The sequence below is a fragment of the Rhinolophus hipposideros genome (genome assembly GCF_964194185.1).
Source record: "Rhinolophus hipposideros genome assembly, chromosome: 24".
Taxonomy (NCBI): Eukaryota; Metazoa; Chordata; class Mammalia; order Chiroptera; family Rhinolophidae; genus Rhinolophus; species Rhinolophus hipposideros.
The window spans coordinates 38,326,954-38,602,309 of NC_138070.1; the positions used below are offsets into that span (position 1 = coordinate 38,326,954).

A 275,356-nucleotide genomic window follows, 5' to 3' on the forward strand; every position below is an offset into this window, starting at 1 on the left:
TTTTGCTTAAAGAAGTCCTTTTAGCATTTCTTGTAACACTGGCTTGGTGGTAATAAATTCCTTTTCTGGGTATCTCTTTATCTCTCCTACAATTTTAAATGATGTGCTGGATAGAGCAGTCTTGGTTGTAGGTCCTTGTTTTTAATCACTTTAAATATTTCTTGCCACTCCCTTCTGGCCTGCAAATTTTCTGTAGAAAAATCAGCTAATAGCCTTATGGGAGCTCCCTTGTACGTAACTAGCTGTCTTTTTCTTGCTGCTTTTGGGATCTCTTTGTCTTTAAACTTTGCCTCTTCAACAATGATGTTTCTTGGTGTGGGCCTGTTTGGGTTCATCTTGTTTGGGACTTTCTGCACTTCCTGAGCTTGTATGTCAATTTCCTCCACCAGATTAAGGAAATTATTGGTCATTATTTCTTCCAAGGTCCTTGATCCCTTGCTCCCTCTCTTCTTCTGGTACTTCTATGATGCAAATGCTGTTGCACTTGATGTTGTTCCATAGGTCTCTTAAACTGTCTTCATTGGTTTTATTCTTTCTTATTTTTATTATTCCAATTGGGTGTATGCTGCTACCTGGTCTTCTAAATCACTGATTCGATCCTCTGCTTCCTCTAATGTGCTAGTGATTCCTCCTAGTGTGTTCTTCATTTCGGTTATTGTATTCTTTATTTCTGAGTGGTTCTTTTTCATGGCTTCTATGTCCTTCTTTATGTTTGCTATCTCTTTGTTGAGATTCTCACTAAGTTTCTTAAACATTCTTATAATCAGTATTTTAAACTCTGTCTCTGGTAGATTGGTTGCCTTTGTTTCATTTAGTTCCATTTCTAGAGGTTTGGGACATTTGGGACATTTTCCCCTCCTTCGGGCTGCTGCTCTGTGTTTTCTTCTATGTATTAGATAGATATCCTATGTCTCTCAGTCTTTGCTGGGTGGCTTTATGTAGTATGTGTCCTGTGTAATGGAATTGCAAATCTCCCTATTCTCCTGTACATGTATTCCAGAAGTGTCCCTTGTGTTGTGTGTGTTCTTCTGTTGTCGTTGAGCCTTGATTACTTTTGGCACGTAGTGTATGGGATTGACTTCCAGGCTGACTGAAAATGAGGATTGCCTATGAGCTGCTGTGTGGGGGCTGACCCCTGTGGGCTCTTGTGCCTTTTGAGACTCCCCTTCGGGTGTGCTGCTTGTGAGGCTAACCAGGTAATGCTCTGGTATAGTCTGAAGCTGGCCTTTTGTGTGGTTTTGCTGGTGTCCCTTGGGCAGGGCTCTCATGCAGGGTAATTTCAGTCTTGCCTGTTACTGGCCTGTGGCTATCTGGTAGGTGCTTCTAAACTCTATGTGGTTGGCTGCTGCTTACACTGGATCTGGAATCATGTGGGGGTGGCCTCACTGTGAACTGAATCCTGCTGCCACCAATAGTGGGCCTGAGGCAGCTTAGCAAAAGGCCAAGGGTCCCTTAAGCCTATTGCCACCTGTCAGCTGCTTGTCAGGCCCAGCTATTGAAAGAGGCTCCTTAGGTGCATGTGCAAGGCTGGTTGACCCAGTGTTGAGAGAGCCCTCAGTGATGCAGCACCAGCTGGGTGAGGTGGAGTTCAAGTGAGTCATGAGGAGGGTTTTACAACATTAATGCAGATTCAGTTCTTATACCAGTACCCGGCCTATAACCACCTTGCACTATGTCCTAAGAACACTGCAACCAGCCACCACCTCTGGCTCCTAAATTTTCAAGAGCTGCCTCCCGAGTGGCTGCAGCGCAGTTTTTGGGTCACTGTCCACCACCAAAATATCCCCAGGCTGTTGTGGATTGTCCATTGCTGTAAAAAACCTCCTCCACAGTTTGTGGGGATGGGGCTGGCCATAGGCACCCATAGAGCCCCTGGCAATGCTACTCTAGGTGGGCAGGTTGTGGTTCCAGAGAGCTAATGGGTGTGGTTGGTGGTTTCTACAAATTCAGGGCAGTCTCAGATCCTGGACCAGTGCTAGGTCTGCGACCACTCAGCAAAAAATACCCTAAGAACAATATGACCAGTCATTGCCCACCTCAAGCCCACCAAACCACCCCCCTTCCCATCTGCACTGGGCAGGTCTTGGCTTAATGCCCTCTAGCAAACATTTCCTGGGCTGCCACAGGCCCTCTGCCTGATTTAGACCACAGCCTGTGGGATAGGACCAGTAGCCCAGCAGTAGAGTTTCCCAGGCAACATAGCACCTGCTGTGCGGAGAAGGGGGACCCGGGTGTCACCAAGGCAGTGCACAGGCATGTATTCCACCAGACCAATGGGGTCCCAGGCTTGGCTCTTTGGGGGAGGGCTTAACCCTGAAAAGGTGGCGCCCTCCTGTAAGCCATACATGTGCAGGCTCCACACAGGGTCAACAACGGCTCCCATTCCTCCAGCTCTCATCCAAAGGCACTCAATTCAGTTTTTCCCTGCATGTCCCTGGGCCTCCTGAGCTGCCATTCTCTCTGCCAGAGACTAGGTGAGTGCCTGCCAGTGAGCAAATCTGTGTGCCGGCTCTACAAGACGGTACCTGGGCTTCCAGCTGCCTTCCACCTCACCAGGAAGGGCAGACAGAGTCCTCACTGATTTTCACTGCCAGATACCATGGGAACTCCTCTTCCTAGAACAGGATCCCTGGACTGGGGAGCCCAGTGGGGGGCTAGGAGGCCTCTACTTCAGGGCAGACCTCTGCCACTATGGTTTCTCTCCAGCATTCAACCTTTCTCTGTGGGTTTGGGGTCAGCCCATTTTGTGTCTTTGCCCCTCCTATCTGTCTTGATGTACCCTCTTCTTTATATCCTTAGTCATAGTGGTTCTGTTCAGCTAGTGTTCAGATGATTCTTGAGGTTGATTTTATATAATTTATTTGTAATTTTTGGTGTGATCCTGGGTTGCAGTAGGCATAGTATTTACCTATTCCTCCATCTTGAATCTTCTCCTAGTTACAAAAAAAAAATATTTTGGTACCTTTTTTAGTCATGTCAGTAAAGAAAGAGAAATAGTAAAAGCCAGTTTAATTGGAATTTTTATAAACACAATTCTCTACTTGCTTCTCTTCTTCATATATACAATACAGTGATAATTGATAACTTTGAGATAATAAAGATTTAAAAAAACACTGCTGTACACTTATTATATAGAGTCTTGTGTTAAGTGACTTAGATTTGTTATTTTACTTAATATGCTGAACAACCATAGGGATTGTTTTTATAAAACCATTTTATAAATTTTATAGGTTCGCAAAAATATTGAATAACTTGCCAACATCTTCTTCCACTGAACTCTATCCTGCTGGAAATACTCTCTTTCCTTGCTATCAGTCACACTACCCCTTGTTTTTTCCTTGACTTTTTCTGGCTATTCCTCAGTTCCCATTGGTAATTTCTCCCTCAGTTCCTAACTTCTAAGTTTTGATCCTGTAGGTTCTTAGGCCTCTTGAAATTGAGGTCTTTTTATTCTTTCTCTCTAAATTCTGTCTTAACTTTAAAATGCCTTCTAAATTTATATGATTCCTATATATGGTTTATCACCAGCCCAGACTAGTCTGATGAGTTCCTGTCATATTTCTTCCGGCCTACTTGACATCTCTACTTTGATTTCTTAGACATCTCATGTTCAGTATGCACAAAACTGAACACTTGGTTTTCTCCCTGAAACTATTTCTCACTAAATTTTTCCATCTCAGTAAATTACATCATCCATCTAGTTGTACAAATCAGAAAGATTTTTGATTCCTATCTTTCCCCTGTCTTCAAATCCAATATATGACTTAGTCCCATAGTTTCTTCCTCCAAATTATGGCTCAAAGTCATTTATTTCTTCCCATATCCTCTGTTCCTGGGTTTTGCCAACATTTCAGTCCTGCAATAATACAGTAGTCACTTGTTTTTCCTACTTTCCCTCTCTCTTAAAATCTATTCTCCATTATAGTGTTTGGAATTATTTTTAAAATGGAACTTAGAAGGGATAAATAGGAAGGACACAGAGGGTTTTTAGGGCAGTGAAACTATTCTGTGTGATACAATAATGGGGGGTACATATCATCATACATTTGTCAAAACCCCTTAGATTGTACACCACCAAGAGTGAACCCTAATGTGAACTGTGGACTCTGGATGATAATGTGTCAATGTAGATTCATTGATTGTAAGAAATGTACTCTCTTGGAGTGGGAAGTTGGTAGTGGGGGGAAGCTATTCATGTGTGTGTAGGAGGTATATGGGAACTCTGTATTACTTCTGATCTGTTTTGCTGTGAACATAAAATTGTTCTATAATATAAAGTACTTTTATAAAAGTAAATTGAATAATACCACTCTCCTGCTGCTTATAATCCAGTAGTGTCTTACATTGCCCTTGAGATAAAATTCAGATGCCTTCTGATGGATGAAACAGCCCCTGACTACCTCTCTAGCCCTAGCTCGTGCTAGACTAGAACATTCCACTCATAATGGCCTTGCCCTTGCTTTGGCCTCTGAAATGCCTCCCGTGATGGTTCCTTCTTTTTCCTCAAATATCAGCTGAAATAATGCCATCTCAGAAGGGCTGCTTGACCACTGTATCTAAATGAGGGCTCCACTTCCATGTTTCCACAACACCCTATTTGTTATCTATTTATTTATTTGACACTCAATATTATTTTATATTAATTTCAGGTGTACAGCATAGTGTTTAGACATTCATATAATTTAAGAAGTGATACCCCTGACAATTCTAGTACCCACCTGGTACTATACATAGCTATTACCATATTATTGATTATGCTCCCTATGCTTTACTTTACATCCCCATGACTATTTTGTAACTACCAACTTGCATTTAATCCCCTTACCTTATTCATCCTGTTCCCTATCCCCCCTCCCATCTATCACCTTGATAAATCAGTACCCATCTGACACCATACATATTTATTGCAACATTATTGACTATGTTCTATATGCTATACTCTAAGTCCCCATGACTACTATGTAACAACCAATTTGTACTTCTTAATCCATTCCCCTTTTTCATTTAACCTAACCCCCTCCCATTTGGCAACCATCAAAATGTTTTCCATATCTATGAGTTTGTTTCTGTTTGTTTGTTTTGCTTTTTATATTCCACATATAAGCAAAACCACATTGCATCTGTCTTTCTCTGTCTGACATACTCCCCTCAGCATAATACTCTCCAAGTCCATCCATGCCACTGCAGATGGCAAGAACCCATTCCCTTTCATGGCGGAGCAATGTTCTGTTGTATATATGTACCACCTCCTCTTTATCATTCACCCATCACTGGACACCCAGGCTGCCTCCACATCTTTGCCATTGTAAACAGTGCTGCAATGAAAATATGGATGCACATGTCCCTTCAAGAACTGTTTTGGGTTTCTTTGGATAAATGCCCAGAGTGGGATTACTGTGTTCTTTTTTATCTTTTGTTATAGCCTTTGTTTTAAAGTCTATTTTGTCTGGTATAAGTATGCTGCCCCAGCTTTTTTTGTTTGTTTCCATTTTCATGAAATATCTTTTTCCATTCCTTTATTTTCTGTCTGTGTGTGTCTTTCATTCTGAAGTGAATCTCTTATAGGGAGGGTATGTTAGAGTTTTATTTTCTTATCCATTCAGTCACCGTATCTTTTAAAAAATTTTTTTTTTATTGGGGAACAGTGTGTTTCTCCAGGGCCCATCAGCTCCAAGTCGTTGTCCTTCAATCTAGTTGTGGAGGGCGCAGCTCAGCTCCAAGTCCAATTGCCATTTCCAATCTTTGGTTGCAGGGAGCGCAGTCCACTATCCCATGCAGGAATTGACCTGCAGGAACAACCTTGTTGTTGAGAGCTCATGCTCTAACCAACTGAGCCATCCGGCCACTCCTCTGGAAGCTCAGCAGCAGCTCATTGTCTTCCATCTAGTTGTGGAGGGCGCAGCTCACTGGCCAATGTGGGGATCAAACCAGCAATGCTGTTGTTCAAGCCCGTGCTCCAATCAACTGAGCCATCGGGCTACCCGTCTACCTTATCTTTTATTTAATTTTTCTTTTTTTAGCTCTTTCCCAGGTAATTTATTAATTCAATGCAAGCTGAAGAAACATTACAAGGTGGTATTTTATGAAACTTGAGAAGCTGATCTACAGGCTTACATACAGTAGAAAATGCCCAGATTAATCAAAGTGTTATTAAAAAATAGTTAACACTAATAGGAGATGTATTCTACTTTACATCAAACCATACTTTAAAATGCTAGCAATTAAAGCAGTGTCTTTTTAACACAAGAATAGAGAAATAGATCAATGGAATAACAGAGTCTATAAACAGATCTATGTATGTTTACACAGGATTTTAGTATATAAAACAAATATAACACTTCAAAATATGAAGAAGTGATGACCTATTCAATAAATATTATTGGGACAATAAGAAGGAAAGAAAATTTCAATCTCATCATAAATATAAAAACAGATTTCATTACAGATTAAAGAGCAAAATCTAGAGAAAAACTATAAAAGTATTAGGAAAAATTGGCAAAACTATTTTTGTAATTTTTAGGTTGGTAATGTTTTTTTTTTTAGATTTGCCTATTCTTTTATTTTTTTCATTAGTTTCAGGTGCACAAGACAAAGAAATACTTAGATGTTTATCATTTATATCCCTCATTCTATGTGAACCCCCATCCCCCCATCCACTATCTCTCTGACATCGCACAGAGCCATTACATTTCCACTGTCCCTATTCCTAATGCTGTACTCCGTTTCTTGTAAGTATATGCATACATATATATATACATATATTTATATATATATATAAAATTATAGTTGGCATTCATTATTGTCAGCTTCGGGTGTACAGTGCAGTGATCAGGCATCTACATCATCCCTGAGGTGGTCTCCCAAATGGTACACGTGTCCATCAGATACCTTACAAAATCTTTACAACATTATTGACTACATTCCCCAAATTAGTTTTCAAAACCCCCTGGCCATCTTGTGGTTACCTACTATTTTCTAATCCCCTCACTTTCCCCCTTACCCCTCCCGCCCATCTAGCAACCCTCAGTTTTTCCTCTTTGTCTCCAAAACTGTTTCTGATTAGTTCATTCACTTATTCTTTTCTTTAGATTCTGCATATAAACGAGATCATATGGAATTTGTCTTTCTCTGTCTGACTTATTTCACTTAACATAATGTTCTCTAGGTTCATCCATGTTGTTGCAAATGGTAAGATTTCTTTCTTCTTTATGGCTGCATAATACTCCATTGTATAAATGTACCACAGCTTCTTAATCCAATTGTCTACTGATGGGCATTTCGGTTGTTTCCATGTCTTGCCTATTGTGTATAGTGCTGCAATAAACATAGGAGTGCATAAAGATTTTTGAATTGGAGTTTTGGATTTCTCCGGATAGGTACCTAGGAGTGGAATTGCTGGATCATAAGGTAGTTCCATTTTTAGATTTTTGAGATACCTTTATACTGTTTTCCATAGTGGCTGCACCAATCTGCAATCCCACCAACAGTGCACAAGCGTCCTCTTTTCTCCACATCCGCACCAGCACTTGTTGTTTGTTGATTTATTGATGATAGCCATTTTGACTGGGGTGAGGTGGTATCTAATTGCGGGTTTTATTTGCATTTCTCTGATGGTTAGTGAGGTTGAGCATTTCTTCATATGTCTGTTTGCCATCTGTAGGTCCTCTTTAGAAAAATGTCTCATCATGTCCTTTGTTCATTTTTCAGTTGGGTTGTTTGTTTTTTTGGAGTTGAGTTGAGTGAGTTTTTTTATAGATTTGTGATATTAACCCCTTATCAGATATATCATTGGCAAATATTTCTTCCCATTCAGTAGGATCTCTTTTTGTTTTATTGATGGTTTCCTTTGCTGTGAAAAAGCTTTTTAGTGTGATGTAATCCCACATGTTTATTTTTTCTCTTACTTCCCTTGTGCGAGGGGATATATCAGTAAAATCTTACTCCGGGTAATGTCCGTGAAGTTTCTTCCTATATTTTCTTTTAGGTATTTTATGGTTTCAGATTTTACATTTAAGTCTTTAAGCCATTTTGAATTTATTTTTGTATATGGTGTAAGGAGGTGGTCCAGCTTCATTTTTTTTGCATGTGTCTGTCCAGGTTTCCTAGCACCACTTATTGAATAGACTGTCTTTACCCCATCGTACATTCTTGCTTCCATTGTTGTAGATTAAATGGCCATATAGGCATGGATTTATTTCTGGGCTCTGTATTCCCTTCCCTTGTTCTATGTGTCTGTTTTTATGCCAGTACCATGCTGTTTTGATTACTGTAGCCTTGTAGTATAATTTGATGTCAGGTATACCTCCCACTTTGTTCTTATTTCTCAAGATTGCTGAGGCTATCTGGGGTCTTTTATGGTCCCATTTAAATTTTAGGATTATATGTTCTATTTCTGTGAAAAACATCGTTGGTAGTGTGACAGGAATTGCGTTGAATATGTATATTGCTTTAGGCAGTATGGACATTTTAACCATATTAATTCTTCCTATCCATGAACATGGTATGTGTTTCCATCTATTTGTATCTTCTTTCATTTCTTTCTTCATTGTCTTATAATTTTCTGAGTACAGCTCTTTAACTTCTTGGGTTAAATTTATTCCCAGGTATTTTATTGTCTTTGGAGCAATTGTAAATGGGATTGCTTTTTAAATTTCTCCTTCTGCTATTTTATCATTGGTATATACAAATGCAACTGATTTCCGAATATTAATTTTATATCCTGCTACTTTACTAAATTCATCTATCAGCTCTAATAGTTTCTCGGTGGAGTCTTTAGGGTTCTCTCTATATAGTATCATATCATCTGCATATAATGACAATTTTACTTCCTCCTTACAAATTTGGATGCCTTTTATTTCTTTTTCTTGTCTGATTGCTGTGGCTAGAACTTCCAGCACTATGTTGAATAGAAGTGGAGAAAGTGGGCAACCTTGCCTTGTTCCTGATCTTAGGGGGAATGGTTTTAGCTTTTCCTCATTGAGTATGATGTTAGCTGTGGGTTTGTCATATATGGTCTTTATTATGTTGAGATATTATCCCTCTACTCCCACTTTCTTAGGGGTTTTTATCATCAATGGCTGCTGGATTTTTTTTTTTATTAATTAATTTATTTATTAGTTTCAGGTGTACAAAACAAGGTAATACTTAGACGTTCATCATTTATATCCCTCATACTGTGAACCCCCCTCCCCCCATCCACTATCCCTCCGACCTCACACTGAACCATCACATTATATATATAAAATTATAGTTGGCATTCATTAATGTTTAGCTTCTGATGTACAATGCCATGATCAGGTATCCACAGTATCCCTGAGGTGGTCTCCCAAATAGGACGCATGTCCATCGGATACCCAACAAAATCTTTACAACATTATTGAATACCTTCCCCAAATTAATTTTCAAAAAAACCCTGAGGCCATCTTGTGGTTACCAGCTGCTTCCAAATCCCTTCACCTTTCCCCTTATCCCCAACCCCCCCCCCCCCACACCCATCTAACAACTCTCGGTTTTTCCTTTGTGTCCCCAAAACTGTTTCTGATTAGTTTATTCACATAGTCTTTTCTTTAGATTCCATATATAAGTGAGATCATATGGTACTTGTCTTTCTCTTTCTGACTTATTTCACTTAACATAATGTTCTCTAGATCCATCCATGTTGCTGCAAATGATAAGATTTCTTTCTTCTTTATGGCTGCGTAATACTCCATTGTATAAATGTACCACAGCTTCTTAATCCAGTCATCTACCGATGGGCATTTCGGTTGTTTCCACATCTTGGCTATTGTGTAAAGTGCTGCAATAAACATAGGAGTGCATACTGATTTTTGAATTGGAGTTTTGGATTTCTCCGGGTAGATGCCTAGGAGTGGAATTACTGGATCATAGGGTAGTTCCATTTTCAGATTCCTGAGATACCTCCATACTGTTTTCCATAGTGGCTGCACTAATCTGCAATCCCACCAACAGTGCACTAGCGTTCCCTTTTCTCCACATCCACGCCAGCATTTGTTGTTTGTTGATTTATTGATGATAGCCATTTTGACTGGAGTGAGGTGGTATCTCATTGTGGTTTTTATTTGCATTTCTCTGATGGTTAGTGAGGTTGAGCATTTCTTCATATGTCTTCTTGCCTTCTGTATGTCCTTTTTAGAAAAATGTCTCCTCAAGTCCTCTGCCCATTTTTTAATTGGGTTGTTTGTTTTTTTGGAGTTGAGTTGAGTAAGTTTTTTATAGATTTGTGATATTAATCCCTTATCAGATATATCATTGGCAAATATCTTTTCCCATACAGTAGGATCCCTTTTTGTTTTATTGATGGTTTCCTTTGCTGTGAAAAAACTTTTTAGTTTGATGTAATCCCACATGTTTATTTTTTCTCTTACTTCCCTCGCGCGAGGGGATATGTCAGTGAAAATCTTACTCCGGGTAATGTCCATGAAGTTTCTTCCTATATTTTCTTCTAGATATTTTATGGTTTCAGATCTTACATTTAAGTCTTTAAGCCATTTTGAATTTGTTTTTGTATATGGTGTAAGGAGGTGGTCCAGCTTTATTTTCTTGCATGTGTCTGTCCAGGTTTCCCAACACCACTTATTGAACAGACTGTCTTTACCCCATCGTACATTCTTGCTTCCATTGTCATAGATTAGATGGGCATATAGGCATGGATTTACGTCTGGACTCTCTATTCTGTTCCATTGATCTATGTGTCTATTTTTATGCCAGTACCATGCTGTTTTGATTACTGTAGCCTTGTAGTATAATTTGAAATCAGGTATCGTTATACCTCCCACTTTGTTCTTATTTTTCAAGATTGCTGAGGCTATCCGGGGTCTTTTATGGTCCCATATAAATTTTAGGATTATATGTTCTATTTCTGTGAAAAACGTCGTTGGTAGTTTGATAGGAATTGCGTTGAATATGTATATTGCCTTAGGCAGTATGGACATTTTAACTATATTAATTCTTCCTATCCATGAACATGGAATGTGTTTCCATCTATTTATGTCTTCTTTCATTTCTTTCTTCAGTGTTGTATAATTTTCTGAGTACAGATCTTTTACATCTTTGGTTAGATTTATTCCCAGATATTTTATAGTCTTTGGAGCAATTGTAAATGGAATTGTTTTTTTAATTTCTCCTTCTGATATTTTATCATTGGTGTATACAAATGCAACTGATTTCCGAATATTAATTTTATATCCCGCTACTTTACTAAATTCATCTATCAGTTCTAATAGTTTCTTGGTGGAGTCTTTAGGGTTCTCTATATATAGTATCATATCATCTGCATATAGTGATAATTTTACTTCCTCCTTACCAATTTGGATGCCTTTTATTTCTTTCTCTTTCTGATTGCTGTGGCTAGAACTTCCAGCACTATGTTGAATAGAAGTGGAGAAAGTGGGCAACCTTGTCTTGTTCCTGATCTTAGGGGGAATGGTTTTAGCTTTTCCCCATTGAGTATGATGTTAGCTGTGGGTTTGTCATATATGGCCTTTATTATGTTAAGATATGATCCCTCTATTCCCACTTTCTTAAGTGTTTTTTTTCATAAAAGGTTGCTGTATTTTATCAAATGCTTTTTCTGCATCTATTGATATGATCATGTGATTTTTATTTTTCATTTTGTTAATGTGGTGTATCACATTAATTGATTTGCGGATGTTGAACCACCCCTGCATACCAGGGATGAATCCCACTTGATCATGGTGTATGATCTTTTTGATGTATTGCTGAATTCTGTTCGCTAATATTTTGTTGAGAATTTTTGCATCTATGTTCATTAGAGATATCGGCCTGTAGTTTTCTTTTTTTGTGGTGTCTTTGTCTGCTTTTGGGATCAGGGTGATAGTGGCTTCGTAAAAAGTGTTTGGGAGTCTTCCTTCCTTCTGGATTTTTTGGAAGAGCTTCAGGAGAATAGGTGATAATTCTTTTTTGAATGTTTTGAAAAATTCACCTGTAAAGCCATCTGGTCCAGGGCTTTTGTTTGTTGGGAGATTATTGATTACTGATTCAATTTCCCTGGTGGTAATCAGACTGTTCAGGCTTTCTGTTTCTTCTTGAGTTAGCCTTGGAAGGTTGTGAGCCTCTAGGAAATTGTCCATTTCTTCCAGATTGTCAAATTTGTTGGCATATAGTTGCTCATAGTAATTTCTTAAAACTTTTTGTATTTCTGTGGTGTCTGTTGTCACTTCTCCTCTTTCATTTCTGATTTTATTAATTTGGGTCCTCTCTCTCCTTTTTTTAATGAGTCTGGCTAAAGGTTTGTCAATTTTGTTTATCTTCTCAAAGAACCAGCTCTTGGATTCATTGATCTTTTGTATTGTTTTTCTGTTTTCTATTTCATTTATTTCTGCTCTGATCCTTATTATCTCCTTCCTTGTGCTGCCTTTGGGCTTATTTTGCTGTTCTTTTTCCAATCCCTTAAGGTGAAGATAAACTGTTGATTAGTGAAGTTTCTTGTTTCTTTAGGTAGGCCTGCAATGCTATGAATTTCCCTCTTAGGACTGTGTTCGCGGCATCCCATAGATTTTGGGTCATTGTGTTTTCATTTTTATTTGTCTTGAGATATCTTTTGATTTCTTCCTTGATCTCTTGCTTGACCTATTCATTATTTAGTAATAAGTTATTCAGCCTCCATGAATTGGTGTGTCTTCCAGTTTTTTTCCTGTAGTTCATTTCTAATTTCATAGTACTGTGGTCAGAGAAGACAATTGGTATGATTTCATTTTTCTTAAATTTATCAAGACTTGTTTTGTGGCCTAACATGTGGTCTATCTTGGAAAATGTTCCATGTGGGCTTGAGAAGAACGTGTATTTTGCAGCAGTGGAGTGAAATACTCTGAAAATATCAATTAAATCCAAGTGGTCCAATGTGTCATTCAAGGCCATTGTTTCCATATTAATTTTCTGTCTGTAAGACCTGTCCCTTGTTGTCAGAGGTGTGTTGAAGTCCCCTACTATGATAGTGTTACTGTTGATCTCTGTCTTTATGTCAGTCAGTATCTGTTTTATACATTTAGGTGCTCCTATGTTGGGTGCATATATGTTTACTAGGGTTATGTCCTCTTGTCGGATCGATCCCTTTATTATTATATAGTGCCCATCTTTGTCTTTTAATATGTTCTTCATTTTAAAGTTTGTTTTGTCAGATATAATTATTGCAACTCCAGCTTTTTTCTCACTTCCTTTTGCATGTAATATCTTACTCCAACCCTTCACTTTCAGCCTGTGTGTGTCTTTTGATCTGAGGTGAGTCTCTTGTATACAGCATATACAAGGGTCTTGCTTTCTTATCCACTCAGCCACCCTATGTCTCTTGATTGGAGCATTTAATCCGTTTACATTTGAAGTGATTATTGATATGTACATAGTTATTGCCATTTTTAAATTTGTAGTTAGATTGTTTTCATCTTTCTTTTATTTACAGAAGTCCTTTTAGCATTTCTTGCAATGCTGGCCTGGTGGTAATAAATTCCTTTAGCTTATTCTTTTCTGGGAAGCTCTTTTTCCCTCCATCAACTTTAAATGATAGCCTTCCTGGATAAAGCAATCTAGGTTGTAGGCCTTTGTTTTCCGTCACTTTAAGTATCTCCTGCTATTCCCTCCTGGCCTTCAATGTTTCCGTAGAAAAGTCATTTGATAGTCTTATGGGAGTTCCCTTATATGTAACCCTCTGTCTGTCTCTTGCTGTTTTTAGGATTCTCTCTTTGTCTTTAAGCTTTGCCATTTTAACTATAATGTGTCTCGCTGTGGACCTGTTTGGGTTTATCCTGGTTGGAGCTCTCTGCACTTCCTGGGCTTGCATGTTGGTTTCCTTCTTCAGGTTAGGGAAGTTTTTTGACATTATGACTTCAAATATGTTCTCAATCCCTTGCTTCCTCTCTACACCTTCTGATATTCCTATGATGTGCATGTTGTTGTGCTTGATGTTACCCCAGAGGTCTCTTAAACCATCTTCATTGTTCTTTATTCTTTTTTCTTTCTGTTGTTCTGTTAGGGTGATCTCTGCTAACTTGTCTTCTAAGTCGCTGATTCAATCCTCTGCTTCATCTAACCTGCTGGTAATTCCTTCAAGTGAGTTCTTAATTTCGGTGATTGTGTTCTTGAGTTCTAACTGGTTGTTCGTTATGATTTCTACATCCTTCTTTATGTCATCTCTAAGCTCCTTAAACATTCTTATCACCAGTGTTCTGAACTCTGTCTCTGATAGGTTGGGTACCTCTGTTTCATTTGGTTCCACTTCTGGAGGTTTCTTCTGTTCTTTTATTTGGGACATGTTTCTTTGTTTCCCCATTCTGGCTGACTCTCTGTGTTAGCTTTGATGTATTAGGTAGATCCCCTAGAGTTCTTTGTTCTTGCTATCTTGTGTAGTATGTGTTCTTTATATTTGACTTGCACTACTTCATTCTTCTCCTCTGCATGTGCTCCAACGGTGATTCTTGTGTTGTGTATATTGTCCTGTTAAAGAAGATATTTAATTGCTTTTCGCTTTTGTGTAGGTGGTGTTAACTCCTAGGGTGACTAGTTGTGAGACTTGTCTTTGCCCACTGCAGGGTGTTCTGCTGCGTGAGGGTAGACCGCTTAAATGTGGTTTGGCCTCTATGGGCTCTTGTGCCTGCAGAGAATTCCCTCTGGGTGTGTGACTTGTAGGTGAAATCCGGTAGTACTCTGGTTTGGTCTCGAGTTGGCCTCTGGGTGTGTTGAATCTTGTGCCTCTTGAGCTGGGCCCTGGTGTAGGGCAATTTCAGAACAAAGCAAATTACAAAGCACAACAACAACAACAACAAAGAAAAATTCATATACATTCACATGTAAAAATAACCAACAACCCCCACTCAACACAGGCAAAAATATCAAAAGATATAAAGACAAAACACAACAAAACAAAACAAAACAAAGCAAAACAAAAGTAGTGCCAGTCTTGGCTTAAGCCCATAAAATAATCTCCAGGTTGTCCTCTGCTGTACCAGAGTCCCCTGCCTATTGTGCAGGCAGAGCTGGTCACCTGGTGCCCAGAGTGACTTTGGGACTTCAGATTAGATGCGTGGGGCTGAGGGGTCTGGATGGTAGTTTTTACAAAATCAATGCAGTTTCTGCCCTTGCCTGCATATATGCCCACTGAGAGTAGCAACACCAGCCCTGTGCCCAGTTCTCCTGAGTCTTAGGGCACTTCTTCCGTGTGTGTGTGTGGTGGGCGGGAGATTTCTGAGCTGCTGAAAGCCCAGAGCTGCATCTGCCGCTTACTGCTGATCTTTGGCAGTGCCTCCGCAGTTGTACTTGCCCCGCAGGCCAGAAAGGGTGGGGGCTGGGGATGCAGGTGTCTTCTCTCTCCCAGCCCACCCACATCACACTTTTCCCGCAGGCCAGAAAAGGTGGTGGCTGGCAGTGGAGGAGTCTCTTCTCTCCTAGCCCAGCAAAAATCACACTCTTCCCAGCCTCTTCCCTGGGTCAGAGCTGCCTGCCAGTCTTCCCAGAGCCTGAGCACTACAACTCCTCTGTAATCTGACGCTACTCCTCAATTCAGGGGCCAGTTTAAGTCTCTGGAAGGGTGGGGGTAGGATTGGAAGAGTGGGGGGGTGGGGCCCTGGTATGAGGTTTGTGTTCTTTGTCCGACCTAGGGCCCACCTAACTGTCCCCTCGGTGGGAGAGATCAGCTGTGGGACGCAGGGAAAGAGCCCACCTCCTGGCTTTTGTGTTCTCTGTTCTGTCCTGGGATTCCCTGGGTCTCTGCAGCTGCGGGTGCCTGCCGCGTTTCTACCGCTGCAGATGTGGGCTACATCTTCATAGCTGAAGGTGCGGGCCGCGTCTCCACTCCGCTCCCTTCCCTCTTCCCCTGCTCGCCCAATTCGCGCACCTTCAAGTAATCCTTTCACAAGTCTCTTAGCTGTTCTGCGTGATGAGCAGAGAGTCATCACGCAGAACATGGATTTAATGGGTTATATGTCCCGTTTGTGATAAGATCCAGAGGAGAACTCAAAAAGTGTGCCCTGCTGCCACCATTACTATGACATCACTCCTAAATTTTTTAGAAAATATTTTATTGGGGAAGGGGAACAGGATTTATTGGGGAATAGTGTGTACTTCCGGGACTTTTCCAAGTCAAGTTGTCCTTTCAATCTTAGTTGCGGAGGGCTCAGCTCAGCTCCAGGTTTAGTTGGCATTGTTAGCTGCAGAGGGCACAGCCCATCATCTCTTGCAGGAGTCGAACTGGCAACCTTGTGGTTGAGAGGATGCGCTCCAACCAGTTGAGCCATCTGGGAGCTCAGTGGCAGCTCAGCTCAAGGTGCCATGTTCAATCTTAGTTGCAGGCCTGGTGGCTCAGGTGGTTGGAGCTCTGTGCTCCTAATGCCGAAGGTTACTGGTTCTTTTCCCACATGGGCCAGTGGGCTCTCAACCACAAGGTTGCCAGTTCGATTCCTCAACTCCCACAAGGGATGGTGGGCTCCTCCACCTTATGTTTTTATTGGAGCATTTAATCCATTTATATTTAAAGTAATTATTGGTAGATCTGTAGTTATTGCCATTTTGTTATTCATATTTTTGATTTTTTTCTTTTTTTCTTGGAGAAGTCCCTCTAAGATTCCTGTTATACAAGTTTTATGGTGATGAAATCCTTTAGCTTTCTCTTGTCTGGAAGCTCTTTATCTGTCCTTCCATTCTAAAAGACAGCTTTACTGGGTAGAGTAATCTTGGCTTTGCTTTTCATCACTTTGAATATTTTCTGTCATTTGCTTCTGGTCCGTAAAGTTTCTGTTGAGAAATCAGCTGACAATCTTATGGGAGCTCCCTTGTAGGTAACTAACTGCTTTTCTCTTGCTGCTTTTAAAGTTTTGCTTTGTCTTTCACCTTTGGCATTTAAATTATGGTCTGTCTTGGTGGGGGCCTCTTTGGGTTCATCTTGTTTGGGACTCTCTGTGGTTCTTAGGCTTGCATGTCTATTTCCTTTACCAGGTTAGAGGAGTTTCCAGTCATCATTTCTTCAAATAGATTTTCAATTGCTTGCTCTCGCTTCTCCTTCTGGTACTTGTTGGTAAGATTGATGTTGTCCCATAAGTCCCTTAAACTATCCTCATTTTTTAAAATTCTTTTTTCTTTTTGCTGTTCTGATTGGGTGTTTTCTGCTGTCTTATCTTCTAAATTGCTGATTCAATCTAATCTACTGTTGATTTCCTGTAATGTATTCTTTATTTCAGTTGTAGTATTTTTTATTTCTGACTGGTTCTTTTTTACGTTTTCTATCTCCATTTTGATGTTTCCTATCTCTTTGTTGGAGTTCTCCCTGTGATCACTGAGCGTCCTTATAAACAGTGTTTTGAACTCTGTGTCTGATAGATCGCTTGCCTCCATTTTGATTAGTTCTTTTCCTGGAGTTTTATTCTGTTCTTTATATTTGAAACATATTTATTTTTTCTCCATTTTGTCTGCCTCCCTGTTTTTGCTTCTGTGTATTAGGTAAAGCTTCTACGTCTCCTGGTCTTGGTAGAGTGGCCTTATATAGTAAGTGTCCTGTGGGGCCCAGTTGAACAGTTTGCCCGGTCACCTGAGTCGGATGTTCCAGGTGTGTCCCTTGTGTATGTTGTGCGTGCACTCCTGTTGTAGTTGAGCCTCAGTTTCTGTTTCCACATCAATGCAGGAATTGACCCTCAGGCTGATTGATTATGAGGACTGGCCATTACTACAGTGGAGGAGCTGTGTTGCATGGGGTGACCCTACAAAGCAGAATTGGTTTTAGCAGGGCTCTGGTGTCTTCCCAGTCTGCCCTTTGGGTTTGTTGTCCTTGGAGGTGGCTGCACATTGCTCTGGGTTGGTCAGAAGTTGGCCTCTGGGCATTCTGGTTCCCACGGTGGGAAGGGCACTGCTGCAGGTCAAGTTCAGCCACAGCCTGTGCTCTGCCTGGGGCTACCTGGCATGAGCCACAAACCAAGCCACAGATGGCCACTACTTGTGCTGGGCTTGGAGGTGCCTCAGAAGGCCCAGCCACAAACAGAAACTAGTGCTGGGCTTAGTGCTGGACTTAGTGCTGCTCAGCAAGTGGTATGGAACATGATGAAGCCAGATACTGCATTTTTTGGTTTTTTTGAACCTATGGGAGACCTTAGGCAAGTCTGCAGGATTAGCCAAGATAGTTATTTGTATGGAAAAGCCACTATAATCCACTTGGGTATACCCAAAAGTGCTCACTTAGGTGGGGGTCTCTGGCAATCACGTGGGGCAGGGCGAACAAACCGTGTTAGCCAGGTTGATGAAGACTCAGATATGGCGAGCACTAGTGTCTGCGGGAGTAGGGAGAACTCAACAAAGACACAATGGCTTCTGCCAGTAATTCTGTCTAGGAGAAATCTGCCCTGCCAGCCCTTGATCTGAAGCCAGACAATTTAGTTCCTCCCCATATGTCACTGACATCTTTTTCTCTGCCGCCCCAGCACTGGAGCTCAGAGCGAGTGAGCCCATCAGTGAAAATGTTTGTATGTGGGCCCTTTAAGAGGAGCGCCTGGGACTGCAGCCACCCCCATCACACACAATCTCCACTGGTTTTCACACTCAGAAGTGTGGGGACTGCTCTCTCTTCCTGGCAGTGGAAACCTGGGCTGGGAAGCCTGGTGTGGGCCTGGGACCCCTTGCCTCTCTGATGGGGGAACCTCCGCAGCCAAGATATCCCTCTTGATTTTTAATGGTCACTTGTGGGTATGGGACCAGCCTGTTCTGTGTCTCTACCGCTCCTACCAATCTCAAATTGGCTTCTTCTGTATGTCCTTAGTAATAGGGCTTCAGTTCAGCTAGACTTCAGGTAATTCTCAATGATGGTTTTTCTGTAGTTTAGTTGTAATTTTGGTGTGGTTGTGAGAGGAGGTAAGCACAACATGTACCTACTCCACCATTTTTTTCTGGAAAATCCCTATTTGTTTTCTTCACAAGATTGTTCTCCATTGATAATTACATCTTTATCAGTTGTTTACCTGTTTACTATTGCTCTGTCCCACTAAACTATAAATTCTATAAGGGCAGAGATTACATCTGCTTTCATTTATCACTGTAGCCTTAATCCCAGGTACAGGTAGGCAATCAATAAGTATTTGATAAGAGAACGAATAAAGACACCTAGCTAGTAAGCAGTGAAACTAGGATTCAATCCCAGATCTTTCTGACTCCAAAATCTGTGTTCTGAACTATTATGCTATGAATAAAATTACTCCATTTCCAGTGGAATTTGAATGTGAAATTAATTTTCGGATAAAAACAGAATTCAATTAAAATTTGGTAGCCCATATGACAACACTCCAATGACAATGAAGTATTCGATTACCTTCTATCCTCCAAATAAACAGCGATACTGGATAACATAAAATATACCATATTTGGTATTTTGTTTACTAAGATACTCAGAAAAGATTTTTTTGCAATGATTCTTTCAACTTTATCAAATATTCTGTGAAATCATATAAAATGACTTTGGGCAAGTTACTTAACCTCTTAAGACCACTGTTTCTTCGTCTACAAAATAAAGAAATAACTATTTCAGAGGCTCATGAAATAATAGATGAAAAGTCCTCACCACAGGCAAGTGAGTAATAACTGGTTTGAAAGCAAAACTAGTTTTAATTCTTCAGTTGACTAAAAAACTCTAATCTTTAGGGTTAACTACCCAGAGTTCCTTTTTCAAAATGATTTCTAAATCATTCAGATGAGCTGCATTGATATGCCAAGTCTTCAAAGACTAACAACACAGGAAGAAAACAGGCAGGAGAGTTGCCTCTTCAGGGGAACATTAGAAATCCATAGGCAGGCTCTGGATCTGGATAAAGCATTGAGTTTACACATTATAGCAAAGGACAGTTATGGTTCCAGTCTGAAGTCAGTGCCATTCTGGAATTTGTGTTCCGCTAATGAGTTTACATTTCTTACTAAGGCACAGCTTGGAGGACTATACAAAAAGAACAGAACAACATACATATTCTTTTCTAAATTACTTTGAAAGAAAAGTTTGATTCAGTCCATTGATTCTGCCTAGAATAACAACAAAGTAAAACAAGAACTAATATTTAGGGATGGGAATTTTTCTTTTTCTTATTTTTGCCTCAGAGGACTTTGCTATCCAGTATTTGCTAAGTACTCTATTTCGTATAGTTTAATAAAAGTCTTGGGTCCCATTTTTCTTTGAGATCAGTTGGAGAGGACCTTATTTCTTTCATAAGAAAAACCTTAGAATTTATTTTCTGTATCTCAGGTTTTAGATATTATGATAAAACTAGGCAAGCTGGTGAAGAAAGCCACAGAATGTTTTGAGAATCTGAAAAATAGAGATGGTTGTATTTTGAACTTTAAATTCCTACTGCCGAAATATTTTTAAAAATTTTCGAAAAAAATGGCGGTGTGAGGTGAGCCTCTGTAGCGTTCCATTGGAATTTACAATGAATCGGAAAACAATAACTCCACAAAGGACTCCCTGCACAGCAGACAGGCAAGACGAAGAGGCCCACTGCTGAATTCACCTCCAGGTGGGTGAATCGCGCGAGCGGGGAAGGACAGAGAAAAGAAGTGCGGAGACGGAGCCACGCGGGTGCAAACACAGACCTAGCTCAGTGCTCGGAGCTCACTGCTCCCGGATCTACTGCAGCTGCGGGAGAGGGAAGGACTCGGACTGCTAGGGCTCCGCTTACGGCCCACAGGGCTGAGGGGGCAGCATATAACACGGCTGAACCCAACGCTCCTGGCAGAGACATCACGGAACAAAGACTGAAGGAAGAGGGCTGAAATCGGTGGTTTAAGCTCTCACTGCCGAGCGAAGAATGGAAGCCTTAGGCACTGAGACTAGCCTCCCCCTCCATACCCTCCCAGAGCTCGCCCCGCCCCCACCTGCCCGGTGCTAGAAACGATAAAGTAGCAGTGTCAGATCAAAGGACAGAATATTTGCTACTCTGAGAACTGAGGACTGCAGACACAGATTCGCAGCTCAACTAGTTCCAGCAAAGGGGAGTCAGCTGTGGAAGCAGGACTGGCTGTGGTGGTGGTCGCCACCATTGCTCTGGGCCACCTCTCACAACTCACCCGCCCCTGGCCCCACCTATCTGGGCGGATCCCTGCAGGAGTAAACAGAGCTGCTGAAACGCACGGGCTCTGAATCTGGTACAGAAAGAGCTTTGGAACTTCAAAAGCTCTTCGCATACCTATCAACCTGTTGCAGAAGCCACTCCTGTAGATGTCTACAAAGAGAAATAGTAAATCAGTGATTGCCATGAATAACCAAGGCAACAAGATAGCTCAGAAAGAAAGTGAAAAGTCTCCAGAAAAGGAACTTAGAGATATGGACATTTGTGATTTAAATGACAGAGAATTCAAAATTGCAATTCTGAAAAAACTGAACGAGATGCAAGAAAACAAAGAAAGGCAATTTAATGAGCTCAGAAACACAATCAAAGAACACCATGAGCATTTTACAAAAGAGATTGAAATTTTGAAAAAGAACCAAATAGAATTCCTGGAGATTAAAACTCAATAGAAGAAATTAACAATAAAATATCCAGCTTAGGTAGTAGAGTTGACCAGATGGAGGAAAGAATCAGTGACATCGAAGATAGGAACCTGGAATTTACACAGAGGGAAGAAGAAAGAGACTTGAGACTTAAAAGAAATGAAAGAACTCTACAAAAACTTTCTGACTCCATCAGAAAGAGCAATATAAGAATAATGGGCATACCAGAAGGAGAAGAAAGAGGGAAGGGAACAGAGAATATATTCAAACAAATCGTCGATGAGAACTTCCCAAACCTGTGGAAAGAACTGGATCCTCGAATCCAAGAAGCAAATAGAACACCTAATTACCTCAATCCCAACAGGCCTTCACCAAGGCACATTGTATTGAAGCTGTCTAAAATCAATGACAAAGAAAGAATCCTCAAGGCAGCCAGGGAAAAGAAGACGGTAACTTACAAAGGAAAGCCCATTAGATTATGATCAGATTTTTCAGCAGAAACTCTACAAGCTAGGAGGGAATGGAACCAAATATTCAAACTATTGAAAGAGAGAAATTATGAGCCAAGAATAATATATCCAGCAAAGATCTCCTTTAGATATGAAGGAGGAATAAAGACCTTTCCAGACATCCAGAAGCTGAGGAAATTTTCTAATACACGACCTGCACTATAAGAAACACTAAAGGAGGTTATTAGCCCACCATCAACAGGGACAACTTGTGGCAACCAAAACATAAAAAGGGGGAGAGTAAAGGCTTGAACTGGAATATGGGAATAGAGAAAGAAAGCGTGCTGAGGAAACTGGAATACTCTAAATATCAAACTTTCTTTTACATAAACTTAAGGGTAACCACTCAAAAAAGTGTGCTGAGGAAACTGGAATACTCTAAATATCAAACTTTCTTTTACATAAACTTAAGGGTAACCACTCAAAAAACATCCATAACTGAAATATATACTGTAATAAAAGAAAAAACAGAGGGAAACATCATAGAATACCACCACACAGAAATAATAGACAATAACAAAAAGGCAAAGAAACAATGGAGACACAGCTTTACCAGAAAGCTAAAGATAGAATGACAGGAAATCCTCACATATCAATAATCACCCTCTTTATTGGACTGAACTCACCAATAAAAATGTCCTTCGATAGATGAATGGATAAAGAAGTTGTGGTACATATACACAATGGAATACTATTCGGCGTTAAGGAAAGATGATATAGGAGCATTTGTGACAACATGGATGGATCTCGAGAGAATAATGCTAAGTGAAATAAGTCAGACAGAAAAAGCAGAGAACCCTATGATTTCACTGATATGTGGTATATAAACCAAAAAGAACAAGACAAACAAATGAGAAACAAAAACTCATAGACACAGACAATAATTTAGTGGTTACCAGAGGGTAAGAGGGTGGGGGGTGGGTGATGAGGGTAAAGGGGATCAAATATATGGTGATGGAAGGAGAACTGACTCTGGGTGGTGAACACACAATGGGATTTATAGACGATGTAATACAGAATTGTACACCTGAAATCTATGTAAATTTACTAACAATTGTCACCCCAATAAAATTAATTAAAAAAAAAAAGAGACACAGAGTAGCAGATTGGATCAAAAAACTAAACCCAACCATATGCTGTCTACAAGAGACACATCTCAGCTACAAGGACAAGCATAGACTCAAAGTGAAAGGGTGGAAATTGACACTCCAAGCAAATGGTACCCAGAGAAAATCAGGTGTAGCCATAATGATTTCCGATGAAACAGACTTCAGGGTGAAAAAGATAACAAGAGACAAAGATGGACATTTCATAATGGTAAAGGGGACTATACAACAAGAAGACATAACAGTCATCAATATTTATGCCCACAATCAGGGAGCACCGAAATATACCAAGCAACTACTAACAGAACTAAAGGGAGAAATTGACCAAAACACAATTATACTAGGGGACTTAAATACATCATTGACAGCTATGGATAGATCATCCAAACAGAAGATAAATAACAAAATAGCAGCCCTAAATGACACATTAGATGAAATGGACATAACTGATATATATAGAGCACTTTATCCTAAAACATCAGACTATACATTCTTTTCTAGTGCACATGGAACATTCTCAAGGATAGACCATATATTGGGACATAAAATCAGCCTCAGCAAATTTAAGAAGATTGAAATTATACCAGGCATATTCTCTGATCACAAGGCTTTGAAATTGGGTATCAACTGCAAAAAGAAAGCAGGAAAAAACACAAATACATGGATATTAAACAACATACTTTTAAAGAACAACTGGGTCAAAGAAGAAATTAGAGGAGAGATCAAAAGATACATAGAAACAAATGACAATGAAAATACATCCTACCAAATTTTTTTGGATGCAGCGAAAGCAGTTTTAAGAGGGAAATTTATATCATTACAGGCCTATCTCAAGAAACAAGAAAAATCCCAAATAAATAACCTCATGTTACACCTTAAAGAACTAGAGAAAGAAGAACAAGCGAAACCCAAGTTCAGCAGAAGAAAGGAGATAACAAGAATCAGAGCAGAACTAAATGAAATAGAGAATAAAAAGACAATAGAAAAAATTAATGTGACAAAGAGCTGGTTCTTTGAAAAGATTAACAAAATTGACAAACCCTTGGTTAGACTCACTAAGATAAAAAGAGAGAAGACACTAATTAACAAAATCAGAAATGAAAAAGGGGATGTTATCACAGACACCACAGAAACACAAAGGATCATCCAAGAATACTATGAAGGACTATATGCCACCAAATTTAATAACCTAGAAGAAATGGACAAGTTCTTAGAAACATATAGCCTTCCACGGCTGAATCATGGAGAACTGGAAAATCTAAACAGAGGATCTAATACCAATCCTGCTCAAACTCTTTTAAAAAATTGAAGAAGAGTCAGTACTCCCTAACTCATTTTATGAGGCCAACATTACCCTGATACCAAAACCTGGTAAAGACAATTTGTGTCCCAATATATGGTCTATCCTTGAGAATGTTCCATGTACACTAGAAAAGAATGTATAGTCTGATGTTTTAGGATGAAGTGGTCTATATATGTCAATTATGTCCATTTCATCTAATGTGTCATTTAGGGCTGCTATTTCGTTATTTATCTTCTGTTTGGATGATCTATCCATAGCTGTCAATGATGTATTTAAGTCCCCTAGTATAATTGTGTTTTGGTCAATTTCTCCCTTTAGTTCTGTTAGTAGTTGCTTGGTATATTTCGGTGCTCCCTGATTGTGGGCATAAATATTGATGACTGTTATGTCTTCTTGTTGTATAGTCCCCTTTACCATTATGAAATGTCCATCTTTGTCTCTTGTTATCTTTTTCACCCTGAAATCTGTTTCATCGGAAATCATTATGGCTACACCTGATTTTCTCTGGGTACCATTTGCTTGGAGTGTCAATTTCCACCCTTTCACTTTGAGTCTATGCTTGTCCTTGTAGCTGAGATGTGTCTCTTGTAGACAGCATATGGTTGGGTTTAGTTTTTTGATCCAATCTGCTACTCTGTGTCTCTTTATTGGTGAGTTCAGTCCATTTACATTTAGGGTGATTATTGATATGTGAGGTTTTCCTGTCATTCTGTCTTTAGTTTTCTGGTAAGGCTGTGTCTCCATTATTTCTTTGCCTTTTTGTTGTTGTCTATTATTTCTGTGTGGTGGTATTCTATGATGTTTTTCTCTGTTTCCTCTTTTATTACAGTATATATTTCAGATCTGGATGTTTTTTGAGTGGTTACCCTTAAGTTTATGTAAAAGAAAGTTTGATATTTAGAGTATTCCAGTTTCTTCAGTACTCTTACTTTCTCTATTCCCATATTCTAGTTCAGGCCTTTACGCTCCCCCTTTTTATGATTCGGTTGCCACAAGTTGTCCCTGTTGATGGTGGTTGAATAGCCTCCTTTAGTATTTCTTGTAGTGCAGGTCGTGTATTAGAAAATTTCCTCAGCTTCTGGATGTCTGGAAAGGTCTTTATTCTTCCTTCATATCTAAAGGAGATCTTTGCTGGATATATTATTATTCTTGGCTCATAATTTCTCTCTTTCAATAGTTTGAATATTTGGTTCAAAACTGACACTGCTACTTTATCGTTTCTAGCACCGGGCAGGTGGGGGCGGGGCGAGCTCTGGGAGGGTATGGAGGGGGAGGCTAGTTTCAGTGCCTAAGGCTTCCATTCTTCGCTCGGCAGTGAGAGCTTAAACCACCGATTTCAGCCCTCTTCCTTCAGTCTTTGTTCCGTGATGTCTCTGCCAGGAGCGTTGGGTTCAGCCGTGTTATATGCTGCCCCCTCAGCCCTGTGGGCCGTAAGCGGAGCCCTAGCAGTCCGAGTCCTTCCCTCTCCCGCAGCTGCAGTAGATCCGGGAGCAGTGAGCTCCGAGCACTGAGCTAGGTCTGTGTTTGCACCCGCGTGGCTCCGTCTCCGCACTTCTTTTCTCTGTCCTTCCCCGCTCGCGCGATTCACCCACCTGGAGGTGAATTCAGCAGTGGGCCTCTTCGTCTTGCCTGTCTGCTGTGCAGGGAGTCCTTTGTGGAGTTATTGTTTTCCGATTCATTGTAAATTCCAATGGAACGCTACAGAGGCTCACCTCACACCGCCATTTTTTTATTTCTATTACCTTCGGGTAAAGAAAGAAGTCACTGGGGGCCAGATCAGGTGATAGGGAGGGTGTTCCAATACAGTTATTTGTTTACTGGCTAAATATTCCCTCACAAACAATGTCATGTGAACTGGTGCATTGTTGTGATGCAAGAGCCATGAATTGTTGGCGAAAAGTTCAGGTCGTTTTTGTGTAACTTTTTCACGCAGTCTTTACAGCACTTCCAAATAGTAAACTTGGTTAACTGTCCAGTTGGTACAAATTCATAATGAATAATCCCTCTGATATCAAAAAAGGTTAACAACATCGTTTTGACTCTTGATTTGGACTAATGGAACTTTTTTGGTCATGGAAAATTGGCTGACTTCCATTGTACACTTTGACGCTTTGTTTCAGGGTCATATTGGTACAGCCACATTTCATCACAAGTGATAACATGGCCCAAAACATTGTCTTGCCTCTCGAAAAGGTCTTGACAAACTTCAACTCTCCTTTGTTTATACGTGAGCTCCTTCAGGACCATTTTTTGCAGACACCTTTCTCATGCCAAAATTTTCACTTAAGATTTTCCTAACTGTTTTTTTATCGATGTTTACTTGGTCTGCTATGCCAACCGATGATTTTGACGCACAAGTCAATGAATTTTTGCAATGTTTTCATCAGTTCTGCTCGTTACTGGCCACCATGACCTCTCTTCACTAGTGAAATATTCTCTCCCCTCAGAAAAACGTTTAATCCATTTGTACACTGCTGTTTTCTTCATGGCATTATCCCCATAACTTTGGACAAACATGTCCCTGATTTCATTTCCACTTTTACCAAGTATAACAAGAAATTTAATGTTTGTTTGTTGCTCTAATTCAAGCTCAGACATTCTTGCAGTGGCACACAAAAACACGCAACAACAATAATGAATGCCACTCAGCAAGACACTGTCACGTTGTTACGAACACAGCTGTGAGACACTGGTATACCAAGGTTATGATACTTACTGAGCTGTTTGTACAGTGCTGTCAATGTAAACACATGGTGGCAAATTCGCAAACTTAAAATGTCAGATCTCGTATATGTAAACTACTTTTAAGGACCAAGATGGACAGCGGCTTTAAGAGTATTTGTGGGGACGGCCCGGTGGCTCAGGTGGTTGGAGAGCTGTGCTCCTAATGCCGAGGTCACTGGTTTGATTCCCACATGGGCCAGTGAGCTGCGCCCTCTACAGCTAAGATTGTGAACAACAGTTCTCCCTGGAGCTGGGCTGATGTGAACAGGCTGAGCTACCGTGTGCTGCCATGGGCTACTGTGTGCTGCCATGAGAGGCCAGTGGCCAGACTGAGTGGCCGACAGCCAACAAGAGCTGCTGAGAGCTGCTGTGAGTGGCCGACAGATGACGAAATGCCTCGGGGCGGGTGGGAAGGGGGGTGCACAAGGCTCATAATACCAGCATGGGCCAGAGAGCTGTGTCCTACACAACTAGACTGAGAAACAATGGCTTGAACCAGAGTGGGAGGTGGGGAGGCAGAAGAAGGGGGGAAGCAAAAAACAAAAACAAACAAAAAATGAATGTTTGTGGCAGGTAAGAGGAATATACTAGGTAAGAGGAATCACGCCTTTTCTGCCTTTGGTTAACATATAATTAACTTAGTAGCATATTTGCACGAGAATACAGTCTTTAAATAAAAAATTCTGTAAATTCTGGACAGACCCATTGCAAAGATTTTCAAGACTAACGTAATTAAATGTTACCTCTTTCGGTAAAATAATATATTTTTGCCCCAGTGAAAAGGTTGTATCAGTGGATTATTGTACTTTAAACTATTCCAACAAAGAAATTCAAGAGTTAGGAGGAAAATTAAAGAATTCTGTGTTGAGGTTTCTTTGTTCCTAAATGACTTTTAAAAGACTACTAACACTCTAATATGTCATTCTAATGCTACATTATCTCTCTAATACTATCATTCTAATATCATTAAAGTTGAAAATTCCTAAATAAACCTACACATACAGGCATATATATATATATATATATGTGGGTTTGTGTTTTTCTTTCTTAGTACTTTATGCCATAACTTCAACTTCACGTTTTCCCTCTAATTTCTCTATCAAAACGCAGCATGATTTAGTATTGATCAAGACAGTGAGTAAATCATTAGTTACTAAAGATGCTACGTGAGCACATCTAATGGGAGAATATGTTATATCAAATATCAATATTTTATGCTAACAAATAAAACAGTAGCTAACCCAGAGGTCACATGCAAACAGAAACATACAACAAGATGTACAGTGAACATTCTTCCTCCATTTGTTGTTTCCTTAGCAAGTAGATTACTGAATTTTTCGTGGAATGATGAGTCTTTTGTGTTTTATTTCTGTCTATAGGCACAGACACTTGTCCCTCTGATGTTGTCTTATTTTGTATTAGTTGTATTTAGTTGTATTTCAGCAAACATAATTAAACCATAACAAACAGAGCCTTCCATTAGTCAGATCAGAGTTATTGCTGTTGAGTTTTAATGCATATGAAAGTACTTCACATTCTGCTGGGGTTTTCTTGATCAGATTATTTCTCAACATTTTCAAGAAACATTTTTCTCTACAGCTATCTTTGGCAACACGTTAGAGAAATAAATATTAAGCGCAAAATTTGCATGGGATGCCAAGAGCTGGTATTTTCCTGGAATGATGCTTACTGTGTGCATAAAAATAAATATCAAACTGTTCTCCAAGGAAAATGTCCTTGGCATTTTATGTGTTCTCTAAAGCTATATTCTGGTAATGTTCTTCATCTAAGGTTTTGAGGAGGGAACGATTCAAATTTTGTTTGGTGTGTGGTTCAATATACCTTTGGGTTTCATGAAAATATAAAAAGAGGACACTAGAGGGTGCTGTTTGATTTTCTTTTTCACTAGATTGTACCACAGATGTCACTGCATTTAGGGCCCTAAAAAATGCCATCGTGTTCTCCTGACCAGGACCAAATTATAATGATGTGCAGGATGCAGATATCCTGAGTTCTAGGAGAGAGGCCAGAAGGTTCAGAATGGGTAGATACTTGATTAATTCTAAATTGGTAACAAAGTAATTCTTTATTACTCTAAACCTGCATGCTTGTCATCTTTTGGTAATGACTTAATTCTTTTGGTTGAAATTTTTTTTTATTAGATTTCAAGCTCTCACTAAATGTCAAATAGTTCTAAAAACAGTTATAATATTAGACAATGTGAAACAATCAGTGCTCTCAAGTTTTGCCATTAGGATTTTGAGTAGAGCACACACCTACTACTGGTTAAGAAACTAATTACAGTATTCCCAATTGTCAGAAATACCAGACCCCAAGGTATTGTTTCTTTTGCTATCAGACAAATACCAAGTTAATAAGAGTCCCGATTAAATTCCTTTTTAAACTTTCTAAGCATGTGCATTTTTTCTCCCTTCCTTGAGGCAAATCTTTTTGAGTGGCAGGAAAAAACAATGTTCTGGAGTTATCTAAATATATACTGTCATATGGTTTACGTCTGTATGGTATCATTTTCTAACATAAGAATGTTTGAAGTTTAATGTTCTCATCTTATAGAGAGCAAAGTTAAAGTATTGTGATATCTAATGATTTGTTTCAAGCAGAGAATTAATAGAAGAGTGAGGATCATCTTCCAGTTCTGCCTTCCAGATAAATTAGCTAAGTAGACTGTTTGTTTTTAGTTCTGTAGATATATTTCTCTTTAATACAGATAGGAGTGACGGACTCAAAGACAGTGTGGCAACCTGTCACCATAGATTTCCAGTTCTTCTTCCTCCCATACTCATGGGAAGTTCATGATTCCCTGCTTTCTGTAAGTTAGTTACAGCTATATAACTCGCTTTGGCTAATCAAATGGGAACAGAGGTGATATGTGTCCGTTGTGGGGTGTGATTCTCCACGTTTTCTCCCCTTACCAAGGTGAACCCCAAAAATCTTGTGTTGAACTGGCAGCATCAAAAGATAATGAAGTTTCAAGAAATAACAAATGTTGGAGAGGATGTGGAAAAAAGGGAACACTCATGCATTGTTTGAGGGTATATAAATTGGTGCAGCCACTATGGAAAACAGTATGGAGTTTCCTCAAAATATTAAGAATAGAGCTACCCTATGACACAGCAAGTCCTCTTCTGGGTATTTATACAAAAGAAATTAAAACACTAACTCAAAAAGATATCTGCACTCCCATGTTAATTGCAGCATGGGATATGAAAACAACCTAAGTGTCCATCAATAAATGAATGAGGAAAAAAGGTCAGGGACACACACAGACACAAATATTATTCAACCATAAAAAGAGAAGGAAATCCTGCCATTTGCAACAACATGGGTGCACCTTGAGGGCATAATGCTAAATGAAATAAGTCAGACTGAGAAAGACAAATATTGCATGATCTTATATGTGGAATCTGAAGAAAAAACAATTGCATGGATAGAGAACATGTTGGTGGTTGCCAGAGGCACAAAGTGAGGAGTGGGTGAAATGAATGAATGTGGTCAAAAAGTACAAATGTCAAGTTATAAAACAAGTAAGTTCTGGGAATAAAATATACAGGATGGTGACTATAGTTAATAATACTATATTGTATTTTTTAAAGTTGCTAAGAGAGTAGATCTTAAAAGTTGTCACTACGTGTCGTGATGGATATTAACTAGACTTATTGTGGTGATTATTTCCCAAAATATACACATATCAAATCATTACAATGTATACCTAAAAGTAATATGTTATATGTCAATTATACCTCAATTTAAAAAGTGTAGTTCTGACACAGTCACAGAAAAATATACCAATAGAATAGAATCAAGAATTTACAAAGAGAAGCACAGAGATTAAAACTTGGTATACAATAAAGTTCTGTGGGGAAAGGATAAATTGTTCAAAAAATTCTGTTGAGAAAACAAAATGATAATGAAGTCTCCATCAACCTGTGTCCCAGGGAAACTAAGAGATTCAGAGCCCCCTGGCAAAACAAGAAAGAAACCTTTGTTGTTCAACACTGAGATTCTGAGATTTTGTTGTTGTTGTTGTTATGGCACCTCTGCCTAGCTTATCCTGTTGATAGATGAGTTAAGGATGTCAACCAAGTGAGAAATCCAAAGGCCAAAATATGGCAAGAAAGCATTTAATTAAAAAGCTTTAAAAAAAAACAACCCTATAAACATATAGTCTTTAATACAGAAATTTCTAATGACTTTGACCTGAAAATCAATAAAGAGAAGTTATTAAATGTTAAAACACTCTTCCTTGTATGTTTTTACTTAAAATTCATCTAAGAAAATCAAGTAAAAAAATAAACGAGGCATTATTGTGTTCAACGCAGATTCTTCCGTCTGACTGTAAACACCTAAATCTTAAATGCGTCAATGAGTGCGGTGCATCAGCTCATCTGAGTCTTCTGATCTTGAAATGGATGGAGGACAGTCCGGAACTGAAATGTCCATGTGAAAAAAGGTACATGCCTATAACATCGATTTCTATCACGGTGAGCGAGACATTGTGTCTCACCTAGAATAGATGGTCTGATTCCTTAATTCATCTCAACATGCATTTTCCCAAAAGATCTTAAGATGTCCAGGCTGAAGCAGATGTATATTTTTCTCCATCAAAAAAACCCCCTGTCGTCCTCTTAGCATGTCTGACTGCCGAGACAAGCTAGAATTTGTTGACGCTCCCAGAGGGCTGGGAGAACAAAGCAGCTCAGTGTGCACGCCACTGCTTCAACCCAGTGACAATGCGGTGCCTGTACATGTAAGAGAACAGCAATTGTATCCACCCCCATGGTCGAGGAGGCTAAGGATTTCTGTTCAGCTTTTCACAGAGTTCCCAGAAAAATTCAAAACTGCTGTTGGCTTACATCTAAAACAAAACTTTGAAATAAACCTGAAGTGGGTTTTACCTCGTTTTGAACCTTGAAAAGAGAGGCAGGGGAATATACAGCAGGCCCTCCATTTTGTAGTTAATTATAGTAAATGTGTGTTTGTGTGCTACTTACAAAAGAGGCAGCTCCCTGCTTCTCTTCTACAGCCTCTTACTGCCCTACTAGTGCTGTGCAAGTACAGATGAACAGTCATACAACAAAAATGCATTAAAGCTCTGGCCCAGCAGTGCAGACCTGGTCTAATTGTTGCCTCTCCTGCCACCTTTTTAAAATCACAATGTGCTGTTTAGTGTGCAAGGCTTAACATCAGTAAGAATGATTCCAGCCACCAAGTAATGAGAATACTTGAACACAAAGTTTATTTAAGCATAAAACACATTAAAAATTATTTGGTTGATTTGTAAAAGAGAAGGGATCGGGTCTGAGGGGATGGGATATGAGGAGCAGGGTTCCCCAGGTCTGCAAACAATGTACCCAGTGACCGAGCTGCCATGGCAAGGTTGAAGGACATGGGGTTAGGGAAGGAGTCCATCATAAAGAGAAGGGAGCAACACATGCATATCATAGATCAGACACGTCCAAACATCAGAAAGATTCCTCAGAGGGGAATCTTTGCCTGGGTTTGACTGGGAATCAAACCTCCCAGTCATTGCTTCTTAATATTGTTCCACAGGCCCTCTCTTTGTAAAAACTGTGATCCAGAAACAGCACTGGTTTGACAGATTTCTCTGGTCAGATTTCCAGTTAGATTTTTTCTAGATTTTTTTCTAGATTTTTTTCCTTTACTGGTTATTTGCGTGAACCAGTTTCTAGTGACAACTGTTTGGAAATTTTAGGCAAGATATATGCTTTCCACAACTGGCTGTTAGAAGCCCTGTTGTGTACTTTGAAAGAGGAGCTTGGAATTCCACTCATTTCCAGATCTCTGACCGTTTGAGGCAGGTGGCATGGCGTTGAGATGCTGCACACTTTCAAATAGGTTTTGACTTAAGGGCACACACCTTTGATCCTACAGGGAGTTGGAGTAAGTAAATTACAGTACTTTATATAGCAACCTTGAGTTAATTATGAGGTCATGCCTGATTTATAGACAAAATGCCATAATGAAATCTGGGTCATGATGAGAAGAAGTGTCCAGACTTGAAGTTCAGTGGAAGAATTAGAAGCTGTGAACAAAAAGGAACATAGTAAGTCCTATTAAAAATATATCTATTTGATAGAGATCAGACAATTTTTCAGTTCTCAACTAAACAGAGGTAATTAAACTGGCAAGAACCCACTTTATCCAACTGGCCCTGACTGAGGCAGCAAAGAAGCAGGATTAACCCAAGCTCAGAAGACTCCTCCTAATCTCTATGAACACCAAGGAAGCAATGTACTAAGGCTACTATAGGAAATCTTTTTGTTGGACCAAACATCCCAATCCCAATAACAGCCCAAATAGACTGCATGGCCAGATTTAAGGCCAATATTTGGTCCTTAAATGGACAGCTAACTTATCTTTAATAAAATGACCTTCATCTTTTAGCTAAAATAGCTGGAACCCAAAGGTTCAAAACCAAAACAAAATGGTGCTAGAATTTCTTGGGAGTTTTCCCAAATTTTCCTTCTTATTTTCTGCATTTTCATAGGTCAGTTGATGACTGAGTGGGCTTCAGTTGAGAATTTCTCCTCCTTGGTGTCAAGAACTTCCTGTGCCCCAGCTGCCTGCCCTGGAGAGGCAGGGGGGCGGGGTATGGGGTATGTCTACCTCTGCAGCTCTTGCCGTCCTCCTGCAGGGTTCCTGTCACACAGCTACACAGAGGACCATCTACTCGGCTTGTGCAAATCTGCTCACACCCTCCATTGTCCTCACACCAGTCCAGCCCTAAAAAAGAGTAGTTGGTCAAATTCACTGCAGACAGTTCAACTCTTCAACTCCTATTTAAGGGCAAGACTTTTAAAGACAGGAGAGAAAAAAGAAAAGCCCAATGCCATTGTGAGTTTTTAAAAGTTAAGGAAAAGGTTTCATTATGGTCGTGGGCAGTCTTCTCAAACTGGTATCTTACACCTCCTCGAGGATCCATCAGATTCACATCCCAGGTGTAATACAGGCAAGAGTCACCTCAAGCCTTCAAATCCCATTGTTTTACTCATTTATAGTGCATTTTAGGAACATACATACTTTTTCTCCTGATAGGTCCCACTGAAATGATCTGTTCTTTGGGTTCTTTGGTATAATCTGTGGCAATCCTGGAATTTTGTGGGCAATTCTGAAAGACAGAATACCAGAGGGAAAATCTGACACAATTAAGCTGATAATTTATTCTTCACCATGTTTCCATCTCCAAAGAAGCAGTGGTTCCGGCCTTGAGCACTGTCACTGCTCAAATTAATTAGAACCAATGCTTTCTTGATCACTGAGCCCACTGGGATTCTAGGCTTTATGTTGAAGAGAATTAAATATATTATTCCTACTAGAATTAGATTCAAAGAGATTCCCTTCCTGGAATGAGAATCGTTATACCTCATCAGACAGTAATATATTCAGTAGCTTGTATAAGCAGTTCTGACCATAATTCACATCTCAGTTCTGCAAGCATGGGGTAAAGTAGAAAGCTGGAATGTTAAAAGTTAGGGACTGGGGGCCGGTGCAATAAAATCTTAGAGACATTAGCCATACGCAGTGGGGATGAACACCTGGCATGGAAGAGATGATTGGTTTGTAACCTCATGCCACCAGCCAGGGCACACGTCCTGTGTGGCTCTGAGTGAACTGTAGGACAATCCCTGTCTAAAGAAAGCCTGGATAAAGTATATCCTGAGTCCAGCAGTTTGCTTCTACAGTGGAGTGGAGCTTGGCCTCACTCTTCACTTCAGAGTCAGGTGGCCTGGCTCCTTGAGACTCTGGTGCAGTGGTTCTCAAATGGGCAGCTTTTGCCCCATCCTCCCACCCCTAACGGACAACAGGCAAGGTCGGGGGACATTTTTGGGTGTTGCCAACTATGGGGCGATGCTACTGGAATCTAGTGGGTAGAGGCCAGGGGTGCTGCTAAATGCCCTCCAATGCACACCGTAGCCCCCACTAGAGGATTATTTGATTTGGTCCAAAATCAGTTAGTGCCAAGGTTTGAGAAATCCTAATCTAGGGATACACCAACGACAGATTGGCATTTCAGAGACAGAGAAGAGGAGTAAATGGATATTATTCCACTATATTCTCTCTTATTGTCCCACCAAAGATGACTGCTGCTCCTCAGCATCTGAGGATGATTCCAGTTCAGCCACTTCCAGGAGCTATGAGATGTAAAGAACTCTAAGGAATCGCACAGATCCTGGCATTTGTGATCCCCGTGTTGGGAAAACTGGGGCAGCAAGAAATAAGGCTAAGCATTTCCCTTTTACACTCTAACTTACTATTTTACAGGAGTACTTTTCTGAATCGCAGAGTGACACTGCGCAGTGAAGATGAACTTCGTCATAATCCCCAATGAACTTAAAGACTGTGACGTGAAAGCGACAGGTTAGGGAGACACCGTTCTCCTCAATCCCAATGGTGTTATCTTTAATGTTCTGACACCTATTCAGGCAAAAAAACAAAAAAACAAACAAAAAAAAGGAATCTTTGTGTCACACTTTCGTATAAAACCATTGTAAGTGGTAAAAATGCCTTTCCCAACTCATAGACACAGACAATAATTTAGTGGTTACCAGAGGGTAAGGGGGTGGGGGGTGGGTGATGAGGGTAAGGGGGATCAAATATATGGTGATGGAAGGAGAACTGACTCTGGGTGGTGAACACACAATGGGATTTATAGACGATGTAATACAGAATTGTACACCTGAAATCTATGTAAATTTACTAACAATTGTCACCCCAATAAATTTAATTAAAAAAAAAAAAGCCTTTCCCTTTGAAAGTAACCTCTGGACTGTGTGGGTTTGTCATTTATTACCACTCTTATATTTATATAGTTTTTACATAGTTTATATGTAAATATTTACATAGTGTCCTTTGAATGCATCAAACAGCACCTCCAGTTAGTACCCTAACTGCAACTAAAAACAAAACGACTGTAGGGATGGCACTGAATTTCCCTATGCTTCAGTTTCTCATTCTGCCCCCTCATAATGCTGTGTTTTACTGACATCAGTTTGGAAGGGATCTTTTGTATCCCTTCCAAACAAAGGATTTCTTGGGAAATCACTTCACAAGATTACTTCACCTGTACTTTCCTCAGTTAATTATTGACATTGGGAGGGGCTTCTGATTCAAACCCTATTGGAAAATCTTTCCACATGTTGAAATGGGTGGGAGCTGGAAAAAAAGGGAGAACAGTCAAGGATGAGCTGAAGAATTGTTTTGATGTGACTGCCTCTTCTCTCACCTCCTTCTCCTCCCTGTGGTATTGAGACAATAAGCGATGACAGCTGCAGCCTTCCCTCAGGCACAGATATCCTGCCTCCAGTACTTAGTTTCCCAAACGTATCATAGTCTCTCTTACGCCCCAGTCTTTTCATGTAATGATCCCCAGAACTACAAGTATTCCTGCACTCCTTCACATGCATGAATCCTGCTCTTTCTCCAATACCCGCCTGTGGGTCTTCTTCTTTTATAAATATCCCCTAGTCCTGCCCTGAGGAGGCAGGAATAAGTGGGTTTTCCTGGATTTGCCAACAGCACCCTGTTGAGCCCCTAGAGTGCAAGAATCAAGTTGTAATCCTCCCTGTGTCTCCAATTCACTGCAGGGCACTAGTATTTAAAAACCTTTGCTGGATGACTGAGTCAGTGAATGAATGAATTGCACTACCACACTCAAGGATGGCTCACACTAGGAGCCAAGAAGCTCTTTAAAACAATAAAGATAAAAAAGGGCAACTCTTTTTCGTATGTTTCCTTCCCCTAGCCAACAGAATTAAATAGCTTAGTTAACAGGAAAACTAAAAATTGAAGTAATCCTTCGGCATTCCCACACCTATTAAGTTTTCTAATGAAGTCTTCAAGGCAATAGTCTCCTAAATGCTTTGAAACAAAAACTTGCTTGCTATACTGTTTCTTGTCACTGTTACTCATTTGAATAAGCTAAGTTGGTTCAAAGATTCTAAAATGTTCACAGCTCTTGATCTTCACATAGACCTTTCTTCTTAACCAGACCCTCAACTCCCAGAGAGATGACTTGAGGTCTAAGTATTAGAAAATCATGGAGCAAAAGGGAGAAGCCTAGGGAAGCAAGGACAGGCTATTTGGACACCTGCCTTAGTGTGAGCAAACAAGCCAAGCACTGGAATCGATTATCCACTCTTGGAGGAAGAACTAACTGTCCTTTCCTCTATCTAGGCACATGAAGAGGTAAAAGAAGTGATCTGCTTGTCCCCAGGCTTCTGAGTCACTCATAGACGCTGGTGTCATCTCTGCCCTCCACATAGCTGGAGAGGAACAGATGATCACTCCAAATTCTGAACTGGAGCCATTTTGCTGCTTTTTCATTCAGCACTGAGCATCAGTTTTCCTGCAAGTTCACTGGGAGAAAAACAATACCCACATCCCTCCAAAAAAAGGTCAGAAGGAGTCAGGAATTAAAATTCTTCCACAAGACGAAATCACTTCACTTTGAAGGCCTTTATTCAGACTCTAGGGAAAGCTGAGAGTTATGAACAGGCTCATTTGCTTGCTCTCCCTCTCAGTGTCAAGTCTACTAACTACTATTTAAAAAATGTTCAATGCCACAGTGACCTTCAAAGGAGGTACAGCCATATCACCTGGGTTTGTATAGTGCCATTTGTATAGTGGCTCACATCTTAGCACTTTCATTCTGGGAAGATACATGGAGAAAAGGAAAACTGTGACATTAGCCCAAGCAACTAGGCCTGCAAGACACCAAGTAGTCACCAAATCCTTCCCTTTGCCTCTGAGGAAGCTAAAAACCAATTCAGAAAGTCAAATGCCTTAGTGAAATCTTTGGTGAAAATTCCACAATGTGCCTCAGCAACCCATGCCAGCCAACACAAGCCAGTCCTGGCCAGTTCAGGAGTCAATGTGTCGTGATACCTGGAAGGATCCTTCCTCTGCCCCTTTCTGATAGGGTGGCCTTCGTTAGCTGTGTACCTAACCTCTCTGAGCCTGTTTCATCTGCAAAATAGTGGCTATTTATTGTTTGCCCAGAACCACAGCCTTCTTCTTCCATTCCTTTCCCTCCAACCCTAAAGCTAATTACAGTATCCATAGCACTCCCTGACCCAGGACACACTACCCCGAAAGCTGGCACCTTGGCATATTGAATATTTTAAGGTGACTGAGTTTGAGAAAATGTCAGAAGCAGGAAGGTCATTCTGACTTTCTCCCTGACCCTTTTCACCTGAAACAGGTCATAAAACCTTCATGTGAGAGATGTCCACCCATAACCTGAGGAAAAGAGCATCCTTAATTCCAGAGACAAAGAGACTCAGAAGAACATGAACGAACAGGCCTTGTCAAGTCTCCCCAGTTCACCAATCACCTCAAGCTCTTGAACCTGTTATAATCGTCCATGACTGTCCACTCTTCATCAAACCTAGTATCAAGCACTCAGGTTTAATCATTTCCTGTTGGGTCATCAGCCCTATGAAGGCTCCTGGGTCACATAAAACTTATATTAAATAAATATGGATGTTTTTCTTCCGTTAACCTGTCTTTGTTCATTTAATTTTCAGACTGAGCCAGGGACCTAAGAGGGTTAAGCAGAACTTTGTTCTCCCCCGATGACACCAAGGGATATGAATTTAATGTCATATCCCTTCCAAACAAAGGAGAAGCAGGTAGCCAAGAATGTATAATCACATTCCTTCTCTGGGAGACCCTGAATTAGGGTTAGAAGGAACGCTCACTCCTTGGTAGGTCCAATGCTGTAAGAACACGAGTCCAGGTGCGACAGTGTCTAACGAGGTCAGTGAGAGACAGAGAGACAGAGACAAAGGACGGAGCAAGGGACGGAGAGTCTTGACAGCATCTGGCTCCTTGGATCCAATCATCCCTGAACCCACATCCACTCCTGTGACTGGGTTTTGTAACCATTAAACGCCTTGTTTTCTGCATCAGCCAGTGTGAACTGACCTCTACCACGTCTAATAGAAAAAAATGATTGCTGCAGTCTTCTGCTTTAGGAAGCATTATACTTGGGTGATGGAAATGTTCTAGAATTAGGTTGTGGTGATGGTTGCATCCTCTTCTAAATTTACTAAAAATCATTCAATTTTACACTTAAAGCAAGCACATTTTATTTTATTGCATTAAATTATGTACGCAACAAAGCTGTTAAAAATAATTATTATTACTTGTCATAACTAGTTTTTGTAACAAATAATTATCATTATTGTTGTTTGGTCTACAGTCTTTACTTTTACGTTCATTCACTCATTCATTCATTCATTCAATAAATTTTGTTTCATAACCACTGTATTTCAGAAAACATACTAGGTGCTGGGCATATAGTGGCAATTAAAAAGAAACTGTTCGATTTTATAGACTATTATTCTACTTCTTTTTAAATTTTAATAGATGTCCTAGTCACCAACCTTTAGTTATTCCCACTGCATTCTCTCATTTGTAGAGGATCCACATTTTCTCTCAAATTGAAATTCAAAGTGGGCAGGACCGAACCCCCTCTTTGATCACACTGAGAATATCTTTGTAGTTAATGCCACTTGTACTTGACAATGGATCTACCACTAAATTATTGTGTGACTTTAAGCAAGTTGCTTGTTTTCACTAAGCCTCAGCCTTTTCATCTATAAAATGAGGCTTATAACATCTACCGTACAGGTTGTTATGAGAATTTGATAGTTAATGGATGCAAAATGCTGGCCTTGTAGGTAGTCAACAAATATTAGTTCTGATTCTCTTCTCTAAAAAATGATGGAGATTAAGGCTCTGAGGTTGTCTTAAAAGAGGCTACCCACCCTTCTTCAATGATGAAATATCGGAGTTTATCATTGCTGTCACGGGAGGGGGTTGCATAACATTTGTTCAGCGTCAGGATCAAATGTGTGGCATCAGCTCCAACCACAAAGACCCCTACATACAGCACATCTCGAGTTGTCAACACCACTTCACCTTGGCGGTAAGGATGTTTGTAGGAGGCATTTTTGTAGAGTGCCATCTTGGTGGTGAAACTGCCTTCTTGGGTTGGAACTGTCAGGTTAATGACACTAAAAGGGAAAAAATCATGAGGCAGGGAACCCCAAACAATTATGTTTATTCAATCACCTACCATTTTTCACGCTGAAAATGCAGAGAGAAGGCAAAGCAGATAGATAAGCAGATAGTGAAGTCTAAAGCTGCATTGTCCAATAGGTTTCTACTAGCCACACATGGCAATTAAAATGAAATGGAATTAAAATTCAATTTCTCAGCACCCTCAGCCACATTTCAAGTGCTCAATAGCCATATATAACTATTGTATTGGACAGTAGAGATATAGAACATTTCCGTCATTGCAGAGAGTTTTATTGAACAGTGCTAGTCTAAGGCATTTAAGTGCAGAAAATAATAATTACTTTTTCCCTAGTGCTTCAAAGATAAAAGCTAGCAATTTTGATTATGCTCAACTTCACTGTCAAGGAAAAGACAAAGCCATGCATACAACTCATGAAATTCTTTACCTGAGCATAGGCTTCACGACAGAGTCTAAGGAGATCTTGATATCCAGCTCATAAGCACATGAAAATTCCACATTGATCGTCCGGTCCCTGGTGATGATGTTGCCAGTGTTGTTGGCACTTTCAATCCAGATGGTGTTTTTATACATGATATGAGTGCCATTGGACTGCAGAACAAACGGAGGTCAAAAATCATTAAATCTGGGAGGATGTGGCTCACATTTCAAACCCATGCCCTGAAAGTGAAGAAATGGCTTCATTCCATACATAACCCAGAGGCCAGTAGAAATCAGTATGGAGCTAGCCTTGGCATTTACTTGAAAACAAACAAACAAACAAACACGTATTACAATAGACATCAACAGCATCCTTCAGTCTGATAACCTTTGATGCCCACAGAGGGTGATTTCATGAATTCTAACAACAACCAGCCTCCAGTTGTCTGTGGGAATCTAAACAGGGTACAGCATGAAGTATTGCCATCATGGGGTAATGTTGAAGTCTTTTAATTCTTAATTCAAAATCTCTCCTCCACCAATCTTTTACTAGACATGCCCACAAATACCAAAGTGAACAAATGGAAGTTTCACTTTCTTACTCCTTCCCTCCCTGATTAAAGAGTGAACATATTTATCAAATGAACACAGTTATTAAAATAAAAAAGACAGACAGCAGAAAGGAACAGAAAGAAAAGAAGCAAGAGGCTTTGCTAACCTATAATTGGATAATCTGATACTAAAAGTTGGGACCTTGCTGTATTTCTCTTAAATGATGTCTGGAACACCCTATGCCCCGAAATAGTTGAACCTAGCTGTATTTACCTGGAAGAAAAACAGAAGCATGAGAGAAGTAACAAAAATTTGTCAATGTGTGGGGCAAAGGATGACAGACAGCACGCAGCGTAAACCAAGGAAAGAAGCATGTCACCTATCAAGCTCTTTCCATTCAATCAACTACTTGGCACCAAATGACCATTCTCCTTGATGTCTTTCATTTCATTAATGCCTTTTGCTCTTTCCCAAGGAGGATATTTCCAAGCGGACCACCCTGAAGGTGGCTTTATGGACAATCAATGTGCAGACACCTGGAACATCACTACCTCTGCCAGGTGCTCTCTCCAGACCTGATTTCTCACCTGCACGATGTTTCCACAATTCCCTTTGGTGTTGTTGATCTGAAAGGAGATAAAATCTTCCCCCTCGATTCCGGTGCACTGTCTGTCATTGATCCTCACGCCCTCTCTCTCAAAGCCAAGCTGGAAGAGTTTGCACTTAGATATGGACACTTCCATTTGGGAAGCCTTGCAGGTCACCTCTGCATCAATAATGTCATGTGAGTCTGTGGGGAACAGTTAATCACGAAAGGCAAGTCAGTGTGAGTTTGTCTTGCTGCAGGGGTCGGGATGAGGTATCCATTACAGTTGCCTTTACAAAAAGCTAATGATCTTTGCACAAAGGCTGTGGCATGTCTCACTCAGCTCTGATCAAACCATACGAGTATAAGAATTCATTCAAAGCAATAACTGGGACACTGTAGAGATGCAAAGATAAAAGTATGAATGAAAGATAAAAATATGAATAAAGTATCTTCTGTCTTTTCTTCATAAACTAGGACTTTGTCCCCACTTTGGAGGTGGCTATTTTCCTGTAAGTTATATACCGCATCCGGTTCACTGTGGCTTGGCTAAAGAACATGCCCCAAGTGAGAGCAGCATTGGCCAGGCCACCCCAAAGTCCCAGCTGATTCCCAGGTGAGCAGTAGGAGCTCTTGTTTTATGACATGGTGATGCACCAATTGAGATTTTCTGTGAGTACATAAACACAGGCGAAAGAGCACTATAGAAACAGAGGGAAACATTTTTATCTGCTTAGGTGAAACTCTTGAACAGCAGCACATGTTGTCCCCTTCTATGGAGCCTTTTAGTCAATTAGGCTTTTACTCTCTAATGATGTTAAAATCAGCACATGCCTTCTGAGCTTCGTAGTCCAGGCAAGGGTGCTCGTGGAGCTGATGTCCCCTTTTAGTGACATCACAGATGCACTCTTACTGTAGGGGCGGCTATGTTAGGAATAGAACCTGGAGTCCTCGTTGATTGCTGTTTGTTTCAAACATTTCAATTGTTTCTTCAGGACCTACCTAAAGCTGGGGCCAGATAAAACTGGCTTTACATGAGTTGTAAAGCACCTGGCACTCATCCTGATTCTTCCATGTTTTTGTCAAACCACCTTTCTTCCTTATAAGTCTAAAACATCAGTTTGGATCTCTCTGATAGTGAATGTGGCCTCAGACGGAACTGGCTGATTCCATTCATATACAGATTTGTGGTAGAAAAGGATGTAGCTTTGAGGAAATGAACATTAGCCTACTGTGAAGTGGTCAGATTGCTTCCTTGGTCTGTTTAAATGCTCATTAAAGCTTTGTTATTTTTGTTTCTAACCTACAGTGTGGGGGCATATGGGCTCCAATCCTGGAGCTTTCCTGTGTGGCTGCCAGGCCTATCCCATTGGGCCTATCTGGGTGGGGGTGGAGGGAAGGGGCAGGTGTCACTCACTGTTTCCATAGGGGGGTGGCTCAATGCAACCACATAGCTCTCCTCCATTGTCCAGCTCACAGGTTCGGTTGGGACAGTCCGCCCCCACACAGGGATCTTCAACCACTCCTGCTAAAAAGGAAAACAAACAGAAACACGCACAATTTGATTTTCACACAAACACCCAGTAGCATGTGGTTATACTCTTGGATTTGTCACTCTAACGGAATTGGCGATGAGCAGATGGCAGTCACAAATTAACAGACAGGACAACCTTCTAGAAAATAATGACAACAGCTAGTAATTGGGCCCTTGCTATGGGTCCAACACTGTGCTTCATGCTTTAGTTGCATTATCACCGCCAACCCTCACAAATGCTCTGTGAGCTAAGTATTGTAACCCTGATTTCAAAACTGAAACTTGCCCAAGGTCAGACAAGTGAAGGTTCTGTGGTGAAGATGGAATGCACAGACACTTAACTGCCGAGATACACCATGATTACTGTACTTGTACACCATACTACAAGTATGTGCATTGTATCTTTATAAAGAGCACGGTCCAAATCATTTATCTCTCTATTCCCAAAACCCAGTCACCTCATAATAGGTGCTCAACAAATATTTGTCAAGAAAGACAATTTTAGGGCCAGTAAGGACCCAGAGAGTTCCCTTACAACAGGACTTCTTAGTCTTTTTGATTATTCATGGTCCATTTTCCCCAGGAACTTCTACTCAATTTTATAAAAATAGATAAACCAAAAACCTACACACAATTCACAAGCACTGACTTAGATTAATGGTGCTGTGTTGCTAAAAAGGGTAAAACTCTAAAGAAAATATAAATGTACATGAAGTGTCATTATCATTATATTGTGAATAATATTTCTGTAGCAGATGAGGCCACAGACCACCTGCAAGATGTTGAACACATCAGTTTGAGAATCACTGAGGGCATTTTCACTGAGACACTCACTTCTTCATTTAAAGAATCTCTCCTATTCTTTAGGGTATATGATGGTGAGAGCTAAAGAAACAACAACTGTTCAATCCCAGCATGAGCCAATGTCAAGAGTTTAAAAATGAAACAAACAGGGTGGCCGGATGGCTCAGTTGGTTAGAGTGTGAGCCCTGAACAACAGGGTTGCTGGTTCGATCCCCACGTGGGTCAGTGAGCTGCGCCCTCCACAACTAGATTGAAGACAATGAGCTGCCACTGAGCTGCCGGAGGGGCAGCCAGATGGCTCAGCTGGTTAGAGCGTGAGCTCATAACAACAAGGTTGCTGGTTCAATTCCCTCATGGAACGATGGGCTGCGACCCCTGCAACTAAAGATTGAAAACGGTAACTGGACTTAGAGCTGAGCTGTGCCCTCTACAACTAGATTGAAGGACAACGACTTGGAGCTGATGGGCCCTGGAGAAACACACTGTTCCCCAATACTGTTCCCCAATATACCCCAATAAAAATTTTTTAAAAATGAAACAAACAAAACGGAGCTGTCTCCACAGCTCTAGATGCCTCTCCTGACCCAGCTGCCATTCCCTCTCCATTCCGTCCCTCTGCTAAGTAACTAATTGTAATAGGACTAATTGTAATAATGAATTGCAATAGATGGGAGTATAGGGATCACCCTATCTTTAATTCTTGGAAGGAAGACTGAATGAAAGCCATCAGCATCATTTAAGCCCATTTAGTTTTAAAAGCTTCTTTTCACGAAGACACTTTCACTTGCTGAGCAAGTAGTCTCAGTAACTGACCCAAGGGCAGGCACACAGCAGTCCCTCCCTGAATATTGATTAACACAATGTGAAAACAAGCCAAGAGCCTAACAGAAAGAAGGTGTGGAGGCTACAGCCCACCAGAAGGAAAACACCTCACAAATATGGTGGTTCATCTGCTAGTTGGCAGATAAGATACGCCTTTATACAGAGGGAGGTTTTGAGGTTAAAAACAAAAACTGATATTTTTTTAAAACCCCAAACAATTTTTAAAGTTCAAAAGAGTTAATTTTAAAGTTATTTAAAGTACAGTTTATTGACACAACAGAGTAAAATATTAAAGTTATCAAACAAAGCATTTTTGTTGATTTCCAACAGAGACTAGTAATTTGCCTGTTAATAGTATCTCAAATCACTGAATGCATATTTTAATTAACTACATTGTTTTTAGGTTCTGAATAAAATGCATTCCTGTATTTGGTCAGGTTTAATCTGCAAATTTTCCAACGTGCACGCACAGTCTTAGAATGGGCCAGTTTTCATGGTGGTACCTACGTACACACACCAGGTTGGTGGTATGTGTCAAGGTACATGGAATTCTGTTGGACACAGTATCATACCACATAAATGTGACAGTGACCATTTATGTATATGGACACACATATATGTATATGACAAATTTACATATGTTATATACATATTTGTTCTATCTATTTGACTTACATAGTAAAAAAAAATGAACAAATAGAATAATGGATATAGACATCAAACAATTAGTACAAAAAAATACAAGAATCTATAGATCTTTATTTTATCACAAATTTAGTATAAACACACACACACAGTAAGGTTGGACGATTAAGTTCGTGAAATTTTCACTGTGCACTTACAAGGTAGAAGGTTCACGAACTCAATTGTCTGACCTTCGTGTGTGTGTGTGTGTGTGTGTGTGTGTGTGTGTGTGTGTCTGTGTGTGTGTGTTCCCTTTATAAATCCAAATCCAACCATAGCTTCCTTTCTACCCAGGCAGATACAGTCAGCTCAGTTCCAACTCAACTTGCCACTTGCCACATGCCTACCTTTTCTGATTTGGGCTCCAACCCACGTTAAAGGAGCTGGTATAGAGCTGAGTTTGGGATCTAAAATCAATAAGGAGTCCCATACTCTGTCCCTTGACCTCATAAGTCACTAAACTGTTACTCATCTAACTCAGAGAACCTCATATTCCCAAATTGGTGTTTCAAATTCAATCACTGGATAGGAAATACAGGTGATTAAGGCTCCACTGAAAATCCTCCTCCTCAAATCTCTGCCAAAGCTCACAACTCTCAACTCTTCCATCCTGGAAGCAGATATATGGGTAAAGGTGGAGACCAGCCAGCCAAACTATACAAAGCAATGTGGCCAGCAACATGGTTCTTTTAACTTAGAAAAGAATCTGCAGAAATAAAATAATTCTCTTACAGCAATTCTCCTTCTCAATCCATTCAGTGCTGAGGATCCCAAAGGAGCGACAGGACTCTCCGTAGGCAGCCAAGGAGCCACACAGCTGGTACTTCTTGTGGTTGTAGCAGCCATCCAGGTAGCAGGACTCGTAGAAGGGGAGGGGGTCGAGCAGCCCATAGCAAGGCTGGAAGAAGCCCTTCATATCCGTGAGCTTCAGGCAGTAGCCATCACCCTGCATCTTCTGGATGTGCACATTATCGCACATGGCTGCATACTGTGAGAACTGCAGCTCATTGCAGCTGGGGGCAAGAAGTCTCGTCAGACTACGTGAAGCAAGAACAACCATCTGAGACCTCCAGTGGAAGGGAAGACCACATTCGTTACCTCTTTTGCTAACACAGAAGTTAGCATGGTATGCTGATCCCAGTACTAATTAGCCATGTGACCTTAGGAAAGTAGTTACGTAATTTCTATTATTAATATCACTGGGATAAGTGAGGGTTAAAATAATGGATTGGTAGCCAAGTGTCAGGCAAAAGGTAGATATTGACATGATAGCCATTAACCTTTGATATAATGAACTGATATAATTGATATAATCACCATTAATAGGTTATTATATTTATCAATTATTATAATAATAATGGCGACAGTTACTACAATGGTAATGACAGTTGGTAGAATTAAAGATTTGGAAGGAAGTCCAGAAGCTTCTAAACCAGTTCCAGTTTAGCTATCAGAGACCAAAATAAAACCTTCATTAGAAAACTGATGTTGGACTGAAATCATTTATAGAGTAAGAAAGAGGAAGAAAGGAAGGGAAAGGAAGCTCAAACAGAATCATAATTTCTTCGGGGGAATTGAACCTTGCATATGTTTGAAAGCCCCAGAGTAGCTTAAATGTCCACAGTTGTTATTTTTCTAACTGTGGGCCCAATAAGTGACATTTTAGAGAAAGCATCAAGTTAGGAATTCTAGCATCTAATTCTGGCTCTCACAGGGCCTCCTCATACAAGTCATTCTACTCTAGCCTCCATTTCACCCAAAAAAGGAAGAGACTGGACTAGATATTGCCCAAGGTTCTTTGCAGTTCTGGGTCCCATAATTCACAAGACTAATTTATGATACATTATTCAGTTTACACCTGTAAAAGAGTCAAAGGGGGTTTGAAGTTTCACTTCCAAGTCTGGGTATTTAGCTGATGTTTGACATGTTTAAGCACAAAGGGATCAAGCTATTGTACAAGTGAAAAACAAACAAGCAAACAAACCAGGAACAGGAAGCGTATCTATAGATCTAGAAAGGTATGATATAATTTAGCAGCCCAGAGGGGTTCTAAATTAACTATCTTTTAAATAACTTGGATAGCTCATTCTATCTCAGTTGACCAGAGAGGGACCTGATAATAACCTTGGTAACTTCTGTATTTATAAAGGCTTTCCTGACTTCCACAAACTTCTACCTGTACAACCACAAATAAGCCTCTGGTAAGAGTCATGGACACACAATTAGAACCAGCACTGGGGGCGGGGGCGGGGGGACAGGGATAGCCCTTCTTTTCCTGAGTCAGCTCTGAATCCCACCTCAGTAGGGGTGCCCAGGTCCCAGTTGGGTAGCTGGCCAAGGCTTTAGAGTTCTAAGCCTGGGCAGACTCTGTTGCTTAGCCAAGGGCTGGATGACATGAAAATTTAAGAGTCATACCATCTAAGCCCAGTTTCTTCCTCTGCCATCCAAGCAATTACTGAGGCCTCTGTATTATGACAACTCCATAGACCTTTGGCTCAGCTCTTTGCAGGAGAGGAAAATGATGCTATGGAAAGTGCATTCCTTGTGAACATCTGCTGTGGATGTGGGAGGATATGGTGCACTGAGTCTAGAGGCTAGAACTCTCACCTCTTCTGCATGCCGTTGGTTTTCCAACTCTGGGCCAGCACCACACTGCTCACCACTGGTTTTCCTCGCAAAGTCACATAATCATCAGTTAAGTCCCCATTGAAGTTGCCACAGAGGCCACACACTTTGTTCTGCAGCCTCTCACTGATGCTGATTTTTATGACATTGAAACCATTGTAGTATATCTGGATGTCGGGGCTGGTGTCAATCACCAGGAACCCCTCACTGCTGTAGATTTTGGTTGCCAACCCGGTTATAAATGGAACATTCACTTGTGTGCCATTCACCTATTCAAGAAAAAAAAAAGTAAATGACTCTTAGGGCAGAGGTTAGCAAACATTTCCTGTAAAAGGCCAGAGTAAATCTCTTACAACCTTTATTGCTCTGCATCTCTTCCCTCATGGCAAGAGAGCAGCCCACAGACAACATGTCACTAAATGAGTGAGGCTGTGTTCCAATAAAGCTTTATTTACAAAACAGGTAGCAAGTAGATTTGGCTAAATCCCATAGTTTGCTGATGCCTACCCTAAAGTTCAAGGACACTCACTCATCTTACAGTTCACAGTTCCCCCCAAAGAAGCAAAATATGGAGGCAGAGTGATAAGAAAACATTAGAAAAATATAACGCACAACAAATGGCTAAATTTTTGTGTAAAACTTTCCCCAGCATAAACCAATTACTGAAAATGAAATCCAATCCTGTGCTAAAGTGAGTCTAACAAAGTTAAAATGAATCTGAGGATCATTACAATGTTTATTGTTTTCCTCCTTATAATGTTCAAACAGAAGGTCCACCCCAGAGGTCCTATAGGCACAGTATTTTCAGCACTTATCATTTTTCCTGCTTTAGAACAGTTCCTTTTCTTAGCCCTTAGGATAGGACATAACATGCTTTACTTATACTTACAAAATAAATTGTATCCCCCCGCCCCCACCAGCCACACAGGTTATTAGTAACTTCTATTTCTTAAAAAAATCAGAAGGCTTCAAAAAAATATGATTCTTTGTTATTTTGGTAGCTTGGTGTCTTTTATTCGGGCATGATGTCAGTTTTGCTGTCGTAGGTACTCATTTTCACTAGCTCCTGGTTTCTGGACCAACACAGTTGTGTCTATGTGGGCCAACTTGCAAAAGGAATTGGGGGTGTCAAAAACAGTAGAAGCTTTCACTGAAGTTAAAAACTAGTATTGAAATTAAAATTCTTCCTTTTAAGCTTACAAAATACTGCCAGTCATTTGCCTAACTCCAGATACTAAGCTATTTGATGACTGTTGAAATTTAAGATACACTCAATTATCTGAGCCAATGGTGGAAAGTAGATACACACAACAACACTGAATTCCAAAAAAGTGTTAATGTGTACATCCTGGTGCTCTCCTTGTCCCTCCCTCGCTGTAATCACAGCATTGGGGCCTGACTCCATTGTTCAGGTCTACCTGCTGTGAGCAGCCGGTTTGGCTGAGAGGCTGGAGTCACTATCAATAGTTCATCAGAGCAGATGACCTTCTTAAATGGAAGAGGTAGGAGAAATCCAAGTTGGAGAGGCATATCAGTTATGGGAGTGGGCTAGAGATTCATATTTATTTATATGCAGGTCTAAGATTCAGGTCTAAGAAACCAGGCCGCTGGCCTAAGGAAGAGCCAACTTAAGGGAAATTCACCACATTCAGCCTCTGTTTTCTTCTATTGGGTATGTCACCATGAGACCCTCCAATAGTAGGGGATGATGCTCCAGCAGGTTTTTATTTAGGTAGTTGTTGTTGTTGTTGTTTTTGTGTGTTTTTTTTTAAGGTAAACGCTTGCCTTCTCCCAGCTTCTAGAAAGGATGGCAAAGATGAAATAGCAGGTTTTGTTACAGGTGGGCAGAGCCAAGAATAATTTTAAAGGCTCTTAAAAACAAATGAGATGCTTTATGTAAATTAATCCAGAGTAAAAGCTGACTTATCTACCATTTTATCACCTGAAGCTCTATTAGCACCCATGCTGTCACTGTGGCCCTGACACACTGCACCTTTCCTGTCAGCCTTTGGAATTGTCAACAAAGGACTAAATGTGACCCATTCTTACCCTTGTGGAATCTTTATACTTTCATTCTTTAAAATCTGGTCATCTGTGTATGGCACATATGAAGCAACAACCTATTATCCTCAAACTTGGTTACCTGGGAAAACCACAACAAACAGTCCCCTAGCCATGCCTTGTTCCAGGGAACATTTCTTAAGAATCAACGACGGGCTTGTCACCTTGACAGTGTTCCGGTCATTGATGAGAATCTGCTCTTCATTAATGTAGAAATAGACAGGCGAAATGATGGTGAGGTTCGGGGACGACCACTTGTCGAAGTTAATGATGAGCTGGAAGGAGATGTCAGGCAGTTTCTGGCAGATCGTGGAGAGCACAAAGGCGCAGTTGGCAGGGAAGCGGAGAAAGGCGCCATCGAAGGTGCGAAAGACTCCGCCACCGGCCGCCAGGCAGTAGGAGGTCTTGGTGCTGAAGCAGCCGCGCACCCCGTTGCGCAACGCGCACTCCTCGCCCGACTTACACTGGCGTGGGTCGCACTGAATCAAGTTGCGCCGGAAACAGCGGCACCGCCGCGTGCAGTCACTGTTCCAGAACAGCTGCTTGGGCTGGAAGATAGGTGCCATTTGCATTAAACTCAGGCTATACATAGGCAGGGTCGGGGAAGACCCCAAAGCCCAGTCCATCTGGACCCTTTCCCAGGCTGGGCTAGCCTATCTTGATGGGGCTGGACTTTGCAACAGACAGCAGTAGGGAGGCTGCTTTAATTAAAATGTTACATCAGTTCCATGTAATTCAGATGCCAAACAATATGCAATTTAGTCTATATTGGTTTCAATCAAGAATTTGGTAATCTTTACAGCTGGATTTTAGAACTAATCACAGCCAACCTGAGTGTGCACCTGTTAGAGGAGCTAGGTGAAGAGAAAAAATATTTGGTAGAAAATTATTCTAAAAAGCACCAGTTCCAATTCAAGGATGAAATTTCAGTTCACTTAAGAATAAGAAAATTGGCCCTTTAAAACTTAAATAGGTTAACAGAAAGTGATAACCAATCATTATGATAAATCATTTCAACATTTCACAATACGCAACACTCCAAACTTTTTCTTTATAAGTAGGCTACTTCTAATTTACTTCTGTTGCAAGTACCTCCATATCTATGTGTCCTGAACTGAGAGATTTAGAGAACAGTGAGATTCTGTGAAAGGAAAACTTTGGGATCAGGCCACCTGGATTTCAATCAGAGCCCTGGCACACTACATGTGCCACCTTGAGGAGAACTACTAGCCTCCCAGATTGTCAGTCTGCTATCTCTAAACTGGAGACAATAACATCTCGCAGGGCAATTCTTGACTTCTGGTCAAGATGGTGGAGTACGTAAACGCCGTGCTTGCCTGTTCCCACAACCACATCAAAATTACAACTAAATGATAGAAAAACCACCCTTGAGAACCACCTGAAGACTAGCTGAACAGAACTCCTATAACTAAGGATGTAAAGAAGAAGCCATGTTAAGACTGACAGGGGGGACGGAGATGTGAAGCAGGCTGGTCACATACCCACAAGTGGCAGTAAGAATTAGGAGTGCTATCTTGGCTGTGGAGGTATGCACTGAGGAGCGAGTGAAGGATCCCAGCCCCACATCAAGATCTGCAGGCCAGAGCAGCAGTGCCAGGAAGAGGAGTCTCATAACATTTGGCTCCAAATACCAGCAGACTTTGGGTGAGACAGAGGGGCTGCTAGAATCCCAGGCATTCCTCTTAAAGAGCCCAAGCACAGACTCGCTTGCTCATAAATGCATGCTGCAAGCTCCAGTAAAGGGAAAACAGCTTTTAAAAGGCCAGGGACATTTGGAAAGAAGTGAATTGTCTGGTTTCAGGGTGAGGGCTGGGGGGTCATCTCTTTCCAGGACGGAGTGCTGGCACATACCATTGTTCCTTTGTTGAGCCCTATCCACCATCCCCACAGCTAGCAAGTGCACACAGGCACCAAATCTGAGTCTACATTGACCTGCCCAACACCACTCACCCCTTCCTAGTAATCTCCCCCTTGCCCCACTGACCTCATGTGCCCAACCTGAATTTCTTTTAGCAGCTGTTCCACACAAGCAGCCACCCTCAGCCCATGCTAAAGACTTTCCTAAGATCTCTTAAAGGTACACAAACCCAAAACAAACAGTGGCATGCTGTGTACTTCTTGCTAAGCTGCCCCAAGCCCAGCACTAATGGCAGCTGGCCTCAGTTCACAGCATAGCCTCTTCCAGGCACAGCATAGGCAGCTACCAACCACAATCACATTGTAGATCCTGCCAAGTGGCCCTTGGCTGAGCACAGGCAATGGATAACCTAGGCATCCACCAGAGCCCCTGCCAAGTAGCTCCAGAACCAACACACCCAGTGTTTGGCCTCAGACCACATCTGAGTACCACCCAATTAGATCCACAAATGATATACCCAAAGGGTGAACTCAGCAGGAATCAGAGCCTGGCTAAAGCAAATCATACTCTGGGGGGGGGGCGGGGGGTGAGGGGGTGTCAAACCCACGCAACAGCTTATCCTCTCTAGTCAGGGACAGTCTTCGTAGCCAGTCAGCTGTAGGGTCAATCCCACCCATTGACATGCCAACAGCAATCAAGGCTCAACTACAGCAAGAGGGCAAACACAACCCACACAAGGGACACCCTGGAGCACTTGGCTCAGGTGACCACGGAGATTGTACCATTGGACCCCATAGAGCACCTACTACATAAGAAAACTCTACCAAGACTGGAAAATGAAGCAGATCTACCTAATACATAGGAACAAACACAGGGAGGCAGCCAAAATGCAGAGACAAAGCAACATGTCCCAAAAGAAAGAACAGGACAAAACTCCAGAGAAAGAACTAAAGGAAATGGAGGTAAGAAATCAACTAGATACAGAGTTCAAAACATTGGTTATAAAGATGCTCAATGAACTTAGAGGAAGAATAGAGGAACTCAGTGAGAACTTACACAAAGAGATAGAAACCATAAAAAAAAAATCATGTCAGAAATGAAGAATACAATAACTGTGATGAAGAATACATTCAGGGGAATCAACCGATTTGATAAAGCAGAGGATGGAATCACTAATCTGGACAAGTTAGCAGAAAACAACTAATGGAAACAGGAAAAAAAGGAGTTAAAAAAATTAGTATAGTTTAAGCAAACTCTGGGATATTAAGCATAACACCATTTGCATCACAGTGATACCAGAAAGAGAAGAGAGAGAACAAAAGATTGAAAACCTCTTTGAAGAAATAATGACAGAAAACTTCCCTAACCTGGCAAAGGAAACAGACATACAAGGCCAGAAAGTGCAGAGTCCAAAACAAGATGAACCCAAAGAGCCCCACACCATGACACATCATGATGAAAATGCGAAAGGTTAAAGACAAAGAGAGAATCTTAAAAGTAGCAAGAAAAAAGCAGTTAGTTACCTACAAAGGAGCTCCCATAAGACTGTCAATAGATTTCTCAACAGAAATTTTGTAGACCAGAAGGGATTGGTACGAAATATTCAAAGTGGTTAAAAGCAAGAACCTCAAACTAAGATTACTCTACTCAGCAAGGCTATGATTTAGAATCGAAGGAGAGGTACAGAGCTTCCCAGACAAGAAAATGCTAAAGGAGTCCATCACCACTAAATCAGTATACAAGAAATGTTAAAGGGACTAGTTGAAGAAGTAGGAGGAGGAAGAAGGAGGAGAAAAAGGAGAAGGTAAAGGAAGAGGAAGATAAGAAGGAGGGAGAGGAGGGAGAGGAGGAAGAGGAGGAGAAGAAGAAGAACAACAACAACAAATAAGAAAATTTCACAAGGGAAAAAAAGAAAACCCTCTCACTGACAAAGGCAAACACATAATAAAAGCAGTATAACAACCAAATATAAAGCTAGTACAAAGATTAAAAGGCAAAACTAGGAAGATCATGTGTAATTACAACAGTAAACTAAGGGATAAACAAAACACACAAAATAACAAGTAAAATGATTGCAAAAACATAAACGTGAAGGGAGTGAGTAAAATGGTAATGATTTCAGAATGTATTCGAACTTAAGGAAACATGAAGTTCAAATAGACTGTTATAAATGTAGCTTGACATATATGAAACACAGGGTAGACAGAAACCAAAAATCTATAAGAGATATACAGGCTATGAAGAGAAAGAAATCCAAATACAACACTACAGAAAGTCATCAACATACAAGAAAAGAGATCAAGAGAATAAAAAAAGAACAGAGAAGAACTGCAAAGATTATTAGAAAACAATTAATAAAATGGAATAAGTACATACCTATCAATAATTACTTGAAGTGTATATGAACTAAATGTTCCAATCAAAAGATAAAGGGGGACTGGATGGATAAGAAAACAGGACCCATACATATGCTGTCTACAAGAGACCCACTTCAGATTGAAAGACAACACAGATTGAAATTGAAGGGATGGGAAAAGATATTTCAGGCACGTGCAAATGAATAAAAAGGTGGGATAGCAATACTTATACCACACAAAATAGACTTTAAAATAAAGGATTTAACAAAGACAAATCAGGACATTTCTTAATGATAAAGAGATCAATCAAACAAGAGGATATAATCCTTTTAAACACTTATGGACCCAATGTAGGATACCCTAAATATATAAAGCAAATACTGATGGACGAAAAGGGAGAGATAGACAGTAATACAGTCATAGTAGGGGATTTTAATATCCCATTGACATCAATGGGTAGATCATCCAGATAGAAAATCAAGAAGAAACAGTGTCCTTAAATGACACATTAGATCAGATGGACTTAATTAATATTTTTAGAACATTTCCCCACTGACCAAAGCAGCAGAATATACATTCTTTACAAGTGTATATGGAACATTTTCCAGGATAGACCACAAAAAAAATCTTAATAAATTTAAGAAGATTGAAATCGTATCAAGTACCTTCACCAATCACAATAATATGAAATTAGAAATCAACTACAAGATGAAAACTGAAAAAAAACACACACACACAAACACATGGAGGTTAAATAACATGCCACTAAATAATGAATAGGTTAACAATGAGATCAAAGAAGAAATCAAAAGATACCTTGAAACAAATGAAAACACAACAACTGAAAATCTGTGGCACACTACCAAAGCAATCCTATGTGGAACATTCATAGCAATATACATATACCTTAAGAAACAAGAAAAATTTCAAATAAGCAATCTAAACTTACACCTTAAAGGAACTAGAAAACAATAGCAAACAAAGTCCAAAGTGAGTAGAAGGAAGGAAATAATGAAAATCGGAACAGAAATAAACAGAATCAAGTCTAAAAAAAATACAAAAGATCAATGAAACCAAGCTGGTTCTTTGAAGAGATAAACAGAATTCATCAAGAAAAATGATGAAAAATAATGAACCAGATTCATCAAGAAAAAAGAGAGGACTCAAATAAAATCAGAAATGAAAGAGAAGTGACAAATAACACCACAAAAATATAAGGGACTATAAGAACATAGTACAACCAATTATATGCCAACAAATTGGACAACCTGGAAGAAATGGATAAATTCCTAGAAACATACAATCTTCCAAGACTGAATGAAGAAGAAACAGAAAATTCAAAATCTAATCAGTAATCAAAAACTCCCAACAAACAAAAGTCTGGACCAGATGGCTTAACAGGTGAATTTTACCAAACATTCAAAGAAAAATTAACACCTATCCTTCTCAAACTATTCCAAAAAATTCAAGAGGAGGCTTCCAAACTCATTTTAAGAGACCAGCATTACCGATTCAAAAACCAGATGAAAACATTACAAAAAAGAAAGAAAGAAAGAAAATTTTAAAAAGAAAGAAAATTATAGTCCAGTAAACCGGATGAACATAGTTGAAAATATCCTCAACAAAATGTTAGCAAACTGAATTCAGCAATACATTTAAAGATTGTACATGAATCATAAGTGGGATTAATTCCTGTGATGCAAGGTGACATACAATTAATGTAATATACCACACAAATAAAATGAAGGATAAAATCCAACATCCATTTATGATAAAAACTGTTAGCAAAATGGGAATACAGGGAACATACTGCAACATAACAAATGCTTCATATGACAAATCCATAGCTAACATCATACTCAATGGTGAAAAACCTAACAGCACTTTACTTAAGATCAGGAATAAGTTAAGGATGTCCACTTTCATCACTTTTATTCAACACACTATTGGAAATCCTAGCCATAGCACTCAGACAAGAAAAATAAAAGGGATTCAAATTGGAAAGCAAGAAGTAAAACTGTCATTGTTTACAGATGACATGATATGTATATAGAGGACCCTAAATGTTCCACCAAAAAAACTATTATAACCTATAAATGTACTCAGTAAAGTAGGAGGATACAAAATTAATATTCAGAAATTGGTTGCATTTTCACACAACAATAACAAACTATAAGAAAGAGAAATCAAGAAAACAATCCCATTTACAATTGCATCAAAAAAATAAAATACCTATGAATAAATTTAACCAAGGTAAAAGATCAGTACTCGGAAAATTATTAGACATTGTAGAATGTCTTATAAACAGATACAAATAAACAGATACAAATAAATGGAAGCCTATACCATGCTCCTGGATAGGAAGAAACAACATTGTTTAAATGCCCATACTACCTAAAGCAATCTGTAGAGTCAATGCAATCCCTATCAAAATACAAATGACATTTGTCACAGAACTAGAACAAATAATCCTAAAATGTACATGGAACAACAAAAGAGCCTTAATAGCCAAAGCAATCTTGAGAAAGAAGAACAAAGTTGGTGGTACCAAGCTCCCTGATATCAAATATACTACAATCTATACTGCAAAGCCACAGTAATCAAAACAGCATGGTACTGGTATAAAAACAGACACATAGATAAATGGAACAGAATAGATATCTCAGAAATAAGCCCAAGTCGATATGGTCATTTAATCTATGACAAAGGAGGCAAGAATATACAATGGGGATAAAAATAGTCTCTTAAATAAATGACGATGAGGAAACTAGACACGTACATGCAAAAGAATGAAATCAGGCCAATTTCTTACACCATATAAGAATAAACTCAAAATAGATGACCCAAAACTTAAATGTATTACCCAAAACCATAAGACACCTAGATGAAAACATATGAGGTCTGACAATTAAGTTTGTGAACTTGTTGCAACAATATCAAACAGTTAACCAAGTTGACTATTTGGAAGTGCTGAAAAGGCTGCGTGAAAACGTTAGATGAAAACTACCTGAACTTTTCACCAACAATTCATGGCTCTTGCATCACGACAATGAACCAGCTCACACGGCACTGTCTGGGAGGGAGTTTTTAGTCAGTAAACAAATAACTGTATTGAAACACCCTCCCTACTCACCTAATCTGGTCCCCAATGACTTCTTTCTTCACCTGAAGATAAAGGAAAATATTTCGATGACACTCAAGACATCAAAGGAAATACGATGACAACTTTGATAGCCATTCATTTGGAAAAAGAGTTCCAAAATTGCTCTGAAGGTTGGACTAGGCACTGGCATCAATGCATAGCTTCCCAAGGGGAGTACTTTGAAGGTGACCACAGTGATATTCAGCAATGAGGTATACAGCATTTTTTCTAGGATGAGTTCACTAACTTAATTGTCTGACCTCATAGGTAATAAACTCTTTACCATGACTCTGTCCCCCCAATCAAGGGAAACGAAAGAAAAAATAAACAAATGATACTACATCAAACTAAAAAATTTTGCACAGAGAAGGAAACTATCAGCAAATGAAAAAAACAACCTACTGAATGGGAGAAGATATTCATGAATGATACATCCAACAAGGGCTTAATATCCAAAATTTATAAAGAATTCATACAACTTAACGCCACAACAACTAAACAATCAAATTAAAAAATAGGCAGAGGAACTGAATAGACATTTCTCCTTAGAGAGCATACAGATGGCCAACAGACACATGAAAACATGCTCAAAAATCACTAATCATCAGAGAAATGCAAATTAAAACCACAATGAGGTATCACCTCACACCTGTCATTAAATCAGCAAACAACAAGTATTGGCAAGCATGTGGAGAAAAGGGAACCCTTGTACACTGTTGGTGAATTTACAAATTGGAAAACAGTATGGAGATTCCTCAAATAATTAAAAATAAAACTACCCCATTGCATTCTGAAATACTAACAATGAAATCTCAGAAAAAGAAAAAAAAATTCCTTTTGCAATTGCAGGAGAAAGAACAAAATACCTAGGAATAAACTTAACCAAGGATGTGAAAGACCTATATGCTGAAAACTATAAGACATTTTTAAAAGAAATTGAAGAACACAAAGAAATGGAAAGACATTCCGTGCTCATGGATTGGAAGAATCAACATAGTTAAAATTGCCACATTACCCAAAGCAATATACAGATTTAATGCAATCCCCATCAAAATCCCAATAGCATTTTTTAAAGAAATAGAACAAAAAAATCATCAGATTTGTTTGGAACCACAAAAGACCCCAAATAGCCAAAGCAAGCTTAAGAAAAAAGAACAATACTGGAGGTATCACACTCCCTGATTTTAGCTTGTACTACAGGCCTACAATAATCAAAACAGCAGGGTATTGGCAGAAAAACAGACACATCAACCAATGGAATAGAATTGAGAACCCAGAAATAAACCCAAATAAATATGGACAGGTAATTTTTGACAAAGAAGCAAAAAACATACAATAGAGAAAAGACAGCCTCTTCAATAAATGGTGCTGACAGAATTGGAAAGCCACGTGCAAAAGAATGAAATTGGACTGCTATATGTCAGCATGTACCAAAATTAATTCAAAATGAATCAAAGACTTAAGCATAAGACCTGAAACAATAAACTGCATAGAAAAAAACATAGGTACTAAACTTATGGATCTTGAGTTCAAAGAGCATTTTATGAATTTGACTCCAAAGGCAAGGGAAGTAAAAGCTGAAATAAATGAATAGGACTATATCAAACTTAAAAGCTTCTGAGCAGCAAAAGACACCATTGACAAAATAAAGAGGCAATCAACCGAATGGGAGAAAATTTTTGCAAACAGTGCCTCCAATAAGGGCTAATATCCAAAATTTACAAGGAACTCATACATCTCAATAACAAAAAAACAAACAACCCAATTGAAAAATGGGCAGAGGACCTGAAGAGACATTTCTCCAAAGAACATACAAATAGATACATGAAAAAATGCTCAACATCATTAATCATCAGAGAAATGCAAATAAAAACCACAAAGAGATATCACCTCACCGCAGTCAGAATGGCTATCATCAACAAGACAAATAGCAACAAGTGTTGGAGAGGCTGTGGAGAAAAAGAAACCCTCATACACTGTTGGTGGGAATGCAGACTGGTGCAGCTGCTATGGAAGGCAGTGTGGAGGTTCCTCAAAAATTACGAATAGAATTACCATATGACCCAGCAATCCCTCTCCTGGGTATCTACCCAAAATATCTGAAAACATTTATACATAAAGACAAGTGTGCTCCGATATTCATTGCAGCTTTGTTTACGGTGGCCAAGACATGGAAACAACCAAAATGTCCTTCGATAGATAAATGGATAAAGAAGTTGTGGTACATATACACAATGGAATACTATTCGGCGGTAAGAAAAGATGATATAGGAACATTTGTGACAACATGGATGGATCTTGAGAGTATAATGCTAAGCGAAATAAGTCAGACAGAAAAAGCAGAGAACCATATGATTTCACTGATATGTGGTATATAAACCAAAAACAACAAAAGAACAAGACAAACAAATGAGAAAACTCATCCCAAGACACAGACAATAGTTTATTGGTTATCAGAGGGTAAGGGTGAGGGGGTGGGAGATGAGTGTAAGGGGCATCAAATATATGGTGATGGAAGGAGAACTGACTCTGGTGGTGAACACACAATGGGATTTATAGATGATGTAATACAGAATTGTACACCTGAAATCTATGTAACTTTACTAACAATTGTCACCCCAATAAACTTTAATTAAAAGAAATAAACAAATAAAGAAACAAATAAAACTACCATACAATTTTCTGGATTTTATTCAAAGAAATTCAAAACACTAATTTGAAAATATGTATGCTTCCACATGTTTATTGCAGTATTATTTACAATAGCCAGGATAGGTAAGCAACATAAGTGTCCTTCGATAGACAAAGGGATACAGAAAAGGTGGTACATATGAGTATATATAATGGAATATTACTCGGCCATAAAAAAGAATGAAATCTTACCATTTGTGACAACATGGATGGACCTAGAGTGTATTATATTAAGTGAAATATGTCAGACAGAAAAAGGCAAACACTATATGATTTCATCTATATGTGTAATCTAAAATACAAAATAAATAAACAAAGAAAACAGAAATAATCTCATAGATAAAAACTCAGAAGAAAACTGGTGCTTGCCAGATGGAAAGGGGTTTGGGGGAATGGGTGAAAAAGCAGGAGGGTTAAGTACAGATTGGCAGTCACAAAACAGTCACAGGGATGTAAAGTACAGCATAGGGAACATAGTCAATAATATTGTATTAACTATGTGTGGTATGAGGTGGGTACTAGATTTATCAGGGGTATAACCTGATAAGTTATGTAAATGTCTAACCACTGTGCCATACATCTGAAACTAATATAATATTGAATGTCAACTGTACTTGAAAACTTAAAACAAAATATTTCATGTTTTGCAAGGCAGTTGTTAAGATTAAATTAAATAAGATATGTAAAATACAGTTCATGACATACTCATAGAGTAGGTACTCAATAAATCATAGCTGCTTATTACAAGAGGAGAACCAGTCATCTTCTTTCAGATGGTGAGGAATTATATCATGTTTTATAAAATACCTACAACAAAGTGCATCCTCAGCTGGTGGCAACTACTTTTTGTACTATTCCCTAAATGAACAAAACTCTGTAGATACAGCTCCACTTGGTAGATTTTGCTCTTGATCTTGCACTTATTCTAGCCTTAAAATTCCAGGGAACTGTTGGAAATTGGTAATGACTGTCCAAGTGGAGTGTGGTCCCAAGTAGCCAACTATAGCATAGAGACGGGACACTCAGTGCACTAACTCATTTGATCAAAACAGTGCTATCCAGAAAGTTTTAATGGCACAAAAAGGCCTATGATTCTGTCTTGTCACTGTTTTCTGCTTTAACTATAGACTTATCAAAACCTGAGATATGAACTACAGATCTGACTCATATTCAAGAATAAATAGATATAGCATGAGATCTTCCAGGATGTTTCCTCAATCCAATGCACTTCAAGATGCTTCTGCTAGGGGCCTCCTGGTGGCTCAGGCAGTTGGAGCTCTGTGCTCCTAATGCCAAAGGCTGCCGGTTCAATTCCCAAATGGGCCAGTGGGCTCTCAACCACAAGGTTGCTAGTTCAATTCCCTCAAGGGATGGTGGGCTGAGCCCCCTGCAACTAAGATTGAACATGGCACCTTGAGCTGAGCTGCTGCTGAGAGCCCAGATGGCTCAGTTGTTTGGAGCGCATCCTCTCAACAGCAAGGTTGCTGGTTCGACTCCCACAAGGGATGGTGGGCTGTGCCCCCCTGCAACTAAGATTGAAAGGACAACAACTTGACATGGAAAAAGTCCTGGAAGTACACACTGTTCCCCAATAAAGTCCTGTTTCCCTTCCCCAATAAAATCTTTTAAAAAAAAGAAAAGAAAAGATGTCACTGTTAATGCTTTCATCTTCAAAGTGAAGTAGTTCCTAGAATCAAGCCTTTCCTCCTTCTAGACCTGTAAAATATTCTAGATGCCAGCAACCTCACAAATTGACTTCATATCTCTTACCAGATTTGTAGAATAACTGAGTGGATGGTCTGGCCTCTTTCTGATAAGAAGTCATACATTACATGATGGAAAGAGAAAAATAACATGATGTATGTGGATATGATCAAGGGTAAATAACTCATCCCACAGGAGAACTTGATCATGAAACTAGTACCACAGTAAAGTTACTGGTGCCAATGCTACTTTCTTTACCTTAATTAGACATGACAATGACAGCTAGGTGATTACCTTAAATGCTGATGAGGGTAGATGTGTTTTCTCTTTCTTTCTGAAGAAATTTGTTGTATAAACAAGCCCCTAAGCTTGTTTGAATTGTGGCAAGTAGATGTGGATTATTTGTTCTGTGAGCTTGCTACTTTCCAGGGATAAGCTATCATCAAACCCACTGACATTCTGCCGAAAAGTAGATAATAATGTTTATAGTATTAACAGCTGCCAAGAGCTGTACCAGGCCTTTCCTAAGAGTTCCAAGGGCTTTTATATGCATCATTTCATTAACATGCCTGGATTTTTTATTTACAAAATGCTTCTCAGGAGAATAAGAAAAACAATAGCAGCTACCAGTTATTGAACTACTAGGTGTCAGGTACTAGGCAAGGCACCTGGCATAGATTATTTATACAACAATCATGCTGAGTTGGTGTTATTAGTCACATTTCATAGACAGAACAACTAAAGCTCAGAGAAATGACACAGGTTGCTCAATGTCACCTCACTAGTGTGGTTTAGCTAGGATCAAACCCAAGTCTCATTCCATTATGCCACAGACACCCAGGATCTCTGTTGAGGGGTGCACGACACACTTATTAGACGTCTACATTTCAGTAAGGCTCCAGATAGGGGAACAGAGATGAGAAGAGTGCTTTTTCAGTTTTGAGCCTGGTTGTCTCTTCTCTCAGATTGTGAGAAAACTGAATTTATTATTATTTTCTCCACATGTTCTGCTGTTTTCTTTAAAATAATCAGTATTTTTAAGAGCTAACTTCAAAACAGACCTCTCCCAAGAAGTCTTCCTTGATTAGCTCTACTATTTAACTCTACTTTTCCCTGTCTTTCCAATATAACACTTAAGCAAATTTCCCAATGAAAATGAAATTGATGGTAATTCAACATTTATTTATTTTTTATTTATTCTCAAAGTAAAGTCAACTTAGTTATTTTTAAACAAGTCAACGCATCTTTACAAAAAGGAGACATGATTTTTTGCCTAGTTTATTTCCAATTCAGACACTTCAATTCTAAATGCTGCTATTCTTTTTCATTTAAAAATGTTTAGTTCTGTAGGGTATTATTTTTCAGTTGTTGATATGTTACTTTGTAATTGTTGTCTTGTTCTTTAAAGTGCATGTTCTTTTTCCTCTGCAAAATAGATTTTTAAGTTCCTTAGGCAGAGAACATACTTTACCATTTTAAGTTCCTCTTAAGGCAGAGAACATACGTTATCATCGCCAATAATGCCACAGCACAATGATCTGCATATAACAGATATTCAATGTTTTCTATTGTTAATTGTCTGCTCACCAATATAAGGCTTTATGTCATTTAAACAGACAATGGGCTTGAGACAGAACCATAAGCTAAATACCTTCTCCAGGCAAGAGCTTTCTGGCTGAGTATTATGGCACATAAAGAATTTACAAAGTACAGAACACATTAAAATTACAACTAAATTATAGAACAATCAACCTGGAGAACCATCTGAGGTCTAGCTGAACAGAAGTTTTATAACTAAAAACATAAAGAACAAGCCATTTCAAGACTGGTAGGAGGGGCCCATGTGGCAGTTGAAAATTAGGAGGAATATCTCAGCCACAAAGGTTCCCCACAGAGGAGCAAGGGACCCCAGGCTCCCCAGCCTGGAGTTCTGGTGCCAGAAAGAGGAGTCCCCACAACATCTGGCTGTGAAAAACAGTGGGGATTCCAACCATCTGGGTGGGATGGAAGGCTGAGGGAAACTCAGACGTCCTCTTAAAGGGCCGACACAGACTCCTTCGCAGGCACTCACCCTGGCCTCCAGCAGAGGGACAATGACTCAGGGGGACTCGTAGACATACAAGGGGAAGACTGAGGTGTGTGGTTTCAAGGTGTTGGCTGGAAGACAGTCACCATTTTCCCTGTGTGGGGTCTTCCTCCCATGTACCAGCAGGTGGGTGCCATCTTTGCTTTGTTGAGCTTTCTCCCCACACAGCCAAATCTGAATCTGAATTGGTCTGGTGAGCTTGGCTTGTTCCATCCTGGTAACTCACTGAGACCCTGCCACACCCAACCCCACACAGGTTTTATCAGCTGAATCTTATGGGAGCTGGAAACTCACAGCAGGCCTCGTTTTTCTTGACTTTTTGCTAAGCTACCCCAGACCTAGTACTGGTGGCAGCCATCCTTGGTTCATGGTGCGGCCTCTCCCACATGCCTCCAGCTCTAGCACAGGCAGCGACCAACTGCAGATCACTTTGTAGCTCCTACCAGGTACTCTTGGATAGTCACAGGTAGTGGCTGACCTGAGCCTGCACTGGAGACCCTCCCAAGAATCTCCAGAACCAACATACTTACAGGTTAGCTTTAGACCACAGTATAGCACCACCCAATTAGCCCCACAGGGTGGTCTCAAAGGGCACGCTGTGTGGTAAGACCCCTTCACAACAGCCCATAAGCTGTGGACATGGCCAAACCCCGCAGCCAGTCAGTCTGAGGGTCAGTCCCACCTACTGATGTGCCAATAGCAATCACAGCTCAAATATTACAAAAAGGCACACACAACCTGCATGAGGGATTCTCCTGGGGCAATCAGTGCAGGTGACCAGGAAGACTGTGCCACTGAGCCACACAGGGCCCTTAGTAGGCTACATAAGGCCATCCAGCAACACTGGGAGATGTAGCATATCTACCTAACACAGAGAAGCAGCCAAAATGGGGAAACAAAGAAATACATCCCAAATGAAAGAAGAGGAGAAAACTCCAGAAAAAGAATGAAACAAAATGGAGGCAATCAACTTACCAGAGACAGAGTTCAAAGCACTAGTTATAAGGATGCTCCTTATAAGGAAGTTACTGAGAACTTCAACAAAGAGATAGCAAGCATTAAAAAAGACATAGAAACCATAAAAAAGAACCAGTCAGAAGTGAAAAATATAAGAACTGAAATAAAGAATGCACTAGAAAGAATCACCAGCAGACTAAATGCAGGAGAGGATCAAACTGGCAATTTGGAAGACAAGGTAGCAGAAAACACCCAATCAGAACAACAAAAGGAAAAAAGAATTTAAAAGAAAAATGAGGATAGTTAAAGAGACCTCTCAGACAACATCAAGCATAACAACATTTACATCATAGGAGTACCAGAAGGAGAAGAAAAAAGCAAGGGATTAAGAACCTATTTGAAGAAATAATAACTGAAAACTTTCCTAACCTGGTGAAGGAAATAAATATTCAAGTCCTGAAAGCTCAGAGAGTCCAAAACAAATTGAACTCAAAGAGGCCCACACCAAGACACATCATAATGAAAATTCCAAAGGTTAAAGACAAAGAAAGAATCTCAAAAGCAGCAAAAGAAAAGCAGGTAATTACCTACAAGAGAGCTCCCATAAGACTGTCAATGGATTTCTCAACAGAAACTTTGCAGGCCAGCAGGGATTGGTACGTAATATTCAAAGTGATGAAAAGCAAGGACCTCCAACTAAAATTACTCTACTCTGCAAGGCTATGATTTAAAATTGAAGGAGATATCGTTTCCCAGATAAGAAAAAGCTAAAGGAGTTCATCACCATCATACCAGGATTACAAGGAATGTTAGAGAGACTTCTTTAAGATCGAAAAAAAAATGAATAACAAAATGGCAATAACTATATATCTATCAACAATTACTTTCAATGCAAATGGATTAAATGCCCCAATCAAAAACATAGGGTGGCTGGATGGATAAGAAAATGAAACCCTTACATATGCTGCCTACAAGAGACTCAATTCAAATTGACACACACAGACTGAAAGTAAAAGGATGGAAAAAGTTATTTCATGAAAATGGAAATGGAAAAAAGAAAAAGCTCGGATAGAAATACTTATACTAGACAAAACAGACTTTAAAACAGGCTATAACAAGGCAAAAGAAGACCCAGTAATACCACTTCTGGGTATTTATCTAAAGTAACCCAAAACACTACTTTGACGGGGCATGTGCATTCACATGTTCATTGCAGCATTATTTACAATGGCTAAGATGTGGAGGCAGCCTGAATGTACATCGATGGATGAATGTATAAAGGGGAGGTGGTACATATATACAATGGAATATTCCTTAGCCATGAAAGGGAATGGATTCTTGCCACCAGCGGCACATGGATGAACCTGGAGGGTATTGGGCTGAGTGGAGTATGTCAGACAGAGGAAGGCAGATGCAATGTGATTTCACCTATATATGGAATCTAAAGAACAAAATAAACAAACAAATAAAACAGAAACACACTGATAGATACAGAGACTATTTTGATGGTTGCCAGACGGGAGTGAGTTTGAGGAGGTGGGTGAAAAATGGGAAGAGATTAAGAAGTACAAATTGGTTGTTACAAAGTAGTCATGGGGAAGTAAAGTAAAGCATAGGAAATATGTATAGTGCCAGGTGAGTACTAGACTAGTTAGGGGGATCACTTCTTATATTATACAAATGTCTAACTACTATGCTGTACACATGAAATTAATATAAAATTATACTGAATGCTAACTGTAAATGTAATTGAAAAATTAAAAAGGGGGGGGAAGTTGAAGGGAATAGAGGTTCAAATTTCCAGGCAGAAAACAAACAAATCATGGGGATGTAATGCACAGCATGGGGAATAGAGTCAGTAATATTGCGATAGCGTGATAAGGTGTCAGATGGTTGCTGGACTTATGGTGATCACTCCTTTAGATATATAAATATTGAACAACTATGAGGTACACCTGGAACTGATATAATATTGTATGGTAACTATATTTTTAAATAAAAATCTTAAAAGAAAATTTTAAGAAAAAAAAGAATTTACAAAGTACAAAAAGTAAATGACTTAGTGAGCTAATATATTTTACTGTGTAACACCTACAAAGACACCTTCATTAACTGTTTCAGCCCCTGCATACAGAGAAGCAAAGGGTAGGATGTGTGGGCACAGCATTAAGGCTCTTTCACTGAGTCTCATGAAGCTTCACTAGCCAGAAGAGGGAAAATCACTCTTCCCAACCTCGAGTCCCACCTTTTCCAGTTAACAAATGTCCTTAGCTAAGACAGTTACACATATTAGATTCACAGTTACCATATTTCCAAACAATAGCCATATCAGAAGCTTTCAAACTAAGATTAACAGGACAGGAATTCAGAGGGACCTAGAGAGAGGCATGGAAGAGAGAGAAACACAAATGCTAGTGAGGAGAGGAGGCAGAGTGCAGAGACTTTGCTGATGCCAAAGAAGGAGAAGCGTGAGGCCCAAATGCATTTCCAAATCTGATGCTCAGTGAGCAAGAGCCTCTAGGGACCTGATCGTAACCTCTTTGCCCTCTCACATCCTTGCGAATAAGCATCACAATCTTCATAATGAAGTAGGGAGCCTCTGAGCATTGGAGAGAAATCTGATGATTGGCAAGGAGGAAGAGGCAGGGTTGAGCTCTCCTACCTCGTAATATTTGCCATCTGAATAGCAGCCGCAACTATGAGGCAGGATGCAGCTCTTGCCATTGAGGACGTAGCCTGCATCACACTGACAGCCCTCCACACAGTAGTGGTTGCAGTCACTCTTCAGGCGGATGGCAGCACAGCGGGGCTGGCAGACACTCACGCAGCTCTCGTAATGGCTGTTGGGAGGGCAGGTGACAGCTGAAATAGAAGACACCAATCAAGACTTGTACAATCACAAGAAGTGTAAGGTCTTTTCCTGAGGCCGTTGCTCACCCACTCAGGGAGATGGAAGGGGTATTTGGGGGGGCACTTGAGAGGGTAGGGTGGCGTGAGCTTTACCGCCTTTCCTGATTGATATCCTCTCTGTTTATGGAAAGCCTCTGACTTATTATTGCTTAAATCATGGACCAAAGAGCAGGTGAAGGTAACTGTTCCTCACATAATCTTTGTCCTCTTTTCAGTCTGTTTTTTTGAGATCCTTTAAGCTGCTATCTCAAACGCACCTCCCAATGTGCATCTTGACTTCAATTAGCAGTCCCCTTGATGGATGCCCAGGGCACCCCACATTCATTCCTATTCCTGACTTTAGGTCCTCATTCACTTATTTTAAAAAAAATTTTCAATTACAGTTGACAGTCAATATTATTTTATATTAGTTTCAGGTGTACAGCCTAGTAGTTAGACACATATAATTTACAAAGTGACCCCTACCCCACAATTAGTCTAGTACCCACCTGGCACTATACATAGGTATTACAATATTATTAACTAGATTCCCTGTGCTGTACTTTACATCCCTGTGACTATTTTGTGACTACCAACTTGTACTTCTTACTCCCTTCATCTTTTTCACCCAGCCTCCAAAAGGTCCTCATTCATATTGATCTCTCTCTGAATGCCCTTCTTTATCCTCTCAGCCCATCTAAATTCCCCATTGTTCAAGTCCCAGGTGGAGTGCAATCTTATTCATAAACTCTCCACTCTTATACCAATACTAACAACTCACCTTCATCTCAGATCTTCCACAGAATTGTTTTCTAAGCCAGTAGTTTATAAACAGTAGTCCCCTGAGCTCCTTGATTTCTAAGAAGGCAAATGTGCATTCTCTGTGTGTTGTGTGTGCATGTGAGTGTGTGTGTGTGTGTGTGTGTGTGTGTGTGTGTGTGTGTGTAGACTGATCCATGTCAACTATGTTCTATGCAGATGATTTATGGAAGGCAGTTATGGTCCTGGTGAAGAAGACATGAGCCCTGGAGCCAGATGTAAGAGACCAGTGCCAGTCAGTCTCTCTGGTTCTCAGCCCCTTAATCAGTAAAATGCAGATACCCACAGCATCACTTCATAATTTGTTGGGAAGGATTGAGTGAGTCTATGTGCTTAGAATAGTTCTTAGCACCTAAGTATTCAGTAAGTGTTAGCTAATTACTAAAGACAGTCTTGCTTAAAAGTTTTATAGAAACTTATTTTAATAGATGTATATGAAAAACACAACTACTATTGTGTGGGATTTTCTACTCAATACCATTTTGCTTTGAATGATTGTTTTTTGTACTGCTGCATGATAAATTGTATGTGTTGGTGCTGCTGCTGCAGTGAACATCCTTGTACACATACTTTTGCCCTCATGAGTAAGTGAATCTGTACAATAAATTCCTGAAAGTGGAATTACTGTGTCAAAGGGTATGTAAATTATTATTAAATTATTGATGGATGCAACTGAATTGCCCTCTAAAGAGGCTACGCAATTTATCCTCCTACCAGGGCTATATGAGGAGGTCTATTTTTCCACATCCTCACTAATTATTTATCAACAAACATCCTGATTCTTTGAAATATGAAAGGTTAAATGCTATAGCTATAAGGGATTACTATCCATAATATATAGAGGACTCCTAAAACTCAACCACAAAAAAACAACAACCTGATTCAAAAATGTCTATTCAAAGGACTTGAATAGACATTTCTCCAAATGAGGAATATGAATGGCTAATCAGCCCATGAAAATATGTTCAATATCACTAATCATCAGAGAAATGCAAATCAAAACTACTATGAGACCTCTCACCCATTAGAAGGGCTACTATTAAAAAGCCAGTGGGGCAACCGGGTGGCTCAGTTGGTTAGAGCACAAGCTCTCAACAACAAGGTTGCTGGTTCAATTCCCGCATGGGATGGTAGGCCGTGCCCCCTGCAACTAAAGATTGAAAACAGCAACTGAACTTGGAGCTGAGCTGTGCCCTCCACAATTAGATTGAAGGACGACTTGGAGCTGATGGCCTCTGGAGAAACACACTGTTCCCCAATATGCCCCAATAAAATTTAAAAACAAAACAGAAAATAGCAAGCGTTAGCAAAATGTGGAGAAATTGGAACCCTTGTGCACCACTGGTGGAAAAAGTAAAATGGTACAGTTACTTGGAAAATACTGTAAGTTCCTAAAAATATTAAACATGGAATTACCATGTGATCTAGTAATTCCACATCTGGGTATATACTCAAAATATTTTAAAGAATTATGTCAAAAACATATTTATACACTCATATTCATAACAGTATTATTCACAATAGCTAAAACATTAGAAACAGCCCAAGTATCCATCAATGGATAAATGGATAAAGAAAATGTGGTATATACAATAGAATATTATGCAGCTTTAAAAAAAAGGAAATTCTGCAATATACTACAACATGGATGAAACTTGAGGACATTAAGCTAAGTGAAATAAGCCACCCACAAAAAGATAAATATTGTATGATTCCACTTATATGAAGTACCTGAAATAAGTTCGTAGAGACAAAAATTAGAACAGTGGTTGCTGGGGGATGGAGATGGGGATGAGGGGGAGATGGAGAGCTATTGTTTAATGAGTATGGATTTTCAATTTCATAAAATGAAAACAGTTCCGGAGATGGATGGTGGTATTGGTTGCACAATATGTACTTAATACCACCGAACTGTACACTTAAAAATGGTTACGATAGTAAGTTTTGTCATATGTATTTTACCACAATAAAGAAATTGAAAACAATGCTATATCAGCAATATCCCTATTTAGTTTGCATTCTTTGTGAGGTTGATCATCTTTTCATTTGTTTATAATCCATTTGTATGTCTTTTTCTGTAAGCCATCTTTTCATGTGCTTTACACATTTTGCGTTACTCAAGTTTTGTCTTATTAAATTGTAAAATCTCATTATAAATTAAAGTAGACTTTCGCCTGTCATATGTTACAAAATATTTATCATTTGTCTTTTGACTTTGCTTTTTTTGGTACATTTGTTTGTTCTTTATTATGCTTTTTCCATACAGAAATTTAAAATTTTAAAGTCAAGTTTATCAGGTTTTCCCTTAAGGCTTTGGGTGTTTTGCTTAGAAAGCCCCTCTCTAATCTAAGATTACCAAACCAAACCAAAACAAATAAAACAAAACAACAACAAAAACTCCTTCGTTTTCTTCTAGTACTTTTATAACTTAAATGTTTTTGTTTAATCTTGATTCTGTCTGGATTTTATTTTTGAGTGAGGAGTGAAGGAGGGATTTAGCTATTTCCCCCCAGTGATTTCAAATGTCACTTTACTATATACTAATTTCTCCTTAGTGTTTGGGCCTATTTCTGGACTTCTTATCTTTCTACTGGTTGCTCTTTCTGTTCAAATGACTTGAATAGACATTCAATTTTAATACTTGGGAAGATATACTACCAATTTAGAGATGTCCATTGTTGTTTTAAGTATGCTGGTCCTATTTCCCAAACTAGACGATAAACTTCATATTTTATACTTCTGAGTATTCCATGGCACCTAAAACAGTGCTAAGAACATGGAAGGTGGTTAATAAATATTTGACTCTTGAAGACAAAACTTTAAAATTTCTAATACTTGTTTTTTCAACCCAAATGAAATAATGAGAGCTGTGAATGAGGATGGCTCTCCACCTGGATTTCTATCATGGTCACAAATGTGTCTCTCGCCATGGCCAGTGGTCTGATTTAGCCTTTGTTCCCAGGTGGGTGTGATGCACAGAATGCCTGAAGAGGAATGCAGTACAATGGGATGGACAAGAGCTTTGGAGGCAGACTGACCTGGTTTGAGTCCTGGCTCTGCCACCTTAGGCAGGTTACTTACCCTCTCGAAACCTCTTTTCCTCCTCTGTGAAATGGGCATAATAATATCTCCCTCATCAAGTAGTTATTAAGATAAAATGACATGAAATTTTGCAAAGCTTCTAGTACAGTGCCTGGTGCTTCAACGATAGTTTCTGCTGTTAATAGCAGTAGCAGTTGAAGTAGCAGTAATAGATTTTTTTCTTTTGGTTATTCCACAAGAGTTGATTAGATCTGCTGAGAACTATGTAGGAAAACCCCTAATTACAGGACTCTGAAGCAGCCAAAGCTGCCTCTGATAAAAGGGAAAATGATACTCAACCTTGATTGGCCATTGACCAGGTGTCAGGTACTGGGTGGTCTGGTTTGTGAGACGTCATCACATTTCATTCTTACAATGGCTCGAAGATACCTCACAGACCTGATTCTACAGAGCTGTACACCCCCTACAGCACCAGGGGCTTCCCCAGCTCCCCAGAGCCCCTTGGCCTGACCAGGGTCAGAAAGGTAGCATTACACCTTGGGAGAACACTGACTCTGGAGCCACTTTCCAACTTACCCAAGCCACTTTCCTTGGGAAAGTTACTTCATTTCTCTGAGCTTCAGTTTTCTCCTTTAGAAAATGGGACTATTAATATAGGTTGGTGCAAAAGTAATTGTAGTTTCAAAGGTTAAAAACAATTGCAAAAACCACAATTACTTTGGCACCAACCTAATAGTACCTACTTTACAGGCTGCTGTGAGGAGTGAGGATGTGTATTGCACTTGGAATGTGCCTGACACACAGTCAGAGCTAAGTAACTGTTATGCATGTATTATTTTCTTCTCTTACTGTACGCTCACTATCTAGTACTTTAAGGTTCTGAAAGAATGATAGACTAGGCTGAACGAATTTTAAGAAGGGGTCACTAATTAAGAAAATTTACCTCCGTTTCCCCCTATAAGCCTATTTGTTCAACTTGGGTGAAGAAGTTTTCCAATGCATTTAAAAATAAGGTAATTGAGTAATAAATTATTTCGTTGGTAGGAACTGCTAATATCATCAAAATATTAAGGAACACCAGCATTCTACTTTGTTACCAATGAAGCATTAAGTTTTACAGGAAATTCTGGTTTAACCCCCTTTCTCCTGAAAAGCACCATTTCAACCTGTAAATGGTGGATTGGATTAATTATTAGTAGAATGGGGCGAACGACAGGATGTTAGTTCTGCCCTTATATTCCAGTGGTTAAAATCACATCAAATGCAGTTACAACTATATTGAAGATAGACTATCTGCATTCACCGATCTCTCAGATTGAATGGCTGAGTTGGGACTCAGTCTCTCAGAGCTTTCTTCTGCTTCTGAACTTCAAAATGGAAAACTAGGCTGCCTCCAACTGTTTCCACCCCCATCCCCACACACATACCATCTTTAAAGTATAATTTTTTCTCTTATTTTAGTTCTTCAAGTGTTCTCCTTTGGATCTTTGCCCCCTGTCCTGAAATGTCAAGGTAGGGAAAGGTGTAACTCTCTTGTGATGTGTACTGTGGGCAGCTGAGAGCCACAAGGTTGGGTTCAAGACTAAGGGTGAGACAGGACAGCCTCTGCTTTGAGTGCCTTGGATCCAGCTCCCCGTTACTATGTATGGAGGAGGCAACCAATGTCTGAATAGGACTTTGAGGAAGGGAGACAAAAGGGTTGCTGGTAGAGGGGCAGGAGGACAAGAAAAATGGTCTTTATATCCTTTATGAAAGAGTCTCCCTTTCGAAAACTGTTTCCTCATCATACATGATTTTCAGCCCTGTGGGTCCAAGTCTGTAAAGGTGAGGAGACCTTCATCCTCAGAGGTTATAGGGGTGTCCTAACTCAATTCTTTTTCCTTCCCATAAGTGACAAAAATTGAACCCATAATTTAAGGTGAGAGTTCTTGGTATTGTTCCCCTCTAAAAACAATTGTCTATGATTTCCCTGCTCACTGCAGCTAGAAGTAATGTTTTGGGCATACACTATGCCCCACCCCTCAGCCATCCCAGAGAACAGTTCGGCCACCACAGCATGGCTGCAGGTAAAAAGGGGACTCCTTGTAGTAGGTATCAAGAAAGATCAGGCAGAGGGTTCTTTTTAAAACTTTTTCCCCATCCTGTGCCATTTCAAGGTCCTTGGGTCCATGACTTTGTTTCCTGATTTGGAAAAAGGCAAACTCTCTGGTCTCACTGTGTGGACCCTAATGAATCCAGGGTAGCTCTGGGGATTTATCCAGACTCTGACTTTGTTACAGACGTATTTATTTTACTGATGTGATCAAAGGTCAATTAGTGTGGAAAGTCACTCTTACTGGCATCATTTCCCCAACCCCTCACTCAAGGACTGAGCCTGGATGAAGTGGTATTGGCATCTTTTCCCTGCCTCTCCCCAGTTCCTCCCACAATCTACATGAATCCAATTATGTGGAATGTAAAGTAACTGTGTAAGCATTAAATTACAATACTGCTTCTGGTTTTTAATCCAAATCTCCTTTTTCCAGAATGCAAAGAAAGTGTTTTTTTTCTCTGGGACCCCTGCTGTATCACTTATTTAGAGCTCTATGCATTCAGCATCAATTTGTAGCTTTTTCATACAGTTAGGTCTAAAAAGAAATTTGCTATAATTAATGAGATTGAGATGGGAAAACAGACTAAGGCAGATTGGCCAAAGACCAATAGTATTTTCCTATTGTGATGTGCTAAATGCAGGCAAATTAGTCCAGTACATAGTTAGTATACTAGTACAATGTATGGGTCAAGAGCATGAACTTTGTGGTTAGAATGTCAAATCTGGACTGCAACTGAGATTGCATAACTTTAGGCAAGTTACTTAACTCCTCTGAGTCTCAGGTTCTCCCCAACTAATTGGGTTATGGAGGACAATAAATGAGATAATGTTGATGAAGTGTTTAGCACTGGGCTTGGCTCACAGCAAGCCATTAATATAACAACAATACCGTTTAGCCTGCATAGAGTGTGCTGTGCTTTCAATTACTAATTTGATCTTCCTGATGTTTCTGTAGCATAAATGGTATAGACGGCAAGATCATCACAGCACTATCGAGGAAAACTAAGAACCACAGAAGAAAAGTGAAATGCTCCAAGGTCACACTGATCCTTAAGGACAGAGCTAGGCTAAAATCTAGGGCCTATAATTCTTTTGAAAGCTCTTAACATCTTGCTATGTTTCATAAGCTCAAAATCTGATACATGACCTATGTGGATCAAACAGAATAACACACTTAGAGAAAGCATGTAAATTACCAGTAGAATGATGGGCCCATGAGGTTCTGGAAATAACTAACTAACTAACTAACTAACTAACTAACTAACCAATCTACTCACTCTTTCCCCTTAGTCCTTTGTTAGAATTTTATTGTGCACTTGCTGAGTCCAAATACCATGTATGGTGCTCTGTGCTTTATATAAGCAATCGTATTTCATCCCAAAGCAACACGTGAAATAAGTAGTATTAACCCCATTTTATAGATAAGGAAGCTCTGGGAGATTGTACATCTTGTTTCAGATAACAAATTCAATTCCAAACTGCATATCCTTACATTGCTCTGACACCTACGGAGATGAAGACTGACCTGCCTACACCAATCGAGACACAAGGTGAGCTAACAAGGACTCACAGCAAGAAGTGTAATTCCTCCAGCCGGTCACTGCGATCCCCTGGGTCTGGCAGGTACTGGCGTAATTCTGCAGCCAGCTGCAGGCGGTCTGCACTGCACCCCCATCGATACAAGAGTCAAACAGGCAGTTTTTGTAGAAGAAGGTGGGGTTGACTTTGCTGTGACACTTGGTGAAGCCAGCATTCTGGTTGGGAATCAGGCTGCACAGCTGCTGCACCTTTGAGAAACCTTCCACCTTGGCGCAGGAAGGGCAGCGGTCCCCACAGCCAACCTGGCAAAACGTGTCTCTTTTCACCCAGCTCTGCCCAAATTCATTGATACTAGATGCAAGCACACCCATGGGCATTTCCAGATCATCATCAGGATTGCCATTATAGCGGCCACACAGGCCGTAGGTGGTGTTCTGCATGTTCCGAGGGACCGTGATTGACAGGAAGGTCTTCCAGTCATACACAACCTTCAGGCCAAAATCAGTTTCCACTACCACATGGAAGCCAAAGGAAAAGATATTTATCTTCCCTTGTCCCAACTTCAAGGGCAGATACAGCCGTTCGTTGTTGACCTGTAAGAGAAAGAACGTTCAAGTAGAGAAATTCCAGAGATCTGCCAGCTCTTTTCCTAATGATTAATCTTTAAGGAGTCCCAGAGAGGGCATTGAGCAGATTGAATACAATCTTTGTATTTAGTGTTGTTTATGTCAGTCAACTACTATTATTAGGATTTGAACAGACTTAAATGACTATCCTTTGTACACTAATATACCTATTTATTTCAGAGCCTTCTGTTTACATAGCATTATTTCCCTGAGGAGTTCAAATTGTTTCTTGCAAGTTAATAAGAGGGTAATAAGAATTCACTGAAAGTTTAGACTAAACTACCTAAACCTGAAATGCCTGTGTTTTCTATTTCCAGCTCTACTGTGGATTTATTTTAAGCAAACCCCAATTTAAATATATATATTTTGTTTGTTTGTTTGTTTTTTCCCTTAAAGAATGACTTCATTTGCTGTTCCCTCTGCCTAGGATGCCATTCTTCACCTATCAACATCCCTCTCATCCTCTAGACTCTGTTCAAATGTTCCATTAAGCAAGATTATCTGAGCCTGTGGTCAGAATTAGTCACCCCCTTGTTTGGGCAACCAGAATATGTTATTTGCACTTCTCTCATATTCTTCACCACCTTCAGCCAAGATCAAATGTATGTGCACTGCTATTGAAGCACATATCATAATTTGCCTTATATTATAATTGGTTGTCTACATTTGTATCTCACCTATAAGATTATGGGCACCTTGAGGGCAAGACCCACACTTTATTGATCTTTATACCCACATCCCCCTGGCTATTCACTGGGCACACAGCACAATATCTCGCACAGAGATGGCACTTGACACATGTTTCCTCCCATATATTTTTTTTTAATTCAGAAAACAAGGAAACCCCTTAATGTACAACTCCAGAGCTGCACTCGCCTTGAACTATTTTGATTCAGATGAACCAAACCCTATAACCCATGGCTGTGTGAGTGCGTGAGGGAAAACAGATGGCTTTGAGGGCTAAGAGGAGAACTGATCTTCCATGTGGGAGAAGTAGGTACTGCTCCGATGGGATACTCTGAGATTGCTCTCTGACCAGAAATATCTTCCCTCCGGACTTCGTAATCTCTCTTCTATCTGACACCCCTCCCCCACCCCCACCGCACTACTTTAGTTCAGACTGTCATCACCTTTCACCTTGACTACTGAATGCCCTCCTAACTGGTCTCCTTGCTCTGGTATTGCTCCTCCCCTCCATTCACTCACAATGCCACTCTAATATTTCTTAATGCAGTTGAAAGCAGTTAATCCAATACTTAAAACCCTCTCCATGGCTTGAATAAAATGTCTGATATGCTTAGCACATCACACAGGTTCTCCAGGAGCCGGCTTCTGCCTCTCAGACCCAATCCACTTACTTCCTCCACTCCAGCAATATCCAACACTTTGTAGTTCAAAAAATGAACCAAGTTGCATCCTACCACCCTGCCATTTCCTTTCCTATAAGAGTGATGGTGCTTTCCGTGTCCTGCCTGAGGCCGCCACCCTCAGCCACTGTGACTGTGAGCTAACGATAACTTATAGTTGGCCTTGGCTCCATGGCAGTCACTTGACCCAGGAGGTGATGACCCCTCACTTCTACCACCACTCCCCATCCTAAGGGTAGCCCTCAGTCATTGACTGACCAATACAAGGGACCAACCCTGTGTGTTGGTCATGTGCCAGAGCTTCTGGTGGCCCATACTGAAGCTCGTCTCCAGCTCAGAGCACATCCTTGTTGAGCTCTCTTCCTTTGGTGCTTCCCTCACTTTCCCAAGAATGCCTGTCTCAGACAATGATGTACTTCACCCGTCCACCTATGGGGCAATACTCACCTTTTAAATTTCAACTCAACTATCTCCTTTTCTATGAGTATTTTTCTAGGCAAAATTCATTTATTCATCCAGTAGATATCAATTTTGCATTCCTGGGTACCAGGCACTGTATTAAATGCTGGAATAAAGCACGGGGCCCTTTTCCTAGGAGTCCATAAGCATGTGGAGTGACAAGTACACAAACAGATAATAATAACATCATCTGATGAAAGCAACAACAGAGTCAAATAGATGCATAGTCATCAGACTCAGCCTGGGACAAAAATCAGGAGGCCTGCAGAAGATGAAGCCCACACCTCGTTCTAAAGGATGAATGAATGAATGTTGGCCAGTCAAGAAGGAATGAGATCAAAGAAAAGGGAATCCCAAGAAAAGGGCAAGAGGACAGGAAAAAAACCACCTGATAAATACGAAGAATTACAGCAATTTAGTGCCACAGGAGCATAAAATGTGACTTTGGGAGTGGTGGGCAATGAAGACAGAGAGGTGGGGAGGCCTTGGATCATGGAGGGCCTTATATGCAATATCACACATGTCACAGAGGCCTTTGAGAAACAGCCCGAAAAAGATACATCATTTTGCAAAAAAAGGAATCATCATTGATGTTAATAAGATAATTTCAGTAGTATAATGAGGCCAGAAGTCAGATTGCAGAAGTTAAACAGCAAATAGGAGATATGGAAGCGGACATGGCTCTCTCCAGGTGTTTGGGTAGAAAGGGGAGGAGAGATTGGAGAGAAACTAGTGTAGAATCAGGGTGAAAGTTTTAGAATGAATATGTTTATGGGTTAAAGACACAGGAGGGACTGGGGATGACAGATGAGCATGGTGCCTGAAGGGCAGAAGGCGATGAGGACACTATGACCGGTTACTTCAGTGACTGGGTACAGAAGAGTGGAAGAAGGAGGAAGATCATGCCTGATGAGCACAACTTTCTCAACAGAAGGCCCGGAGATGAAGTGACTTCTGTGTAAACACAGAAGACAGATATGGAAGCTCACTGAGAGAAGTTCAGGCCAGGAGGACTCCCATCTTCCTTGAAGACTCACATTAGCACACTAAAATCTTTGCACCCAAAGGCTCCCATGTACCGGCTTGCTTCTCCTCCTGAATTTTGCTGTGCTTTATATTCTTGTCTACTGGGTGCCAAGCAGGAGGCAACACTTTGGGGAGGCAATATAATGGGATTGATGCTAAGGGCTTACAGATTCTGTCATTGCCCAGGAGAACCCTGAGAAAGAAATGCCCTCTGACTGAGACAGGCAGGCTCTGAAGCTCCGTAAATGCCACCTCCATCCTAACATCACTGCCCTGCCTCTCTGTGAGTGAGACATAGAGAGAACGAGGGAACAAAGGGATAGGAGGCAGAGAAAGGAAGAGGTTGGTATTAAAGCAGAGCCTGATAGATGGAGAAGAAAGGCATAGAGGAGGAAGAGAAGAGGGCATGGGGATTAGTGTGGGGAAATGTATTTCAAATATTTAAGTGTTGGAAAAATACCACATGTTTGCTTTTTAGTAAAGAACTTTCCTTTAAACGAGTGGCCCTGATCTGCTTCTACAGCCTGTTCAGCTGTTCTGAGGTGCCCTCATACCCTACACTATGCTTCCCCTCTGGGTCTTCATTGATACTTCCTTTTCCTAGAAAGCCCTTAACTCATTCTTGGCCTTGCCCAGGGCTCAGTTCTGGGTCCTCTTTTCCAGAAAGCATCCCCGGAAGCCCTCCACTGGCGTAGGTCATCCCTCTTCTGTGCTCCTATGACCCTCCATTTGTCAGAGATTTCTAGCACTTCACATGACACCTACATTCCCTAAGACCATGCCCGTCACTCCCACTAGACCCTGAATTCTCTTATGACACGTTTGATTCATTTTTTACCATCAGGGCTTGGCACAGAATAGGCATCAATATAAGCTCATCAAACTAATTAGAGCTAGAGTGATGCTCAAAACCCCGCTCTTCTCTAACGGTCACAGGTTTGGCAATCAGTGATCGAGACGTCAGCTATGAGTATCCTCCAAACAGTCCCCTTGGCCTGGACCATGATGGACTTGGCTGTGCTGAAGGCTGGGGGATATGGAGAGAGAGAGAGACGCCATCTCTACTGAAATGTGGCTGTAGACAGCGACATGTGGGCTGCTGCAGTGTCCTGGGAGTGGCTCACCTTCTGTTGCTCAGCCCCATAACCCTGTTTGGTTTATAGATAGCATATTTATTTCTAGTTTTCCTTGGCTGAATGTATTTTCCCATTCCCTCCACTACTGCTTAATGCAGGGAAAGGTCAGAGTCATAGAGGGACTCTGTGTCCCAAGGAGTCACTTCTATGTCATCTCCATTTCTGAGAGCACCAGCAATGACCCAGGGCTCTGTACTATTTTGCCTGGCACTTCATTGCATACTGTCATTATGATGGCCATTATTATTCTCTCAGGAAGAAATGGAGACTAATAATAACATCACTGAAAAACACATGCAAATTAGTCAACAAGCAGGTCCTGTAATGCATATTAATAATTCAAAGTAAATGGCAAATCTATCCCCCAAGCCCCAAAAGAAAAGAACCTTCAGTGCATCCTAAACCTAGCCTTCCTGTCAGAGATCTGAAAGCTATATGCTCTGTTCCCAGCTTGGGCACTTAGGATATCTGGGTGACTTAGAAAGCTGAGCCCTGCCAAGGAGTCCCCCACCCCTTTAATCAATTCCTTCTTGATGCTCACTACTCTTACTTTCTAATTACCCCCTGTTGTGAGTTGACTTGTATCCCCAAAGAAATATTTTGAAGTCTTAACCTCCAGTACCTGTGAATGTGACCTTATTTGGAAATAAGGTCTTTGCAAATGTAATCAAGTTAAGATAAAATCATATTAGATTAAGGTGGGTCTTAAATCCAATGACTGGTGTCCTTAAAAGGAGAGAGAGATTTGGCACAGAGAAATAGGAAACACAGAGGGGAAAGGCCATGCATGTAAAGATGGAGACAGCGTCAGAATTGATGCTACCACAGCCAGGGATTCTTTACAAACACCAGAAACTAGGAAAGAGGCCTGGGACGAGCTCTTCCCTAGAACCTCAGGGGGACCATGGCCCAACTGACACGTTGATTGTGGACTCCTAGCCTCCAGAACTGGGAGATAATACGTTTCTGTTGTTTTAAGCCACTGAGTCTGTGACACTTTGTGGGGGCAGCCCTAAGAAACTTGGACACCCTTCCCTTTCCATCTCTTTATGGGAGGAAGGTTCCAGCAGTGTGGCTCCCATGACTCTTGACTTTAGCCACTGCATGTTCACTGCATGAGATTAAAGCAGGACACATGCCTGGAAGGTGAGCTGACCCATTAGTCCTTAGCCCTAAAGCAAAGAGAAAGAGAGTGAAACACTCAGTGGGAGTGGGGAATAGCTATAATGAGGGAGAGAAGGGATAGTATTGAACAAGGATAAGTGCCCATAAAGATCCAATGGTCTATAGGTGAAAATAACTGGGTCAGAAAACAACTTGTGTAGCCCCAGATGTCTATATACCTAAGTGCTGAAAGCATGAAACACAAAGCAGAAAATATGATTTCATAATACATTGGATGGGTCAGGACCTATGAATAGATTGTATTTTAAAAGGAGAAGAACCTGAAAGGTCGAAAGGTGGAAGACTGTTGAATGTCAAGGCAATAAGGAAATGCATGAAAATGAATAAATCTAAGGGTAGGGAGACAACAGACAAGGAGAAAAGGTCAGACATGATGCAAGCCACATGGACAAAATGATTGATATGTTTTTTTAACACATATGATGAAAATGGAGCACAGGGAAGTTTCTATAATGGGCAGACATCTCTTGGAAACTACGTAGCTAAAAGCAAAGCATCTGATATATACCGAATTTGCCTCAGTGGCAATTTAATCTCCCAGATTGCTGCCAAAGTGACCAGCGGCAAAATGAAAGTCATCGGAAAGGAACCTTGGAAGAAAGGGGTTATTATGTCATCTCATTCCTTACTTAACAAATGTTTTGAGTGCCATTACATGTAGGGCACTGTATAATTATTTAACATTAAGATGAATTGGTTCCTGCCCCCAGAAGCCCACAATTAGGATTGAGTGAGTTAGGCATCAACATCACACACAAAAAATACAGCATTATTAATGCAACAATGGATATAGTACCATCTGGTATGAAGAAGCAGAGAGGTTTAAATCAGGGGTTTAGGCATAATATCCAAGAAAGTGAAGAATGGGCACAGTGACATTTTCCAATAAATGTGCAAGGGAAGACAGTTTACAAAGTTTAGAAAGCTCTCTTTGTCAGAGGAAGCGGTTTAGGAAATCCTAAGAAAGAAAGAACTCAGTAGTGTTGCCTAGGGAACTCTTTAGTAACAGATCAGAATTTTAAAGAGACTGTACACAAGGAATTCCCTTAGAGATAATTTATGCCACAGACCAGTGAGGACAGTACAGAAAGCCTAACACCTAAACAAGCTCCTCCAAAATGCTAAGCCAGAGGCTGTTGGTTGGCTTGTTTGAATCCAACCTATGCTCAGAAAGAGTGGCTGGGCCTGCTGGTCTCATGTCCTTGGGCCAAAACAGGAGTGCACAGAACTCCTTAAATACAACTCAGTTCAATCTTCATGGTCGAGGAAGTGTAAAGGTTGGAAGGGTAAAAAGAGGGAACCGAGGCCTAGAATAGAGATTGTAGGAGAGCCCCTGAGCACTCCAAATGCTTGCAAGACTCTCAAACTCCTGAATCCTATGAGAGTCAACAGGGAGACTAGAAGAGGGACAAAGAGGCCAAAGCAGGCAATACCATTCTGATCCCTCCCAAAAACGGAAGGAGGTGGATTAGACAATAGTACCAATTACAGACGCCTAATCCGTGCTGGGCATGTGTTCTCTTTGACAGATGGAGTGACTGCCCAAGCTGCACAGCAGTAGCCAAACTGGGATTCAAATGTAGGCCTGTGCTGTCTCCAAAAAACTCTGATACAATATGAAAGGTACCATTTTTAGAGCTGGCTTTGCTCCTAATTAGAAGTCTCTGACTTGGGCAAATCATTTTTCTCTCCGAGGCTCAGTTTCCTTATCTGTAAGATAAAAAAACAAAACAAAACAAAAAAAAAACCCAGAAAACCTCCAGGGCCCCCCTCTGCTCTAACATCCTTTCTATGCTTTTCCTTAGAATCTGAACCAGGCTGATTCAGCTGCAGCCCGGCTTGCCGACCCAGGACCCTCATCCTCACATCCTGTGACTCCCTTCCTGGAGTCTGGCCTATGACTACTCACCAGCACCGTGTGCTTATAGGCCCTGTGAATCACTATGCTGTAGCCAAACATGGTCACGTCCACCTGTTTGACCCACAAGGCAAGTGACGGGTCCCGGTCCTCGTTCTTGGCTGTGACGATGAACTTGGGGAAACTGTCTGAGCTTGGCCTGTTTCCTGTGGTGCACAGGATGAGCGGGCAGCTGGTCTGGAAGTCAAAGGGGTAGCCATCAAAGGTCAGGTAGTGGCCATAGCCCGAGACAATGCAGGAGGCGTCGGTACGGGCCTGGCAGTAATACAGGCCGCCCTCCTCCATGCAATACTCGTCATCCTTGCAGGGGATACTCTCACAATGCACGCTGTTGTCTGTGCCGTTGCAATAACAGAAGATCTGGCAGTCCAGGTCCACCCAGAAGGTCTCATTGGTGGCAAGTTGGTGCCCCTCAAAGTTGCAGCCACACTCGCTCCGGGTGACACACTGGCTGCCTTGCAGGGCATAGCCCTCATCGCACTGACAACCCTCAGAGCAGCTGTCCACACAGATAGGGCCCAGGGCCAGGGTCTCACAGGTCTCCGTACACGTCATGCATTCCTCAAAATGGCTGTTCTCCGGGCACTCCAGAGCTGAGGGTGGTCAAGGAGAAGACAGGCTTGAGAAAGGAATAGAGGTCAGAGACAAAGTGTGGGTGCACTCATTAGCATGCACGTGTGTATGCATGCATGTGTATGAATGTGTGTGCTAAGTGTGTACTCATTTGTACAGCACAATGAGCTTGAGGAATGCTATATCATCCTCACTGGGGGTGATCAAAGGCTCAGTGGACCCCCTCACCCATGCTCCTCTAGTGCACTTAGCTGTCTTTCCATGTAGAAGATTCCAAGACTTGTGATGAGCCTGTACTGAGCTCCCACTACATGCCAGGCACTGTTCTAAACACTGTAGTGTGACTTTTCCCAACAACCTGGCACGTAAGGAAAGTCTTATCATCCCTATCTTATAGATGAGGAAACTGAAGTTCAGTGACTTAACTTAATCCAACTAATAAATACTGGAGAGAGGTTTCAATCCAGCTCTCCCAAGTCAAAGACCCTGGAGAGAGTGTCCTGGAAAGAATAAGTGCTGTGGATACCATCTCTGAGCTTCAGTTTCTTCTTTTGTAAAATGAGGACAATAGTTACCTAGCTCAGTTGTTCTGAGGATTAATAAGCTAATATATTAACAAGTTCACAGTACAGTCTCAATAAATAGTATGCCCTTTCTTTTCTTCACACTTTCTTCTATTATGGATAGGATTTATTTAGGTGTTTTTACCTACTAATTAGTCTTTCCCTTTGTCTTTCATTTCTCTGACTTGCTGCCTTCTGGCCCCTCCCTCTTCCCCCCCACCCTCTGCACATGGTCATTTCTATCTTACTTGCTCACACGCTTTCCTCCACCTGGATGGCCCTCACAAAGCCACATCCTGCCCATCCTCCCATCCTTCAAGTTTCATTTCAAATTGCACATCCGCCCAGAAGATTTCCTCAGATCAAGTCTGAATCACAAAGCACAGCACATAAAAAGATGGCAGCATAAGCTGCTCACCATGGAGTTCTGGGGAACCTTCCCATTCTCTTTATTATTTTAGTTTGTCAACATTTCATATGCACAGGGATGAATTCGGGAGCACAGAAGAAATCTACCTACAAGTCTGTGTAGGTCTGTGAAGGTATGTGAAGGTCCCCACCGTCTCCTAGGAGAATAAGATCTTGCCTTTAAAACTTTGTTTAGCTCTTATGCATACTACCTCCTCAATAGTATTTCAGAATCCAAGAACACAAAAGATGATACATAATTAAATTGCATGGCAATAATGGCTCTGCCCACAAATACCAACTCCACAGTCCTGCACGATGTACTGAAAGCAATCATTTTTTTCTCTGGACTAAACGACTATCTCCACTCCCATCGACTACACCACCATACAGCTTTGGCGTAGAAAGCTAGCTCAGCACTGATTAAATATGTTTGTATAGAGGGATTTTCCACATTTTTCTCTAAATTATGAATGTTATAACCCTGACTGCAGGTTTATGTTGATAGTAAATAACATGACTTATTTAAATGGCTCTGACTTTATTACTTGTGCTGTCTGGATTTGTCTGAAAGTCTGGGACATACAGACGTGAAGTAATAAACTTCGCCTGGCCCCTGAAATACCTCTGTGAAATTATTCAATTGGGCAGCCTGGCTCTGCCAACAAGAGGGCCAGTTAAATATATCTGAACACAGAAGCAATGGTTGTCTCTCTAAGTCCAAAGAAGACTATGTACCTGCTTTGCCACTGTTGCCCAGTCTAATGCCCACTCTGCAGGATCCTGACCAGAATTGCGCCTTAGTACAAGGAGACTTGATTGACCAAGTGTGCACTCTCCAGTACTGCCCACCAGACCCACATACACAAGGTCTAGATGACACATTTTGGAGGATGTCTCAAATTTGAGTCCTGGCGCCCTGCCCAAAGAAGCCATGTTCTGTGTGGCTGCTTCTGTCCACTGTTGCTCTCTAAAAAAGGCACATACAAGAAATTCCTCCAGCTCCATGGGCCCAGATGAGGGATGGTAAGAAGCTATTCCCAGCAGCCATCACACCCAGGACAAGAGGGACTCATCACCATCCCACTGCACTTACTTCACACAAACAATGCCACCAACCTATGCTCCCTGCAGTACAAAAAACCAACCCAGGAACACTTCCACTGGGCAGGAGTTCATAGTCTAACAGAATGGCAGGGACATGGCCTGGCAACAAACTGGATTTGGTAGGGGGCAGACTCAGTACTCCCATGCCATGAATTAACTACATCTGGAAAGCTGAGAGCAGGAACAGGAACAGAGATTACATTCAATAAACTGGAGATAGGACAAAGGAATATGAGGGAAGTGGATTACAAAAAAGAAAGCTTTGGGGAAGGACTGTAAGGTCCCACTAGATGTGGTGGTCAGTAGAAAACTTGGAGCCTCTCTTCCTTTTGGGAACTTTATGAAAAGAGCATGCTCCCAGAATTTCTGCTTTAGGATTCTCAGTATGTGCTATGAATCCCTCCCAAGAGCAGTTAAAGTTCACCAGGGATAAAACCAACCTTTGCTGATGACAGCCACCAGATTCTTCACATGACACTCAAACTTCCAAAACTCAGAAACCAGAAATTTAGCGATGTGTGTGTGTGTTGGGGGGATGTTAGTTCTTAGCTCTAAGATGTTTCCGTTGAAAGGGCTTACAGGTAAAGCAAGAATACTCCAATAGTAATGGGTAAGCCTAACCCAGATCGTGGTTTCTAAAAACATTCCCCACCAAAAGGAAACAGCGTTTCTTGGAGTAGTGGCTGATTCTAGTCTGTGACAGGGGAAAGTTAAGAGATGAGTGTGGAGCATTTTGTTATGCCAGAAAGTAAGAAAACGACAGAGTCATGCCAAAAGGACACAGGAAGCAACCTGAAGGGGCCAAATCTGGAACAATTTTGACACCAAAATAATTAACAAATGCAATGTGAAATATAAATCATTGAAAAATTAGTAATCCATATTGATAAGCTAGACAGATGATTTAAATAGATAAATGGATGGATGAATGGATGGATGGATGGAAAGATAGATGAAAGGCAGACAGGCAGAAGAGAACACAGGGCTCTTGTCTGCAGCAGAATGACATCTGCTGACTAATAAAAGTGGACAGAGTGCTGTAGCTGGAAACCACCACTTTGTAGTCATTTGACAAGACCTGACCAAGGTATCAACCTGCTCATCACCCATGAGAGAAGGCTGAACAGCGTGTGGTGTGATGTGATACTGTGAGAAAAACACGCATCCCCTATGCAAGAGTCCGTGTGGGAAATACACAGCAGAATCTGATCCTGAGGAAACATCAAACCCAAATGGTGGGCCATTCTAGTTTTAAAAAGGGCAGGCTGTATTCTTTAAAAAAAAAAAAAAAGTCACAAAAGACAGATAAAGCTAAGGAATTGTTCCAGATTAAAGAGACTAAAGAGACATGACAACTAAAGGCAATATGTGACCCTAGACTAGATCTGTATTGAGGGGGGTAAAAAGCCATAATGGACATTACTGAGTCAACTTGACAAAACTGAAATATGGATATTAAGCTATTGGATCAATGTTAAATTTCCTAACTGTAGTTCTGTGAGTGTCTTTATTCTAAGGAAATATACAATGAAGTATTTAGGCGCAAAGGGGCATGATGTATACAACTTACTTTCAAACGGAGTGAGAGAGAATGAAAGCAAATGGGGCAAAACTCTAACAGAGGTTATTCTGGGTAAAAGGTATGCAGATATTCCTGCAACTTTTCTGTAACTTTGAAATTACTTCAAAATAAAAAGTTTTTAAAATAAATAAACTTAGATAGGAATAAATATAATGGAAGAGAGATAAACAGATGTAGAGGATGGAATCTGAAAGTTGGCATTGGTACTGGTTTAGGGCCTGTCTTTTTGGTGGGAAAGGGATGGGTGCTCAAGTCCAGTGGGGCAGTCCTTGCTCCAGGCGTGGGTCCTATCGTCCCAGACTCTCCCTCTATCCTTCATATTTCTCCTCCCAGTGGCTGCCCGCATAACCAACCATGTCCAATGTCAGGTCTTCCCAGCAAGTACTCTACTTACTACTAGTATGGCCACTGCCCTACTGAAAGGGGTTGGATACTCTGGGGACAAAATGAAAAACCAGCAATACGGGACTCTCTTCATAGCCACTGTCAAGTTTGCCCCAAAGAGCACTGCTAAGCTCTACTCCGTGAAGTCACCCTGACTGATCACCTTCTATTGAAATGAATGGGGCCCTTCTTTGCCAAGAGAGGGCACCAAAGGAGTCAACACAAAGATTCCTAGTCCTTTGACACGTGTATTAGATAAAACCGGCAGTCAAAAGGATGGCTAATTGTTCTATAGTGAAGAGACATTGTGTAATTAGAAACAAAATAAAGGTGAGAAACAGTTTGGTTTAGGGTGATGGGCCTTCCAGAAGACACATGTGACCAGGAAACGTGTACGCAGGAATTACATTGTCCTTGAGCTCAATTCCAGCAGGAAGCGAAGTCCTGAGGAAGAAGATCCAGTGTCTCATCTAGTCCATCCCCACCCAGTTGCCCCCTCCCCGAATCATGTCGCCCCACTTACGGCAGAAGTCGTAAGTTCGCCAGGGGCCCACCTCCACGTCGGCATTCTTGCAAGCACTTGCATACCGAGCCACGGAATCACAAAGTTCCGACTCGTTGCCTCCACTTTGGCACAGGCGAAAAAGGCAGGTGCGGTAGTAGGCAGTGACATTGACCACCCCATGGCACTCTAGAAAGGAGCTGTTGGAGGGGTCATTGATGATGCCACACCTGGAGCGGCTCCGATAAAATTTGAGCAGCTCTGAGTCATTGTTGCAGGCCTTCAGCAGGTCCCCACACTCCCCGTTGCAGATCTCCTCGAAAGTCGTCCAGCTTTCCAGGAACACTGCCAGGTTGTCCGTGCACTTGCCATTGGGGAGACAGAACTCATCACTGGCATTAGCATTAAAGAAGCCACACAAGCCCCCAGTGCAATTGAAATAAGCAGTGGAGAGCCGGATATAGAGCAGACCTGTGTCAGAGTATTGGACGCTCACAATGCCCCTGGACTCTACTGTTGTACTGTTTTTATTTCGATAAATTTCCAGCTTCCCCGAAGAATGGAAAAAAGGTAATTCCACTTCCTGACCGTTCAACTGAAAAATCAAATCAGTATCATCAATTCCAGCTACATGCAAAGTACCCACAATTTCCCCGGCTATGGAATAAAGATAAGGTTTGGCCCCAGAACTAGCCCTTTGAGAAATGTCAAGAACCTGGCAGTCTGTAGAAACCACACAGACAGACATCAACAGTTTTTCATGAGCATTTTTGTTCCTTTAGTTCTACACTCCTTTGATTCAGCCCATAAGCTGTTTATTTCTGTATGTACGAGATTCTAAGTAAGATAGCTTGAAACAAAACTGAAATGTGAGCAAAAGGTCTTATATGTGCGGCTTCCTCCTGCTTCCTGACACCTTTTCATAGACACCTTTTCCTTCTCCTTCTTCCCCACCTTTCTGGCTCCTTCCTTTCCCTTCAAATCTTAGTTTTCCTCTTTCCCAGCCTCTTGGGGGCAGAGTATATATCTCGTTATCTAGCTGTCCATCCAGCTATCTACCTCTTACTATTTCAATAAATTAATCTCTGCCAGTGTTTCAAAATGAATAGAACACAGCCCTGCCAGTTTGTGGATGTGTGTTTTATTATGTCCTTGTACAGTACGGCATTGACTTTTGTTTCCTAAAGTAGACTTCAGGGGATACTATGAAATGCAGGAGAAGGAGGATTCCCTCCTGCTCCCAGCTTTGCTACCACTTAGCTTGAAGCCCGCATCTCTAATGTAGCCCTTTGGGATCTTCATGTGAAAACAAAGAGTTGCACCAGATTCCTTCTAGAACTAACGATACATGGGTCTGGGTGTGTAGTCCTGGCTGTTTTAGACCAGCTCAGCAAGGCAGGAGGCACCACGGCAGTCACTGTGCATTAATCCACATGGAGTCCCAACTACAGGTAGCAGAGCCAGTAGAGTACAGGGGAAAGAGCACAGACTCTGGAGCTAGGCTGCCGGGGCTTGACTTTTACTTTGTAGTTGTGTGTCCATGAGTAGGTTACTAAACCTCTCTGTGCCTCAGTTTTCTCATCTGTAAAATGAGGATAATAATATACACATCGTAGGATTAAATGTGATGTTGCTTAGAATAGTGCTTGGCACATAGTAAATGTCCTATGAGTAACTGCTCTAATGGAGAAGTAGTCCCGGTATAACTATGTAATTTGAGAAATTCCAGTTTCACTCTATTTCTCCACTCTTGTTTGGTGCTGAGAGCTAGAAAATGTTCCCATTTTGGAGTCATTGCCTTCCTAGGATCCACTCATGGTCAGAGGCAGAGAGGCAAACCTGAAGAATATGTCTCCTTTACTTGCGTGACTCATCGGAAAGCCCTCTAGGGCAGCAGGAGTCTTACCTTGACTTCGGAAGCCCCGACTCCTCCTATCTTGACCTCCTGGTTGGCCACCAGGATTCGAAGCCCTCGTAGCCAGCCAGGCCCTGCGTCGGGCTTCTTCTTGTTGATGTCGATTTCCAAGTACTCTGGCCTCTCAGGGCAGGTCTTGAGCAGTGTGTAGGAGAATTCGGAGGGGAAGGCATAGGCCGCCCCGTCAAAGGTGTGCAGCACCTGATTCTGGCTGAGCAGGCACACGGTCTCCCGCTTGGGGAAGCAGCCCCGGTAGCCGTCCTCCACAGCACACACCTCCCCGCCGCGGCACGTCTTGTTGAAGCAGTACACGTCGCCCCCCTCCTCGCACAGGCACTGCACCGTGCAGTTGGCTGTGGCCCAGAAGAATTCCCCCATGGCATAGTAGTGGCCGTTGAAGTCACAGCCACACTTGTGCAGAGGGACACACTGGCTGGTGCTGAGGACAAAGCCTTCGTTACACTCACAGCCCTCCGTGCATGGCATGGCGCAGTTCTGAGAGGCCGTCAGGTCCGAGCACGTGTCGGGGCAGCTGCTGGTGCACACGGAATAGTGGCTGAAGCTCGGGCACTGCACCATGGACACTGACATGGGGGAGAGAAGAGAGCGTGACAACAAGGTCAGTGACCCAGGAGCTAACGGCCCGAAGCCACCGTGCACAGGGGCCTGCAGGAACAGTGCTCCTTCCATTTAGTTCCTGGACTGACAGCCCAGCAGCCACTCATTTGGGGAAGACAGACTTGAAGTTGCGTCTGTACAAACGAGCTCAATTGCTTTCCTGATAACTACTGCACAACGTCATCGACCCATGAATTTTGACTCTCATTTGACTATCTTGAGTGAAATTAACTTTCAGATTTCTATCCTAACTAGACACATTATTCAATATAGGGTTATTGTTTGCTGATCTACAACCATCAAGATGTTTTAAGATCTTCAATTGACGGACATATAAGTTGTTCTGATTTTAAAGGGCATGGCACATTCTTAGAAGGAAATAAATCCAACTTGCAGGAAAAAAGAAAAATGGAACTGTTAGAGGAGTAATTTGAAAAAATGAAATTTCTAACAGGGAGATACTTAAAATACCTGGGTGACAAATAACACTGTGAAAATGAATTCTCTGGGATAGTAAAAATAAAAAAGACAATAATTTGTGTGCCTGCTCCTTCAGGAGACTGGGTTGGAACTAGAACTAGGTACCTTCTAAAGGCTCTTCTTGCCTTGGAAAGCTTTGATGCTTATTTGAAGAACATCTGCATCTCTAAATGTTTGGGTCTGGTTGAATCCAACAGGCAGAGGCTCACGAGCCTGGTAAACTAGCTCTCTGAATTAAATATGATTCATCCCACTGATATGAGAAAGAGAGAGAGAGAAGAAGAGAGAGAAAGGCTGAGGAATCTAGAAGTTAGGAAAGCAGTACTTCTAGAAAAAAATAACCGTTGTAGGCAAAAATTTAGTGAGGTAATTTGGATGCTCTTGGATTAGACAAGAATCAAAGAGAAGCCATATTCAATCTCAAATTCAATAGGGATTTGGATGCTCCAGACATAATCGAGGCTGGTCAGTCACAAGGAGAAAAAAATACATTGTCTTTTAGTAGTTTGACCAATACTCAAAGAATTGAATCTGATACATGATAATTTATGTGAACCCAACCTATACTGAGAGGATAAAAATCTCCTGGCCTTGTAACTCAAAGGCATTTTTACATCTTCTCACCTCCATGGCACTCTCAAATCCATGGATTATAATTTTCTGTTTATTCCTATGGAGAAAGCCAAGGACCAGGAAAGAAACACAATTCCACTAAGCTGTTCTTTGTTGGCTTGTTCTAAAAATTTACATAAGTAGGAAAAGGAGGAGAGATTTAAGTGGGATAGAAGGAAAAAAAATAATGAGATAACAAAGTGGTACAAAATGCTTAATCCAAAAGTATAATTCCAAAGAAACTGGATTTCCCCACACTGTCTGGGCTTTTCCTAACCACTCAACATTTCAGAAAAAGGGCCGCCTTCCTAGTATGCTATATATCCTATCTGTAGTCCCTTCTTCCACCAGCAGCAGCAGGTCAGCCAAAATGCTACAGAGCAGGAGACACAATACCTAAAGGGGCTGAAAGTGGAGAAGAGCAAGCTAAGGAACAAGTGCTGTCAGTTCCATTGGGAGGTGAATTCCTTTCCCAAAGGCTAGTTTTGATTACCCAGGCCAGTGTCTGCATTTACTCAGCAGCCACAAAGATAGTCACCTACACCTCTGAAAATCCCACCTCCTTGTACAACTCTGGGATTGCCATACCCTACTACAGGGCCTTCCTCTGGCCAAGTATTTCCTGCCACATATTTTATGTTTCCAGACCATTTATGCTCATCAATGGTTTCTTGTTTCCTGGCTATGATATTGGGTGTGGGGGGGGGGAAGTAATGATCCTTTCACAGTTCATTCTTCATAATTTGTGATATTTCAACCTCACCTCCACTGCCAATTTGTCTTAACAAGGAGATTTCAGAGGAGCCCAGAAACCCTCGCCCTGCCCCCTTGCACAGAGTGGCCTTCCATTTGGATGGGATGCCAGCTTACCACACCCAGTCTGCAGTCGCCAGTCTCCAATCGGAATGCCTAGGGCTTGGCATACAAGAGCGTAGGCCTGGATGGCTTGACAGAGAAGTGTTCCGTTGTCCCTCACGCTGCACAGGTCATACACACAGCTGTGCACAAAGGCTGTGGGTTCCACAACAGTGCCACACTCCCATAGGGGGCCGTCCGTCTTATTAAGGAAGCCACAGTAGTCAGAGCCAAAGTAGAGGGCCTCAGTGGCAGCATCGCATTGGGTGCAGTTGTCCACGCAGCCTGAGTCACACTTCCACTCGGCATGGTAGACCCGCCAGCTCTCTCCTAGATCCAGGACAGACATGGCTGGCCTGCCGTCCGGCCGGAGGAAATCATCCAGCGGGTTTTTATTGTAGTTCCCACAGAGTCCACACGTGGAGTTTATATAGGAGCCCGGGATGGAGATGGAGGCGTAGTGCTGGCCATCAAATGTCACTAAGAGCCCAAAGTCCGTTTCCACGGCAGTAGACATGCCACTCTGGTAGATTTTCACTGTCCCCAAGTCTAAGGTGACGGGCAAAGAAGTCACTAGGTCATTAACCTGCCAACAACAGTAATAGTAAAAGGCAGGTGAACAGGTGCCAGGGCAATGCATCCAGCTGAGGTCAGGAAAAAGGAGGCAAAGCAGCTCATGCTCCAGAGAGAACGCACGCCCCCCCCCCCCCAATTGCCTGGGCTCTAGTAGGCTAGCTTCCTATTAAGGCAGAGGACGGGGGCGGGGGGGGGGTGGGAACCCTCAAGAGCAGACTGGCATGGGCCAGCTGAGCACTGCGCATCTAAGCTGTGGCACATGGGCATTGCTAGTACCCTTCCAGACTCCTCTGGGGGCCAGGTGGTTGTCAACTCTGCCTGCTGGCTCTAGTGCTAGCTTCAAGTCTCTTCTCAAAAGACTAGTTACCTCACTTTTCCTCTAAATTCATTCTTTAAATCCCAGCTCAAGTCAAGTATTTTCCATTCCTGGCTCAATGGCTTTAGCAGGCCCTGACCCCCGCTCCCAGCTGAAGTGTGTACTATAAACCGTTCCCCACAATTTAGCATTGAGGCTGTCCTGGCCTTGTTCTCTGAATATTTCACCCTGTCACTTCCTGATACCAGGACTATGTCATGTAATCATTCAACAGCAACAAATTTGAACACCTACTGCGTACCAAGCACTATGTTAGGTGAAGAGAAATAAGGAATAAAAAAGAATAATTGCTCCTGGCCCTCATGAGCTCTCAGTCTACTAAGGAAGGGGGTACAGCTGATATTTATAATACACTGTTTTAAATATGTGTTAATAGGTGATGATGCAATGGGAGAACAATGAATGAACACTTAATCCAGCTGGTGGAAGTCACTTAAAGCTTTTTAGAGACAATTAAATCTGACCCGGGCCTTTAAAAATAAACAAAAGTGGCCAAAGGAAGGGTGGGGGACAGGGAATTCCATGACAAAAGAATAAAGGCAGGGTGGAACAGTCATCAGGGTGTTAATAGACTACAGAGTTGGCTGGAGACATGGGTGAGGCCCATTCATTCAACAAATACCGATTTAGCCTTTTCCGTGTATCAAGCACTGTTCTAAGAGCTGGGGATTGGCAACAAGCAGAAACGCCTGCATCGTGGAACTTATATTTCAGAGGAAGAGACCAACAATAAATAGAATAAATAGGTAAAATACATAAGTATGTCAGAAAATTTTCTGCAAAAATATAAAGCAACGAGTGTGGATCAAAAATACTAGGGATGAGAGTTTCTAATTTTAAATAGGATGGTCAGGGAAGAAGACCTCACTGGGAAGGGGACATTTGAGATAAGGAAGCCAGGCCCTAAAGTGGAGTGTGCCGGGGCACTCCTGGGACCCCAAGGGGCCAGTGTGGCTGGAGCACAGAGAGCAAGGAAAGGGCCATGGTAAATGATGATAGACAGATAAGAGCAGACAGAACAGGTAGGGCCTTTCAGCCATTGACTGAGAAACACAGACAGCTAAGAGGGTGTCTAGAGCAAAAGATCAACTTGATCTGACTTCCGTTTTTAGAGAATTGCTCTGGTGACTATTTTGGGAACAGGGCACGGAGGGCCTTTGAAGCCGTGTTTTAAAATGAAACGAAACAAAACAAAACAAAACCACATAAAAACAAAAATAAAATAAAAAATAATAAAAATCTTGGATTTCTCTTCTGTGGGGAGAGCTCCAAAAGGTTATAAACAAGGAAATGACATGGTCAGACCTGCATTTTAGAAAGTCCATTTTGGTCAGCATGAAGGACTCATTAAAAGATGTCCAAATTAGAAGCAGGGAAACCAGGCTGACAACTGTTGCTAGAATCCAGGAATGATGGAGGATGAGGACCTGAACTACATATGGGCACAGAGAGGGAGGGAGGAGCCCATGGAGCACATTCAGCAGGACCTGGGGGTATTTTGCAATGGGGAGTGAGAAATGAAGGGAGAATCAAGAGTGAGTCCCAAAAGTCTGGCTCACTTGAGTAGGTGGCTTGATAAGCCTCCAACAGAGAGTTAATTTTCTCTTTTTCACACTTAGCATGAACCTATAGAACCTATAGACATCATATTTGTGGGCTGGGATGGACTGGTTAGTCTTAGGTTGAACTGACTGTAAATGCATATAGTCTTTCCAGGCTGCCCTGGACCCATACTGATTTCTAGCACACAAGAAGGACAAGGGGTCTTTAGTGCCACCATTGTTGCACTTTCTGTGTTGTCTAGGAAGTGAGACAACAGTCTATCCAAGCATTGCTCCCAAGATTTACTATGGCAGATACCATCTGTCTCTGGAGATTAGTAAGACTTAAGGGGGGCTGGGGACAAGAAAAATATGCCTGAGAAATAGGTCGTCCTACAGAGAACTAGAAGTAGAAAGAAAAACTTAGGCATTGATTAATTTATCCTTGTCTCCATGGTAGCAGTTTGGCAACAAAGGTGAGACAAATCATACTATAAGGAAGGTCAATTAGCAAGACCCCTGGATGATTACTAGGTATTGCCCTATGCTGAGATACAGAAAGTGCAATCTTCTCTAAAGTTGGTACAATCGTAAATGCCAAATACAGTTGACCCTTGAACACCACAGGTTTGAACTGTGCAGGTCCCCTTATACGAAGATTTTTTTTTTCAATAGATTCTATAAATGTACTTTCTCTTCCTTATGATTTTCTTAACATTTTCTTTTCTCTAGCTTACTTTATTGTAGTATAGTACATAATACATATATAACATATAAAATATGTGTTTATGTATTCAGTAAGGCTTCTGGTCAACAGTAGGCTATTGGTATTTAAGTTTGGGGGGAATCAAAAGTTATGTGCTGATTTTTTATTGTGTGGGGGTCTGTACCCCTAACCCACACATTTTTCAAGGGTCAACTGTATATCCATTGCTGAATGCTCTCGTCTCCTTTCATGTAAGCTCCTGCTAACATAGGGTAGTCTTTGTTTCTCAGAGCAGAAGCCATGGGGTAGACTATCTCTGGATATTGCAGACCCCCACCCCCTCAGTTCCTCTGCAGTGGATCTGGTCCTACTGAGACTGACTTTATCCTTAGGCTGAAGCAGGCACCGGTACTTCCAGTTTATACTCTTCTTCCTGGCATAAGTGTTCATTGTATCTCCTTTCACTCTCACACGTCTCATTTTAAACCACAAATTATAGAGTCCTTGTGTGTGTAGCTCACAGTGCTCAGAGTAGGAGCTCCCAGAGAACTCTTACCCCAACATCTTATTCATTGCTCCAATCCCAGTCCTCAACTCTATTAACCAATGGTCGATGAATCTCACCTTTATGCTTTCCTTCTTCTCCCTGTATTCTAGTCATTTCCTGCTTTGATGGTGTTTCTCCCAGGATGTGGACAGGGGCATGGTTAGGAGAGAGAAAAAGAATCCTAGAAGCATAGGTCTTAGAATGGAAAGAGATTTCAGTGGGAATGGCAATGTGGGAATGAGCAAATACCAAGTGACTACTGTGTCCCAAGCTTTGTACTAGATAGCATACATGTGACTATTAGATTTCATCCTCACCATAGCCTTAGAAGGTCCTTATAATCTTCCCCTTTTGCAAATGAGGAAATTAAGGGTCAGGGCTTGCATGACTTGGAGGTGACAGGGTTTGCCTTCACTAGCTGGGCTCCAAGCTGTGCTCTCTCTACTACTCCCTGCTTCCTCTGCTAACTCCACTGCTAAGTAGGGGTAGCCAAGTCCACTACAGACTTGAGCCCTGCCTCGTCAATACTAACACCCCATTTTACAGATGGAAAACATAAAGCTCAAAAAGGCTGGCCACTCAGCTGGCAGTGGTGGCACCGGGATTGAGAGGCTCTGCCCACAGAGTCTGAGCTCTTCATCACCATATGCTAATTGACCTTGGTGCTCTTTTCAATGGAGCCTCCTAAACTACTAAGGTTTATCTGGGGGAGAAATAGGAAAACTGATAAGTATTAGCTAGAAGGAGATATTTATTATATATGGGTTTTAGCTGGCTTTCTTTGGTCCCATTAGCATATAGAATCCTATATTGCTTATTTCGTTACTTGAGAGCAATGCAAAGGGGCAAAATCCACATATAGAAGCCAATTCCTAACCCCAGTATGTGAAGAAAGGCAATCTCTAGTTTTCAAAAACAGATCTTAATGACCATTCCTGGCCTGGCTCAACATGTCTGAAGAAGTCAGTTGCCTTGCAGGCATATCGGGCTCCTTCTTGCTTTCCATCCCTCTCCCTGCCTGTCCCCACTTCACCCTGGGTAGGAGCTCTGCCATCCTTTGAGCCACCCCCCTCCGCAGCAGAGCAGGTGGATTCAGAGACACTTTGAAGCCATTTGGCAAAAAGAAAAGGAAGCCATTGTTAGCTTGCAGTTGGAGTCACATAACCTTTTCTTTCTGAAACATTTACATTCGTATCCACATCTCTCTGTTGCTACAGAAAATTGAGGAATCCATGTTCTACACTTGGACGATGGAAAAGAGCCACACAAAATAAGCATAGCTGCAGGGACTAAAAGGAATGCTGGTGCCCCTTTCCTTCTAAAAAAAAAAAGTCTGACTGAGAGCGAAAAAGAATTTTAATCAAAATGGAAAGTAGAAAAAAATCACGAAGCTTTCTTTTTCAACTATAGATATTATACACATCACCGCCACGATACAGGAAGTTAGTGAACATTTTTCTAGGTTGAAAATGTTAGCATCTATCTACAAGAATAAGTACAGTGCTCAACAACACAATATAAACTGAAAGTGGAAAAACTGCAAACCTCTGTACCCAAACTCTTACCTTTGATTTGATACACAAAACTAAGATTCTAGAAAGAGCTGTCCCTATGGAGACTGACCTAATGATAAGCAAATTGGAATGTCAACCACAGTAACAGCTCCCTTTCCTAATTATGACACTGATAAGCTGCAGCAACCTAGGAAGGGTAGAACCAGAAAAAGTGGAATTAGTACCTCGGTTCTGCCTTTTGTTGAACATTCTGCACCAATTAAAACTACCACAAAGAAAGAACTCCTTGTATTGGCATCAGTTCAGCTTTGTAATTTCTGTGATGACCTCCACGCTTGCGGATTAAGAATTGCATGGGGTGGCCGCAATCAATCCCTTGAGGTCTTGGTTATTATTGCTTGAATAAATACACAGCTGCAACAAGGTCTTCATTAACACTATGAAAATCGGAGCCTCCATATATTGAGTAATTGCTGGTGGCTTTCTGCTCTTCTTCTTTTGTCAATGCCCCGGCTTGAAATCCAGGTGGACAGTGACAGAGATGATTGCATATGCTAAACAGACCAGCAGAGAGCCATCTTCTTCTCTCTCATTCCAGGCAGGAGTGGGGGATTCTGTTAGAGGGGTGTTTGGGCAAAGCTTTCACCGGAACTTCCTATCCAGGCTTCACTACAGAAGTCCCCAAGCCCCCTCCAGGTGCCTGCACAGGAAGTGCCTCTAGAAACATTTATCAATTTGGAGGTTTCTCTGAGAATGAAGCAGCAGCTCTTAGGCAAACAGAGTGGGAGGAGGGGTGTGTGGACGGTTCATCAAAAGCTGTACTGAACTGTGGGTTTGTACTTTGTGTTTACACCATCTCCAAGGCATGGCCATGTGGCTACCACTGTTTCAAGCCAGGTCCATGAGAAACTGAACTTACCTCCCTTTCCCAGTTACTTCTGAGTTTTAATGTGTGTGTGTGTGTGTGTGTGTATACACCACTGTTTATGGGGGCACCAGAAATGTAAATGCACTTTAAGATAAATAACAGATAGATATGTCAAAGAGGGAGGTTAGGTTAGCTCTTGTACAAATAAAATTTAGTTTAGTAAAGAATTTTATAAGGTTTTTGCAAGGTGGAAAGCGTCATGCATCACTGTGGTACAAACAGCAAATAGTAGAAGCAGTACATCTAGGCAAGTCTTCCCTAGGCTGAAGACTCTCCAGCTTCTCCATCTCCCTGTGAAGGATGGAGAGGGTCTCACCTTGACTTTTCCATAGCTTCCTTTGGGGATGAGAATCTTGTATCCATTCACCTCCACAGAGAGCTCCTTCACCCAGGAGACAGCTGAGCCCCCACGGTGTTCATTCTTGGCCTCCACACTGAAGAAGGGGAGGCTGGAAGTCTGCAAACATTGCCGCGCCAACAAGTAGGCACAGGAGCCTTGGAAGTGAAAGAGGAAGCCATCGAAAGTGTGATAGTGCGGCTCCCCAAACACCACGCATGTACTGGTCTCCACGGGGGTGCAGTAGAAGAATTTGCCTTTGGGCTCACACACTTCGTAGGGGCTGCAGGGGGCCTCCTGGCAGTAGATCTCATTGTTGAAGTCCAGACAGCGGCACTTGGTGGTGCAGTTCAGGCCATCCCAAAACACCTCCCCTCGCCGAAGGAACTGTCCTGGGGAATAACGACATCAGAGCCAACATTTACTGAGCACTCATCCTCCGTGCCAGGCACTGGGCTAAACGCTGGACTGGCATCATACCATGCAACCCACAAAAGAACCCTATGAGGTAGGCATTGTTGCCCTGACTTGACAAGTGAGGAACTGAGGCTTGAGGGAAATTAAGTAACTCGTCCAAGAGCACTCAGCAGCTCCGTGGTGAAGCTAGGGTTCCAAGTAAGTCGGTTTGAGTCCAGACTAAACTCTTGGCAGGATCTTTTCCATGCTGGTAAGCACTCTCTTATTCAAAGAAAGATGCATTATTTTAATCCATGGGCAACGCATAGGAATTATATCCTTCCTTTCAGCAATAAGAAAAAGGGTATACCAAAAGAAGGCCCAGCTTACTCAGGTAACTCAGCAACACTGTTCACTCGTTCACTCATCCACTCATTCAACAAACATTTGTTGGGGGCACAGTATGTGCCAGAAAAGGTCAATAGCATGAACCAGGAGTGAGAGGCAGAAATTTAAATCCTAGGCTCCCTTGGAAGATTCTAGAAAGGGCTGACCTCTGGCTTGGCACCTTCCAGGGCTCATAAATTTTACAGATGCTGCTTAAGCAGAACTCACAACCACGTAAGTTGTCTTCTCTTTCACTCTAGGCCCTGTGAAAATCCAGCCCTTCTCTCCTTTTATCTACCAGTCAGAACTGATCAACAGAATCTGAGTCAGGAGCATGAGGTGGGGGGAGGGGAATGGTTTTAAGGCATGAGCTAATTTTTAAAATGTTCACTACTATTTATTAAGGTGACAGTCTTTAAAACCATTTCCCTAAATAAATGATCTCCCCCACAAAAAACTTTGCTAATATCAGCCTTCAATTGAAATGCGAGCATCTGGGCTGAGGGCTGTGATCATCCTCTTTTGGCACTCAGAGTCAAGAGAACTGGGCAATGGTCACAACTCTGCAATCAACTTATATGAGTAGTGACTTAACTTCCATCCGTCTCAGTTTTCTAACCTGCAAAATGAGGACAATGCTATTTTCCCATCTCTGCCTCATGGGGGAACAGTGATGCTATAAAAAGTTGGCACACGTTGACAAAGGTAGGAGCATTTGTAAATTGAGAATGTCCGAAAAGGAAAGTATCAAAGACACAACATTAAAAAATGTAAATAATGTCATAGACCAGGAGTAACTATAGTTTGGAACTGTGGTTTGAAAAGATTTCTCACATTTTTATAAAAATGAACAACTAGTGAATAGCACAAGGCCTTCTGCTTAACCTGAGCAGAAGGCATGGGTGCCTCAGTAACAGTCCTTTCTATCTCTGTCCAGCAGGAACAATTACATCTCAACAGACAATTACGTTTCAGACCTATTGAGAATAGGGCCCCCAAACCGGATAACAGATTTATTCACATTCCGAGTAGTTCATAGACATGAGGCCTGAAGAAAGGCGCCTCGAACCTCAACATTCTGTGGCACTAATCCTGACTGCATATATTGTAACAGCCTCCATTCAGTGCAATTTCCAGTCTCTGCTTTTACAGCTTTCCAATAAATCAGAGGAAAATGCCTTTGAATGCAGAAGGTTTGGCCCAAAAGGTAGACTCTCTGAGATAATTTTGTTTGTGAAATGATGATATAATAAACAAGTTCCATGCAACACTTCCCCTGCTATCACCTGCGCCAAACCCCAGTCTCATTAGATTGATGTATGTCCAGTGGCACATAAAATGCACTGTAGTCTATATAAGGATATTGAATTTGTCCTGTGAATGAAACCCAAACCCCTAACTCAGGAGGAAAAGAATGAAGTCAAGTGGGGACTTTATACACAGCTGGCACCTGACCAACGCCACAACTCTGCAAGCCAATGTTTTCCATTACCACGGCATTTCAGTCCCAGAACTCAGGAGAAAGGTTGTCAACAGGCACTTAGGCTGCATGGCCCCAGTCAGCCAGTGCGGCCGTGCTTGGAGAAAGGGGGAAAGGCATTGGGTAAATCTCTAGTCCAGGCCATAAAGGGGAGAGAGATAATGAGGTGTTGGTTTGGAATCTGTCACAGACTTTGAGTGAAGCAGTACTTCACTCAGTAAGTGAGGTGGGCACAGTCTCAGAAATCCTGGGAGCTAGATTCTTTTCTGTCCAGTTTAGTATCAGCTTAGTTCTAAAACATGTATTTGCTATTCTGAACATGAAGGAAATTACAGAGTCCACAGAGGCAAAGATTCCCAGGCAGACCATTAGCACAAATGACCTTTCAAAGGCAGAGATTTGATAAGCCTGACCACAGTGCAGGGACTGACGGGTAGAGAGTGTGGGGATTTCAGACCAGGTGACTATGGCTTTTCTGTATATTATACAAATTGAAGCTGAGTCAAAAGAGAAACCTGAAGTCCCCTGGGTTGCTGAGAAATGCAGGTCACCAGGCCAGGCTTTCTATCTGAGGAGGGCAAGAGAGCTCCTGAAAGCTTCATCCCAACCAGTCTTTTTTATAGGATCATCCTCTGAATTTCCACAACACCCTGCACTCATGTCTGTCATAAGTCTTAAACTGTGTCACCAATGTTTCTGTGGCTGGCTTCTCTACCGTGGTGGTGCCATGGGAGGCCAGTATTCCTTCATCTTCAGCACCTAAAAGTGTGGCTAGCACCTACTGTGTTTCCCCGAAAATAAGACCTAGCTGGACAATCTGCTCTAATGCATCTTTTGGAGCAAAAATTAATATAAGACCCGGTCTTATATAATGTAATGTAATGTAATGTAATGTAATGTAATGTAATACAATATGATACGAGGTCTCACGTTAATTTTTGCTTCAAAAGACACATTAGAGCTGATTGTCCAGCTAGGCCTTATTTCTGGGGCTCTCAAAATGTTCTTTGGAAAGACGCAATGGCTGGATGGCTGATTGGATGGGTAGGTGGATGGTTTACTAATTCTAGTTGCTATTGCCTCCACTCCTAGAAGCAGAAATATTTACAGAAAGTCTGTTTTCAGGATGCTTTTAGACACATTAGAAGCAGGACTCTGTAAACCAGGTTGCTCCTGTGAGAGTCCGGGGCAGTGTGGCACATGCAAGGAGGTTTCAATAGTTCAGAGGAGCCTCCAAACTTTGGATGTCAAATGTAAAGGGAGCCCATCGAGGTTCAACGACGGCTGTTCACACAGCCCTAAAGCCAGCTCTTATTCTCCCCCAAATTCCTACATGTTTTGTCACTGCTGGGAAGATTTTAGGAGAAACTGCACTAAAGACAATGACACTTTTTTTCTTTCTTTCTAATCATACTAGGAAGTACTGATTTACTCTTGGAGAGAATAGGCAACGCTCCAAGCTCGCCCACTCCTGGGGGTCTATAAAGTGCAGAAGGCAGAGCGGGAGTAAAGAAGACAAGAAAATTTTAAAGGTAGAGGAGAAATGACAACAAGGATCATGTTAAACAGGAGGGCTGCCTTCTGTCCTCTGGCTGAAAAATCACTCGAGACCCCTCATCCACTAAGCAATGTTTGGGACAGGGATCTGTGTTTACACCCCAGAGACGGACTTTGTAAACCACAGTATGGCACATGCAGGGTTTCAGCTCTCGGTCTGATAAATGCACCTGCTAAAATTACCTTTATATCCATTACCCAGCTGAGAGATGTCAAAAGAGTAACGCATCAGGAACGTGTCCGCCCCCACGGCTTAAAAGCCTGTCTGTCAATCCAAACTGAACAAATTCTGCTTTGCCATAGAGAAAAGGAAAAGCCTTTACCTCTGGAGGTGCAGCCATTGGCTGGGTCAATTTCCTTCCCATCAACTTTAAATGCCCAGCGGCCTGGAACATTGACATTTGTGGTCTCCTGGATATTCACAATATCAGGTGTTCTTGACCCAGGGAGGCTGAAGAAATTCGTGAGGTTTCCACCATTAAATCCTGCCTAGAGCACAGAAGGAAAACAGGACTTTTGAGCACAAACACCACCCTCATTTGTTAACTTGTCCCAATACCTTATTTTCAGAATTTAGCACATCTGAAATCAAGAGAGCCCTTGAACTGCAGTCCCTGGGCCACCATTTCAGGTGGGATAGGCCTGCCCAGTTCGTGCCACACCCAGATCAAGGTACCAAAGATAGACAGGACTAGCCTCTCTCAGTCCACCTGAAAGATCAGACCTACTTCTTTGGTTAAAATCTGTGGGTAGGACTCCCTCTAGGATGCTGAGAAGCATAAGCAGAAAGTGCAGTGTTTCAGAACTTGCAGAGGGTGAAATGGAGAACCACCTACCTGTGCCATCACTCCCCCCAGACCCGTCAGAGGATCACCACCGCTCGCTGTCCCAGTGGTCCAGTTGATTTCATAATAATTGAAGAGTGTGAATGTATAGGAGCCATCAGACACCAGGACTGCCTGGAAGGTGTTCACCTACAGGATGGGAAGGTGGGCTCATGACTCCCCAGGAGCTTCTCTCCCCATTAGCAGCTTCCTTTACTCAGCACCCTCCCTGCCCCCAACCAGCTCAGAGCTGCTCCGTGCCAGCCCTCGCATTCTGCCTCCTCCCTCCTCCCTGAATTTGTTCTTGCCTCCTTTGGGAAAAGCAAGACATGTGAGATTGTGCACCTAAAAGTGAAATTGCCTGAGGATAACCTAGAGGCTAATTAATTCAGTGCCTCTTTTACATTTCTGATTTGCACTAGACAGAAAATACAGAGGCCCGGCTCAGCTTGTGATGATACATGAGCACCTATAGATGGCAGCATGAGAATAAACCACAGGAAATCTTTCCGGCCAGGGCTGCAAGCACCTCTTCCCACAGCAGGTTGAGCGGGGTGTGGGGAGGCAGAGAGAAGAGCCAGCCAGTGCTAGTCAGTGAGACTAAAGTGGTGGTATGGACTGTGCTCTCCCACTTCCCGGAAAATACGGGTAATCTGAGGGAGACGTCTCACCCTTTTTTAAATGGCAGTTGGAAAGTGATTTTTTTTTTATTTTTATTTTTAAATTTATTGGGGTGACAGTTGTTAGTGAAATTACATAGATTTCAGGTGTACAATTCTGTGTTACATCGTCTATAAATCCCATTGTGTCTTCACCACCCAGAGTCAGTTCTCCTTCCATCACCATATATTTGATCCCCCTTACCCTCATCTCCCACCCCCCACCCCTTTACCCTCTGGTAACCACTAAACTATTGTCTGTGTCTATGAGGTTTTGTTTCTCATTTGTGTGTCCCGTTCTCTTGTTGTGTTTGGTTCATATCCCACATCAGTGAGATCATGGGCCCCTCGCCTTTGGAAAGTGGGTTTTATAAAGCACTTTGTGGGGAGACACTGCTCCTGTAAATTATGCATCACTTTATAGCTGCAAAATTCTCAACTCTCATCTGTACCTGCGAACACTGCTAAGACAGGCAATTTGGGGGGCCATGTCCATCTTATAGCTTAAAAACTGAAAGCTAAGGGAAATAAATTCCTGAAAATTTCACAATGACCCAGCAACAGAAAGTGGGATTCAAGCCAGAGCTACCAGTCTTTCTGTCAAAGTACTGTCGTTACACGCTGTCTTAATGTTAAACTTTTTAGGACAGAGTGTTATATAAATTCAACCAAGCTTTACAAACAGTTTCTGGAAACAAGCTATAGCAAATGCCGTCCTTTACTATTTCCCTTTGCTAATTCCCTACCCCTTGATGTATATTTTCAGGAAATTAAAATAAAAATAGAGTTTTAAAAGAAAGGCTGTTTTGACCTTTTCCATTCAAGCCTACCACTTTCCCCAGCTGCCTGATACTATCCAGGGTAACACTGTCAGACGCAGAGGAAGACCCAAATCCTTATCCTGTGTAATCAAACTGGGGTAGAGGATCTTGAAAGCCCCAAATCTCCCATCCTAGATGGTCCCAGGGAGGGAGACAAGGTGCAAGTAAAGAAAAGCCCTTTTTGTAAACAAGGACTCCCTCCTCAAGCTCTGTGCTTGCCACAGCTGATGGTGTTTATGATAGGGTCGCCCAGGTATATGTCTCCATTCTTTGGCCCCGCTCAACAAAAAAGGAAACTGGGACACGGAGATGAGTGAGCAATCAGCTCAAGATTGCTATAAGGTCACCGCAGGGTCAGGTTCAAGAGACAGACCCAAAGTCAAAGCCACACAAGGACTAAAGCTAAACCCTTCTTTAGACCAGGATTCTCCTTCAGGAAGTGAATTCCTTCTTCAGAAATGAAGTTGGAGATAATCTCTGAAGAAGCAGGTCTTGAGAGCAACCCATTTCTGATCCTAGAATCACCTTAAAACCAACCAGCCATCCTAACAACACTCCTGAATCTCACTTGCACCCATGGACATCCCTGCTCGCTCTTACACACCCCTGCTCGCACTTAAGTCTTCAATATTAGTTTTAAGACTCCTCCAGATTTGTTTTTATAAAACCATGTTTTCAATTCTTGAAAAACTCTCTTGTACTCCAGAGGACTTCTAATGATACCTGGAGGGGGCAGCAGAGGAAAAAGTTCAGGATTCAGTTAGGAGACCAGTTTGCACCCTGCTCTATCTTTTCTGAGGTTCAAACTTCCTTTCTTGCCACTTGGGCAATTTTCTTAACCTCTCCTGGGTCTGTTCCCTTACCTTTCAAGTGGAGAGAGTGTTTATTGTGGAACACTCCTGTGAGAGTTACATGATGGGTAAAAAGAGCCTATCACAGAGCTGGGCTCATAGTAAGCCATCAGTAAATATTAGTTTTCCTTCCTTAAAGTAAACATGTCCTCTTTCCCTTCCATTTCTATTGGGCTTCCATAAGACCTACCTCTTCAAGACTTTCACACCTAGTGTTTAGTTGGCCTGATGATATAAGTTCCTATACAGAAGGCTAAATCTAAGATAATAGGGAGATGCAAGAGGGGGTCAATTTCAAAGATAGGATGAACACTTCTGCAGCTCTGGAGGATTGTATCATCTTTTTTCTCCAAGGAGCTCAAAACATTTAGAGATTGTCTTATTCATCCTCGTTGAAAGAGTTTTCACCCAGTCCAGAAATTTACTTCAAAGTGCAAATCAGAAGGTATCTAACTTATCTTGCCAATTTTATTGCCAATGGAAGGTTTTTGTTGTTTTTTTTTTTTTTCTCAGCATTTGAGGGGCATTTCTTTTCTTTTTTTTCCCCACTGACACTAAAATTTATCCATCACTGGCATCTTACATTCTAGCGCCGTAAGGTATGAGGTTTAAAGGACATAAAATATCACCCTAGGAGTTGTTAGCAATCCATAACATGACAGAGGGAAATGTATGCTTCTTTAGAGGTTATTTCTAGCCGTGCATACACTGTTTAAATTGTGTTGTTCTGTCTCCAGAACCTCTCAGCGATAAAGTGTATGCTGGTGCTCTGGTCAAAAGGTGCTAAAATACAACGTGCTCACTGCACAGTAGCTATGAAATGCTAGCCCAGCACTTTCCCATCTCTGTTTCTAACTCAATAATTTCTGTTCCACCCCCAAACAGCTGACTCACTGCCACGGAAATTGGACAACAGATGGAATTGGAAATACTCCTAAAAAAGCAGAGGGCAGATTTTTTTTTTTTGAGTGTCTTTGCTTACTGGAAACTATACAGATGATGACACGTCTGCTACTTCAAAATTCTCCACTGCCAAAGTCAGCCAAATAAGCTGCAAGCTTTCCTGAAAAGTGTGTTCTGCCCCTTCATGTAGAAAGTTGATTATCTCTACTATATAATGCTAGTGATTTGACTTTTATTTGACTGCTTATTTGACTTTTATTTGACTGCTCATTTGGGATTTCAAAGCAGATGTTAAAACTTTATTCATGAGATGCTTTCACTGCCCACTCCAATTAGCATCGAATATGAATGCTAAGCCCCCATAACATGAAAAAAAAGTTTATAATATAATACAAGTCAGGTCATTTGTGCCCAGAACTAGCACCCTATTTTTATCATCCTACCAGCTTTTGTGAAGAAAAGAAAAAAAGGAAATTTGCTGATGGAGAGAGGCATTTGTGCCTTTGGCAAGAAAAAAGGACCTTTGGGCTCCTAATGGGTCCCTAATCATGTGACCTGGATCAGGTCTCAAAGCCTTAACCTCTCTCCTGCAAAATAAAGATGCTATCTACTGCAAGGAAATTGTAGCAGGGTTCTTTTTATACAGTTGTAATGATTCAGGATAAGGATGATACATCTTCTGAAATATTACAGCTGACTGGACTGATTAGGTATGATAACTTCCCCCGTTTCCTGGAAAGAGGGTGGCAAAACTCATTAGTATAACTCAAGGAAACGGACGTTCCTCAGTTCTGACAATTATACTCCTTCACAGTAGTGAAGATGGACAAGAATTAAACGTCAGGATATGAAGTGGAAAACGGAAAATTTGAATTATTACAGGTGTGGTGCTGCTCCCTCCATAAAACGTGACTTCCTCCCATGTCACAATGAAAACCCAAGTGGCAGAGAAGGTTGCCATGTCTTTGAAGTACTTCCTGATGTCCTTGGTGGCTCTTTTCAAGATGACAGGGTCCATGGTCTCTCTGTAATAGATCTCGCCTCGAATTCCATTGTGCACATCTGCCCAAAATGGGGCAATGAAGGCCCTCCCATCCGTCAAGGGAAAGGATTCCGGTGTGAACTGGCTCACTAGCACATTGAAGGAGACAACGCCATTGTTATTGACCTGCAAATATAAGAAAGGTTTTGCACAGTGTATCTGAAACCATGACAGCTTCAGAGTCCTAAACCAAGACAGATACTCACCTAAATCATATGAACAGAAACAACTTTTAAACCACTGAATTAGAACTCCCAAACATTGATCGTCTAGGAGGTTTGTTTACTTCCAGACAAACTCATTGGTTTTCTTTCACTTTCAATTTGTAGTGAACTGCATTTCTTATTAATAATCCATCTCATTTGCATGTTCTCTATCCTACCTCTATTTACATTTATCTAATGCTACCCAGTTGTGTGTGTATTGGGCCAGGCAAGGGGTAATGTGGGCAATAAAGAAGATCCAGAGTCACAGATATAAAACAGACAGGAAAAAAAAAAAAGAAAACCACAAAAAACATGAAAGCAGAAAGTTAAACCTAAAAATTGAGGAGCTCTATATTAGACCTCGATTCCTATGACATGACAAGAGATGGGTGTCAGAAAAAAAAAAATCAAATCCTCCATCTTCAAACTCAGACCTCAGGATAAGCTATACCGTGCTCTAGACGAAACATTTAAAGTTCTTTTACTGACTGTCACAACCACTCTGACTATCTTATGGTGATTTCTTCACGATTTGCAAATGTCTTAGCAAACTCGTTAAATTACTAAACCTACCTGCAAATAACAAGCCATTATGTATACTCAGTTGACACAGGACCTGTAAACAATTTTGCCTCTGCCTGCATCTATCTGCAGCTCTATGCATTCTGTTTGCTATGTTTATATCGATTAGTAATATTATGGACATTAACAGGGACCCAGGCCCCAGAGGTAAGTTATCAGTACCTGAGCCAATGTTTGTCAATTTGTTTTGGAAGCAAGGGTGTGGAGTTTGGGAAGGAAGCTGGAGAGCCAGCTACAAGGACAGTAAAAGTCTATTGTCTGCAAGTAATAGCAGACAAGCCAGAGGCTTGTAAAAAACTGCACTACTAAAAGTGCTAGAAACTCTTGGGAACAATTTGCTCTCAATAAGTCTGCCCCAAACTAAGGTCCCTCCTTTTGCAAGGACGAGAATTATTCAGACTCCATGTCACATAGCACAATAGAGGAGAAAGGAGCTTAACTAAACACATTTGTTCTAGCTGTCTGTAAGACTAAGGCTTCCAGAATGAAAGTCCTGTATTTATCTCTCATCTCCAAAAATCAGGTCAACACATTCTGAAATTTACAATCAGCTATGATGAACTAAGGAAGCTCTACTGTGAGTAGAGAGTAAAAGGTATTTCAGGATGCAGAGCAATGTGTTTACTAGGGAATAATGGGTGTAATTAAAACAAACAGGCTAGCAGAGGAAGCTGGTGATGGCTCAGTTGTATTTTGATTATATTCTATGGTTAAGACCAGTCATTCTCAAATTTCAAGAATGTCAGAATCACCTGGACGGCTAGTTAAAACACAGATTACTGAGTTTCCAAGAGTTTCTGATTCAGTAAGTCTGGGGTGGGACCTGAGAAGCGACATTTCTAACAAGTGCCCAGGTGATTCTGATGCTGCAGGTTCAAAAACCACTGGTTAGGTAACGGAAGAGGGAACTCCTTTCTAATGTGTGTCAGCCCAGAGCTATAAATCAGCAGCTGGGGAAGACAGAAGTCCCAGATTCCCAGATGGCCAGAGATACAGGTGTTTGGAGTTTCGTTGCTCCCCGCAGGGCAGAACACACAACAGAAAAGGATGTGACGTAATCTACAACATGCTGCACCCAATCTGGTAAGGTCAAAGACAGAAACAGCTTTAGTTGCTCTGAACCTTCTTCTCAATGTGCAACAGGCGCACTAGCAGCAAACCCAATAATCCAAAAATAATAATAACAATAATAACCTGAGAATGCAGGTGCCCAGAAGAATTGTGACAGCAAATGGCACCATTTCTTTATGCAGGTATGAATACAGGACTCTATGGAATGTCTCAGACCCAATGAGGGTGGCCAATTCTGCAAACAACTTTTATATAGTAGTTGATTACCTCTCTACCATGCTTTGACTCTGCTACAAATTGGTAGGAAGCCTAAGAACAGATGCTGTGGGGACAGAGCCCCAGAGAGCAGTTTCCAGGCTCTCGGCCTCACACAGAAAGGTGCTGGCTCAGGTAGTAAATGGCCATCAGCTGTGATTAGATGGCCAGCAGCTGTGGCTAGTTGGCCGTCAGCTGTAACCACTGAGCCATTGGCCACTAATATAACTGCCATGGCTATGCTGGCAGAAAGAGAAAAAAGAGGAATGGGGGCTAGCAAGAGCGGATTGCAGAGAGGCGAATGCCGCCAGCGAGAATGTAGTGCTATGACTCCCCTACTTATGGCTCCGTGGGCGTTCCTTTTTGGCCTCACCGTGTCCTGCGTTCTTACGTGGGGAGCGGGAGCTGAGACCCCGCCGGACACCCCGCACGACAAATGGCGCAGCGAGCAGGGTCCCCTGCATGACAGATGCCTAAACTTTTTATATCCCCATAGGGGAAAGAAAAATGATATTGCTCTTATTGTGGTTCATTGTATCTTTGTATCTTGTTGAGTAGCAGAAATAATGTTCATGGCATGGGGCCTCTGTTTCACTTCTGTGTCTAATCACCCACAAAAGCAATTTATTGCCCTGTATACTCCTTTACAATGAATATTAGCCAGTAAATACACCCTTGACTTTCTTAATCATAAAACCTATGAGTTCATGGTATCTCAGAACGTGTCATTTGGGCTGCCAATAAATCCTCCATTCCTGGAGCCCTGGAAGAAGGTACTTTAAATGTTTTCCTTAATGACAAACAAAGGGAAAAGCCACAAAGCAACAGCTGGGCTGCTTCTCCACTTACATAGACAGTGCGGTAAGGAACGCCAAAGAAGAAAATGGGGATGGCCAACTTAATCTCAGATGAGCTTCCGTCATCTACTTTAGGGGTTTTGGTGTCGTTCTGCCAAAATGGATACATGAGCTCCCTGGGCTGAACTGTCAAGAGAGATGGTGGTTAGATAGATGACAGAGTCCTCTTCCATTAGGCAAGCTACTTCCCTCCCACCCACTGAAGCCAGCTTCTTTCAGTAAGTCTTGCAAACTACATGCAAGTCCGACTCCCTTTTCATTTATCCTAACCTAAGCTGTACACGGTGCATGATCTCCTGCCTCTGGAAGGGAGAGAATGGGAGTGATGCTATTTCTTCTTAGGAGAAATAACATCATGCATCATTTATAAGCTTCCCTACATGTTAGAGAGCGCAATAGTTAAAACTAGCTGGAAGCTGTGAAATCAACCCTGCCTGTTGCTCTCAGAGCATTGAAAGGTGGCCGCTAGGTCTGGTATGGCTTAGATGGCTTGATCCTTGATCAGAAGGCAAGGTACAGAAGGTGGCTTGTGTTATGAAGCTCCGTTCTAGCTCAAGAGCTGTTCTATCATGTCTTTTCCTGAAAGGCTTCCCTCCCTCTTGCTGCATAATCGGAGAAGATACCAGCTCCCAGAAGGAAAGAAACAACAGTTGGAACTGGGACAAAAGTAGGAGGAGAGGGTTTGTAGTAACTAGCCCGTGAATGAGCTTGACTGAGCTTCAGCCCTGTGAGAAGGCTCTCTGCCCAGTTCCGGTTTACAAAAGACAGCATGGGATCCTCTGGGGCGAGGGAGGTTGGGCCCTTGAGAACTCTTTGAAGAGGAGGCTCAGGACTCTTATTCATCATCCTGATCAAAAATTGGGGCAATGAAGGCCGCTGATCAAAGGTGGGAGTCAATATACACCGGTACCCTCACATAAATAACTGTGTCATCACCTCTCCTGGCAACCTGGCTTATTTCTCCTCCAAACTCTTGCAAGGTGTGTCCCAGTTTAGCGAGAGAAATTAGACAATTTCCCAAAGGTCTACATAATTGATGATCAGGTCCAATGGTATCTATGAAATAATCTACATTTGAGGCTGCCTCTGTCCTCTCTCTGTTGAATGAAAATAGAACAACAGAACATTATCTTTTCTTTCATTTTAAAAAATGGTTTGTTAGGGCCGGCCCGGTGGCTCAGGCAGTTGGAGCTCCATGCTCCTAACTCCAAAGGCTGCCGGTTCGATTCCCACATGGGCCAGTGGGCTCTCAACCACAAGGTTGCCAGTTCAACTCCTCGAGTCCCGCAAGGGATGGTGGGCTGCGGCCCCTGCAACTAAGATTGAACACGGCACCTACAGCTGAGCTGCCACTGAGCTCCCGGATGGCTCAGTTGGTTGGAGCGCGTCCTCTCAACCACAACCGGTTTGACTCCTGCAAGGGATGGTGGGCTGTGCCCCCTGCAACTAGCAACGGCAACTGGACCTGGAGCTGAGCTGCGCCCTCCACAACTAAGACTGAAAGGACAACAACTTGACTTGGAAAAAAGTCCTGAAAGTACACACTGTTCCCCAGTAAAGTCCTGTTCCCCTTCCCCAATAAAATCTTTTCAAAAAATGGTTTGTTAGTTTTCAGGGGCAGTGGCAAAACCATTTGGGGCTTCTGCCCACAGTTCTTGCTTGCAGAAATCCAGATGCTAATACCCCATTCTCAGGTCAGCGGCCCTCTCTTTGGGAAAGCCCCTGCTCTGTGCAATGGAGCTGACAGGCTGCTGGGCACCTGGGCAAGGACTGCCCTGCTCCTTTGGGAGCCTTTTAGTAAGAGATAACAGCTCATGTAAGAGAGTGCAGAGTAACCAGAAAGCACAACAGCGTCAGGCCAAGTGCCAGCTTCTCTCCTTCTGGAGTAAGGAACAAGAGGTGATCTGCCTAGACACAGAGCTAATCTATTTGCGAGGAGTAACATCAGAGGGAAGCAGGGAAAAGTAGCCTGGTCATTACTGGATAAACATTGTTCCCCAAGCCCTAGAAGTCTCTGGGAAGCCAAGCAAATTTGAGCCTTTAGGAGGTGCTGTAGCTAGTTTAATCACAGGAGCACTCAGCCGACTGCTTTATTTAATGTCACAATCGGTAGGCAAAACGGGTTTCTCTGACATTCATGTTTACACAGAAGTAACAAATTCCAAATTCCTAGAAGGTAGGAATTAAAAAAAACACCTCTATAATCCCTATTGTAGCATTATACACAGGTACTTATTCAACTTGAAAAGTGAACTTTCTCAAATTAATAATAATAAATCAAATCATGTCATGGATTTATCCTTCATGGGGAACTGTTTAGGAATGAAGCCCAAGTGTGAGTAAGGGCTCGTATTCACACTGAATTGTAATCATTTTAATGGAAAGATTAATTGGTATTTGGGGCAGCATTGGCCAATCTGCCTAGGAAATGAAAAATCCATACCACTCATGGAGGAGACAGAAAACTACTGTGGTGAAGACTGCCCCTAACTTCTCTCTCTGCTCCAAAGCAGAGGTAAATGTGCAAGATTTTTCTCTTCATGAGAGATTTTAACTAGTTCATGATTTTGAACAGGAAAGAATGGACAGTTAAAACTTTTCAATTTTAAGAAGAATACACATAATAAAGATATTTAATGTTATAAGTACTTAACAAATACTTGTTGAATGAAAAAAAAACAGTGCTTAACAAAAGGGAGTAGGTTAAAATTGCAATAATTTTCACCTTGGAAGCCATTAATATTATAAAAATATAACTCATTAACAGCATGACCTATTCAACACCAGCAGAGTTAATAAAAGAAAGACTGTTCTTATCCATGCTAGCTTTAGGCTGGGAATTTCACAATAAACATAACTGTGCTCCCAGGACTTTGTTTTTTTGGGTTTTTTCACCAGATAAAATGTACTTCGTCAGAGCAGGAGTAGGAGATTGGAGTCAATGGGACTCCTGCATTATTGTGGGGTTCCACACTATAGTTTGTATGCTACAACTGTTTAAATTTACCCAATCCTAGAAAAATGTTAGGACTACACGTGTCTTATAGATCTGTTCACTCAGGACTTATAATCAAGTGCCAGGTGAACTAAACAAATAAATAAACAAAATAAAAGATGCTTTAGAATTAGCCATAAAAGTTTCAAATCTATGGAGACTTCCCCACCTTTCTTTCTAAAATCCAAGAACAGTAGAAGGAAGTGTATATGGCTTCTCACCTACCCCGGGGAATGCTACCCAGAGAAAAAGAAGGAACTGTTAAAGAGAATCATTTTATTTTACTTGCAGTTTTAGGTTTTTGGCCATTGTAAAAGGCCACTGACACAAAAATCACCTATATCAATGTCATTGGAACTTCTTGATTTTGGCTAAAACAAATGTATTCTTTAAAGTCTGTGCCACAAGTTAAATGCCTTAATGGGAATTAATCCTCAGGTTTGGGCTGTACACATACCTACTCTCTATGCTTCTAATGAAAATAATTCGCATTGTCTTAAGACCCACTCCATTAACATGGGTCAAAGTGGGGAACAAATAGCATCCACAGTTAAATAAAAAAAAGTATGAATGTAAATAAACATTATTCAAGGTTAATGCATTTTGTCCTTGACAACGAAATTTAATTTACATTTTTTCTTGTTGTATCTGTAGACACATGTACACCTGCCATGACAATTATGGTTGCAACAAAAGTGTCTCTTTATAAATTCAAGAGCATGCTAATCAAGAGCTTTATGGAATTCTGTAGTACTCACCTTGGTGCCGTACAAGTGCGAAGATGAAAGAGACCCAAACTCTAAGTAATGATGAATAATTCATCCTGGAATTTTAAAAAGAAAAAGAAAAAAAAAATCCCCAGCTTGCCAGAGTAAATAGAACACCAGGTGTGTTTGGTGGCAAATCCCAAGACATCATAACGATCATAGAACAAATTCACATAACAACATCAACAGTTCTTAGTCAAGTTGAAATTCCTCGAATGCTGTCAGGTCCTCCTAAGTTCAACACTTCATGAAAAAATTAGACTGTGGCATGAGAAGCCAATTTGGAAGTGTAATGAGATCATTCACATAATCAGGAAATTATATAGAATCAATGAGAGCAGCAATGAGTAAAGGAAAGGCATGTAGTCTGCAGCTCCTAAAGCACTGAAAAATAGGACCGGGCGCTACAGACCCAGGTCCTGTGCTGGGTCTCCGGGACAGAAACGCATCCTCTGTGAGACCTGGCTCTCCAGATTTTCACAACTTTCAATCTTGTTCAAGTAAAAGTCAATGAAAACACAATGCGTCGCTACTGGTAGGAAAATTTAGTTTGTCATCAGCTTCTCTATAGTATGGAGCCAATCCAACGTTTTGAAGTACCGACCAGATTCACCCATACTATAAGACTCTGTCCACTGACTTTCCATAGTGAAATAAATGATAGGTACATTAGTAATAAAAAAGAACCATGCCGGGGTTGCTCCTTGGAATTATAATAAAAATGGAACCCAGCACACAGGCAAATAATTAGTTCCAGCAAATTAATTAAAGCAAACAAGAAGTGCACTTGTTTTCATTTTAGTACAATCAGTTGAACCGGCTGCTTTACTCTCCATTAGCAGCATGAACAGTCTATGCTGCTCTGTCAAGTTGAGATGGAAACACACATGCGAGCTCCAGGTTACACATACACCTGCATAAGAACTAAGTGCATGGGTACACCATGAAGTTGGCTTCTGACAGTATTCTTATACACAAAAATCCTCCTCTTATTATTAGTTGAAGTTATCCTAATTCTTCAGCCAAAATTTCAAGGAAAAAAATCAGTGAATCTACCCTATTAGAGTTTTATTGTAAATCTTCAATTGTCAAGCATACACACTGAAACTCAAGCACATAATAAACATTAGTTAGCTTTGCTGAAAATGGTGCTAAGAGTTTTGCAGAGATCACACAGCTTTAGCAGAGGTAGATGCTGTGTGAGTTTAAGACTTGAGCCCTTAGGGAAACAGTTCAGAGAGCAATAAGGAGGATTCATTTAAATATTCGTATTTATGAAAAATGTCACTAACCTGTTCTGTAGAGACTGGAGGAATTGAGTCAGAAATATTAAGCCAAATCTTGGTAAACCAGGAAAAAATTAGGCAAAACAAGAATTCATGTCAGTTCTCCCCCACTTGCTGCCAATTATTTCTGATTCCTGAAATGATGTCTGAATCCCCTACTCTTAAAACCAAAAATTCAGTTAGTCCTGCGCTAGACTCAGATAAGTGTTGAGTTGCAATCAAGTTTTTTTCTATTGATTAAGGAAAAGTAAATCTAAAGATCAGTTTCAGGATTGCGTAGAGAGGTTCTTTTCCTGAAAAACTAGACCTTTTTTTCCCCCCTTAAAAAAAAAAAAAAAGTAGATTCAGATGGAAATGTCAGGTACTTGGAGCTGAAACCTTGAGCTTTTCTGATCGGAATCGCTTTGCACTGAAACACACAAAAGAAAACCCCCCTTCTACCTTTGTACCCAAAAAAAAAAGGCAACTGTATAATGTTACAGAATTAGCATCTACTAGCATGGGATTAAAACTCCAAACAAAGCTGCTGCCTCCAACATTTAAATGAAGTTGGTTTTCTACTAAAGCCTTTTATTGTTTCTCTGGTTTTGAACAGTTGCCACAGATAGACTCGACTCTGTTTTTTCACAGGTGTGCATGAAGTATTTAAAGAAACTTTCTCAAACTTTTCTAGGTTTTATTCCTTCCCTTTCCTCTCTGATCCACCGCTGTGCAGCATGATAGTCCTGGGCACTTTCTAGCAAAACTGAAGGAGGTAACCAAGGCGGGACATGATCTTTCACAAGGGAAAATCCAAACCCCACTCTGGAAACCTCCATGGGTGCCCAGTGAGGGTCCTCAAACGGAGAGGAGGGACACAGTCCCCTCCTGACAAAAATTTGCAGCAAGTAAATAATTTAAAAGGTACTGTAAACAAGGGAATAAGGTGTTAAAGTTGGATGAGGAATGAGAAAAATTGGCTAAGGCATAAAACTAAGTTTTGTTAAATCATTTCAACGTAGCAGAAAAAAACTCTCTAAATCAATGGGAAATTTAAAATTACTCCAAATTTGTCTCAGACCAGAGATGTAAATACCAACTGTACAAAAAAAGTAAAAAAAAAAAAAAAAAAAAAAATTCCAGCAAGGTGTCCAAAAATGGACAAGTGTGTTTGGGGAACTAATGTTTTTGTCTAAATTATTTAATATTTTTTCCAAAAACCTGTGATAATTCAGTATATTTTGCACACTAAGTTTACTCTCCCACTAGTATTATGAATCCTCCATATATATTTACTTACAGATGTTGAATAACTATTTTCCTCCAAAAGGCACATATTTATGTGACAGAAAATCTCATTTTTGAATGCTTAATCAAAATAAAATTAAACCCAGACTCACCTAGAAAAGCATTCTCCTTGCCCAATCTTTATTAAGGTTTTAGTCCAGTACTCAGTCTAAATGTCTTGCAGCAAAATAGTTGGCTCTACTTAAAAAACTGCTAGTGGCATAGTAATTGCTTTGGTCTTCTTTCTTCCTGCACTCAAGGGTATTTATACCTCAGCCCTTTCACCCGTATTGAATGCTTCATCCTTCTTGAGGCAGGACTGCCACTGAGATGAATGCCATCTGGGCATAACCAGATACACAAGATGGTGGCGTAAACGAATCAGAATGAACTTGAGAATCTGGGTACAAGAAGTGCCAGGTACTTGGGGACAGACTGGTCTCATTTATCACTGGTTGGGCTGGGAAAACAATCAGTGAGTATGTATGCCAGGTGTGTACTCAATGATTACAGATGGAGAAATGACCAAAATTTCTCTTTTTTTGCTCTTTTTATCTTTTTTTTTTTAGGTTATAGTTTTAAAATGTATTTTGCAGTTATAGTTGACATGCAACATTACTTTCAGGTGTACAACATGGTTATTAGACATTTATGTAATTTGTGAAGTGATCACCCAAAAAGTCTACTACCCATCTGGCACCATACATAGTTATTATAATAGTATTGACTCTATTCCCTATGCCATACCCTACATCCCCATGACTATTTTATAACAACCAATTTGTGCTACTTAATCCCTTCATCTATCCCATCCCCCACCCCAATCACTCTCTCATCTGGTGACCATCAGTTTGTTTTTTGTATCTATGATTTGGATACAACTCTCTCTTTATGCTATGCTGGCAGGAGAACTTATTTGCTGAAGATGTAAAGTGAGCAAAGATTTCTGACAAGATTTAGAACAAAGGTGAGGTTGAGAGTGGCTTGAAGCTAGTACCCCAAGTTATTTGTACGTTATAAAGATGGCACAGAATGAGGATGCTTTTTAGGCAGGAGGAAAGATACCTGAAACAAACAAACACTACATCATTCCCTAGAAACAGTAGAATGGGCCTTATACGCTGATTGTTTTTGTTTTGTGTAGTTTTCTTAAGGTTCTTACACCTTTTCTGTGAAAAAGATAGTCAGATTTGAGCATTTGAAACAATGCAGTGAGAAGTGTGGCTGGCCAACAGCCTCCAGCTGTTCAGAGTTCCTTCAGGCTCAGCCTCAGCATTGGAGCCAAGGGCACACCCTTCTTGGGATGGGAGGGCAGCCAATGACTGGGCAAGGTCGGGGACAACGGCCTAACACTTCCCACCCAAAGCAGGACTCCTCTAATGGGCAGTGATTGCTCCGGAGAGTGTAGTTGAGCTGACAAAAACTGTGTCAAGTGCTCAACTAAGGCAGCTATTATGCCCAAAGCAGGGCCTGGTTGGGAAATCCTTACATACGTATATATAATGTATTATGTATATAATTTTATATGTATGGGATTTATTATATATATGAAGGTCTGACAATTAAGTTCGTGACCTTGTTGCAACGATGTTGCTAACCTTTTTTGATATCAGAGGGATTATTCATTATGAATTTGTACCAATTAGACAAACAGTTAACCAAGTTTACTATTTGGAAGTGCTGAAAAGGCTGCATGAAAAAGTTAGACGAACTGAACTTTTCGCCATCAATTCGTGGCTCTTGCATCACGACAATGTACCAGCTCACACGGCACTGTCTGTGAGAGAGTTTTTAGCCAGTAAACAAATAACTGTGTTCCACACCCTCCCTACTCACCTGATCTGGCCCCCAATGACTTCTTTCTTTACGCAAAGATAAGGAAATATTGAAAGGAAGACATTTTGATGACATTCAGGACATCAAGGGTAATATGACAACAGCTCTGATGGCCATTCCCGAAAAACAGTTCCACAATTGCTTTGAAGGGTGGACTAGGCACTGGCATCAGTGCATAGCTTCCCAAGGGGAGGACTTTGAAGGTGACTGTAGTGATATTCAGCAATGGGGTATGTAGCACTTTTTCTAGGATAAGTTCGCAAACTTAATCGTCCAATCTCATATACACATGTACATACGTAGGTGTGTGTATGTGTGAGAGAGAGGAGAGACTGAGAGAGAGAGAGAAAAAATCATCTGGTTGTCCCCAGAGATTTTGACTCTCTAGATTTCTGAAGACTTCTGAGCCCTCAGATATGCCCCATTCCACCTAATTTAGAGCTAAAATTTCTGCCAGCAAAGGAAGACAAGAGAGAGTGACTTTTCCCTCATAAGGCAACAGTTGACCCCCCTATAACAGTTGATGGGAGAAGCTACTCCCATCTCCTTTCTGAACTGCTAGGCTTATAACCAGAGCTAAGACGCAGCATAACCCAGGCCAGGGATATGCTGGGCCTGGTGAGGGAGGAAAGGAGCTATACCCCAAAGGAGCTGCAGGACCTAGCCAGCACATACTGGCACAGAAGCAATTAAGGAGAATGGGCCAGAACACAGACTAAGGGAAGGTTTGTTGACTTGCGGCTCTCTCGAGGGATATAGCTTTTAACCGGCAAGGACCCCAGGGGATGGTGCAAACTCCCTGCTAGGGCAGCTTCTAAAAGTCTGGAAATAAGTGATAGCCCACATGGAACAAAGTTGAAACGCCTGAATTAGTGACAGATGATGGCATAAGAGGGGACATAGAAAAGGCTCAGGGAAGTGAACGTGATCCATCAGATATATTACGTGAGTCTGGAAGACCTACCTGGTGATCGTGTTCTGTGGGAAGGTCTGCATCATCCACGAAAGTGAGCAGGAATGTGCTGGTCAGAGAAGCACCAACATCACTGAGAAGCTCAGTCTTGACTTCCCGCTGCAGGCCAGCACTAATGGCAGGAGCCTGACTACAAAACTTGCCTGTCTGATAGCAATGGACATGTGATGGAGGCCTGAAGTCGTAGAGACCAGCCCTCTACCACTGTGTGAAGCCAGGAGTCATAATCTACAGAATGACTGACAGCTGAGACTGGTAGCCAACGGGGCCTGATCCATAGAGAGTCATGGAGATAATTAACAGGGCCTGGCATCCAAGGGGCAACGTAGATGGGGAGCTACCCAGGGTATTGCTTACGATAGTATATGAGTATAATAAGGAAGAGCAAGAATTTGTGAGCAAGAGGCCAAAGGCAGTTGCCCCAATAAAAAATCTTGAGCCCTTGCTCAGTTTGTGAATATCAGTCAGTTTTCCAATCTGGAATCCATAGACTGAAAAGGTAACCAGGTCCCCAAAGGGAAGAACCCTGCACCACCACATCAAGTATGTTCAGTAATGATTCTTCCAGTCATCCCCCAAAAAACCTATGGCCATTTACTTGAGTGACTGTAGACTGAGGGATAGGAAATGCCTGGACGTTTTGAGAACTGGGGCAAAACTATAATTGGACAAGGGATTTGAGTTAACATTGATACCCAAAGACTCTGATAGGATGGGAACATATAGGGCCCAGGGAATAAAAGGAATCCTGGCCAAGTCAAGCTGACAGTGGGCCCACAGGAGCTGCAGGCCCACCTGGATATCATTTTTTAAGTCCCAATTTTAATGTATAATTGGGATAGATGCACTTAGCACGTTGGGTCCTTGGTTTGTGGGTATCGCTCCAGCCAAGGTAGTAAATAGAAGAGTATTGCATCCCTGGGTTAGGAACTCTATTATTAATCTCCATTAAATTGACCATGATGGGTCCTGAAAAATGACTCGATTACCACAAATTCGGCCAATTTGCAGCTGCTGCACTGACGTAGTATCTTAACTAGAGCCATTTAACTTGGCTTCAGATACATATGTGTCCATTCATTTGGCAAATGCATTTTTCCTATCTGAATCGGGAACAAGCAGCAGAAATAGTTCACATTTCAATAGAACAGACAGCAATATACATTTATAATTTTGCCCCAGGGCTGAGATCTGGACCCTCTGGATTCTACAGAACATCACCTTGATTCATTATGTTGATAATATCAAGCTGATTGGGCATGATGAGTAAGAGGTGGCTAGCAGGCTAAGGGCCTTAGTAAGACACTGTTCCAGAAGGTAGGAGATAAATCCTTCAAAGATTCAGACCTAGTATTTCAGTCAAGTTTTTAGGAATCCAGTCATCAGGGACATGCTAGGACCTCTCCTTCAAAGTGAAAAACAAATTGCTGCATCTTACAATCTCTCTACGAAGAAATTTATCCTTTTTTGTAGGTTTCTTTGGGTTCTAGAAACCACACATTCCATACCTATGAGATCTGCTCCAGCCCACATTCCAGGTGATACAGAATTGAGCCAGCTTTGACTTGGCTGAGTGCATGAAGGAACTTCATAGCAGCTCCAAGTTGAAATGCAAGCAACCCTGCCGCTTGGATCATATGTTCAGTAGGCCCCTTGTTGTTGAAGGGTGTCAATGTGGAAAAAGATGAAATATGCAGTTTATTACAAACCTCGTGGGAGAACCACAACACAGGCCCCTGGAGTTCTGGAACAAGGTGATGCCATCTGCAGAAAAGAACAGCACAACTCCTGAAAATCAGCTTATGTGCAACTAAGCCCTATAATAGAAAATTTGACCAAGATACAAGTGACCAGGTGTCCAGAAATTGCCGTCATGAGCTGGGCCTTATTGGACCTATCAAATCAAAAAGTCAGGTGGGCTCAGTAGCAATCTATCATAAGAGGGAAATGGGGACTGGCAATGAGTAAGCCACCTGATTATGTAGCCCAGACTCCATGTCACCTTACACAGTTCTACTACTCCCACCCCCAACCCAAATTACATATGGCTATGTGTGTGTGTGGGGGGGGGGGGCACATGACAAAGAGGAGAAAAAACCTTGGCATATGGATGGTTCAGTTTGGTGTGCGTGCGTGTAAGCCTAAAGCAGGTGGTGGCTGTATTCCAGCCTCACTCAGGGGTGGCCTTGAAACACAATGATAAGGAAACATCTTCCCAATGCGTGGAGCTTTGGGCAATATATCTTGTCATGCACTTTGTGGCAAAGGAGAAGTGTTCTGAGGTTAGAACATGTACAAACTCCTAGGCAGTAGACAAGGGCATGGAAGGAAAAAGCTTGGAAAATTAGGGACAAGGAAGACTGGAGTAGAGACGTGTGGATAGACAGATGGGAATGGACACAAAGTGTGAAGATCTTTGTATCATATGTGCACGTGGGTGAAGGGGCCACAGAAGCATGGGCCTAACAGCAGGAACTCCCACTTAGCAAGGCTGACCTAGTTACGATTGCCTCTGGATGTACAACGTGGCAATAACAGAGACCAAAGCTAAGCTCTCAGCATGTCACCATTCCTCAGAGAAGCCAACTGGTCATCTTGTGGCAAAATGACTACCTTGGACTACTTTCATACTTGAAGGGCCAATAGTTCCATCTCACAAGAATAGACCTGTATTCTGGATATGGGTATGCCTTTCCTGCCCAGAGTCTTAGCACTAAAGAGAGGCTTGCAGAATGCCTAATCCATAGGCATAGAATTCCATGCAAAACAGCATGACTAGGGAACCCACTTTTTAAAATGGGGCATGTGAGTGTGGGCCCCACAGCAGGATCTATTGGTTGGAGCACAAATAGTGTAATAGATACAGAAGATGCAGCTCGATGTTTCTTACTGCTTTATAATCTTCATTCTTGGACATCTGAGTTAACTTTCACAAAACAGGATGCTCATGCTGTCTGTCAGGTTTTCATTCTTAAAAGCATATTAAAAAAAACACCTGATGTAGTTATTTCTAAAACTGTTCATATTTATTAATATCATGGTAATAATCATTTAAACAGCAAGCTGCAAGCATCAGTTTAAATTATAGCATGAATGCTCTAAACTTGTCTTACTAAAGAGTGAATATTACTTACCTCGAAGTAATACTTCTTTTTGTACTGGCCTCACTCATTCTAGACACTGGGCATGGGCTTAATTATGAGAAAAATTGCATTGGCTCTTTGAAAAACTATATTGAATGTCACTTATTAATGTTTATTAACCAATCAGCAAGATTTTCTAGATCTCAGATCTCAATCATAAAAGATGTTCATCTCTAAAATTTAAACAAGGACTCAAAGATATTTTCTGAAAGCAATTTTAGTATCTACCTCTAGCCAAGGAGTTTATAATAGCTAATTCTAAGTAGAACAACATAACCAAAATTAGCCTTATTCTAAATCCTTACTCTAAATCTTTCCTGGCACGTTAGATGTTAGCAATAAAGATGGAAAAAGAGGGTGGGCGGTGGACATACTGTATTCCTTATTACCAATTAGGACCAAGTAATTCCTCTAGATTCTAGAGTCTAGAGTCTAGAAGAACTTTACTGGTCAGCCAGAAGCAGCTCTGACTAAAGCTTACTGTAGACAATAAGCGGAGAGTTTTAGGGCTATTAATCTATCACTTTTCAAGGACACTCAACTGAAACAAATGTTCATACATTAAGTGTATATATATCATATATCTTGTATATATATGATACACACACACACATCTATATATCTATATATCTATATATCTATAGATATAGATATATAGATATATATCTTGCAGAGGGGAAATCTCACCAAGATTCCAGAGGAAAGATGGCTTAGAAGACAATATGCATGGCTCATGCAAATTTGTAATGTGTTGAATTCACGTGCCTAGATTTGTGTGCCTAATTGGGAAGAATGCTATCATGGTGGCACTAACCAGAAATAATACATCAGGCCCAAGATCAGTAATGTCTTTGGCTGCTCAGATGTGACAAGTCATAAAACCAGAAGAAATATTCTTTTTACATAACTCCAATGGAGAACAATTTGGCAATATCTATCAAAATTACAAACACTTTGACTTTTTTTTCCCAGGTGTATAATTCTGTAATACATTATATCTCACATTGTATGTTCACCACCCAGAGTCAGTTCTCTTTCCAACCACCACATATTAGACCCCGTTTACCCTCTTCTAGAGCCCCTCTTCCCCCCACTTTGACCTTTTGATCCAGCAATCCCACTACTGGGAATGTATTCTACAGATTTATTTCAAATATGTAAAAGAACACATGCAGCAGATTGAAAAGAGTAAAAATAGAAGAGAGGGAGATGGGAGAGAAAGAGAGGGGAGAGAACTGAAATGTCTATCAACAGGTATTGGTCAAATAAGTTATAAATTACATCTATACTGCACTGTAAACAACGGACAAGGTGATTCCCTATGTACTGCCATAAAGAGATCCCCAAAACACATTTATGTGGAAAAAAAGGCAAGGTGCATGATAGTCTAATATACTAATTTAGCTCTATAAACAATAAGGTACATTCTCATTAGCTATTATTTGTTTAAACTCTGGAAATACACACAAGAAACTAAGAAAAGATGTAGTACAAGGGTTAGAATGGGATTTTCTAATGTATACCTTCTTTGCATTGATTTTTGAATCATGTTTTGTTTAAAATTAAATTTTAAATTTTAAAGGCTTCTTTTTGTAAACAAACTGAGATTTAACTCAAACACAAATTTAACACAACTGAAGCAATTCATAATGTCCTAGTTGTATTCTCTAATAGTGGAGTAAAGGTTACATCTGCCCTCAAATGTAGCAGACATATCAGAAAACATTTTTCCTCTTTGGTCTGTGTTCTTTAATGTCTCCCTCCTCTTATACCTATTCTTATTTAACACCTTAACTGTATTACTTAAAAGCACTGAAGGATGAAGTCTGTGAAAGACTCAGCGAACTGAAATTGCATTATAATTTTTTTGGCAGATCTAGAACTTGCAGACCATAATAGACAATCTGTTTTCTCTATTTTGTAGACAGTATTTATATTCTTCACAAGGCTCTCTCTTGAAAATTAAGGAGAACCAACAGTAGCGACAGCCTCATCCTTTCCAATAATAAAATCTTTGATACAGTCTTATTAGATTGTAAACATATTTTTTTATGTATAAATACCAATTCTAAGTTCACTCGAACACACTGACAAGTCCTTGATAAAAGTCTGAGTCAGACTGAGTGACCTCTCTCACCTTTGGCTATTTACTGAAACAAAGTTTTAAGGCTCTAAAATATTCTCAGGTTAAAAACCAAATTATCAGTTTTCTTGCATCATATTACTGGCTCATTTATTCTTGTCAGGAACACCGATCACAAGTGTCTAATATGGCATTTCAGAGAAACAGAAGGATAATAGATATATATATATACCAGCCCCAATTTCACAGTTCTGAAAACGGCACGAGGACAAATTCCAATTTGGATTTAGAGCCATCAACCACATCAGTGATTCTGTTATAGAGCAAATCAATTTAATAAATGGATATTGAGGAACATCTCATTTTAGTGAAACATCAAGACTAACAATAGAGGTGTGTTATGTGGAGGGCTATCGAGAACTTTAGCAGAAAGTACAAAATAGTATAGCAGTCAAGTACATGGATTCCACAGCCAAATTAGAGCATTAAATAGTTATTAGCAATTCTTATTTTACCTATTTAAAGAGAACTATTTCCTTTCTTTATTCTAGTACAGTCTCTATTGCTTAGGCTCAATTATTATTTAGTTACTATTTCAGTGTTTTCAAATAAAGTTGTAAAATGCCACTGACTTGGTAGAATAATGCCGAACCCCAATGTTGTGTTTTCTTTAGTTCAGTAAGGTGAGAGGCTAGCATAAGAATATGTTCATCTATTATATTCATATATATATACATATATTGGCAAATATGTTATTTGAACATTTTAATAGATCAGTTAAGAAAAAAAAAAACCCTAAACATTTCTAGTGTTACTCTCAAATTTTTGTAGAAATCGTAAATTCATTATATTTCAAGGACATACATTATGGTATGTTTTTCCTTTCATAGATTAACTCAATTCCTAAATCTTAGTTACATGAAAAACTTAAAAGTAGATGAAATGACTGATGTTAAAATCTATAATGACAGATACATATTTTAAAAAGTTACCTGGCTAGATTTGAACTCTAAAGTTCTAAGTGTAAGTTGGAGTACAGTTACTTCTTTTCCAGAGAAGAGTTGGAAAGAAAAATGTGACTTCAAAGGTTAACCATCTTGTTTTATAAACATTTTAATATGAAAGTCACAGCATTTTTCAGTCCAATGGGTACTGGTATCTTGATATATGTCTACATAGACTACTTGCAAGTACTCAGAGGAACTCACAATAAATGCTAACAGAATTTAGCACAGAAGTTAAAATTATAGTTCTTTGAAATCTGAACGAGGTAGAAGCAATTTTAAATTTAAACAGATCATGATATTTATGTACTTCTGAAGCATTAAGAGAGAAGTTAATAGACTCTGTCTTTTAAATACAGAAATAAAGTACAGTTCTTGGACCTTCATTCTTGGCACAAGGTTAATTCATAACAGTTTACCAAGAAATTATTGACAAGCAGGTAGGGTTCAAGTGTCCAAAATTAATTCTTAGAGAAAATTACTTTTCAAAGGAAAACAGCATCACAGATTTTTAAATCCTCAAAATGAGATTTGCATTCTTACTCAAAAAAGGGGTGCCAAATATCTCAAAGGTTTTTATCCTTAAACAGATAAAAAGGGAGTATAGAGGGCATATGAGAAGTATAAATGTTTGCTAACACAAAAGCAATGACACGTTTCATATGAATATTTGTTTTGCAGTTTTTATTCCTAACTTTAACAAAATTCCAATTAAGTGTGTTAAGATGGTGAAACTCTTACCAGCTTAGGTCATTTCCCCAGAGAACTCAATCATAGCACTGATGTCGATTTTAAGCTATATAAACGTACATCTTGACCACACGACCCCAGAAAAAAATCAGAACACAAAGAGAAAGTGGACTTGGATTTTTAATTTTTTTAAACATTATCTCTATCTCTACATATATATTAATAAAAAGTGCAAAGTATAGACCTTCATGTTTAAATTATATTCTAAAATATATATTTTCATTAACTGCAGGAGACAACTGGCAAGTAAAGAGCCTGAGAGAGTCCAGTACCTCTCCATCACTACAATGGACATATATTTTAAGGAAGCACCTATGGAAAATAGTGTTCACAACACACCTGGTAACACAGATAGCTTCTGGGTGTCCTTGAAAGCAGTTTGTTTGCATTTTCAATCTAACATGAAATGAAGGGACAAATTAATTCATAAACAGAAATGAAATTGCTTAGAACAATCTATTATTCTGTATTCTTGTTTTGTATGTAGCAAGCCACACTCATAGGTGCATTAGTAAAACCTTTACCAGTGTGCCTCCAATGGTGATGAGGTCCTTATGCAACAAGTGTTCTCTGCATTACACTGGTCTAGCTGAAACGTGGTTAGAATTGAACCTTTCATTTTTTGTAAGTAAACAAAATTTTAAAACATAGCATAACATTGGGCTCTGTTACACACACCTCATGTTTTGGGCTGATTTTCATCAAAATGTTTTAAAGAAACAAGAGGTTATATAATATCAGCTGCTTTTTTATGTATTTATGGCAATGGTGGCGATAGGTTGCAGACACAGTAGAAACTTTCAATAATAAAACTTATATACGTCTCTGAACTTATTTTTCTTTAAAGCATTCTGGAATACTTCAACAATTCAAATTAGAAAACTGCCTTCTATTGTGGCTTCAGCAGCTACATACATGTCTACATGTAGAAAGGGTCCCTTGGTTTAGATTTGGCTTTCTTTTCTTATTCCTTTCCTTTTTCATAATTGAAAAGAATTTCTGTTTCAGAAAAGGTATGTTCTATACACTGTGCCTATAGCAACAAATCTGTAGTACTGGCTACCACAGCCTTTTGTCTCAGAAATGTCAACAATTATGCTCTCATTGAATCTGGATGAAGTCAATATGAATATACAGATATGCTGCGGCAATCAATTACATATAACTTGTAGACTCAAAGGTCTGTGGTCTCTTCTCTCCTTTTTGGCCTGTTATAAAAATAATTTTGGTTAAAAGTGTCTACACAGCACCGATTTTATGTCAAAAGCAGCATCTTTACTCAGCCACCAAAATTAATCTATAAGTGCACATGTTCAAATAGCTTTCCTCATTTACTTCTGTTCTGTACCTCTAACAGACCAGTAATTATATTAGATTTTGCCTCAATCAAAAATTATTCGGCAATTAGTAAAACCATCAACTACAATGCCCTAAAAATACCCACATCCACGGAATGAAATAAGTTCCCCTGACATGCAACTGTGTAACAGAAGAATTATGCCTGCAGTTGGTGGACACTGTGTTCTATAACAACAGAACAGGTTTCTAACACCGTGTTTCCCCAAAAATAAGACCTAGCCAGACCATCAGCTCTAATGCGTCTTTTGGAGCAAAAATTAATATAAGACCCAGTCTTACTTTACTATAATATAAGACCCGGTCTTATATAATATAAAGACCGGGTAATTATATTAATTTTTGCTCCAAAAGATACATTAGAGCTGATGGTCCGGCTAGGTCTTATTTTTGGGGAAACATGGTAGTAAAAAATCCATTTCATAAAATTTTGTCACATATAAAATATCCTATTAATTGTGGCTATTCCATTTATGATTAAAGCATAACATAAGTGTTTGTTCTGTGTTCTGCTATGGGGCAATCAGGGGTCATATAATCTCAAAAAATAAGATTGCATCTGTTTCCCAGGCTGACAAAAGCAACAGGCTCAATTACACTGTTTCCCTCTCAAATCTGCCTGCACACACACACACACACACACACACACACACACACACACACACACACAAAGCACCCACAGTTTTAATCTTCGTGATACTGTGGCCACACTTTCTTTCCTACTTCCAAAAATACGTCAGGAAAATGTGATTGCAAAATAATTATTCTCGTCTATATTCAGCCTGGATTGCCACTGCTCATTTTTATGATTTTGAAAGATAAAGTCTGCAGCGGAAGGAAAATAGGCCTTATTCATCTTTCTCACACCCTTTGGTATCCACCTTTAATGTTACAGTGAACGTACATTTGACTCAGTAGGCCTGGGTCAAAGGCTTTAGAAATACTGAACCTGAAGTGCATTAAGAGAATAAACATCGGCTATTACAGCATAGGAAAATTTAAAAAATAGCAATAATAAACACAACACCATGTACATGAAGAATTTACAAGTCACTTAAAAATTTCATAAGAAACTAAAGAATTTGTAGGAGCAATGGAATCATATAAAAAGATCAAAAGGTCAAACAATCAGATAATGGTTACATTCTTTGAAAAATACTTCATGTGCACACCTTCTGTCCCAGTTATGCTGTCTTTCTCAAGTCTCCTATCTGTAAACATGTGGACAACGAAAGACATATATGAAAGAAAGGGATTGTACTGATTAACAAAGGAATAGAAGAACAAACAAAGATTTCAGAGCAGGTAAGGAACTAGCTTTTAAAGAAAACTGCTTCTGCAAAAAATATGACTTGGAGGCAATTCTGAAGTTTTGACACTCATACTTTACTCATAAATTAGAGTTGTTCTTCTGCAAGGGCAACTAACTTGAAATATGACACAAAAAGAACTGTTCGATTATGACATCACAAAATTCCAGGGAAGAACTAGGAATTAAAGTACCCTTTGATAAAAATTTCCAACTTTTAATGCAAAGTGCCAGAGCAAGGGCTTCAAAGATGACACAAGCAGAGAAATCACACCACATATTCTCCCCACCTCACTCCCTCACACACACTACAGATAGTTTATTAGCTAATTCTCAACTCTCCTGGTACGTATATCCATTACTCTATTGGATTCTTCATAACCTCAGGCCTCTATTCCCAATAGTTTAAAGTAGTGAAAACGATAGACAGATGTGAGGAAATACGACAAATAAACAAAAATAAAAGAACTCTGGAATCCAAAGTATTTCATGTTATGGAAGTAATGGTTGATATAATGTGCAAGGAACATTAAAAGTCAGATAGTTACATAAAAAGACATCAGACTGCTCTGCCTGTGCTTCCAGAAAAACAGCAAATTTTCCTAGAGTTTTAACTCTCCGTTTATTCTTCTTCAAATTCCTAACAGAGTTATAGGTTCCAACTGAGTACCGGAGATCAGAATCAGGTTGAACATGGTTAAAACATTTTAAATTATTTCAAAAGGGAGAAATGAAGAAAAACATTACCCAAGTTGAGAAATAAGAATTAAGGACAGAATAAAACTATTGGTAAATATGTGTTGACACAAGTCAAAATGAAAAACTAAACCAAAAAAAAGGAGGAAGTGGGATTGAAAAAGAGAAATTGGGAGAGAAAAGTGCTGGCCCTTCTTGTAAAGATCCTTGTGTCCTGATTTAAATACTGTAACATTCCCTCCTGAGGGGGATGTACTGTTCATGCTCTCTTCACAAGTATACCTAAAAGATAATGATAACTAAGCAGTAGGCAAATCCCAGTGAACACAGTAAGAAGACGGTGATTTCTTAGTCATTTTTCATGAGGGAGGAGACACGAACTAGAGATGTGGCCAATTCTGCTGACTGGGCTGAAGAAGTCTTGGTAAAAAAAAAAAAAAAATACCAAAAACAGCGTCCTACCCATTCTAGGGGGGAAAATATACAACCTCCCCCAAACCTAAATTAAATAAAACAAAACAAAAATAATCTCCCTCCTAAAGAAAACCACATGGAAACAAATGCCCTGCAAGAAGTCCTTATGTGTGTATTTTTACAAGTCTGGTAGAGGTTATTTTGTTTTGGATTCCACATAAATTTTATCTCCATCCCTAATGCCAAAAGAATGCAGTGCCCGAGAGCTATACTTCATTTCCTCTGGGCCAAAGGGTGCCTCGTGGTCAAAATAATAGAGAAGCATGTTGCTTGTGGGTAACTGCACTAGAGTTTTTAGTTGTTTCTTTAGTTCTGCAACGGTTTGGTCCAGACGAATGCTCATTTCTTCCACCTGATCGTTAAAGTGGACTTCTACTTTGGCACTGCTCTGGGGTCTTAGATCCACTTCTGCCAAAGGCTCCAACTTTCCATATTTTGTGATCAATTCATGATACCTAGAAGGATAAAAAGACAGTATCAGCTTAAGCTACTAGCAGCTGAACTACGGACTTTTTTCAGAACTACTGGTACATTACACTGCTATACTCAACATCTAATATCCTATTCTAATTATCTATATCTAGCTGATGATTATTGTGGAATAGGTGATCTGATATAGTTGCCCTTTTAAGAACACAGAACACACTATCCACATCCTTGTGAATAGGAAAAGCATTTCTCCTAAAGATGGTCACCATGTTTTGCTGTTAATCATTAAATAAGAATAGGCTTAGAGAGGAAAACAGAACCTAGAAAAGAAGACACTACAAAGATTATAGAGAGAAGTCAAACTTATAGAACTTGCTTTCTTGGGTACCATCATCAAGAAGAGCAGAGAGAGATCTCAGCACATGTTCCTTGATAACAGATGGGAAGCTGGAAGTAAGTCAGCAGTTCCTGAACCCTGGAGAAGCCATAACTTATAAACAAAAACATCTGGTTGCATGTTAGTTATTATCCCAGCTTTTTCAGTGATGCCTTGTTAGAATTTTCCAGCCTAGTCTTGTCGGTTACAATACATGGAATTTGTGGAAGAGTCAAAAATAAATTCTTATAAAAAAAAAAGTGGTAAATTGAGGGATACAAGTTCCTTGATCAAGTAAAGAGCGAAAAAAACCAAGAGCAAAGTGAATTATAGGTGAGATTAGGGCCCACAAGGTCAAACTTCCCATGTGGAAAAGCTTATCTCCACTATCAGCCTTGGAGAATGTAGGTCTGATTTTATTGAGGGAGCTGAGCAGTCTCCTACAAACCAGAGGGGAAAAATGCTAAAAAGATCTGATATTAGCTTTATTATAACCAAGGCACACAAGTTTAATTCATGATCAGAATATAGTGGTCACATAAGATTATTCCTTACCCTACTTTTGGTTTTAACCCGGTTAAATTGATGTTATAATAAGGTTGATAGGAATATTAAAGACATAGTAAGATGTCTGTGGTCAGAGATGGAGGTAATCATTTCCATTAATGGCAGTAACAGGGTATGTATGGTAAAACAGCACTGGTCTTGGAGTCAGGAGATCTGACATCAGAGTCTTGACTCTACCTTGTACTTAATTAGCCGTGTGACTTGGAAACACTCAATCCTTTGGATCTGTTTCCTTATTAGTAAAATTGGGATAGTAAGTTCTATCCTTCCTACCTTATAAGACAGTTACAAGAATTATATAAACTAACAGATGAGTAAGCACTTTGCAAATTATAAGTTCATATACAAATTAAAAATATCAACATTACATTTCTGTTGTTCTGGAACTTACATTATTAAAACACATACATCCCTTAGAAAATATACAATGGAAATGTATTTCAGTCGAACTCCTTGGAGAAGGTGGTGGTATGATGAAACAGATTACAGAACCATCGTCTTAGCCAAAAATAGTATTTTTTAAAGGTTTAAAAAAATCACCAGCAACAACTAACAGAAGACAGGTGTCAACCAAAGGTCATGGCCACCAATTCAACACCAATAGGAGTCCCCAGTTGAGGTGTAGTGAAGCAGGGGAGTTTACTCAGTGAAAACAGCTCAGTTGTGAAACAGTGTGGCTGTGAGAGCTCAGACGTGAAACAGCTCTGTTGAAGTGGCTCAGACGAGGTGGCTCAAAAGAAGTGTCTTGGGATGGGCAGTTCAAGTGTTCAGCTCCAGCTCCAGTGTTCCATCCAGTGTTCCAGCTCTAGCCAGGGAAACTGAAAGTGCAATCCATTGAGGCAGAGGTGAAGCTGGCTTATATAGAGAAGAGTGTCCACACTCAGTCCCTGATTGGTCCATTTCTATGCACATGAGGACTCCAAATTCTCACACTGGTCCAAATAGCACCATACTGACTGGTCAGAATGGGGTCACTCTGATTGGTCAGGGAAGACGTAGACAGCTGTGCAGCTCCAGTTGGACACAGGAAGTCTCAGTCCTACTGGCTGAACTACAATCCTAGGAACTCTCTTTTTAGGGTCAACTCAGAGAGCAGGAGCACTGCAGGGATCTTGGCGGCCCAATATGTGGCTTTTTCCTGAAATGCAGCATGCATGAGAGGCCTCTATAAACCATGACTGTAGACTGGTTAAGACTGAGTCCAACGAACTACGAGGAGGCAGGTATACTCTTCTCGGGTCAACAGAGGGAATGACCTTATTGCCATCATCTTTGAAAAGGAACTAAATATCTGAACTAACGGTAAGCCCCGTGGATGCATAAGCTGGGTGCGCTTCCTCATTATTCTGTTCCAACTTCTTCCCAGAATGCCTTCGCAAAGACTGGAATTGCAAACTAAATTTCCCACACTCCTTTGCACGTGAGATTTTTAGCTTCTATCAATCACATTCAACAGTCCTAGGGAGAGAAACAGTGGATCTAGCAGGAACAAGCTGGGTAGAGGCTTCCTAATCACCAGATTGCAGTTCGAGCGGTGTGTTCCTGGAGGCAACACCTCTGGCAGCAGCTGGACGGTCTCTAGGTCCCGGCTAAGGTGGTGTCACATAGCACCAGGGAAAGCAGCTTCCTGTGTCTCCTCTTATATGATTCTAACAGAAGTGCAGTGCCCTTAGCGTGCCAGTTCTGTGGTACCGTTCTAGAGGCAATCCTAGAGAAACAGCCCTTCCAAAGATTTTGTAAGCACCTTATTCCCTGTATTAAATTCCTTTCTTCTTAAAATAGCTACTGTGGCTTCTATTATCTATAACTGAATCCCAAATTATACTCCTTGACATGGTTTCCCATGACTTCAGGTTGGGCCCCAAGCCTGTGACCCTTGTCTATATTACAACCAAAGTGACTGTTACCATATAAAACACAAATATGACCACATCTCTCCTCTACTTAAAATTACACAAGACCCATCAGAATAAAGCCCTAACTCTTTTTTTTTTTTAAGATTTTTTTTTTAATCGGGGAAGGGGAACAGGACTTTATCGGGGAACAGTATGTACTTCCAGGATATTTTCCAAGTCAAGTTGTTGTCCTTTCAATCGTAGTTGTGGAGGGTGCCGTTCAGCTCCAGGTCCAGTTGCTGTTGTCAGTTGCAGGGGGCACAGCCCACCATCCCTTGTGGGAGTCGAGGAGTAGAACTGGCAACCTTGTGGTTGAGAGGATGCGCTCCAACCAACTGAGCCATCAGGGAACTCAGCGTCAGCTCAGCTCAAGGTGTTGTGTCCAATCTTAGTTGCAGGGGGCAGAGCCCACCATCCCTTGCGGGAGTCAAGGAGTAGAACCAGCTACCTTGTGGCTGAGAGCCCACTGGCCCATGTGGGAATCGAACCGGTAGCCTTCAGCGTTAGGAGCACGGGGCTCCAACCACCTGAGCCACTGGGCCAGTCCAAGCCCTAACTCTTTACCATGATTGTGGTAGGCAGAATTCTGGCCCTCATGATCTCCATCCACTTGTGTTATTCTCAACATTATATTATATTAAATGGCCTTAAAACAGGGAGATTAACTGGATGGGCTTAATTTTATCATGCGAGCCCCTAAAGGCAGAGGCTTCTAAAGCTAGTGGCAAAAGAGTAAGTCAGAGAGATTCCAAGCATGAGAAGGACATGACATAGTACTATCGCTAGTTTGAAGAGGAAAGGGGTCATGTGGAAAGAATGAGAAAAAACGGAATTCTGCCACCATTATGAATGAGCCTGCAAGGTGATTCTTTTCTAGATCCAATAAGGAACACAGCCCTGCTGACCCCCTGAGTTTGGCTTTGTGAGATCCTAAGCAGAAAAGCCAGGTGAGCCATGCGTTGCCAAACTTCTGACCAACAGAGCTGTGACATAATAAATAGGTATTGTTTTAAGCCATTAAGTTTATGGTATCTCGCTACAGCCCCAATAGAAAAATAATACAATGACTATAAAAGGTCCTTCATGATCTGGTTCCTTCATAACTTTCCAAACTTATTTTGTGCCATCAACATTACCACTTTTAGATTGCAGATTAGTGCAGCCACTATGGAAAACAGTATGGAGGTATCTCAGGAATCTGAAAATGGAACTACCCTATGATCCAGTAATTCCACTCCTAGGCATCTACCCGGAGAAATCCAAAACTCCAATTCAAAAATCTGTATGCACTCCTATGCTTATTGCAGCACTTTACACAATAGCCAAAATATGGAAACATCTGAAATGCCCATCGGTAGATGACTGGATCAAGAAGCTGTGGTACATTTATACAATGGAGTATTACGCAGCCATAAAGAAGAAAGAAATCTTATCATTTGCAGCAACATGGATGGATCTAGAGAATATTATGTTAAGTGAAATAAGTCAGAAAGAGAAAGACAAGTACCATATGATCTCACTTATATATGGAATCTAAAGAAAAGACTATGTGAATGAACTAATCAGAAACAGTTTTGGGGACACAAAGAAAAAACCGAGAGTTGTTAGATGGGTGTGTGTGGGGGGGGTTGGGGATAAGGGGAAAGGTGAAGGGATTTGGAAGCAGCTGGTAACCACAAGATGGCCTCAGGGTTTTTTTGAAAATTAATTTGGGGAAGGTATTCAATAATGTTGTAAAGATTTTGTTGGGTATCCGATGGACATGCGTCCTATTTGGGAGACCACCTCAGGGATACTGTGGATACCTGATCATAGCATTGTACACCAGAAGCTAAACACTAATGAATGCCAACTATAATTTTATATATATAATGTGATGGTTCAGTGTGAGGTCGGAGGGATAGTGGATGGGGGGAGGGGGTTCACAGTGTGAGGGATATAAATGATGAACGTCTAAGTATTACCTTGTCTTGTACACCTGAAACTAATAAATAAATTAAAAAAACAAAAACAAAAAAAATTACCACTTTTAGCACCTGCTTTTCTACTTGTTTAGATTTAAAAATCAATGTTTGCTTACTAATTTTCAGTAAAAGCCAGCAGACTTTTGTATGTGGATAAAAGTTTGGATATGGGCTATCACAAACATTAACTCTTTATATTGTGACTCACTTCACACACTGAATATGTTCTCCTAAAAGTTACGTAAGTAAAAATCATGATGTCAAGATAATACGTTTACTCCTGATTATCTTATTTTGGATTATCTTTAAGTAGGGCAAATCAGTAATATAAGAAATAATGATTTTACAAAGTGCCCAGTAAATTTTAGAAACCAATTTCTTTTTAGTCTTCCTGCTTAGATACTTTACTCATTATACAAAAGTCCATCCATACTGAACAATATCTGCATACTCTATATTATCTGGTATTTTCTTAGCATCAGTCCCAAAGTTATAGTCTTAAGAGGCAAATGATTTCTGATGGATAAATATTCTTCAAAATGAATAATCTCAATTTATATCCTCACCAATCAGTACTTCCATCTGATTACTTAAAAATATTCAATATTTGAAGGTCTCACTTCTGAAGTGGGCAAAACGTCATAAACCTACATTGAAAGACATTACTGACAAGGATGTGTTACAAGAATGAAATGCTAAAATGTAACATATATATATAGTACTTGTGTTCAGAAGTTCTGAACACCATGACATTCTAACAGAAAATGAACAATCACAAGAGAAACAAAATTTACTACACACTGCATAAAGGCCAGCATGACCATATGGATAACTGAGAATGAGAAATGGAAAGCAAATGCTAATGCAATCTTGTGAAGAACACAACTCACAGGAAAACTGGCATTGTATTTTTTTTTTTTAAATCTTCCTATTAAATAGAAACATCCACTGTGAGTAAAACTTCTTTCAACTTTAAGGGTCTTTGATTCATGGCCAGTGAACAACCACATTACTAGTAAAGTGGGGTTGCAGGTGGCACTAACAAAAGGTGAATAGTGTATGAAGCTATCCCCGTGAGAGCTATGGTAGCTAAACTCCCAGTAGACATAGCAAGTCTTCACACACTAGGGGCTCCTGGTCCATGGCATACCTGCCTGATGTGACAGACACATGAGCGGACTTTAGTAGCGTGATGATCAAGTTGGAGGAGACATGCTCATTTTCACTCTTGATTCCTAAGATATCTGAAAATATTTCCTCAATCATAATTCAGTAATAGGTCTATGACCCCAGAATAAACATAGACTTGGCACACTGCTTGAAAAAAACTGCAGGTTCCTGCTCTAAATCCTAATCGGAGGGTGAATTTATGATAAAACCTAAAACCCCAAGATGGTTAGAGACAAAGGTTAACCTAGTCTCAGCTCTGAATAGCCTTATAAACTATCTTAACTAAATAACACAAACGTGAAATATTTTACGTAATTTTTAGGAAATTGGAAAACTAAAGTAGACATAGAACCAGAGGCTTTTAGGTGGCAGAAAGCATCCATATTTGGACCTCATGTCTCCAAATGCATAAAAAAAGCTTACTATCTCAAGGAGCATCCTAAAGAAAAATGATGAGATGTATATTTTATGGAGGTGCCTATACCACAGTGGGATTAAACACATCCTGGAGGTGATTTATCTATCTATCCCTTACAACTTGCCTAGAGGTGTGCTCACAAGTGGCTTATATATTAGCCTTGCGCTAACAATTCTGGTAATCTATTGTTCCTCAAACACAGACCCATACTGAATCAACTGGAGTCCTTATTCTGAATAAAGCTATCTTACTCCAAAATAAATCCCTAATATATACATCTCTCTCTTTAAGGAATGTAACAAATAAAACATGAAGAATCTGTGATGGTTCACTTGGATGAACCAAATCGTTGAAGCATAACTAGAAGAAAAACATTCATTTAGTTTACTTTGTTTCCCAAGGCATCATGAAGGATTCAAAAGCATATTCCAAACATCCAATTGCTGTTAATCTTTCTTGCTATAATATGCTTTTTTCTGATTTTGATATGGCATCATATCATGGCATATAAAAAAATCTCCTTAACATTCTACAACTGGGAGTTTACATTCTACTGAAACAGTTTTCTCAAAGTTACCAATATCTTATTTATTAAAACACATAAACATCACAATTCAATGGCAGAAAGACCTCAGAAATCATCTATTATATATACTATAGATATAGTAATTGCAGACCAGCTTGTTAGCCCAAAGTCTAAATAGCTAGTGAATGGAAGGGGAGAGTGTAGAACTCAAATCTTATTTTTAGACTATCAGTCTTAGTTATGATCATCTTTTTGATTTGCTGCAATAATGAATACTGTTCTATAAATTCTCTTCTCATTTCTACATTACAAATGCCCCCTTTCAATCTCTCTTTGTTGGTTCTCATTCTTCTTCTTACCATCTAGACTTGGGTAGTCCTTAAAATTCATTCCTATATTCTCTTCCCTTTTCTCTTCATGATCTTTCATCACAGATCTAATTCCCTTACTTAGCTTAAGCCATAGATATTTCCCACTTGTCTTCCTCAAACTCCTGCATTTCTGCTACCTCCAGAATAATTTATTCTCACCATTCACATATAGCAAAGTATCTTGAATTGAACTTAGTATTTTTCATGTAGTTTTTCACCAAGGCTTAAGTCACAGAATTTTTTTTCAACTCACCATTTCTTAAATTCAAGTCCTATCAAAATTACCTAGTGAATGGATAAATAGAATGTGATTTATTCATGTAATAGAATACCACACATTAAAGAATGACTTAATCTACATTTATCAATATGATTAAGACTTTGGTCAAAATGGTTCCATAAATTCACATTTTAATGCACTTCTGCTCTAAACACTGATTTAAAATGGATAAAATGTGAAAAGTTGAATTCTAAGGAGACAGCCCAGGCTCAAAAATAATAAACATCTCCATGGACCAGAAACTGAACAGAAATACAAAGCATACAACAAAGAAACCACAGGACCGCTAGATTCCAAATCCAAAGCAGGCAGTGGCAGTCTGGAGTTAAGGTCCTGTGAGGCAAAAGGGATAAAAAGTACTGTATGGGAGAGAGGGGAACTCAAGCCAGGTTCACTGACTGAAGCAGGAGTAGGGTTGGGGAGGGGGTGATGTGAGGCCAGGCATGATGTAAGAATGCAAAAACCTGCTGTAGATCCACTGTCTGGGGCTACCTCTTTGGAGCAAAGGGTCTAAATAAAAGAAGTAAAAAGATAGCTCAACCACCAGGAATGGAATCAAATCACTTGCTGCCCAGGTGACTAGATCTGTATTAATTCTGTAATTTTTGTGGGACAGGTTCTCCAAAATCCATTACAAGAGACAATTCTGGACAAGGAGTCTGGATAGTCTGTTAGAGGCAATCGCAAAACCATTAGACACAGAGAGGTAAGCTCAAATAAGAAGACGTAATCTTCAATGCACATATATCTAACAACAGAGCTTCAAGGTAATGAAGCAAAAAGTGAGAGAACTGAAAGTAAAAACAGACAAATCCCCAACTATAGTTAAGACACTTCCACACTCCTTTCTCAGTAATAGAACAAGCAGACAGAAAATTGTTAACAATATGAAATACCTGAATAACACTAAAAATTTGACCTGACATGTATAAAACATACTGCCCGACAACATCAGAATGCACACGTTTTTCTAGCATATATGAAATATTGACCAAGAAAGACCACATTCTAGGCCAAAAACATACCTCAACAGGTTTAAAAGAATTGAAATAACATAAAGTATGTTTTCTGACTATAATGAAATTAAGCTAAAAGTCATTAACAGAAAAATAACTAGAAAATCCTCAAGTATTTGGAAAATATACAACACACTTGTAAATAATCTATGGTTAAAAAACTACAAAAGAACAAGACAAACAAATGAGAAACAAAAACTCATAGACAGACAATAGTTTAGTGGTTACCAGAGGGTAAGGGGGGTGGGGGGAGGGAGATGAGGGTAAGGGGGATCAAATATATGGTGATGGAAGGAGAACTGACTCTGGGTGGTGAACACACAATGGGATTTATAGATGATGTAATACAGAATTGTACACCTGAAATTATGTAATTTCATTTTTGTCACCCCAATAAATTAAAAAAAAAAATCTATGGTTAAAGAGGAAGTCACAAGGAAAATTAGAAAATATCCTGAATTCAAAGAAAATGAAAATACAATATAGCAAAAATTATAGAATATAGCTAAAGCAGTATTTAGAGAGAAAATTATGTAATTAAATGTTTAAAAGAGAAAAGAAGATTTCAAATCAACGATCTAAGTTTTCACTTTAAGAAACCAGAAAAATATGAGCAAGTTAAACTCAAAGCAACAAGAAGGAATAAACTAATAAAGATACAAGCAGAAATCAATGAAATAGAACTCAGAAAAATAATAGAAAACCCACAAAACCCAAAGCTGGTTCTTAAGGTTAGTAAATTTGGTAAGCCTCTAGCCAGACTAATCAAGAAAAGAAGATACCAATATCAGGACTAAATGAGGAAACATCACTACAGACCCTACAGACTCTAAAGGCTTTCATAATAAGTGAATATTATAAACAACTCTATGACCATAAATTCAATGACTAAGGTGAAATTGATAAATTTCTTCAAAGACACAAACTACCAAAGCTCATTTAAGAAGGAACAGATAACTCAAATCAAGCTACAGCTATTCAATAAATTTAATCATTGTTGAAATCTCCAGCAAAGAAATCATTAAACATAGATGGCTTCACTGACAAAGTCTACAAAACATTTAAGAAAAAAATATTAATTCTATACAAATTCTTAGAAAGGAGGAGAGAACAAACACTCACTAGCTCATTTTATGAAGCCAACACTATTCCTAATATTGAAACAAGACAAAGACATTACAAGGAAACAAAATAACAGATCAACATCCATGATGAACATAGATACAAAAATCATCAACAAAATATTAGCAAATGAAACCCACCAACATATTAAGAAGATAATATAGTATAAAAAAGTGAGATTTATCCTGGAAATTTAAGGCTGGTTAAACTTTTTTTAAAAATCAGTCAATATATTTCACTATATTGACACACTAAGAAAAACTATAGAGTCTCTCAAGAGATACAGAAAAGAAAAAGAGGGAAAAAAGAAAAAAGTATAAGTCATGTAGATTGGAAAAGAAGACAAATATTGTGCCTTGTTATAGACATGTGATTGTCTACAATGAATACAAAATAACTACTAGAACTAATAGTTTAGCAAGGTTGTAGAATATAAGGTCAATATACAAAAATCAATTGTATTTCTATACCTAGCAATGCAATTAAAAATAGAAATGAAAAAACAATATTATTAAAACATGACCAAGATACATGAAATCCTTAAGTAAAAATGTAAAACACGTAGGAGCTATAACACCAATTTCTGAAAGAAATCAAAGAAGACTTCAGTAAATGGAGAGATACACGGGTTCATGGACAGAAGACTCAATGTTATTACAATGTCAATTCTATCCAAATTATTCTACAGATTCAAAACAATCCGAATCAAAATCCCAGCAGAATTTTTTCTTGTATAATTCAACAAGCTTATATATATATATATATATAGCATATATATATATATATATATATATATATATATATATATATATATACACATATATATAAAGGCAAAGGAACTAGAATAGCCAAAATAACTTCAAAAAAGAAGATCAAAGTTGGAGGACCCACACTAACTCAAATTCAAAACCTACTATAAAGCTACAATAATCAAGACACTGTGATACTGGCAAAAGGTTAGACATGTAGATCAATGGAAAAGAACAGCAAATCCAGAAATAGAGTCTACATACATGGTTAATTAATTTTCAACAAAGGTATTAAATCAATACAACAGAAAAAGGATAGTCTTATCAATGAATACTGCTAGAACGGGCACCCATATGTCAAAATTAAAGAAAAAACTTAATCCATATCCTACACCATATACAAAAATTAACTCAAATGAATCATAAGCTTAATTGTAAAATCTAAACCTATAAAATGTCCAGAAAACATTTAAGAAAACCTCTGCAATCTTGGTTTGGTCAAATAATTCTTAGATATGACAACAAAAGTGCAATCCATAAAAGAAAAAAAAATCAATTAAGTTGAATGTCATTAAAATTTAAAATTTCTGCTATTTGAAATAAACTATTAAAAGAATGACATGACAATCCCAAGTGAGAGAAAGTATTCATAACACACGTATCTGGTAAGGGACACATATCTAGAATATATAAAGAAGTCTCAAAACTCAATAATAAGATAACAAAGTACAAAAATGGGCAAAAGATGTTACATGCCTACTTTACCAAAGAAGGTATTTCAATAGTAAACAAGCTCATGAGAAGATGTTCAACATCATTAGCCACTAGGGAAATTCAAGTTACAACCCCTATATGTCTATTAGACTGGCTAAAACTCAAAACAGAAACAAAAATACTGAAAATTCCAAGTGGTGATGAGGATGTGGAGCCACAGGAACTGTCACATGTTGCCGGGCGCACAGCAAAATGGTGCAGCCACTTTGAAAAACAGCTTGGCAAGTTAAACATACATTTCCCATATAACTCAATCTTTCTGCTTCTAGATATTGTGCCCAAGACAATTAAGAACTTATATTCACACAGAAACTTATAGGTAACTGTTTATCATACCTTTCTTAACAAATTGCTAAAACACTGGAAACACAAATGTATTTAACAAATTGCTAAAACACTGGAAAAACAAATGATGAATGGCTAAATAAACTGTTACATCTATATAAAAGAATACTACTGGAGAGACGGGGAAAAATGGCGGCGTGAGGTGAGCCTCTGTAGCGCTCCCCTGGAATTTACAACGAATCGGACAACAATAACTCCACAAAGGACTCCCTGCACAGCAGACAGGCAAGACGAAGAGGCCCACTGCTGAATTCACTTCCAGGTGGGTGAATCGCGCCAGCGGGGGAGGAGGGAGAGGAGAAGTGAGGAGACCGAGCCGCGCGGGCACAGGACGCAGACCTAACTCCGCGCTCACTGCATCCCGGAACTATCGCAGCTGCAGCTGCGGGAGAGGGAAGGACTCGGACTGCTAGGGCTCCGCTTACCGCCCACAGGGCTGAGAGGGCAGCATATAGCACGGCTGAACCCAATGCTCGCTCACAGCAGATCTCAGAGCAAAGACTGAAAATAAAGGGCTGAAATCGGTGGTTTAAGCCCTCACTGCCGAGCGGAGAACGGAAGCCTTAGGCACGGAGACTAGCCGCCCCCTCCCTACCCTCCCAGAGCTCGCCCCGCCCCCACCTGCCCGGTGCTAGAAGCGATAAAGTAGCAGTGTCGGATCAAAGGACAGAATATTTGCTGCTCTGAGAACTGTAAACCGCAGACACAGATTCGCAGCTCAACAAGTTCCGGCAAAGGGGAGGGAGCTGTGGAAGGAGGACTGGCTGTGATGGTGGTGGTCGCTGCCATTGCTCTGGGCCACCTCTCACAACTCACCCCGCCCCTGGCCCCACCTATCTGGGCGGATCCCTGCAGGAGTAAACAGAACTGCTGAAACAAACGGGCTCTGAATCTGGTGCAGAAAGAGCTTTGGAACTTCAGAAGCGCTTCGCATACCTATCAACCTGTTGCAGAAGCCACTCCTGTAGATGTCTAGGAAGAGATATAGTAAATCAGTGATTGCCATGAATAACCAAGGCAACAAGATAGCTCAGAAAGAAAGTGAAAAGTCTCCAGAAAAGGAACTTAGAGATATGGACATTTGTGATTTAAATGACAGAGAATTCAAGATTGCAATTCTGAAAAAACTGAACGAGATGCAAGAAAACACAGAAAGGCAGTTTAATGAACTCAGAAACACAATCAAAGAACACCATGAGCATTTTACAAAAGAGATTGAAATCTTGAAAAAGAACCAAATAGAATTTCTGGAGATTAAGAACTCAATAGAAGAAATTAACAATAAAATATCCAGCTTAGGTAGTAGAGTTGACCAGATGGAGGAAAGAATCAGTGACATCGAAGATAGGAACCTGGAATTTACACAGAGGGAAGAAGAAAGAGACTTGAGACTTAAAAGAAATGAAAGAACTCTACAAGAACTTTCTGATCCATCAGAAAGAGCAATATAAGAATAATGGGCATACCAGAAGGAGAAGAAAGAGGGAAGGGAACAGAGAATATATTCAAACAAATCGTCGATGAGAACTTCCCAAACTTGTGGACAGAACTGGATCCTCGAATCCAAGAAGCAAATAGAACACCTAATTACCTCAATCCCAACAGGCCTTAACCAAGACACATTGTATTGCAGCTGTCTAAAATCAATGACAAAGAAAGAATCCTCAAGGCAGCCAGGGAAAAGAAGACGGTAACTTACAAAGGAAAGCCCATTAGATTATCATCAGATTTTTCAGCAGAAACTCTACAAGCTAGGAGGGAATGGAACCAAATATTCAAACTATTGAAAGAGAGAAATTGTGAGCCAAGAATAATATATCCAGCAAAGATCTCCTTTAGATATGAAGGAGGAATAAAGACCTTTCCAGAAATCCAGAAGCTGAGGGAATTTTCTAATACACGACCTGCACTACAAGAAATACTAAAGGAGGCTATTAGACCACCATCAACAGGGACAACTTGTGGCAACCGAGACATAAAAAGGGGGAGCGTAAAGGCCTGAACTGGAATATGGGAATAGAGAAAGTAAGCGTACTGAAGAAACTGGACTACTCTAAATATCAAACTTTCTTTTACATAAACTTAAGGGTAACCACTCAAAAATCATCCAGAACTGAAATATATACTGTAATGAAAGAAGAAACAGAGGGAAACATCATAGAATACCACCACAAAGAAATAATAGACAACAACAAAAAGGCAAAGAAACAATGGAGACACAGCCTTACCAGAAAACTGAAGATAGAATGACAGGAAATCCTCACATATCAATAATCACCCTAAATGTAAATGGACTGAACTCACCAATAAAGAGACACAGAGTAGCAGATTGGATCAAAAAACTAAACCCAACCATATGCTGTCTACAAGAGACACATCTCAGCTACAAGGACAAGCATAGACTCAAAGTGAAAGGGTGGAAATTGACACTCCAAGCAAATGGTACCCAGAGAAAATCAGGTGTAGCCATAATGATCTCCGATGAAACAGACTTCAGGGTGAAAAAGATAACAAGAGACAAAGATGGACATTTCATAATGGTAAAGGGGACTATACAACAAGAAGACATAACAGTCATCAATATTTATGCCCCCAATCAGGGAGCACCGAAATATACCAAGCAACTACTAACAGAACTAAAGGGAGAAATTGACCAAAACACAATTATACTAGGGGACTTAAATACATCATTGACAGCTATGGATAGATCATCCAAACAGAAGATAAATAACGAAATCACAGCCCTAAATGACACATTAGATGAAATGGACATAATTGACATATATAGAGCACTTCATCCTAAAACATCAGACTATACATTCTTTTCTAGTGTACATGAAACATTCTCAAGGATAAACCATATATTGGGACACAAAATCAGCCTCAGCAAATTTAAGAAGATTGAAATCATACCAAGCATATTCTCTGATCACAAAGCTTTGAAATTGGATATCAACTGCAAAAAGAAAGCAGGAAAAAACACAAATACATGGAGATTAAACAACATACTTTTAAAGAACGACTGGGTCAAAGAAGAAATTAGAGGAGAGCTCAAAAGATACATAGAAACAAATGACAATGAAAATACATCCTACCAAAATTTTTGGGATGCCGCGAAAGCAGTTTTAAGAGAGAAATTTATATCATTACAGGCCTATCTCAAGAAACAAGAAAAATCCCAAATAAATAACCTCATGTTACACCTTAAAGAACTAGAAGAACAAGAACAAGCGAAACCCAAGGTCAGCAGAAGAAAGGAAATAACAAAAATCAGAGCAGAACTAAATGAAATGGAGAACAAAAAGACAATAGAAAAAATTAATGTGACAAAGAACTGGTTCTTTGAAAAGATTAACAAAATTGACAAACTATTGGCTAGACTCACTAAGATAAAAAGAGAGAAGACACTAATTAACAAAATCAGAAATGAAAAAGGGGAAGTTATCACGGACACCACAGAAATACAAAAGATCATCCAAGAATACTATGAAGGACTATATGCCACCAAATTTAATAACTTAGAAGAAATGGACAAGTTCTTAGAAACATATAGCCTTCCAAGGCTGAATCATGAAGAACTGGAAAATCCAAACAGGCCGATCACCAGTAATGAAATTGAATCAGTCATCAAAAACCTTCCCAAAATCAAAAGTCCTGGACCAGATGGCTTCACCAGTGAATTCTACCAAACCTTCAAAGAGGATCTAATACCAATCCTGCTCAAACTCTTCCAAAAAATTGAAGAAGAGTCAATACTCCCTAACTCCTTTTATGAGGCCAACATTACCCTGATACCAAAACCTGGTAAGGACAACACAAAAAAAGAAAACTACAGACCTATATCTCTGATGAATACAGATGCTAAAATCCTAAACAAAATTCTAGCAAATCGAATACACAATGCATTAAAAAGATTATTCATCACGACCAAGTGGGGTTCATCCCCGGGGCACAAGGATGGTTCAACATTCGCATATCCATCAATGTGATACATCACATAAACAAAATAAAGGACAAAAATCATATGATTCTATCAATTGATGCAGAAAAAGCATTTGATAAGATACAACATCCATTTATGATTAAAACACTTACTAAAATTTGTATAGAAGGAAAATACCTCAACATAATAAAGGCCATATACGACAAGCCCTCAGCTAATCTCATAATTAATGGTGAAAAGCTGAAGCCCTTTGCTCTACGTTCAGGAACACGACAAGGTTGTCCCCTATCTCCTCTGCTTTTCAACATAGTGTTGGAAGTCCTCGCCAGAGCTATCAGGCAAGAGAAAGAAATAAAAGGCATCCAAATTGGGAATGAAGAAGTTAAATTGTCACTCTTTGCAGATGACATGATGCTATATATAGAAAACCCTAAAGACTCCACCAAAAAGCTATTAGAAACAATCAACGAATACAGTAAAGTTGCTGGCTACAAAATCAACGTACAAAAGTCCATTGCTTTCCTATATACCAACAATGAAATCTCAGAAAAAGAGATAGAAAAAACAATTCCTTTTGCAATTGCAGCAAAAAGAATAAAATACCTAGGAATAAACTTAACCAAGGATGTGAAGGATTTATATGCTGAAAACTATAAGACATTTTTGAAAGAAATTGAAGAAGACACAAAGAAATGGAAAGACATTCCCTGCTCATGGATTGGAAGAATCAACATAGTTAAAATGGCCATATTACCCAAAGCCATATACAGATTTAATGCAATCCCCATCAAAATCCCAATGGCATTTTTTAAAGAAATAGAACAAAAAATCACCAGATTTGTTTGGAACCATAAAAGACCCCGAATAGCCAAAGCAATATTAAAAAAAAAGAACAATACTGGAGGAATCACACTCCCTGATTTTTGCATGTACTACAGGGCTACAATAATCAAAACAGCTTGGTATTGGCGGAAAAACAGACACATAGACCAATGGAATAGAATTGAGAACCCAGAAATAAAGCCACATAAATATGGACAGATAATTTTTGACAAAGAAGCTAAAAACATACAATGGAGGAAAGACAGCCTCTTCAATAAGTGGTGCTGGCAGAATTGGATAGCCACGTGCAAAAGAATGAAACTGGACTGCTATCTGTCACCATGTACCAAAATTAATTCAAAATGGATCAAAGACTTAAGTATAAGATCTGACATAATAAACTGCAGAGAAGAAAACATAGGTAGTAAACTTATGGACATTGGGTTCAAAGAGCATTTCATGAATTTGACTCCAAAGGCAATGGAAGTAAAAGCTAAAATAAACAAATGGGACTATATGAAACTTAAAAGCTTCTACACAGCAAAGAAACCATCGACAAAATAAAAAGGCAACCAACTGAATGGGAGAAGATTTTTGCAAACAGTGCCTCCGATAAGGGGCTAATATTCAAAATATAGAAGGAACTCATGAAACTCAACAACAAAAAAACAAACAACCCAATTGAAAAATGGACAGTGGACCTGAAGAGACATTTCTCCAAAGAGGATATACAAATGGCAAATAGACATATGAAAAAATGCTCAACATCGCTAATCAGCAGAAAAATGCAAATAAAACCATAATGAGATATCACCTCACCCCAGTCAGAATGGCTATCATCAACAGGACAAATAGTAACAAGTGTTGGAGAGGCTGTGGAGAAAAAGGAACCCTCATACACTGTTGGTGGGAATGCAGACTGGTGCAGCTGCTACGGAAGGCAGTGTGGAAGTTCCTCAAAAAATTACAAATAGAATTACCATATGACCCAGCAATCCCTCTCCTGGGTATCTACCCAAAAAATGTGAAAACATTTATACATAAAGACACGTGTGATCTAATGTTCATTGCAGCTTTGTTTACGGTGGCCAAGACATGGAAACAACCAAAATTTCCTTCGATAGATGAATGGATAAAGAAGTTGTGGTATATATACATAATGGAATACTATTCGGCGTTAAGGAAAGATGATATAGGAACATTTGTGACAACATGGATGGATCTTGAGAGTATAATGCTAAGCAAAATAAGTCAGACAGAAAAAGCAGAGAACCCTATGATTTCACGGATATGTGGTATATAAACCAAAAACAACAAAAGAACAAGACAAACAAATGAGAAAGAAAAACTCACAGACACAGGCAATAGTTTAGTGGTTACCATAGGGTAAGGGGGGTGGGTGGTGGGAGATGAGGGTAAGGGGATCAAATATATGGTGATGGAAGGAGAACTGACTCTGGGTGGTGAACACACAATGGGACTTATAGATGATATAATACAGAATTGTACACCTGAAATCTATGTAATTTTACTAACAAGTATCACTGCAATAAATTTAAAATAAATCAATTAATTAATTAATTAATTTAAAAGGAAGAATACAATTAGAGGACTCACACTTCTTTAATTCAAAACATATTGCATAGCTACAATAATCAAAACAGTGTGATACTGGCATAAAGACAGACACACAGATCAAGGAAACAGAATAGTGAGGCCGGCAATAAAACCTCATGTACCTGGTCAAATGATCATCAACAAAGGTGCTAAGAACTCTCAATAGGAAAAGGACAGTTTCTCCAATAAACAGTGCTGGGAAAATTAGATATCCACATGCAAAAAAATGAAGGTGGACCCTTACCTTATACCATATACAAAAATTAAATTGAAATACATTAAAATATAAATGTAAGACCCCAAATTATAAAACTCCTAGAAGAAAATGGGAAAAGCTTCACAACATTGAATTTGGCAATGATTTCTTGAATATTACACTAAAAGCACAGGCAACAACATCATAAACAGGCAAATGAGACTACATCAAACTTAAAAAACTTTTGTGCATCAAAACATACAATGAGCAATCAAATATATGGTGATGGAAGGAGAACTGACTCTGGGTGGTGAACACACAATGGGATTTATAGATGATGTAATACAGAATTGTACACCTGAAATCTATGTAATTTCACTAACAATTGTCACCCCAATAAATTAAAAAATAAATACAATGAACAGAGTAAGCAAGCAACCTACAAGAATGAGAGAACATATTTGTAAATCATTTTTCTGACAAGGGGTTAATATCCAGAATTTATAAAGAAATCCTACACCTCAACAACCTCAACAAAAATTTTTTTAAACTGATTTAAAAATGGGCAAAGGACTTCAATAGATATTTCTACAAAGGTGCCACATAAATGGCCAAAAAGCATATAAAAAGATGTTCAAAATCCTTAATTATCAAAGAACTAGAAACAAAACCCACAATGAGATAACACCATCTCATACCCATTAGGATGGCTTACTATCACAAAGATACAAACTAACAAATGTTGGTTGGGGGAAACATTGGAACTCTTTTCTACTATTGGTGCAATTGCAAAACGATGCCACCACTATGGAAAATGGGATGGCTATTCTTCAAACATCAAAAATAGAATTACCATATAATCCAGAAATCCCACTTCTGGAATTCAAAAGAATTAAAACGCTGGGTCTAGAAGAGATACCTGCACACCCATGTTCACAGTAACACTGTTCGTAACAGCACAGGGGTGGAAGCAACCCAAATGTCTATTGATGGCTGAATGGATAAACAAATGTGGTTAAAACTTGAGAGAATTAAACTAAGTGAAATAAGTCAGTCCTGTAAAGATGAATACTGTATGATTCTGTTTGTATAAGGTATCAAATTCATAGAGACAGAAAGTAGAATGATGATTGCCAAGTGGTTACAAGGGGTTGCAGAAAGTAAGTCAAGGGGAACTGATGTTTAATGGGCATAGATGTTCAGTTTTGCAAGATGAAAACTGTTGTGGAGATCTGTTGCACAACAATGTGAATATACTTAACACTTCTGAACTACACACTTAAAAATGATTCAGACGGCAAATTTTATGTAATGTATACTTTACCACAATTTTTAAAAAAATGATTAAGATGGTAAATTTTATGTGTATTTTACTACAACTAAATTTTTAAAAATTTTTAAATGACAAAAAAAAGGAATTAATACCAATTTTACACAATCTTGTCCAGAAAACAGAAGAGAAGGGAACACTTACCAACTCATTTTATGAAGCCAGGGTTACCCTGATAACAAAAGCACACAAAATAATTTTTAAAAAATACTATATACCAATATCTCTCATGACCTTAAACACAAAATTCCTGAACAAAATATTAACAAATTGAATCCAACAATGTATAAAAAGAAATATATACATCATGACCAAATGGAAATTATTCTAGGTATGCAAGGGTGGTTCAACATTTGACAATCAATCCATCTAGCTTCCCTATCAACAGCTAAAGAAAAATCACATCATATAATTGATATAAAAAAGAATTTGTAAAAAAGTTAATATTCATTTACAACAAAAATTCTCAGCATGTTAGATACCGAGGGGAACTACCTCAACTACAGAAAAGATAAAGAACACCTATTAAAAAACCTATAGCTAACATTATAGTTAGTGGCAAAAGATTGTCTTTTTCCTAACATTAGGAGCAAAGCAAGGATGTCCATTCTTATCACTCTTATGCAACACAATACTAAAAGTTCTAGCCACTGCAACAAGGCAAGAAAAAGAAATTGTCATACAGATTGGAAATGCAGAAATAAAAATTTCTGTATTTGCAAATTACATAAAATACTTAGGTGTAAATCTAACAAAAGATTTGTAAGACCTGTATGTTGAAAATTACCAAATGCTGATGGAAGAAATCAAACAAGGCCTAAATAAATAGGGACAAACTGTGTTTATGCATTGGAAGATCCAATAGAGTAAATATGTCAATCTTCCCAAAACTGTTCTATAGGTTTAATAAAATTCTTATGAAAATGTCAGCAAGATTGTTTTGTAGAGACAGAGACAAGCTTAGTCCAAAATTTATATAAACAGGTAAAGGCCCAAAAATAGCTAAAGTAATCTTGAAGAATAAAGTGGGAAGAATCATTCTATGTCAGGGATGTCCAAACTTTTCTCAATGTTTTTCACCAAGGGCCATATGCAGTATAATACACAAACAGCCAGGCCACTCACTCGAAGTGAAGTACGTATTGCCTCACCTGGTTTATTTAAGTAAACTAAATATAATTTTGGAATTTGCTGTGGGCCAATTAAAAATGGATTGCGGGCCGCAGTTGGCCCGTGGGCCGCAGTTTGGACACCCCTGTTCTATGTGATATTAAGGTTTATTACATAGCTAGAGTAATCAAGACAATGTAGTATTAGTGAAGCTGTAGACACAAAGATCAGTGGAAAAGAATAGAGAGCCCAGAAATATACCCACACAAATATACTTTGAATTTTTTAAAAAGTTGCAAAAGCAGTGCAATGAGGGAAGACAGCCTTTTCAACAAATGGTGCCGGACCAATTGAGCAACTATAGAACAAAAAAATAAACCAACCTAAATCTCTTACCTTCCACAAAAATTAACTCAACAAGGGTTATGGACTTAAATGTACAATGTAAAACTATAAAACTTTTAGGAAAAAAACAAGAAAATCTCCAAGATCTATGTCTAGGCAAAGAATTATTGACACTAAAAGCACAATTCCTAAAAAGAAAAATTGATAAACTGGACCCTCATCAAAATTAAACACTTTTGTGCTATAAATGCTCATGTGAAAAGAATGAAAGACAAGCTACATACTATTAATAACAGAAAATATTTGCAAATCACATAGCCAACAAAGGACTAGTATCTATAATATATGAAAAGATCTCAAACTCAACAGTAAAGAAACAATCCATTAAAAAATGGGCAAAACCACGAAGAGATATTTCACTGAAAAGACTTTACAGATTGCAAATAAACACATAAAAAGAATTTAGCCACCACAGAAATAAAAATTAGAATTATAAGATATCATTATCCATCTATCAAAATGGCTAAAATATAAAAACAGTGAGAACACCAGATGCTGGCAAAACTGCAGAAAACTCAATCACTCATTTATTGCTGGTGGGAATGTAAAACGGTACATTCTAGAAAACTTTATGGTAGTTTCTCACAAAACTGAGCCTGCCATTGCCATACTACTCAGCAACTGCACTCTTGGACAATTATCCCAGAGGAATGAAAAATTATGTTCACACAAAAACCTGTACAAGAGTATTCATAGATTATCTTATCTGTAACCAAAAACTGGAATCAATCCAGATGTCCTTCAACAAGTAAATGGTTAAACAAATTGTGATATATACCATGGAATACTATTCAGCAGTACAAAGGCACAAACTAGTGATACAGGGAATGATTTGGATGAGTCTCCAGAGAACTGTGCTAAGTGGAAAAAAAACAATCCCAAACGTTATATACTGCAATGATTCCATTTATGTAACATTGGTGTCATGGCAACTTTTTAGAAATGCAGAGAAGATTAGAGGTTGCTGGGGGATAGGGATGGGAGTGGGGGAGCTGGCAGGGAGTTGAATGTGGTTATAAAAGGGAAACCAGAGATATCCTTGTGGTGATGGAACTATTCAGTATCTTCACAATGGTGGTGCATACACATACAATAAAATGTACAGAACTAAACACACACACACAGAAATGCCAAGTAAAGAAATCTGAATAAGATCAGTGGACTATATCAACGTTAAGTTCCTGGTTGTGATAACGTACTACAGTCCTGCAAAATTTTACTATTGGGGGAAACTGGATAAAGGGTACATGGGATCCTGTTACAACTGCATGTGAATTTACAATTGTCTCAATAAAAACTTCGATTAAAAAAAGGCTATATTCTATATGATTCCAAATATATGACATTCTAGAAAAGTCAAAACTATAGGAACGGAAAACAGATCAGTGATTGCCAGAGGGTGGGAGACAGGGAAGGACTGAGGAGTACAAGGAGATTTTTGGGGTTGATAGAACTATATTGTACACTCTGATTGTGTTGGTGGTTACATACTGTAGTATCTATCAAAACTCAAATGCATACTAACAAAGGTAAAACTTACTCGGTGTCAATTATACCTCAATAAACCTGACTTAAACTATGGACAGTCCTAAAACATAACCATTCAGCAGGACTGATCAAGAAAAAAAGTAAAGGCAGAAATAAACATTATTAGGAATGAAAAAGAAGATAAATATTGATACATTTTTCAAAAATCACAAAGATCCCTCATTAGGGAACAATATTGAAGATGTATTGCTATATGAAAAAGGTAAATAGCAATGAAAACTATAACAAGAATTACTGTCAGTTGCCTAAGGACCAAATACCTGAGTGGCTGCTAAGGTTAAAAGTGAGAAAAAGAACTAGTTTTTGGTTTATTCCCTTTTAAAATTTTTCAGTCAGGTTCCATTTACTCCCAAATTTTTCAGTGGAAGTTATTACGTAGTCCAAATGAGAATTAGAGAGAATAAAATAATTTAAAAATTTGAACAACTACCCCCAAATCATAAGAACATTATGGATGAGTATGAAATTTTAAACTTAAAATACATAGTTAATTTAATAAAAAAATATAAAATTTCCAATGCAATTCATTTTATGAAGCTGATCTAACCTTCATAACAAACCCAGAAAATAGAAATGAAAATTATAGACCAATTTTAAATATGAAAATAGATGAAAACATCCAAATAACATTTTAAAATTAAATTCTGCAGTGTTGAAAAGAACACTTAACATTTTATAACTAATTTGACTACTCCATAAATGCAAATACGACTCAATATCTGAAAATGCATTAAAATTCAGATTAACGGAACAGAGCAACATGCTCATCTCAATACACAAAGAACATTCTATTAAAAAAAATCAATGTTCATTCATGATAAAAGAAACTGTTTGAAAAAGAGAGATAGTAACTATCTTAACTTAAAGGGCATCTATGAAAATCCTACAGCAAAAGTCGTATTTCGTATCAAAGTATATTTCACAATGAAACTTTCGTAGTCCCTTTAAAGTGAGAAACAAGATAAAGATGGCCTCTTTCACTGTTCATTTTAAATATTATACCGGAGGAGCTCCTATCCCAAAAACAGATATAAAAATTATTTGCAGCTATGACTGTCCACATGGATCCAAAAGGAAGTAAAGATGAACTAGTCCATACATAGCAAGACTAACAGATACATGACCAACACACAAAAATAAATCTATTATTACACACCAACAATAAACAATTAGGAAGTAGTAATTGAAAACAATTTTGAATTTAAAATATCGTAGAAGACGCTGCGCTAGAAATAAATTCAACAGAGATGTCCAATGCTGAAGGACAAAAAAGATGCTTTGAATTCAATTGAAAGTTATCCTATATTCACCGATAAGACATAATAGCATCAAGATGTCAGTTCTCCCAAATTAGTGAAATCAATGGGATCAGAATCCTAACTATAGCAGGATTTTTGTGGAACTTCATATGCCAACCCTAAAATTCATAGGAAAAAAAAGGTCTATAATAAGTAAAGTAATCTGGAAACAATTAGGTGGGGAAACTTTCCCTCACTGGAAATTTAGACTTGCTATAATTTAGCAACTTTGTAATGGTACAGGAATTAACAGAACAAGGTCCAGAAAAAAAAACATGAATGTAAATGAAAAGCTAAATATATGACAGAGGTGGCATTATAGATCAGTAGTGAATACCAATTATCAATATGGGGAAAAAAACAAACTCTCAGACCTCTATTTTGACACTATACACAAATAGATTCCAAGTAGGACGGATGGGTGGCTCAGTTGGTTAGAGCAGGAGCTCTGAACAAGGCTGCTGGTGCGATTCCCAAATGGGCCAGTGAACTGCGCCCCCCACAACCAGAATGAAGTCAATGAGCTGCCGCTAAGCTCCCAGGTAGCCAGATGGCTTAGTTGGTTGGAGCACAAGCTCTCAACCACAAGGATGCCAGTTGGACTCCTGCAAGGGATGGTGGGCTGTGTTCCCTGCAACTAAGATGGAAAGGACAACAACAGGACTTGGATGGAGCTGATGAGTCCTGGGAAAAACACACTACGGTTCCCCAATTAAAAAAAAAAAAAAAAAAAAAGATTCCAGGTAGATCAAAGACACAAATGTGAAAATCCTTCAAGAAAAAACCCCAGGATATTATCTTAAGTGATCCTTCCAAAGGAAAACCTTTCTTTAATGGATGGAATAAGAATAAACTATAAAGGAATGATACACTTGATATTAAATTTTTCAAACTTCTTTTCAAGAAAATTAAAAGTAAGAGACGTCATCAAAATGGTGGCGTGATGTGAGTCTCTGGAAATCTCCCTTGGAATTTACAAAAAATTGAACAACTATAACTCCACAAAGGACTCCCTGCACAGCATATAGGCAAAACTAAGAGGCACACTACAGAAATAACATAACGGTAGGAAAATAGTGATAGTTGGGGAGGAGAGAAGGAAGAAGTGCAAACTCAGGGTCGCGTGGGCACGGGACTCAGACCTAGCCGCTACCGGAACAACCTCAGCTGAGGGAGAGGGAAGAACTCCGACTGCTAAGGCTCCGTTTATGGCCCACAGGGCTGAGGGAACAGTATATGACATGGGGGAACCCAACACTCACGGCAGAGACATCGGAGCAAAGACTAAGGGAAGAAGGCTGAAAAAGCTGGTTTACACCCTCACTGCAGAGCAGAGAACACAAGCCTTAGGCACTGAGATTAGCCGCCCCCTCCCTACCCTCCCAGAGCTCGCTCCGCCCCACCTGTGGAACAGTAGCAGTGTCAAATCAAAGGAACACAATATTTGCAGTTCTGAGAACTGTGGTCCGCAGACACAGATTCGCAGCCCAACTATCTCTGGCAAAGGGGAGGGAGCTGTGCAAGCAAGACCAGGTGTGGTGGTGGTCGCCACCACTGCTCTGGGCCACCTCTCAAAATCCACACCGCCCCTGTCCCCACCTAACAGGGCGGATCCCTGCAGGACTAAACAGAACTACTGAAACACAGGGGCTCTGAATCTGGTGCAGGAAGACCTTTGGAACTTCAAAGCTCTCCACATACCCACAGGGATGTGGCGCCCTATGACCCAGGCGAACTGTTAACAGAGGAGAAGGCCATCTCCCAGGTAAGCCCCCACTGTGTGAGAAGCTGGAATAGTGCAGAGAAAACATAACACTACACTATGAGAGAGAAAAAACCACTGCAGTTGGAGAGAAAATAAAACATGCTACCAACACCTACTGGAAAACAAAACAAAGACCTCTTCCTATAACCTGTTACAGAACCCATTCCTGTAGATGTCTAGGAAGAGAAATAATAAATCACTAATTGCCATGAATAACAAAAGCAAGAAGACAGCTAAGAAAGAAAGTAAAAAGTCTCCAGAAAATGAACTTTAAGATATAGAAATATGTGACTTAAATGACAAAGAATTCAAGATTGCAGTTCTGAAAAAATTCAATGAGATGCAAAAAACACGGAAAGGAAGCTAATGAACTCAGAAACGCAATCAAAGAATGACATGAACATTTTACCAAAGAGATTGAAATTTTGAAAAAGAACAAATAGAATTTCTGGAGATTAAGAAATCAATAGAAGAAATAAAGAATGATATAACCAGCTTAGGTAGCAGAGTTGACCAGATGGAGAAAAGAATCAGTGACATCGAAGATAGAAACCTGGAAATGACACAGATGGAAGAAGAAAGAGACTTGAGACTTAAAAGAAATTAAAGAACTCTACAAGAATTTTCTGACTCCATTAGAAAGAAAAATATAAGAATAATGGGCACACCAGAAGGAGAAGAAAGGGAGAAGGGAACAGAGAGTATATTCAAATAGTCGATGAGAACTTCCCGAACTTGTGGAAAGCATTGGAGCCTCGAATCCAAGAAGCAAATAGAACACCTAATTACCTCAACTCCAACAGGCCTTCTCCAAGGCACATTGTATTGAAGCTGTCTAAATCAACGACAAAGAAAGAATCCTCAAGGCAGTCAGGGAAAAGAAGACAGTACCCTACAAAGGAAAGCCTATCAGATTATCATCAGATTTTTCAGCAGAAACTCTACAAGCCAGGAGGGAGTGGAACCAAATATTCAACCTATTGTAAGACAGAAATTATGAGCCAAGAATAATATACCCAGCAAAGATATCCTTTAGATATGAAGGGGGAATAAAAAACTTTCCAGACATACAGAAGTTGAGGGAATTTTCTAATACATGACCTGCACTACAAGAAATACTGAAGGAGTCTATTGGAACACCATCAACAGGGACAATTTGTGGCAACCAAAACATAAAAAGGAAGAGAGTATAGGCCTCAAACAGAACATGGGAATGGAGAAAGTAAGCGTGCTGAAGAAAATGGAATACCCTAAAATCAAACTTTCTTCTACATAAACTTAATGATAACCGCTAAAAAAAGATCCAGAAATAAAATATATACTGTAACAAAAGAAGAAACAAAGGGAAACATCATAGAATACCACCACGCAGGAATAATAGACAACAACAAAAAGGCAAAGAAACAATGGAGAAACAGTCTTCCAAGAAAACTAAAGATAGAATGACAGGAAATCCTCACATATCAATATTGACCCCAAATGTAAATGGACTGAGCTCACCAATAAAAAAGCACAGGGTGGCAGATTGGATCAAAAAACTAAACCCAACCATATGCTGTCTCCAAGAGACACATCTTAGCTACAAGGACAAGCATAGACTCAAAGTGAAAGGGTGGAAATTGACACTCCAAGCAAATGGTACCCAGAGAAAATCAGGTGTAGCCATAATGATGTCAGATGAAACAGACTTCAGGGTGAAAAAGATAACAAGAGACAAAGATGGACATTTCATAATGGTAAAGGGGACTATACAACAAGAAGACATAACAGTCATCAATATTTATGCCCCCAATCAGGGAGCATCAAAATATACCAAGCAACTACTAACAGAACTAAAGGGAGAAATTGACCAAAACACAATTATACTAGGGGACCTAAACACATCATTGACAGCTATGGATAGAGCACCCAAACAGAAAATAAATAACTAAATAGCAGCCCTAAATGACACATTAGATGAAATGGACATCATTAACATATATAGAGCACTACATCCTAAAACATCAGACTATGCATTTTTTTTTCCAGTGTACATGGAACATTCTCAAGGACAGACCATATAATGGGACATAAAACTAGCGTCAACAAATTTACGACTGAAATCATACCAAGCATATTCTCTGAATACAAGGCTTTGAAATTGGATATCAACTGCAAAAAAAAAAACAAAGAAAAAAGAAAAAAAATGGGAAAAAACACAAATACATGGAGATTAAACAACATACTCTTAGAGAACGACAGGGCCAAAGAAGAAATTAGAGGAGAGATCAAAAGATACATCGAAACCAATAAGAATGAAAACACATCCAGCAAAATTTTTTGGATGCAGCAAAAGCAGTTTTAAGAGGGAAATTTATGTTATTATAGGCCTATCTCAAAAAACAAGAAAAATCCCAAATAAATAACCTCACGTTACACTTTAAGGAACTAGAGAGAGACGAACAAATGAAACCCAAGGTCAACACAAGAAAGGAAGTAATGAGAAACAGAGCAAAACTAAATGAAATAGAGAACAAAATACCACAGAAAAAATTAATGAGACAAAGTGCTGGTTTGAAAAGATTAACAAAATTGACAAACCCTTGGCTAGGCTCACTAACATAAAAAGACAAAAGACACTAATAAACAAAATCAGAAATGAAAAAGGTAAGTTATCACAGATGCCAAAGAAATACAAAGGATCATCCAAGAATAGTATGAAGGACTACATGCCACCAAAATTCAATAACCTAGAAGAAATGGACAAGTTCTTAGAAACATATAGCCTTCCTAGGCTAAACGATGAAGAACTGGAAAATCTAAACAGACCAATCACCAGTAACAAAATTGAATGAGTCATCCAAAACGTTCCCAAAAGCAAAAGTCCGGGACCAGATGGCTTCACTAGTGAATTCTACCAAACCTTCAAAGAGGATCTAATACCAATCCTGCTCAAACTCTTCCAAAAATTTGAAGAAGAGACAGTACTCCCTAACTCATTTTATGAGGCCAACATTACCCTGATACCAAAACCTGGTAAGGACAACACACAAAAAAAACTACAGACCAGTATCTCTGATGAATACAGATGCAAATATCCTAAACAAAATTCTAGCAAATTGAATACAACAAAGCATTAAAAACATTATTCATCACGACCAAGTAAGGTTCATCCCCGGGGCACAAGGATGGTTCAACATCCACAAATCCATCAATGTGATACATCACATAAACAAAATAAAGGACAAAAATCATATGATTATATCAATTGATGCAGAAAAAGCATTTGACAAGATACAACATCCATTTATGATTAAAACACTTAATAAAATAGTATAGAAGGAAAACACCTTAACATAATAAAGGCAATATATGACAAGCCGTCAGCTAATCTCATAATTAATGGTGAAAAACTGAAGCCCTTTGCTCTACGTTCAGGAACACGACAGGGCTGTCCCCTATCACCTCTGCTTTTCAACATAGTGTTGGAAGTCCTTGCCAGAGCAATCAGGCAAGAGAAAGAAATAAAAGGCATCCAAATTGTGAATGAAGAAGTTAAATTGTCACTCTTTGCAGATGACATAATGCTATATATAGAAAACCCTAAGGGCTCCACCAAAAAGCTGTTAGAATCAACAAATACAGTAAAGTTGCTGGCTACAAAATCAACGTACAAAAGTCCATTGCATTCCTATATACTAATAATGAAATCTGAGAAAAAAGAAATTAAAAGTAACAATTCCTTTTGCAATTGCAGTAAAAAGAATAAAATGCCTAGGAATACACTTAAATAAGGATGTGAAAGACCTATACGCTGAAAACTACAAGACATTTTTTAAAAAAATTAAAGAAGACACAAAGAAATTGAAAGACACTCCGTGCTCATGGATTGGAAGAATCAACATAGTTAAAATGGCCATATTACCCAAAGCAATATACAGATTTCATGTAATCCCCATCAAAACCCCAGTCGCATTTTTTAAAGAACTAGAACAAAAAATCATCATATTTGTTTGGAACCACAAAAGACCCCGAATAGCCAAAGCAATCTTAAGAAAAAAGAACAATGCTGGAGGTATCACACGCACTGACTTTAGCTTGTACTACAAGGCCGCAATAATCAAAACAGCATGGTATTGGCAGAAAAACAGACACGTAGACCAATGGAATAGAACTGAGAACCCAGAAATAAAACCACATAAATATGGAGAGATAATTTTTGACAAAGAAGCAAAAAACATACAATGGAGGAAAGACAGCCTCTTCAATAAATGGTTCTGACAGAACTGGAAAGTCACGTGCAAAAGAATGAAACTGACTGCTATCTGTCACCATGTACCAAAATTAATTCAAAATAGATCAAAGACTTAAGTATAGGACCTGACACAATAAACTGCATAGAAGAAAACATAAGTACAGTATGGACCTTGGGTTCAAAAGCATTTTATGAATTTGACTCCAAAGGCAATGGAAGTAAAAGCTAAAATAAACAAATGGGACTATATGAAACTTAAAAGCTTCTGCACAGCAAAACAAACTATCGATAAAATAAAGAGGCAACCAATTGAATGGGAAAAGATTTTTGCAAACAGTGCCTCCGATAAAGGACTAATATCCAAAACATATAAGGCACTCATGCAACTCAACAAAAAAAACAAACAACCCAATTGAAAAATGGGCAGAGGACCTGAAGAGACATTTCTCTAAAGAGGACTTACAAATGGCAAAAAGACATATGAAAAAATGCTCAACATCACTAATGATCAGAGAAATGCAAATAAAAACCACAATGAGATATCCCCTCACCCCAGTCAGAATGGCTATCATCAACAAGACAAATAGTAACAAGTGTTGGAGAGGCTGTGGAGAAAAAGGAACCTTCATCCACTGTTGGTGGGAATGCAGACTGGTGCAGCCGCTATGGAAGGCAGTGTGGAGGTTCCTCACTAAAGTACTAACAGAATCACCATATGACCCAGCAATCCCTCTCCTGGGTATCTACCCAAAAAATCTGAAAACATTTATTCATAAAGACACGTGTGATCCAATGCTAATTGCAGCTTTATTTACAGTGGCTAAGACATGAAAACAACCAAAATGTCCTTCGATGGATGAATGAATAAAGAAGTTGTGGTATATATACACAATGGAATACTATTTGGCAGTCAGAAATGATGAAATAGGACCATTTGTGACAATATGGTGGATCTTGAGAGTATAATGCTAAGCGAAATAAGTCAGACAGAAGAAGCAGAAATCCTCACGATTTCACTGATATGTGGAATATGAACCAAAGACAACAAAAGAACAAACAAATGAGGAACAAAAACTCATAGACACCGACAATAATTTAGTGGTTACCAGAGGGTAAGGGCTGAGGCGGGTGGCAGATGAGGGTAAAGGGGATCCAATATATGGTGATGGAAGGAGAACTGACTCTGCGTGGTGAACACACAACGGGATTTATAGATGATGTATTACAGAATTCTATATCTGAAATCTATGTCAGTTTACTAACAATTGCTACCCCAATAAACTTTAATTTATAAAAAAGAAACAGAAAATTAAAAGTGAAAAGAGCAGATTGAAAGCTACAGGCTAAGAAGAAACTGCAATACATATTGACAAAAATTATAAAATCCTACTTTATATTTTAATGGATACATAAAATCTAATAAGTAGACAACAAGGATACACATCAAATTCCTGCCATTGTTTCCTTCTTAGAGTAATAAATACGACTGAGAATAGAGGCAAAAAGATACTCAATTTTATCTGTAATATTGTTTCTCTTAATTAGAAAATAAACTTGAGTAAAACATTAATAATTATCAGTTCTGAACAGTGTGAACATGAGTGTTTGTTTTATTATTTTCAGTATTTTTCAGTATATATATGTATATTTTAATTCTAAAAAGCAAACAAAACAAAACAGAGAAAACCAACCCCCTGCCCTTGCCAAAAGTAAAGTTCAGACACTAAAGATCATGATTTGGGAGGGCTGGTTCTTATTCTTTTTTTCCTTTGCAGGTATATTCAGATTCTCATATATAATTCCAATCAAGATTAGGAAGGTAGCCTATCTTCTGCTGGGCTGGGAAAGTGGCAAGAAGTCAAAATAAAGTCCAAGGTAATTGGAATGACAAAGGCTGTAAGCGACAGGGAAGGCTAACATTTCAGAGGCTCTCCATGGTGTGCCAAGGAGAAAGCCCCTTTTGTTTTGCATCAGACTAGCAACTGAATGTGAGGAGTGCTGTGTCACAGCCCTTGTCAGAGGATGATGGAGCCTGGCAATATGGAGAACCCCAGGAGACTCATGTCCCATGTAGGAATGTTCCTTCACAACAGCAGGTCCTCTGTCTAGAAGGAATATGAGGTAACGGACACAGCACACTAGGATTTCTCCAGCATCCAAGACACAATCAGCCTTCATTGAGATGGTGTCTAAATACAGGCTGCTGCCCTGCTCTCACAATAACATGAAGATACAATCAGCTTTATTTAAAAAAAAAAAGAGAGAGAGAGAGAGAGAGAGAGAGAGAGAGCCTCAGTCTTTCTTAAGCAACAAGAAAACATACTCTCCATATTTCAAAAAGCATACCACTAAAAACTACCAAATAAGCATTTGAGGAATGCCTAATATAATCCTTGACATAAATAAGGATTTCCCAAGGCATAGTTTTGAGATTCCTGGCGACAAACAGAAAGTGAAGTACCAGAGAAGAATAAAAGCAAAGAAAAGCCTTTAAGAAAACCTATTTCTGGCTTTGCCACTCTCTCTCTCTGACAACAGCATTTCCTTCTATCAAATCATTTCTCGCTGGAGCTATGTCTCTTATAATTCCTCTTTATGAAAAGCAATATTTTCAAGTCTCAAAAATTTTAAAAAACACCCAAGTCCATGAATTTACTCCCCCCACTATCCTTAAAAACAAAAAAGAAACCATTGAACCCCAAAGATCCATGTATCCATGGATACATGGATTTCTAAAAGAAAAGTTAGTTTTCCTTTTTTTCTTTGTCTCTTTAAAACTAAACAGAGGAGGAATTGGCATTAGTTAAGTACTAAATAATTAATTTAAATCGAATCTCTCAGAGGAAAATAAGAGATAAAGTAAACACAAAAAGGAAAAATTGATATATATATAGGCAATGTGGACAGACATCTGATAAAGGGCAAAGCAAAAATAATAAACAGGCATACTTTAACATGTACCAGATTCATAAATGTGGAGATCTCTTCCTCTCAAAAAAGTATTGTCAGGTATTTTTATACTCCTAGAGAAATCAGGGCTATAACTATCACAAAAAAAGCAGCAGAACTTCACAATGTGTCTTCTAAAGACAACTTGAAATTCTATGGTGAGATTCAGTCCTAACATGCATAACTCTGTAGAAGAAAGAAGTAGCCTCCAAAACACATATCCTCCTTTACTAAAGTCTCAGTGATTAACTAGGTCACTGGGTGTCTCTCAGCTTTTCCTTCTAAATATAACCCCAAATCTGCCCTCTGTAACTCCCCCAACTTGAAAGCTTTCAAGGATTTCTCACTGCCTACAAGAAAAAATCTCCTGGCACGGCATACCAAGGTTTTTAATGGACTCCTCTAGTCCCTATCTTCCTCCCCAACATTAGCTGCCATACTTCCCACTTCCTACTTCTCACTAAGTCATATCGAACTATTGTAGTTCACTACACATAGAGTTACTTCATACTTCTTTGCCTTTCCTTCTCACGTACTCAAAGCTGTCTGGAATACTTTGCCCTCACCTTCACCAGATCAACTCATTTTCTATGAAATACTCCCTCTTCCAGCAGAGTTAGGTATCCCTCTTTTGTGCTCCCAGAGCATAATGTGACTATTCAATCACTTTATTGAAGAAATGCTATATTGTCAGGCACTGCTCTAAGCACTGAGGGTATAGCAAGGTACAAAACAGAAGTTCCTGCTTTTACACAGCCTACAGGACAGTGTGGGGAGACCAACAGTATACAAGAAATGCAGGTTAGGTGTTGATAATAAAAGTAGGGTAAGAGACAGATAGAATGGTCAGGGAAGGAATCTCTCATAAGATATCAGCAAAGGAGAGAGCCAAGGAGTTACCCTGGTGCATTCAAAGAGAGGAAAAGTGCAGAGGCCTGAGATGGGAGTGTGGTTGACATATTTGAGGAACAGCAACGATGGTTTTTTTAATAAACTTGAGTTCTTTTTTTTTTTTAATTTTTATTGAGGAATATTAGGGAACAGTGTGTTTTTCCAGGATCCATCAGCTCCAAGTCAAGTCATTTTTTTTTCAATCTAGTTGTGGAGGGCAGCTCACTGGCCCATGTGGGAATTGAACCGGCAACCTAGGTGTTCTAACCAACTGAGCCAAACAACTGCCCCTAAACTTGAGTTCTTATAAACTTGCTGCCATCTAGAGAATAAGCTATAAGGGGCAAAGGTGGATTCAGGGAGCCCTACTAGGAGGCTACTATAATAATGCAGGTAAGAGATGATGAAGGCTTATACTAAAATGAATGGCAAAATTCTATATATATTTCTGAAAGAAGAACTGAAAGAAAACCAATGGACTTGACATAGGTGGAGAAAGAAATCAAGGATGGTGTCAAGGTTTTTGTCCTGAGCACTTGGAAAAATGAAGAGATGGAGGAAAACTTACAGAGCAACAGATACGGTGGTGGAGGTTGGACCAGGAAAAGGTAAGCAAGGTTATCAAAAGTTCGTTTTTGGAAACATTAGTTACAAACATGTAGATGGAGATGTCAAGCAGGCATTTAGAAATACTAGTTTCAAACTTAGGGTCAGATCAAAGCAGGAGTTATAAATCTGGCAGTTATTAGAATACAGAACGCATGTAAATCAGCCCCAAACCCAGCACTAGTGGGAGCCGGCCTCGGTTCACAGCTTAGCCTCTCCCACGCACCTCGAGGTCCAGAAAAAAGTGGCAACCAGCTGCAGATCACTTTGGAACTCATACCAAGTAGCCCTGGGCAGGGCACAGGCAGCAGCAGCTGACCTGGGCCTATAACCAAAGCCCCTCCCAAGTTGCCCCAGAACCAACCACCTGGTAGCCAGCTTCAGACCACACCAGAGCGCCACCCAAACACAAAAGACACACGCAAAGAGCAAACCAGACAGGCACCAGAGCTTTGCTGAAGCGAATCCTGCTCCATAGGATTAGCTCCTGCACAGCAGCTTCTGCACTATAGTCATGGAAAGTCCTCATAATCAATCAGCCCGAGGGTCATTCCCTCCCACAGATGTGCAGACAGCAACCAGGGCTCAACTACAACAGGAGATCACACAACCCACACAGGGACACACCTGGATCACCCAGAACAGGTGACCAGGGAGACTGTGCCACTGGGCCCCACAGGACACCTACCTTTACATAAGACCACTCTACTAAGACCAGGAGACACAGCAGCTCTACCTAATACAGAGAAACAAACACAGGGAGGCAGCCAAAATGGGGAGACAAAGAAACATGTCTCAAATGAAAGAGCAGAACAAAGCTCCAGAAAAAGAACTAAACAAAATGGAGACAAGTAATCTACCAGATACAGAGTTCAAAACACTGGTTATAAGGATGCTCAGAGATCTCTGGGAGAATCTCAACAAAGAGATAGCAAACATAAAAATGGGAGATAGAAAACATAAAAAAGAACCAGTCAGAAATGAAGAATACAATAACTGAAAAAAATATATATTAGAGGGAATTAATAGATTAGATGAAACATAGGATTAAATTAGTGATTTGGAAGATAAGGTAACAGAAAACACCCAATCAGAACAGGAAAAAAAAAAAGAGAATAGTTTAAGGGGCCTGTGGGACAACATTAAATATACTAACATTCCCATTGCATGGGATACCAGAACAAGCGGACAGAGAGCAATGAATTGAAAACCTACTTGAATAAATAATGATGGAAAATTTCCTTAACCTGGCAAAGGAAATAGACACACAAGCCCAGGAAGCACAGAGAATCCCAAATAAGATGAACCCAAAGAGCCCCACACCAAAACACATTAAAATTAAAATGCCAAATGTTAAAGACAAAGAGAGAATTTTACAAACAGCAAAAGAACAGTAGTTAATTACCTACAAGGGAGCTCACATAAGACTATCAGCTGATTTCTCTATAGAAACTTTGCAGGCCAGAAGAGATTGGAACAAATTATTCAAAGTGAAGAAAAGCACTTTTCATCTACCCAGGAAAGCTATCATTTAGAATGGAAGGACAAAATAAGAGCTTCCGAGACAAGAAAAAGCTAAAGGAGTTCATCACCACCAAACCAGTATTACAGGGAATGTTGAAGGGACTTCTTTAAGAAGAAGAAGTAAAAAAGATCAAAAATATGAATAGTAAGATTGCAATAACTACATATCTATCAACAATTACTTTAAATGTAAATGAATTAAATGATCCAATCAAAAGACAATGGGTGGCTAAATGGATAAGAAAACAAGACCCTTACATATGCTGTGCACAAGAGGCTCACTTCCGATCAAAAGATATACATAGACTGAAAGTAAAGGGATGGAAAAAGATATTTCATGAAAATTGAAACAAAAAAACAAAAAACCTAGGGTGGTAATACTTATACCAGACTAACCAGACTTTAAAACAAAGGGTATAACAAGAGACAAAGAAGGACCCAGTAATTCCACTTCCGGATATTTATCCTAAGACACCTAAAACATTACTTTGAAGGGAGATGTCCATCCATATGTTCATGGCAGCATTATTTATGATAGCCAAGACATAGAGACAACCAGGGTGTCCATAAATGGATGAATGGATAAAGTAGAGATGATACCTATATACAACGGAATATTACTCAGCCATAAAAAAAGAATGAAATCTTGCCATCTGCAACAACATGGACCCAGAGGGTACTGTGCTAAGTGGAGTAAGTCTGACAGAGGAAGACAAATACCATATGATTGCATTTGTATGTGGAATCTAGGAAACAGGATAACAGAAACAAACGTAATGGAAACAAGCTCATAGATACAGAGAGCATTTTGATTGTTGTCAGTTGGGTGGTTTGGGGGAGGGTGAAAGGGACAGGTGATTAAGAAATACAAATTGATAGTTACAAAATAGTCATGGGGATGTAGAGTATAGGATGGGGAATACAGTCAGTAGTATTGTAATAACTATGTATGGTGTCAGACGGGTACTGGATTTGTCAGGGTAATCACTTTAAGTTATATAAATGTCTAATCACTGTTGTACACTGTTGTTAACTGTAACTGAAAAAAAAATATTTTTAAAAAAATTATTATTCCTAAAAAAAAATGTAATATAAAGACACAAGGTTTAACAAAAATTATTCACAGCAGATAGATAAGAGTCAAGCATTCATAGAATGGCTGTAAATGTCTGACGACAATGAAGTCTAGCAGCTTACTGATGACTGTCCAGTGGCCCGTGTTAAGTATACTGTTTATACAGCAACACAGAAATCTTGCCTGTGCCTTGCTTCTCATCAATCCTACCCAAGCCTGACTCTCTAGTCTTGTTGTCAATTCTGTGAGTTACATAGTATTTATTATTCTTAAATTGGTCTGAGTTGATTTCTGTTGTGTGTCCTAAGAAATTAGTCCCATGGAGTAGTAATTACTGCCAGTAGTACCTCGGGAAATTAAAGGCAATGTGGGATTGATTTCTAGCCTAGTAGGGACCAGTGAATATCATACCAGCGTTCATGGAAGTGATTCTGCAAGTCTGACACAATAATGAAATAAGTAATTATCACCTGCGGCCACATGGAATGCTCTAGGTAACTGAGAGAGTGCTGTCAAGAATAAAACAATATAAGGGAATGGAGAATCCAAGATTATGAGATAGAGTATCTGCTATTGTGAGGGTTAGCTAAAATAAAGATAATATTAGGGTCAAATCCCCATAAACTGGGCTCAAGGGACAGACTGAAACGCAGGTACTTTAAAAAAAAAACGGGTGTTTTCTCTTATAGTAACAGAGCTGAGGTAGTTGTAAAAACAAATGCACAAGGTTTGATGGTCCAGGTTGAATTATAGGTCAGTTAAATTCGCATCCATATTGGGAGTATTCTATGAAAATTGGATCACTGATTGGAGAGAGAAAGAGAGAAAGAGAGCGCATGAATTGAAATGGAAGTATATGGGAGGATTTGGGAGTATCCTGAATTCCTAATTCTCACTCAGGCCCCCCTTGCTAGCTGAGTCTAATGAGACTGTTCCTCTTGTTTGAAAAGGCAGTACAATCCCCTGCCTTAGACAATTACCTTGCAAGAGTAAACTAATTGCCCATTTGCCTCATCCTTCCACATATATACTCTGTTCCACTATCATACGATAACAGCATGCTTTAAGGGGCTAATTACAAAAACACCATAAGAACTATACGGCTCTCATGTACATATAGATACATAGATTGGGTAGTCAAAGTGGTAGACTATGGTAGATGCTCTTTCTGCTGAATTGTCCCTATTTGGAGAGAAGTCCCAAGATCAGGAGAAGCAGGATTCTACCTCACTGCAGAAGCCAAAGTGGAACAGATAATCTCTTTCCCTATCTCTTGGGAGACAGAGTGTGAGAGCACATGCCCTAAATACAGCCAAGCCATTGGTCAGATGCATATATTCGACCCTCAGGGAACAAAGCAAAGGACAGTGAGAGATTCTTTTTGGCACTGAGGGGGACTCAGAAGTCCATGACACAGCTGCAGTGTCCCCTCGGAAAGTCCAGTGTTGTTTCTAGACATGATAGTGCCAGCAGAGATACATATACAGCAAACTATAAGTTGAAACCTTGGCTATCCTTACCTCCCTCAGTTCCTGTATAAGCCTAGACCTTCAGCCTGCCTAACAATCCTTTTAATTCCTCAGTATCCCTCCAATAAATTCTTGCCCTGATTAAAGATGACTTCTATGACCTGCATTCAAGAACACCAACTAGTACAGCGGCATAAATGCCCTTTAAGATACTTACTCCATCAGAAGCAGAAAACAATTCACTGCCCACATACAACTATATACTACTTCTTGCAAGACTGGAAGTTAACTGTTATGGAAAACTGGCTCAATGCCAAAATGTTTACTTCTTCCATATTAGACCATTTTTTACCTAAAAAAAAATGCCATGCAGTTTAATATTTCTGGGTTGTGTTAAAAGGCATAGTAATATCTATTTCTCTCTACCTGGCTGTTCCTGGCTAATTTTAAAAGGTTATCTTCTAAATCCTTAATTTGTCTAATATTTTTAAAATGCTTAAGTTTTAAAATTCTACTAATAATACCACAATTTTTTTTTTTTTAAAGATTTAATTGGGGAAGGGGAACAGGACTTTACTGGGTAACAGTGGGTACTTCCAAGTCTTTTTCCAAGTCAAGTTGTCCTTTCAGTCTTAGTTGTGGAGGGCGCAGCTCAGCTCCAGGTCCAGTAGCCATTGTTAGTTGCAGGGGGCACAGCCCACCAACCCCTGTGGGAGTCGAAACGGCGACCTTGTGGTTGAGAGGACGCACTCCAACCAACTGAGCCATCCGGGAGCTCAGTGGCACCTCAGCTCAAGGTGCTGTGTTCAACCTTAGTTGCAGGGGGCGCTGCCCACCATCCCTTGTGGGAGTCGAGGAATCGAACTGGCAACTTTGTGGTTGAGAGCACACTGGCCCATGTGGGAATCCTACCGACAGCCTTTGGAGTTAGGAGCATGGAGCTCCAACCACCTGAGCCACTGGGTCGGCCCACCACAAATCTTTTTTTATAGCACTGGTTGAGCCTTACAGAATATTGACCTCAAGTCTATAAATAATGGAGAAGTCTGGGGGAAAATGGATATATTGAGTAAGAATGAATGAATTAAAATCACAGAAGTTTGTAACCAGAAGGACCTACTCATTTGAGTCACGTTTAATGCCAATATGCATCCTGTTTGTCTGAAACTCTTCCTGTTAAATGGAATTTCACATCATTCTTAAAGTCATTAAGGAAAGCATATAGTTTTTTGGGTAACTGATTATAGTTATCAACACCAGAAACTTGTTTTGAGACGACTTTTTCTTCTTTGTATTTACCTATATCATACCTGTTACATTTCCCTTTTATATAAACAGATATCAAAGGTAGTTCCTCATATACACACAGACACACAGACACACACACACACACACACACACGGACATATACACACTCTTTCTATACTTAAAGTTAATTACTAATTCAGCCCTCGGCATTTCTCTTTATACTCAGCCACCCTAAATTCCTTTACTATTTCCTGGAGTCTCCACCCCAGTCCTTTTCTCAGTACAATTCTCTAAACCTAGTGCACATGACAACTCTTCCAAACTGCAGAAGCTAGTATGTATCCTAAAAGCAAACGCAATGTGAAAGAAGAGACCGATTTGGGGGGTAAGGGAAAATATGCCCCTGGAGAAGAAAATTACAAAGGAATCGATGATATGGAGTATAGAGTGGGAACTGCCAGAAGCAGTCAAATACTTACCCAACCATTCTTAATACAAGTGCAAAGCTAGAAGAAATACATTGTGGAAAATTAGACAAGATAGGTTTGTTTTTGTGTTTATTTTTTTAACCTATCACCAATATCCTCTAAGAGGATCCAATAACAAATAATTATATTTTGTTGTACAACGACAGTGCTTAAATGGCCTCAGCACTTGCTGAAGTGTTGCTAAACAAAGGAAGGATTTTTACCTGAATGGCACTTCTTCCTGCGGAACGTCCACATAGTAACGGATAAAAAATCTCTCAGAATCTTCTCGCTCACCGTCAGTAACAACACTGCCATTCAGTTTGGAAACTGATGGCAATCTGTAAGCAAATACCAAAATAAAGACATTTTAAGATATTAAAAATATTTGGCTTTACATATAAAATTACTGGTTTGAGGCCCATTCTCTTTCTCTTGAAAGGACACATTTGATGTAGCTCTGCTTATGTACAACTACCGACATAAACTAAAATGGTGTAAAATCAAAGGACCAAAAACACCTAGTTTCATTTTTTAATGTGACGCTGACCTTAAATAATCACAACTCACTTTTCAAAATATGACTGTAGGCAGTACTGCATTGTCCAACTTAAATATAATTCAAGCCAAATTCTCTAGCAGTCATGTTTTAAAAAAGTAAAAATACAAACAATGGAGTCACAGCCTTACCAGAAAACTAAAGATAGAATGACAGGATTTCCTCACATATCAATAATCACCCTAAATGTAAATGGACTGAACTCAAAAATAAAGAGACACAGAGTAGCAGATTGGATCAAAAAACTAAACCAACCATATGCTGTCTACAAGAGACACATCTCAGCTACAAGGACAAGCATAGACTCAAAGTGAAAGGGTGGAAATTGACACTCCAAGCAAATGGTACCCAGAGAAAATCAGGTGTAGCCATAATGATGTCAGATGAAACAGACTTCAGGGTGAAAAAGATAACAAGAGACAAAGATGGACATTTCATAATGGTAAAGGGGACTATACAACAAGAAGACATTACAGTCACCAATATTTATGCCCCCAATCAGGGAGCACCAAAATATACCAAGCAACTACTAACAGAACTAAAGGGAGATATTGACCAAAACACAATTATACTAGGGGACTTAAATACATCATTGACAGCTATGGATAGATCATCCAAACAGAAGATAAATAACGAAATCACAGCCCTAAATGACACATTAGATGAAATGGACATCATTGACATATATAGAGCACTTCATCCTAAAACATCAGACTATACATTCTTTTCGAGTGTACATGGAACATTCTCAAGGATAGACCATATATTGGGACATAAGAGCAGCCTCAGCAAATTTAAGAAGATTGAAATCATACCAAGCATATTCTCTGATCACAAAGCTTTGAAATAGGATATCAACTGCGATAAGAAAGCAGGAAAAAACACAAATACATGGAGATTAAACAACATACCTTTAAAGAACGACTGGGTCAAAGAAGAAATTAGAGGAGAGCTCAAAAGATACATAGAAACAAATGACAATGAAAATACATCCTACAAAAATTTTTGGGATGAGGCGAAAGCAGTTTTAAGAGGGAAATTTATATCATTACAGGCCTATCTCAAGAAACAAGAAAAATCCCAAATAAATAACCTCATGTTACACCTCAAAGAACTAGAAAAAGAAGAACAAGTGAAACCCAAGGTCAGCAGAAGAAAGGAAATAACAAAAATCAGAGCAGAGCTTAATGAAATAGAGAACAAAAAGACAATAGAAAAATTAATGTGACAAAAAGCTGGTTCTTTGAAAAGATTAACAAAATCGACAAACCCTTGGCTAGACTCACTAAGATAAAAAGAGAGAAGACACTATTTAGCAAAATCAGAAATGAGAAAGGGGAAGTTATCACGGACACCACACAAATACAAAGGATCATGAAATAATACTGTGAAAAACTATATGCCACCAAATTCGATAACCTAGAAAAAATGGACAAGTTCTTAGAAACATATAGCCTTCCAAGGCTGAGCCATAAAGAACTAGAAAATCTAAACAGACCAATCACCAGTAAAGAAATTGAATCAATCATCCAAAACCTTCCTAAAAGCAAAAGTCCGGGACCAGATGGCTTCACTAGTGAATTCTACCAAACCTTCAAACAGAATCTAATACCAATCCTGCTCAAACTCTTCCAAAAAATTGAAGAAGAGTCAGTACTCCCTAACTCATTTTATGAGGCCAACATTACCCTGATACCAAAACCTGGTAAGGACAACACAAAAAAAGAAAACTACAGACCTATATCTCTGATGAATACTGATGCAAAAATCCTAAACAAAATTTTAGCAAAGCGAATACAACAATGCATTAAAAAGATTATTCATCACGACCAAGTGGGGTTCAGCCCCAGGGCACAAGGATGGTTCAACATCCGCAAATCCATCAATGTGATACAGCACATAAACAAAACAAAGGACAAAAATCATACGATTATATCAATTGATGCAGAAAAAGCATTTGACAAGATACAACATCCATTTATGATTAAAACACTCAATAAAATAGGTATAGAAGGAAAATCCTTAACATAATAAAGGCCACCTATGACAAGCCCTCAGGTAATCTCATAATTAATTGTGAAAAACTGAAGCCCTTTGCTCTACGTTCAGGAACACGACAGGGCTGTACCCTATCACCTCTGCTTTTCAACATAGTGTTGGAAGTCCTTGCCAGAGCCATCAGGCAAGAGAAAGAAATCAAAGGCATCCAAATTGGGAATTAAGAAGTTAAAATATCACTCTTTGCAGATGACATGATGCTATATATAGAAAACCCGAAAGACTCCACCAAAAAGCTATTAGAAACAATCAATGAATACAGTAAAGTTGCTGGCTACAAAATCAACGTACAAAAGTCCATTGCATTCTTATATACTAACAATGAAATCTCAGAAAAAGAAATACAAAAAATAATTCCCTTTGCTATTGCAGCAAAAAGAATAAAATACTTAGGAATAAACTTAACCAAGGATGTGAAGGATTTATATGCTGAAAACTGTAAGACATTTTTGAAATAAATTGAAGAAGACACAAAGAAATGGAAAGACATTCCGTGCTCATGGATTGGAAGAATCAACATAGTTAAAATGGCCATATTACCCAAAGCAATATACAGATTTAATGCAATCCCCATCAAAATCCCAATGGCATTTTTTAAAGAAATAGAAAAAAAAAAAATCACCAGATTTGTTTGGAACCACAAAAGACCCCGAATAGCCAAAGAAATCTTAAGAATAAAGAACAATGCTGGAGGTATCACACTGCCTGACTTTAGCTTGTACTACAGGGCTACAATAATAAAAACAGCATGGTCTTGGCAGAAAAACAGACACATACACCAATGGAATAGAATTGAGAACCCAGAAATCAAACCACATAAATATGGACAGATAATTTTTGACAAAGAAGCTAAAAACATACAATGGAGGAAAGACAGCCTCTTCAATAAATGGTGCTGGGAGAATTGGATAGCCACGTGCAAAAGAATGAAACTGGACTATTATTTGTCACCCTATACCAAAATTAATTCAAAATGGATCAAAGACTTAAGCATAAGACCTGACACAGTAAACTGCATAGAAGAAAACATACGTACTAAACTGATGGACCTTGGGTTCAAAGAGCATTTTATGAATTTGACTCCAAAGGCAATGGAAGTAAAAGCTAAAATAAACAAATGGGACTATGTGAAAGTTAAACATTTCTGCACAGCAAAAGAAACCATCGACAAAATAAAGAGGCAACCGACTGAATGGGAGAAGATTTGCAAACAGTTCCTCCGATAAGGGTCTAATATCCAAAATATACAAGGAACTCATGAAACTCAACAACAAAAAAGCAAACAACCCAATTGAAAAATGGGCAGAGGACCTGAAGAGACTTTCTCCAAAGAGGACTTACAAATGGCCAATAGACATATGAAAAAAATGCTCAACATCACTAATCATCAGAGAAATGCAAATAAAAACCACAATGAGATATCACCTCACCCCAGTCAGAATGGCTATCATCAACAAGATAAATAGCAACAAGTGTTGGATAGGCTGTGGAGAAAAAGGAACCCTCACACACTGTTGGTGGGAATGCAGACTGGTGCAGCCGTTATGGAAGGCAGTGTGGAGGTTCCTCAAGAAATTACAAATAGAATTACCATATGACCCAGCAATCGCTCTCCTGGGTATCTACACAAAAAATGTGAAAGCATTTCTCTATAGAGACACGTGTACGCCAATGTTCATTGCAGCTTTGTTTACGGTGGCCAAGACATGGAAACAACCAAAATGTCCTTCGATAGATGAATGGATAAAGAAGTTGTGGTATATATACACAATGGAATACTATTCGGCATTAAGGAAGGATGATATAGGAACATTTGTGACAACATGGATGGATCTTGAGAGTATAATGCTAAGCAAAATAAGTCAGACAGAAAAAGCAGAGAACCCTATGATTTCACTGATATGTGGTATAGAAACCAAAAACAAGACAAACAAATGAGAAACAAAAACTCATAGACACAGACAATAGTTTAGTGGTTACCACAGGGTAAGGGGGGTGGGGGAGGGAGATGAGGGTAAGGGGGATCAAATATATGGTGATGGAAGGAGAACTGACTCTGGGTGGTGAACACACAATGGGATTTATAGTTGATGTAATACAGAATTGTACACCTGAAATTATGTAATTTCATTAACAATTGTCACCCCAATAAATAAATTTAAATTAAAAAAAAAGTAAAAATACAACAGATGTAATTAATTTCAATAGCACATGTTATTTAACCCAACATATACAGGGCATAATCATTTCATCCTGGAATCAATGCTAAAAAATAACTGCAATACTTCACATTCTCTTTTCCATATAAAGTGTTCAAAATCCAATGTATATTTTGTACTTCAATTCATACTAGTCATATTTCAAGCACTCAAAAGTCACACATGACTAATGGTACCATACTGGACAGCAGAACTCTATAGAGTAATCAGTACAATTCGGTTATGTACTTCAAGAATTAATTTATTATATTTACAAAATAATTAGTAAAGAAAATAAAATACAAGGCCCATTACAAGACTTATTCATCTTAGAAGAAAAATATGCCAAAACTTATTTGTTCACTGAGATATTAATGAGTATGTTTAATAATTGGAAAGCAGTAAAGTGTTGTTTGGTCACAGAAATATTAATACCCTCTTTAACTAACCACTCTTCTTTAGGAAACTTTACGGCTACTGTTCCCCTTTCAAAACTACTATGTATAGTACACAAAGAACAAGTCAAAGTTCCATGGCCCTTTACATGTTAGCCGAGTATTATTGCTGCTAAAGGCACATACAAATATAAATACTCATTGGTCATTTCAGTAGTCTGTGGGAGTCTGAGACACAAAAGGCAGGGAAGTCAGGAAGAAGATAACAATATAGTAGTCACATTTAAGTGAGTCGATGTAACAAGAATAAAATATAGATGTTGCTCTCTTAAGTTTTACATTAATGAAAAAGCCTGATTTTCAGGTATTTTCCCTTTAAATGACCACGATGTTGACAGAGAAAATAAGGACAACTAAAATATAACCGATTCCCTATTGTACCTACTTGTTCTTCATGACCCAAAACAGAATTTCAGATATTATAAATATCAAGAAGTATAAACATAGACTACATTTGTGAGGAAATTTTTCAGTGGTCTTGGCAAGCCAAAAACATTTCACATTTTTCTCATTATATTGCATTCCTTTCCTTCCAGGATTCAGAGCTACAAAAGCAGCGCCTTCAAGCACAGTCTGTTCAGAAGATGGATCAATTTGCAGTGTGCACTCCCTCCCAAATAGTGCATTATTCCTTTAATGAAACAACATGGCCCCTGAGAAAAGAAAGAAAAAAAAAAGCAGAATAATCAGGACAACAGACCTGGCTATTACCAATTTCCTTCGCTCCTCGGTGGTATATGGCTGCAGAAGAGGAATTCCTAATAATCTCACTTCTTCAAGTTTGGGAAATGAATTTAGTTTGTCAATGTCTTCCCAGGATTGCAAACCTAATTTGAGAAATATATTGCTTAAGTAAGTCCAGAAAACCATACAAGTAAGAAGATAAACATAGCAAGAAAAATTACTTCAATTAATAATATCTCAAATGCTAAAATGATAGTACACTAGTTAGAGTTCCTGAGTTTTTATTTTTACTTTTTTTATCAAGGAAAGAATGAAATACAGTTCAATACCATTAAAACATCCCGATAGCCTCTCTTATTTGTGTGATTCTAGAGGTCAAGACAGAGACCTTTATTCTCCAACATCCACTCACCTACTAATTCTCCACCCAAATGTCTTATAAAGGCAGTCACTGGTGGTTTCAATGAGCAGGACATGTGTCATGAAAAAAAATGATGTGATAAACTCTTTCATCAAATACAGACTAAGAATATAACTGTTGATCAGAGTTGATATTGTCAGACTGAAATTTTTACCTACCAAATTCTAGAAAGGGCAAGGTCAATAGGACCAGAAACTAAATATCTCTCTTTCATACTGTCCACATTTTGGGGACAGGGAAAACAGATTCAAAATTTAAAACTAACACACAAAAACAAAAAACTTGACCCTTTGGGTAAGAACAACATGCAACAAATTAAGCTCATTTAGTCCTAAAACGACTCTTCCTATGGCTGTGAGCAAATCTGTCATCCAAGTCAATACCTGACACTAGTAGGAAATATATTCCTATAATAATGAAGCTGGTCAACTTTAGAACACGTTAAATCCATTTTAGAGAACAACATAGCCCCTTCTTATTTCTATCCACCATCAGCAATTTATAAGAGAAGCAACTTATGGGGACTCTGGTGCATAAACTATCCCAAGTTACAATCGTCCTCTTCCTTTCAGAAGGGCATTTCCATCTTGTCGAGCTGTGAAATAAACAGCTTCCTCATGCAAAATACTGTTTAACGTTTTCACTGTATTAACTGATTTCAAGTTTGTTCTCCAAAATGTGTCAAAAGTCCACAGAAAATAATTACAGTATTTATACTTTAAGCAAATACAGTTAAGGTGCTACAATTTATTAAAATAAATGATTAAAGTATTGAAATTTCCTATTGTTATTCATTCTTGAAAAACACAAAAATATAGAAAAATGTACATCTGCTCTCCTAAACTTCCTTTCTGGAACACTGAGCTCCTGGGGTAAAGTCAAACGCCGTAGTCAGCAGCATGGAAATATCATTCGACTATAGATGAATGTCACAGCGAAAATGTTAAAACTTAATTTCCCCCTTTATAACCTCTATGGCAAACTAAACCATTTGCTTTTTCAGTTATAGGTTAGTTATTTTTAGTTATGTAGTTGTTTTAAGAAACAGGATGAAAGATAATGTCAACAGAATGAGAAGAAAAGCCATAGACTAGTATATGTACTAAAGACATCTGATAAAGGATAGTCACACAAAATAAAGAATTCTTAGAACTCCACAATAAGAAAATGAACAACCTGATTTAAAAATGGGCAAAAGACTTAAACAGATGCCTCACCAAAGATACACAGATGGCAAGTTAAACACATGAAAAGATATTCAACATCACATGTCATTAAGGAATTACAAATTAAAACAACAATGAAATACCATTATACACCCATTAGCATGGCCAAAATACAAAACACTGACACCACCAAATGCTGACAAGGATGTGAAGCAATAGGAACTCTCATTGATTTCTGGTGGGAATGCAAAATGGTACAGCCACTTTGGAAGACAGTTTGGCAGTTTCTTACAAAACTAAACATACTCTTACCATATGATCCAGAAATTGCACTCCTTGGTATTCACCCAAATGAACTGAAAATTTATGTCTACACAAAAACCTGCACACAGAGGTTTACAGCAGCTTTATCAATAACTGCCAAAACTTGGAAGCAACCAAGATGTACTTTAGTATGTGAGTAGATAAACTGAGGTACATCCAAACAATGGAATATTATTCAGTGCTAAAAAGAAATAAGCTACAAGACATGAAGGAAACTTAAATGCATATTATTAAGTGAAAGAAACCAGTCTTAAAAGGCTATATACTACATGATTCCAACTCTGTAACATTCTGGAAAAGGCAAAACTATGGACACAGTAGAATCTCTTTGGTAGTACCCCTCCCCTTCTTTTAGTATACTGATGGAGGGAAGGTTACCGAAACTATCCTTAAATGTTAGGAACATTTCAGCTTCTACTTAACCATGTTTTTGTATGCTCAATGGTTTTGAGGACCTAAAGCACTATTTTAACCTAGGAAGGGCCAAGAAACCTTGCTTGACACTTTGCATGATATCTTCTGCATTATTGGGAACTTTGCCCTGGCCAGATGAGTCCAGATATTTGACCTCTGTCAGCCAATTTTGCGTGTCTGCAGGGAATGTATGTGCTCCTGGCACTGTGGACAGTGGAACAGAATCAACTTAGTGACATCATTACTCTGGTGGCAAAGTGCAGTCTGGAGATACAGGACAAATTTGGGATCTACCATACCAGAGAAGGCCAGGATCTGCCGCTAAAGATAGGTAGTAACTACTAAAAGAGATCCAGTTGGGAAAACAAACAAACAAAAAACCCAACTAAAACAAAAAATTCAAACAACAAATGACAAATGGGGGGAAATATGTGCAACTCATATAGACAAAGAGTGAATTTTTCTAATATAGAAAGAACACTTAGGAATCAAGAAAAGACTAACATTCTAAGAGAAACATGGGCAAAGGACATGAATAAATAGTACATAGACAAAGAAATATATCTCTTTTAACATGTGAAAATATGGTCAATTTCATAATAAGAAAATTGTCAATTGAAAGTTCACTAAGGGGCAGCCGGACAGCTCAGCTGGTTAGAGTGTAAGCTCTCAACAAGGTCGCCAGTTTGATTCCCACATGAGCCAGTGGGATGCGCCCTCCACGACTAGATTGAAGACAAGGAGCTGCCGCTGAGCTGCCAGAGCGGTGGCCGGACGGCTCAGCTGGTCAGAGCGCGAGCTCTCAACTACAGGGTTGCCGGTTCACTATCCGCATGGGATGGTGGGCTGTGCTCCCTACAACTAAAGACTGAAAGCAGCGACTGCACTTGGAGCTGGGCTGCGCCCTGCACAACTAAATTGAAGGACAGCGACTTGGAGCTGATGGGTCCTGGAAGGGCACAATGTTCCCCAATATTCCCAACAAAAAAAAAATTTTGGAAAAACTGCAATTACTAAAAAAAAAGAAGTACATTGAGATCATTTCTCATGTAGACACCCAAAAATTCAGATGCTGAACACAGTGTTGAGCCTGTGAAGAAGGTTATTGATTGCAATATGCTTTGTAATAAAAGACTGAAAACAATCCATCTACAGAAGACTGATTTAATAAACACTAATATATCTACTCAGTGAGATTCTTTCTCCACAACTTAAAAAAAAAGATGTTCTGATATAGCAATATCTGCAAAATATAGTTGAGAAAACATTAAGATGCAAAGCACTGTGTTTAATATGCTACCTTTTTATGTAAGGAGGGAAAATAAGAATTTTTACAGAAATATAAACTATTTGTATTAAAGAAACACGGGAAAGATATATGAGAACCAAAAGTTACCTACAAGAGGAAAACGGTGTAATGGATATACAGATGGAATCACTTTTTAATGTATATTTTTCATATGGCTGGTTTTTGAACTATGTTGTTGTCTTATATAATAAAAAAATACAAAAATTAAAACAACAACAACAAAAAACTATGGACAGTAAAAAGATCAGTGGTAACCAGGGATTGGGGAGGGAGGGATGAATAGGCAGAGTACAAAGGATTGTTAGAGCAGTGAAATTATTACGTATGACACTACAGTGGTATATACCTGTCATTAAAAATTTTCCAAACCCATAAAGTGGACAACACCACGCATGAACGCTAATGTACGCTACGGACTTTGAGTGATAATGAAACATCAGCACAGGTTCCATTGTAACAAACGGATCACTTTGGTGCTGGGACGTTGATGGCGGGGGAGGTTGTGTGTGGGGGCAGGGAGTGTGTGGGAATGTTCTGTACTTTCTGCTCAATTTTGCTATAAATCTAAAACTTCTCTGAAAATAAAATTTATTAATTTCTAAAAATAGGCTAAAAATATTCACTCCTGTGATACACAGAATTAGATGTCAACAAACGGGCAGTTATATATAAATACTGGAAAAGTGAGCATTTTGGGATTCCCTAACAATCTAAATCCAGGCAAAATGGTCTAGTGTGTAATTCCTTATATTCTTTTTACTCTGCCTTTTACTATACAATTCATTAATTTAACTCCTTTAATATATAAAATATAAACAGCTAATATAATGCTATGCCTCTTGATTTATGAAAATGAATACCTTAAATTTAGCTAACCAACAGGCATCTGCATGTCACTGTTGAAAATACATGCTATAAGAAGGCACAGCTATGATGAAAAGAAATATACTTTCACTGTATTTCACACATAAGCTAAGATCAATTTGCATGTAGATGAGAACAAGCCTGTACCTCACCTGACTTGTGGAGGCTGATGGATCGCAGATTAGGAAACAACCTGGCCAATGAATCATCAGGCTCCTCAATAGCATTCAAATGATTGTTGGCCAGGACAAGTGTATCCAGTGAAGGAAACATAACTCCTAACTTTCGTATTTCAGTCCAGTCTTGGAGGTTATTGTCTGTTATATGTAGTAGCTTAAGAGAATGACAGCAAATAGAAGGACAAGACACTGTTTCATAGTCATTAAGGCACAGGAAGAGCTCCTCCAAACTGCAGAGAAAAAAAGGAAATATTCATTGTTTACAACAGTTAAGTTTCTACTTTGCACCTACGTATTTTCATTAATTCAAGAAATAAATAAGTGCCTACTATGTGTAAGACTGTGGCATTGTAGAGAAAATATGAAGATGTCTTTCTGAAACTTAAAATATAGCTAGGAAGAAAAAACCTAAAATACATAAAACAGCAGAGAATGATATAACCCAGTACTAAATTAATTTTGTGTAGTACTAACTGTTAAGTACAATAGTTCATATAGAAAAGGAATTGAAACTGCAGTTAGAATAATCAGGAAAGGATGCATGGCCTTGAAGGAGGGGCAGACTTGCATAAGTTGACAGGAAATAGAATAAAATTCCAGAAACAACATGAACAAATGTTTAGAAATAGAAATAACTACCATTAATTGAATTCCTACCCTGTGTCAGGCCCTGTGCCATGTGCTTTATAGGTTGGACTTATACTTCTGTAAGGTAGATATAATTGTGCCCATTTTATAGACAAGAAAGCAGCTCAAAGAGGTTAATTAATCAAAGGTGATATGGTTAGTAAGTGGAACTAATATTTAAAAGTTTACTCTATGCCATGCTAGATGTTGCATGCTGTGAGGAAACCAATTTCATTACAGTGATAGTGAGAAACTAAGATGGAATAAGTGGGGTGAAACCAGGTTCTGAAAAGCTTTGATAATTTCCATATTTACACAAAGAAACTATAGCTTCATATATTTCTTTCAACTACTTCCTTTGAACCCTTATATGCATATTCAAAGATAGATACAAACAAACATAACAAAGCATTTCTAAACTAACAAAAGTATAATTTCTTGATTATTGAAAAGAATACCAGGTCATTTTTCAATCAGGCCAGCTATGCACTTAATCATCTGGGTGTTAACATATTTTAGAGATACTGTGATCCCCCCCACCCGCCGCCGCCAAAGAAAAGCACTGAGGCAAAATTCTGAAATCAGGTAATCAGAAGATTAAAATGGAGAAAGGCTGGGTTGATCTAGAAATGATAAGTGCTTCTCAGGGATATTTTCTGGCCAAAGGATGACGTATCCTGTGTCTTGGTGCTACTCAACACTGAACAAGTATTCCAATAAAAATGCTACTAGATTACCCTCACACCCTCATTGTAATTACTTCATTTTCATTTTTCTAACCTGTCTCCATTCAATCTGCAGTTCTAGTATTTCTGAGATGGGAGATCAGCAGTAATTCTATGTACTAACACAGATGGCAACATAGCCCCCTCTCCACCATGCTCTCTGGGCTTACTCTGGTAACTCCTGCAGTATCATGTGGACTGTCTCCCAAGAAGCTTTGCTGTTGTTGAGGACAAGTTTGCGAACCCCAGAGAAGGACCCAGCATATGTTCTTTCTAAAACCGACAAATTCAGAGGGTTGGAACTCAGGTTTAGAAACTCCAACTGGGGAACATTTGACACAATTTTACTGACCTAGGGAGAAAAAAAAGAAAAGCATATCAGGCAGTAATCAGAGCTTTTAAATAGCAATCATGCTCAAGAAAGGCTGAGTGGGTCTGCAGGCAAAGGGCCATTCACATTAGGGAGTCCTATTTAGTGACAGTACCCACAGAGGCATAAGTAATTTCAACAAACCTTGGCAATAACTTAATCTCTTTCTACGAAAGAGTATCATAAATGAAAAGTAATGGTACAAAAGAAAGATTTCCCACATTGCTTTTGGCAAGGTTTTTTATTCTGTTCTATATGATATTTTCTTTGATAAATGGAGAAAAGATAGTTTAGATGACATTTTAGGCCACAAGTTTCCAAAGAGCTGAGACTGGGTCATGTAATCCTCTTTGAATATCTCTTCCTTCCATCCCCAGTACAACATTAAAGCTAATTAAAGGTTTATTGAAGACCACAAAGTAACAATTCAGGTGTTCAAAATTGACTACACAGTCACAATCACTTAGAAAAGTTTCAGCTTGGCTCAAAGATGTACTAAACTTTAAAATATATTGACTGAAAAATAACAAAGCATCCAAAACTATATAATGAAAGAGGAAACATCATCAATTTAATGATTTCACTAGCAAACTGGTAGACAAAAAATGTTTTTAAAAGGAAACTGAGCATTACCGACCTTAACTACCGGGGTGCCAAAAAAATGTATACAAGTGGACACTTTGGTCAAGCAGTAGTTTGCTGTAATCAGAAGTGTCTGGATGCTGATGGTAACCACTTTGAGCACCTTTTGGAATTGCAGAAATCAAACGTGACTTATATTCATCTTTTGTTGTCAGTATATATTAAGTATTACAATTTTAATAGTTTTCCTTTCTTAAAATGTGTGTGTATATATATATATATATATATACATATATATGTATTTGGCACCCTCTGTATTTGCTCTGCATAGTACTAGTCTCTTTGATACAGCTTATTTCACTACGTTCTCAGAACAACTTGCAAGATGACAAATACTATTTTCATTACAATAAATGAAGAAACTGAATCTCAGAGATACTAAATAATTTAACTAAGATCTCTGGGTCACAAAAGCCAAATCTAGAATTTAAAAATCAGAACCACTGTTCTTTCCAATATACAGTAGTCCCCTTTACCTGCAGTTTTGCTTTCCACGGTTTCAGTTACCCACAGTCAATCATGACCTGAAAATATTAAATGGAAAATTCTAGAAATAAACAAGTCATATGTTTTATTTGTTTGTTTATTTTAATTTTTTTATACTGGGGAACAGTATGTTTCTCCAGGGCCCATCAACTCCAAATCGCTGTCCTTCAATCTAGTCGTGGAGGGCGCAGCTCAGCTCCAAGTCCAGTCACCGTTTTCAATCTTTGGTTGCAGGGGGTGCAGCCCACCAGACCCTGCAGGAATTGAACCGGCAACCTTGCTGAGAGCTCGCGCTCTAACCAACCGAGCCATCCGGCCGCCCCTCCGGCAGTTCAGTGGCAGCTCGTTGTCTTCAATCAAGTTGTGGAAGGTGCAGCTCATTGGCCCATGTGGGAATCGAACCAGCAACTCTGTTCAGAGCTTGTGCTCTAACGAACTGAGCCATCCAGCCACCCCCAAGTCACGTTTGAAGGGTGCAGCTTTTTGCGAACCATTGTGAGTGGTGTGATGCAATGCGATGTTGTCTTACCTACTCTTTCCCACCCAGGACATGAATCGTCCCTTTGCGCAGCATCCGTGCTGTATACACACCTCTCCCTATCCGCTAGTCACTTAGCAGCCATTGGTTATCAGTCCAACTGCTGTGCTATCGTCACCGTGGTTGTGTTCAAGTAACTCTCTTTTACCTAATGATGCCAAAGCACAAGAGCAATGGTGCTGGCTATTTGGGTATGCCAAAGAGAAGTCGTAAGTGTATGGATAAGAAAAAAACCTCGTAAATACAGGGTTTGGTACTATCAGTGGTTTCAGACATCCACTGGGGGTCTTGGAATTTATCCCCCATGGATAAGCGTGGACCACTGTACCAAAATTAGTAAATTATAAATATAACCAGAAAAATATGAAGAATCAGACTTAAAGTAGTATGCAATAAAGGCTAGAAGCCCAGTAAATGTATTAAGCATCAAACAGCCAGGCAATGTGGTAAAGTTATGAGAAAAGGAGTACAACAGAATATTTAGCATTGGTTTTAGAGTCAGAAAGCCTGGATTCAAACCAGGTTCCACTACTTCCTACCTGTGTGATTTGACAAGTTTGTTAACCTTTCCAAATCTCAGTTTCCTCATTTGTAAAATGGAGAAAATAGTACCCATCTACCTCACAGGATTGTTGGTAGGATTAAATGAGATACACATGTAAAGCACCTAAAATAGTGATTGGTACATCTTTTAGAAACTTTTTTCCTTACCTACTTGCCAACAGAATGTAAAATCTATGACAGCAGGGATAGTACTTACCTAGGTCACTACTGCATAGTGGGCACTTACTGTTTGTTGAGTCAATTAACAGCACAAAGTCATTCAATAAATGTAACTATTACTAATATGGTAAATACAGCAGAACCAATATCTCACCCCTGGCTATATGTCATATCATATTTACTTTTATTTAAATATGTCTTAGTTAAAATCATTGGTAGAATTTCAGGATCCCAGGATCCACCTTCAGCTATTAAACCAGAAGCTTCACAAGTGGGACAAGCTTCATAGGTGGGACCTGGGTACCTGTTTCTTTTCAGAGCTCCACAGATAATGTCAAAAAGGTATCCAGCGTTGATAACTATGGGTACGAAGAAAAAGTAATGTGTACTTCACATCAGATTTACTGTGGACTGTACAGTTCAGGAGCTCTAAAATCGGTGACAAGTAGATTCCTTCTAAGAAGGTTCCGAGAAGTACATCAGAGGGAATGGTCCTCACATACATTATTTCATCTATTTTACACACTAATCCTTTGAATTGCTGCCATTTTTATCTTCACTTTAACTAATGAAGAAATGAGCTATCTTTTACAAATAAAACATTCTCCCGCTTGATCTCTTTTGTAACCAAGCGTTTGTGGGATATACGGCTAGGATTTGGAGTTAGATTGTGGCCACAACACAACTAAATAGTCCACACAGGGACCACTTCCCTACTGCATTCTACCACCTGAATACTAATGATATGAAGGACTTCCATACAGAAGATGATGACCAGCTATGCTCATCTGTTTTAAGGGCAAAACAAGATGAAGAAGAATTGTGCTTTAACTACAGCTGAAGAATAACTGTTAATTATAGCACGGTCCCAATTAAATAAAACATAAACCATTAGCTAACCACCCCTTATTTATTTTTGTAATAAAGAGGAAAATACTCAAGAAATGGATAATTTAAGGGTTTATGAAGCAATTTCTGGGAGAATTCCCAAGGCTCACAGGTGTTGATGTAATCTTCTTACTAGTCTGCATCTACATTACTGTCCAGTGAGAATAAAGATTTAGAATAATGATGCATTCACCTCAGAATATCCTAAAAACACAAAATTGGACGATAGTCTAATTCAAGCAGGAAAAAATATTTTTTATTTTTTTATTTTTTAAATATATAAAATAAATATATTTTATTTTTATTTATTTTTTAAATAAAATAAATATTTTATTTAAAAGGCTAAAATTATAAAGTATTTTAAGGTAACCTTAATGATAAGATTCTGGAAAATATAATATTCATTATACAGGTAAATTTACTTAACACAGAAAAATGTCCTAATAACAAAGATTGACAAACATTCGGTGAGTTTCTAGGGCAGTATATTGACTTTTTTTTTTGAATTCTAAAAATTAAAAATACTGCTCAAGCTGGAATGACTTGAGTATACTCGTGTAGAAACATGGAGATGAACTTAGATCTCCTTTAAGTCTCCACAATTCTGTGGTTTAATAGAGGCCCTCCACTCTGGCTTCTAAAAAGGAAGAAACTACAGTTTTAAGAAAAACGGGAAAAGCATTGTAAGACAACAATCTGTAATTTATACCCAAGCTATTCTCACCTCATCTGAGGAGCTGATTCAACTGCTTGGTTTAATTTCTTTTATAAAATGGTTTTGATAAGAAAGGGAGAAAAAAGGAGATACCTTGGGAAAGATCAGACAAAAATCTATTTAGCCAAAAATTCAAGTCAAAAGCTAAAAAAAAGAAGCATCCAAATCTTTGCTTCCCCCCTAAGTATTACACTTCTTACTCATAATTATCTTAGTCTCTAGACATACATCAGCCAGTAGTTTAAATCACAAAGGAAGTTTCTCATAGTATTAGTGATCCCTCAAAACACTAAAAGAACAAATGATATTATTCTATTCCATATTGCTATATCAAATACTGGCTGAATAAATCTTAGCTAATGGTGAGGACAAATGATCTTTTTGGTAATCAGATATAAGGGTTGCAATGGGGTTGAAATGTAATGTCTTAAAACTGTAATCTATGAGGCATCTGTAGCCTAGCAAAGAGTTTAATCAATCCTAAAAATTGATATTCTTTAGTTGTCAGTATTTCTCCCATCTCTCTGTGTTTTGATATATATTCTGGAAGATTGGCATCAACTACAGTTAAGGCTAATAAAGACAAGATATAAAGGAATGATGAAAACAAAAATAAATTGGAAAATAGAAACCTGAAGGGTAGCAGTAACAAACGTTTATTCGAAAACTGCCTGAAAACAGACTACACGAGTAGAGCATATAAAGGAATATACAAACTGAGCACAGCAGAAATAAACATGTGACCCTCTGGCTATATAAGTCAATATGGCCTGGAAAATATTTAGTGTAGACCTTTGTCTAAGCAGAGAAAGGGCTAAATTACCCACTGTAAACTGTGTTCTGATCCATCCTGACATAAATCGTTCCTCTGAGGTAGCAACTCCATCACTGGTAAAGTGTTCCCACCAGTTAGCAAAAGAATATGTATGTGGTTAAAGCACAAAGCACAACACTTTTGGGAAATGTTATACTTCCAAAGAAACAAATGTAGGGAAATGAGCCTGTGAACACAGGAGTTGCAATGATTCAGAGGAATACTGGGTCTGACTTGTCAGCCATGCAGGTCAAAAATATCTCCCCAGAGGCTCAGCAGTAGGGCTGCTGAGGGAATCACGGAGGCGGAGTTCTTGCAGCATCTGTGCAGTATGCACAGCATGCACGTCAGGTAAGCGTCTCAAAAGACAAAGAAGGCACAGACGGTGATTTGTTGAACAGTGAACTAAACTAGATGTTTAGACAAGTAAATCAATCAATAAATACATGTATAAATAGATTGTTTCTTGGAATAGCCCAATGACTCTTTATATATTAACATGTCACACAGAAATCAAGTGACATGCATCTCAAAGAATTCTGATAAACATCTTAATAAAAATAGGAAATATAATTGGGAGCATAAGTTACCGGATTAAACATGACAATGAAATAAATCAATAAATATAAGAAAAGCTGAAGAAAACTAGGTTAACAAAACCAGTTTTAAGATTTTTCTTAAAGAAGGAAGTTGTGTAGCATTTAACATCTACAGAATGCCTTAATGATTATTTTATCAGCCCTACTCTATAAATGAGCAAAATGAAGCATTAAAATTAAGTGAATTTGTTAAGATCACAGGAAAAGCTGGAGCAAGTGGTCTTGATCAATCCGTAAGATACAACCATTTATTCATAATGCATTCAACAAACATTGAGCGCCTAGTATTCTTGGTGCTGATGACAAAAAAAGACAAAAACCTCTCTTGCTGAATAAACTCATGGTTTATCCAGTAGAACAACTGTCAAGTAAGCAAGTGATTGCACTACATTGTGATACACCCTTTCACAGCAGTGTGATACAGGTGCTGGGATCATCTGACTCTGCCTGACTGAGAGCCAGGGAAAGTTTCACAGAGGAACGAGCCAAATCTTGAAAGAGACATAGGAAGTGGCTGAGTACGTAGACAAGAGGTGAAAGAGAGCAATAGATTGAGAATGAATAAAAGCAAGTAAGCTTTTCATGTCAAGAGTTTATCGTGAGCTGCAAGAAAAAGTATGTGGCTAAAGATGGAGATAAAGCTCTAGAAACAGCAACGGGCCATATGACGGAGGGCTACACATAGAGAACTCAGACCTGTTTCTAGACAGTGAAACGCCAACTAAAGGATTTCAAACAAAGGGTCATAATCATATTTCATTTATTAACAGGAGCCTTGAAGCACTGTAGAGGATAGCTTAGAGGAAGCAGAATAAAACCAAGGCAGGAAAACCTATTAGCAAACTTTTCCAATAGTCCAAGCAAGAAGTAAGAGCCTAAATTAAGGCAGAGAACAAATTAAGCGGGAAAAACTATTTTTTCCTTATTCTTAAGGGTAGCTTCTATTCAGGTAATGTTATAATCAGATAGGTTATGTTATATACATTAATAAGAAACATTGTTGTAATACTTTTATTTATGTACTTGGTCTAGAGCTACTCTGAGGTCTAGTTATGTCAAACCACCAAAGAGACTTAATAAGTTCTAAATATTTAGAATAAATTTCAGTCACAAGAATATTTTTATAATCTTAGTATATCAACCTCAAGCAAGTTTTATGTCAAATTATAGTAATAAATGTTGAAGTAGTAGTAGAGAATAAGCATTGGATGTATAAATTGGTGAAACAGTAGAAAATTTAACGCATTATTGGCAGTCTACACCTCTGTAGTCTTATTAAACTCTTGATGCCTGGAATAAAGTTCCTCAGTGCTTTTTACATTAATCAATAACAAATTAGCAATAACAAAGTTATCTGAAAAATCACCATGGGAGCAGCTGAAGCAGTCAGTTATTTATCTTGAGACATAGAGAAAACCAGAATCTCAATTGAGAACCAGAATTCAGCAGACTTAATATAAATAATACAATGGTTATTGTTATATTTCACCAAAATGCAGCAGTACAGAAACTTTACCTCATGCCAGTCTTCGAGTTTGTTGTCAGAAAGATCTAGTTCCGAAACATGAGCACAGAAAGCAGCAATTTCTTTTTCGTCTCCAGCACAGGTTATTCCACAGCTGTTCAACACCAGTACGCTTGGGAGGTTGAGGCGATCTGAATCACGGGGTAAACAAAACACTTTCTAGGTCAGCCTAATTCTTGTCTACGCGTTTAGCTCCCAGTAATCAAATCAAATTGTGTGAAATTACACAAGGACCTGGAAAACACAGGATATGACGGGAACCAAGGGTTCTGAATTCTAAGTGGAGCCAGCCAAATATGAACTAGACAATAGTTTGGTTCAAAAATGAACCAGGAGATGAAATAAGCCAGGAGATGAGAAATACTGCACCAGTACCACCAAGAAAGTCCTGCAGGCTTGGCCTCCAGACAGGAATCTTTATCCCAACTACTGGCAACAGAGCCATCACACAAGCCATTGTCATTAGGTGGATGTGATTTATGTCTGGACTACTTGCTGTCTTCCTATTGGCCTTAATTCTTCTTTTCTGAAATTTAGTTCAAAAGTATCATTCTAGATAGCTCTTTTATCTCTGTATGGTGTGTATTTACTCCTTTTGCTGCCTTCGAAAATTATTTCAAACCATTAGATAGTCTGCTAAACTACTTCTGTTCTTCAAGTTATCATTCAAGAACTCTTCCTTGCTTAACTGGATACATTTAAATATTTATATATCTTTCTTTCATACTCGTCCATCAATCATTCCTGTTTCATACTCATATAGAATTTGTCTGTTACAAAAATTAAACTTTAAAAAAATAAAATTGAAATGAAAGTGTTTCACAGTCTTAAACTATTCAATGGATTTGATCAAACTGGGGTAGTCAAACTATTGCCTAATTAAAAAACATGTGTCAATCACATTCTATCTCTAATGAAAAGGATAAGTATGAGAATTCAACCACTCTTTCCCTATTTGGTATAAAACAAGGACTCACAAAAGTAATATGTTATTAGTGGAGGCCTCAAACTATATGATTTTTCAATTTACTACTTTTCAGTATCAAATTTCTCAAAATGGAAATGGATCCTGAAAAATAATGACCAAGTAAGCAGTCCATTTCTTTGTGCCATTGTAGAGTATATGGAGTGATAAGACAGTTGTATTATGATAAGTGATAAGATAGACATAAGAAACGCTCAGCAGCCTTTGGACATAGGAAATAAAACACTGTTCAATATTAATCTTCCACAATTACAAAGAACGATTACTTACAACATTCAACTAAAATGCAAGCAGAAAACCCAACCTGCACATTTCTAGTTGTAGATCTTTGCTTGTACCATAATCCCTCTCCTAAAATGTCTTTACATTCTTTTTTTTTTTTTTTTTTTAATGAACGCATCTGGGTCTTGTCCTTTTATGATGATTATGATGATGATGATGATGATGATGATGATGATGATATTCTCCAAACTGTATTTCTGTCATTTCATTCTTGAAGTGTTAGTTTGAGTGTCATAGATTTGAACTGTTTTCAGATCATGTTAATTAATTCTCTTCTAAACTTCTTCCCCAATCATTGTGCCATTCATTTGACTCAACACAAACTACCTTGTGTTGTATCTTTGTAAATGTGAGTATCTTGTAATCCAGTTAGGCTGTAAGCTTGTTGAGGGCACAGTCCAGTCTTGTATTAGGTTGGTGCAAAAGTAATTGCACTTTTTGCAATTATTTTTAACCTTTTACACCACAATTAGTTTTGCACCAACCTAATAATATCTTGCACCCTCCGAATTCCTTGAAAGAATATGTATTTGAAATATTATCATTCAATATTGTTCTTGCTCTACAAGTGCAACTAAAATGCCTTTTGGTCAATCTGGAGGAAAACAAGTCCTTTTAGGTTTTTCAAAAAACTGAAACCATAGCAAGGGAGAAAGACTATTTAACTCATAATTCAAAATAAAGGAAATTATTTGCAAAAAGGCAACATTCTGGTTTAATGTCCTAAGTAAGCTCCAGTAAATAAATGTTTTAGGTCCCACCTTTTTTACCTTTCATAGGAGAGCCCTGAGGTGTGGCTGGGACATGGACGCCCATCCCAGGACCACGGCGGTAAGGAAAGTTTTCAGGACTATATTTCTCACATAATACTTGCATAAAACTCCTTCCACCAGGTTGATCCATCTTCCTTTCCTAAAATTCTACAAGAAAGCAAGAAATCATCAAGATTATTTACTGATACAAGAGATATTTACTGAGAATCAATTATTTATAAGGAACTAGACTAGGTATTGCAGACATATAAGATATGGTCAACTGCCGCCAAGGATGTACACTATGGTGAGACTTTGTGCTTAAAAAAGCTACATATAGCTACATAAAGCTAAGTAGACAAATGACAGTTCAGCACATGATAATTATAATATAGATTAAAAGTACTACAAGATTTAGAAGAGGAGGCAATCATTTCCAACCAAGGATAACAAGAAGACTCTTGGCTGGTGCATAAGGTTCATGTGGTAAGTAAAAGGAAAAAGGACGAAACAGGACGGTATGGACTAAAAATTAGACCAAAAAGTGTGAATGAATCCTTCCATATTTGTCCCTCGAAATCCATTCACATCTTCTTTCATAGTCAAAGAATTTTTAACTGTACACATAGCTACTTTTATTTAGGAATGAGTACATGACTAAGTTCTAGTTGATGAAATAGAAATATTCTATGGTGGCTGCTAGAAATCATCCTTAAAAGAGAGTCCAAGTATTGCTCTTTGCCTGAGTTATTTATTACTGCTTTTGTTGCCCTTGTCCAAGAAGACATATATAAAAAAAATACTGCTAAGATTCGTATCAAAGAGTTCACTAGTTATATTTTCTTCTAGGAGGTTTATGGTTTCAGGTCTTACATTTAAGTCTCTAATCCATTTTGAGTTTATTTTTGTATATGGTATAAGAAAGCGGTCTCGTTTCATTTTTTTGCATGTATCTGTTCAGTTTTCCCAATACCATTCACTGAAGAGACGGTCTTTTCCCCATTGTATGTTCTTATCTCTTTTGTCATAAATGAACTGACCATTTAGGTATGAGTTTATTTCTGGGCACTCTATTCTGTTCCATTGATCTGTGTGTCTGTTTTTGTGCCAGTACAAACCAGTACAAACACCTGTCCATTTACTGAACCAAAGTTTTATTTGTACAATTTACCAACATTTTAGACTATGGAAAACATTTCATAATGAGTATATCACAAGTCACCCTGAGAATATAGGGCTGCTCTCTGTCAGGACCCTCATTTGTGAACTTAAGGATAGCCTGTTTTAGCACAAGACAGTTTGTTCTTTCTATCCATGCAGAGTTATAAGAGACTGTTAGCCTGAGAACTGCTATCTTAAGGTCAGGGTTAACGGCCCCTGGCTTGAAACACAACCTAAGTGTAAACACAACCTGACTGTAAATTCCAAGATGTGGGCAGTGACAGCGAGGAGACAAGCGGCCCTGTAGCTTATCTTATACTCTTTGAAGCTGTGTAAATCCTGCAGTTTATCACATACTCCTTAAAGCTGTGTAACTCCTGTAGTTAATTGCTGTGTGCCTTGAAGATGCTATATAAACCCTGGGTTTTTAGTGTTTGGGGTCCTTGTTGAAACCCGCTGCGTCGGGCAGATACTCGGACCCCAGCTAGCTGGAAATAAACCTCGCTGTGTGACTTACATTATCGTGTGACTTCTGTTCACTTGAGGAGGGGTTGACTCCGGACCCTAACAGAGTGACAAGTGTCTGCTTGTGTCCTCTATCCCAGCACTGACTGAGTCAAAACAACTGTGTGAGTCATCTAGGCCTTCAGGAACCTTCAGATTGACATTTTTTTAGATGTAAAGAATTTACATTCTTTTAAATGTAAATTTATCACCTCCAACAGCAGACAATATAGAGCAGGTACAGTGGTACCTCGGTTTTCTAACGTAATCCTTTCCGGAAGACCATTCGAGTTCTGAAATGTTCGAAAACCGCCGAGAGCTAGGCCTCAGGACCTTGTACTCAGTGGAAGCCCCGCGACACGTTCGACTTCTGAGGCGTGTTCGAAAACTGAAGCATTTACTTCCGGTTTATGCCATTCGTAAAACAAAATGTTCATCAACGGAGACGTTCGAAAACCAAGGTACTACTGTACTAGCATTAGTGACAGCACCATAACTCTTATCGAAGACTTGTCTCAAGTACATGCGAACAGAATTTTTAGGAATGTTTAACAAAAAGTCAAAGTAGTTGACAACTGGCAGTTGAAAAGGAATAAAATGTCTGGTGAGGGTGCTGAACTGTCAGTGTCAAAATAATAGTAACCGAGTTTAAATAGCATCTTTTAACCTGAAGCTTCAGAACCACTTAGGTTCAGACCTATGCAATTCAAAGACAATAATCTTACACACAATTTATATGGAGACAAACTGAGGCATGGGACTATTAAAGATATATTCAGGTCAAAATAAGTCCCAGTAAGCAAGCAATCATGGAAACATAAAAAAGTTATTCCTCATGGCCCCATGCTTTAACAACTCTTGCAAATAGTCTGGGGTTTTTTGTTTTGTTTTGTTCACCCCCCCCCCCCAAAGACTTAAAAGCAATGCCAGGTGCCTTTATTGGTCATTTTCTAGGATACTCTATTGGAATAGCTTTCCAGGAATGTAGTGTACACATTAACACATGGGTTTTGAATTAGAACATTAAGATTGCAAAATGGATCAGTAACATAAATCGACTCAAAATCTGCTGAGACAGTTTGAGGAGGAACAGTAGGTGGGAAAGGAAAATTGAAAACCAGATTGAAAAATGAGGAAATACAGTATGGAAAAAGATCTTTAACTGGAGCCTTTAAAAAGGTTTTTTGGGGGTGGGAAGGTAATCTATGACTTTCTGGAGAGCATGGCTGTTAAATTACATCTGACTACCTCTACGCTTGGCATAGTTTTAATGCGTTTGTAAAAGTGTTCTGAATTGGTGCTTAAAGTCAGGGAGCCAGACATCTTGGGGTGATGTTGCTTGTTTCCATTACCAAGTTTGGAGTGCACCTGTGAAAATTTCAACTTCTTTGTGCCTCAAATCCTAACTGTAATATGCTCTTGTAAAGTGCTTGGAGAAAGTCAGGATAAAGCGCAAGTTGGAGGATAAGGTACTTAGTGCATTTTTGCCAAACAGATTACTAACAGGACAGAACACACAGTCACCTAAGTGCCCCAATTGCTATAAAACAACTGACACTTTATGTTTCCAATCAAAGCGTCAGGTCAAAATTATTATGAAACTCAACACAACTGAAAATAGACAATAGACAATGTCTGACCATTAACAATAAGGATATACAAAATATATCCCCATGCTGGTATACAAGATCAATATTTGCTACACACACACACACACACACACACACACACACTTTAGAGTAGAGTACCATATTTCATAAAGTATGAATACTACCAGTCTCACTTACAATGTAAATACTACCCCACAAAGTCCCAAAATATACATTTTAAATCTTATAAAAATAGTTTTATCTGCTTATACGAATATGCAGACTACTTTTGAGACAGGTTAGCTAGCATGTCGCTAGGTAGACAGGGAGGTCCCTGATGGAATAAACAAAGACAGCCATATCCTAAAACTCCAGGTTTTGAAATCACTCCTTCGCTCCAGGACGTAATATAACAAGGCCTGACGTTAATCATAAAATTCCTTTTGGCCTGACAAATGGCGCTGATCTGATAGATAAGAGTGGGTTACTTTGCTAATTCCTTCAGGATGGGCAAGCAGAACAAACCTGATAGACGAATTTCATTAGAAGGCGCCAGTTCCCTTCAAACAGCAGCACTTCCCCAAACAGGCAAGGGAAGGTATAAAAGAGCTTTTGCCTCAGTCACTGGGCACCCCCATTAGGGACCCCCTCCTGCTCGGGAGTTCTGACCCTTTGCTTTCAATAAACTCTCCTCTTTTTAAAACTCTTCGCTTCTCCTGGGTCCGTGTGTCCATTCTTCGGTCTCACGATCCCGGCACTCACTCACTCAATCCCCTACATCATTTGGGGACTCACAGAGACATATTCTTCCTTCACTTTCAGGAGGATAAAATAGAAATTAATAAAATGAGTACCGGTGGTTGACTCCAGAGAGAAATGAGGACTAGTGTGGAAAGGAGATTGGCTTTTTATAGTTCACCCATTTGAACCTCACCAGATGAATACCTCATGGGTTTTTTTCCATATATTATTTTTTCAAAATACAGAACATTTTTAAGTGACGTATCTGGGAATGATCTAATAATAATTTGTCAATGTTTTTTTTTTTTTCAGTTCCTCATTATCATCAATTATCTGTGGAAAAAAATTCCAAATCGGACCATGAGGAATATATAATATTAATTTTAAGAGGAACTTGTGAGTGAGGAAGAAAAATAGATGGTGAAAAGGAAACAGCTATTTTTGCAAAACTTGGAAAGAAAAAGAAAGCAAAACAAAACACACCTAAGCTTCAGAATTAAACTACAAATAAAATGACAGGTGAGGTTGAGATGAAGGGGTAAGATGACAGACAGAGCCAGAATGTAGAGTTCTGTTAGTCTTTACCATGGCTTTAACCAGAGCAAAGCAAAAGCTCCACTCTGAAGTATGTAGGATTGGGACAATACCCTCAGGCCTGCTTCACTGTCACTTCCTTTGCTAGCCAAATTAAATGTGCTAATAAAAGTTACCCAAATATGTCATCCCAATTACCCAAACGGTATCCAAATTACTGTGACTCTGGAACCATAATGGCTCCAGGCAGAGGTGACAAAGGCATAGCCTAAGGATGCTTTGGGCTCTTCAGGCATCCCTGTCACCTCTTACCCTGGAAACCAACCAAGAAAAGAGGGCTGCTTCCTGCAGCAGGAAGCCTGCAGAATTCAAATTACTGGAATAGCAAATAGTTGGGAACTGATTTACAGTTCTAAAAAATAAACTGCAATAATTCAAAACATGCATTCATTTAGGAAAAGGCTAAATCTCCAGGAAGAATTTTCATAGCATAAAAATGGAGAAGAGGGAAATACTCTCAAGTAGTTTAAAATTATTTTCAGTTATTTGGCATGGATCCATTTACATACAAATAACCAATCTTACCTATTCATCAGAGAAGGGCAGAAAAAACTACACTCTGCCAGTATTTTGCTACCAAATATTTGAAAACAAAACGTAGGTTAAACACTTGGGATACAGTCTACAATTTCACCTTTAGGTTCCTTTGGTCAGATTGATATGGGAAAGGCCCCTCACTATAGAAATTTTAAGTCTTCTTTTTCCTAGTTTGTTAGCTCTTTAGCCCCTGGCTTTGATTACTCTTCTAATCAGTTTCTGAATAAACTAAAGATTGCTCCCAGCCTGAATCACAGAAAGTCTCTCACCCCTGCTTCAGATAACTACTTAAAAGCCTGTGACTTCCCAACATCCCTCAAGCCATTCTGGACCCCCCAGGCCAGTATACTTGTTGATTGTAATCAATGAAGCCTAATATTCTTTCCAACCCATTCTGGGCCCAGCTTCTGGACAGCTGACACCACCTAAAGGACAGGTTGCATGGCCACAGGTTGCATGGCCACAGGTTGAATAGCTCTATAGAGCTAACGGATTTATTAATTAAAATCTATTTTCCCTCATTCAGGGGCCTTGGGGATACAGAGGATACCCCAGCAAGACTGCTGGTGGCAACCAAAGAAGGCAACGCAACGCGGTCTTGCAGGCAGATCTCTAAACCCCTTCCTCTCATCTAAGATCAGATAAAGTGAGAGTGCCATGAATCCCCCAATAGGTACGGAAAGCTCAATGCCCCTACCCAGCAGAAAGATTTTATGGGGATCATATCTCTCAAGATAGGAATCGGGTCTCTGCATTCTTGCACAACCCACAGAATGCGACCGTCCAAAAGACCTCCCCTTTCCCCCCGAAACTTCCCCTTTCATTGTAATTATCTACCCCTATGAGAAAACAAATGGCTACAAAAATCCCAACTACATTAAATCGGAAACTAACGTCCTGCATAAAGACCACAACGATCTTCATTTCACCTGGGCCTCATTATACCATCATTATAATATCATGCATACGCCCGGAAGTTCATTATAACAGACTGAATTCTGGAAAGGAACATGCGCAGTCTAAAAGGATGATGTAATAGCCTCTTGTCAATCACAGGTGTCAATCAAGTGGTCCCACGCCTGGAAAGGAATAGCCCATTCTAGAGAAAAAGGGATAAAAACTCCAAGTCCTGCCAGTCAGCCCTTTTTTTTGAGGGGGGGGTCTTTGAACCTTTTGTGCCTCTTCTTTTGCTCGGCCCGCTCCGAACTCTTTGGTTTCACAACTTTATCTCGGTATCTCATTCAATTCTTTGCTGGAGATGCCAAGAACCTGGACACCGCGCGGAAGAGGGCCCACTCTCCTGTAACAAGATGACATTTCATGCGAGTCATTTTTTCCTCCATTTAGGTGCCTATTTCCTTTACAAGACAATCTGAGAATAAAAATCTCTTTACTACTTGTTTATAAAAAAATGGAGAGAGCAAATATAGTTAGTTCTGCTATGTCTTTTATGCACTTTATCAAATGGTTCCAATTAGGCTTTTCTGCCCATTCATGTATTCACAAAATGTGTGTCCTCATAAAGCTTACAGTCTCATTTAGTTCTGTTCAACAAACACAAACCAGACAGTGCATATATGTAAAACACTGTGCTAAATACTAAAGAAGTGAGAATAAAATCCAAATTCTGTCCTTAAGGCATCCACAATCTAAGGAGATACATGGAAATAACACATACCTGAAATAAACCACCCAGAAATAGTGAACTCAAACATAAAAAGTGATTAACTTTTCGAAATATGATCAACAAAGTAGGGGGTGCAAAAAATCTGAAAACATGTATCTGTAAAAATGTATGTGCTTCAATGTTCACTGCAGCTTTATTTACGGTAGACAATACATGGAAACAACCAGTGTCCTTCGATAGATGACTGAATAAAGAAGATGTGGTATATATAAATACACAATGGAATATTCTGCCATAAGAAAAGATGAAATAGTGCCATTTGTGACAACCTGGATGGATCTTGAGATTACTGTGCTAAGTGAAATAAGTCAGCCAAAAAGTTGAGAACCATATGATTTCACTGATATGTGGAATATAAAACTGAAAACAACAAAGAAACAAAACAAACAAATAAAGAAACAAAACCTCATAGACACAGACAACAGTTTAGTGGTTACCAGAGGGTAAGGGTTGAGGGGGGAGGCAGATGAGTGTAAGGGGGATCAAATATATGGTGATGGAAGGAGAACTGACTCTGGGTGGTGAACACACAATGTAATATATAGATAATGCATTACAGAATTATACACCTGAAACCTGTGTAACCATTGTCACCCCAATAAACTTTCATTGAAAGAAAAAGAAAGGAAGGGAGGGAGGGAGGGAGGGAGGGAGGGAGGGAGGGAGGAAGGAAGGAAAGAGAAAGAAAGAAAGAAAGAAAGAAAGAAAGAAAGAAAGAAAGAAAGAAAGAAAGAAAGAAAGAAAGAAAGAAAGAAAGAAAGAAAGAAAGAAAGAAAGAAAGAAAGAAAGAAAGAAAGAAAGAAAGAAAGAAAGAAAGAAAGAAAGAAAGAAAGAAAGAAAGAAAGAAAGAAAGAAAGAAAGAAAGAAAGAAAGAAAGAAAGAAAGAAAGAAAGAAAGAAAGAAAGAAAGAAAGAAAGAAAGAAAGAAAGAAAGAAAGAAAGAAAGAAAGAAAGAAAGAAAGAAAGAAAGAAAGAAAGAAAGAAAGAAAGAAAGAAAGAAAGAAAGAAAGAAAGAAAGAAAATGGGAAGGGAAGGAGGTAAATCTTGAGCCATTTTGAAAGATGATGGAAGATTAGGTTAATAGGGTGAAGAACATTCTAGGCACAGGAAATAACAGAATGCAAACAGGCACAAGAGGCATGACATGGGCTCTTAAGCGGTATTGTTAAAACATAAAATACATGTTGAGGGAGCAGTGGAGACAGGAGATTTGACTGTAGGGTGGATGGTAGAGTCAGCTATGACTGACCTTGCTCAGGTTCAACTTTACCCTATAGTGATGAGAATAAAAAAAGTTTTGATTGATCACCATGAAAACAATGGGGGTTCTTTCATCCTTGGGGGTTACCGATCTTTATGTAGACTATCAATAGATCAAAAATGATGAGAATTTTAAGGCCCCTAAAAGATTGGACAATTAGAAGTTTGTCACTTTGGTGAAGTATTTTCAGTATAGACAAGAGAGTAGAAACCATAGTATACAGAGTTAAGGAAATAAATAAAACAGTGACTATAGACCACACCTTTGAGAAGCTGAGATGAAAGTGGAAAAGATGGGACAGTTGAAAAAAAGAAGGGACAAGTGTTCAGAGAGAGAGTTGTTATATCTTCTTCTTTTTTTCTAAGAGGATAAACGATGAATTTATACGCCAAGTCTTTTTTAGGAAAGGGTGAGGAGGTCAATAATAACTAAAAAAACAAGTCTCAGGAGGAAAAATCTCCTGGATAGCATCAAAGAATCTCTTAAGATTACAAGCTTTCTCAATTTTTGCAAGTTTTTAAAAAAAAAAAAATTTTTTTAAGTTTTTGCTTTGTGGACTCTTAACTTCACCCCCAGAAAGCTTCCATTTCTGGAAGATCCTCACTATACCCAAACCTTCCCAGATTCTTGGACATTTTAGGTAGCTGGGACTTTGTTTTGTTTTATAAATCTTACTGATCCTCACTAAAAGTGTACCCCAATAAAACGTAATTGCTGTTAGGAAAGTATACTAAGGTGAGACATGAACACGTCCTAGAAAAAGTGCTATATACCTCATTGCTGAATATCACTACGGTCACCTTTGAAGTCCTCCCCTTGGGAAGCCGTGCACTGACACCAGCGCCTAGTCCACACTTGAAAGCAATTTTGGAATTCTTTTTCTGGAACGGCCATCAGAGCTGTCGTCATATTACCCTTAATGTCCTGAATGTCATCAAAATGTCTTTCAATATTTCAAAATGTCCTTTCAATATTTCCTTTATCTTCAGGTAAAGAAAGAAGTCATTGGGAGCAAGACTGGCTGAGTAGAGAGGGTGTTCCAATAATTATTTGTTTACTGGCTAAAAACTCCCTCACAGACAGTGCCGTGTGAGCTGGTGCTTTGTCGTGATGCAAGAGCCATGAATTGTTGGTGAAAAGTTCAGGTCATCTAACTTTTTCATACAGCCTTTTCAGCACTTCCAAATAGTAAGCTTGTTTGTCCAGTTGGTATAAATTCATAATGAATAACCCCTCTGATATCAAAAAAGGTTAGCAACATCGTTGCAACAAATCCTCAAACTTAATTGTCAGACCTCGTATGTGTAGGTTATATATTTTACCCTCCATGAAAGATTAAATGAATGAAGACCTATTAATAAGCTTTTTCTAAACAATCGCTTTAAAAAATACAAGTGATATATATTCTGAATTTTTTAAATGTCTAATCGAAAATAAGCAAAAAACCTGTAACACCACGCCATTTCCATGTTGATGTAGTTTCCCTTTTTATTAGCTAAGCTAAGCATATAAGTAAGTGTTACCAAAAGCTTTTCATAGCTGAAGCATATTTATAGAAACAGTCATACCTGGAAACTTTGGTCAACAGGTTTAAGTTGACCAAAAAAAGTAGATTAAGATTGATGATGCCACATCACTAATTATCAGAGAAATGCAAATAAAAACCACAATGAGATATCCCCTCACCCCAGTCAGAATGGCTATCATCAACAAGGCAAATAGCAACAAGTGTTGGAGAGGCTGTGGAGAAAAAGGAACCCTCATACACTGTTGGTGGGAACGCAGACTGGTGCAGCCACTATGGAAGACAGTGTGGAGGTTCCTCAAAAAATTATAAATAGAAATACCATATGACCCAGCAATCCCTCTCCTGGGTATCTACCCAAAGAATTTGAAATCATTTATACATAAAGACACGTGTGCTCCAATGTTCATCGCAGCTTTGTTTACGGTGGCCAAGACATGGAAACAACCAAAATGTCCTTCGATAGATGAATGGATAAAGAAGTTGTGGTATATATACACAATGGAATACTATTCGGCGTTAAGGAAAGATGATATAGGAGCATTTGTGACAACATGGATGGATCTTGAGAGTATAATGCTAAGCGAAATAAGTCAGACAGAAAAAGCAGGGAACCCTGATTTCACTGATATGTGGTATATAAACCAAAAACAACAAAAGAACAAGACAAACAAATGAGAAACAAAAACTCATAGACACAGACAATAGTTTAGTGGTTACCAGAGGGTAAGGGGGGTGGGGGAGGGAAATGAGGGTAAGGGGGATCAAATATATGGTGATGGAAGGAGAACTGACTCTGGGTGGTGACACACAATGGGATTTATAGATGATGTAATACAGAATTGTACACCTGAAATCTATGTAATTTTACTAACAATTGTCACCCCAAAAATAAATTTAAAAAAAAAATAGATTGATGATGCCACTTATGGTATATACTTTTCCGGACCATTTTTCCATGCTATGTAGATACACGTTTTTTTACAAAAAATTAAGTTAATTTAGATAGTGTTGTAATCTGCCTTTTCCCTAAATAGCTCATGAAAAATTTTCTATATCAATAAACATATTTACATAATCATTTTTAAGGTTTGTAGAGTATTCCATTAACAAGCTTTTGCAGCTAAAGTTATGAATAACAGCTATCTCTCCCATAAAAACACTTCAGGGACATTGTCCAAGTCAATATAATGAGGTTACCGAGTCTCGCTCTGTATGGCACCCCAATTTCATTTATCATGAAGTACATAAACCTGCAATTCTGTCTCACCTCCCCTGAGCATTATGCAGTATACCTAAGTGGATGCCTTCTTGGGATTAAAAGAAAGAAAAATAATTCTAATAAACTTTCAGAACTATTCTGTAGAATTATAGTTCAACAGTTCACAAATGTACGCAATCCAACTGCAAAACTTGAGACCAACTGATAAATCCATTATCATGTCACACCATGCAACTACGATTTCCCACCCTGCTTACGAACCACCCTATTTCTCAGTCTCTTTCCCAACTGTATTCTAAACCACATCCAAATGTAATAACCTGGCACATCAACTTTTCAAGGTGGAAGATTTTTTAAAAATCCAACACTGCCAAATAAAATGTGAATTCAGACTCCTGCTTCGTCCTTGAATTATGTTATTAGGAAGGCACTGCTACCTTCTTTATCACAGCACTAAGCTTCTCTTTAAAAGCACCACAGACACGAAAATATCTAACTCAAATTCTTTATTCCAAAGATCCCTAAATTTGTGACTCTGTGTAATCAGAGACATATGTATGATTATGTCTCAGAGACTCAGAGACATATGTATTTTCTAATAAAGAACTATACCATATATGAGGCACATTTGATGTTGAAAAAAGAAACAGTTTTCTCATCTACAATCACACTTTTGCAAACATGACTAACTTGCATGCTCACAGTCTACATCTGAATTTCTAATCCAAATGTACTAGTCCAAGAATTTTAACATTTTGATGAGAAAGTATTTGAGGGGAAACAAAAATACAGAAAATATTGCTATTTAAACTGAAGTACTTTGTGTGAAAATTTTTCTAAGCACTTCTTTATTTCCATAGCTTATTGTCCAGAAATGTTGGCTTAAACCAACTGTCTATATCCCTATTAAATCAGGCAATCTAAGATGTAGGAAAAGACTTTCCATGAGCTTTCAGCAAGAACAAAATAAGCTTAACATTCACCATACCCTTTATTCCAATAGCTTCCAAGGAGAGTTCCACCCTTCTCTCCCCTCCCAGCTCTTTCTCAAATTTGCATACAGCCCCTTCCTACTGCCCCAGATTCAATTTGGGAAAAATCTCAAGGTTTTAATGTTGCACTTAATCAAAATTTAGTAGATGCACTTACCCTCAAGTCAATGCTCCCCAAAAGCCAAGTAGCCCCACACTGTAAAAGCTTGTTAATTCTCTAACTGGGATTAACAAACATTTTAAAGCCTAGTAATTTTCCACAACCACCCTCCGAAACATACTGACACTTATCTCTAGTTACTGGACATGAAACTGAGGCGACAGGCTCAGGTTTCTGTGACCCAACCAGCATGCTAAGCCATACTTTCTGTATCCTTAATCTGTTGAGCCACCATGCTGTTACTACTAAAAAAGGAATACTTCATGTCAATAATATATGGCACAACACACAAATCATAGAAATACAACTTATTAAAATATATGAAAACTCTTACACCGCAAATAACTCGTATAACTACATCAAAGTAACTTAACCACAAAACTAAAGCAGCAGTACAGAATGGTCTGGTCACCAAAGGGGAAAAATTATTCTCAACTTCTTCCTGCCAAAAAGGAATGAATATGAATTTCCTGAATGGACTAGTTTTCATCAGAAAAAAATTATTTGTGCATGCTATCTTTCAGCTATGAATACAGAAGTTTAAGGTCATTGATTACTCAGCTGTTTACAGAATAGATTACCCCATTATCTCTACTCAAGAGCACCAACAGAAGCTATTAAGATAAAACAAGGTCCCATTAGGAACAGACTACTAGTTTATCACTCTGCAGCGTTCTAGAGGAGTTTATAAACCATTCTGGCTCATAACCAGGGACTGCCAGAATGTTAAACATGAGCCACACAGAGAGTTTGCAAAAGTTTACAGGTCATTAAAATAATTCAGCAGCCCCTTCCACATTTAGTGCTACTGTGTTATTGCCCTATGGTGGTATTGCCTGGTGGTGTTAAGTACAGGTTCTAGAATCAAAATGCCTGGATGTAAATCATGACTAGACTCACCATTCTGTGTGACTATGGGCAAGTTACTTTGGTTCTCTAAGTCTCCATTGCCTTATCCCTAAAAAGGGGTAATAGATAGCCCCTAATTCCTAGTTCATAGGGTGCTGAAGATGAATGGTGGTGAGTAAAAATTTAGCACAGTACCGGGCATATAAAAAGCACTTAATAAGTATCAGCTTCTGCTACTGCTACCATCTACTATTCCTACTACCATCACCGCCAAGTAAGCATGGTAGTATTAATGTAGGGCTGGGGGACTTGCAATTTTTGTTAAATAGATTCAATCTAATTGTTTTTGGTCCCAGGACTATGATAATTAATGCCAATTAATGATTCAAGCAGTAAAATTGTCTGACATTTATACTGTTATTCTTCCTTAACTGGAAGGTCTTCCCCTCTCCTCTTCATCTGTCTAAATTTTATGCATCCTTCAATGCCCAACTCAAGAGTCCACTTCAGAGATAAAGCCTTTTCAAATACCTCCTGCCATAATTATTGGTTTGCATTGAGCTGAGTTCTCTCAGTGGGCAATTAATCAATAACATTGTGGTATGGCATCTTTTTATGGTTGTCCCATATGTTACCAGTATGCATTATACCCCTCATGTAGAGTGATGTGATTCTTGTGTGTTTATGTCGTGTCCTGTGACTGCATAGCTCTTGAGAATAAGGACCATATGTATCATAATGTTTCTCTGTAGCATTATGGACTGGAACTTTGCACTTAATTGGCACTCAGTAAATATGCTAACCAATAACTTTTCTAATCAATATAGATTGTGCATATCAAATGTATTTTATAAAATATGAAAAGATTTATTAATGAACTCTAAGATCAGAGTACTTATGAACAAAAATGCTTCAGAGCTACCACTGAAATACGTAATTATTTCTACCTCTCCGTGGGGATTCCAAAAATGAGAGATCTCGTGATACAGCAATGAGTCAGTAGCACAGTCAGAAATACTACCTAACGCAACTAAATTCTTATGCAAAACCATCAGCCACAATAGATTTAACACTGAATATATGATTTTGGTATCCATATTATACATTTCATATTCAAGAGTTGATAATTTATGCCATACTTCAGAATAGGCAAAGTTTAGTAACTAAAGATGAATATATGTGCATTGCTGGTGAAAATGGCATAGTTGTAGAAACAGAATGGCAGTTCCTCAAAACCTTAAGCACAGGTTAGTATATGATCCAGCAATCCCACTTCTGTGTAGCTACCAAAAGAACTGAAAGCAGGGACCTGAATAGATATTTGTACACCAGCGTTCAATAGCAGTTATTCACAATAGCCTAAAGATGGAAACAACTCAAATATCCCTGGATGTATGAATGAACTGATAAGCAAAATGTGGTATGTACATATAATGAAATATTATTCCGCATTAAAAAGGAAATTCCATAACATGGGATGAATCTTAAAGACAATGCTAAGTGAAATAAGCCAGATACAAAAGGACAAATCTTGTATGATTCCACTTACGTAAAGTATCGTGAGTAAATTCATAGAGATAGAAAGTAGAATGATGGGTTGGGGACAGCGGGGAATGAGGAGTTATTGATGAATGGGTCCATGGTTTCAGTTGGGAACATGAAAAATTTCTGGAGATGGATAGTGGTGATGGCTGCACAACAATGTGAATGTACTTAATGCCACTGAACTGTACATTTAAAATGGTAAAAATGGTACATTTTGCTATATATATTTTTTACCACAATAAAAATAATTCAAAAAATTAATGAATAAAATATATCTATATAAAAAAGATGAATATAGATCAAGTCCAAAATTTATGATCCTTACTCTCAGCATACTTATATTTATGCCAACAATTCACTTACAGATCTTAAACAGTGAGAGATAAATTAGTCACGTCTCAATAAGTGCATTTTGTGGGAAATTTGATTTGTGATGTATATGATCTTTATCTTTTTCTTGAATTGCTCTACTAATGTTCACATGAAGAAATGTCACTAGTGGATGAGGGACTAATAGAGTCAAAATTTAAATTACAACCTCCAAAGGGTACTTGCCTTTACTAAACTTAAGCCTTAAGTTAATAATAGTGCCTTTGAGAAAATATGACCCTCATAAGTCACAAAAATAAGGGTTTAATAATTTATAATTGTTTTCAATATTTTAAGACATGTAATTCTTTCCTAAAATTCTTTATTCATTTATCTATGAATTAAATATTTTATTCATAATAAAATATTCTCAAAGAAGTCTCCTTATTGAGAGAATGGCATCTGTCAACCAGAACTTGATACTTAAAAGAGATTTGTTGCACTATTTTTTAAAATAAAATGTTATAAAGATACGTATAAACATGAGTGGGAAGAAAACGTGCTCAAGTTTATGGTTTCCTGAAAAACTGTCCGTTTCCCAAGATTTCATAACACATTCGAGCCTCATTATTAATGAATTCCTCATCTGTAAATTCACCTACTCACTAAAATTTGTTGTAAGTCAAAAATCAATATTTGGAAAATTTTCACAGCAATACTTGTGGAATCACTTGCAGATAATCACAGAGCAACAAAAATTTTAGTCACCCGGTGTTCATGCACATTTCAAGCTAAGATAGAACAAGGTAGCATTCTGTCTTCTTGTTTCAGTTCTCATACTGAAACAAGTGTCCTCTTCAGGATCTATTTAGTGCCACGTTTTTCATATTTTTGTGGGTTTTTTTTTGTGGTGACTTACTACAGAAAATGGCTTCTACGTGTAGTGTGAAAGTACTATTTAGTGTTTCTAAGCACAAGAAGGCTGTGATGGGCCTCATGGAGAACATACCTTTAGATACAATTTATTCAGGTATGAACTATAATGTTGTTCATTATGAATCCAAAGTTACTGAATTGAGAATATATATGGAATAAGGTGTCTTTAAACAGAAACACATATAAAACAAGGTTATATATTGATTAGTTGACAAAAATGTTGTGACCACAGGCTGGCAGGAACCTAACCCTATTATTTCCCCTAGGAGCAATGGTTCCGGATTCACTAATTCAGTGTTCATGGCAACTTTCCATACAGCACCATAATAACAAGAATCAACTGTACTTTGTTATGTTGTGGAAAAATGACGAGGACCGAGAGACTCAAGCGGCACGCAGCGATCAGAGAGAACACAGCTTTATTACGCCGGTGGGCTCAGCGGGATTATTCCCAGAGACTGAGCACTCCCTGGGTCGGGCGCTTTGTTTTATAGGGTTAGGCCTCCAGGTTTGGGGGGATTCGTGCTATTGCTATTGTGACGCTAGGGATTGGTTAAATCTGGCCAGGGTGCTGGGAGGTCCGTCCCTAACAGCTGTGATCGCTCAACATTGTTTTGACGGGGAGGCCTCTAACTATGGTGCCCTGCCGAGACAGCTCCGAAAGGAGGGGGATGGAGCTCTTAGCAGGGCCAGCTGGAGAAAACCGAGAAAACCCAACATGTTACCCCTGTTCAGGATTGGAAGGGGAACGCTGAAGATCATCATTTAAACAGAGAGCGGTAGCCCCATAGGGCTAGGATGCGGGCGGTGGTCAGACAGGAGATGGCACTTTCCATGAAACGGACAAGGGCATTGAAGATGCACAGGCCGATGGCGGCAAGGAGAAAAATGGAGAGCAAGGGACCAGCCAAAGGGAGGAGCCAGGAAGTCCAGGACTGAGAGCTAAACCCTCAAGAGACAAGCTCCTCACGGTGGTTCTGTATGTGATCCTGGAGCTCACAGACCTTGGTGGCGACGATCCCAGACTGGTTTATGTAGTAGCAACATTCTTCTTGGAGGAAGAGACGAAAAGCTCCCACCCTTTTCGGCCGTGAGCAGGTCCAGTTCTGGAGGGCGACTGACACCAGACTGGAGAGTTGGGTCTGGAGTAACATGAGTGAGTCTACGACCTGCTCCATGTCATCATTGATTTCTTGAGAAAGTTTGTAGTAAAAGTCGATGGAAGTCCCAAGACCGGAGGCACCAACGGCCACCCCTGTAAAGATGCCAGCACCTATGAGGAAAGGGATGAAAACCGCCCAACGGGTGCGAAGGGAAGGAAAGACCTGCAACTGGGATTCAGCGTCAGTAAAAATGGCGGCAGAAGGGGACATGAAAATGAGGATGCAGCCACTTCCATTGTGATGTGCATCCCAACACCTGTATAGGTAGCCTCCGTCACAGAAGAGAAATATGCCGGGAGGAGTGCAGAAGGTTAAAGGTGCAGAAAAACTCTGGCAGCGGGGGTGGGGAGCCTGGGTGAGGCCAGGGGGTAGGTAACAGGTGAGGTTTGTGGCCGGAGCCAGCGGAGCCCTAGGGATGGGACCGCCAATGGGTTCGGTGACTATTGAGGCGGAAGTGTTGGTGGAGTTGTGGAGGGGCCAGTTGGGCGGACCGGGTATTCGGAAGAAAGCTGAACAGATAAGGGGCAGGCAAATCCAACATGGGGGACCGATAGGGAGAGAAGTGGAGTGGAGCCAAAACTGGTAAGACGTATTGAGGAGGTGTAAAGTGAAGTCCCGGGAGCCAAGGAGTGGTGGCCGGCATAAAGAGGTGAGGTTAAGGCGCAGGTAGAGGGGCTGGGGCGGAGGGGCCCGAGCTATCGCAGCAATCCGGGCTGCCGCAACTTAGTGGAGGGCAATGTCTTGGACACCTCCGCCATCGGAGGACCCGGCATGGGCCAGGTAGGACCAGCAGACAGGCCCTCGGGGGAAGGAATTGCAGGGGGACTGGAAGGTCTGAGTCAGAGCGGCGGTCCAACAGGTGCGGCCGGATTCCTTGCAGGTGAACGGCATGGTTCCCTGGTAGCATTTCCGGGGCATGAGAGTAAAAAATTGGAAGTGGGTGCTTGTCCTGGACCCCCGGGTGCAGGGACATTCTGAGCTATCTGGAGTGTGGACAAAGGCATTCCAGCAGAGGTCCCCTCAACCATAAAACCTGCAATTGTTCGAGGAGGGCTGTATAGCAAGGGCAGTTCTGTAGGTCTTACTGTCCTTTCCACAGAGGAAAGGCAAGATGCCGCGGTAACAATCCAGGGTCATGGAGTCATAGGAGAATAAGGAGGATCTTAAAGTCGGGTAGAAAGGGGACTGGCAGCAGGTACATGTCTGCTGTGCTGGGGTGCTCAGGGAAGGGTAGAGTAGGCCTAAGAGGCAGAGGGCCATAGGCAGGTGAGCGCAAACAGGGGAAAGATCCATACTACTATGGATCTACCCAAACAGGAGGAGGCTTCTTTGGGCTGGGGTCCAATCAGACGGGGTCACAGAGATAAGAAAAGGCTAAAAGAATCAGTAGACAGAGGGTTGAGATGGTTAGGGAGGAGCAGATGAGAACTAGCATTCAGGCGGTTTTTTTCAACGTGGTCTTCAGTGGGTCGTCGAGCACTGGATGAGTCCAGGTAGGCTGGTCCGACCCTGCTCGTTTGACGCGGGAGTGGTGAATCCACGGTGAGATTCCGGAGACCTTAAGAGCAGTGGGGGTGACAAGGATTACTGTGTGTGGGCCCGTCCATATTGGGCAGAGGGGCCCCAGACCCTGTCACCTAGAAGGTGGGGATGGACAGGGGTTCCTAATGAGATAGGAATTTTTTCTAGTAGATGTGAGTTCAGGCTCGTAAAGATCTTTCCGAGGACAATAAGCTGATCTTGGGGGCGGGAGTCACCTACTATTCTGAGGCTGCCTGGGATGGATGATAGCAACCGGGGAGGCCAGCCATAGAGAATTTCAAACAGGGAGAAACCATCCTTTCGAGGAGTACACCGGGAGTGGAGGACGGCTAAGGGGAGTAGATCTGTCCATCCCAGGGAGGTTTCTTGGCATAGCTTACACAATGTTTCTTTGAGGGTACGGTTCATGCACTCTACTTTCCCTGAACTCTGAGGCCGGTAGGCCGTGTGAAGCTTCCAGGAGACATTGAGGGCCAAGGCCAGAGTCTGTAGCACGTCTGAGACAAAGGCTGGTCCGTTGTCACTATGAATGGTGAAGGGAAGTCCATACTGTGGGATGATTTCACGGAGGAGAACTTTGGTGACTTCTCTGGCTTTTTCAGTTCAGGTGGGAAAGGCTTTTACCCAGCCCGAGAAGGTACAGACTAGGACAAGAAGGTATTTCATCCCTCGGTGACATTTCTGTGAAGTCTACCTCGATATCCTCAAAAGGGGCAGATCCCGTTCGCTTGACCCCAGGTGGTGGGGTCGGTCCAGTCTTGGGATTGTGTCTGCCACAGGTAGTACAGCGCTCTGTGATAGAGAGGCATAGAGCTGTGAGCCTGGCTATATAGAAGTTTTTGGCTAGCAGCCTTTTAAATCCAGTCTTCCCTAGGTGGGAAGTAGAGTGGTGTTACGAAATGATGTGGGGAACAAGGGCGCCTGATATGAATAAGCGGCCATCACACAGTATCCATCGACCTTGAGGGTGCCGGGTGGCACCCTCATTTTGTGCCCAGCTGTCTTCTGCTGTAGGTAGGGCTTGGCGAGGCTGGGGTGGTGGAAGCAATGATGGCTGCATCTGCGTCCTGGGCAGCCGCCTTTGCAGCGTGATCAGCTAGGCGATTGCCAGCAGCTGGCTCATCATTCCTTTCTGATGTCCTCGGCAGTGGATAATAGCTAGGCACTAGGGTGCCCAAACAGCTTCCAGTAACTGTAGGATCTCGCTTTTGTTTTTGATGGTTTTTCCTTCCGACGTGAGGAGGCCACATTCTTTGTAGATGGCCCCGTGTATGTGCACAGTGGCAAAAGAATACCTGGAGTCTGTAAATGTTAACCCTTTTGTCTTTTGAGAGCTATAGTGCCCGTATGAGAGCCCAGAGTTCGGCTCGTTGTGCTGACCACCCGGCTGGAAGTGCCTTTGCCTCCAGAACCTCTGAGGTGGTAGTTATAGCATAGCCAGCTCTACGTAGCGCACCCTGTAGGAAACTGCTGCCCTCAGTATAGAGTGTAACCTCCGCATTCTGCAGAGGGGAGTCTAATAGGTCCGGTTGTGTAGCATGGACCACAGTAATGACTTCTAGGCAGTCATGTTCAGGCTCGCCTTCGGCTGTGGGGAGGAAGGTTGCTGGGTTTAAGGCTTGAACAGTCTGCAGGCTTATGCGAGGATTTTCCAGAAGGAGCCCCTGGTATTGGGTGAGCCTGGCGTTGGAGAGCCATCATGGACCCTGAGCGTAATTACAGAATGGGGAACTTTGACTGTGAGTTGTTGTCCGAGGGTGAGCTTGTCAGCTTCCCGGAGGAGGAGTATTACAGCGGCTAAGGCCCTCAGACATGGGGGGCACCCGGAAGTGACCGGGGTCTAGTCTTTTGGACAGGTAAGCAATAGGCCTCATCCAGAGTCCAACTGTCTGGGCTAGGAGTCCTAATGCAGTTTTGTCTTTTTCATGGACAAATAAGCAGAAAGGGTTTTCTGTGTTGGGTAGATCTAAAGCTGGGGCTCTCCCGAGTAAGTCTCTATTTTAGGGGTTGCTTGTCCTGTCCTGTGAGTGACTCATAAAGTGGTCGGGCTATGGCCGAGAACCCAGGGATCCAGATCCGACAGAATCCAGCTGCCCCCAAAATTCATGTAGTGCTCGCCTAGTGGTGGGCCGTGGGAGGTTGGTATTAACCGCTTTTGCTCTGCACTGAGAGCCCATTTTCCTTGGGTAATTATGAAGCCCAAATATTTGACTTCCTATCTGCAGAGCTGAGGCTTTTTCCAGGACACCCGGTACCCTTTGGTGGCCAGATGTTGTTAAGAGGGAAATTGTGGCTCGGTGGCAGGCCTTTCTTGTCGGGCAGGCAATGAAGAGATCATCTACATATTGTAAGAGAGTGCAATTGACTTGTTCTCGCAGGAAACTCGCAAGGTCAGAAGCCAGGGCCTCACTGAATAGCGTGGGGGAGTTCTTAAACCCTTGTGGAAGCCTCGTCCAGGTGAGCTGCATTTGACGCCCTGACTTAGGGTCAGTCCACTCAAAGGCAAAGATGGGCTGGCTTATCAGGGCTAGTTGAATGCAGAAGAAGGCAGCGTCCTTAAGATCCAAGCATATGAACCAGGAGGCCTCTAGTGGAACCTGGCTGAGAAGGTTGTAAGGATTGGGAACTACTGGATGCAGAGACTGAGTCACTTGATTCACTGCACGGAGGTCCTGAATTGGGCAATATTCACCATTTGGCTTCTTGACAGGGAGTAGCGGCCTGTTCCAAGGGGACTGACACTCAACGAGGAGGCCCGCATCTTTCAGCCGTTTAAGATGTGTCTGAATGCCTATTTGAGCTTCCCTGGAAACCGGGTATTGTCAAAGCCATTGTTGCTGGGCTCTGGCCTTTAGTTCAATTATGACAGGGGCCAGTTTGCTGGCAAGTCCAAGAGGATTGCTTTCTGCCCACACCCCTGGTACCTTAGTTCAGTAGTACTCAGGGTTTGTTTCGGCAGCCTCTGATTCAAATAGTCTCCATTCTTCATCCCTAGGCGTGTTGAGAGACAGGATGAGTTATGGTTCGGTGGGGCTCAAGTTCATAGTTGTTTGGCCGGATTGCTCAAAAGAAATTCATGCCCCTAACTTAGTGAGTAGGTCTCTCCCGAGCAGTGGGATCGGGCACTCAGGTACATATAAGAGGTACATGGGAGACGATGTGGCCTCCTACTTTGCAGGTTCAAGACTGGCAGAACGGCTGACTTACTGCTTGGTCTCCGGTGGCCCCCATGATGGTTACAGTCCAATTAGTAAGGGGAGCCACTGGCGAAGTAACCACTGATCGTTCTGCTCCTGTGTCTATGACAAAGGTAATCTTTTGGCCCCCTATGTCTAAATCAACCGTGGGCTCGCGGGGACCTAGCAGTAGAGAGCCTGGTCCCCGTCAATCAGAGTCTATGCCAGCCAGGCCGATGAACTCAGGTTCCTTCTCACTAGGAGGGGTAGGCCGCGGATGGCTTCTGGGTTGAGGCTGTCGCCGATTGGGGCATTCATTTTTTCAGTGCCCCATTTCCTTGCAATAGGCACATTGATCCTTTTTGAGAGTCCCGTGAGGCTGCATCTGATTCCTCGTCTGCCCCACAGTCTTTCTTTGGTTAGTGTTTTGTTGGAGTGCTGCCGCCAATGGAGTTCTCACTTGGCAACCGTTGTCGCGGTTGCGGAATACTTTGTTAGCCACCTCTAACAGTTGGGTGATGTTCATCCCGGCGAAGCCTTCGAGTTTTCGGAGTTTTCGGCAGATGTCGGTGGCCAACTGCACAACAAAAGCCGCATTTACCATTCGCTGATTTTCTGGTGCCTCTGGGTCAAATGAAGTGTATATGCGGAAGGCTTTGCATAGTCTTTTGTAGAAGTCTCCGGGCATTTCTTCACTGTCTTCAGTTACATCAGCTGCCTTTGACATATTAGTTGGTTTCTTTGCCCCTTATCGGAGGCCCCACAGAATGGCCTCTTGATATCTCCTGATAGCATCTCTACCTTCTTCCATGTTGAAGTCCCAGTCAGGCTGGTTGTCAGGAGCAGCCTTGTTAGCCCATCTCCCCGTATCCATGACACCTCCTGGAGCCATCTCTTCGAGCCACTTCCGAGCTTCTTGTAGGATTCTCTGCCTCTCTTTGGTATTAAAGAGGGTGCAAAGGAATTGTTGACAGTCTTCCCAGGTAGGCCAGTGTGTTTGGAAGATGGATTCTATGAGGTCAATTATAACTTGGGGCTTTTCTGAGTAGGCTGGGGTGTGATGTTTCCAGTTCAGGAGATCAGTGGTGGTAAAAGGCTAGTAGTAGATTATAGGTCGGCCAGGAAGGGGAGTCCCAGGCCGATAAGGTCGGGCCCTCGGGCTTCGTGGAGAGGCATCTGGAGGGCTGGGACGTTTCGCGGCCGAAGGCGGCAGGGAAAATCTTAGGGTGTGGGCTCTGCAGGCCGACCCTTGGCTGAGCGGCTGGCGGGGGTGTGGGCTCAGCAGGCCGACTCTCAGGTTGAGTGGCCAGTGGAGAAACGGAGGGCGGAGGGGTGTCTGGAATTGCATTCAGAGCGGTTGGCAGGACTGGTGGGACGTATGGTGGCGGCAGGATTTGCAGCTCCTCCTCATGGTCTCCTTCGTGTATAGTCTTTGTTGGAGGGGCGTTGGGAGTTCCTTTTAGAGCCTGGGTTACGAGAATCCTGCACTGTCCCTTTTCACTAGAGCAGAACCGTACCGAAGGTGGAAGGGTCCTTGCAATTTCCAACCAGGAGTCAATGTATGGAAACTGATCTGGGTGACCAGGATTGCCGATCACCACAATATAAACACACTGGACGACGGCCAGGTCTAGGGTTCCCTCTGATGGCCAGCCAATGTTAAAAGTGGGCCATTCCAATTCACAGAGGGTTCTTAACTTTCCTGGGGTCATGCGGACTCCATAATCTCCTCCATAATCCTTCTTAAAATTCTTTAACATGCAGTCTAAGACTGTGGGCTTACTCTGCTTCCCTCCCATAGTGCATAATGTCGCAAAGAGTGGGGAGGGGGGATTTACTCAGTTGCTGCCCTGTTCGCGTCCCTTGGGGGAACTTAGGAGCGTTTTGGCTACAGTGTACAGAACAATTTACAGAACAGGCCACTCAGTGGAGTGAATCACCGTTATGCCAAATGACACTACGCGAGAATCAGGGTGCAGCTTACTCAGGTTTCCATAGCTAAAGCAGTGGAATCAAACAATCAGGCACACAATCAGTCACTCACACACCGGGTTGACAACCTCCTATGGGAGTCTTTGCCTGGGTAGGTTATAAGAACCTACCGGGAGGTGACCAGGCTCCCCTTCTGTCGCATGGGACAGGAGCGACTCGGACAATGGCCCCGAGGCTTACCTGGTCTGATGGGAGGATCCAGCTGGTTGTCCCCGGTCTCTCTCAGCGCGTCCAGCTGGGGAGGTGCGGACCACGGATGCCCAAGGAAGGTCTGGTTCAGGGTCCGCCAAAATTGGCGTGACGCGCCTACACCCTTCTCGGGCTTCCTGTCGCTCCGTGGCCTGCCTCTGGCCCCACACTGGTGGCACAAGGGGCCAGAGCGGTTGGGTTTCCCGGTCAGGCAACCAAATGTTGTGGAAAAATGACGAGGACCGAGAGACTCAAGCAGCACGCAGAGATCAGGAAGAAAACAGCTTTATTACGCCGGTGGGCTCAGCGGGATTATTCCCAGAGACTGAGCACTTACTGGGGCCCGGTGCTTTGTTTTATAGGGTTAGGCCTCCGGGTTTGGGGGGATTCATGCTATTGCTATTGCGGTGCTAGGGATTGGTTAAATCTGGCCAGGGTGCTGGGAGGTCCGTCCCTAACAGCTGTGATCGCTCAACATTGTTTTGACGGGGAGGCCTCTAACTATGGTGCCCGCCGGAGACAGCTCCGAAAGGAGGGGGATGGAGCTCTTAGCGGGCCCGCCAGAGAAAACCGTCCCGACAGTTAAAGAAAAACAACTCAGAAGAGTGGGGTGGGGGTGAGAGAATAGATCAATGGAATAAAAAGAGAGCCCAGAAACAGGTGCATGTAAATATGGCAGAAGTGGCACAGAGATCAATAGGAAAAGGTTAAAACGATTCAACAACTGGTCTCAGGACAAGTGAGTATCAATCTGGGGAAAATGAAAGTGAATCCTCACCTCACACACACACAAATTCAATTCCAGATAAAATGTAAAAGATAAATTTTATCCTTATGAGAAGAAAAGTTATGTTTTTCTAATAGGAGAGCTTTACGGTCTTAATTTAAGGAAGTAGTTCATAAACAAAACATAAAACAGAACCCATAAAGGACAAGTTGACCAGTAAAATGAAAAACATGAAAACACATTATCATGAAAAGACATTAAACACTTAAAAAGACAAGCCAGACACTGGAAAAAGATACTTGTAACACATGTAACTAGGATTTCCAGGCGGGAATTCCCACCCGTTCTCAGGAATATTTTCACTTTCCCATTCCCGAATCCCGAGAAAAGTTGGTCAGGAAATCAGGAAAATTGGCTCCTTAAACCCAGTAATACCCACAATTGGAAATAAACATACTACTCACAGTGTATCTCTTAGACATTTTTCCTATGTATTGCTAGGGTTTCTGGGTGGGAATTCCCGCCCGTTCTTGGGAATTTTCTTCACTTTTCCGGTCCCAAATCCAGAGAAAAGTTGGTCAAGAAATGGGGAAAATCAGCTCCTTGAACCCAGGTGGTTGGTAGTATTGGCCATCACTTTGTGGAAACGATTCATCATGGAGAACAGAAAACAATTTATATCTCGGGATTCGGGAACTGGAAAGCGAAAATAATTCCTGAGAATGGACGGGAATTCCCACCTAGAAACCTACATGTAGCTAATATAGAGAACTCCTAAAAACAATGAGAAAAAGGCAAGCAATCCAATAGAAAAGTGGACAAAAGACACGAACAAGTATTTAACAGAAGGTAAAATTCAAATGACTAGTAAATATGTGTAAAAGATATTCAAGTTCAATAATATTCAGAAACAAAAACCAAAATCTCAATGAAATACCGTTTTATATAAATTAGCAAAATTTGAAAACTGACAATACCAAGTGTAGCAGAAAATGGGGAAGAATGGGAACTCCTCCATTGCTAGTAAGAGTACAAATACCTTGGTACAAATTATACAAATGTATGCAAATACCTTGTAAAACAATTTATCACTGTCTAGTGAAGTGAAACATGCACCAATTCTACTTCTCAATGTAAAATCTATAGGAACTTGTTCGGGTGCACCAGGAGACAACTAAAGAAAGTCCACCACAACAGTATTTTTTGAAATTACAAAAATCCAGGTGGGGAAAAAAAAAAAAGGACCTTTCCTCCAAGAACAGGCAATTGGATAAACTGTGATATAGTCATAAGATGAAATGTTATACAGCAAAGGAATTTAACAATTGACAGTTTCCTATGATTGCTTCCTCATTAACATAAATGACTTTAATAAGCAATGCTGAATGAATAAATAATCACAAGAATATATACAATTTCACTTACACAAAATTAAAAAACATAAAAAATTAGTTTTATTGTTTGGGGTCATACATATATGTATAGATAAATAGATAGTAAAAACTGTAAGAAAAGTCAGAGAATAATAAACACAAAATTCAGAATGGCTGGTATCCTTGGAGGGTGGAGAGATATAATCAGGGAGATACACAAAGGCCAAAAACAACTCTTAATTCCCTCCTCAAACCTATTCCTCCTCACCAATTCCCAACTCTAGTTGTATTCAATATCTCTCTTCCTCACACCTTCATGTAATTAATCAGCAAGACCTATTAACAGTATTTCTAAAACACCCCAATTCTTTCTATCTCCATTACTTTACTCTGGTTCAAGCCTCCATCAACCTGTCACTAGGACTGTTGCAATAGCTTCCTCCCTGCTGACTAGGTACAATCCATTCTCCACAAAGCAGCCAAGGGATCTTTTCAAAATTTGAGTCAAATTAAACTTTCCTTAAACTTTCCAGTTGGTTCCCTTCACAATTACAATAAAATCCAGTGCCTTTATCATTGACTTCAGGGCTTCATTTAATCTGTTCTCTGCTTAGTTCTCTAACCTTAGCTCCCCCACCCTTCACCTAGCTCGCAAGGTTTCAGCCAGAATGGCTTTCTTAGTCTCAAACCTGCCAAAAAGCTGATTCTCTCTTAACACGTTCGTAAGAATGCCCTTTTCTTAAGAATGCCCTTTTCACGGCTCTTGGCTTAGCTGGCTTCATCTCAGCATTTAAACCTCAAATAAATATAAACACAAACGTTACCTTTTCAATGAGGCCGTCTCTGACCACCCCATTAAAAACAGCACCACTGCTACCATCAATCACTTACCACTTTACCCTCTTTCATTCTCTACAGCACTTACCACAATCTGTGCTATGTTTAGGTCCCTCTCCCCCAGAACCTCGTCCCACAAAAGCAGGGATTTGCTGGTCTGGTCCAGTGTTACATGGAGCAGTGTCTGGCAAATGGCAACAAACACTTGTTGGATGAATGAAAAAAGTGAATTTTACTTTGAAAAAAAATAAGTATCTTCTGGCAGTGAAATGAAAACCAAATACACTAATCAGCAGTACGACAGATGGAAAGAGAAACTTTGAAAACCACTGGAAAAGCATTAATTTAGGAAGAATTTTAGTTTAAATAATCCTTTTCTCAATGGTACTAGTAATAGATCACCTTCTTAAGGACCAGTAGTGATTATTAAAGTTTCACACAGGCACACAAGCCTGAGTTTTGGCTGTGTCATCTGCTTAAATCTCGTTTTTAGAAGAGCACTGTGATTAAAAGCATGGGCTTCAGTTCGACCTGAGTTCAATTACGAATCTGAAATTTGCACTGAAATTTGAGCAAGTTACTTATCTCTCTATGCCTGCTTTCTCATTTGTAAAATGGAGCTATTAATAGCTACTTCAGAGTCACTGTGAAGATTAAAGTAAGTTTTTAAAGCATCTAGTTGTGCCTGGCGTGTAGTAAGTGGTCAATAAATTGTAGTTATTATGATGAAAGCTGAGAGTAGGAAAGTCCAGACAAATGAAAGAGCTTATATGAGTCAAATAACAACCAAACATCTTCAGTCTCTAATAGAGGTGGGCTAATTAATATTTAAAATGTACCAAGAACATACGCCAGGACTAAATATTTTTCCCTCCAAAAGACAAATGTATATAAAGGTAACACCTAAGACTTGCCCAAGCACTTTGAGAACAACAAGGGAGTGACTGTCTTCAATAAGGAGGTCAGCCAAACACAAAACGGAGTCTTAAAAAAATTAAAAAGAGAGAGCGACAGGAATCGCCTAGATAAAAAATCAAGTATATGTAAAGGCCCAAATAAGTGAGTAAGAAACGGAGTGACGCTGCTATGTACTGTATGGGAGGAAGGCTGGAAAACCAGTGGGCAGGGCCGGCTGGTGAGGATCTAGGGCCCTCTGTTTTTCTGTTGTTTTTTAAGAAAGCTTTTTATTTATTTGTTTTCTTTTTTTAATTTTATTTGTTTTTTACAGATTTGATTGGGGAAGGGGAACAGCTAGCGCCCTCCACAGCTAGGAATGAGAGGACAACAGCTTGGCTTGGAAAAGGTCCTGAAAGTGCACACTGTTCCCCCACCAAGGCCCTCTGTTTAAGAGTTTACACTTCATTCTTCAGGCAATGGGGCGATGAAGGGGAAAATTGTAACACGCTAATTTGATACTAATACTTCTCAAGAAGGCAAAAATACCTGTATGAGTTTAAATACCATAAAGGTCCACTATCTGTTAACAATGAGCAATCTGCTTAACAATGATTGACATGGAACCTATTCTCAACACTTTTCATTAGATGACCATCGTTACAGCAGCAGATAGTATCTATTGAGTTTACTAGTGCCTTGTATTGTGTTGTTTTACTTGTTCTCTCATTCAATTCTCACAACACCCTTATGAGAGAAACTATTTTTAACCCCATTTAACAGATTGAAAAACTAAAGGAAAGATGTTATAGTGAGATGGCTAGTGAGTCCGAGAGATGGGATTCAAATCGAGGCTACCTGACTCCAAAGCCCTAAAATTAAACCAACCTGCTGAATTAATACTGCTCAGTTCATTTACATCAATTGTTCAGAAGTTGTATGTAAGTACCTACTGTAATTTAACGCATCATGCTAGGTGAGTGATTCTCAAATTTTACTGTACAGAAGAATCACATGGGTAGATTCCTAGTTTTTGATTCAGTAAGTCTGGGGTGGAATTTTCAGAGACCTGCAATTATAATCTTAACTTCATGCAGTTCTGATTCACTTGCTCCATGAACTATACTCTGATAAATCCTGTGGTAGGTGTCCCTAAGATTCAAGGATATTTGAGTTTCCTGTGCTCTATGAGTTTACAATTTAAAAGGGGTAAAAACAAGGTACACAAACAATACAAAGCAATTCAGGAAAAGCAATATAGACAATACAGGCAAGAAGGACTTGAGGAAGAAGGGTCATCTATAACAAAAGGAAGATGAGAAGGATTTCGTTTAGAAAGGAAACACATTTCCTGCAGACTTTCAGGAATAATGTTACAGATGAGCAGACAGCTTCGGCTTAGCAGGAACAGAGGCAGGAACAGAGGATCTGCATTTAGGGATGGAAAAAATATCAGAAAAAAAGTAGAGGCTGTGGAATGCCCTCAATGTCACCCAGTATGGGCTTTATTTGGTGCTGGCACTGTGATGCTACTAATGGTTTTTGAGGAAGGAAATGATAAATGATAGCAATATTCTTTGGATAGAGCTCTGATGAAGCTATGCAAGATCAGGTAGAACAAGAATAACAAACCAAGGGCATAGTTAGGCTGTTAGCATTCTAATTTCAAAGAAATAAAAGTCAGAACAGGGTAGTGGGAAAGTTGAAAAAGGGAAGAATGGTAACTCTTAATAACATTGCATGCAGTGCAAAGGCAATCACAGCTAAAAAACTTTTTCACCCCTTGAATTCAAACTGTATCACTATCAGCTTCATGTTCCTTTTTTGAACTTTTTCTTCTATAGCTAACCAGATGCAAAATATATAGAGTTCATTTATTTAAAACACAGCCCATGAGTAGCCAAAACACATCACAATTCATCCACTAAAAAAATAATAATGTATATATTATATATAATATACATATTATATATAGTATATAAATGAAAGAACATTACTCAGAGCTACACAATCTCATGTTACACAGAGTTCTAACAAATGTGAGCAACTAATTTCCAACCCACAGCACTTTGGAAGCAAAAATTAGAAAAGGAAAAGTGCCTGATATAGGTGGACCTATTTAAGAGTCTGAAGGTCAAAAGAAATGAAAACTAAAAAAGCACACATAATCACTCAGAGTAAATCACTCCACAACTGTTTATTGATAGGTACACATGATTCACAGAAAATAAAAATGAAATCAATGTGAATCTTTCTTAATGTTTCAAAGACCTACCACAAAAAGAAAACTTTTAAACATTCTTTAAAGATAAATATTTTAAAACAACTATTTACCTGAGTAAAAGATAATTTTTAAAGGATGGCTGATACATGACAACACAGCCCTTTCATCAATAACCAAGATATAGTCACTAAGTAATTAAAAGGTAAGATATATTTTACAACACACAAAGTTTGAAAATGAAAAGAATGCTTTCATAAGGCATTTAATCAAGAATGTGGCCCCATTGATGAAGCTTAATTTGAGCAATTCTTTACTGATGGTTGTGCCTTTGAATTCCACGTTCCAAGTAATATGAAGGCATCTTCAACAAAAAATAACACTATTAAACTGGTCTTAAATATACACCCTGGATATTTACCTACAAAAACCCGCAACATTGTCATTTGACACTCAACATCCTGAATGAATAGGCTGTGTGGCAACTTTTAAAAGGACTTTTAAAGTAGAAACTTATGTAGGCCTCTCATTTGGTCACTAACACTCATTAACATTACAATCTATTCATATAAAGACCTTACCTACTCTATAAACAGATAAAAACAACGTTTTCCTGGGGGGAATTAAGATGTTAACTGACTCAAAGTTATACTTAAGTTTATGATTAAGTTTGAAACATTTACGAAAGCCCTGACTGTATACCTTTAAACACACAGAAATAGACCATATATTAATTATTAAAGTAAGAAGAGTTTAGGTTTCAGCTTGATATATTTCTTCTAAATAGCAGAAAAGCAAATCAGTGCATATTTACAACACTGTAACATTAAAATAAAATTACCTTAACTATGTTGTAGGGATAAATCAACTAAATGAAATCAGGTGTCATGTTTCTCAGATATAGCAAAGGATAGAGAAAATTAAAGCAGCCAACGAATTCAAAAATTTCATCAAATGAACTAGCAACATTCAGATATCAAAGATTAGGATTATGGTACAAAACACCAGTCAAATATGCTATGTTATAAATATTTAAACAAATGAAGCAGTCAATTACTCCTGGTCCTTGTAATCATCCTTGCTCTCTGGAAGCATAGGAGGACACTAAATGAAGCCAGAGAAATGTGCCTTGGAGACCGAAAAATAAGTTTTCCAAATTGTAATTTGTGATCCATCAATCAATTTAGTGGGTTTCTGTCTGCATGTTTTAACGAAAGAAAATGGAATATATTAGAAACTGTTAGACTGTGCCACTTGTAATAAGGGTAAATATTATTTTGTGAAAACTTTTTGTTCATATGCAGGTAGTATGTACTAGATCACGATACAAAATGTATTTCTCACTGTGGAGCATGATACAAAACAAGTGTGACAGCTTGCACTCTAGAGACCCAGGTCTAATGCCTCAAGACCAAAGGCTGAACGTTTGCAATAGTCCTCAGCACCTACACGTAACCTCTTGGCTTCCGATGGACTCTCGAGAACCAACGTAAGAGCTCCAGGGCAGCAGAAAAAGAGCTCCGTCAGCTAGTGTCGTCCTGAGACGGGGGTTAGCAAGTTCCCCCGCACCCCCAGACAGAGCCGACGAAGCCCTCGAGGATGGCGCTCCTCCTGCCCCCACTGCCGCCAACAGCTCAGCTCGCGCGCCAGCTTCGTCAGCCACGACCAGACCGCACTGAGTCTCGCTCCGCCCACCCCCGCGAGGTCCGTCTAGGGGAGGGCCCCACTCCCGACGGACTCCCCCGCGCCGTCGTCAGCCGTGAAGGCAGCAGGCTGCGCGTCCCCAGGCCTGCTGATGCCCGCGCCAACCTCGCGGAGAACACGTCCTGTACTTATTTATTTGCCCTGATTCGGTGCTTCCGCCGCCAATTTCCCGTTTCCGCACGCGGCAGCCCAGACTCCTGCCCGTCTCCCGCCGGACACAGGGCATCTTCCCATCGCCCACGCCCGTGGGCTCAGCGAGACGCGGGGCTTCCCCCAGGAACTGCGACAGGCGCCCCCACACGCTCCCCACGCGGCTGGCGGCCCCCGCCCGGGCCCCCGCCCCGCCCTCCCCGCGGACGCGCACAGGCCCGCGCGTCGCCCGCTCCCGCCCAGGCTCCGTCCCGCCCGGAGGCCCTCCCCGCCGCGCCTCGGGGCGCCACTCACCCGCTCACCGGGGGCGGGCGCTGCCGCGGCGGCTCCTCGGGCCGCGCCTCTCCGCCCCGCCCTCCCGGCCCCCGCGGCCGCCGCTCAGCCTCGGCGGGGTCCCGGCCGGCCGACCCGCTCCGCTTCCCCTCGCACCCCACCGGCCCGCAGGAACCCAGTGTCCTGCATTGACCCGGAAGCAGCTTTCCCGGCCCAACAACCACACGCGACCCGTCGCACGTGTCACGTCCGCTGCGTGAATGGGAGGGGGCAGCAGAGGAGGGAGTCCCTGCCAATCCATCTCGGGTTGCCATGGCGTCCAGGTGTCTCTACTGCTGGTCGGCACTAGAAACACACTTCATCGGCCTTTTTTCTTCCGCGTCCTTAGGGGACACCTCCGTGCAAGGGGTATACAGATTTTCACATCAGAGTGAAATAGGGGCAGGTCAGAGCAGAGCGCGCACCACGGAGAGACTGCTGCCATGTAAAAACGAGCACTCAGCATTGCGAGCAGTGAGGACCTCTCCAGACTTACCCGGAATCTTGTATTGATTCCGTCACTAATTTGCAGTGACCCTCATCACGTCACTTCCTGTCTCTGGACTCAGTGGGCCTCATTAAGTGAGCTCTGTACTGTAGTCTAATTCCATCCCAGGATGCTTTTGTATGAGGATGTGGTAGCACTCTGGCCTCTGTTCTGCAGCCCCTTCCCAAGGTCTGTGGCATCCGGAGCTTTGTATGCTCCAGCACCAGTGTAGTAATAGCAGCTTCCGGTTACTGAGCCCCTTGTAGGTACCAGGCACTGGACATACGCCACTTCTAATTTTACAACCTTCCAAAAGTAGGTATTTTGCAGATATGAAAACTGAAGTTCACAGAGGTTAAATAATCTGCCCCAAACCACCCAGTTACTAAAAGTGACCAGACTAGGATTTGAATCCAGGTCAGCTGGCACAAAAGGAAAGTTCCTGCACTTCACATTATGTTCTAAGATGGCTCCAGCTCTATAAACATTATATTTGACTGTCGGACTGTAATTGCTTATTGGACTTATTTGAGCATTTCTTTTGCAGGAACTTACACAGAATGGGAATGGTGTCGGCTGGCCCTGAAGAGAATTCAGTCTTGTGTGGATGTGTTAGTTTAAGTGTTAGGATTTGAAGACGTCTGTTGCATGAGGTGTGCGAGCTTTCATGTAGTGTGTGTCAGGGAGCAGGTGAGGGGTTGTGATGTGCATGCACGTGTATTTATCGATTCCTAGAGGCAGGGAGACTAAATTCTTTAGGAGGGATCTAATGGCAGTTCCCAGGGACTTAAGTCTCATTTTGTTTTGTTTTGTTTTGTTTTACCCCATAATAAGGAGTGCTTAAAGGAGTTGGGGGTGGTGGAGCTTTAAAGAGCTCATTAAAGAAAGTGCTTCTGAGGACCAAGGGAAGGGTGAGCCAAGCAATGTTTAGTTTAATTTGCTGAGGTAGAGGCTTTCCTCCTCCTGCAGAGAGCAGAGTGTCTTTCTGGCACCTTAGAATTAATGGCTTTGGGAGCATCAGGGTCATTGGCATGATCGCTGTAAAAAAAAAATAACCTCAATGGCAAGGACCATGAGAAGAGCAGAGTGAAATATGCACAGAGGAGGAAGGACAGGGTATAGGCTGCATTGACACTAGTGATAGACTTACTTGTGAGCTCTGGTACACTTGGGGATACCCAGAAATACTTAGGAAGTCCCCTGAGCAACTAGGAAAAAGACAAGAAATATGGATCATTACTCTTAACAAATACTGTGTACAAGGTAAATAAATATATATGTGACTGGGTATAATTAGTTATATACTTCTTCGTTTCTTTGAGATATCAAGTCACTTTTCTTTTGTTCCCTTCTCTCTCCTTATAGAGTAAACTCCTAAAGCCAAGATCAGTGTCTCCACCCATCTCGTCTGTCTCCACAATTGTCATGCGGAAGACCCTGCTCAATGTGCCATTTGTCATGGGAGGCAACCTGCAGGGTCTCTGCTCCCTCTCCCCACAAAGAACGCAGGACATGGCTAGGCCAAAAAGGAACACGCACAGAGCCATAGGTAGGGGAGTCCTACCACTCTCGTCTCACTGGTGGCACTGTAGTCTCACTGGAGGCTGGAGCCACATGACCTGCAACCTGCTGTCCGTTTTTCCGCCTACCAACCGACCGACTGACCAACCAATGCAGCCACAGCACTTATATTAGTTGCTAATTGGCTAACTGGCTAAAGCTGACAGCCAACTAGCCACAGATGATGGCCATCTACCTGAGCCAGCACTTTTCCATGTGAGGCCAAGAGCCTGGAAACTGCTCTCTGGGACTCTGTCCCAACAATATAGCCAGAATTATCTTTCTAACACTCATATCTGATCATGTGAATCCCTGTCTCGTCTTATTCTGTACCTACACTGTACAATCTGGTAGCCACTGAAGTAGGAATATGTCTCTGTGAGTCCCCAAATGATGTACATGATGTTGGATCTGCCAGCAGTTTCTGGGTGTGAGCCGAGATAGTGTCTTGTGAAGCCAAAGAATGGACACACGGACCAGGGAGGGGTAAAGAGTTGTAAAGGAAGATAGTTTATTAGAGGCAGGAGAAGAGGTTGCAGCTCCCGAGTGGAAGGGGATCCCGAATGGGGGTGCCCCGTGACTGAGGTAAAAGCTCTTACTTTTATATCTTCCCTTGCCTGTTTGGGGAAGGGAGCTGGAGCCTTCTAATTGAATTCATCTATCAGGTTTTTTTCCTTTGCTCATCCTGAAGGGATTAACGAACCAACCTGTTCCTAACTATCAGATCTACTCCTTAGTAGGCCAGAAGGGATTTGAGATTATCTATTAACCTCAAGGCATATTCTCATGTCCCTGTCCTTGAGGTGAAGGAGACATTCTAGGATGTGGGGACAGAGTCCCAGAGAGCAATTTCCAGGCTCTCGGCCTCATGTGGAAAGGTGCTGGCTCAGGTAGTAGATGGCCATCAGCTGTGGCTAATTGGCCATCAGGTGTAACCAGTTAGCCAATTAGCCACTGATATAACGACCACAGCTGCGCTGGTCAGTCGAGTCAGTGAGTCCAGTCTAGTGAGTTGGTCGGTTGGCAGGCAGAAAAGCAGACAGCAGGTTGCAGGTCATGTGACTCCAGCCTCCAGTGAGACTATAGTGGTATGACTCCCCTACCTATGTATGGCTCTGTGGGTGTTTTTTGGCCTAGCTATAACCTGCGTTCTTATGTGGGGAGCGGGACCAGAGACCCCGCAGGCTGCCCCACACGACAAATGGCGCAGCAAGCAGGGTCTCCGGCTCGACACAGGATATGGCTGCTCTTGTTTATTCCACCAGGGACCCCTGTCTAGCTAGTCAACATGCTAACTAACCTGTCTCACCACTAGCCACGTGTGGCTATTTAAATTTAAATTAATTAAAGTGAAGTTAAAAAAAATTGCGTTTCCTGAGTCACATGACACCAGCCATATTTCAAGGGCTCAATGGTTAGTGCTATTATATTGTGCAGTGCCAATATGGAATAAGTTCATCATCACAGAAAGTTCTATTGGGCAGTGTTGCTCTGTACTCTCATTGCCTCATGTTTCAGTTCTTTGGAATCTGCTTTGCTAAATTCTTTCCTTGAAACATTCTTTTTCCAACTCCTTGAGACTGAAAATTAAATATAATTGCTTATTTTCTGGTTGTCTCCTTGACAAGCACTTAAGTCTCTATGAAAGGCAGGAGCTAAGTCTATCTTGTACACCATCAATTCCCCATTATCTCTAAAGGACTGTCATGTAGGAGAGTAGATGGTGCACTAAAATGAGAGGAGGTAACAGAAAGGCAAATTTTTGGTCTTTTATTAGAACTTGTTTATAGTTTGATCTTTTTAACTTACTAGTAGCAATTTCATATGGTTCAACCTAATAATAGAGAAGAACTTTCAAAAAATTGGAGCTGCTTCAGTTGATTCTAATGAGTTCCTTCTCACTAGGATAGTTTAAGCAAAGTCAGAATCTGTTAGAATAATTCCTAGATCATTTAGACTGGTTGACCAGTCTGACTCTAAGATTTTAAGTCTGTGTTCCTCCAACTGAACCTTTAATTCAAGGTTGATTGTTGTTGATGAAAAAACACCCAGCCTAAGAGAAAGTTTATAGGAGTTTATTTGAGCCAATTGACAACAATTGCTGGAAAGCAAAATCTCAATGGATTGAGAAAATGTTCCACAAAATGATGGTTTGCAGTTTATTTTATACACAGAATTAAAGGAGGAGGTGGTAGATTGGTGGTAGATTAAGGGGTGGGAGAATGCAAAGCAGGGATATCTCTTGGATTGGATAAAAGTAAATTGGAGAGAAGGTACTTCTTTCACATAGGTGGGTACAGGACAGTTAATAGTTCTCACAGAGATGTTAATCAAGGGACAAGAATAACAATGAGGCATTCTGTAGTTTCCTGCTCTGGGCTGGAAAAAGGGATTACTGACATTCCAAGGATGTCATTTTAGGTGCAAAAAGACAATAGACAGGCTCATTTAAGGTGAAGATTGACTTTAGGAAGAAAGCTTCAGGCTAAAGATGTGACTTCCTGCCATGGCGCACCTTAATTATGAATTTTCTTTTTGTTCACGCCATGTTATGTGGTTATTTTCAAGTCTTCTGACATTGGCAGTTTTAATTTGTGGCCCCTTTTCCATCCTCATTGTGCTATAACAACAATCATAGCTACTTTCTGAGTTTTTACTATGTGCCAGACAATGCTTGATATATTTCACATAAATTATTTCCTTTAATCCTCACAATAATCTTATGAAGTATGTTTGATACCATCAGATTTAGCAAGTGAGGTACAGGTTAAGTAATATACTCAAAAACATACAGCAACATGCAGAGGCTGAATTCATATTTAGGTCCAACAACAGAATCTGAGTTCATAATAATACAGTAATAATAGGATATAGTTATATCAATGTTTCAGTCAGATATTTGAACAGTTATTTTATAATGAATGTATTCCGTGCACTTAGCTAGGCGGTTTGGGGAAAACAAAGATGGATAAGGCATTGTCCCTAAAATGTTGTTGGCAAGATAATGCATATATTCAAATAACAGTGATATTGAGACAGATTAGTTAGTATGATTGCTAGGTGGGGGGGGGGGGGTTCCCTGGTGGAATAAACAAAAAGCAGCTATATCTTGAAACTCCAGGCCCTGGAATTTCTTCTTCACTCTAGGGCAGAGACATGAGAATACACCTTGAGGTTAATAGATAATCTCAAATCCCTTCTGGCAGGACAAAGGAGCAGATCTGATAGATAGGAATGGTTTGGTTTGTTAATTCCTTCAGGATGAACAAACAGGACAAACCTAATAGATGAATTCATTTAGAAGGCTCCAGCCCCCTTCCCCAAGCATGTGGCCAGGATCATGGCCCACACCCACAAACTGCCCCCAGATCCAACATTATGTACATCATTTGGGAACTCACAGAAAAATATTCCCACTTCAATATAGGGCAATTAAATGTCTATTATTTCAAAAAGGGGGATGAGAAAGTCATCTTTTTAGCTGACGTCTTCTCCCAAGTAGGCAAAATAATGACAGAATTATATGAGAATTCAATGTGAACAGCATCAGCACATAGATGGGAACACAGGTGAAGAGAAAAACAACTGTTTCACTTGAAAGAAAAATGACTGGTTTAGAAATTAAGTCTATAATACTAGTTCTGTTTTTTCCACTGACCAGCCATGTCACTTGATCTCTTTCTGCCTTAGAGCTTTATCTACCAAATAACCTGGATTAGATAAACTACAGTGGTGAACCCTGAAATTATGTGTAAAATTACATATAAATATTATAATCACATCTCAATATTATTTATCCATTTTGCTGTTGTACGACATTTGTGTTGTTTCCAGTTTGGGCTATTATGCATAGTGCTGCTATGAACATACTTGGGCTTGACTTTTAGTGCACACGCCTACACATTTCTCTTGGGAATATACTTAGGAGTAAAATTGATGGATCATAGCTTTAGATCAGCATCGTCCAGTTGAAATATAGTGTGAGTCAAGTCACATACGTGAAATTTAAAATTTTCTAATAGCCACATTAAAAAAGTAAAAACAAAAATAAATTAATATCAATCATGCATTTTGTTAACACAATATATCCAAAATATTATCATTTCAACATGTTATCAATATGAAAATTATTAATTAGACATTTAAATTATTTTTACACAATAATTCTTCAAAATTCCATATGTATTTTACACTTAAACAACTCACAATAGCCATAATTCAAACGCTTAATAACCAAATGTGGCACTAACTAATGTATTGGAAAGTGCAGCTTTACATCATACTACCAAATGGTTTTCCAAAGTGTTTGTGCCAAATTACATTTCTCACAGCAGTGTTTGATCAACACTGGGTAGGGTGAATCTTTTTAAATTTTAGCCATTTTGATGGTGGTAGTATCTTAGTTTGATTTAATGTACATTTCCTTAACGATAAAGAGATTGAGTATTTTTCATATGTTTATTGACCAATTGACATCTCTTTCATGAGTCTGGGCCCTTTTTTCCATTGCATTTATCCATCTTGTTTTTTTTTTAATTTATTGGGGTGACAATTGTTAGTAAAATTACATAATTTCAGGTGTACAATTCTGTATTACATCATCTATAAATCCCATTGTGTGTCACCACCCAGAGTCAGTTCTCCTTCCATCACCATATATTTGATCCCCCTTACCCTCATCTCCCTCCCCTCACACCCTTTACCCTCTGGTAACCACTAAATTATTGTCTGTGTCTATGAGTTTTTGTTTCTCATTTGTTTGTCTTGTTGTTTTGTTGTTTTTGGTTTATATACCACATATCAGTGAAATCATAGGGTTCTCTGCTTTTTCTGTCTGACTTATTTCGCTTAGCATTATACTCCCAAGATGTATCCATGTTGTCACAAATGCTCCTATATCATCTTTTCTTACCGCTGAATAGTATTCCATTGTGTATATATACCACAACTTCTTTATCCATTCATCTATCAAAGAATATTTGGATTGTTTCCATGTGTTGACAACCGTAAACAAAGCTGCAATGAACATTGGAGCACACATGACTTTATGTGTAAATGATTTCAAATTATTTGGGTAGATACCCAGGAGAGGGATTGCTGGGTCATATGGTAATTCTATTTGTAATTTCTTGAGGAACCTCCACACTGTCTTCCATAGCGGCTGCACCAGTCTGCCTTCCCACCAACAGTATATAAGTGTTCCTTTTTCTCCATAGCTTCTCCAACACTTGTTACTATTTGTCTTGTTGATGACAGCCATTCTGACTGGGGTGAGGTGATATCTCATTGTGGTTTGTATTTGCATTTCTCTGATGATTAGTGATGTTGAGCATTTTTTCATATGTCTATTTGCCCTTTGTAAGTCCTCTTTGGAGAAATATCTTTTCAGGTCCTCTGCCCATTTTTCAATGGGTTGTTTGTTTTTTTGTTGTTGAGTTTCATGAGTTCGTTTTATATTTTTGATATTAGACCCTTGTCGGAGGAACTGTTTGCAAAAACCTTCTCCCATTAAGTTGGTTGCCTCTTTATTTTGTCGATGGTTTCTTTTGCTGTGCAGAAACTTTTAAGTTTCATATAGTCCCATTTGTTTATTTTAGCTTTTACTTCCATTGCCTTTGGAGTCAAATTCATAAAAAGCTCTTTGAACCCAACGTCCATAAGTTTAGTACCTATGTTTTCTTCTATGCAGTTTATTGTGTCAGGTCTTATGCTTAAGTCTTTGATCCATTTTGAATTAATTTTGGTACATGGTGACAGATAACAGTCCAGTTTTATTCTTTTGCACGTGGCTATCCAATTCTCTCAGCACCATTTATTGAAGAGGCTGTCTTTCCTCCATTGTATGTTTTTAGCTTCTTTGTCAAAAATTATCTGTCCATATTTATGTGGTTTTATTTCTGGGTTTTCAATTCTATTCCACTGGTCTATGTGTCTGTTTTTCTGCCAAGACCATGCTGTTTTGATTATTGTAGCCCTGTTGTACGAGGTAAAGTCAGGCAGTGTGATACCTCCAGATTTGTTCTTCTTTCTTATTTTGCTTTGGCTATTCAGGGTCTTTTTTGGTTCCGTACTAATCTGATGATTTTTTGATTATTTCTTGAAAAAATGCCATTGGGATTTTGATGGGGATTGCATTAAATCTGTATATTGCTTTGGGTAATATGGCCATTTTAACTATGTTAATTCTTCCAATCCATGAGCACGGAATGTCTTTCCATTTCTTTGTGTCTTCTTCAATTTCTTTCAAAAATGTCTTATAGTTTTCAGCATATAAATCCTTCACATCCTTGGTTAAGTTTATTCCTAGGTATCTTATTCTTTTTGCTACAATTGCAAAAGGAATTGTTTTTTGTATTTATTTTTCTGAGATTTCATTGTTAGTATATAGGAATGCAATGGACTTTTGTACGTTGATTTTGTAGCCAGCAACTTTACTGTATTCGTTGATTATTTATAACAGATTTTTGGTGGAGTCTTTAGGGTTTTCTATATGTACCATCATGTCATCTGCAAAGAGTGATATTTTAACTTCTTCATTCCCAATTTGGATGCCTTTTATTTCTTTCTCTTTCCTGATGGCTCTGGCGAGGACTTCCAACACTATGTTGAAAAGCAGAGGTGATAGGGGACAGCCCTGTTGTGTTCCTGAACGTAGAGCAAAGGGCTTCAGTTTTTCACAATTAATTATGAGATTACCGGAGTGCTTGTCATATGTAGCCTTTATCATGTTAAGGTATTTTCCTTCTATATCTATTTTACTAAGGGTTTTAATCAAAAATGGATGTTGTATCTTGTCAAATGCTTTTTTGCACCAATTGATATAATCATAAGATTTTTGTCCTTTATTTTCTTAATGTGATGTATACATTCATGGATTTGCGGATGTTGAACCATCCTTGTGCCCCAGGGATGAACCCCACTTGGTCATGATGAATAATCTTTTTAATGCACTGTTGTATTTGATTTGCTAAAATTTTGTTTAGGATTTTTGCATCAGTATTCATCAGAGATATAGGTCTGTAGTTTTCTTTTTTTGTGTTGTCCTCACCAGGTTTTGGTATCAGGGTAATGTTGGCCTCATAAAATGAGTTAGGGAGTACTGACACTTCTTCAATTTTTTGGAAGAGTTTGAGCAGGATTGGTATTAGATCCTGTTTGAAGGTTTGGTACAATTCACTAGTGAAGCCATCTGGTCCCGGACTTTTGCTTTTGGGAAGGTTTTGGATGACTGATTCAATTTCTTTACTGGTGATCGGTCTGTTTAGATTTTCCAGTTCTTCATGGTTCAGCCTTGGAAGGCTATATGTTTGTAAGAACTTGTCCATTTCTTCTAGGTTATTGAATTTGGTGGCATGTAGTCCTTCATAGTATTCTTGGATGATCCTTTGTATTTCTGTGGTGTCCGTGTTAACTTCCCCTTTTTCATTTCTGATTTTGTTAATTAATGTCTTCTCTCTTTTTCTCTTAGTGAGTCTAGCCAAAGGTTTGTCGATTTTATTAATTTTTTCAAAGAACCAGCTCTTTGTCACATTAATTTTTTTCTATTGTCTTTTTGTTCTCAATTTCATTGAGCTCCACTCTTATTTTTGTTATTTCCTTTCTTCTGCTGACCTTGGGTTTCACTTGATCTTCTTTTTCTAGTTCATTTTGGTGTAACATGAGGTTATTTATTTGGGATTTTCTTGTTTCTTGAGATAGGCCTGTAATGATATGAGTTTCCCTCTTAAAACTGCTTTCGCTGCATCCTAAAAATTTTGGTAGGATGTATTTTCATTGTCATTTGTTTCTATGTATCTTTTTATCTCTCCTCTAATTTCTTCTTTGACCCAGTTGTTCTTTAAAAGTATGTTGTTTAATCTCCATGTATTTGTGTTTTTTCCTGCTTTCCTTTTGCAGTTAATATCCAATTTCAAAGCTTTGTGATCAGAGAATATGCTTGGTATGATTTCAATCTTCTTAAATTTGCTGAGGCTGATTTTGTGTCCCAATATATGGTCTATCCTTGAGAATGTTCCATGTACACTAGAAAAGAATGTATAGTCTGATGTTTTAGGATGAAGTGCTCTATATATGTCAATTATGTCCATTTCATCTAATGTATCATTTAGGGCTGCTGTTTCATTATTTATCTCCTGTCTGGATGATCTATCCATAGCTGTCAATGATGTATTTAAGTCCCCTAGTATAATTGTGTTTTGGTCAATTTCTCCCTTTAGTTCTGTTAGTAGTTGCTTGGTATATTTCGGTGCTCCCTGATTGGGGGCATAAATATTGATGACTGTTATGTCTTCTTGTTGTATAGTCCCCTTTACCATTATGAAATGTCCATCTTTGTCTCTGGTTATCTTTTTCACCCTGAAGTCTGTTTCATCAAAAATCATTATGGCTACACCTGATTTTCTCTGGGTACCATTTGCTTGGGGTGTCAATTTCCACCCTTTCACTTTGAGTCTATGCTTGTCCTTGTAGCTGAGATGTGTCTCTTGGAGACAGCATATGGTTGGTTTAGTTTTTTGATGCAATCTGCTACTCTGTGCCTTTTTATTGGTAAGTTCAGTCCATTTACATTTAGGGTGATTATTAATACGTGAGGATTTCCTGTCATTCTATCTTTAGTTTTCTGGTAAGGCTGTGTCTCCATTGTTTCTTGCCTTTTTGTTTTTGTCTATTATTTCTGTGCGGCGGTATTCCATGATGTTTCCCTCTGTTTCTTCTTTTATTACAGTATATATTTCAGTTCTGGATTTTTTTGAGTGATTACCCTTAAGTTAATGTAAAAGAAAGTCTGATATTTAGAGTGTTCCATTTTCTTCAGTCAGCTTACTTTCTATATTCCCAAATTCCGGTTCAGACCTTTACTCTCCCCCTTTTTATGTTTTGGTTGCCACACATTGTCCCTGTTGATGGTGGTTGAATAGCTTCGTTTAGTATTTCTTGTAGTGCAGGCCGTGTATTAGAAAATTCCCTCAGCTTTTGGATGTCTGGAAAGGTCTTTATTCCTCCTTCACATCTAAAGGATATCTTTGCTGTATATATTAATTTTGGCTCATAATTTCTCTCTTTCAATAGTTTGAATATTTGGTTCCACTCCCTCCTGGCTTGTAGAGTTTCTGCTGAAAAATCTGATAATAATCTAATGGACTTTCCATTGTAGGTTACTGTTTTGTTTTCCCTGGCTGCCTTGAGGATTCTTTCTTTGTCTGTGATTTTAGACAGCTTCAATACAATATGCCTTGGAGAAGGCCTGTTGGGATTCAGGTAATTAGGTGTTCCATTTGCTTTTTGGATTCGAGGATCCAGTTCTGTCCACAAGTTTGGTAAGTTCTCATCAACAATTTGTTTGAATATATTTTCTGTTCCCTTCTCTCTTTCTTCTCCTTCTGTTATGCCCATTATTCTTATATTTTTCTTACTGATGGAGTCAGAAAGTTCTTGTAGAATTCTTTAATTTCTTTTAAGTCTCAAGTCTCTTTCTTCTTCCATCTGTGTAAATTCCAGGTTCCTATCTTCGATGTCACTGATTCTTTCCTTCATCTGGTCAACTTTCCTACCTAAGCTGGTTATTTCATTCTTAATTTCTTCTATTGAGTTCTTAATCTCCATAAATTCTTTTTGGTTCTTTTTTAAATTTTCAATCTCTTACGGAAAATGCTCATGTTGTTCTTTGGTTGTGTTTCTGAGTTCATTCAGCTGCCTTTCTCTGTTTTCTTGCATCTCGTTGAGTTTTTTCAGAACTGCAATCTTGAATTCTCTGTCATTTAAGTCACAGATTTCCATATCTCTAAGTTCCTTTTCTGGAGACTTTTCACTTTCTTTCTGAGCTGTCTTGTTGCCTTGGCTATTCATGGCAATTACTGATTTATAATATCTCTCCCTCGACATCTACAGGAGTGGTTTCTGCAACAGGTTGATAGGAAGAGGTCTTTCTTTTGTTTTCCAGTACTTGTTGGTAGAATGTTTTATTTTCTCTCCACCTGCAGCCTTTTTTTCTCTCTCTCACACGGTAGTGCTGTGTTTTCTCTGCTCTATTCCAGCTTCTCACACAATGGGGGGATAACCTGAGAGACGGGCTTTTCCTCTGTTAATAGTTCTCCTGGGTCACAGGGCGCAATGTACGTGTGGATATGCAGAGAGTTTTTGAAGTTCCAAAGCTCTTCCTGCATCAGATTCAGAGCCAGTATGTTTCAGCAGTTCTGTTTACTCCTGCAGGGATCCGCCCAGATAGGTGGGGCCAGGAGCTGCGTGAGTTGTGAGAAGTGGCCCAGAGCAATGGCGGCGACCACCACCCTGTATGGCCGGTCTTGCTTCCACCGCTCCCTCCCCTTTGCCAGAAGTAGTTGGGCTGCGAATCTGTGTCTGCGGTCCACAGTTCTCAGAACAGCAAATATTTTGTTCTTTTGATCTTTCACTGCTACTATTCTGCTTCTAGCACCAGGCAGGTGAAGGTGGGGCGAGCTCTGGGAGGGTTGGGAGGGGCGGCTAGTCTCAGTGCCTAAGGCTTCAGTTCTCTGCTTGGCAGTGAGGGCTTAAACCACGGTTTTCAGCCTTCTTCCCTCAGTGTTTTTTCCGAGGTGTCTACCATGAGTGTTGGGTGTGGCCATGTTATATGCTGCTCCCTCAGCCCTGTGGGCCATAAGCAGAGCCCTAGCAGTCTGAGCTGCAGCTGCGGTAGTTCTGGGATGCAGCGAGCTCTGTTTTTTAGAGTTTTAACAGATTTCATTCAATTTGAATTAAAGGGATGGAGACATTAGAAACTGGAAAGAAACTTGTCTGGGCCTAGACAGATGCAAGCATGATCCTTGCATCATAATGATTGGTCATTGGACAGAGCTAACAGCTGCAGTCTTCACCTGGGAGAGTTACTGGGCAACACTGAAGGATTTTCAGTCTGCGCTAGGTTGGAACTAAGGTTGCTGTGGGCCAGATGTGCTTCTCCCACTAAGTTTTAGAAGTTAGTATCACCTGCAGCAAACCTATTTGTTTCCTCTGTTAAATTATGGGCAGTTGGGGCAGTGTTCCTTCATTCCTGATTTTCTGATTTCAAGAACCATTCCCAGTTTTCTTTCTTTACGGAGAGAGTCTGTGTGTTTTGCATGCGCGAATATAATTTGATCCAGAGAATGTACTGGAGCTGCAAATTCTGCTACATCTCGCGTAAATGGTGGCATGAGAGCCTTCCGCCCCAAAACGGTAGTTTGTTTTAACTGCTGGAAGAATTAGACCCATGGCATCAGTTATGCTAGCTTCTGAGCTAAGAACTAAAGAAATTGACTTCCCTTATTCAACCCTTGGGACAGGCTGGAATCCCTAATATACACTATAGAAAGTCCAACACTCTAAGATCACCTTTCAGAAAAGACAACCATAGGGTTTTCTGCTTCGCATTTTCGCAGAGCGCAGCCTACGCATCAGACCTGGCAGAGGACCAGATATATGAGCGACCTACCTTTCTGACTGCCAATCACCCTGTGATATCACTCAGTTTATGTGGATAATCTGACAAGATTTTGACCCCAAATTCTGTGTGATATGATAAGTGGGTATTGTTTTAAGCACCAACAATATCTCCAAGCCCCCTTCTACTTGGTTTCCAGTGCTCACATTCATCCCTGTGACCTCCTGATGACCACACCTCTGGAAAACAGCATCTACAGCATCCCAAAAGCAGACGGTGCTTTTGGGACATTTTTTTCTCTTCCAAACGGCAAGGTGACCCTAGGCAACTGTTGTCTCTGCTCCCCAGTCTGTCTCTGTACATTGGGGCTTCTGGTTCAACAGAGCACTGAGAATGACACAGATGGTGGCCAGAGCAGAAGAACTGTAGAGTCACATGGCTGTGGAACAGGATGTGGGACAAGACACTTCTGTGGATGCAGCCACTTGGAGAAGAGACTGACTATGTCAGTGATGTCCCTTTGTGACACACACGGTACCTCAGCCATGATTGTCCAGGTGAGTGCTGGGCGAGGATAATACCCCAGTGCCATGCAAACACGAGGTGATGAGTCTGGATGGACAGGACACTGTGTTGTTATGCTCAGACTGGGCGTTTCTATTGACACCTTCAGGGGAAGACTTTACTGACCCGGTCCCTCTCAACTGACCCTCATTAGAAATCAATTCTTTTTTTTTTTTTTTAAAGATTTTATTGGGGAAGGGGAACAGGACTTTATTGGGAAACAAGTGTGCACTTCCAGGACTTTTCTCCAAGTCAAGTTGTTGTCCTTTCAGTCTTAGTTGTGGAGGGCGCAGCTCAGCTCCAGGTCCAGTTGCCGTTGCTAGTTGCAGGTGGCACAGCCCACCATCCCTTGCGGGAGTCGAGGAATTGAACTGGCAACCTTGTGGTTGAGAACCCACTGGCCCATGTGGGAATCGAACCAGCAGCCTTCGGAGTTAGGAGCATGGAGGTCTAACCGCCTGAGCCACCGGGCCAGCCCAGAAATCAATTCTGATGGCACTTTGATCTTGGATTTCCAGAAATGTGGAGAAATACCTTTCCATTTTTTATGCCACACAGTGTATGACATTCTGTTATGAACAGACTAATACATTAGAAGTCAGGGAAATGTGAATCAAAACCTCAGTGAGATGTTACATCACACCCACAAGCACGGCTATGATCAACAAAAACAGAAAATATCAAGTGTTGATGAGGATGTGATGTCAAGGAACTGGAATGCTCGTTCATCACTGATGGAAATGTAATATGGCATAGCTACTGTGGAAAAGATTTGGCATTTCTCTAGTAAGTTGAACATACAAATTCCATATGAACAGTTATATACACCCCAAAGAACTGAAAACAGGTGTTCAAAAAATTGTAAGCAAAGTTCATAGCAGCGCTATTCACAATAGCCAAAATGTAGAAACCCATAATTCCCATCAACTGATGAATGAATAAACAAACATAATATATCCTTAAAATGAAATATGATTCAGTCATAAAAATGAATGAAGTACTGATACTGGCTCCCACATGGATGAACTGAAACCACGGTGAGTAACACAAGCTAGTGATAAATGGCCACATACTGTGTGACTGTGTATGTATGGCACATCCACAATAGGCAAATCCATGGAGACAGAATGCAGGTTAGTGGTGCCAGGGCCTAGAGGAAGGACATAATGGGGAGCAACTGCTCCATGGTTTGGGATTTCCATTTGATGCTTTGGAATGAGAGAGAGGATAGTAGATCCAGGTGTTTGATTGATGATTGCACACACTGTGAGTGTACTAAATGTCACTGACTTGTACATTATAATAGTTCAAATGGAATATTTGTTTCTGTGCATTTTACCAAGGAATATTAGAATTGTTCCCTGTAGACCCTTTCTGATAGACAATAAGTCTTCTAATATTCTGAGAGCCCGTCTCCTAGACCCCTTCAAATATATGAGAAAACTTTTTCAGTTTTAAAGGCATTAACCGCTGCATCTCATGGCCTAAAAAGACATTGGACTATTTAAGAAGAAATATGTGGTGGATTTGTCTAATGGAGTATAGTGTTATAGAGAGACCACAAAATTTGGAAAGAATTTAAATGCATTTCATTCAATTTGAATTGAAAAGGACAGAGACATTAGAAATTGTAAAGAGGTCTCCAGAAAATAAACTAGTCTGGACCTATGCAGATGCCAGCATGAAATTTTCCGTGGGGATCTTAATAATTATTCAGTGGGCAGAGCTAGGAGCTGTAGTGTTCTTGTTTTTTTAATTAAACTTTATTGGGGTGACAACTGGTAGTAAAGTTACATAGATTTCAGGTGTACAACTCTGTAATACATTATCTATATCTCACATTGTGTGTTCCAGAGTCAGTTCCAGAGTCAGTTCTCTTTCTATCACCATATATTAGACTGTTTATTACCCTCTTCTATCATCCCCATTCCCCGTCCCCTCTTACCCTCTGGTTACCCCTAAATTATTGTCTATGTCTATGAGTTTTTCTTCCTTCATTTGTTTTTCTTGTTCTTTTGTTGTTTTCAGTTTTATATGTCACATATCAGTGAAATCATACGGTCCTCTACTTTTTCTGTCTGACTTATTTCACTTAGCCGTACAATCTCAAGATCCATCCGTGTTATCACAAATGGTACTGTCACGTGGGGCGGCATGCAGGGTCTCTAGTCCCGCTCCCCACATAAAAACGCAGGATATGGTGAGGCCAAAAAGGAACACCTACAGAGGCATAGATAGGGGAGTCATCCCACTACAGTCTCACTGGCCACTGGGTTGGAGACACAGGAGGCAGGAGCCACACGATCCGAAAGCTGCCGTCCACTTGCCTCTGCCAACCAACCTCACTTGCTAGCTGCAATCCGCCTGTCTGCAATCCATAATCCACATACCACCATGCCACGCCACTACACCACCACTAAACTACCTCGCTAGCTTAGCTGTGGCAGTTATATCAGTGGCTAATGTCTATCTGGTAACAGCCGATGGCCAACTAGTCACGCCTGATGACCATCTACTACCTGAGTCAGCACCTTTCTATGTGAGGCTGAGAGCCTGGAACTGCTCTCTGAGGCTCTGTCCTCACAGGTAATATTTATCTTTTCTTACCACAGAATAGTATTCCATTGTGTATATACACCACAACGTCTTCATCCATTCATCTATCAAAGGACATTTTGGCTGTTTCCATGTCTTGGCCACCATAAACAAAGCTGCAGTGAACATTGGAGCACACGTGTCTTTATGGATAAATGTTTTCAGATTTTTGGGGTAGATACCCAGGAGAGGGATTGTTGGGTCACATGGTAATTCTATTCCTAATTTTGTGAGGAGGCTCCACACTGCCTTCCATAATGGCTGCACCAATCTGCATTCCGACCAACAATGTAGGAGGATTCCTTTTTCTCCACAGCCTCTCCAACACTTTTTACCATTTCCTTTGACGATGATAGCCATTCTAACTGGGGTGAGGTGATATTTCATTGTGGTTTTTATTTGCACATCTCTGATGATTAGTGATGTTGAGCCTTTTTTCATATGTCTATTTGCCATTTGTATGTCCTCTTTGGAAATGTCTCTTCAGGCCCTCTACACATTTTTCAATTGGGTTGTTTGTTTTTTGTTGTTGAGTTGTATGCGTTCCTTGTATATTTTGGATATTAGCCCCTTATCAGAGGTGCTAAAATCTTCTCCCATTCAGTTGGGTGACTATTTTGTCGATGGTTTCTTTTGCTGTGCAGAAGTTTTTAAATTTGATACTGTTCCATTCAGTTATTTTAACTTTTACTTTCCTTGCCTTTGGAGTCAAATTCATAAAATGCTCTTTGAACCCAAGGTCCATAAGTTCAGTACCTGTGTTTTCTTCTATACAGTCTATTGTTTCAGGTCTTATGCTTAGGTCTTTGATCCGTTTAGAATTAATTTTGGTGCATGGAGACAGATAGCTGTCCAGTTTCATTCATTTGCACTTGGCTTTCCAATTCTCCAAGCACCATTTATTGAAGAGGCTGTCTTTTCTTCATTGTATGTTTCTTCATTGTATGTCAAAAATTTTCTGTCCATATTTATGTGGGTTTAGTCCTGGGTTCTCAATTCTACTCCATTGGTATGTCTGTCTGTTTTTGTGCCAATACCATGCTGTTTTGATTATTGTTGCCCTGTAGTACAAGCAAAAGTCAAGGAGTATGATACCTCCAGCATTGTTCTTTTTTCTTAGAATTGCTTTGGTTATTCGGGGTCTTTTGTGGTTCCATACTAATCTGATGATTTTTTTGTTCTATTTCTCTAAAACATGCTATTGGGATTTTAATGGGGATTGCATTAAATCTGTATATGGCTTTAGGTGTTATGGCCATTTTAACTATGTTGATTCTTCCAATCCATGAGCACAGAATGTCTTTCCATTTCTTTGTGTCTTCTTCAATTTCTTTTAAATATGTCTTATAGTTTTCAGCATACAGTTCTTTCACATCTTTGGTTAAGTTTATTCCTAGGTATTTTATTCTTTTTGTTGCAATTGCAAAAGAAATTGTTTTCTTTAATTTTTTTCCCCTGAGATTTCATTGTTAGTATATAGGAATACAACGGACTTTTGTATGTTGATTATGTAGCCGGCACTTTTACTATATTTATTTATTGTTTCTAATAGCTTTTTGGTGGAGTCTTTAGAGTTTTCTATATATAGCATCATGTCATCTGCAAAGAGTGACAATTTAACTTCTTCAGTCCCATTTTAGATGCCTTTTATTTCTTTCTCTTGCCTGATATCTCTGGCAAGGACTTCCAACACTATGTTGAAAAGGGGGATTGGGGCAGTCTTGTCGTGTTCCTGAACGCAGAGCAAAGGGCTTCAGTTTTTCACCATTAATTATGAGATTAGATGAGGGTTTGTCATTTATGGCCTTTATTATGTTAAGGTATTTTTCGTCTATACCTATTTTATTAAGTGTTTTAATCATAAATGGATGTTGTGTCATGTCCAATGCTTTGTCTGCATTAATTGATACAATATATGATTTTGACCTTTATTTTGTTTATGTGATGTATCACATTGATGGATTTGCAGATGTTGAACCATCCTTGTGCCCCTGGGATGAACCCCACTTGGTCGTGCTGAATAATCTTTTTAATGAATTCTTGCATTCGATTTGCTAGAATTTTGTTTAGGATTTTTGTATCTGTATTTATCAGAGATATTAGTCTGTAGTTTTCTTTTTTGTGTGTGTTATCCTTATCAGATTTTGGTATCAGGGTTATGTTGGCCTCATAAAATGAGTTAGGGAGTACTGTCTCTTCTTCAATTTTTTGGAAGAGTTTGAGCAGGATTGGTATTAGATCCTCTTTGAATGTTTGGTAGAATTCACTAGAGAAGCCATCTGGTCCAGGACTTATGCTCTTAAGAAGGTTTCAGATAAGTGATTGAATTTCCTTACTGGCGATTGGTCTATTTAGACTTTCCAATTTTTCGTGATTCAGCCTTGGAAGGCTATATGTTTCTAAGAACTTGTCCATTTCTTCTAGGTTATTGAATTTGGTGGCATATAGTCCTTCATAGTATTCTTGGATGATCCTTTGTATTTCTGTGGTGTCCGTGATAACTTCCCCTCTTTCATTTCGAATTTTGTTAATTAGTATCTTCTCTCTTTTTCTCTTAGTGAGTCTAGCCAAGGGTTTGTCAATTTTGTTAATCTTTTCAAAGAACCAGCTCTTTGTCAGATTAATTTTTTCTATTGTCTTTTTGTTCTCTAATTCATTTAATTCTGATGTTATTTATTATGTCCTCTCTTCTGCTGACCTTGGATTTCATTTGTTTTTCTTTTTCTAGTTCTTTATGGTGTAACATGAGGTTACTTATCTGGGATTTTTCTTGTTTCTTGAGATAGGCCTGTAATAGTATACGTTTTCCTCTTAAAATTGCTTTTGCTGTATCCCCAAAATTTTGGTAGGACTGTTTTCACTCTTCTTTGTTCCTATGTATCTTTTGATCTCTCCTCTTATTTCTCCTTTGACCCGGTCGTTTTTTAAAAGTATGTTGTTTAATCTCCACATATATTTGGGTTTTCCTGCTTTCTTCTTGCAGTTTATATCCAATTTCAAATCCTTGTGATCAGAGAATATGCTTGGTATGATTTCAATCTTCTTAAATTTGCTGAGACTAGTTTTATGTCCCAATATATGAACTATTTTTGAGAATGTTCCATGTATATTAGAAAAAAAAGTAAAGTCTGATGTTCTGGGCTGAAGTGCTCTATATATGTCAATTATGTCCATTTCATCTAATGTGTCATTTAGGGCTGCTATTTCGTTATTTATTTTCTGTTTGGATTATCTATGCATAGCTGTCAATGATGTATTTAGGTCCCCTACTATAATTGTGTTTTGGTTATTTTCTCCCTGTAGTTCTGTTAGTACTCACTTGGTATATTTGAGTGCTCCCTGATTGGGGGCACAAACATCGATGACTGTTATGTCTTCTTATTGTACAGTCCTCTTTATCATTATGAAATGTCCATCTTTGTCTCTTGTTATCTTTTTCACCCTGAAGTCTGTTTTATCTGATATCAGTATGACTACACCTGATTTTCTCTGGGTACCATTTGCTTGGAGTGTCAATTTCCACCCTTTCACTTTCAGTCTATGTTTGTCCTTGTAGCTGAGATGTGTCTTTTGGAGACAGCATATGGTTGTGTTTACTTTGTGTGTGTGTGTGTGTGTGTGTGTGTGTGTGTGTTTGTGTTTACTTTTTGATCCAATCTACTACTCTTTGCCTTTTCATTGGTGAGTTCAATCCATTTACATTTAGGGTGATTATTGATATGTGAGTGTTGCCTATCATTCTATCTTTGTTTTTCTGGTAAGACTGTGTCTCCATTGTTTCTTTGCCTTTTTGTTGTTGCCTATTATTTCTGTGTGGTGGTATTCTATGATTTTCCTTCTATTTCTTTTTTTATTATGTTACATGTTTCTGTTTTGAATTTTTTTTTGAGTGCTTATCTTTAAGTTCATGTAAAAGAAAGTTTGTTATTTAGAGAATTCCATTTTCTTAAATATGCTTACTTTCTCCATTCCCATGTCTTGTTCAGACCTTACTCTCCCCCCTTTTATGTTTTGGTTGCCAAAACTTATCCCTATTGATGCTGGTCACATAGCCTCCTTCAGTATTTCTTGTAATGTAGGTTGGTCGTGTGTTAGAAAATTCCCTCAGCTTCTGTATATCTTCAGAGGTCTTTGTTCCTCCTTCATATCTAAAGAATATCTTTGCTGAGTATATTATTCTTTGCTCATAATTTCTCTCAATAATTTGCATGTTTGATTCCACTCCCTCCTGGCTTGTAAAGATTTGTGCTGAAAAGTCTGATGATAACCTAATGAGCTTTCCTTTGTAGGACCATCTTCTTTTCCCTGGCTGCCTTGAGGATTCTTTCTTTGTCATTAATTCTTGACACCTTCAGTACAATGTGCCTTGGAGAAGGCCTGTTGGGGTGAAGTAACTAGGTGTTTTATTTGCTTCTTGGATTCGAAAATTCAGTTTTTTCCACAAGTTTGGGAAGTTCTCAATTATTTGTGTGAATATACTCTCTGTTCCCTTTTCTCTTTCTTCTCTTTCTGGTATGCCCATTATTCTTATATTGCTCTTTCTGATGGAGTCAGAAAGTTCTTGTTGTGTTCCTTCATTTCTTTTAAATATCAAGTCTCTCTCTTCTTCCATCAGTGTCATTTCCAGATTTCTATCTTCAATGTCACTGATTGTTTCCTCCATCTGGTCAACTTTGCTATCTAAGCTATTTATTTCATTCTTCATTTCTTCTATTGCGTTTTTAATCTCCAGGAATTCTGTTTGATTGTTTTTTTAAAATTTCAATCTCTCATGTAAAATATTCATTTTGTTCTTTGATTGTGTATCTGAGGTCATTGAACTGCCTTTCTGTGTTTTCTTGCATCTCATTGAGTTTTTTCAGAACTGCAATGTTGAATTCTCTGTCATTTAAGTCACATATTTCCATGTCTCTAAGTTCATTTTCTGGAGATTTTTCATTTTCTTCCTGAGCTGTCTTATTACGTTGGTTATTCATTGCAATTAATGATTTATTATTTCTCTTTCTAGACATCTACAGGAGTAGCTTCTGCAACAGGTTGATAGAAAAAGGTCTTTATTTTGTTTTCCAGCAGGTGTTGGTAGAATGTTTTATTTTCTCTCTGACTGCAACCTTTTATTCTCTCTCACACTGTAGCGTTATATTTTCTCTGCACTCTTTCAACTTCTCACAGAATGGGGGGGATTCCCTGGAAGGCAGGCTTCTCCTCTGTGAACAGTTCACCTGGGTCATTGTGTGCTGCCTCCACGGTGGGATGTGGAGAGCTTCTGAAGTTCCAAAGCTCTTCCTGTACCAGATTCAGAACTCGTGTGTTTCAGCAGCTCTGTTTACTCCTGCAGAGATCCACCCCATAGGTTGGAACAGGGGCAGGGTGGGTTGTGAGAGGTGGTGCAGAGCAATGGTGATGACCACCACCACAGCCAGTCCTGCTTCCACAGCTCCCTCCCCTTTGCTGAAACTAGTTGGGCTGAGAGTCAGAACTGCAAATATTCTGTTCTTTTGATCTGACACTGCTACTGTTCTGCTTCTAGCACTGGGCAGGTGTGGAACAGGCAAGCTCTGGGAGGGTAGGGATGGGGTGGCTAGGCTCAGTGCCTAAGTCTTCCATTCCCTGCTCAGCAGTGTTGACTTAAACCACTGTTTTCAGTCTTCTTCCCTCAGTCTTTGTTCCGAGGTGTCTGCCGTGAGTGTTAGGTTCAGCCATGTGATATGCTGTCCCCTAAGCCCTGTGGGCCATAAGCAGAGCACTAGCAGTCGGTGTTCTTTCCTTTCCCATACTGCTGTAGTCCTGGAATGCGGTGATCTCCAATCACCGAGTTAGGTCTGCATTGTCTGCCTCCGCGGCCCCATCTCAACACTTCTCCCATCCCTCCTCACCTGCTTGCACAATTTACCCACCTTCAGATGATTTCAGTAGTGTGTGTTTTACTCTTGCCTGTCTGTGCACAGGAAGTCCTTTGTGGAGTTATTTTTGTTCAATTTATTGTAAATTCCAAGGGAGATTTCAAGATGCTCATCTCATGCCACCATTTTTATGACGTCAATTGACAGTCTTCTTTTTGGTCTTCTGTTTATGCATTATTGAAAGCAGGGTATTGCAATGGAATACTATACAGTGGTAAGAAAAGATGCAATAAGATCATTTGTGACAACATAGATGGATCTTGAGATTATAGTGCTAAGCGAAATAAGTCATACAGAAAAAGTAGAGAGCCATATGATTTCACTGATAGGTGGTATATAAACCAAAAACAACAAAGAACAAGACAAACAAATGAGAAACAAAAACTCATAGACACAGACAATAGTTTAGTGGTTACCAGAGGATAAGGGGGGAGGGGAGTGCTGGATGAGGGTAAATGGATCAAATATATGGTGATGGACGGAGAACTGACTCTGGGTGGTGAATACACAATGTGATTTATAGATGATGTAATACAGAGTTGTTCACCTGAAATCTATGTGTCTTTACTAATAATTGTCACCCCAATAAACTTTAATAAAAAAAGAAAGTGGACTATTGATCTCTCCTACTATTACTTTGGAGCTGTCTATTTCTCCGTTCAATTCTGTAAATATTTCTTTCATATATATATATATTGGAACTCTGATACTTAGTGTATACATGTTTATAATTATTATATCTACTTGGTGAATTGACCCTTTTATCAATATAATATCCTTATTCGTCTCTCATAAGAGTTTTAACTTAATATCTATTTTGTCTAATATTACTATAGTCACTTTTGCTCTCCTTTGTGCTATTTGCACAGATCTTTTTCCATCCTTTCACTTTCAAGTATGTATGTCCTTAGATCTAAAATGAGTCTCTTGAAGAGAGATTTGGACTCTTTTTGTTGGTTTTTTTTTTTCCATTCAGTCAATCTATATCTTTTTGTTGGGGAGTTTATTTACATTAAAGTACTTACTGATAACAAAGGACTTAAATTTGCCATCCTATTTGTTTTCAGTATATCTTACAGATTTTTTTTTTGTCCTCAATTCCTCCATTGCTGCCTTCTTTTGTGTTTTGTTGATAATTATGGGACTCCCATAATGCCTATATTGGTGCTACAAGACTCTGTTCACTTTTTCTCATTCTTTTTTTCCCCCTTCTACTTATGTTCAGGAATTTCTATTGTCCTAAATTCAAATTCACTGATTCTTTCTTCTCTTCATATATGATGCTGAACCTCATTGTGATTTTTTCATTTCAGTTATTGTTCTTTTCAGGTCCAGAATTTCTGTTTAGTTCCTTTTTATGTTTTATAACTCTTTGTTGATATTCTCATTTGTTCATATATTGTTTTCCTTATTTCCTTTCATTCTTTGTACATGTTTTCCCTTAGGTCTTTGAGCATATGTAAAACAGTTGTTTTAAAATCTTCATTAAGTCTGATGACTGGCTTCATTGGGGATGATTTCTATTAAATTATTTTATTCCTTTGAATGAGCCATATTTCCCTGTATTTTTTAGTATGACTTGTGATTTTGTTGTTGTTGAAAATTGAACCCTTGATTATTATAAGGTCGCAACTCAGGAAATCAGTTCTCTTCCTTCCCCAAGATTTGCTGTTTTGTTTTTCAATTGTTGAAGGCTATAATAGTCTGTTTTGAGGCTTTTATAGACTATTTTTGGAAAGACTATTTCTTGTCATGTGCTCATTTAAGTCTCTTTTCTTTTAACTCATATTCAGCTAATATTTTGGCCAAGATTTCCTTGAATTACAAGAACAAACAAATAAACAAAAAATGTACACTAAGGGAAGGAGAGAGAGGGATGGAGAAAGAGAGAAAAAAAAGAGAGAGAGAGGGACAGAGAGAGGATGAGAGAGAGAGAGAGAGAGAGAGAGAGAGAGAGAGAGAGAGAGACAAGAAGAGAGAGAGCACAACCACATTCCTCAGTCTTGGCAGACTAGCTCTGTGCTGAAGCAGTCCCTCACAGATTAGCTATGCTTCCTCTGAGCCTAGGAATCATCCTGAGGTGAAAACTGAAGGGTTTTCAAGACTTTTCTGAGAATGGGTCTCATCTGAGCATGTGCATGACTTCTGACTTTCTCTGTATACATGATTGCTTTTGAATGTCCTAATTTCCCAAAGAGTCTCACCTCAGCTTCTGCTCTGGGCCTCAGATGCACTATTGCGTGTCTTCACCTGAAATCTTTTGTCTACGGTGTCTGTGGGTTTGTCGTCCCCTTACAGCTTTTTCTATCAATACCCACCAATTTCCCTACCTGTATTCTCAGTTACACAAGACAGAGATGAGTGAGTCAAACATGTCAGAACAGGGTACACAGTTATTTTCAGGTAAAGCTGTTCTGTTCCCTTTGATTCAAGAAAGGGAACTAGGGAGAAGGGGGAAAAATGGCGGGGTCAGGTGAGCCTCTGTAGCGCTTCCCTGGAATTTACAATGAATCGGACAACAATAACTCCACAAAAAACTCCCTGCACAGCAGACAGTCAAGACAAAGAGGCCCAATACTGAATTCACCTCCAGGTGGGTGAATTGCGCGAGCGGGGGGAGGAGAGAGAGGAGAAGTGCGGGGACAGAGCCGCGCGGGTGCAGGACGCAGACCCACCTCAGTGTTCCGAGCTCACTGCATCCCGGAACTATCGCAGCTGCAGCTGCGGGAGAGGGAAGGACTCGGACTGCTAGAGCTCCGCTTATGGCCCACAGGGCTGAGGGGGCAGCATACAAAACGGCTGAACCCAACCCTCGCTCACGGCAGATCTCAGAGCAAAGACTGAGGATAGAGGGCTGAAATCAGTGGTTTAAGCCCTAACTGCGGAGCGGAGAATGGAAGCCTTAGGCACAGAGACTAGCCGATCATCCCTACCCACCCAGAGCTCGCCCCGCCCCCACCTGCACGATGCTAGAAGCGATAAAGTAGCAGTGTCAGATCAAATGACAGAATATTTGCTGCTCTGAGAACTGTGGAAAGCAGACACAGATTCGCAGCTCAACTAGTTCCAAAAAAGGGGAGGGAGCTGTGGAAGCAGGACTGGCTGCGGTGGTGGTCACCACCATTGCTCCGGGCCACCTCTCACAACTCACCCCGCCCCTGGCCCCACCTATGTGGGCGGATCCCTGCAGGAGTAAACAGAACTGCTGAAACAAACGGGCTCTGAATCTGGTGCACAAAGAGCTTTGGAACTTCAAAAGCTCTTCGCATACCTATCAACCTGTTGCAGAAGCCACTCCTGTAGATGTCTAGAAAGAGAAATAGTAAATCAGTGATTGCCATGAATAACCGAGGCAACAAGATAGCTCAGAAAGAAAGTAAAAAGTCTCCAGAAAAGGAACTTAAAGATATGGAAATATGTGACTTCCCAAACTTGTGGAAAGAACTGGATCCTCGAATCCAAGAAGCAAATAGAACACCTAATTACCTCAATCTCAACAGGCCTTAACCAAGGCACATTGTATTGCAGCTGTCTAAAATCAATGACAAAGAAAGAATCCTCAAGGCAGCCAGGGAAAAGAAGACGGTAACTTACAAAGGAAAGCCCATTAGATTATCATCAGATTTTTCAGCAGAAACTCTACAAGCTAGGAGGGAATGGAACCAAATATTCAAACTATTGAAAGAGAGAAATTATGAGCCAAGAATAATATATCCAGCAAAGATCTCCTTTAGATATGAAAAAGGAATAAAGACCTTTCCAGACATCCAGAAGCTGAGAATTTACTAATACATGACCTGCACTACAAGAAATACTAAAGGAGGCTATTAGACCACCATCAACAGGGACAACTTGTGGCAACAGAGACATAAAAAGGGGGAGCGTAAAGGCCTGAACTGGAATATGGGAATAGAGAAAGTAAGCGTACTGAAGAAACTGGAATACTCTAAATATCAAACTTTCTTTTACATAAACTTGAGGGTAACCACTCAAAAATCATCCAGAACTGAAATATATACTGTAATAAAAGAAGAAACAGAGGGAAACATCATAGAATACCACCACACAGAAATAATAGACAACAACAAAAAGGCAAAGAAACTATGGAGACACAGCCTTACCAGAAAATTAAAGATAGAATGACAGGAAATCCTCACATATCAATAATCACCCTAAATGTAAATGGACTGAACTCACCAATAAAGAGACACAGAGTAGCAGATTGGGTCAAAAAAACTAAACCAACCATATACTTTCTCCAAGAGACACATCTCATCTACAAGGACAAGCATAGACTCAAAGTGAAAGGGTGGAAATTGACACTCCAAGCAAATGGTACCCAGAGAAAATCAAGTGTAGCCATAATGATTTCCGATGAAACAGACTTCAGGGTGAAAAACATAGTAAGAGACAAAGATGGACATTTCATAATGGTAAAGGGGACTGTACAACAAGAAGACATAACAGTCATCAATATTTATGCCCCCAATCAGGGAGCACCGAAATATACCAAGCAACTACTAACAGAACTAAAGGGAGAAATTGACCAAAACACAATTATACTAGGGGACTTAAATACATCATTGACAGCTATGGATAGATCATCCAGACAGGAGATAAATAACGAAATAGCAGCCCTAAATGACACATTAGATGAAATGGACATAATTGACATATATAGAGCACTTCATCCTAAAACATCAGACTATACATTCTTTTCTAGTGTACATGGAACATTCTCAAGGATAGACCATATATTGGGACACAAAATCAGCCTCAGCAAATTTAAGAAGATTGAAATCATACCAAGCATATTCTCTGATCACAAAGCTTTGAAATTGGATATTAACTGCAAAAAGAAAGCAGGAAAAAACACAAATACATGGAGATTAAACAACATACTTTTAACGAACAACTGGGTCAAAGAAGAAATTAGAGGAGAGCTCAAAAGATACATAGAAACAAATGACAATGAAAATACATCCTACCAAAATTTTTGGGATGCGGCGAAAGCAGTTTTAAGAGGGAAATTTATATCACTACAGGCCTATCTCAAGAAACAAGAAAAATCCCAAATAAATAACCTCATGTTACACCTCAAAGAACTAGAAAAAGAATAACAAGTGAAACCCAAGGTCAGAAGAGAAAGGAAATAACAAAAATCAGAACAGAGCTTAATGAAATAGAGAACAAAAAGACAATAGAAAAAAATTAATGTGACAAAGAGCTGGTTCTTTGAAAAGATTAACAAAATCGACAAACCCTTGGCTAGACTCACTAAGATAAAAAGAGAGAAGACACTAATTAACAAAATCAGAAATGAAAAAGGGGAAGTTATCACGGACACCGCAGAAATACAAAGGATTATCCAAGAATACTATGAAGGACTATATGCTACCAAATTTAATAACTTAGAAGAAATGGACAAGTTCTTAGAAACATATAGCCTTCCAAGGCTGAATCATAAAGAACTGGAAAATCTAAACAGGCCGATTACCAGTAACGAAATTGAATCAGTCATCAAAAACCTTCCCAAAATCAAAAGTCCTGGACCAGATGGCTTCACCAGTGAATTCTACCAAACCTTCAAAGAGGATCTAATACCAATCCTGCTCAAACTCTTCCAAAAAATTGAAGAAGAGTCAGTACTCCCTAACTCATTTTATGAGGCCAACATTACCCTGATACCAAAACCTGGTAAGAACAACACAAAAAAAGAAAACTACAGACCTATATCTCTCATGAATACCGATGGTAAAATCCTAAACAAAATTCTAGCAAATCAAATACAACAATACATTAAAAAGATTATTCATCACGACTAATTGGGGTTCATCCCCGGGGCACAAGGATAGTTCAACATTCTCAAATCCATCAATGTGATACATCACATAAACAAAATAAAGGACAAAAATCATACGATTCTATCAATTGATGCAGAAAAAGCATTTGATAAGATACAACATCCATTTATGATTAAAACACTTACTAAAATTGGTATAGAAGGAAAATACCTCAACATAATAAAGGCCATATACGACAAGCCCTCAGCTAATCTCATAATTAATGGTGAAAAGCTGAAGCCCTTTGCTCTACGTTCAGGAACATGACAAGGTTGTCCCCTATCACCTCTGCTTTTCAACATAGTGTTGGAAGTCCTCACCAGAGCTATCAGGCAAGAGAAAGAAATAAAAGGCATCCAAATTGGGAATGAAGAAGTTAAATTGTCACTCTTTGCAGATGACATGATGCTATATATAGAAAACCCTAAAGATTCCACCAAAAAACTATTAGAAACAATCAATGAATACAGTAAAGTTGCTGGCTACAAAATCAACGTACAAAAGTCCATTGCTTTCCTATATACCAACAATGAAATCTCAGAAAAAGAGATAGAAAAAACAATTCCTTTTGCAATTGCAGCAAAAAGAATAAGATACCTAGGAATAAAGTTAACCAAGGATGTGAAGGATTTATATGCTGAAAACTATAAGACATTTTTGAAAGAAATTGAAGACACAAAGAAATGGAAAGACATTCCGTGCTCATGGATTGGAAGAATCAACATAGTTAAAATGGCCATATTACCCAAAGCCATATACAGATTTAATGCAATCCCCATTAAAATCCCAATGGCATTTTTTAAAGAAATAGAACAAAAAATCATCAGATTTGTTTGGAACCACAAAAGACCGCGAATAGCCAAAGCAATATTAAAAAAAAAAGAACAATACTGGAGGTATCACACTCCCTGATTTTTGCATGTACTACAGGGCTACAATAATCAAAACAGCTTGGTATTGGCGGAAAAACAGACACATAGACCAATGGAATAGAATTGAGAACCCAGAAATAAAACCACATAAATATGGACAGATAATTTTTGACAAAGAAGCTAAAAACATACAATGGAGGAAAGACAGCCTCTTCAATAAATGGTGCTGGCAGAATTGGATAGCTACGTGCAAAAGAATGAAACTGGACTGCTATCTGTCACCATGTACCACAATTAATTCAAAATGGATCAAAGACTTAAGCATAAGACCTGACACAATAAACTCCATTGAAGAAAACATAGGTACTAAACTTATGGACCTTGGGTTCAAAGAGCATTTTATGAATTTGACTCCAAAGGCAATGGAAGTAAAAACTAAAATAAACAAATGGGATTATATGAAACTGAAAAGCTTCTGCATAGCAAAAGAAACTATTGACAAAATAATGAGGCAACCAACTGAATGGGAGAAGATTTTCGCAAACAGTTCCTCTGATAAGGGGCTAATATCCAAATTATACAAGGAACTCATGAAACTCAACAACAAAAAAAACAAACAACGCAATTGAAAAATGGACAGAGGACCTGAAGAGACATTTCTCCAAAGAGGATATACAAATGGCAAATAGACATATGAAAATATGCTCAACATCACAAATCATCAGAGAAATGCAAATGAAAACCACAATGAGATATCACCTCACCCCAGTCAGAATGGCTTTCATCAACAAAACAAATAGTAACAAGTGTTGGAGAGGCTGTGGAGAAAAAGGAACTCTCATACACTGTTGGTGGGAATGCAGACTGGTGCAGCCGCTATGGAAGGCAGTGTGGAGATTCTTCAAAAAATTACAAATAGAATTACCATATCACCCAGCAATCCCTCTCCTGGGTATCTACCCAAAACAACTGAAATCATTTATACGTAAAGACACGTGTGCTCCAATGTTCGTTGCAGCTTTGTTTACGGTGGCCAAGACATGGAAACAACCAAAATGTCCTTCAATAGATGAATGGATAAAGAAGTTGTGGTACATATACACAATGGAATACTATTCGGCGTTAAGGAAAGATGATATAGGAGCATTTGTGACAACATGGATGGATCTCGAGAGAATAATGCTAAGTGAAATAAGTCAGACAGAAAAAGCAGAGAACCCTATGATTTCACTGATATGTGGTATATAAACCAAAAAGAACAAGACAAACAAATGAGAAACAAAAACTCATAGACACAGACAATAATTTAGTGGTTACCAGAGGGTAAGGGGGTGGGGGGTGGGTGATGAGGGTAAAGGGGATCAAATATATGGTGATGGAAGGAGAACTGACTCTGGGTGGTGAACACGCAATGGGATTTATAGACGATGTAATACAGAATTGTACACCTGAAATCTATGTAAATTTACTAACAATTGTCACTCCAATAAAATTAATTTAAAAAAAAGCCTCCAGGGAACTTTTGTTTTTAGTGTCCGTACAGTAACTGCTTTTCCTAACTGCAGGAAGAGATTTTGAACCAATAGTTGGGAATTATGATTATTCATGACACTCTTTGATCTTAAATTAAAATGCTTTCAATGGTTGGTGGCTGGTTTGTGTGGCAGTGGTTGCCTATGGACCCTTTCATCTCTCAGTTACCATTTCAAATTTGACCCTGTAACATCATTTTCCTCCAGAAAGGCAACCTCTGATAAGGAATTTGAATGGTGTGTTGTCTCTGCTGTCTACCATGCAAACGCAGCTTGCGGGAAAGGTCTTTCCCTCTGTCACAATGGTCCCCTACTGACATTCTCAGTGGAGAATCTGAAAAATCAAATAAGTTTAATCTCTGACCCCACGCTGGCCACATAGCAGCGTTTTGTCTTTAGGGCAATTGGGATCTGAAATAATTCATGTTGCTTTCATAATAGTATTCTTTCTCCACAGAAGGCTGTCCATTGCTTAGGGCTATCAATCTGACATAGTTCCCTAGTTGTACATGAAGACTAAAATGCCATTTAAGTCTTTGTAATGCAGGGTCTCTGGTCCTGCTCTTGGCGGATAGACAGAGAATACGGTGAGGCCGAAAAGGAATACCAATGGAGCCATGGATAGGGGGTTCATACCACTATATTCTCATTGGCAGCTGGGTTGGAGACACAGGAAGCAGGATCCACACGATCCGCAATCCTCCAGCCGCTACTCTGCCAACCTCCTTGTCAGCGTAGTCACGGCACTTATATTAGTGGCTAATGGCTAACCGGTAACAGCTGCTGGTCAACTAGTTACAGCTGATGGCCATCTGATCACAGCTGATGGCCATTTAATAACTGAGCCAGCACCTTTCCACGTGAGGCTGAAAGCCTGGAAACTGCTCTCTGGGAATCCATTCCTACACTCCACCCCTCCAGGGTCTCGCCTCACACCCTATGCAATCACTGTCTTTTGCGAGGGGCCCTGTGCAAGGAACCCAGTCCACAAGGAAAAGTTTCAGTCCAGTTCAAGTAATGTCACAGTTCAGTTCAAGTATCCCCCAATGTATACAGCCATTGCTACCTGTAGTGGCAAATTTTCCGCGGCAACCTGAGTCTGAACTAATGGGCAGTTCTATACCAATCTGATAAGATGACTGATTCACCACACTATTAAAAGTGTGGGCCCAATCCACTATCATATTAGCCCACAGGCACCTATGGGCAGAAAGAAATAGTAGTCATAGGAACCAATAATGGCAAATCCCTTCCATCTGGGAGGATACACGCTAGCTTTTTGTCCTGGGAAAGGAGGGTCGCTGCCACTGGCACCTTTCCTGGTTTGTGGTACCAGAACTTTATGGCAGTGCTTGCATAGTTTCAACATGTAACAGAACAGGAGACCCCATAATAGGCCATAGCGAGAGGTCATAGGTTCCCCCACAAAATCATCCTGGTATCGGGACTTCCATATACCACAGTCACTTCCGGTGGCCACTCAGCCACCACCCCTAGTGTCACTTGCAAATCATGAGTCAAACCAGCCCCCCAGTGGGCTATCAGGCCCAACCACTGACAGCGGGGGCTTTTGACCCCTCAGGGCCAAGTCCATTGCTGTCGTTCCCCTGCTTTCAAAGTGTGTGGGTGCTGGCAGCAAAATATTTCCATTTCTGCCATAGCCTGGCTTTAACAGAGTCTCACTGGTGGTATCCTGTAACTGAATGGGAGCGGCCATTGGATGTAGCAGAGCTTTTACTGATGCCGGTCCTCCCTTCCGTGGTCTCTCATTTAGGACTCTCAGGACATCCCATAGACACGAGGCCCAGTCACAGACCACCACCCTTGCTTCAAAAGGCCATTGCTTCAAAAGGCCATTGTAGCGTTCAATCATGCCAGCTGCTTGTGGATTGTACAGGGTATGAAACAACCATCGCACGTCCATCCTGGCAGCCCAGTGCTGCACTTCTTGCTGGTAAAATGGGTACCCCTGTCACTTTCAATGACTTGGGGGCACCCATAGAGGGCACACAGCCATGTAAGAGCGACGACTGTATGCCGCTGATCCTCAGCCGGACACGGCCAAGCAAACATCAACCCTGTAGCAGTGTCCACTGCTGTGAATGCGTATATCGCATTGCGGGCCTTAGGCAGGGGTCCAATGTAATCCACTTGCCAGCGAGTGAGGGGCACCCTCCCTCGCGTTATCTGCTGTGTCTCCCAGGGGAGCCTCCGCCTTTGGGGGCTGTCCTGGGCACAGACGGCACAGTCATAGCAGGCATCTGCTATCTCCTGCCATTTCAAAGGCAGACCCCAGTGTCTGCTCACCTGCCACATAGTTCGACTTCCGGCGTGCTGCAATTTCCTGTGCAGCCAATGGGCCACATCAGTGGCAGGAGCCCGTTCTAACCATCGAACCCATGCTAGGGCATCTGCTTCATCATTACCTGGGGACGCTAAGGGGGTGTGACCTGTGACATGCATTAGGGTCACCTCCTTTTTGTGCCCGAGGTCCCAGAGGTCCTGCCACGTGGCTTAACCCCACAGTGGACAGTGTCCTACCAACCAATTTTGGTGTTTCCATGTGCGAAGCCAAAACTGTAGGCCCCGGAACACCGCCCAGCTGTCAGTACAAATAACTAGGGGCCTGGGCTCGTGGCTGATTACCATCCACACAGCCCGTAATTCAGCCCACTGGCTACTCTGGCCCATCCCAGTGTCAAACCAAATGGTGTCTGTTTTGGGCTGCATACCAATAGCCGTCCAAACGGCTGCAGCCCTTTGGCTAGAACCATCGGTAAACCAGGCATCCTCAGGTACTCGGGGCTGTCCTCCTCTGTAGGGCGAGGGCTCCAAGTCCTCCCCTCTAGGCAGAGCGCTTGGCTCAGCCTGGGCTACAAGCTCCACAGGCCCCAGGACCTGTTGTAGCTCTGTGCTCAAAGGGATTGAACTAAGGGTGCTACGTTGCTCCAAGAAGGCACCCCACTTGGCGAGGGTGGTGGTCTGTGCCACCCCTGTTTTGGGTCCCTGGGTCCACGTATGGACCCATTCCTGGACGGGATAGTTTGTTCGAACCAACACCCGTGCAGTTCCTGTGATGTCTTCTGTGGCCACTAGGGCTGCGTACACAGCAGCCAGCTGTTTCTCTATTAGAGAATAGTGGACCTCCGCTCCTTTCCACAGTTGGGACCAAAATCTCACTGGCAACCGGAGACTCTCCTGCCGTTGTCAGAGGCCCCAACCGTACCCTTCTTGGGTTACGTGAACATCAAATTCAAATGGGCGGCCAGGGTCTACTACTTGCAGAGCCCGTGCCTGCTGCACTGCTCGTTTCGTGGCAACAAAGCCTTGCGCTATAGCCTTTGTCCAATCCCATGAGGCCCCTTTTTTTATATCATGGAATATAAGGGCCTTGCCATTTGTGCCATGTGGGGTACAAACACCTGCCGATACCCCAGCAGACCCAAATACGTCTGCAGTTGGGAGACCTTGGTTGGCCGGGGAAATGTTTGTATCTTATCAATAATCACCTCACGTATGACCTTTGTCTTACTCGATCACACAACACCCTAAAACTTGACAGATAAGCCAGGGCCTTGGAACTTTTCGTCGTTCACCTCCCAGCCACGTGACTTTAGGTGGCGGAGAAGAGAGGGAGCTGCTTTCTCTAAACCAGAAAGAGAATCTAATGTTAATAGAATATCATCGACATAATGAAACAAGGCCACAGAGGATGGGTGATCCCACTGTGCCAAGTCCTGGGCCACGAGCCCATGGCAGATAGTGGGGCTGCACAAGAATCCTTGTGGAAGGACTTGAAAAGTCCACTACCGTCCGTCCCAAGTAAAAGCAAACTGCTCTTGACACTCGGGTTCAATGTCAATGGAGAAAAAAGCACTGGCCAAGTCCACTACATAGTGATATGTTCCCAGGCGAACAGTCAGACGATCCATCAAATTGTGAATTGAAGGCACTGCAGCGTGCAAGGGTGGTGTCACCTTATTTAACTCCCTATAGTCCACAGTCATTGGCCAGGTACCATCTGGTTTCTTGACAGGCCATACTGGGGAGTTAAAGGGACTGTGTGTTGGCCTCACAATATGTGCCTTCTCCAATTCCAATATTGTACGACCAATCTCCTCCTGCCCTCATGGCAGGTGGTACTGTCGCACTGTAACCACGTGCCAGGGCTGCGGCAACACTTAAGGAGGGTGGTGAGCATGCGCGTGTGTCACTGCTTTCACCACCCGGATCTGGAGACGGAATTCTCCTACCGCCGTCTGTAAGCTGAGGCCATGTAGCACGTCCACCCCTAGAATATACTCCGGAACAGAGGAGACATAAACCTTGTAGGTATGAGGGGGAAGCCTTATACCAGTGGTAAGGAAGCAGCTTTTACAGTCACAGTCTTTCCCCCATAACCATCAATGCAGATTGCTGTCCAGGGATCAGTTCTGGGTTCCCACAAACGAGACTGCAGTCTGCGCCAGTGTCAACTAGGGCCAAAACCCTCTGCACATTAGAAGGGGACCAATGTATGGACAGTTCCACGTGGGGCCTCCGGTTCTTGCTTGTCCCCTCTGACCAGGTACCTTGGCCCCACCCCCAATCAAGCTGATGGGAGTCAGCCTCAAGCGGCCGCATGAATTCCTGGAGGGACACGGGTCGCATTTTCCCGGACTTCCCCTTTGGGTTTTGCTGGAATTGCTGTTCCTGATGCAACTGTTTCCAAAGTTTCAACACGAGTGCATTGGGTTGTCGGTCTATTTTTTTCGTGATCAACCGCTGCTGCCATGAGATCACGCCACATTTGTGCGTGTGTTACTCTCTGAGGCCTGCGACCTCGCCCCTTTACTTTTGACTTGGGCTTCCAGGTCTCAACTGCTCAGACCTGCTGTCTTAACTTCCTTTGCTTCCAGCTTTCAACATCCCCTAGGGTGGCCATGGCCGTTGTAACTTCATGGATCCGTCGCCCCACATAGAGTGTAAGAATGGCCACCAAGGATCCAAAAGCATTCACAGGGCCAAAACCAGATCTCTCATGTTGGTTGTAAAAAGCTCGTCATCCGGCCCCTGCCTATTAGGGTTGAACATAGCATGTCTCATACCCATTTCATGGATGATTTGAGTAAGTTCAGCATACGATTGCCATTTCTCAGTTTCTGGCAGCTCACCAGCCTGTCCCCATACTGTGTGTACCGCAGCAGTGAGCCACTCCATTAGAGAATGGTTGCCCTGGTCTTGGGCCAACCTATGGCAGTTCTGTAACTTTTGTCACAGGGACAGCTACACCGTGATGGAGGCTAGCTTTTCCATCTCGCCTGGGGAGCAGAGAATGCTGTCTGCCCGCTCATCCCATAAACACAGCAGCCAAGCCGAGACTGGCTCTCCAGGGCGCTGTCGGTACCACCTCCCCAGCTCCTGCAGCTCAGTGGGAGTGTAAGGGGTGTAGGTTGTGAACTCAGTCACAGCTGGGTTGCCTGCAGCAACGCCCAAGGGCCCAAAAGTTGCTCATGCTTTACCTTTTGCTGCACGATGGGTAGGGCGTGGGGGTGGGGAGTTACACCACTTCCACTCACGACTGCCGCCTCTACCTCAGAGTCTCCACCGTGGAGCACCTCCTCTAACTGGCAGACCGAGTTTCCAGTGCCTCCCACCTTGGGTGCCAGTCCTTACCTGAGCTGCTTCAGTAAGCGCTTCTTCAGTGTTACGATGCAACGCAGTGAGGAACATTCAGCCCACATGGCTAGCTGCACTTTTTGTCTCCTCCAGCAACTGCTCAGTTAAAACCTGCAGGGCCCTTTCTATGCTGGCTGGAGAGCCATCCACATCTTCCCACCCCTCCATGGGAGTCCAACTCCTGAGAACAGTGGCTACCGGTACCATACCCTATGTGGAGGCCACATGTCCTTCTGCCCAGAGTCAGACATCATTCTTACCTGGCCGGAACCTTGCTTGCTGCACCAAGTGTCTGAGTGGGTACCTTGGTGTAAGATGTCCACAAATCTAGAAGCCCATGGCAGCAGTGGACTACCAAAAGGCAGGTGACACTTGCTATGGCCAAGAAGATGGTATGCCATCCGGAGGCTCTAGAGAACCACAATTTACTGAGGGGTCATGTTTCTCCCAGGCAGATTGCATTTCCTGTACCCCATCTTGGTTGAGACCCTGCTCACTGTGCCAAATGTAATGCAGGGTCTCTGGTCCCGCTCTCGGCACACGGACCCAGACTATGGTGAGGTTGAAAAGGCACACCAATGGAGCCATGGATAGGGGGTCCATACCACTATATTCTTGTTGGTGACTGGGTTGGAGATATAGGAAGCAGGAGCCACATGATCTGCAACCCGTCATCCACTTGCCAACCACACTTGCTAGCCGCAATCCGCCATCCGCTTCTCTGCCAACCCACCACCTTGCCAGCGTAGCCATGGCAGTTATCTTAGTGGCTAATGGCTAACTGGTTACAGCTGATGGCCAACTAGTTACAGCTGATGGCCATCTGATTACAGCTGGTGGCCATCTAATAACTGAACCAGCACCTTTCCACGTGAGGCCGAGAGCCTGGAAACGGCTCTCTGGGACTCCGTCCCTACAGTCTTATTCCAACATTTCTCAAATCATTACCAAGCATGAAATCATCTGAAAACTCAATTTTAAAGCATTTGTCTTTGGGGTAAATAAGAAAGAACATTTCCTTCCATTTACTGAGATTTGCTTTTTTCAATAGTGTGGTTATTGTGTCTTTCTTACTCTTTGGAGATTAGGCTCCAATTTTTTCACTTGGACTCCAATTTCCTCATAAATCTCTTCATTTTGCTTAATTTAAATGTTTTGGCCAACTTCATGGTTTAATAATGAGAAATAAAATTGGAACTTTAATGACTGCTAAGGAGGGAATTTTCATTTCATTTGGAATTAAGAGAGCTGTTACAGGGGTGGACATCCTGTCAGATAAGCTGCCACGGCCTTAGCTGGGGCATGCCAAATGCAGCTTGATATACATTTCTTTATATTCAGGTTAATTCTCCCATGTGCTTACTTTAAATCCTTCAAATCCAGCTCTACATACACCCACCTGATTGCTATGCTCCTATTGATTAGCTGTGAACTATATATTAAACTCAGGCCATGTGAGAAGCCCCCAGGTCCCTGGAGTGTTCCTCACATGCTGCCTATTGGAGCCAAGGCATATTACCCAGTTCCAATATGCTTCAGTACAAGCTGTATAATGGAGGCCCTGAGAACACAAGTAGCAGATAACTAGGGAGTAGAGAGTTGTGTTTCAGCACTTCCACCTGAGTGGATGAACTTAAAAGAGGGAAAGAACTATAAAAAGTTTTAAAACCCTTTCTCAAACTCAAAATGGATTAAAGACATAAATGTAAGACCTGAAACCATCAAACTTCTAGAAGAAAACATAGGCAGTAAACTCTCAGACATTCCCCTTAGTATGATAATATTTTTACTGATATATCTCCTTGGGCAAAAGAAACAAACAAATAAATAAACAATACATCAAACTAGAAAGTTTTTGCACAGCAAAGGAAACCATCAACAAAACAAAAAGACATCCAATTGAAGGGGAGAAGATATTCACCAATGATACATCTGATAGAGTTAATATCCAAAATCTATAAAAAACTCCCATAGCTCAACACAAAAATAGACAAACAATTTAGTAAAAAAATGGGCAGAGGACCTGAGTAAACATTTCTCCAAAGGGGACATACAGATGGCCAAAAGACTTATGAAAAAATGTTCAATGTCATTAATCATCAGAAAAATGCAAATTAAAACCACAGTGAGATAACACCTCACACCTGTTAAAATGGCCATCATCAGTAAATCAACCAACAACAAGTGTTGGTGAGGATGTGGAGAAAAGGGAATGCTCGTGCACTGTTGGTGGGATTGCAAATTGATGCAGCCATTATGGAAAACAGTACAGAGGTTCCTCAAAAAATTAAAAATACAGCTACCTTATGACCCAGCATTCCACTCCTGGGTATTTATCCAAAGAAATCCAAAACATTAACTTGAAAAAAATATATGCACCCCTATGTTTATTGCAGTGCTATTCACAATAGCCAAGGTATGGAAACAACCCAAATGCTTTTCAATAGATGATTGGATAAAGAAATTGTGGTACATATTTACAATGGAATATTACTCTGCATAAAAAAGAATGAAATCTTACCATTTGTAACAACATGGATGGACCTAGACGATACAATGTTAAGTGAAATAAGTCAGATTGAGAAAAATAAATACCATATGATCTCACTTATGTGTGGAATCTAAAGAACAGAATAAACAAACAAAAAAATAACAGACTCATAGACACAGAGAACAAACTGATGGTTGCTACATGGGAAGCGTTTTGGGGGGATGGGCAAGAAAGGTGAAGGGATTAGGAAGCATAAATTGATAGTCACAAAATAGTCATGGTCATGGCACTGTACACCAGAAGCTAAACAATAATGAATGCCAACTATAATTTTATATATATAATGTGATGGCTCGGTGCGAGGTCGGAGGGATAGTGGATGGGGGGAGGGGGGTTCACAGTGTGATATAAATGATGAACGTCTAAGTATTACCTTGTCTTGTGCACTTGAAACTAATAAATTAAAATAAAATAAAAATAGTCATGGTGATGTGAAATACAGCATAGGGAATATAGTCAATAATGTAAAAACTATGTATGGTGTCAGATGGGTAGTAGATTTACTGAGGGGATCACTTCATAAATTATATAAATGGCTAACCACTACATTATACACCTGAAACTAATATAAAATAATATTAAATGTCAACAATAATAAAAAAAATAGTCACAGGGATGAGTAGTACAGCGTGGGGAATATAGTCAATAATGTTCTGATAGCTATATACAGTGGCGTGTGGGTAGTAGACTTGGGGTTATCACTTTGTGCATTATGTAAATGTCTGATCACTATGTTGTTCTGTACCTCTGAAAACAAACAAACAAACAAACAAACAAACAAACAAAACCCTTTTTCATAAGTCACCACTGCAGAAAGGTATTCGTGGCAGGGCTATGTAGCCTAGAATTCCCTTCTTGTCCCAGAGTTGAGAAGAAACTCTAGCTGAGTAATTCCGCTTGTGCAAAGAGAGGAGCTTTGGTTTCTTTTGCTTGTATAAGAATATAGTGGATCTTCTCTGACTGTCAGTGGAGAGGCTGATTGGCACTGATAGGAATTAGCTAGAGATGGACAAATCCATTTCTATTGGGGTTTTATTGGATGGTTAGAAAAAAAAATGATCTCAGATTCTTCCACCCTAGTCACCATCATTCAGGTATTTCCCAGGCCATCTTTCCTCACCACATATCACTTCTTTCTAAGAAGTATCCTACAATTACTCACTTAGCATTAGTCACCTATTGACTTAGGTTAGAATGCTTTGTACAATTAGACTTGATTAGACGCAGATTGTAAATACCTCAAGGAAAAGAACCTTGTTTATATTTTTCGTTCATTCATTGATTGATTGATAAATGAATCAGCAATGAATCCACTCATTATTTCAGCACCTAACAACTATACTGAGGGCACTGTGCAAGGCTTATCTGTGGGTACTCCAGGGGCTCCAGGGAAGTGTGGTACCTCATTTTTGTTTTCCACTAGTTCAAAATCTTGTTGGATAAGCTCAATGTGTATGGAGGGTAAGTTAGATAATAATACAGTAGCATAAGTAAGAACACAAATTTCAAAACCAAATAAAAATGACTAGAAGACAAATGTTAATAGTAAGTGTCTTTTGGTACTGACAGTTAGAGAGTTTTATTTTTCTTCCACTTGTTGCTTTTTTCAAATTTTCTACAATGTGTGTCTATTATTTTATAAATTATAAAAAATAAGCCTCAAAGAATTAATTAACTGGCAATATAATAACAGAAATGTAACAAAACCAAATTAAGATTCAGGGCCAAATGACAGATTCAGCAAGTGAGTTCCTTCGGTTTTTAGTACCTTGTTTTATGTATCCTTCAATATCTGTGACAGAAATGTGCACATGATAGATGTTGAAGGAAATTTTTTTCACTATATAGTACTAAATGCTTCTGGAACATAAACTCTATTAATTGATTATATAATTTCTTTTTTAAATTAAAGTTTATTGGGGTGACAATTTTAGTGAAATTACATAGATTTCAGGTGTACAATTCTGTATTACATCATCTATAAATCCCATTGTGTGTTCACCACCCAGAGTCAGTTCTCCTTCCATCACCATATATTTGATCCCCCTTACCCTCATCTCCCACCCCCTTACCCTCTGGTAACCACTAAACTATTGTCTGTGTCTATGAGTTTTTGTTTTTCATTTGTTTGTCTTGTTCTTTTGTTGTTTTTGACTTATATATCACATATCAGTGAAATCATATGGTTCGCTGCTTTTTCTGTCTGACTTTTTTCGTTTACCATTGTAATCTCAAGATCCACACATGTTGTCACAAATTGTCCTATTTCATCTTTTCTTGCCGCCAAATAGTATTCCATTGTGTATATATACGACAACTTCTTTATCCATTCATCTATCGAAGGACATTTTGGTTGTTTCCATGTCTTGGCCACCGTAAATAAAGCTGTAATAAACATAGGAGCACACGTGTCTTTATGTATAAATATTTTCAGATTTTTTTGGTAGATACCCAGGACAGGGATTGCTGGGTCATATGGTAATTCTATTCGTAATTTTTTGAGGAGCCTTCCACTGCTTTCCATAGCGGCTGCACCAGTCTGCATTCCCACCAACAGTGTATGAGGTTTCCTTTTTCTCCCAGCCTCTCCAACACTCTCCAACCACTATTTGTCTTGTTGATGATAGCCATTCTGACTGGGGTGAGGTGATATCTCATTGTGGTTTTTATTTGCATTTCTCTGATGATTAGTGATGTTGAGCATTTTTTCATATGACTATTTGCCATTGTATGTCCTCTTTGGAGAAATATCTCTTCAGATCCCCTGCCCAGTTTACAATTCGGTTGTTTGTTTTTTTGTTCTTGAGTTTCATGAGTTCCTTGTATATTTTGGATATTAGCCCGTTATCGGAGACACTGTTTGCAAAAATCTTCTCCCATTCAGTTGGTTGCCCCTTTATTTTGTCGATGGTTTCTTTTTCTGTGCAGAAGCTTTTAAGTTTCACATAGTCCCATTCATTTATTTTAGCTTTTACTTCCATTGCCTTTGGAGTCAAATTCATAAAATGCTCTTTGAACCCAAAGTCCATAAGTTTAGTACATATATTTTCTTCAATGCAGTTTATTGTTTCATGTCTTCATGCTTAAGTCTGTGATCCATTTTGAATTAATTTTGGTACGTGAGACAGATAGCAGTCCTGTTTCATTTTTTTACATGTGCCTTTCCAATTCTCCCAACACCATTTATTGAAGAGGCTGTCTTTTCTCCATTGCATGTGTTTTGTTTCTTTGTCAAAAATTATCTGTCCATATTTATGTGGTTTTATTTCTGAGTTCTCAATTCTATTCCATTGGTCTACATGTCTCTTTTTCTGCCAATGTGATGCCATACTGTATTGATTATTGTAGCCCTGTGGTACAAGCTAAAGTCAGGGAGTGAGATACCTCCAGCATTGTTCTTTTTTCTTAAGATTGCTTTGGCTATTCGGGGTATTTTGTAGTTCCAAACAAATCGGGTGAGTTTTTGTTCTATTTCTTTAAGATGCCATTGGGATTTTGATGGGGATTGCATTAAGTCTGTGTATTGCTTTGGGTAGTATAGCCATTTTAACTATGTTGATTCTTCCAATCCATGAACATGGAATGTCTTTCTATTTCTTTGAGTCTTCTTCAATTTCTATTAAAAATGTCTTGTAGTTTTCAGCATATAGGTCCTTCACATCCTCGGTTAAGTTTATTCCTAGGTATTTTATTCTTTTTGCTGCAATTCCAAAGAGAATTGTTTTTTATTCCTTTTTCTGATATTTCATTGTTAGTATATAGGAATGCAATGGACTTTTGTACGTTGATTTTGAAGCCAGCAACTTTACTGTATTTGTTCATTGTTTCTAATAGCTTTTTGGTGGAGTCTTTAGGGTTTTCTATATATAGCATCATGTCATTTGCAAAGAGTGGCAATTTAACTTCTGCATTCCCAATTTGGATGCTTTTTGTTTCTTCCTCTTGCCTGATTGATCTGGTGAGCACTTTCAACACTATGTTGAAAAGCAGAGGTGATAGGGGACAGCTCTGTCGTGTTCCTGAACCTAGAGCAAAGGGCTTCAGTTTTTCACCATTAATTATGAGATTAGCTGGGGGATTGTCACATATGGCCTTTATTATGTTAAGGTATGTTCTTTCTATACCTATTTTATTAAGTGTTTTAATCATAAATGGCTGTTGTATCTTGTCAAATGCTTTTCCTGCATCAGTTGATATAATCATATGATTTTTGTCCTTTATTTTGTTTATGTGATGTATCACATTGATGGATTTGCGGATGTTGAACCATCCTTGTGCCCCAGAGATGAACCTCACTTGGTCGTGATGAATAATCTTTTTAATGCAGTATTGTATTCAATTTGCTAAAATTTTGTTTAGGATTTTTGCATCAGTATTCATCAGAGATATAGGTCTGTAATTTTCTTTTTTTGTGTTGTCCTTTCCAGGTTTTGGTATCAGGGTATCAGGTATGTTGGCCTCATAAAATGAGTTAGGGAGTACTGACTCTTCTTCAATTTTTTGGAAGAGTTTGAGCAGGATTGGTATTAGATCCTGTTTGAAGGTTTGGTAGAATTCACTAATGAAGCCATCTGGTCCTGGATTTTTGATTTTGGGAAGGTTTTGGATGACTGATTCAATTTCATTACTGGTGATCGGTCTGTTTCGATTTTCCAGTTCTTCATGGTTCAGTCTTGGAAGGCTACATGTTTCTTAGAACTTGTCAATTTCTTCTAGGTTATTGAATTTGATGGCATATAGTCCTGCATAGTATTCTTGCATGATCCTTTGTATTTCTGTGGTGTCCGTGATAACTTCCCCTTTTTCATTTCTGATTTTGTTAATTAATGTCTTGTCTCTTTTTATCTTAGTGAGTCTAGCCAAGGGTTTATCAGTTTTATTAATTTTTTCAAAGAACCAGCTCTTTGTCACATTAATTTTTTCGATTATCTTTTTGTTCTCTATTTCATTGAGCTCTGCTCTGATTTTTGTTATTTCTTTTCTTCTGCTGTCCTTGGGTTTCACTTGTTCTTCTTTTTCTAGTTCTTTGAGCTGTAACATGAGGTTATTTATTTGGGATTTTTCTTGTTTCTTGGGATAGGCCTGTAATGATATAAATTTCCCTCTTAAAACTGCTTTCGCGGCATCCCAATAAATTTGGTAGGATGTATTTTCATTGTCATTTGTTTCTATGTATTTTTTAATTTCTCCTCTAATTTCTTCTTTAAAAGTATCTGGTTTAACCTCCATGTATTTGTGATTCTTCCTGCTTTCTTTTCACAGTTGATATCCAATTTCAAAGCCGTGTGATCAGAGAATATGCTTGATATGATTTTCATCTTTTTAAATTTGCTGAGGCTGCTTTTATGACCCAATATATGGTGTATTCTTGAGAATATTCCATGTACACTCGAAAAGAATGTATATTCTGATTTTTAGGATGAAGTGCTCTATATATGTCAATGATGTCCATTTCATTTAATGTGTCATTTAGGGCTGCTATTTCATTATATATTTTCTGTTTGGATGATCTATCCATAGCTGTCAATGATGTATTTAAATCCCCCAGTATAATTGTGTTTTGGTCAATTTCTCCCTTTAGTTCTGTTAGTAGTTGCATGGTATATTTCAGTGCTCCCTGATTGGGGGCATAAATATTGATGACTGTTATGTCTTCTTGTTGTACAGTCCCCTTTACCATTATGAAATGTCCATCTTTGTCTCTTACTATGTTTTTCACCCTGAAGTCTGTTTCATCTGATATTATTATGGCTACACCTGATTTTCTCTGGGTACCATTTGCTTGGATGTCAATTTCCACCCTTTCACTTTGAGTTTATGCTTGTCCTTGTAGTTGAGATGTGTCTCTTGGAGACAGCATATGGTTGTGTTTAGTTTTTTGATGCAATCTGCTACTCTATGTCTTTTTATTGGTGAGTTCAGTCCATTTACATTTAGGGTGATTATTGATATGTGAGGATTTCCTGTCATTCTATCTTTAGTTTTCTTGTAAGGCTGTGTCTCCATTGTTTCTTTGCCTTTTCTTTTTGTTGTCTATTATTTCTGTGTGGTGGTTTTCTATGGTGTTTCCCTCTATCTCTTCTTTTATTACAGTATGTATTTCAGTTCTGGATTTTTTTTGAGTGGTTACCCTTAAGATTATGTAAAAGAAAGTTTGATATTTAGAGTATTCATTTTCTTCAGCTAGCTTACTTTCTCCATTCCCAAATTCTGGTTCTGGCCTTTACTCTCCCTCTTTCTATGTTTCTGTTGCCACAAATTGTCCCTGTTCATGGTGGTCTAATAGCCTCCTTTATTATTTCTTGTAGTGCAGGTCGGGTATTAGAAAATTCCCTCAGCTTCTGTATGTCTGGAAAGGTCTTTATTCCTCTTTCATATCTAAAGAATATCTTAGATGGATGTATTATTCTTGGCTCATGATTTCTCTCTGTCAATAGTTTGAATATTTGTTTCCACTCCCTCCTGGCTTGTAGAGTTTCTGCTGAAAAATCTGATGATAATCTAATGGGCTTTCCTTTGTAAGTTACTGCCTTCTTTTCCCTGGCTGCCTTGAGGATTCCTTCTTTGGTGTTAATTTTAGACAGCTTCAATACAATGTGCCTTGGAGAAGGCCTGTTGAGATTGAGGTAATTAGGTGTTCTATTTGCTTCTTGGATTCAAGGATTCAGTTCTTTCCACAAGTTTGGGAAGTTCTCATCGACAATTTATTTGAATATATTCTCTGTTCCCTTCTCTCTTTCTTCTCCTTCTGGTATGCCCATTATTCTTATATTGCTGTTTCTAACGGAGTCAGAAAGTTTTTGTAGAGTTCTTTCATTTCTTTTAAGTCTCAAGTCTCTTTCTTCTTCCATCTGTGTAATTTCCAAGTTTCTGTCTTCGATGTCACTGATTCTTACCTCCATATGGTCAACTCTACTACCTAAGGTGGTTATTTCATTCTTAATTTCTTCTATTGAGTTCTTAATCTCCAGAAATTCCATTTGGTTTTTTTTTTAAATTTCAATCTCTTTCGTAAAATGCTCATGTTGTTCTTTCATTGCGTTTCTAAGTTCATTAAATTGCCTTTCTGTGTTTTCTTGCATATCTTTGAGGTTTTTCAGAACTGCAATATTGAAATCTATCATTTAAGTCACATATTTCCATATCTTTAAGTTCCTTTTCTGGAGACTTTTCACTTTCTTTCTGAGCTATCTTGTTGCCTTGGTTATTCATGGCAATGACTGATTTATTATTTCTCTTCCTAGACATCTACAGGAATGGCTTCTGCAACAGGTTAATAGAAAGAGGTCTTTCTTCTGTTTTGCAATACTTGTTGGTAGAATGTTTATTTTCTCTCCGCCTGCAGCCTTTTTTTTTTCTCTCTCACACGGTAGTGCTATGTTTTCTCTGCACTATTGTAGCTTCTCACACAATGGGGGGATTCCCAGGGAGACGGGGCTCTCCTCTCTTAACAGTTCGCCTGGGTCACAGAGCGCAGTGTCAGTGTGGGTATGCGGAGAGCTTTTGAAGTTCCAAAGCTCTTTCTGCACCCAATACAGAGTCCATATGTTTCAGCAGTTCAGTTTACTCCTGCAGGGATCTGCCCAGATAGGTGGGGTCAGGGGCCGGGTAAGTTGTGAGAGGTGGCCCAGAGTAATAGCAGGCGACCACCACCACAGCTGGTCCTGCTTCCACAGCTCCCACCCCTTTACCTGAACTAGTTGGGCTGCGAATCTGTTTCTGCGGTCCACAGTTCTCAGAGCAGCAGAAATCCTGTCCTTTTGATCTGACAGGGCTACTTTATCGCTTCTAGCGCTGGGCAAGTGGGGGCGGGACGAGCTCTGGGAGGGTGGGGAGGGTGGGGCTAGTCTCAGTGCCTAAGGCTTCTGTTCTCTGCTTGGCAGTGAGGGCTTAAGGCACCGTTTTCAGCCTTCTTGCCTCAGTCTGTGCTCTGAGGTCTCTGCCGTGAGCGTTGGGTTCAGCCGTGTTATATGCTGCCCCCTCAGCCCTGTGGGCCGTAAGCGGAGCCCTAACAGTCCGAGTCCTTCCCTCTCCCGCAGCGGCGGTAGTTCCTGGATGCTGTGAGCTCGAAGCACTGAGCTAGGTCTGCGTCCTGCACCCGCAGCTCTGTCTCCGCACTTCTCCTCTCCCTCCTCCCCCGCTCGCGCAATTCGCCCACCTGGAGGTGAATTCAGTAGTGGGCCTCTTCGTCTTGCCTGTCTGCTGTACAGGGAGTCCTTTGTGGAGTTATTGTTTCTGATTAGTTATAAATTCCAGGGGAGCTTTACAGAGGTTCATCTCACTCCGCCATTTTGATGACGTCTCCCCATACACTCTATATAATTTCTTATTACATCTTTTGTAATCATTTCTTTCATTATTATATAAATTTGTCTATTATTTTGTAACAATGTGTTTCATATCTCTTCAACAAGATAATAATGTTTTGTGTTATAAAGTTTCCCTCTTGTGTTATAGTTATGAACATTTGTCCCCTTAACAGAGACATGGTTAAAGAATGATATTCTGAAGGTAGACTCCATGCTTGACAATTATAGGATGTCAAGGTTGGAATGACAAGGACTTCACTAAAAATAATAAAGATTTGCAGACAGGCAGCTGTGTTCAAATCCTAGTTCCACCATTGATTTCTAAATTGATGCTGCCCAAGTAAAATAGTTTCCTTTTCTGTAATGTGAGGAAGATAATATCTACCTGTTGTCTATATAAATATTGCATATATAAAGCACAGAGTATATTGTCTGGTGATTTTTTAAGTATTCAAGAAAATATAGCTGTTATTATTGATTACTCTTCTATAATCATCATCATAATAGGTCATCTATTCTGACTTCCCACAAAATATAAGTATCTTCTGTGGTATCCTTAATTGGCTAAGTTAGCTCTGATGTCATTAACTTGCATACTTACAGTGATGGGAACTCATGCTTTGTTTAAAAATTCTTCCTTTTATTGATCTATATTCTGTATCTCAGAATGTACCCACAAACCTCTATTGTATACATAAAACTTTCTCCCTCCCCACCAGTGCAAACATAGCATTTAATAAAGGTTTATAGGTTTGAATTGATAGACTTACCTCTTTGGGCACAATGTCTTGGGTGTAATCCTAATGGCATGGAGATGAACCACTGACTACTAATAGAGGTCTGACTATTAGAGTGTTCTTCCAGGTTTACAAGTGTAGGTGGCAAACTTCTAGATCTACAAGTCCCTTATATATAATTTTCCTCATTTAGATTGTTATCTCTGATCACTGAACAGGACTCTTTCTTTGGAAGAAAACAGGGCAGCTGAATGCTTATATTAAGTAACTGACTGTTCAGGTTCATTGAGGTGTGCTATCTTAAAACTATCAACCCTATTTTTTGTTAATCAGAAACACCGTCAGAGAACCTAACAAAGAATCTTGCAGTAAAGTTCCACCTCTTGAGTAATATATTTAGCGTCTCTGATGCTATCTGAGCATTTATGGAAGCAAGTGGTTTCCAATCTAATGTAAAATATTAGGGGTGAACAGAGTTACAGAATAAAAATGATTTGTCTGCTTCAACAACAAAAAGCAAGTGTCCTACCCTGTTTCCCCGAAAATAAGACCCAGCTGGACAATCAACTCTAATGCATTTTTTGGAGAGAAATTAACATAAGACCCGGTATTATATTTGTGATATTATATTATATTATTATATTATATTATATTATGTTATATTATATTATATCATATCATATCATATCATATCATATCATATCATATCATATCATATCATATCATATCATATTATAAAAGACCTGGTCTTATACTAAAATAAGACCGGGTCTTATATTAATTTTTGCTCCAATAGACCCATTAGAGCTGATTGTCCGGTGAGGTCTTATTTTTGGGGAAACACGCTAGCTAATAAAAATCATGCACATTCGGAGCCCTGCCTATGTTCTGTCTTTTCTGGAGCAACCCTCGTGCTCCGTGGGATTAGGTGGTGTGACAGAATGGAAGATACCTGGGCGAGGGAGTCAGAGAGCACTGGGTTTGAAGCTCTGCGTTTCGCTATTGAAGCTGTCTTTCACTAGCTGTGTAACATTGGACATGCTTTTAACTTTCAGAAGCCTTTATTTTCTCTCCCGAAAATAGTCATATTTTACTAAGATTGCTATCACAAGGATTAAATAAACAAATGTTTGTCATGTATTTGGCATGTAGCTGATACTGAAGAAAGGTTGGTTTCTTCCCTCCACTCTCTTCCTTTTCCTTTGATTTAAACATTAACGCTTAGGAAAATGCAGCTTTCTTCTAAACTCATCAAAACTGGCCAGATGTCTCAATGTGATAATGAGTCTACCTGCTAGAACCATAACTTGTTGACTTTCAAACTGTTCTGATGTTTTCACATTTTAAAAGCAAGCCACGAGGGGAACATTTTTTCAGTTTCCTTAGAGAGTAAGGTGGAAACTGAAGTTGATTTTCATTATTTTGATAAAGAAGATTACATTTATTCTGAGCAAGTACTACCTTGATGGGCTTATATTGAAATAGATGGCCTATGAACCATGTTTTGTTAGCTTTATTTTAGAGCAGAAATCACTTTTTGAGGATAATGAGAAGGGAGAAGGCTGATTGATTTTTTTTTTCAAACCAGCATAGGAATGGAGAGGCTGAAGTCCTGCAACTTGTGTAGAAGTCATGTAGATGGCTGAAAGAAAACACTCCTTCATACCTACTGATGGGAGCCAACTCTCCACTAGCCTACAAGTATTATCAACCTTCTCTACCCACAGGTTCATGCCCAGTAAAATAAAGGAAATCATATTTTTGCCTGGTAGAATTTATTAAGTTGTTCTGTACACAATTACTTTAAATCAAGGGAGTATTAGCATATTCCTGCCTCTCAGTTTCACACCTCTGGCATTTTTATGTACATTTTCACACAATTGAATTTGCCTCATTTAGTCTTAGGAACCAAGTATGTGTAAGGAATCCTATGCACTGTGAAAAAATAAAAGAGAAAAAAGGCATTTTCTCTACACTTTAAGGGCCTTCAGTAGGTAAGGGTAAAAGGAACAGCATATGTGGTGAGAACATGTAATTCAATGTAGAAAATGACAAGGGCCATAAAGAAAGATTGGGAATGTTCAGGAGAGGGAGAAGTTATCTCCCATCCAAATACTACCCAGACCCAACCCTGCTTAGCTTCCAAGATCAGACAAGGCACATTCAGGCTGCTATGACCATTGACACGAAGTGGATAGGTTATTTCCTTACGCCCTTGGGGATGGGAATCATACAAGACTTTACAGGGGAGATGATATTTAAGCTGGATCATAACTATGGATAGGCTTTGGTCATGTAGAGATGAATGGGAAGGGCATTCCAGAGAGTGGGAACTGCCAAAGCAAAGGCAGAGAAGAAAAGCATGGGATAAATGGGATAAATAAGAAGTAGTAAGTGGTATGGTTTGATTGCAGGGTGAAATGGAAAGTAGGCAAGAAAAGTATCGGGGAAAATGTAGAAAGATCAGCAGGGGCTGGATCAGCAAGGGCCTTAAAT

At 39.9% G+C, this 275,356-nt stretch overlaps 2 protein-coding genes across 3 annotated transcripts; both read right to left on the reverse strand.

Moving 5' to 3' along the window:
* Positions 1-32,352: 32,352 nt before the first annotated feature.
* Positions 32,353-115,067, reverse strand: LOC308492418 (alpha-tectorin). Its single transcript, XM_081037396.1, has 23 exons — positions 114,978-115,067; positions 111,217-111,350; positions 108,092-108,379; positions 103,990-104,127; positions 103,477-103,642; positions 99,313-99,725; positions 92,824-93,394; positions 90,235-90,827; positions 88,350-88,923; positions 83,201-83,802; positions 75,524-76,085; positions 67,774-67,973; positions 50,460-50,843; positions 48,217-48,503; positions 46,342-46,622; positions 43,183-43,293; positions 41,767-41,969; positions 40,635-40,798; positions 39,933-40,181; positions 35,415-35,577; positions 34,183-34,270; positions 33,769-33,885; positions 32,353-33,184 (listed from the first exon to the last, which is right to left on the reverse strand). The coding sequence occupies exons 1-23, from the start codon at positions 115,039-115,041 to the stop codon at positions 33,084-33,086; spliced, it is 6,453 nt and encodes a 2,150-aa protein (XP_080893522.1). The 5' UTR covers positions 115,042-115,067; the 3' UTR covers positions 32,353-33,083.
* Positions 115,068-129,435: 14,368 nt separating this feature from the next.
* On the reverse strand, positions 129,436-224,969 carry TBCEL (tubulin folding cofactor E like). Of its 2 annotated transcripts, none has more exons than XM_081037395.1 (8): positions 224,845-224,969; positions 192,982-193,131; positions 190,936-191,075; positions 183,815-183,996; positions 182,266-182,522; positions 177,632-177,758; positions 171,886-172,002; positions 129,436-131,617 (listed from the first exon to the last, which is right to left on the reverse strand). In XM_081037395.1, the coding sequence occupies exons 2-8, from the start codon at positions 193,112-193,114 to the stop codon at positions 131,299-131,301; spliced, it is 1,275 nt and encodes a 424-aa protein (XP_080893521.1). In that variant the 5' UTR covers positions 193,115-193,131; positions 224,845-224,969; the 3' UTR covers positions 129,436-131,298. The 2 variants fall into 2 exon arrangements, with proteins under 2 accessions (XP_080893521.1, XP_080893520.1); XM_081037394.1 differs by having other exon boundaries at positions 224,837-224,965.
* Positions 224,970-275,356: the final 50,387 nt, after the last annotated feature.

Excerpts from the sequence above, each read along its gene's own strand:
- LOC308492418 (XM_081037396.1), bottom strand. The coding sequence starts at position 115,041 with ATGAATTATTCATCATTACTTAGAGTTTGGGTCTCTTTCATCTTCGCA. Across the intron at positions 103,643-103,989 it reads TGGGGGGAGTGATGGCACAG|GCAGGATTTAATGGTGGAAA; the intron begins GTAGGTGGTTCT and ends TCTGTGCTCTAG. Across the intron at positions 93,395-99,312 it reads GAAGCTATGGAAAAGTCAAG|GTTAATGACCTAGTGACTTC; the intron begins GTGAGACCCTCT and ends TGTTGTTGGCAG.
- TBCEL (XM_081037395.1), bottom strand. The coding sequence starts at position 193,114 with ATGGATCAACCTGGTGGAAGGAGTTTTATGCAAGTATTATGTGAGAAA. Across the intron at positions 177,759-182,265 it reads CATCAGCCTCCACAAGTCAG|GTTTGCAATCCTGGGAAGAC; the intron begins GTGAGGTACAGG and ends TTCTCAAATTAG. Across the intron at positions 172,003-177,631 it reads AGGAAATTGGTAATAGCCAG|ATTGCCATCAGTTTCCAAAC; the intron begins GTCTGTTGTCCT and ends ATTTGCTTACAG.